General features: G+C 49.2%; 6 protein-coding genes across 12 annotated transcripts in view; 5 read left to right on the top strand and 1 right to left on the bottom strand.

Moving 5' to 3' along the window:
- Positions 1-85,264, bottom strand: part of LOC119975701 (histone-lysine N-methyltransferase EHMT2-like) — an 87,834-nt gene extending 2,570 nt beyond the window's left edge. Inside the window, exons 1-32 of one of the 3 annotated variants that reach the window (XM_038815510.1) lie at positions 85,209-85,264; positions 76,462-76,546; positions 71,904-72,233; positions 69,967-70,226; positions 69,084-69,236; positions 67,020-67,169; positions 63,875-64,021; positions 63,422-63,577; positions 60,876-60,999; positions 57,884-58,041; positions 52,480-52,707; positions 51,056-51,142; positions 48,809-48,926; positions 39,492-39,602; positions 39,051-39,196; positions 35,286-35,429; positions 33,037-33,263; positions 31,759-31,941; positions 29,200-29,250; positions 28,974-29,056; positions 26,200-26,306; positions 23,717-23,839; positions 22,116-22,217; positions 20,785-20,889; positions 12,688-12,842; positions 10,257-10,424; positions 7,950-8,094; positions 6,874-6,951; positions 4,356-4,471; positions 3,311-3,397; positions 1,558-1,636; positions 852-1,027 (exon numbers count right to left, since the gene is read on the bottom strand). In XM_038815510.1, the coding sequence (XP_038671438.1) occupies positions 852-1,027; positions 1,558-1,636; positions 3,311-3,397; positions 4,356-4,471; positions 6,874-6,951; positions 7,950-8,094; positions 10,257-10,424; positions 12,688-12,842; positions 20,785-20,889; positions 22,116-22,217; positions 23,717-23,839; positions 26,200-26,306; positions 28,974-29,056; positions 29,200-29,250; positions 31,759-31,941; positions 33,037-33,263; positions 35,286-35,429; positions 39,051-39,196; positions 39,492-39,602; positions 48,809-48,926; positions 51,056-51,142; positions 52,480-52,707; positions 57,884-58,041; positions 60,876-60,999; positions 63,422-63,577; positions 63,875-64,021; positions 67,020-67,169; positions 69,084-69,236; positions 69,967-70,226; positions 71,904-72,233; positions 76,462-76,546; positions 85,209-85,229 (4,403 nt within the window). In that variant the 5' untranslated portion in view covers positions 85,230-85,264. The remainder of the gene's footprint in view (positions 1-851; positions 1,028-1,557; positions 1,637-3,310; positions 3,398-4,355; positions 4,472-6,873; positions 6,952-7,949; positions 8,095-10,256; positions 10,425-12,687; positions 12,843-20,784; positions 20,890-22,115; positions 22,218-23,716; positions 23,840-26,199; positions 26,307-28,973; positions 29,057-29,199; positions 29,251-31,758; positions 31,942-33,036; positions 33,264-35,285; positions 35,430-39,050; positions 39,197-39,491; positions 39,603-48,808; positions 48,927-51,055; positions 51,143-52,479; positions 52,708-57,883; positions 58,042-60,875; positions 61,000-63,421; positions 63,578-63,874; positions 64,022-67,019; positions 67,170-69,083; positions 69,237-69,966; positions 70,227-71,903; positions 72,234-76,461; positions 76,547-85,208) is intronic. The other 2 variants (XM_038815511.1, XM_038815512.1) reach the window with 2 other exon arrangements.
- On the top strand, positions 84,902-97,614 carry LOC119975702 (zinc finger and BTB domain-containing protein 12-like). The gene is made up of 2 exons (XM_038815513.1): positions 84,902-85,083; positions 96,336-97,614. Exon 2 carries the CDS (start codon positions 96,347-96,349, stop codon positions 97,469-97,471), a length of 1,125 nt encoding a protein of 374 aa, XP_038671441.1. The 5' UTR covers positions 84,902-85,083; positions 96,336-96,346; the 3' UTR covers positions 97,472-97,614.
- A 17,157-nt stretch (positions 97,615-114,771) lies between these two features.
- On the top strand, positions 114,772-118,198 carry LOC119976570 (zinc finger and BTB domain-containing protein 12-like). Its single transcript, XM_038817164.1, has 2 exons — positions 114,772-114,816; positions 116,713-118,198. The coding sequence occupies exon 2, from the start codon at positions 116,724-116,726 to the stop codon at positions 117,960-117,962; it is 1,239 nt and encodes a 412-aa protein (XP_038673092.1). The 5' UTR covers positions 114,772-114,816; positions 116,713-116,723; the 3' UTR covers positions 117,963-118,198.
- A 20,273-nt stretch (positions 118,199-138,471) lies between these two features.
- Positions 138,472-146,318, top strand: LOC119976307 (zinc finger and BTB domain-containing protein 12-like). Of its 4 annotated transcripts, none has more exons than XM_038816747.1 (2): positions 138,472-138,560; positions 144,610-146,318. In XM_038816747.1, the coding sequence occupies exon 2, from the start codon at positions 144,626-144,628 to the stop codon at positions 145,955-145,957; it is 1,332 nt and encodes a 443-aa protein (XP_038672675.1). In that variant the 5' UTR covers positions 138,472-138,560; positions 144,610-144,625; the 3' UTR covers positions 145,958-146,318. The 4 variants fall into 4 exon arrangements, with proteins under 4 accessions (XP_038672675.1, XP_038672673.1, XP_038672674.1 ...); XM_038816745.1 differs by lacking the exon at positions 138,472-138,560 and adding an exon at positions 138,667-138,894 and having other exon boundaries at positions 144,610-146,317; XM_038816746.1 differs by lacking the exon at positions 138,472-138,560 and adding an exon at positions 138,904-139,050.
- Positions 146,319-151,564: 5,246 nt separating this feature from the next.
- Positions 151,565-261,134, top strand: LOC119976391 (complement factor B-like). Of its 2 annotated transcripts, none has more exons than XM_038816904.1 (18): positions 151,565-151,775; positions 165,413-165,625; positions 166,243-166,425; positions 171,932-172,105; positions 173,236-173,337; positions 175,224-175,357; positions 176,259-176,406; positions 180,352-180,483; positions 181,538-181,627; positions 196,531-196,668; positions 203,098-203,195; positions 210,197-210,311; positions 222,380-222,533; positions 232,849-232,931; positions 244,970-245,073; positions 245,722-245,857; positions 248,860-248,909; positions 260,523-261,134. In XM_038816904.1, the coding sequence occupies exons 1-18, from the start codon at positions 151,679-151,681 to the stop codon at positions 260,667-260,669; spliced, it is 2,298 nt and encodes a 765-aa protein (XP_038672832.1). In that variant the 5' UTR covers positions 151,565-151,678; the 3' UTR covers positions 260,670-261,134. The 2 variants fall into 2 exon arrangements, with proteins under 2 accessions (XP_038672832.1, XP_038672831.1); XM_038816903.1 differs by having other exon boundaries at positions 210,197-210,315; positions 222,384-222,533.
- Positions 261,135-284,154: 23,020 nt separating this feature from the next.
- The window catches only part of LOC119976752 (complement factor B-like), a 62,966-nt gene continuing 58,762 nt past the window's right edge, over positions 284,155-288,358 (top strand). Inside the window, exon 1 of the mRNA XM_038817488.1 lies at positions 284,155-284,259. Coding sequence (XP_038673416.1) covers positions 284,199-284,259 — 61 coding nt within the window. The 5' untranslated portion in view covers positions 284,155-284,198. The remainder of the gene's footprint in view (positions 284,260-288,358) is intronic.

Below are 288,358 nucleotides of genomic sequence, written 5' to 3'. Positions count from 1 at the left end.
AGGGAGGGAAACTCCAGAGCTCAGGACCCAGGAAGCTGAAGGCATGGTCACGAGTGGTGCAGTGATTAAAATCAGAGAAGGCAAAAACCTTGAGGGTTTCAGGGCTGCGGGAGATTATAGTCGGATTATTAGAAACAGGAGCAGGTCATTCGGCCCTTCGAGCCTGCTCTAGCAGTCAATAAGATGGCTGATCTGATTGTGGCTTTACCTCCATGTTTCTTTCTGCCTGTTCCCAGAACCCTTGATCCCCTTGTCAATCAAAGATCTGTCCAACTCAGCCTTGAGCGTGTTTAATGACCCAAAATGCTGTACCGGGGAGGATAATTCCAAATACTAACCACCCTCAGAGAAGAAACTGTTCCTCATCTCTGCCTCAAGTGGGAGACCCGTATTTTTAAACAGCGCCCCCATGTTCTCGATACTCCTCCCACAGAGGTGACGAGGTTAAAAGCACATACAAAGACAAGTTGCTGCTGTTGTTATTAACATTCGCTGTCAGCATGTTACATCAGTCCAATTTGGGCGGTGAAGTGCGAAACAGAAAACAGACCTTCTCCTTGGCAGGTAGTGTATTTGCAGGTTGCAGTATTACAGACCTCTGCCCCCTCACTACCACCTCAGCGTCTACAGCTGTTCCCTTTATATGCAACATAAATTCACCATTAAATGAACTGAAAGCCCCTTGAAGGGGGAGAAAACATTTTCAAACAGAATCTACATCACTGCGAGCTGACTCGCTATATGTGTGCTCTTAGCCCTTAATCAAACGGTGCCGACCATCACCTGTGTACCTTAATCAATCAACCATGAGCATCCTGCAGGCCCCAAGCCCCTGCTCCAGGCACACTTACCCGAGCTCCTCGCCCGTCTTGATATCCCGACTGCTGAAGAACGCGATCCGGGGGAATCGGAGGTCCTGGTGCAGCATGAAGGCGCGCACGGGGATGATGTTTGGGTCGCACAGGTGGTTTATGAAGCGGCTCACGTTGCCATAGTAACGGGCGTCGATGCAATATACCTCCCCGTCCTGGAACACAAAGAATCAGGACTTCTCAGGCGCCACCTTGCAGATCTAGAATGTTTCAGGATGCTAAACCACCCATTTCACACACCCTGCAGTAACAATAATCTGGATGATGCAGGAAAATCGTGAACTCCAGCTGGTTAAATGTCTGGAGATTTTATCACATGGAAACTCACTGCCAACTGTCTCACCCGGTCAAACAGCCTTCTCCCCCACAACACCCAAAGTACTTTAACCATTGGTGAACAAAAACCTTCAACGTAACTCGATTTTTAAAAAAAACACACAATGCCGCCTAAAATTGTGCCACTCAGCACCCGGTGAGATTAATCTCCAAATCCCCAGAGGCTCGACAACCCAAACACTGAGCTGATTCTCAGGGACAGATTCTGCCCCTTGTCCAGCTGAGGTAGTGGGAGGGAAAGCTGTATTCAACACCTCGGGTTTGTGAGGATCAGTCACTGCTGACTATTTGCCATCTCACCGTAGCCCTCAGTTAGCAGCAAGGTGAGCCCCCACTGAGGCAACATTACCTTATTATCCAGGTCAAAGAGGTAGGAGTCATCTTCACGCACATCCGCCTCGGCGTCCGAAATGATCTCACCCACATACCTGGATTACAGAAGAAGGCATTAAACACGATGGCCAAGAGAGAGGGTGAGAGAGAGAGAGAGAGAGAGAGGGAGAGCAGGTGGGCAAGAGAGGGGGAGAGGGAGAGAGAGAGAGAGAGAGAATGAATGAATGAGCGAAAAAGAGACAAAGAGAGGGAGAGAAAGCAAGATAGATAGAAGGAGATTGTGAGAGACAAAACGAGAAAGAAGTCAAAAGAGAAAGCAAGAAAGGGGGTGGGGAGAGCAAAAGAGAGGAAAGCAAGAGCGAGAAAGAGAGAACAAGTGTGAGACAGACAGTGTGACAGTCAGATAGGGAAAGAGAGAGACAGGGCAGGTGAGAGAGGACAAGAAGGAAATGGTGTTTTTTTTAATGATAGCCAAGTATTTTGCAGCCAAATAAATAACTTATTAAATTGTAGCTGTTGTGATGTCGGAAACGTGGCAGCAATAAACACTCAGTAAATAACCACAAACAGCTATATGATAATGACCAGATCATCTGCTTTTTGTGATGTTAACTGAGGGATAACTATTGGCCAGGACAACAGGGATAACTCTCTGCTCATTTTGAAACTCGTGCCATGAAATCTTTTACATCCAATCCAGCAGGCAGATGGAGCCTTGCATTAACGTCTGATCCCAAAGACAGCACCCCTGACAGTGCTGCACCCAGACAGAGCACAAGGAATGTCAACCTTTCTTAATCCCAAGTGCGGAAGGAATATTTCACCCGAGAACCACTGAGGAACAACCTTCCTGTTCCTCAGAAACTGTATTAATGGGCGATACCTACACAGCTCAACACAACCTCGGGTGCCTACCACCATTACTCCCCGGTAGGTCCTGGAGTGCACTCTCAAAGATGTCCGTTCTTGTACAACGTTGTTTGCACAATTCAACCGACAGTTTTCACAGTAGCTGAGGTGCAGGAGTAGGGTTCAAATAGGGGTAGGATGGTCAGGATTGGGTTTGTGGCTCATGTGGGGAAAGGGTCAGAGAAAAGGGGGGCCAGGAATGGGGGGGGGGGGGGGGGGGGAGAGAAGGAGAGAGAACAGGATAGGGACGGTTGACTGGGTGAAGGACGGGGGTGGGGGAGGGTAAGGGACCAGGGTGAGGGTCCGGGAAGGTACCGAGGAAGGCAGGCTAAGGGATGAGGATGGTAAGGGTCCGGAGGGGTAGGGATAAGGTTTGGGGACTGGCGAGTGGGTCAGTCAGAGGCAGGGCCAAGGGCCAGACTAGGATAATTGTGAAAGGCACAGTCTGTGGAAAAAATCTGAAACAAAATAGCGCTGATACCACAAATGTGAAGTAAAAATAGAAAATGCGGGAAACATTCAGCAGGTCAGGAAGACAGTGAGCGAATCTGTTGACATTACAGGGTGATGAGTTGCTCAGCAGAACTAGCAGCAGCAGCACACTGAATCATTTCAATTCAAAACATTTGAGCTAAACTCCAAATCAGTGAAAGAACGCAACTTATTCTGGCCTCATTTACCCGATGAGAACAGGGGTGCCTTCTGCTCAAATATCCACTTAAATCTCAGCAAACCTTTCGGATCTTTAGCGCCAACTCTCTGCTGGGTGGGAATCTTCAACCACAGGCTAGCTAAGTTGTAAAAAAATGGTTCGATGGTCTGAATTCATGCCATTGAACATTCCTGTGTACTATACTTACTCACAGATGAAGGTTCCTTGAGGAATGTCCTGCAGCGCTCGCACTCCCCAGCCCATCTTCTCCGTCCGATAGAGCTGTAGGCGAACTCTTCGCGACAAAACAGAAAGAATCACAAATCAGAGATCCTTTAAAATCATCACAAATCCCCCTCTGTATCTTGCAGGAGGACACTGAAATGGTTCTTTAGTAATGCTCCAGGTTCGGCCGAGTATCAAGTCAAAGTTTCTGCCCCAATCCCTCCAGCACTCTCCTCCTGAATTCTCACCAGGGCACACTCAGCAGAGGCAAATCTTGGTACCCCTCATGCAGGAACTGCAACGGGGAGTGTCGCTCGGCTGCTCGACTGTGGAGGGCATTGTTGCTGAGGCTGATCCCCTCAAGCAACCTCTGCGAACGTGCATTTTGCAAAACAGAGTAGTGTGAGGGAGGCTGTGTGGAGGGTCAAGCCTGGCTTCCTCCCTCCTCTCCTTTCATTTCCTCAGTCCATTGACCTGCGGATCAAAAACAGAAAATACCGGACAATCTCAGTAGGTCTGACAGCATCTCTGGAGAGAGAATGCAGCTAGCATTTCGAGTCTGGATCAGTCATCCCGACTCGAAATGTTAGCTCTGTGCTCTCTGCATAGATGTGGTCGGACCTGCTGAGCTTGTCCAGCATTTTCTGTTTTTGTTTCAGATTTGCTTTTATCTGACGCGCGTTCAATGCTGAAGACTCCAATTCAGTATGGACAGGTCTGAACAGCACTTATAGGAGGGGACAGACGCACACGAAAGCCACGGGGAGAAAAGAATGGGATGGCAAGGATTCTCCAAAAGGGTGTATTGGAAAAAAGTGTGGGAAATACTGCAGGGGAATGAAAAAAAAAGGGAAAAGTGATCGTTCTTGATCGGATTTCAGAAATGCTGGAAGGGTCCTCTACCACCACCACCACCCTCTCCATTACATTCAATAGGTCACCGCATCAGTGAGAGACAATAGGACTCAAAGGAGCGACGAGTATAGAGGGAGACGGCTTAATCCAACCTTGTAGCAACCAGCTCTTACTTGATTCCACTTTGTACCACACGGTTCTTGCACGACCTCCAACAGGAACAGGCCTGATTGCACTCGAAGATCAGAGGTGGCTCAATCTTGTTGAATTCTTGCAAAAGTCGCCCATCCTGCCCCACAAAAAGGGGGAAATGATTAACACCGGGGTCCACTCGAGTCTGACCGCATCGTGATTTCACACCGTGGCTCTGTACCATGACCACCGCACTGACACCTGTCTGTGGGTCAGAATGCACTGCCACAGAACGGTTACAGAACAAAGAAGTCATTCAGCCTGTCGAGCCCTGTCAGCTCTCTGCTATTAAGCTGGTCCCACCCCCTGCCCTTTCCCTGTAGCCCAGCATTTTGTTCCCTTTGGGTTCTTATCCAATTCCCTTCTGAAAGCCACGACTGACTTTGTCTTGTCAGCCTTTAGTCATTTTGGTTTTCCTGGTACTTTCTCTCTCGTGGTCATCGTCGTTTTAAGTTCCTCCCCCCATTTCCTTCGTGATTTTCTCCCATTTGTTGGATGCTTTTTGTGTCTTCCACAATGAAGACAGCTACAAAATACTTCCTCAAAGTCTCTGCCATTTTCTTGTTTCCCACTATTAATTCTCCAGTCTCACGCTCTAAGGGACCATCGCTTACAGTTGTTACTCTTTTCCTTTTTATATACTTGCAGCCTGTTTTTACAGCCCTTTTTTATTTTTGGGAGTTCTTCTCTAACTCCAATTTTACCATCTTTATTTATTTTTTTAAGTCATCCTTTGCTGGTTTCCAAAGCTTTCACAATCTTTTTGTCTGCCAGTAATCTTTGCAGCAGTGTGTGTCTTTTCTAACAATTTAATACCATCCTGAACTTCTTTCGTTCGTCATAAATGATGAATCCTTCTTGTGGAGCTTTGCGTTCTCAATGGAATATATCATGAAATATCTTATTAAATGTCTACTACTGCTTCTGCACTGTGTTGGCGTTTAACATATACACCGAGTCCACTTTAGCCAACTCTCTTCATACCCATAGGAATTATCCTTATTTAAATTGAGACACAAGTTTCAGACCCACATATCTCATGCTCAAACTGAATGTGAAAAATATGATCGCTCTTATCTAATGGATCCTTTGCTATCAAGTCCTTAAACTGATCTCATTACACTTAAGCAGGTTTGAAATAGCCTGGGTCCTGGTTGTTTCCAAAACATATTGTTCCAAGGAAGCGCCCATAATACATTCTGTGAGCTTATCCTCCAAGCTACATTTGTCCAATCTACATAAATATTAAAATCAACCCCAATTATTTTCAGTATTTTTCTTATATGGCTATTGATTTGTTTATACTCCTATCCAACAGGGTATCTAGTATCGGAGATGGGGGCTATAAACTACTCCCACCAATGATTTATTTATTTCTTATATACACTCATCTTGATCCACTGAACCAAGATCATTTCTCACCATTGTACTGAACTCTTCCTTTATTAACAGAGCTACCCCACATCCTTTTGTCTTTTTTCTGTCCTTTTGAAAAACTGAACCCACTTGAATATTCAGGTACATGTATCTGTAATGGTTATCATAGCATATTCATTTGTTTCTTTTGTGCTATCAATTCATCCATCTTGTTATGAATATTGTGTGCATTCAAATAAAAACGTTTATTTCTCTCTTTTTTTATCATTTTCCCATGCTCTGACCGTATTTGTCGGTGCACTCCCATGTTTGCAGTTCAGTCATTTCTTGTCACACTCTGGTCTTCATTACCCATATCACGACTGTGCCCTACCCTCTTGTCCTTTCTCTTTAACTTTTCAAATTTCCCTTCATGTGATCTTAGTGAAACATATAAGACCCTGAGTGAACTTGACAGGGTGCGTGCCGAGAGGCTATTTTCCCTCGTGGGGAAAATCCAGAACTTGAGGGACACAGTCTAAAAACTATAAGATCTTCCAGTTAAGACTGAGATGAGGAGAATTGTTCTCTCTCCGAGGGGTGTTAATCTGTACAGTTCATCCCCCAGTAAGCCGTGGAGTCTGGGTCATTGAATTTACTGAAGGCTGAATTAGATCCTTGATCGTGAAGGGACTCCAGGATTGTGGGGTGGGCAGACCACAAAGTGGAGTTGAGGCAACAGTCATATCAACCAAGACTTTATTGAATGGTTGAGCAGGCTCAAGGGGACGAATGGTTTACTTCTGCTCCTAATTCTTGAATGCCATATATGCTTTCAACCACTTCTCAACCTGCCCTGCAATCTTTAACAATTTGTGCACATGTAGCTACCCGCCCCTCTGCCCCTGCCCCCCCCCTTTAGAATTGTTCCCTTTATTCTATACTCCCCGTTTTTTTTTCTACTGAAATGTATCAGTTCACAATTCTCTGCATTAAGTTTCATCTGCCTAGTCTATCATCTTGTCTTTGTTCTCTTGGAGTCTATCCCCTGTCCTTCTCACGACCATTCCCAAGTCTTGTGTCAGCCTTTTACAAAGGTGAATGTGTGAATTTAGAGAAGCGTGCCGGGCAGAGAACCCTTACCTTGTCATACCAGCAGCGAATACTGAGTTGTCCGCAAAGGCAGTTACTGGAGGAACAGTCGTCCAAGCAGGTACAGTGCTGCAAAGGAACCACAGCACGGGTGAAAGGAACAGTAAAAACCTGCAAGCTTTGATGCCACACAGGCGAGGAAGGTCGAAATCTGAAACCAAAACTGAAAACACTGCAAATACACAGAAGGCGAGGGGCAGGAAGAGGAGATCGGTTCACATTTCATCAATCCGAAAAAACAGTTACAACATCGGAAACATCACTCAACTCTTAGCCTGGATAGATTGCAGCGCCTGGATAGACTGCAGAGGCTGACACTGTCTCCTTGGAGCAGGGAAGATTAAGAGGCGATTTGATAGAAATGTTCCAAATCATCCGAGGTTTTGACAGGGTAAATAGGAGGAAATTGTTTGCAGTGACAGTAGGGCTGTTAAGCAGAGGGAACAGATTTCAGATGATTGGCAAAACAAACAGGGGGAGAAGAGGAGGATTCTTTCCCATGCAGGGAGTTTGAGTCACACAAGACAAGAGAAGCAGAGCGAACAATAGCATCTTCCATAATCAACAGCATAACATCTTTGCCCACTGACTTCCTGAACCATCAACGACGCCTTCAATGTAGGCAAACGTATCAGAGCCCTTTACCAGAGTGCAGATTTGACACCAAGTCACAGGTGGCAATAGCAGTCAGGTCACCAAAAGTTCAGTCAGAGAATTATTAAGAATCTTCTTGAAGGAGGAGAGGTAGAGAGGAGTGATTTAGGGAGCGAATTCCAGACATTTGGGCCAGAACAGCTGAAGGCAAGGCCACCAATGACGGAAATGATGAATCGAGGAGGAGGAGGCCAAAATACGAGGGGCGCAGATATCTTGGCGAGTCGTGAGAGTTATGTGGTAGTGGTGAAGACATGGAGGGATTTGAAGGAGTCAGTGACCATGTAGGTCATGGTTGAAAGGGATTTACCGCGAGTTAGGATCTGGACAGCAGTTCTGGACGAGCTGAGGTTTATGGAGGGTGGGGAGTTTGAGATGAAGGACCCCTCCCAAGGTTTGACGAGTGCAAGTACCTGGAGGTGTGTGATGTTTCTGTCGATGCTCATCGTGGATGTCTCACAGTTCTCGGAGATGTATTTGTAATCCTCTGGGGAGGTTTCCGCATCCACTGCATTCACACACGGTATTGGGACGTTTTCGTAGCCTCTGGCAATGTCCCTGAGAAACAGAGTGACCCAAGATATAGTCAGCCTCGCTCCCTCTTGGCATAAACAGAAACTTGGACAAATTGTGTGTGTCCCTCCCTTTGCAAACCAATACTGTACCCCTTCCATCTGGTTTTTAACACACCGCTGTTTGTGGGAGCAAATTGGATGTTGTGTTAACTACATCAGAATAGTTACTGCATTTCAAAAGAAGGAGTACTTCACCAGATTGGGAATGTCTTGGGGTCATCAAATATTCTATGGGAAAGAACATGTTTCTTACTGCACTGCTGACAAAAAGAGGGGCGGTATGTGGGGGGGGGGGGGGGGGGGGGGGGGGGGGGGGAGAAAAGATGGACGGTACGGGATGAAACAGGGACGGTACTGGGGTGAAAGAGGGATAGTACGGGGGGAGGTGGAAAGGTGGATGGTATGGGGGAGGGTGAAGCGGGGTGGTACAGGAGTGGGAGGGGAAAGAGGGACAGGACAGGGATGAGGGACAGTATGGGGGGGGGGGAAGGGGAAGGTAGGATGGTACGGGGAGGGGGGGGGGTTAAAGAGAGACGGGAGAGGGGGAAAGAGGGACAGGACAGAGAGGAAAGAGGGACGGGATGGGGAAAGAGGGATGGCACGGGGAAAGAGGGGCTGGGCAGGGGTAAAGAAAGTCAGGGAGGGGTGGAGAGGGATAGGGTGAGGGGGTGGAGGGACAGTGAAAGGCGAGGGAGAGGGACCCAGGGAGGGGGAGAGGGATAGGGGGATGGGAGGGAGGGAGAAGTGGGGAAGGAAGAAGAAATAGGGACAGGTAATGCGGAATGACTTCCTGCTGGCTGGAGGATTTTCTTATTCTACAAAATCACTCCTAATAATCATGTATATGTGCAGGGAAATACCAATCCAGTTTATGTAATCTCTCCTTTTAATCTAACCCTTGCGGCTCTGGTGAATCTGAGCATCTCTCTTACCAAGGTCAATATGTCCTTTCTACAGGTGTAGTGCCCAGAATTTTACATTGTGTTCCTGATGTGGCTAAACAGCATTTCGCACAGCTGAAGTAAACCACCTCCTCTTCCTGCTCCAACACTCTGCTTATTAAGCCTGACATTTGTTTAGCCTTTTGAGTTTATATTGTACCCGATAGTATCAGCGGGTTCTGTAAACATAAACCCCTGCTCAAACTCGCTGTGCCTCTGCTGGGCCCAGCTTTTCACCATTTAAATAATACTCCAATCTGTTGTGCTGAAATCCATCTGCCATGGCTCGCTGCGCTGACTTTGATTTTAAGTTCCTGTGTTTGCTAATTAATGTGTCAATATTTGTGCCCAAGACAATGGATGGTCTAACCACAGCTTCAATGGGAAGAGTGCTGAGAGGGGAGGGTAGGTGGCGGGGTGGGTGGAGCGGGGTTAACATTTGTTTGAGGCCTGCTCTGCCCTGTGCTCGGTCGCTGCTCACAATGAGATGAATTCTGAAACCGGCTTGGGCAGCTTCAATCCAGCTCCTCTGGGTGTGGTGCCTGGAAATGCAGGAAGGTAAGTCACACAAAGCAACCGTGCAGATAGCTGCTGCCAGGAATGATAATACCATGAGCACTGGCTGGCTGGTGGCTCACTTCTACAACTTTCGCCTCCCAGGCAGAAGACTGTGGCTTCAAGTCAGCTAGATTCCAACTCAAAACCGCACTTCGATACTCCTGGTGCAGTACCGAGGGAGTGCTGTGTTGTCTTTCGGATGGGGCATTAAGCCCGGGCCGTTTCTGTCCTCTCAGGCGGGAGTAAAAGATCCCATGGCACTGCTTTGAAGAAGAGCAGGGGCATTATCCCCTATATTTAGCTCCCAGCCAATGTCTAAAACAAATACCCTGGTCACTACCAATCGCTGTTAGTTGGAGCTTGATGTGCACAAATTAATTACTGCGTTTCCTGCACTACATTACAAAAAGTGCTTCACCGACTGGCAAGCAGTTTCAGATGTATTGTGAGTGGGATATAAATCATTGTTTTTTCTTTCTTGCCTCCAAAATTATCCCTGGTGGAACCTAAACTGAGCACCGGGATTGTTAAGACAGAGATCAATAGATTGTTACATATGAAGGGAGCCAAACGGTGGGGGGAAAGGACATTGTTCCTTCCTTGCTGGAATCCAAGACCTGAAGCTTTGGCACAGAGATGCTCTCACCTGCTGACGATCTTCTCTGTTCGAACCGCTCGGTTCAGGACTCCTTGCTTCAGCTTCTTGTTGAGCTGCAGGGCGAACCAGACCTGAGAGTTCATGACGCAGCAGTCCAGTGGGCTGTCTCCCTCACGGTTCTTCAGCTCGATGTCCGCTCCGCGGGACAGGAACAATCTGCAACACGAGAACTCAGTCAGCGCGCGTCCCTCATTCCCTACTGGCCCAAGTGGGCGGCACAGTAGCACAGTGGTTAGCACCGTTGCTGCACCTCGCCAGGGTCCCAGGATTGATTCCTGCTTTTGGGGGGGGGGGGTCACTGCCCGTGCGGAGTCTGCACACTCTCCCCGTGTCTGGGTGGGTTTCCTCTGGGTGCTCCCACAAGTCCCGAGGGAGGAACTGCAAGGTGAATTCGACATTCTGAATTCTCCCTCAGGGTATCCATACAGGTGCCGGAACGTGGCAACTAGGGGATTTTCATAGTAATTTTGTTGCAGTGTTAGTGCAAGCCTACTTGTGTCACTAAAGATTATTTTTTAAAATATCAAAAATTTCAACAGTTTTGGACAAGAGAGTTCCAGTTTTCCACTGATCCCTGGCAGCAACCCAGGAGTTTGACCCAGCGACGGTGAAGGAACGACCGATATATTTCCAAGTCAGGATGGTGAGCGACTTGGAGGGGAACCTCCAGGTGGAGGTGTTCCCAGGTATCTGCTGCTCCTGACCTTCTGGATGACAGTGGCTATGGGGTTTCAAGGTGCTGCCTCAGGATGAGTTACGGCGGTGCATCTTGTAGCTGGCACACACTGCTGCTACTGTGCGTTGGTGGTGGATGGAGTGAAAGTTTGCAGATGGGGGCACCATCAAGTGGGGCTGCTTTGTCCTGGATGGTGTCGAGCTTCTCGAGTGTTGTGTGAGCTGCACACATCCAGGCAAGTGGGGAGTATTCCATCACACTCCCTTTTAAAAAAAATAAATTTAGAGTACCCAATTCATTTTTTCCAATTAAGGGGTAAATTTAGTGTGGCCAATCCACATAGCCTGCACATCTTTGGGTTGTGGGGGCAAAACCCACGCAAACACAGAGAGAATGTGCAACTCCACACGGACGTGACCCAGAGCTGGGATCGAACCTGGAACCTCAGCACCATGAGGCAGCAGGGCTAACCAGCGCGCCACCGTGCTGCCCTTCCATCGCACTCCTGACTTGTGCTATGTACATGGTAGACAGGCTTTGGGGAATCTGGAGGCGAGTTAATCGCCAAATAATTCCTAGCCTGGCCCTACACTTATAGCCACAGTATTTATACGGCCGGTCCAATTGAGTTCTGTTTTGGCGGGAATGCACCAACATGCCAAATGCAGTCTGCCATCTTCTCACCTGGGCTAATACGCCTAATATTTCTATAGGTGAGTTACAATGACCTCTAGTGGCAAAATGCCAAAGGCAAGCAGTGCAGTTTATGACTCTTAATTAATTAACCTTATCCCAATTGTGCCTCCAGTCATTTTAGGATCCTGAACAAGTATACAAAAAAAAAAATCCTCTCTAGCATAAAAGAGACTGGACGTGGCTGCTTGATTGGCACCGTCAATCAATACCTTAATCATTCACTCGTATGCCAACGTCAAGGCTCCTGACCCAGCACCTTCAAAATAAACCTTGACACTGAACCAGAGGGAAAGTCGGTTTGAGATAGGGTGAGCTCTGAAGAAGAGTCATATTAGACTCGAAACATCACCTCGGTTTCTCTCTCTCCACAGGTGAGGTATGACCTGCTGAGTTTTTCCAGCATTTTCTACTTCAGTTTGTGAAACTGTCGGCTAAACTGAGCTGAAGCTTGGTCAAAGAAGTAGGTTTTTAAGGGGGAGAGAGAGGAAGAGAGGCGGAGGAGTTCCAGAGCTTGGGCCCAGGCAGCTGAAAGCAGTCACTAACGGTGGACCCTGTAAAATCAGCGACGCCCAAGAGGCCACAATGAGATGAGTGCAGATGTCTCAGAGGGGTCCAGGGCTGGGGCAGAGGCAGCCAAAAGAAGGGTGAGAATTTTAAAATCGAGGTGTTGCTAAACTAGGAGCAAACGCAGGTCAGTGACCACGGGGTTGATGAGCGAATGGGACATTTTAAAATTCATTTATGGATTTGGGCGTCGCTGGCTAGACCAGCATTTATTACCCATCCCCCGGGTTGCCCTATAGAAGGCGGTGGTGAGCTGCTTTCTTGAACCGCAGCAGTGCCTGTGGTACACCCACTGTGCTGTTAGGTTGGGTACAAGTAAAGGCACGTCAGCAAAGTTTTGGATGCTGGAGGCTGGCCAGGACTGCTTTGGAGTCCAGGAGCTGTCAAGTCCGGAATTGCTGCAGGATTAGGGAGAGGCAACGAGCGCAAAACACAGTCACGTCTCAAGAACAAACATACATTTCAAAGCAGCTGCATACGTACATGACACAGTCGTAGAAGTTTTCTCGAGCTGCAATATGCAGTGGGGTGTCTCCATGCATATTCACCGCGTGTAGATCACACCTGGCGTTAAGAAGTACTTCAGCGATGTCGGAGGAGCCAGCGAAGGCCGCCCAGTGTAAACAGATGTTTTCCTCCTATCCAGGGAAGGGGCAATACATGCACATAGGGCAAAGGTCAGACTCAGGCAGACAGAAAGGAGAAGAGTTGTTTGAAGGAGTTTATATAAATTCATAACATATAGGTGCAGAATTAGCCCATTTGGCCCATCGAACCTGTTCCGCCATTCGATCATGGCTGATCTCATCCGGCCTTAACTCCTCCGTCCTGCCCGTTCCCAACCCTTCAACTCATTACTAATTAAAAATCGGTCTCACTCCTCCTAAAATTTACTCACTGTCCCAGCATCCACCGCACTCTGAGTAGTGAATTCCAGATTCACAACCCTTAGGGAATTTTAAATTTGCTACCTCTTATCCTGAGAAAGTGACCTCTCACCTATTTAAAAAAAAAATTAGTGTACCCAATTAATTTTTTTCCAATTAAGGGGCAATTTAGTGTGGCCAATCCACCTACCCTGCACATCTTTGGGTTGTGGGGGTGAAACCCATGCAAACACGGGGAGAATATGCAAACTCCACACGGACAGGGACCTAGAGTCGGGATCGAACCTGGGACCTCGGCGCCGTGAGGCTGCAGGGCTAACCCACTGCGCCACCGTGCTGCCCTTGACCTCTCATTCTAGAATGTCCCACAAGAGGAAGCATCCACTCCACATCTACTTAATCCATACCTTTTTTCATCTTGTGCACTCAAGTTGATCTCTCCTCCTTCTTACAAACTCGAGAGTATAGGCCTAAACTGTTCAATCTCTTCATATGACAAAGAGAGAAAGACGGGCGGGATTCACCGTCAGCCGACTCCGAAATCGCAAAACACGATTGGGCGGAGAATAGCCTCCGAAGCCAAAATCGCGGTATGCTCCGAAGCCAAAATCGCGGTACGCTCCGAAGCCAAAATCGCAGTAGGCTTCAGTTTGACACCAAATCGAGATCCTCTGGCACCCCGAAAATGACGTAAATGTGTCGCCCGCCACGCGCCGTTAAAGCACCATTGGCATATTTATTCTACGGGGCCTCCGCGATTCACCGCCACCGATGGAATCAACGGAGTGAATCTCCTCACAGATTAGCCGTGGGTTACAGAGAAACTTCACCACACAAACACCTACTGTAGAAGGGGAGAGGCAGAGTCCCAACTTTTCAAAAATTATATTGCAGATAGATGTGGTTTCATGAAACATACTTTGAAGTCATTAACTAAAACAGTGTTCACACGAAAAGGCGTTAAATAAGGACATCTCGGAGCTTTCGCACCACACGGGTACACCGTGCGTGCTCTACTTACATATATTTGGTCAGCAGTTGAGTGTAGAGATGTGTTGCCTGATGTACACTGCTGACACTCTCAGACAGAGAGGGGGATCCAGGACAGGGTTATGGATTGTACCTTTTAACCGATATCGAATTCCTCCGATTCAGGAGATGTCTCCCCACTGCCATCAGTGCAGCTGAGTTCAGAGACTTGTGTGTGTTTGTGCACTGGTGTTGGCGGGGGAGGGGGGAAGAGAGAACAACAGGCTGCAGACTGACTGCTGCGCAAGCCCTGGGAGATGGGGCGGAATGCCAACTTTATACCCACCCTAACGCACTCACTGTGGACCTCAAGGCGGAGTAAGGTCAGAGCTACCTGTAAAGCCACATCGCACTTGATTCCCTCTGCTTCGCTGACAGGAAGATTCAAGTGAAACCGAGCTCACAAACTACCCAAAATCGGGCATAAAAGTCCAAAAACCAGGGACTCTAAAAGGAGCTACCTAACGTGCACCCTCCGCCTACATGCCGCCACCGGAAGTCCCCAACAGCTTTCTTTCTCTGGACCCTCTTTGTAACCCGCAAGACCAGGTGAATCTGCTCCAGGTAGCAACGTGCATCCTCTGGCCTGTTTTCTATAGCAATGCCTTGCAGCCCACTGGACCAGAGGCCAGAATCAGAAAGGAGAGCGTTGTCGGATGTTGTTACCCACCCTTCACTTGACCTCAACTATTATCAGTGTTGTGGCTTTATTTTGATGACTCGGTCCATGGCCTCACAAGGCTCTGGAATGCTCTTAGAGCAATTTACCCCTATCGCTGGCCCAAGAAGACCCAGCTAGTCCAGTACATAAAAGGGGAGGAATGGGGTCCCCTCATGCTTCTAACGGGGTAATTGAGAGAAGTTGGGGACGATCATTCCTCTTTGGAAAACAGGGTGAAGATTGGGAAGAGTAATCCGTGGCTCTGCCTTGCATAGAGACAATGGCTTGAACCTTGTCCATTCTTGGCCTCTGGTCCAGTGGGCTGCAAGGCATTGCTATAGAAAACAGGCCAGAGGATGCACCTTGCTACTTGGAGCAGATTCACCTGGTCTTAGAGTTACAAAGACGGTCCAGAGAAAGAAAGCTGTTGGGGACTTCTGGTGGTGGCATGTAGGCGGAGGGTGCACTTTAGGTAGCTCCTGTTAGAGTCTCTGGATTTTGGACTTTTTTGCCCTATTTCGGGGGTAGTTTGTGAATGACGGTGTGGGAAGTCAGTAGGAAGACGTGAAATGGCGAAGGCCAAGAAGAAGGGTGTTGGAAAGAGGGCAAGGGTAAGTCTGCCGTCGAGCAAGGCTGCAAGTCCTGGAGGAAGAAAGATGGCGAAGGCTGGGTTGACGGGTGGGGCTGCTGCCCTCGCGGTGGAGACTCTGAGCGAGGACATGTCGATGGAGTTTGAAACGCTGTTGCCAAGCATAGAGGTGCTTCGGAGGGAGATGGCGATTGCGATGAAAGAGTGGGTGGAGGAGGCGAGTGCCCCGGTAAATGCAGTAGTGACAAAGACATCGGTCGAGGTGCGGGAGCAAGGAGAGAGAGGTTGAAGGGGGTGGAGGAGGAGGCAGTGTCGCAACATAGCGACAAGTTCACTTCGTTGGGTGAGGCGCCTCGGAGGGTGGCGGAGGCCAACAAAGGTGGAGGGCCTGGAGAACAGGTCAAGGAGCAAAATCTGCAAATCGTGGGCTTGTCTGAGGGGGTGGAGGGCCCAAAGCCAACACAGTACTTCGCAAAGAAATTTGTGGAGTTTATGGGGGAGGGGGAAGTACCCTCCCGCTACGAGTTGGACAGGGCACATCGATCACTCAGGCCGAAGCATAAAGCAAATGAGCCACCAAGGGCGGTTATAATCTGCTTTCAAGTTCCACGTGAAGGGGAAGGCCTTGAGCCGGGTGAAGCACAGACGAGAGGTGAAGTGGGAAGACACTGGTACACAAATATATCAAGACCTGTCATCGGAGCTGGAGAGAAGGCGGGCAGCCTTTGGACATGTGAAGGAGGCATTGTATAGCAGCGGAGTGAGATTTGGAGTGGCCTGCCCTGCAAAGTTTTCTTTTTTAAATTTAGAGTACCCAATTAATTTTTTCCAATTAAGGGGCAATTTAGCGTGGCCAATCCACCTACCTGCACATCTTTGGGTTGTGGGGGCGAAACCCACGCAGACACGGGGAGAAGGTGCAAACTCCACACGGACAGTGACCCAGAGCTGGGATCGAACCTGGGACCGTGGTGCTGTGAGACTGCAGTGCTAACCGCTGCGCCACTGTGCTGCCCTCTCCCCTGCAAAGTTGAGAGTGACTCACAACTCGAGGGATTTTTATTTCGACACGGTGAAGGCAGCGGAGACTGAAGGACAGGGCAGCACAGTGGCGCAGTGGTTAACACTGGGACTGCGGCGCTGAGGTCCCAGGTTTGAATCCCAGTTCTGGGTCACTGTCCGTGAGGAGTTTGCACATTCTCCCCGTGTCTGCGTGGGCTTCACCCCCACAACCCAATGATGTGCAGGTTAGGTGGATTGGCCACGCTGAATTGCCCCTTAATTGGAAAAAAATAATAATTGGGTACTCGAAATTTATTTTTTAAAAAGACAGAAGGACTGAGGTGAGAGTTGGGACTTGGACTTGGTTGGTGCAGATGGTGTTTTCTCTTATGGAGCGTTTTCTTTCTGATTGGGATTTTGATTTCTGTCTCTTGAATGGGGGGAGATGTTTGTTTACATTAGTCTTGGGTTTTGAGTTTTTGTCTTTTTTCTGCAGGCCCGGTTTGTATTGTTCTTTATTATGTGGGAGGTGGGGGTTTGTTGGGGTATGTGGGGCCGGGTTACTGAGGATGGTGTGGGGTGGGCTGGGGGGGGGGGGGGGGGGGGGGGGGGGGGCTGGCAGGGGTCAATGAACCCTCAAGCGAAGGTTGGCTAGTGAACGGGAGTGTGGTGGGGCGAGGGACCGTGGTCATTGGAGCTGGGTGAACAGGTTTCGGTGGGCCTGGGAGGTGTGAAAGATGGAGGAGGGCATTAATACTGGGAGAGGTTTTGCAAAATGAAGTGAAGTGAGGGGGGATTCTGGGAGGGGGGGGGAACGATAACGCCAGAGGGACGGGGCCTGGGGGTTATGCTGATGACAGATAGGAGGGGCGGCGGTGAGAGATCTCAGGCCAGAATAGTGAAGGGGTTAGGGGTACCAGTGAAGAGGTCGAGAATTTTCACGCACTTGTTAAAAGATGATGTGGTGGTGCTGCATGAGATACATCTGAGGGTGAAGGACCAGCTGAGGCGGAGGAAGGGTTGGGTGAGTCAGGTGTTTCATTCGGGGTTCGATAGTAGGGCTCGGAGGATAGCGGTTTTGGTGAGCAAGAGGGTGAGATTTCAGATGGAGTAGGTGGTGGCTGACCAGGAGGGCAGGGATGTGGTCATACCGGGTGCGTTGGAGGGAGGTGGGTGGCGCTGGCGAACGCATATGGTCCAATTGGGACGATGCGGGTTTGTGAAGGAGTTGCTGGGCACCATCCCGGATCTGGATACCCATGAGCTGATAGTAGGGGGGTGGGGAACTGGAACATAGTGTTGGAACAGAAGGTGGACAGGTCCCAGCGGCGCTCGCTGACCCTGTCGGGGAGGGCAAAGCTGGGCTCATGAGGGAGATGGGAGAGTGGAACCGTGGAGGTTTTTACACCCAAGGGATGGAGAGTATTTGTTTTTCTCCCGGCGCACAAGGTGTATTCGGGATGACTTTTTAGTGGTGGGAAAGGCGCTTATGGCTGGCGTCAAGAGGCCGGACTACTCCGCAATTGTGATCTCGGATCACACTCTGCACTGGATGGTTTTGGAGAAGAAAGCGGCCCAGAGACTGGGGCGCGGGGGGAGAATGGATGGGAGGTTATTGGCGGACCAGAGCCGGTGTTTGAGGAGTATGTGGGGCTTAGTTGCACAGGGGAGGTCAAGCAGGGCCCGATGGGTCTCCCGTGAATTTTATAAAGGCTTTAAGGACAAGCTGGTGCCGTTGATAGTGGGAATGTTTGAGGACGTGATGGGTAGGGGTGTCATACTGCAAACAATGGGGCAGGCTTCCATCTCACTGTTGTTAAAGAAGGACAAGGATCCGGTGGAGTGTGGGTCGTATCGGCCCGTATCTCTGCTGAATGTAGATGCCAAGATATAGGCAAAGCTTTGGCATTAAGGTTAGAAGGGTGTCTCCCAAAGGTGATTAGGGAGGACCAGATAGGGTTCGTGAGGAGGTTGCTGAACATGGTGCTTTCTCCGGCAGAGGAGGGGGAATGGAGGTGGTGGCGGCTTTAGATGTGGAGAAGACGTTCGATCGGGTGAAGGAGTTATTTGATGGTAGCCATGATATGGAGAGATGCCGGTGTTGGACTGGGGTGGGCACAGTAAGAAGTCTGAAAACACCAAGTTAAAGTCCAACAGGTTTGTTTCGAATCACTAGCTTTTGGAGCACAGCTCCTTCCTCAGGTGATGAAGGAGCTGTGCTCCGGAAGCTAGTGATTCGAAACACGCCTGATGGACTTTAAACTGGTGTTGCAAGACTTTTTATTTGATAGTGGTATTGGAGAAATTTGGGATTGGGTCGAAGTTGTGGTGTGGCTGCAACTTCATGGCGAGCATGCATACGCACAGTATGAAGTCAGGGTATTTTGCACTGCACCGAGGGATGAGGCAGGGATGCCCCATGTCCTCCCGTTTGTTTGCAGTAGCTATACAGCCCTGGCTATTGCGCAGAGGAGGTCGGGATTGTGGAAGGGGATAATGGGGCAGGAAGTGGGGGTGGAACATGGGGTGTTCTTATATACAGATGATTTCTTGCTGTAGATTTCACAGCCGAGCCCTTTGGTGGGGAGTATAATGGGGCTGCCCCAGAGATTAGGGACATTTTCAGGGTACAAAACTGAATTCAGGACAAAGTGAATATTTTGTAATGTCCTCTCTGGGAGTGGGGGAGAGCTTCCATCCTGTCTGGCGGCGTCTCATTTTAGGTATTTGGGGATGCGGGTGGTCTGGGATTGGGCAGGGCTTCAGAAGTTTAACTTCATTAGTTTGGTGGGGAGGGTGAAGACTGATTTGCTGAGGTAGGATAATCTCCCTGTCGGTGGCGGGCTGGGTGGAGGCTGTGCAGCGAATGTTTTTGCCACAATTCCTCTTTTTGTTTCAATGCCTGCCGGCCTTTTTGAGCAAGGCATTTGTTCAGGGTGGCGGACAGGCTGATCTCCTTGCTTGTTTGGGTGGGGAAGGTGGCCAGGATTAGGAGGGTGATACTGCAGAGGGGGCGGCAGGCGGGGGAAGGGGGGGTGGCTAGTCCTCCCGAATTTGTTGTATTATTATTATTGGGCAGCAAATGCAGAGAAGGTGCAGGGCTGGGGCTGGGAGAGGGGGGCTTTGAGTGTGAGGATGGGGGCGGGATCTTGCGGGGGGGGTGGGGGGGGGTTGCGGATGTTGACAACGGCGCTGCTCCCGATGGCCTCAAAGTAGTCCGGTGGTGGTGGCCATGTTGAAGATTTAGACAGCATATTAGGTTGGGGGCTGGGTCATAGGAATGCCGATTAGGGGGAATCATGGATTCATGCCGGGGAGAATAGATAAAGGTTGCAGGGATTGGAAGAGCAGGGGATTAAGGAGATGAATGAGGTTCCTGGGAGGTCGATTTACGAGTTTGGAGGAGTTAGGTGAGAAGTTTAAGCTGGCACGGGTGAACATTTAAGGTACGTGCAGGTACAGGACTTTTCCAGGAAGGTGTTTCCAATCTTCCCGACAGTGCCTGCCTCCTTTTGCTTGAGGCAGTGCTGACAGTGGGGGGGCCATCCCGGCGATTTACTGAAGGATTCTGGAGGAGGACGGGGTGTCCTTGGAGGGGTTATGGCGAAGTGGGAAGAAGAGATGGGGCTAGTGCTGGAGGAGGGTCTGCGATGTGAGGTGTTGCGGATGGTAAACGCCTTGACTTTGCGCACAAGGCTGGGCTGATACAGCTGAAGGTACAGGGCACACCTTATAAAATCTCAGATGAGCCGGCTGTTCGAAGGGGTGGAGGATGTCTGTGAGCGATGTGGGAGGGGCCCTGTGAACCATGGCCCTGCCCAAAGCTGTAAAGGTTTCGGAGTCCGGTGTTCAATATCATTTTGGGGGTTTTACATGTAGACGTAAAGCCTCGAGGAGCCATATCTGGGGTGTTGGAACAGCCGGAGCTGCAGGCAGATGCGGGGGCAGATGTTTTCTCCTTCGCCTCGCTGACTGCTCTTAGGCGTGTCTTGTTGGGGTGGAGGTCAGCTTCTCCACACTGTGCCTCAGTGTGGGAGGGGTCCTACTGGAGTTTCTGACCCTGGAAAAGATGATGTTTGTTCTGAGGGGGTGGGTGGGGAGGGGGGGGGGGGAGCGATGGGTGCTACAATGGTTGGGGTTTGTTCATCATGCATTTTGGGGAGTTGGTTACCATTGACCGTTGAGGGAGAGGGGAGGGATTTGGGGGAGCTGGGGGATTTTGCGGGGATGTTTTGTATTGTAAAATTGTTGAAAATTTGCTGAACAAAAATACTTTCAAAAAAGAGAAAGAAAGCTGGTGGTTCTGATAACGATTCATGAGAACGAGGTGCGGAGGTATATTGACGTTGAACACCCCCTGGCAGAAACCCCTCACTCCCTTAAGATATCAAGCACTCGAGAGGTTTACTCACATTGTCCTTCAAGGTGACATTGGCCCCTCGACCCAGGAGTAGTTTAATAATTTCAATGTGTTTGTGTTCTGCTGCCCAAATAATTGGAGTCCAACCACCGCTGTCCTGCACAGAGCGACACAAGATAAAACCACAAAGTAACCAGAGTTAGAAACCCAAACCACGTGAAGGGGGATTGGACTGAAATACAGAACTTTCAAATCTGCAGAGGTGTAAGTTCCTGGGTGTACAAGTGAGACAAAATTATACTTAACAAGCAAGTTGGGCAAATTTATCACCAATTCTCTCCTATATTAAGTAAAGCATTGGGCTCAATCAAACCACAAACTCTCTCCTATATTAACTATAGAAGAGGGATGATTTTTACACTCAATCACTTTTCGAGGCAAATCAGATAATAATAATCGCTTATTGTCACAAGTAGGCTTCAATGAAGTTACTGTGAAAAGTCCCTAGTCGCCACATTCGGAATTCGGTACGGGAATTGAACCCGCGCTGCTGGCATTGTTCTACATTGCAAGCCAGCTATTTAGCCCACTGTGCTAAATCAGCCTCTACGATGAACTCATCAGCAGGAGCCCATATTCTATCCCCTTCCCAAGCAACAGCGTTTCATTCTTCCCTTAAAAATTAATGGCAAAGGAGCCTAACGCTACCCTCCTCTCCTCTGAATGCATTCAGCAGGGGCCATTAGTTGCTCAACAACATGCATTGATCCAAGTCAACAGGGCTAACTAGGGACAGGTCCGATTGAGAACTGAGCCGATTCTGGTCACACTCGATGTGTCTGCGTGCATGCACATGTCACTGGGGACTCTGGCTCGTTTACCAAGCCGGTTCCCTTTGATCTCACATTTACAGAAAAATAACTGCTAATCAACACATTTCAACCCATCTGCTTTAGTGAATGCTGAGATCTTGAAAACAGTTGTGCTACATCTCGAAAATTAATTTTGTGCATTCTTTCATGGGACATGGTGCCAATGGCTGGGTCAACATTTGCTGCCCATCTCGAAGTGCACTTGAGAAGGAGGTGGGCAGCCCCCTTCTTGACCGCAGCGGTCCATGTGGTGCATGGACCACATTGGCCCCTCCCCCCAGGGAGGGAGTTCCAGGCTTTTGTCCAAGTGACAGTGAAGGAATGTGGATGTAAATCCAAGTCAGGATCATGTGTGGCTTGGAGGGGAACTTGACGATGGTGGCGTTCCCTTGCATCTACTGCTGGCATTGTCCTTCCAGGTGGTAGAGGTTGCGGGAGGTGCTGCTTGAGCTCAAAACGTGTTGCATTTGACTAAAACATGCAGCCCCTTTGTCGGGAGATATTGGCTCACCTGCGTGTTTAAGTCCACTTGTCCAGTAGCTAGCAGGAATTGCACCATTTGGACACTCCCATTCTTAGCAGCATGATGCAAACATGAGGAAGCATCTAATTCCTGAGAGACAAACAAGAGAAGAACTCACTTCAGGGATGTTCCAACGTGTTTTACAGATATCAAAATATCTGCAGGGTGTGGCCATTGTTGCTGCTGTGCTGGCAAAATACAAGCAGACCAGCGGACATGGCTAATCTCACCCACGGGTCAATCTGCCACGCTACAGGGCAAACTGCACTTTGAAGGCTCTGCTCAATGATCGCAAGCGCCAACTTGAACGAGGCGCGAGGCTTTCCCGAGGCCGTTCGCCCAACCAGTTCCAGCGATTTGGTTGAAACGGCCTGGATTTCTTTAGCTCAGCGTGTGATCTCCAGACACTTGGTTTGCGATTCAGAGATCGACTGGAACATTACTTCCAGCTCTGGCCTCCAGGAAAGAAGTGGAGGCTTTTACAGAGGGTGCAGGAAAGACACACGAGGATTGTTCCAGAGATGAGGGACTTCAGTTCTTTTTACGTGGATAGAATGGCGAAGCTGGAACTGTTCTCCATGGAAAAGAGAAGATTGAGAGGAAATTTGATAGAAGATGTTCAAAATCATGAGGGGCATGGAAAGAGTGGTTGGGGGAAAATCATTCTCACAGGTGGAAGGATCGAGAACCAAAGCAATTGAAGGTAATTGGCAAAAGAACCATAGATGACATGGGAAATTTGTTACCAAAAGCGAAAATGCTGCAAAATCTCAGCAGGTCTGGCAGTGTCTGTGGGGAGAGAAAAGAGCTAACGGAAATGTGTTTCCTAACCCAGCCAGTGGTTAAGGATCTGGAGCGCACTGCCTGTGAACGTGGTGGAGGCTGGCCCAATACAGGCACAACAGAGGGAATTGAATAAGCAATTGAAGGGGAAAATATTTGCAGGGCTACGAAAAGTGGCACTGGATGAAACTGCACATGATGGGCTGAATGGCCTCCGTCTGTGGAATAAGCTGGCTATGATCCAGTTCTGTTCCTGACAGCTACAATGGGATGGTTATCATCAATGCACAAGCCTTAACCCCGGAGATACTTATGACAACTGCTATCACTTAAAACACTGTTGCTCATCCAAAGGCTTCGCAACAAGTGGATTAACAAATGAGAAGGGAAATTGTGGGAATGTGGGAGTTACAGCACACGGCTGTTAGGCCGAATGGCCACAGGCTGAACACTGAGTTTTGTGGGAGGTGGAATGAAGCCCTAACCTGATGTCAAGTCGACCAAACCTTTCAATCCAACTTGGTCTATTTATTTCAATTCTTTGACGGGATGTGGGCGCCAGAGGCAAGGGCAACTATTGCCCAATCCTAATTACTCTCAAGAAGGTAATGGTGAGTCGCTTTCTTGAACCGCTGCAGTTAATGTATCTGGCTTGGAGGGGAACTTGCACTGAAACAAATGAATACAGAAACTGCTTGAAAATTTCTCCTCTTCCTCCAACCCTTGGCTTAGTGGACAGTCACCTTATGGAAGACGCACCAGTTCCCTCATATATCCTCCCACCACTCCCCTTGGTGCGTAGTCACCTTGTGGAAGACACATGCCCCATGCTTAGACAGCAATGTGACAATGTCATAATTGTTGTTCATGATGGCTTCCATCAGCGGCGTCCTCTGGAGCTTGTCGCACACGTCAACTGTTGCACCAGCCTGACAGAAAAGAGAAGCCAACGTTACATATCTGCACTTAAAAAATATTAATTTTGTCTTGCAGAAAACGCCAAATCATGTACCAACATACTGAACCCTTAAATAAGACCTGTGGTCTTAAAAATGGACATACAAACCAAAGATAAGCGAGGATGTAAATTGTGTTACTCGCTATATTTCTGGTGGGTGATACTAAGAGAGAGACAACGGAATTGCACCGTTTCCAGTTAAGGACTCATCAAAAGCACAAAAGCAATACTAAAACTACTTGCCATCTCTTATGGAGTTAACAGGAGCCGATTAACATCTCGGCAGGAATGATATTGTGTGAGCAATGCCCCAGGCCGGTTTGTGGATTTGTGCCTTCCAGCAATTAACAAAGACTGGATTAAAAACCAACTGCATAGCTTGATTAATGTCAGCCAGTGCTAGGTGTGTCAACACCAGAGGAAAGGCAGCAGGAGACCCCTGCAAAGTTTTCCGGCTACTCTCTCCTATTGCTGAAGCAGGTCAACAAAAACACAGCTGAAAAGGGAACAGGGCGGCTTCTCAATCAAACTGCAGAATGCTGGAATCTCGAAACCGACTATACACTGAAGTCTGAACTAGTGGAATCACAAATCACAGCACCCGCAGCATTCCACGATCGCCTCTTCCCAGACCAATCAAAAACTGGTTGGAAAACGTAGGAAAGGGAAGCAGAGGAGAAAATGGACGGGTAGAGCTGACGCTGTATGGAATATCTAAGGACAGCATGGGACAGACAGAGGTGGAGATCCACGGCATTTAATTTCTGGGAAAAAGATGACTCGAACAAATGCACAAATCCGTAAAGATATCCATTTGAAGGGAACGCAAGAGGACTGAGATGAGGAGGTTTGTGAGTTGTTAGATTTCTCCAATCCAGTGGGTTGTGGATGCTCCATCACTGAATAGTCTTATGGCTGGAGTACAGATCTTTGGTCTCTCAGAGAATAACAGGATATTCATGCCAGCCATGACCTCAATGAATGGCTGAGCAGCCTCGAGGGATTCTCTGGTCTACTCCTCCTCCTGTTGCATTCTTCGGTACACATGTATTCGCCTGAATCCAACTGTACATTTAAATTTGCTTGTTTCAAATTAAAATCAGCTAAGCCGTGTGCACTTCAAGCAGCAGCAGGAAACCCATTGAAAGGCATGAGAACATTGCATATACAAGGTCTAATACGGGTGGGAAATAGGCAGTGAATAGCAGAACCCTTAAGAGTATTGACAGGTGGGCAGCAGGATGGCGCAAGTGGTTAGCACGGTTGCCTCGCGGCACCGAGGTCCCAGGATCGATCCCGGCTCTGGGTCACTGTCTTGTATGGAGTTTGCACGTTCTCCCAGTGTTTGTGTGGTTTTCACCCCCGCAACCCAAAAGATGTGCAGGATAGGTGGATTGGCCACGCTAAATTGCCCCTTAATTGGAAAAAATGAATTGGAAACTCTAAATTTATAAAAAAGGAGAGTATTGACAGGTACAGAGATCTGGGTGTACAGGTCCACAGGTCACTGAAGGTGAGAACGCAGGTGGAGAAGGTAGTCAAGAAGGCACACGGCATGCTTGCCTTCATTGGCTGGGGCATAGAGTATAAAAATTGGCAGGTCATGTTGCAGCTGTATAGAACCTTAGTTAGGCCACTCTTGGAATATGGTGTTCAATTCTGGTCGCCACACTACCAGAGAGATGTGATGGCTTTGGGGAGGGTACAGAAGAGGTTTACCAGGGTGTTGCCTGGTATGAAGGGTATTTGTTGTGAGGAGAGGTTGGATAAACTCGATTTGTTGTCACTTGAATGACGCAGGTTGAGGGGCGACCTGATAGAAGTCTTCAAAATGATGAAGAGCATAGGCAGAGTGGACAGTCAGAAGCTTTTTCCTTCGGTGGAAAAGTCAATTACTAGGGGACATAGGTTTAAGATGTGAGTGGCAAAGTTCAGAGGAGATATTCGAGGGAAGGTTTTTTTTTTTATACAGAGGGTAGTGGGTGCCTGGAACTCTACCGGAGGTGGTGGTGGTGGATGCAGGTACGATAGTGACATTTAAGCGGCATCTTGACAAATACATGAATAGGATGGAAATAGAGGGTTACCGACCCCGGAAGTGTTGAAGGTGTTAACTTAGATGAACAACTTGGTCGACGCAGACTTAGGACGGTCGAAGGGTCTGTTCCTGTGCTGTATTTTACTTTGTTCTTTTTGTGACGTGAGCAGCCCAGGTTATAATTGAATCTAAGGGCTGGGGACAGGAAGGACAACACTCTCAAAGCTCAGCTCCATCAAAATTCCTGACCTGCTGCCCTCACCTGTCAAACACAATCCAGTTGTGACTCTTACCTGCAGCAGGATGTGGCAGATCTCCAGGTAGCCTTTCTGGGCAGCTGCGTGGAGAGGCATGCGGCGGCTCTGCTGGTCAGTCTGGAAGTTAGGATCGTGCTCATCAACTGGGAGGAGATAAAACACAAAAGCGGGGAGAGGTTGAAGCCGGCCAGGTGCAACAGCGAGCCCGCGATTCACCACCAGGTAAGATTTTATTCTTTCCCCATTTCGATCGAGCTGCAAAGCTGCTCTGTAGAATACCCAGGGTATAAAAGAAACACTGCCGTGGGATCTTTCAGTGCTTAAGAACATGTAGTACTTAGAACATACAGTGCAGAAGGAGGCCATTCAGCCCATCGGGTCTGCACCGACCCTATCGCCGTAACCCAATAACCCCTCCTAACCGTTTTGGTCACTAAGGGCAATTTAGCATATACAATCCACCTAAACTACACATCTTTGGACTGTGGGAGGAAACTGGAGCACCCAGAGGAAACCCACGCAGACACGGGGAGAACGTGCAGACTCCGCACAGACAGTGACCCAGCGGGGAATCGAACCTGAGATGCCGGCGCAGTGAAGCTTGCCGGCTTGTGCTGCCTGGATTAGTTGCCAGGATTTCCACCACTGGCACCACTCCTCCCTCAATCTCCATCGTTGCAGGCGTCAGTTATGCAGGCCAAGCCTCACGTATCCCAGGGACTCAAACCTGACAGGCAAGACAGAGGAACGTTTCATCCGCTCAACCAGGTTATATTTCAACTCGAGGGGCAGCACGGTGGCGCAGTGGTTTGGCACTGCTGCCTCACTGCGCCAAGATCCCAGGCTCGATCCCGGCTCTGGGTCACTGTCCGTGCGGAGTTTGCACATTCTCCCTGTGTTTGCGTGGGTTTCGCCCACACAACCCAAAGATGTGCAACTTAGGTGGATTAATCCCTAAATTGCCCCTTAATTGGAAAAAATGAATTGGGTACTCAAATTTTAAAAATATATTTGAACTCGAGGGCTCTCGGCTGAAAAGGACAACTGAAAAGGTGAAAGGTAATGAAACCAGACTCAGCAGTCATGTATGGTTCGGGCTGTCAGAGCAGCAGCTGCACCTGGTTCCCGATCATCGACTCCCTAACCTGCGCCCTCAGAAACCCCCCCGCCATTTTACTGCTGCACAGATTGACACACCTCCCAGCCACAATGTAAATTCTGCCACAAGAGGTTATTTCTCACTGCGGCCAAACCGTGTTCAGGTGAGATACTCCCGCTGCTTTGTGCCGATGTCCTCCTTCAGGCAAAGACCTGCCCCAAAACCATGAAAGGACAGAACAAATAAAGAGAAATTGTTTCCAGTGGCAGGATGGCTGGTAACCAGTGGGACACAGACTGAAGGCAATTCGCAACAGGACTGGAGGAGAGATGAGGACGACTTTGATTTTTTTTTTTTTAAGTGTAGCGAGTTGTTGTGGTCAGGAATGCGCTGCCTTGACAGGGCAGTAGAAGCAGGTTCAAAGGTCACGATCGAAAGGGAATTAGATATATTAGAGGGAAACATTGAAAATAGCAGGGTTCGGCTCTTTGAGCCTGCTCCATCGTTCAATATGATCATGGCTGATCCTCCAGCTGAACACCATACTCCTGTCCCCTCCCCTTACCCCTTAATCCCTTTAGAGTCCAGAAATCTATCTATTTACTTCTTAAATACATTCGGTGATTTGACCTCCACAGCCTTGTGTGGTAGAGAATCCCACAGGTCCACCACCCACTGAGTAGCCTTGTCTGAACTTTATACATTTCAGTGAGATCCCCTCTCTTTCTTCCAAACCCCTGTGAATTCTGGCCAAGTTGATCCAATCTCTCCTCATGAGTCAATCCAGCCACCTCAAGAATCAGTCTGGTGAACTGAGAGAAAATGTTTGGCGGGCAATGTGAAAAGTTCAGGGGTTCAACGAATTGGCATGAAACGGAGAGAGAGCGAGACGGTGGTGTCGTGGTACTGCCACTGGAGTAGTAATCCACACGCCCAAGCTGATGTGCTGGGGACGAGGTTCAAACCTCACTCTGACAACAGGAGTAATTCAAATTTATTTATTTATTTTAAAAAAAATTTAGAGTACCCAATTACTTTTTTCCAATTAAAGGGCAATTCAGTGCGGCCAATCCCTGCATATCTTTTTGGCTTGTGGGAGTGAGACCCATGGGGACATGGGGAGAATGTGCAAACTCCACACGGACAGTGACCCGGGGCCGGGATCGAACCAGAGTCATCGGCGCCGTGAAGTAGCAGTGCTAGCCACTGTACCACCGTGCCGCCCGCAACTTAAATTTAAATAAATACAATTTATGAAACAAAAATTTGGAATTGAGAGCTAGTCTCAGTAATGGTGACCATGAAGCTATCACTGATTGGCGTAAAACCCATCAGGTTCACTCTTTAGGGGAGTAAATCTGCCATCCTTACCCGGCCTGGCCTACATGTGACTTCCGACCCACAGCAATGTGGTTGACTCTTAAGAGCTTTCAAGGACAATTAGGGACGGGCAAGAAATGCCTTCCCAGCGACACCCAAACCTGATGGATGAATACAAAAAAAGCTTTACCAAGGAGACAGCACAAGCGTGATGGCTGAATGGCCTCCTTTCTGCTGCACGCTTTATGACTCTGTGAAAGCACATCCGCTTTTGACATGTTTAACCACCTGCCGCATCTCAACTTCCCTCACGAAGATTGAGATTGTCGCAACACACATGGCTCGTCTGCAAAGGACAAAGTGCGGGGATGAATAGGTTGGACACACTTACGCAGCATCAGCAGCACTTTCTGCAGATCGCCCTGCTTGGCCCAAAGGTACAGCTGTCGAGGGTGGTATCGTATTTTCTTCCGCCTGCGAGGGGAGAGAGAGGCGTTGAATGATCCAAATAAAACTCAACAGCGCAAAAAAAAATCAACATTGCACAGCAGAAAGTAGCAACTCAATTCCCTCAAAAGTTTGAGATGGGAATTTTCAATCTTCGACAAGATACTTACCCTGTGTCGGAGACTTTGTCCGGCGTGTGAAGTCTGGTCAGTGCAAGCGAGCTGTGGGAAGAGCGGATCAGGTCAGTCTGTCTCTCATAGACCGGCGGGTCAGTCTGTATCTCTCAGGTCAGTTTGCCTCTCACGGCCGGCCGGGGCAGACCGCCTCTCACGGCCGGCCGGGGCAGACCGCCTCTCACGGCCGGCCGGGGCAGACCGCCTCCCACGGCCGGCCGGGGCAGACCGCCTCTCACAGCCGGCCGGGGCAGACCGCCTCTCACGGCCAGATCTGCATCCATCGGAGAAGTCAGAGGGATGACCTGTTCGAGGTCTTTAGTATTGTAAATAAATTCTTTGGAACAGACGTAGAGATGATGGTACTATGTGAAGCCAAAGCTCGGGTCCTTAAATCACATAGAATTCCAATGGAGAATTCAGGAACAATTTCTTTGCACAGAGAGTGGTGAGATTATGGAACTTGATACCACATGGAGTGGTTGAAGTGAATAGTATGGATGCAATTAGGGCAAATATCAACAAATGAGGAATAAGGGACAGAATAGTTTGCTGAAGGTTGAAGGGATGGGGGAAGCTCATGTGGACTATAAAAGACTGACACCGACTAGTTATGTCAAACGACACACTGTTAGGTACAGCACTACCAGTTCAGGTACAGCACTGGCAGGTAGTGAACAACACTGATGTGTGTAGCACAGGCAGATAAAGTTCCGGCAGCTACGATACAGAAATGGGAGGTGTGGCACTGGCAGGTGAAGCACTGGCAGCTCAGGTCAACATAGGAATTTAGGAACATAGGAATTAGGAGCAGAAGTAGGCAATTCGGCCCTTCGAGCCTGCTCCGCCATTGAATTAGATCATGGCTGATCTCTTCCTGGTCTCAAATCCACCTCCCTACCTGTTCCCAGCACATCAGCTTTTCACATTGCCCGTTTTTAAAATCAGAAATTTATCTATTTCCTTCTTGAAACCATTTAATGAATCAGACTCCACCGCACTATGGGGCAGCGAGTTCCACAAATTCACCACCTTCTGTGAGAAGTAGTTCCTCCTCATCTCAGTTATAAATCTACAGCCGCTGAACTTATATCTGTGACATCTCGTTCCAGATTGCCCCTCAAGGGGGAATATTTAGTCTACGTTTACTTTATCAATCCCTTTTAGTATTTTATACCTCAATCAGATTCCCTCTCATTCTTCTGAACGCCAGTGAGTATAAGCCCAAACTGTTTAATCTCTCCTCATCCATCAATCCTTTCATCCCCGCAGTCAACCTGGTGAATGTCCTCTGAACTGCCTCCAATGCCACCACATCCTTCCTCAACTGAGACGACCAAAACTGGACACAATACTCCAGATGTGGTCTCACCAACCTCTATACAATTGCGACAACACTTCTCTACTTTTATACTCCAGTCCTTTTCAAGAATGCTATAATTCCTTTTGACTTTTTTTATTACATTCTGTACCTGTAAACCAACTTTCTGTGATTCATGAACAAAGACACCCAGATCCCTCTGCAAGCATTTTGAATCTGCTTTCCATTTAGATAATAATTTGCCTGACTATTTTTCTAGCCAAAATGGATGACCTCACACTTATCCACATTAAACTCCATCTGCCAAATTTTGGCCCAATCTCCTGGCCTATCTATATCCGTCTGCAAACACTTTATCTCCTCTTCACTGTCTGCTTTCCTACCGATTTAAATATAATTTTCAAATTTTGCTATGTTACTGTCCCTGCCTGTAGGGACAGTTGAGGTCCGAGGACTGACCCCTGTGGCACCCCGTTAGTTACAGTTCGCCAGCCAGAGCAGGAACCACTATCCCGACCTTCTGCTTTCTGTCAGTCAGATAATCCTCAATTTAATCTAGTACTCTAGCTCCAATCCCCTGCGATCTCACCTTCTGAATCAGTCTTTTCTGTGGCACCTTGTCAAACGCCTTCTGGAAGTCTAGATATACCACATCCACAGGTTCCCCATTATCCACCTTGAACTCAAGCAAGTTTGTCAAGTATGACTTACCCTTCATAAAACCATGCCGACAATGGCAAATTGAGCTTTGTCTTTCCAAATGTTCAGTCATCTCCTCCTTAATGATTGATTTCAGCAACGTCCCCACCACAGATGTCAAGCTAATCGGTCCATAGTTTCCTACTTTTTGCCTCTTTCGCTTTTTAAAAAGGGGGATCACAGTAGCTCGTTTCCAATCCACCGGGACCGTTCCAGAATCCAGGGAATTTTTAAATAGCATAACCAATTCATCCTCTATCTCTGTTGCCACCTCCTTTAATATCCGAGGATGCAGTTAATCGGGTCCCGGAGACTTATCTGCTTTTAATTCCATTAGTTTATTCAATACCTTCTCCCTAGTGATAGATAATTCACCAAGTTCATCTGCGTGAAATGCAGTTTTTGGAAATATTTTATTGTCCCCTACCGTGAAGACAGAGGCAAAATAGTGGTTCAGGCCACCCACCACCCACAGACACAGCTCACCTTTCAGAGGGTGTTAATAGCTGCCCAGAGCTCCTGGTGGAACCACTCACCTTTCAGTTTGCTGGAGCACCAGTCCTTTCTCCAGGGCCTCCCTGCCAGGTCCGGGTGGAAGTCCGACAGCCGACAGTGTCTTTCCAGATGGCAGGACGATCGATGGGCCCGAGCTGTCGATGCTGTCCGCTGGGGGCTCCAGGCTCGATTTCTTTGCTTCTCCGTTCCCGCTCATTCTGGCACTTTTAGGGCAAAAAGGGCATTAAAAAAAAAAAAAGCTGCCACGCTAGTCCAGAGCCTGGACTTGACAGGGTTCGGCTCCGATACTGCACATCCATTCATCTTAATATATAGGGACGCAGGAGCAGGAAAGAGCCATGCGAGCCTGTTGCAGCTACTGAAAAGATCATGGCTGATCTGGTTGTCACCGCAACTCCACATAGCCTGTCTACAACCACTCCGCCCCATAACCCTTGAACTCCAATGGTTGTGGGCCCAACATGTTTAACCTTTCTACGCAAGCTGAGCCCTTCATTCCAGGTATCAGTTGAGTGAACCTTCTCTGAACAGCTTCCAACACAATCATATTGTTTTCTTAAATAAGGAGACCAAAACTAGTCCAGATGTGGTCTCACCAAGGAACTGTACAAATTTTCCCAATTCTAATTTCATATTCCAGTCCACTTGTGACAAGCACCAGAAACAGTCTTACTGAAACATTTAAAGCAATTTCAATCATACCGTGTCCATTAATATATCAACAACAACTTACATTTATATAGCATCTTCAACTTTGTTAAATGCCCCAGAGCGCTTCACTGGAATGATATCAAATGCAATTTGACACCAGGCTACACAAGGAGACATTAGGACATGCAACCTGGTCAAAAGGATAAATTAACAGTGGCACTAGACAGTGAGATTGGGAGGGGATAAGGAGACTTACTGAGGAACTTCTGAACCACTGAAGCTGAAAACGTGGCTGACATGGGTGGAGCGATGAAACTCTGGGGTGCGCAAGGTACAAGGCTCGGAGGAAGTTAGAGAGAGATCAGAAAGGACAAGGCGAAGGAGGGATTGGAAAACAAGGGTTCAGAGAATTTTGAAATGAATGCATTCCTGGACCAGAGTAGGTCAGCAAGTAGAATGGGACATGGGGCGAGCATAGACACAGGCAGCAGAGATTTGGACGGCCTCAGTTATGGAGGGTAGACTATGGGGTGGGTGTAGGCCCAGAAGGCACTGTGAATGGGACTTGGTGCAAATTAGTGTGCACGTGGCTTGCTTATTATTCACAGGGTCTCGAGCTCCATATCCAGTAATCCAGTCCTGCTTACCTGGCGTGTGTGGTGTCTGCTCTACCATTCATCATGTGCTCCTGGTTGGGAGGTGCTGGTACCGGCACCATGCTGGATGTGTCTGCTTTGGCCACGGTGATCTCCTGGGCCTCCGAGGCGTCCTCCCCACAGTGTGGGCAGAAGATCATCCCATTGAGCTGGGAAACGCAGCCCTTGTGAAAACGATGAGTGATCCTGAAGTCTGGGTGACACTCCAGGAACGATCCCTGCAAACAATGAAAATAAGCCTCACACGTCATGCAAACGGCACTCACAAATGCTCAGCTCGAGTGCATGGGGAGGTGCATGAAACCTACAACCTAATGGCGCATCGCATAAAAGGTTCTTCACAACCAGAGTGGCGATATAAAATAATTAATGCAGAGTAACAAGACTTCAGATACATAAAGGTGTCACATGCAATGATGACGTTTCTAAAATTGTTATCTTTTGGGACTGTCTGAAGTGGCTCATATGATATATTCTGAATTCTACCAGACAACAAGATTGGGAGGCATGCCTGTTAAAGGGGGCCAGGGGCAGGTGAGAAGGTGCAAAATATTCACACAAATTCACACCTGTAAATAATGATGGCGGATAGTCTCGCAAGTCTCACAGGGAGATGTTAAGAATGTCAAGTTTTAGAAACGGTTATACTTTAAACTGTCTTTTTAATTCCAAGATAAAATAGACCTGGGGGTCTGTAGAATAGGGAATGAACATTTCTATGTGGAAAAAATGTCCATACCCTTCATTTTGCCATGGAGACGTGCTTTGAGAGAATAGGCCACTGAAAGCCATCGTCGGATTGGGTCTCAGGTTTTCCCAAAATATGACTGAATTTCACAGACATGCCAATCTGTAGGAATCGGAGAGAGCGAGTGAGAGAAAGGAGATAAGAGGCAGCAAATCTCTACTCGCTCCACAGAATGCAGGCGGAAGCTCGCACTCAGATTGAAAAGACTATTTGTGAGCTTTAAATGAGATTGGCAGATTTTTCCAGCTTTAGCGAGAGGGAAGAATCTCCCATTCGTTCTTCACCATGTGAGCCAATTGTGGGATTAGGTGTTACCCACTGGGGATCGGAAAAGGAGGCAAACTTGCGGCAGTTAAGAATCACTTTGGACTCGTTCCTGGAGAATTCCACATAAGGAACAGAGCAAAGTATAACTATGGTGGTTGATGGTTGATGGCTGGGAGGGTGGGGGGGGGGGTTGACAAAAAGAGAGGTTTTCAGGTATTTTAGAAATTAATGAGAAATCTTCCTGTAGCTTAGGGCGTTTGTTGCCTGCTGAAACAGTCAATGTTGCTTTCAGTTTGATTATTGCAGTTTGATTATTGTCATGTGATCCTTTCAGTCAGTCACTGGATGTTCACATTTATTTTTAACACATTATTGATCTCCACGGAGATAGTAATAAAGTGCACAAGAAATAGGAACAGAGCACGCAGCCCTTCAAGGCAGCTCTGTTATTCAAGAAGCCCTCAATTTCACATTGCTGCCCGATTTCTGTGCATCGAATAAAGCTCTCCATCCCTCGGTCTTGAATATATTCAATGACGGAGCATCCACAGCTCTCTGGGGTAGAGAATTACAAAGATTCACAACCATCAGAGTGAAAAATACTTCCCATCTTGGTTCCAACTGGTCTACAGTCCTCGCAACCCGCCATTCCTTTACTTTCTTCTAGCGCACTTTTCCAAGCGGAAAGAAACGGGTCTTGACAAGGTGAAGCAAGGGTAAGTGTTTTGACTGGAAGGAGGACACAGATTTAACGTAACTGGCTAAAGATCTGATGGAGATGTAGAGAAAGTTTTTTAACACATTAGATTATGGTAAACTGGAAGGCACTAGTTGCATGGATGGTGGAGGCAGGTGCCAAAATTAAATAAACACTTCTTCTAATAGAATCCCTGCAGTGCTGGAGGCGGCCATTTGGCCCATCGAGTCTGGACCAATCTTCTGAAAGAATACCCTACCTGGATCAACTCCCCCAACCCATCCCCATAACCCACCTAAACCTTTTGGACAATAATGGGCAGTTTACCATGCCCGTCCACCTAACCTGCACATCTTTAGACTGAGGGAGAGAGGGGGGGGGGGGGGGGGGGTGGCGGGTATCGGGTGGATACGTGGGTTTGAATAGGGTGATCATTGCTCGGCACAACATCGAGGGCCGAAGGGCCTGTTCTGTGCTGTACTGTTCTATGTTCTAAGTGTTCTTTGGCTCAGGGATTTGGGAGCTTACCGCAGAACAGAAGTAGCCACAGCCTGGACAGCAATGGTGCTTCACCATTCGAGCCCTGTGTACTTCACACAGGACCATTAGTGTTACTCGACTGGATGGTCTCATAGTCTCACATTTGCTGATGCTGTTACTGCAGCCACTCAACTAGGAAGAAAAACAAAAAAATAAACAGTAAATCCTGTCATTCCCTGTATTAAATAAACAATAAATCCAGTCATTCCCTGTTATTAATAAACAATAAATCCTGCTTTTCCCTGTGCTGTAACTTTTATATGGTTCTAATTTGTCAAGTCATAAAGAATAGCATTCCATTAGTCTTCCTAATTACTTGCTGTACCCGCATATCCATTTTTTGTAACTCATGCACTACAAAACCTAGATCACCCTGCACCGCCGAATTCTGCAGTTCTGCTCCGTTAAAGTAATATTCTGCTTTTTTTTATTCTTCCTGTCGGAGTGACCAACTTCACATTTTCCCCAATTATACTCCCATCTATCAGATTTTTGCCCATGCTTAACCCATCTTTTCCTGTCTGCAAACTCATTGTGACTTCTTCACAACATACTTTCCTTCCTATCTTTGTACCATCTGCAAATTTCGCTCCCCTCATCTAAGTCATTGACGTCTTGTAAAAAGTTGAGGGACTCCACCCTGCAAGTTAGATAAAGACCCATTTATGCATACTCTGTTTTCTGCAAGCGAGACAATTTTCTATCTATGTTAATATTTTAGCCCTGACCTTTTATTTTTCACAATAATCTTTGCTGTGACTCCTTATTGCCTTCTGGAAATCCAAGTACAGTACGTCCAAAGGCTCCCCTTTATCTACAGCACATGTTACTCCTTCAAAGAACTCTAATAAATTGGTCAGACATGATTTCCCTTTCACAAAACCATGCTGACTCTTCCTCATTTAAAAAAAATATGAATTTAGAGTGCCCAATTACTTTTTTCCACTTAAGGGGCAACTTAGCGTGACTAATTCACCTACCCTGCACATATTTCTGGGTTGTGGAGGTGAGACCCATGCATTCACAAGAGAGAATGTGCAAACTCCACGCAGAAAGTGACCCTGGATCGAACCCGGGTCCTCGGCGCCATGAGGCAGCAGTGCTAACCACTGCGCCACCGTGCTGCCTTGACTCTTCCTGATTACCTTCAGTTGTTCCAAGTGTCCAGTCATAACCTCTTAATGATTGATTCTAACACCTCACTCGTGACAGACATCAAGTTAACTGGCTGAGTTTCCCATTTACTGCCTCCCTCCCTCCCTTATAAATCAAAGGGCTATGATTGCCACATTGCAGTCAGGCGGAACCTTTCCAGAATCCAGAAAATTTTGAAAAAATTAACACACAACCCATCGAATACCTTATTGACTACCTCTTCTAATATCCTAGAATGAAGTCCATAAGGACCCAGAGATTGTCAGTCCGCATCTCCATCAGTTTGCTCTGTACATGCCAGATGGTGAAATTTGAATTCAATAAAAATCTGGAATTAAAAATCCAATGATGACCACAAAACCATTGTCGTCAAAACCCATCCAGTTCACTAATGTCTTTCAGTTAAGGAAATCTGCCATCCTTACCTGGTCTGGCCTACATGTGACTCCAGATCCACAGCAAAGTGGTTGATTCTTATCTGCCCTCTGAAATGGTCCAGCAAACCAGTTCAAGGGAAATTAGGGACGGGCAATCAATGATGGCGCAGCCTGCAATGCATCCCATGAATTAATAAAAAAATGTTCTTCCCTCCCTTCCACCTAATTTACAGTTATTGCTGGATTGTTTTTGTATCCTCTATTTGTTCATTTATTGCCCATCCCTGAGAGTCAACCACATTGCTGTCTGGAGATACATGTAGGCTAGACCAGGTAAGGATGACAGATATCCTTACCTAAAGGGCATTAGTGAACCCTCTGGGTTTTTACGACAATTGAAAATAGTTTCATGGTCATCATTGGACATTTTTTGAACTCCAGATTTTTAATGAAATCAAATTTCACCATTCTGCCCTGGTGGGTTGCACGGTGGCGCAGTGGCTAGCACTGCTACCTCACGGCACTGAGGACCCGAGTTCGATCCCAGCCCCAGGTTTATTGTCTGTGTGGAGTTTGCACGTTCTCCCCCTATCTGCGTGGGTCTCACCCCCACAACCCAAAGATGTGCAGAGTAGGTGGATTAGCCACGCAAAATTGGAAAACAAAAATTAATTGGGTACATTTAAGAAACAATTTTTTTCAAATATTCGTTCATGGGATGTGTGTGTCGCTGGCGGGTGCCAACATTTATTGCTCATCCCGGAGGACAGTTAAGAGGCAACGCATTGCTGTATGGGTCTGGAGTCACACATACGCCAGACTGGGTAAGGACGGCAGGTTTCCTCCCTATAGGACATTAGCAAAGCAGATGGGTTTTTAAAACAATCAAAAATGACTAACATGGTTATCATTGAACTTTTATTTCCAGATTTTTATTGAATTCAAATTTCACCATCAGCCCTGGTGGGATTCGAACACAGATCCCCAGAGCATTACCCTATGTCTCTGAATTATTAGTCCAGTGACAATGCCACAACACACTGCCTCCCCTTAACTGCCCATTGTCACTCTCCAGAGGGCTAACACTCACTTTACTCACTCTTTTCCTTTTTAAATACCTGTAGAAACATTTGCTATCCATTTTCACATTTCTAGCTAGCTTCCTCTCATGCTCTAATTTATTTCTCCTGATTAACCTTTTAGTTAAACTCTGCTGTTCTTTATATTCTGACCAATCATCTGGCCTGCCACTCATCTTTTGCGCAGTTATATGTTTTTCCCTAAAGTTTTGATGTTTTCCAGGACTTAGTTAGCTAACCGCGGATGATGGGTTCTTCCTTTAGAATTTTTCTTTACAGCTGGAATATACTTATTCTGAGTGTTCTGACGTATCGCCTTGAATGTCTTCCCTATTGATCTATCCGCTGCAGCTGGCTCAGCTTTCATGCCCACATAGTTGCCCTTATTTAAATTAAAAATATTAGGCTTAGACCCACTCTTCTTCATTTCAAACTCGATGCAAAATTCAGTCGTATTGTGGTCAACTTTATTCTTGGGTCATTAAATAATCCTGTCACACCGTACAATAACAAGTCTAATATAACCTGTTCTCTGGTTGGTTCCAGAATGTGCTGCTCCAAGAAACTATCCTGAAAGCATTGCATGAACCCTTGAGCCTGCTCCCCCATTGAATAATGTCATGGCCTATCGGACTGTAACCTCAGCTCCACATTCCAGCCTACCCCCTATCATTTTTCACCCCCTTGTTTGTCAAGAAGCTATCTACCTCTGCCTTAAAAAATATTTAAAGACTCTGTTTCCACCACATTGTAAGGAAGGGAGTTCCAAAGGCTCATGGCCATCTGACAGAACAAAATTCCTCATCTCTGACTGAAACGGGCAATCCCTTCTTATTGAACAATAACTGCAGTTCTAGGTTCTCCCACAAGAGTGCGGGAAAAGCTCAGCCGGCCTGGCAGCATCTGTACAGAGGGAAAGAGAGTTCATGGTTCATGTCCAGTACAACCTTTCCCCTAATAGGACCCCCCCCCCCCCCCCCCCCCCCCCCCACCCCCCGTCTACCGACTCTACCCACTTACTAGTTAAATACTAATGGAAGGTGAGGCAGGTTCAGCCCAAGGCGATGGGAAGGTTAAGCTTTCTTGTCCCATTCCACACAGCGGGTAGGGCCACCTGTGCCAGCGAAGCCCGTCACTCTTACCTGTCCGTCTGTGCTTTCCGTCGCCATGCACTTGTTGTTGGAGAGCTCGGTAATACGGTCAATCTTTGGCGCCTCCATTCGACAGCTGCACAGCGGCAGCTCCTCAAACTTATCCGTCTCCATGGAGCTGGCATCATTGGATATTCCTGGAGGAGGGAGACAGAGAGTTTAACCTCCTCCCACTAAAGGAATATAAATAATAACATGGAGAGAAAATACATCCGCAATTTATTCAGGGGCGACAGAGGGTGGGGGGGGGGGAGAAAGCGATGGGTCAACTGGGGCAGTGGGGTCAGAGGGTTCAGACGGGGGGACAGAGGGGTCATAAGTCGAGCAGAGGGGTCAATACACTCTCCACCCCCACCGTCAATGCACCCTAAAGATCAACAAGCTTCCACTGAAGTAAAGCGAAGGTAGATGGGTTGTGAATGGGGCACCTACCTGTAGGCTGCGGGGAAAGGCTACTCTCATTGGGAAGCTCCAGAGACCCCAGGGGGACCTCAGTGTACTCGCTTTGCACCTGGTTCCCTCCTCCTGCTGAAGAATTCATCACTGCCCAAGCGCAAAAGAAACAAGAGGACACAGTCTTTAGATCAAGGCCCAGTCTTCGTCATGGCTCCAACACAAAGAACTCAACTTTACTGCCCTGGTCAAACTTCAAGTTCCCAAACTTTTATTCATTCATGGGACCCGAGCATGAGCATTTATTTCCCACCTCTTGAGAAGGTTGTGACGAACCACCTCCTTGAATTTAATTGGCCATTTCAGAGGGTAGTTAAGAATCACACACAGGCCTGCTCTAAGGGTGACAGATTTCCCTCCCAATGGGATGCTAGTGAACAGATCTGTTTTTATGACGTCCCAGATTTAAAAAAAAGTTTAGAGTATGCAATTAATTTTTTCCAATTAAGGGGCAATTTAGCGTGGTCAATCCACCTACCAGCACATCTTTGGGTTGTGGGGGCGAAACCCATGCAAACACAGGGAGAATGTGCAAACTCTACACAGACAGTGACCCAGAGCCGGGATCGAACCTGGGACCTCGACGCTGTGAGGCTGCAACGCCGTGTTGCCCTCGTCCCAAATTTTTATTCATCCATCACCATTTCTATCCCAGAGTTAGTTCATGAACTGAATTTAAATTCCCCCAGCTGGCATGGTGAGATTTGTACTGCTTTTCCTGGATCACAGACCAGGTCTCTGGATGACTATAATAACAGCAACATAACCACTTGTCTCCCATTGCTCTACCGATCACCAATGTACTCCCACAATCCCCCTTCAAGCTTCAAGGGTTGGATTACGAGGACTGGTAAACAAGCGAAGGGCTTGCATTCCCTGGGAATATAGAGTTAAGGGGTCATCTCACTGACGCTTTTAAGATACTGATAGGACAGATGGGGAGAAACCATCAACTCGAGACCAGTTTGGAATAAGGGGAAATAACTATAATATCTGAGCCTGGCTGTTCACGAGTAAAATTCAGAAACACTGCTTCACAAAAGAAAAAGGAATGTCACAAGTATGGGATTCCCAACCCACCCACCCTCCATAGCCTTCAGCAGCCCTTCATCCCTGGGCCATTGCAGGACTCTCCTGGCTGCCTTCACTTTGGTGTTCGACCCGCACCATCTGGAAACCTTTGTCAATGTTAGAAGCGCAGGTCCCTTTAAAAGTAAAGCAGGTCTTGCTTCAGAGTGAACTGACAGTAGATGATGCTGATTGAAGCTTGTATTTAACCACTACAGGGGACAGCCTCCGGGAAACCCTCAGGGGATATTCTCTGCAACTCGGGGACATTAAAGATAAAAGCCACCGGGGGGCAGTACAGTCTCAAAAAAAGCAAACAATGTTCAGGAAACAATGGTCAGAATTCTCCGGCCGTTCGCTGGCAGTGGGAATACTCTGATGGTCGGCTTCAATGGGCATTCCCATTGACAGTGGCAATAGCAGTGAATCCCGCAGCCAGCGAACGGCACGTGGCCTCCAGCCGCCGAGACACACGCGGCTGGGAGGCCAGAGAATCCTACCCAATATTTCACTGGGTGAGACGATGGAAGCAGTCAGTCATCAACTGCTCATCAGATCTACAATATTTCAGGATGCAGTTTGAGGAACCATGTCAGGGCAAATGGCATCAAGATGGTCAGCACAAATGATGCAAGGGCAACAAACTTGAACTCAATTCAAATTAATTAATAAATCGGGCATTTCCCTGTTCTCAATTTTACTGTTGTAGAATTTTACTAGTCCCAGTAATAGTGACCATGGCAACAAACAACGATTGTAAAAACCCATCTGCTTCACTAATGTCCTTTAGTTTGCTGCCCTTTTTTAACCAGACACAAACCTGTTGAAGGGAGCGTCGGTAAATTGTCACGAGGTGAGGCTGAGGCAATGAGCAGAGCAGTGAAGCAATGCGCTTCTCCCTGATTCTCGCTTTTCTAACAGTTCCAGATTTATTGATTGATTCAAATTAGGGAAGGAAATCTGCCCTGCTCATCCAGTCTGGCCTGCATTTGACTCCAGACACACAGCAATGTGGTTGACTCTTAACTGTGCTCTGAAATGGCCACTCAGCTCAAGGGCAACGAGAGGCGGACAACAAACGCTGGCCTTGCCAGTCACGCACACATGCCATGAAAGAAAGCATATAAAGGGTCTTAAACTCCTGCACTGCAGACCACCTCTCCTGGAAAAACACTGCAGCCGGCCAGCTCACGTAGATCAAAGCACTGAAATTAGGTTCAGTAGGTTTCAAGGACCACTCGTGCCAAGCCCAACATTTGACGTGCCCAGAGTAAGGCCAGAGGTGGCACAGCTGCAGGAGTTACCCCAAACACCACCACCATGAACTGCTGATCCTGTGGCCATCCCTGAAGATCCTGCATCAGACTCCTCAATCGTGAGAGGACCCACAGAAGCGGATTAAAACATGTGCACCTAAGCAAGGAGTCTACCATGTTGAGAGAAGTAATGAAGGATGTGACGTTATGCTAAATGTAAAAGGTTCGGGAGAAACAGATGATTTTGGACCCATGTTCCCAAAGGTCTCCATTACTACACCTCATCTCACATCTGGATCTGATGCAGGAACATTGCTTACAATCAGACAACAACTCCATTCTTAAATGTCTATCCGAACGGTAGCAGATGAACTAGACCTTAAATTTTCTGCACTCCTAGGTTACTTCCACAGCACAGTCAGCACCTTAGCTAGATGCTGACAGTTATTCCAACTTCTAATCATTCTAACTCCTGCGTCATTGACATAAGAATAATTAAAAGTAGATATGTGGGTACAAAGCAAAGGAAATTGAAGTTAAGGAACAAGTGTCTGATTCGCTCTCTGAGGAGTGGCGTTTGAACTCAGCAAGGCTGATACTGAGTGAAGGAGCTGTCAGTAGCTTACACTGTCTGGGGATTGTGAGTTTTATCACGATCAAGGCAGCCCATTCTGGTTTCATTTCTAGGGACGTGGGCCTTGTTGGGAAGGTGCGCCTTGAGAAGGTGACGGTGAACCTTGACCTCCTACAGTCCCGAGTGAGGAAGGTGCACCAGGATGCCTTCAGGCAGGGAATGGCAAAATAATCGACATGTTTGATGGGGCCGTAAACTTCCATAATATGTTCCCTTCGAGATGGATTGCCAGGCTTTGCCAATGCAGAATAGAGACGATATCAACCCGATTGGACTACAGATCTCTTGTTAGAACAGCAAGACAAGGGAGAAGCTCATTACTTCACTGCGCTGCCCATAGCCTCAGCCTTGTGAACTCAGAGTCCCATCGCCCCGTGACGAATGAGAGACAACCCCCTCAAACAGGTTTGTGCCTGGTTAATGAATGAAGGCAGCAACGCCCTGATTCGTCACACAGTTATAAAGATTTTGATCACATCATGCTCGACCACAGTTAACAGTATGCTCTCCCTCTCTTTCTCTCTCTCTGGGTTACCTGACCCTCTAGGGTGCCAGACCGTCCAACAGCTGTCTGTCTAAAAGAGGAGGCGAACTGCAAAGCACAGAACACAGTCGTCATCCATACCTTCTTTGAGTTTTGTGAAATCGGTTCTTGTCTGTCCCACTGGAACTAACAGAAAGAGGAAATCAATGAAGATAATGGGCGAAGTAGTGAAGACCTGAAGCACAAACGACACCTGCGTGGTGTCTACAACACCAGGGCCGTGTGCAGTGCATGGAACGCCACTGCATGGCGACTAGCCAAGCAGACAGCGTGAAGCTGCTGCTCACTGGCTATAGGACCACACATGTCATTGTGAAGTAGTGTTGCAGGAGATGGGGAGGGTGGTATAGGTAGAGGCACAGCATGCTCCTTCACCTTCCCCCAGCATGCACCTATGCCAAGGGTGGGATGTACACAAAGTTGCTATTGCAGCTGGTTTCTGAATCAATGCTGGTACTAAGATGGGTCAAGCTACCCATCTTGACCACTTCTTTGTGATTCAGCGAGATTCACAACAGCACCAATGGTGGGTGGGCAGGGGGAATTACGAATTACACACTAGCTTTGCGAAATCAGCATATGATTGACAAGCATGCACTCCAAGAGCCTGGCAGAACACAGGAGTGAGACACTTCTTGTTTGCCATGCAGCTTCCAAGACATTTCACTTGAAAGTAACGTCAGCACAATTAGGTGCATCCATAAGATACTGAAATACCACTTGTTTAATCTGTTGCCCTACACTTCAATTACTCAACAGCTTGCTCAGCACCATTAATTCATTTGGACAGAGAGTTCAGATTGAACCTTTGAATCAACTGTTCAAGTACCAAGCTGCTCATCTCCATTGGACTATAGAACAGTGCAGTATAGAAGGGAGACCTCTCAGCCCCACTGTACCAGTGTTGGTTCTTTGGTGGAACGATTCAATTAGTCCTTCCCCAGAGTCGTCTAACTCAGCTGTCCAAATAGCCGTTTGGTCGTACAGAACCAGAGTATTGTTGCAAAAAATGTTTGAAAATTTGTTGGAAGCTTTCAATCTTATACGCATCAGGACATTTGCAGAATAAACTGCAAGGGAAATCGACAATTTTACACTGTATGAGAACTGAATGAGAAAATAGTGCAGAAAAATGGACTCCGATTATAGAGGTGTTTCCATGGAGAATGTACCAGTTGACTGCCTGGTGACTGATAGTTAACTGCTAAGCATGGTTTGAAATTTAAACTAGGCGGCTTGGCTCTGATCGGTCAATGCATTGTACTGAGGAATGAACCTGCAAATGGCTGTCACTTATTTTGTTTCACTGAAACAGACGCAATATGGGTACATGTTTTTTTCTGTCTGCAAAGGACAGGGCCCAGTGTATTAATATATGTAGCCTTTAGTACGCAAAAATGCACCACATTGAGAGGCCGTCTGAGAATCTTAAATTGGTTGTCAACACAATCCTTAGCACACCGAGGATCATCTGGCAAATGTTGTCCAATCGCAGAATGACATCTAATGTCGACACTGTGTTTTGAGTTTTGGAAGCACAGGCAGGTTGGGTACAGTCTGACTTTATCGGTTGTGAACAGCGGTGGGATACGCTGTTTGAAACGATCTGGCAGTCTTTGGCGGAGTATAGCTTATAGACCCAGCATCACACTGGTACTAAAATTCATATACCACGTTACTCATTTGTGCGACAGGCAGAACATCTTTCTGGCATGACAGCAGCATCCTTTTAGTGGTGAATCCCACTGGTGTTGCGACTGCATTGTAGCAGTGTGAAACACTCAAATTTTGGAGACATCTTACCTTTCCAGGCTAATCTGAGGTAGTAGACTGGGCATTTTCCAGGGCCTTGGGCCCTTTCATGAGTATGTGTGGAATCCAGCATAAAATGGTCTGGTCAGGGTATCCATTACCAAGCAGGATGCAGGGTATATAGGCAACGTTTGCTAAATAATCCTCAGTGTGCTAAGAATCATGCTGACAAACATTTTAAGATTGTCAGTCAGACATGCAGTGTGGTGCATGTGCATGTATTGGAAACATATGTTAATATATAGGGCCCTGTCCTTTGCAGACAGAAAGAGCACGTACCCACATTGCGTCTGTTTCAGCGAAACAAAATAAGTGACAGCGATTTGCTGGTTTATTCCTCAGGACAATGTCTTGACCAATCAGAGACAAGCGGCCTAATTTAAATTTCAAACAAAGCTGGTCAGTTATCTGTCAGTCACCAGCAACTGGAGCATTCTCTACAACATCACCTCTGCCAATAAGAGTCCACTTGCTAGCCAATCAGCATTCTCTTCTCATACAGTATAAATTGTTTCCCGACAGTATATTCTTGTAACTGTCCCGACAAGTACAAAATAAAAAGCTTCGACAAAAGCCATACAAACGTTACAGCGCCTAAAGAGACCATTTAGTCGATCGTGTCTGCACCAGCCAAAAAAAAGATAGAAAATATACTAGCTGTACATTCTAATCCCATTTTCCAGCATCTTGCATACAGCCTTGCTGGTTACAGCTCTTCAGATGCAGACCCAGGTGCCTGTTAAATGAGTTGAGCATTTCAGTCACAAACACCAACTTAGGGGGTGAATTGCAAATGCGCATCACCCTCTGGGGTGATTACATCCTTCCTTTCGCAATTCCATAATCTTGTGCAAAAAAGGAAAGCAATCCATATGCTTTCTTGGCTACATTGTCCACCTGTCCTGCCACCTTCAAGGACCTGTGGACATGCACTCCAAGGTCACTCGCTTCCTCAACCCCTCTCAATATCTTCTCATTTATTGAGTATTCCCCTGCTTTGTTTGCCCTCCCCAAATGTAGTTTGTCACACTTTTCCAGACTGAATCTCACTGGCCACTTCTCTGTCCAGTCAACCAAACCATTGCTATCATTCTGGAGTTGACAGCTATCCTCTTCACTATCAACTACATGGCCCATTTCTGTGTCATCCATAACGTTTCCAATTATGCCACCCACATTTAAGTCTAAATCATGAATATATTCATGAAACACCATATATATTCATGAGCCCTGTGAAACACCACTGCTTTCTCGTTGCTAAGGATGTGGAAGCATTGGAAAGGGTACAGAGGAGATTTACAAGAATGTTGCCTGGTATGGAGGGAAGATCTTACGAGGAAAGGCTGAAGGACTTGAGGCTGTTTTCGTTAGAGAGACGAAGGTTAAGAGGTGGCTTAATTGAGGCATACAAGATGATCAGAGGATTAGATAGGGTGGACATCAAGAGCTTTTTTCCTCGGAAGGTGATGTCCAGCACGAGGGGACATAGCTTTAAATTGAGGGGAGATAGATATAGGACAGACATCAGAGGTACGTTCGTTACTCAGAGAGTAGTATGGGAGTGGAATGCCCTGCCTGCAACAGTAGTGGACTCGCCAACACTAAACGCATTCAAATGGTCATTGGATAGGCATATGGACGATAAGGGAATAGTGTAGAGGGACTTTCGAAGGGTTTCACAGGACGGTGCAACATCGTGGGCCGAAGGGCCTGTACTGCGCTGTAATGTTCTATGTTCTAAAACATCCATCGACCATTATCCTTTGTTTCTCGTCACGGAGACAATTTTGGGTCCAACCTTCCACGTTTCCCTGTATCTCATGAGACCTCACTTTTCTGACCAGTCTGCCATGTAGGACCTTGTCAAAAGCCTTATTGAAATCCACGTAGGCAACAACCACAGCCCTACCCTCATCAATCCTCCTTGATACTTCCTCAAAAAATTCTATTAGGTTAATAGGACACCACCTTCCCCTAACAAAACAATGCTATCTCTGATCCATCAGTGCTTTTCTAAGTAATAGTTTATCTGGTCTCCCAGAATTGTTTCCAAAAATCTAGCCTTTTATGATATTCATAAGCTTTCTTTTTCTGCTTTATCTTGGTCCGTCGGCTTCTGGAGCCCGAAGGAACTCTCGATTTGGCATTACCACCCTCTGTCTTTGTGGGAACGTGCCTACACTGTGTCCATAGAATCTCACCTTTGAATGCCTCCCACTGCTTTGACACAGTTTTTCCTTCCAATAGCTGTATCACTCCACTCTTGTCAGCTCGCCTCTCAGCTTTGTAAAACTTGCCTTCCCCCAATTTACTCCTGTTCTACCATTGTCCAATTTCCACAGTGATGCCAAATCCAAACTATATTATGGTCACTATATCCAAAATGGTCTCTCCCGTTGCTACTTCATCCACTTGCCCAGCTTCATTACCATAGACTAAATCTAGAATTGCATCCCCCCTCGTTGGGATTGGTACATGGTGGCTAAAAAAAGTTCTCTTGGATGCAGTTCAACAATTTTTTGCCCGATGTGCTCTTCACACCAACTGATGTTAGGGTAGTTGAGGTCCCCGACGATTACCGCCCTATTATTTTTGCACTCATAAATCTGTCTACAGATTTGCTCTTCTAACTCCCTTCCACTATTTATCAGCAAAACTCAAAGTTCTGCATTGTCAACAACTATTTGTGTACTTGAGACAGAGGCAAAACGAAGACCGGGTCTTGTAACTCTGTCACCACTTTGTCCTTTCTGAAAATCGCTGCTGCATCTGCTTCTATCAGCCTTTAAGGCAGTGCATTTAAGATTAGATTACAACAACTCGCAACATTAAAAAATAATCTTGTTTCCCCACCTTTGGTTTATTTGCCAATTCGAGGTTCCCCCCTCTGATTTGTTTCCGAACATCGGGTGCTAAATGGTCTGTTTCTGTGCTGTATGTTATGTGCAATGTGTGTAACAAGCTCGAGACTAAATGGTCTCTTCTTGTTCTCTATCTTCAGAGGGCGGTCGGAGAATATCAAAGGAAACAATTGTCCTGGAGTCTGTAGGGGTTATAAATTAATCCTTCATACTCTGCTGCAAACTCAGTGGGAGAATTCACATGGGCCTTCTTTGAACTCCCTTTCTAAACTTTTTTTTTCCACATGATGTGGCATGACTGACAAGGCCAGCATTTGCTGCCTCTCCCTAATTATCATAGGACCATAGAATCCCTACAGTGCAGGAGACGGCCATTCGCCCCATCAAGTCTGCACGGAGCCTCTGAAAGCTCACTCCCCCGCCTTAACTCAGTAAGCCATAAGCCCACCTAACCTGCACATCTTTGGACTGTGGAAGGAAGCCGGAGCACCCGGAGGAATCTCACGCAGACACGGGGAGAATGTGCTAATTCACAGAGTCGCCCAAAACCAGAATCAAACCTGGATCCTTGGAGCTGTGAGGCAGCAGTGCTAACCACTGTGCCATCACCGTGTTGCCCACTGCACTCAAACTGAGTGGCATTGCTTGGCAGAGGGCATTTACGAGTCAATCACATTGCTCGTGGGTCTGGAGTCATATGTAGACCAGGTCAGGTACGGATTGCAGATCTCTTTCCCTAAAGCACACCAGTGAACCAGATGGGTTTTTGCAACAATGGCAGTTTTAATTTCAGGTTTATTAATTGAATTTAAATTCCACCGTCTCCCTCAAGGTTATGTAAGTTTGGAGAGAGGGGAAAGGCCGACTGACTCAGAGTTTAAGAATCATCCAATGGGGCAACATTTTCACTTTCTGATTGGTCACGGACAATCAGGTTGGCGCGGGTGGAGGTCATGTGATGAAACCTCAGGAATGCGGCCAACTAGAATTGGCGACTGCTGAACGCGTCGGGTGGGATAATACATGGATGGAAGACAGGAGGGTGTAAATGGTGGGGCTAGGAGCTTCCCAGGGCCTGTTACCCAATCACCACCCTTCCCACTGCGCTGACGACCTCCTACCTGCCCCTTTACCCTGCTTCATGCGATCCTTTCTTCTGCGTTTTCGGGTGGGTTTCACCCACGGGCTCTCACTCTTCCACTTCTTCTTCCCTTTCCTTTTTAGACTCGAGGTGGAGCTCTGCGGGATCAGATAGTGGGGTGGTCAGTGACTCTTAAAAGTTACCGATGAAATCCAGCAAGGCAATGGCGGGGCAAACACACTTTGAGCTACTGTCAGCCCCACATCAATGGATTATAACACAAATACATGGCACAATCCCTACAGCTCTTTTCAGTGATAACTGTATCATCAGTAACAAACTTGTATTTATATATGACCTTTAATGCAGCAATATGTCCCAAGGTGTTTCACAGGAGCATTATCAAACAAAATCTGATGCTGAGTCACTTTAGGACAAAAGAGGGCAGCTGCCCACAATGTCAGTCAAAGAGATGGGCTCTAAACAATTTCTTGAAAGCCGAGTCGGAGAGGGTTAGGGAAGACTTTCCAGAACTTAGGCCCCAGACAGATGAATAGTGCGGTGATTAAAATCGAGGCCAACACTGGAGGAGTGCAGATATCTTCGGAGGGCTGTGGGGATAAAGATTTAGAGAGATGGGGCAGGAGGCAAGGCCATGGAAGGATGTGAAATCAAGGTGGAGGATTTTAAAACAGAGACACTGCTGGACCAGCAGCCAATGCCAGCTCAGCGAGGACAGTAACTTGTGCGAGCTTAGGATGCAGCGAGCAGAGTTTTAGATGAGGTGAAGAGCGTGGGAGAGCATTGGAATAACTAACAGCGACAAAGGCAGACAGTCAGCAAGTAGTCTGGCACTTTCTCACATGGGAGGGGAGGAGGCCCTGATAGGCCTCTCCTGCATCTCCCAGCAGGCGGCCGGAGAGCAGAGGACTCAAACAGATTCCCTGTCCGTCCTGTCAACCAGTAGAAAGAAAGACCTGCAGATCCTGAAGCATCTTCCGCTGCCATGGGATGTCCTAAAGCGCTACCCAGTCAGCCAAGCCTGTCTTGAAGCGCAGTCGCTGTTGTAATGTAAGGGGACGCAGCAGCCAATTCGTGCACAGCGAGATCCTACAGGGGACGCGAGATAAATGACTGGGAGTGCCGTCCAATGCAGTAGGATGTCGGAAATGGACGGAGAACAAAATGCGCCGTCGCCTTAATGTCAGAGAACCCAGAGGTGATGAACGCAACGGGATCCTCACGAGCTCTGCATGACAAGCTTGTGAAGCTGGGATGAATCTCGGAATCTTTTTAAAAACGGCCTTTTACAGGCGGCCTCAGTTCAAGACTAGATAAGGAACTGATATACCCACCTCCATAACACTGGGTCTGCATTCCAGCGAGCAAGCAACCCAGAAACTGGGAGCCGACCGTATCGACAGGCAGGACGCCTGGTTGTTAAAATCCCAGAAAACTAGGAAAGTGTCTTTTCTGAGGAGCAGCAGCCACCCTGGCAGTGAAATTTAACGGCACAAATCTTTTGCAAGTCCTGTGGCTTGCTGCCCACCATTGTCCATTTTCTGTCACTGTGACCTTGCGGTTCTCAAATGCTTTAACGAGGAAAGGAGTGCGATAGAAACTTGCAAAGCCAAGATGCGCACGAGAGTTCACAAGTATGTCTCTGTGTGCGCACACAGACAGACACACACACACACCCTGCTCACAGGTTTAAGACTTAGAATCATAGAATCCCTACAGAGCAGAGTGAGGCGTTTTGGCTCACTGGACCTCTGAAAAGAGCACCCTACTGAGGCCTACTCCCACGCCCTATCCCCGTAACCACACCTAACCTTTGGACACTAAGGGCAATTTAGCACGGACAATCCGCCTAACCTGCACATCTTTGAGGGAGGAAACCGGAGCATCCGGAGGAAACCCGCGCAGTCATGGGGAAAACGTGCAGACTCGGCACAGTCACACAAGGTTGAAACTCTCTTTTTAAAAGAAATCTTGAACGGGTTTAGCACAGAAAAGTCACACATCAATTAGATGCATGCTCGCTCTCGAGAGCAACAGTACCGTCATACAATTTGCGGGGTTGTTGTGATGATTTGGAAAATGTCCCAATCCCCCACACTGCCTCAGGCAATCAAAACCAGACCAGGAGAGAATGTGGACCAAGTGTTCTTGATAAAGCCTCTTGTCTTTTTTATATGATGCCATCACTGTGCCAAGTTGAGAGTACTACCAACACACTCACGGAACTTCGAGAGACTGCGCAGGCAGGACTGCAATGTGAACATACCCTATCGGAGATGTTTCCAGAACCTTCTAGTTCCTCCTCGTCGTCCTCCACGTCACTCAGTCGATCCTCGGCTCCATCGCCCTCCGTCTGGAAGAGGAAACATTCCCGGGTCTTTTCAGTTAACTTGTGTCATCGACAAGAGAGTTGAAACATGAACCACATAGCTGCAGGCAGCTCCTCTCCAAGCCAGTGATCACAGTGGGTGTAACCTTATACAAACAGCCAATAGGCTCAGTAAATATCTCGAGGGGGTGCCAGGTTCTATCTGTATGCCGAGTAAATAAAAATAGACTGCCTGCCCAGACAAAGACAATTTATTTCAGTGTCTGCCTCCCAACTCAACCATGGGATCTCACATCCCCCCCGAGTGGGCAGACAGGACTTCAGTGTAACGTCTCATCTGAAAGATGGCATCTCCATCACTGCAGCACTCAGTACTGACCCTTTGACAGGTCAGCACTTCCTCAGCACTGGGCATCCGACAGTGCAGCCCTCCCTCAGTACTGACCCTTTAACATGGCAGCACATCCACAGCATTGACCCTCCAACAGTGCAGCACTCTCTCAGCACTGACTCTTCCGACAGTGCAGTACTCCCTCAACACTGACCCTCTGACAGTGCAGCTCTCCCTCAGTACTGACCCTCTGACAGTGCAGCACTCCCCCAGTACTGACTCTCTGACAGTGCAGCTCGCCCTCAACACTGACCCTCTGACAGTGCAGCTCTCCCTCAGTACTGACCCTCTGACAGTGCAGCGCTCCCTCAGTACTGACCCTCTGACAGCGCAGCACATCCTCAGCATTGACCACCCAACAGTGATGCCCTCCCTCAGCACTGATCCTCTAACAGTGCAGTGCTCCCTCAGTACTGACCCTCGAACGTGCAGCATCCCCTCAGTACTAATGCTGAAACAATGCAGCACTCCCTTAGTACTGGTCCTCTGATACAGTACTGACTCCCTAACAGTGCAGTGCCCTTCAGTTCTGACCCTCTAGTTCATGCCCCACTCCTTCAATCCTGGCCCTCTAACATTATGAAAAAAATTATGCCTTTATTTTGACCCTGACAGTGCAGCACTCAGTAAGTAATGAACTGCAATAATGTGATGCCCCCTCTGTATGGAGTCTGACATGGCAGCGCTTCCTCAGTACTCTGTACTGATTATCCAAATATTGCAACGCCTCTCAGAACTGAACATCCCACAGTGCTGCACTAACCTCTGACACTGAGGAGTCCCCGCAGTACTGACTTTCCAACAGTACAATACCCCCTCAATACTAAAACCTCCAACAGTGCAGCACTCTTTTAGTATCAAGCAGTGTTGCAATCCCTCAGTACTGATTCTCAAACAGTACTGACTGTCCGACAGTGCAGTGTATTTAGAGACAGACGTGTAGACAGGAGACAGGCATGACGGAGCTCACCTTGCTGGATTTGTCTGAATCTGCTCTCCCATCAACTGAATAGCTGTCATAGAAGAGACTGAAGTCATCGCCCACCTCTGTATCCCATTCGTCCAGCACTTCCATTGGCTCATTACCCTTCGCGTGCTCCGCCTCCTTCGAGAGGTCCAGGACTGGAACTGAACTGGCCACACTTGTGACTGCTTTCGCCTCATGTAGGTGGGCCCTGCTCACTGCACCACTCAAATTCTGGAAAGGGCATAAACAACATGATTTTCCCTCATGGTACATATTTGTCCCGTCAAAAGTTTAAAAATTGTGAATTGTTAGTGCACATTTCACAAAAACCCCAATCATGCCCCATTTTAATCTGAGAGCAACTTCCTTTTTGCTTTCAGAGTAAGTCAATCCTAGGAATCTTATTCACCGACAATTGCCACGGGCAATCGACCTCCACTTTGTACAACACAAGTTACATGCAGAACAAAGGGTCTTCTCAGTTTGATACCCAGCCACAGTGTCCAATACTTTTGTCACCTCTTTAAAACATTCAATCAGTTGTCTCATGCATGACCTACCCGTTACCCTGCCACAGACGTGCACCATTATCAGCACGGTAGCACAGTGGGTTGCACTGTTGCTTCACAGCGCCAGGGTCCCAAGTTCGATTCCGGGCTTGGGTCACTATCTGTGCAGAGTCTGCACGTTCTTCCCGTGTCTGTGTGGGTTTCCTCCGGGTGCTCTGGTTTCCTCCCACAAGTCCTGAAAGATGTGCTGTTTGGTGAATTGGACATTCTGAATTCTCCCTCTGTGTACCCAAACAGGCGCCGGAATGTGGTGACTAGGGACTTTTCACAGTAACTTCATTGCAGTGTTAATGTAAGCCTACTTGTGACAATGATAAAGATTATCATCCTTTTAGTCCAAATGATGACTTGTGTAACTATGCTTACTGTTACTGCTTTATTATTCCGTTATACTGGAGAGTGGATCCAGCAGCTGTAGGGAAACTGCTTCCTCTGACTTGGAATCCAGAACAAGTTTATTTTATTTGAATAAATTTAAAGTACACAATTAGTTTTTTCGAATTAAGGGGCAATTTAACATGGCCAATCCACCTGTCCTGCACATCTTTGTTGTGGGGATGAAACCCATGCAAACGCAGGAAGAATGTGCAAACTTCACACAGACAGTGACCCAGAGCCGGGATCAAACCTGGGACTACGGCGCCGTGAGCCAGCAATGGTAACCATTGCATCACCGCGCTGTCCTGCGATTTCATCTTTAATAATGGACTCTAAAATCTTACCAATAACCAAAGTCAGGCTTACTGGCCTATTATTTCCTGTCTTCGGCCTCCCTCCCTTCTTAAGGCAGTGTTACATTAACCACTTTCCAGTCCTCTGGGACTCTCCCTGTCTCCAGCGATTCCTGAAAGATAACCACCAATGGCTCCACAATCTCCTCAGCTATCTCCTTTAGAGCCCTGGGGTATAGTCCAGCCAGTCCAGGTGATTTATCCACCTTCAGACCTTTCAGTTTCCGCAGAACCTTCTCCTTAGTGATGGCCACTCGACTCACCTCTGCCCCCTAGATTCTCCTGCAGTCCTGTTAACCCACTGCTGTCTTCCACCGTGAAGGCTGATGCAAAGTAACTATTCAGTTCCTCTGTCATTTCTTTGTTCCCTATTGCTACTCCTTCAACCTCATTTTCCAATAGTCCAATGTCTATTCTTGCCTCGCTCTCTCTTCCCTTTTATATATTGAAAAAAGTATTCCTATCTCCTTGTATATTACTAGCTTGCTTACACTCACATTTCATTTTCTCCCCTTCCCCCCTTATAGCTTTTTTCGTTGTCCTCTGCTCACTTTTAAAGGCTTCCCAATCCTCTGGCTTTCCATGAATCCTCACCACTTTGTATGCTTTTTTGTTAATGCTGTCCTTGACATCCCTAGTCAGCCATGGATGCCTTGTCCTCCCCTGAGCATGTTTTCTCCTCCTTGGGATAAATTTCTGTTGTGCCTCCCGAATAACCCCCAAAATCACCTGCCATTGCTGTTCCACTATCTTCCCTGGTAGACTCCTTTTCCAATCAACTCTGGCCAGCTCCGAGGGGGATCCGAAGGGGAGGCAGAGAGCACAGAGTCTCACTCTATGCAGATGACTTGCTCCTCTACATCTCGGTCCCACAGAGCAGCATGGACGGAATCATTGCGCTCCTGAAAGAGTTTGGAGCCTTCTCGCGCTACAAACTCAACATGAGCTAAGCAAGATCTTCCCAGTACACCCGCAAGTCTGACGGAGGAAGTAAAAAAGGACCTGCAAAGATGGAACACACTCCCACTCTCCCTCGCGGAGAGAGTCCAGACGATCAAAATGAACGTACTGCCCAGGTTCCTCTTCCTGTTTAGATCCATTCCGATCTAATCACGGCGTTCGTATTGGGAGGTAAAAATGCTAGGATCCCAAAGAAGGTCCTGCAAAAAACAAAATCCAAGGGGGGCTAGCCCTCCCAAACCTACAATTCTACCACTGGGCGGCAACAGCCGAGCGAGTAAGGGGATGGATCCAGGAGCCAGAGGCCGAGTGGGTGCGCGTGGAGGGGGCCTCCTGCATGGGGACCTCCCTCCGGGCCCTCGCCACGGCAGCACTCCCATCCCCACCCAAAAAACACTCCAGCAGCCCAGTGGTGACAGCCACCCTCCAATCCTGGAACCAACTGCGGCAGCAATTTGGCCTGACCAAAATGTCGGACAAGGCTCCCATCTGCAACAACCATAGGTTCACACCAGCACTGACTGACGCCACCTTCAAAAGGTGAAGGCAGGACGGAGGGACACTGACAGTCAGGGACCTATACACGGATGGCAGGATCGCAACACTGGACGAACTGACAGAGAAATTTCGGCTAGCCAGGGGGAACGAGCTACGGTATCTGCAGCTCAAAAACTTCTTACGAAAGGAGACAAGGACGTACCCACAACCGCCACGACAGACACTACTGGAAGGCCTACTGGACGCAAGCATCCTAGATAAAGGGAGCTGTAGCGACATGTATGATCGACTGGTAGAAAGGGCCGACACCATACTGGACGCAACAAGAAAGAAATGGGAGGAGGACCTGGGGATCGAGATAGGGTGGGGACTCTGGAGCGAGGCACTGCATAGGGTCAACTCCATCGCCACGTGCGCAAGGCTCAGCCTGACGCAACTGAAAGTGGTACATAGAGCCCACTTAACAAGAACCCGGGGTTTCAGACCAGCCAGATCTATTCCTGGGGAGGAGGGCGGACGCCCTTGCCTTTGCCTCTCTGCCGTAGAATCCTGTTTGGCTGGCGGTCAGCAGCACCACCCAGAGCTGCAGACTGGCTGTCCGACCTCTCGGAATCTCTCCAAATGGAGAAAATCAAATTCGCCATCCAAGTGTCAGACAACAGCTTCCACAGAACATGGGAGCCATTCATGCAACTGTTCCGGGACCTGTTTGTGGCCAACGAACAAGAGGAAGAATAGCCGGGTGACCAAGAATCAGGGGGAAATGGTCGGGAGAAGGTAGCTGGGGCATGGAGTGGAGAGATGAACTGGGGGAGGGGGCTAAACCAGAGGAGGGAGGGGCGAACCACCCGGGGGGGGGGGGGGGGGGGGGGGGGGGGGACAGCTAACCCTGGGGAGAGGGAGGCGAACCGTGGTGGGGGGGGGGGGGGGGGGGGGCAGGGAAGCAGGAGCCGGAGGGAGGACACGGGATGCCAAAACGTGCATGACATCTCCAGGAGCGGGGAACGAGGAAACTGGAGATGGAGGACGGGAGGAGCAGCAGAAGCGGGGGCGAGCGTGGGACGGCAGCGAGACCCGTCCGGGAAGGGCGGGCGACAGCAGCACACAGCACAGCCAAATATCGCACGCTGTGATTTTCTCCCCGGCACCCAAAGGTGTGCTTGCCCCCCCCCCCCCCCAAAGGCAGTCGCCTGCTTATGTGGGGTGGGTAATTTTGCCAGATGTACAGAGATGCTGCAGTCGAGCTGGTGCACAATACCCCACCAGTTATTAAAAAAAACTCTGGCAGCTCCTCCCTCATGTCTTTGTAGTTACCCTTATTTAATTGTAATACCATTACATCTGATTCCAGCTTCTCCCTCTCAAACTGCAGAGTAAATTCTATCATATTGTGGTCACTGCTCCCTCAGGAAGCAGCACCAAATCCAGAACTGCCTGTTCCCTCGTAGGCTCGGTCACAAGCTGCTCTAAAAAAAAATCTCTGACATTCCATAAGTTCCTTTTCTCGGAGTTCACTACCAACCTGATTTTCTCAGTCCACCTGCATATTGAAGTCTCCCATGATTATTGTAATGTTGCCTTTTTTACATGCCGTTTCTATCTCCTGATTTATTTTCTGCCCCACCTCCTGATTACTGCGAGGGGACCTGTACATAACTCCCATCAGGGTCTTTTTACATTTGCGATTCCTCAACTCTACCCACGCAGATTCTATGCCTTCTGATCCTATATCGCTTCTTGCTATTAATTTAATTTGATTCCTTACTAACAGTCCCACCCTACCCTATCACATTACCAACATATCCTTCTGTTCCTTTCTCCTTCACCTGTTTATTGAGCCTCCCTTAAAATCCATCTATGCAACCAACCACAATGGCGGCCTATGGTAATGGATTCCACATTCTCACCACTCTCTGACTAAAGAGGTTGCAACTGAATAGATCTCCGGATTTATTCTCGACGGTCTTCAATTTACAGCCCCTGGTTCTGGACTCGCCTGCAAACATCTTCATTCCAACAACACTCAAGAAGTTTGACACCATGCAGGACAAAGCAGCCCCACTTGATTGCTACCCCTTCCACAAACATTCAATCCCTCCGCCACTGACGAACAGTGGCAGCCGTGTGTACCATCGACAAGATGCGCTGCAGGAACTCGCCATCGTTGGTTAATAATAATCTTTATTGTCACATGTAGGCTTACATTAACACTGCAATAAAGTTATTGTGAAAAGCAGCAACTTCCAAGCCCACGACTACTACCATCTAGAAGGGACAAGAGCAGCAGATACCTGGGAACCGCACCACCTGGAGGTTCCCTTCCAAATCACTCACCATCCCGATTTGGAAATATATTGCCGTTCCTTCTGTCGCTGGATATTCCCTCCCTAACAGCACTGTGTGAACTAACATCTCAGGGACTACAGCCGTTCAAGAAGGCAGCTCACCGCCACATTCTGAAGGGCAACTAGTGATGGCCTAGTCAGCGATGGCCACATTCCGCAAATGAATTTTTAAAAAACCCCACCCTATCCTATCGAACCTTGGCACAATTTTAAAGAGATAATTCTCTCATGATGTAGGAGGAATCAGCATGAGGATACAGTGATATAACATGGGCACCAGGCGGTGGCTAGTACGAGCACTCACCAAGGCACCACCACTGGTTACTGGCTCAGCACCTGCCCTCATTCCGGCCCGCATAGATCCCAAAGGTGTGAGCTCCTTGGCCATTTCCTCCTTCAGAAGACTGGTCTTCTTTGGGGGTTCCAGGCCTAAGCTTTCAGGTTTCCTCCTCCTGATGAGACCTGTGGACCAACAAAGTGAAAAATCAAACTGGAGGAAGCCAGGGCCACACATCCAGGAGTAAAGAGCTTGCATTAATTTTGCAGCATACAATGTCCCAAAACCCTGGACAGCAAATGAAATATTTCAGCAGTGAAAAAACTGGTGTACTGCAGGAAACGCAGCAACAAATTCACACACAGCAAGCTCGCACAAACAGCAATCTGATGATGACCAGCCAGATCATTTAGTACAGTGATGTTGGATGTGGGATAAATATTGGCTCCAGGACACCATGGATAACTCTCCTGTGGCTCTTCTGAAATTACGGCCATGAGATCTTTTACTTCGATGCAAAGGGGCAGAGGGGCTGCAGTTTAACGTTTCATTCGAGAGAGGGCACTACTGAAGTGCAGCACTTCTTCAGTACCAACCCTCTGACAGTGCAGCACTCCCTCAGTACTGACCCTCTGACAGTGCAGCGCTCCCTCAGTACTGACCCTCTGACAGTGCAGCGCTCCCTCAGTACTAACCCTCTGACAGTGCAGCACTCCCTCAGTACCAACCCTTTGACAGTGCAGCACTCCCTCAGTACTGACCCTCTGACAGTGCAGCGCTCCCTCAGTACCAACCCTCTTTGACAGTGCAGCACTCCCTCAGTACCAACCCTCTGACAGTGCAGCACTCCCTCAGTACTGACCCACTGACACTGCAGCACTCCCCCAGCATGGTCCAACTGACAGTGCAGTACTCACTCAGTACTGACCCTCTGACAGTGCAACATTGCCTCCATGCTGAACCTGACAGTCTAGCACATCTTCAATGCCAACACGCTGACAGTGCAGCAATCCCTCAGGACCGACCTTCAGATAACACACCAACCCCTCAGTACTGAGCCACTGACAGTGTAGCACTCCCTCAGTCCTGATCGTCTGACAGTGCAGTGCTCCCTCATTAGATGCATGGCATTAAGGGTAAAGTAGTAGCATGGAGAGAGGATTGGTTAATTAATAGAAAGCAAAGGGTGGGGATTAATGGGTGTTTCTCTGGTTGGCAATCAGTAGCTAGTGGTGTTCCTCAGGAATCAGTGTTGGGCCCACAATTGTTCACAATTTACGTAGATGATTTGGAGTTGGAGACCAAGGGCAATGTGTCCAAGTTTGCAGACGACACTAAGATGAGTGGTAAAGCAAAAAGTGCAGAGCATACTGGAAGTCTGCAGAGGGATTTGGATAGGTTAAGTGAATGGGCTAGGGTCTGGCAGATGGAATACAATGTTGACAAATGCGAGGTTATCCATTTTGGTAGGAACAACAGCAAATGGGATTATTTAAATGATAAAATATTAAAACATGCTGCTGTGCAATGAGACCTGGGTGTGCTAGCGCATGAGTCACAAAAAGTTGATTTACAGATGCAACAGGTGATTAAGAAGGCAAATGGAATTTTGTCCTTCATTGCTAGAGGGATGGAGTTTAAGACTAGGGAGGTTATGCTGCAATTATATAAGGTGTTAGTGAGGCCACACCTGGAGTATTATGTTCAGTTTTGGTCTCCTTACTTGAGAAAGGACGTACTGGCACTGGAGGGCGTGCAGAGGAGATTCACTAGGTTAATCCCAGAGTTGAAGGGGTTGGATTACGAGGAGAGGTTGAGTAGACTGGGACTGTGCTCGTTGGAATTTAGAAGGATGAGGAGGGATATTATAGAAATATAAAATTATGAAGGGAATAGATCGGATAGATGCGGGCAGGTTGTTTCCACTGGCGGGTGAAAGCAGAATTAGGGTGCATAGCCTCAAAATAAGGGGAAGTAGATTTAGGACAGAGTTCAGGAGGAACTTCACCCAAAGAGTTGTGAATCTATGGAATTCCTTGCCCAGTGAAGCAGTTGAGGCTCCTTCATTACATGTTTTTACGGTAAAGATAGATAGTTTTTTGAAGAATAAAGGGATTAAGGGTTATGGTGTTTGGGCCGAAAAGTGGAGCCGAGTCCACAAAAGATCAGCCATGATCTCATTGAATGGCGGAGCAGGCTCGAGGGACCAGATGGCCTACTCCTGCTCCTAGTTCTTATATTATTACTGACCCGCTGACAGAGCAGCACTCCCTCAGGACCGACCCTCTGACAGTGCAGCACTCCCTCAGTACTGACCCTCTGACAGTGCAGCACTCTCTCAGTACTGACCCTTTGACAGTGCAGCACTCCCTCAGCACTGACCCGACAGTGCAGCACTCCCTCAGCACTGACCCTCTAACAGTGCAGCACTCCCGCAGTACTGACCCTGTGACAGTGCAGCACTTTCTCAGTACTGACCCCCTGACAGTGCAGTGCTCCCTTGAATCATCCCTACAGGTCAGGAGGTGCCCATTTGGCTCATCGAATCTGCACCAACCCTCTGATAGGGCACTCTACCCAGGCCCACTCCTCCACCCTATTTGTAACCCAACCTAAAGTACATATTTTGGACACTAAGGGGCAATTTAGCACAACCAATTCACCTAATACACACTTTTGGACTGTGGGAGGAAACCAGAGCACCCGGAGGAAACCCACGCAGCCAAGAACGTGCAAACTCCACACAGATAGTCACCCAAGGTTGGAACCAAACCCAGGTCCCTGGCTCTGTGAGGCAGCAGTGCTAACCATTGAGCCACCCCTTGGTGCTGCATTCGGAGGGGCATCCTGCAAATATGGATTCAAGCTGCCAGAGGTGACTGAACCCATGATCTTAAGGATCGGAGGGCATAAACGTCACCCACTGAAGCACAGCTGGCAACCTAACTGAGAGCAGCGCAATAAGGATCACATACACACGTCAGCTGCTGCTCATGTTCAAAGAAATTGTGTCCTTTACCTGTTGGAACACCTGCTTCAGCATCAGCCGCCATTCTGCTGGGCAGCAATTCAAACTGCTGCTGTGTACTCGGGTTAACATGATCGGGGTGGCAAGAGTCACCTTTTATTTCCACCAGCTTGATCTGAGAAACCAAGTAAAGCACAAAGCAATTTAAACACAAAGTAATCCCGGAGAAAGACAGTGGACGGATCACCGAGTACAATATTAAATAGGAGCAGGGTTTGAAAGTCTGGGCGGGGTGCCGGGCACAGGGATTTGGGAATCGCCTCGAGGAAGATCTAGTCATTCAGCCGGACCTCCCTGGTGGAGGGACCAATGACCAGGGGAGTCACAGAATTCAGCTGAGAGGCAGGAGGTTAAATGCGGATGTGAAGAAAAACATTTTCACCCAGTGGGTGGTGTGAGTCTGGAACTCACTGCCTGAAAGGGTGGTGGAGGCAGAGACCCTCATAACATTGAAGAAGCATTTAGATGTGCACTCGTAATCAGTCCTCGGCCTTTTGGCAAAGATGGTCAGGTGTAATGCCTGTATCTGGTATGTCTCTCTTGTGGGGATCATGAAAACAGGGGCTAAATAGCCGGCTTGTAAAGCAGGCCAAGGCAGCACGGGTTCAATTGCCATACCAGCCTCCCCGAACAGGCGCCGGAATGTGGCGATTACGGGCTTTTCACAGTAACTTCATTTCAAGCCTACTTGCGACAATAAGCGATTTTCATTTCATTTTTCATTGTTTTTCGATTGGATTCAATTTGAATTGGTTTTTGGAGCAGCCAAGGAGCTGGATTAGGGGTTTGCCCCTGTCCACACTCTGAGCTCTGGCTTTGTAACTCTGATAAAGTAAGAAAAAAAAAAGATGTGCATTTGCGATGCCAGGGACTGCAAGCTCACGGGCCCCAAGTGCTGGAAAATGGGGTTAGAATAGTTAGTGGTTGTTTTGACTGGCGCAGATGCGATGGGCCGAAGGACCTATTCTGTGCTCTAAACCTCTTGGATTCGGGCACCTCTAAATTTATAAAAAGGGAAAAATGAAAAAAGATACGATCCATAACCCTGTCCTGGATCTCTCTGTCTGAGAGTGTCAGCAGTGTACATCAGGCAACACATCTCGACACTCAACTGCCGACCAAATATATGTACGCAAGGTGTACCCGTGTGGTGCAAAAGCTCCGAGATGTCCTCATTTAACGCCTTTTCGTGTGAACACTGTTTTAGTTAATGACTTCAAAGTATGTTTCATGAAACCACATCTACCTGCAATATAATGTTTTAAAAGTTGGGACTCTGCCTCTCCCCTTCTGCGGTAGGAATGGGTTAATTGGTTGGGCCAAATGGGCTGTGTCTGTGTGGTGATGTTCCGATGTAATCCATGACTAATCTATGAGGAGGTTCATGAAGTTGATTCCAGAGGTGAGGGGGCTTGTCGCTTGGCGAGTGATTGAACAGTTTAGGCCTATACTCTGTCGAGTTTAAAAGAATCAAGGGAGATTAAATTGAGGTACACAAGATGATAAAAGGTATGGATAAAGTAGACATGGAGCAGATGCTTCCTCTTGTGGAGCATTCTAGAACGAGATCTCTCAGGATAGCAGGTCGCAAATTTAAAACAGAGTTAAGGAGAAATTACCTTTCCCAAAGGGTTGTGAATCTGTGGAATTCACTTCCCTAGAGTGCAGTGGATGCTGGGACAGTGAGTAAATTTAAGGAGGAGCTGGACAGATGGGTTGAAGGGTGATGGAGAATGGGAAGGATGGCAGAGTTAAGATTAGGATGAGATCAGCCATGATCAAATGGCAGGACAGACTCGATGAGCCTAATTCTGCACCTATATCATAACAACCATGGACGCGTGTGGACCTATGGGCTATATGAAATGAAAATTGCTTATTGTCATGAGTAGGCTTCAATGAAGTTACTGTGAAAAGCCCCTAGTCGCCACATTCCGGCGCCTGTCCGGGGAGGCTGGTACGGGAATCGAACCGTGCTGCTGGCCTGCTTGGTCTGCTTTAAAAGCCAGCGATTTAGCCCTGTGCACCCTCACCCAATCCCCTCCATTTCACTCTCTGAAGGGGGAGGGCAGAGGTTGGAGAAGCAAGGCGACAACATTCCCCCTGAATGCTGATGGCGCTGAGGATCGGGAAGTTTCCCAATCACCGGATGGACCCCTGACAAAACAGGTGGCTCAGAATTCTGAAAATCCAGTCACACGTATAACTGATGTGTGGAGTTATAAAAATGTTACCATGATTCCATGTTTGTTTTGTCTGTTTTAGAGTCCTGTTGTGCAGAGAGCGCTACAGCCTGTGTGTTGCATACTGAACCGTCAAGGAGCACCAGGCTATGATAAGGTGCGTCCATCGCACCACAGTGTTGTGACACATTGCTACTCTCGGTGCACAAACAGTGCTTAACCTAGTGCCAAAATCTGAGCCCCAGTGTATTGATCATAAAACCGAGTGACGCAGTTTTCAACCTGTGGAGCTTGGAGTTTCAGCAACGCCCAAGTCCGGAGCTGGGCTGCCTGAGTGCAGACAGTACAACGTACCTGAGCAGGGTTGGGTTTAAACATCGACTTCCTGGCTCTGTGGACCTTCACTTTCTCCACCCGCTCCTGGGGAGGTTCCTGTCTCTCGGCTGTTGCGATCGACACCTCATTTCCGCTTTGGCCAATGATCTCGCTTGGACGGCTCCGAGTCAAACCCTGAATTCAATGCACATCATGGGGAACAAAAAGGGGGTGGGTGAGAGGGATAAATTAACAGTCATTATGCCCTCACTGGTTTGAGGTTAATGGTTAGGGCGCACTCAGACGTACTGATTCCTGCCCCACTGTTCATTCTGAAATGAAGTGCTGCCAAGTGCGTGTACTTCAAGGAATACAATACACAATTTACCCAAACCCCTTTAAAAAGTAAAAGCTCCTGGTTCGCTTTTTAATGCCAGGCTGTTTTCACATCACTACTCGATCAGCAGTCACCTCCCATACTACCCACTGTACCGGATTGATGCTTGTTGAGAGAAAGGATTTTCTCGCTCTGTGGACCTCTGGATACTCCTCCAGATCCGGAACCATGACCTCTGTCTCCACGGCAACCTCACTGCCTATCCGACCAGTCGACATGCCTGTCATCCTCTTTGGGTGTGCCTGTGTGGATGCCAATCAGAACAGAAGGTTAAAGGAGTACTGGGTGTGACAATGATGATAGTTGAAACAAGGGTGCCAAAGAGGGGAGGGGCAGAGCGAGGAGGGGAGGGGAAGGGGCAGGGCGAGGGGGGGGAGGGGAAGGGGCAGGGCGAGGGGGGGGAGGGGCAGGGCGAGGGGGGAGGGGCAGGGCGAGGGGGGGAGGGGCAGGGCGAGGGGGGGGGAGGGGCAGGGCGAGGGGGGGGGGGCAGGGCGAGGGGGGGGGGGGAGGGGGGGGGGGGGAGGGGGGGCAGGGGGGCAGGGGGAGGGGGGGAGGGGCAGGGCGAGGGGGGGAGGGGGCAGGGCGAGGGGACCCCCGAGGGAGGGGCAGTGCGAGGGGGTGGAGTGCAGGGAGACGGGGGTGAGGGGCAGCAGGGCGAGGGGGGGGATGGGGCGGGCGAGGTGGGGAGGGGCAGGCTGAGGTGGCGGGATGGGCAGGGCGAGGGTGTGAGGGGAAGGGCGGCGGGGGAGGGCAGGGCGAGGGGGGGAGGGGCAGGGCGAGGGGGGGAAGAGGCAGGCGAGGGGGGGATGGGCAGTGCGGACGGGGGGAGGGGCAGGGCGAGGGGGGATGGGCAGGGCGAGTGGGGAGGGGCAGGGGCGAGGGGGGAGGGCCAGGGCGAGGCGGGGAGGGGCAGGGCGAGGGGAGGGGCAGGGCGAGGGGGAGGGAGCCCCAGAGCGAGGGGGAGGGGGAGAGCGAGGGGAGGGGCAGAGAGCGCGAGGGGAGGGGCAGAGCGAGGGGAGGGGCAGAGCGAGGGGAGGGGCAGAGCGAGGGGGAGGGGCAGAGCGAGGGGGAGGGGCAGAGCGGGGAGGGGAGGGGCAGAGCGGGGGGAGGGGCAGAGCGGGCAGGGGAGGGGCAGAGCGGGCAGGGGAGGGGCAGAGCGGGCAGGGGAGGGGCAGAGCGGGCAGGGGAGGGGCAGAGCGGGGGGGAGGGGCAGAGCGGGGGGGAGGGGCCAGAGCGAAGGGGGAGGGGCAGCAGAGCGAGGGGGAGGGGCCATGAGAGAGGGGGAGGGGCAGAGAGAGGGGGAGGGGCAGAGAGAGGGGGAGGGGCAGAGAGAGGGGGAGGGGCAGAGCGAGGGGGAGGGGCAGAGCGAGGGGGAGGGGTCAGAGCGAGGGGGAGGGGCAGAGCGAGGGGGAGGGGCAGAGAGAGGGGGAGGGCAGAGAGAGGGGGAGGGGCAGAGCGAGGGGGGAGGGGCAGAGCGAGGGGGAGGGGCAGAGCGAGGGGGAGGGGCAGAGCGAGGGGGAGGGGCAGAGCGAGGGGGAGGGGCAGAGCGAGGGGGAGGGGCAGAGCGAGGGGGAGGGGCAGAGCGAGGGGGAGGGGCAGAGCGAGGGGGAGGGGCAGAGCGAGGGGAGGGGCAGAGCGAGGGGAGGGGCAGAGCGAGGGGAGGGGCAGAGCGAGGGGGAGGGGCAGAGCGAGGGGGAGGGGCAGAGCGAGGGGGAGGGGCAGAGCGAGGGGGAGGGGCAGAGCGAGGGGGAGGGGCAGAGCGAGGGGGAGGGGCAGAGCGAGGGGGAGGGGCAGAGCGAGGGGGAGGGGCAGAGCGCGGGGGAGGGGCAGAGCGAGGGGGAGGGGCAGAGCGAGGGGGAGGGGCCAGAGCGAGGGGGAGGGGCAGAGCGAGGGGGAGGGCAGAGCGAGGGGGAGGGGCCAGAGCGAGGGGGAGGGGCAGAGCGAGGGGGAGGGGCAGAGCGAGGGGGAGGGGCCAGAGCGAGGGGGAGGGGCAGAGCGAGGGGGAGGGGCAGAGCGAGGGGGAGGGGCCAGAGGCGAGGGGGAGGGGCAGAGCGAGGGGGAGGGCAGAGCGAGGGGGAGGGGCAGAGCGAGGGGGAGGGCAGAGCGAGGGGGAGGGCAGAGCGAGGGGGAGGGCAGAGAGAGGGGGAGGGGCAGAGCGAGGGGGAGGGGCAGACGCGAGGGGGAGGGGCAGAGCGAGGGGGAGGGGCAGAGCGATAGGGGGAGGGGCAGAGCGAGGGGGAGGGGCAGAGCGAGGGGGAGGGGCAGATGCGAGGGGGAGGGGCAGATGCGAGGGGGAGGGGCCCAGAGCGAGGGGGAGGGGCAGCAGAGCGAGGGGGAGGGGCAGAGCGAGTAGGGGGAGGGGCAGAGCGAGGGGGAGGGCAGAGCGAGGGGGAGGGGCAGAGCGAGGGGGAGGGGCAGAGCGAGGGGGAGGGGGAGAGCGAGGGGGGGCGAGCGAGGGGGAGGGGCAGCGCGAGGGGGAGGGGCAGAGCGAGGGGGAGGGGCAGAGCGAGGGGAGGGGCAGAGCGAGGGGAGGGGCAGAGAGCGAGGGGAGGGGCAGAGCGAGGGGGAGGGGCAGAGCGAGGGGGGGGGGCCAGAGCGAGGGGGAGGGGCAGAGCGAGGGGGAGGGGCAGAGCGAGGGGGAGGGGCAGAGCGAGGGGGAGGGGCAGAGCGAGGGGGGGGCAGAGCGAGGGGGGGGCAGAGCGAGGGGGAGGGCAGAGCGAGGGGGAGGGGCAAGGGGCAGAGCGAGTGGGGATGGGCAGAGCGAAGAGGGGAGGGGCAGAGCGAGGGAGGAGGGGCAGAGCGAGGGAGGAGGGGAGGGGCAGAGCGAGGGGGGAGGGGCAGAGCAGGTGGGGAGGGGCAGAGCGAGGGGGCAGGGGCAGAGCGAGGGGGGCAGGGGCAGAGCGAGGAGGGGAGGGGCAGAGCGAGGAGGGTATTAAATCTTCCAATCAGCCTCTTGTGTGCAAATGAACATCCAAATTAGAAACAGGAACCTTCCCCAAAGTTCAATAACAGCTGAACTGATTGTGGCCTCAACACAATCTTACCTACGCCATCCGTCCCCCCTCCTCCCCGTATCCCTTGACTGCTTTGTTAGTGAAGAATCTGTCTACCTCTGCCGTAAAGTTTGAAGTCCCTTATTTACACAATTATAATGGAGACCGTAATCACCCCAGCATTTTAATATTTTTCCGATTTGGCCATCAATTTGCAAAAGCTAAGTGAGGGCTTTTCTCTCTTTACCTGACTGAAGGGGCCTTTCAGGATGGACTTTCTGGCTCGGTGAACATCCTGGTTCTCGTCTTGAGGCTGTGCGGCCTGCTCTGCCGTTCCCCCAGCAGCATCACCAACTGCCCGTCCAATGGGCAAGCTCGCCAACTTCTCCGCCAAGCTCTGTGTGGAGTGAGGCATAAATCAGTCACAAACAAGCAATCGGATGTCGCGGAATGGAATACTTTGCTTCACACACAATGGCGGACTTGCTGCCAATGGGACTATTTGTGCGTGTTCACCATTTTATACCTCCCACTGCACCAAACCACCCAAAAAGTGCAACTTTGACACGTAATCCGCCCCATCCACTTCACAAAAAGCTGTTCATTGAATCATAGAATTTACAGTGCACAAGGAGGCCATTCGGCCCATCGAGTCTGCACCGGCTCTTGGAAAGAACAGACACGGGAAGAAGCTGCCGACTCCGCACAGGCAAGTGGCCCAAGCTGGGAATCGAACCCGTGACCCTGGAGCTGTGAAGCAACTGTGCCAATCACTGTGCTACCGTGCTGCCCTTGGAGCTGTTAGCAGTGTTATAATCACACTGCACTTAATAAAATCCAGCTTTCTGCAGAAGAGGCAGATTTAGTCAAATGTACGCTTCTATTCAAGTACCCGGCGGCAGTTAAAAGGAGCATTAGGGGTAGTAAAAGGCGACTGATAGGCTTCAAGAAGGCGGCGATGCATTTACAGAGCGCCTTTCACAGCCTCAAAATGTCCCAAATGGCTTTACAGCCAATGAAGTCCTTTCTGAAATGTAGTGACGGTTGTAATGTAGGAAATGTGGCAGGAGTTTGTGCACAGTAAACTCCCCACAAACAGTAATATGATAACGGCCTTTCGTGGTGTTGGTTAAGGGATAAATATTGGATCTGGGCAGCAGGGAAAATTCCCCCGCTCTCTTTCCAAATGGTGGATCTGTCACAACCACCTGAGGGGGCAGAAGCAAGGCTCCCTCGATTGATGGCATCCCTGACAATGCAGCTTTTCCCCTGTACTGGAACCGAGGAGGGCGACTTATAGCACACAGGAAGAGAGAGTGCTACCCACTGGGCCATGACTAGAGCCGCGAACAACCGCACCACGAAGCAACCTGCCAAGAAAAGCTGCGTTTACACCAGGATTGAAAGTGAAATTTTAAGAAGGGGACAAGCCAGCCCAGGGAAGGACAGACTGTTGCTCATCCGTCCAAGGAGCTCAAGAATTGTATACTCTTCTCCATTTTACTACAAATATAAATAAATAATCTTTATTGTCGCAAGTAGGCTTACATTAACACTGCAATGAAGTTACTGTGAAAAGCCCCTCGTCGTCACATTCCGGCGCCTGTTCAGGTACACGGGGAGAATTCAGAATGTCCAATTCAGCAAACAGCATGTCTTTCGAGAATTGTGGGAGGAAACTGGAACACCCGGAGGAAACCCACGCAGACACAGGGTGAATGTACAGACTCCGCACAGACAGTGACCCAAGCCAGGAATCGAACATGGGACCCTGGCTCTGTGAAGCAACAGTGCTAACCATTGTGCAACCATGCTGCCCGAGCACACAGCAGCAGTGCATGCGGGGAAAGATGCTCAAGGAGCTCCTGGCATACCTACTCACCTGTCATTTGCCATCGAGACCTTTAGCGTGTTGCTCCCTGCTGTCTGCTGGCCCAATTCTCCATCTCCGCCTCCTCCCCAACCCAAACAAATGCCATCAAGTCAATATGAAAATGGGCCGAATGGCCACCTACAAGTAGGACTGGAGTCTTCTTCCTTGTGGGTCATGAGAGAGACACACACACGGAGAAGAGTGAACTGGTGGGACGGCAACAGCAGGGTTACTGGTCGTGCCTCCAAACTCAGAGCAATCTCAAAACTCACCCAAAGTGTGAGACGGCCGTCAGGGAGCAGTTGGGGTGTTAATTCCGAAGAGGCTTTCGGGTGGGAGATACTTTTTTTTAAAAAAACTGGCAAGACAGCACACGTCAGCTTCCCCTTATTTACTATAGCTGGCTGGCCGGTCCAAAGGGGTCCACGCTCACCGTACCTGACTGAAGCTGCCTTTCAGTATCGACTTCCTTGCTCTGTGCACCTCTTGATTCTCGTCCTGAGCCGGGACTACGTGCTCCACTTCTGCCGCCGCTCCAGGAGCCTGGCTTGCCCGGTCGGTGGGCAAGGTCCCCAGTTCTGTAGGCAATCTCTGTGTAAAAGCCGCAAAGAAGAGGAGAATTTTTTTTGGGTGGGGGGGGGGGGATGCAATATTTTTGAGCAAAGTGAGCTTTAACTGAATGGCTGCCGAGTTAAGAACGCAAAAATCTAGTGCAAGCAATCTCAGGTCACATTTTCTTGTCCACATCCACCCCTCGTCATGCAAATCCCAAATTTCCTTGGCACCATCCAGGCTGGTTATGGGGAATCTTTTACTACCTCAGCAAGCCCTTTACAGCCGATACTTTTCAAACTGTTGTATCGTAGGAAAGGCAGCAGCTAATTTACTCACAGCAAGCTCCCACAAATAACAATGCGATAATGACCAGATAGTGTTACTGTAATGTTAATTTGAGGGATAAATATTAGCCAGGACACCGGAGAAAACTCCCCTGCTCTTTCTCAAAATAGTGTCAAGGGATTTTTTTTTTTTTAACATCCACTCAAGTAGGCAAATGGGGGCCTCAATTTAACATCTCATCTGACAGACAGCACCACCTCAGTGCAGTACAGGGAGGGTGAGTCTGGCTTTTGCACTCGTGTCAGTTGTGACCACTCCTCTCATCTTTGAGTCACAGGATTTAAGGGACAAGCGACTTTTCCTCAGCTCATCGCCCTCCTCATCCTCACAGCCTGGCCAAGGTGGGGCAAACGCAGCGGCAATGCAAGTGCTCATCCCTCCGTGCAAGCACAGCTCATAGGCAGACCACCCCCTTCGGTACCTGACTGGCGCTGGATCTGGATATCGACTTCCGAGCTTTGTGGATCTTGGGCTTGTCGTCCGGAGCTGCCACCGGCCTCTGCGCCTCCACCGGGACCGCCGCTACCTCATTCCCTGCCCGGCCGGTCGGCACACTCAGCAGTTTCATGGCAAGGCTCTGAATGGAATTTGGAGACTTGCTGACCCCGGTTAGTGTCATCTTAGCCCTGTTGGCCCCTGGGGCCTTGGTGGGGGAGGCGGGGAATGTTTTGGCAGCATGACCTGAGGGAAGAAATCATCAATACAAGTGAGAATCAGTTAAGAACAGTTAACAATCAGTAAGAATAAACAACATCACCTCCACACTAGGCCTCAATACCGGGACCCCGCAAGGCTATGTACTTAGCCCCCTACGATACTCCCTATACACACATGACTGCGTGGCAAAATTCGGTTCCAACTCCATCTCCAAGTTTGCTGACGATACGACCATAGTCGGCCGGATCTCGAATAATGACGAGTCAGAATACAGGAGGGAGATAGAGAACCTAGTGGAGTGGTGCAGCGACAACAATCTCTCCCTTAATTCCAGCAAAACTAAAGAGCTGGCCATTAACGTCAGAAAGCAAAGTCCTGTACACACCCCTGTCAGCATCAACGGCTCAAGGTAGAGATGGTTAGCAGTATCAAATTCCTTGGGGTGCACATCGCCAAAAATCTGTCCTGGTCCACCCACGTCGACGCTATCACCAAGAAAGCACAGCAGCGCCTGTAGTGCCTCAGGAAACTAAGGAAATTCGGCATGTCCGCATTAACTCTTACCAACTTTTACAGATGCACCATAGAAAGCATCCTATTTGGCTGCATCACAGCCTGGTATGGTAACTGCTCGGCCCAAAACCGCAAGACTTCAGAGAATCGTGAACACAGCCCAGTCTATCACACGAACCTGCCTCCCATCCATTGACTCCATCCACACCTCCCGCTGCCAGGGGAAAGCGGGCAGCATAATCAAAGACCCCTCCCGCCCGGCTTACTCACTCTTCCAACTTCTTCCATTGGGCAGGAGATACAGAAGTCTGAGAAAACGCACAAACAGACTCAAAAACAGCATCCTCCCCGCTGTTACCAAACTCCTAAACACCCTGTTATGGACTGACCTCATTAACACTACACCCTGTATGCTTCACCTGATGTCGGTGTTATGTAGTTACATTGTTTACCTTGTGTTGCCCTATTATGTATTTTCTTTTATTTCCTTTTCATGTACTTGATGATCTGTTGAGCTGCTCGCAGAAAAATACTTTTCACTGTACCTCGGTACACGTGGCAACAAACAAAATCCAACCCAATCCAATTGAAATCCAAGTGAAGAGGGCAAGAAGAGATCATTGAACCCTTCGAAATCCCCTCTTCTGCTCCTTCCCCTTAGTCCGACAATTTCATTTTGCTCTTCCAAATATTCACCCAAACCTCCATTGAAAGCTATTGTTGAATCTGCTCCCACGAGTCTTTCAACAACAAGTTGCAGTTGTATCATGTCTTCAAAGCAGTAAAATGCCCCAAGGCACTTTAAAATCTGACAGAGCCACATTGGTTTTGAGGAGGCCTTAAAAGAGAAAAGAGGAGGGGTTTTAGGGAGGCAATCCCAGGGCTTTTAGGGCCCGGGTAACTGAAAGCCAATTGTGGAGCAAATAGAATCTGGGATGCACAAGAGGTCAGAATTGTAGAGTGCCGGCTATTTTGGACCACAACATTCTGCTGCGTCAAAGAACGTGACACCTCACCCCGTCTGATTCTTGTCAATTAAAGCGAAGGCCCCGGCTGTCAACCCCCCCCCCCTGCCCCCAATTGTTACTTACTGACTCCATGAGGATTCCCAAAGTTCTCCCTGCCACCACATATCTCTTGGACAACCTACTTACAACCGAGGTGACGTAAACACCAGGGAATAGTTACCTGAGAGGCCCTTGACAGGAAGAGGTCCGGGTTGAGATCCCAGCCGGCTGACAGCTGCACCATCAGAGGACGAGCACTCCGAGCCCAGATAGGGCTCACCAGATTTGCCCTGTGCTTCGCCGCTGCTTGCCGACTCTTCCCCTCGGGCATCTGTAACCGTCGCGGTTTCAGGATCAGGGGCCTTCGCCGCGATCTCTTGGCTGGTCCCAGAGCACGGTACCTCAGCGTTATTCTGCAAGGCGATGTTTCCCATTGCACCTACAGCACCCGCCACGGGATTTGACACTTGCCCCAGTTTCTTGGGGGACAGTTCTGCTGCTTCGCCGATCCCTGCAAAATAAAACCACGCCACATTTATTTCCCGGGTTGCATTGCACTTCCCACCTCCCACCGCACATTCGAGCAAGGGTGAGTGTCCCGAGGCATGACGGTTGCGATGAGCAAGGAAACGCGTCAAATTAACAAACCGCACTCTCCATTGCAAAAGTGTTCACAGCTCAGAAACCAGCCTTTCCACCCAACTGATCCATGCTGGTGTTTAATCTTCACACAAGCCTCCTCACGCCCCTCCTTCATCTCATTCCATCAACTTATCCTTCCGTTCTTTTCTCCCTCCTGTTTACCCAGCTTCCCTTTAAAGGTATCTATACTATTCACCTCAACCGCTCTGCGTGATAGAGTTTTATATTCCCACTACTCCTGTTGTATTCATCTTATATTGATGGTCCCTGCCCGCCAGTAGGAATGACTTCCCTATGTCTATTCTATCAAATTCTTTCATACCTTTGAAGACCTCGATCAGGTCATCCCTCCGTCTTCCCTTTTCTAGAGAAAAGGGTCCCTGGCCTGTTCACTCTTTCCCTTTTAGTACAACCTCAGCATCACATCAACATTTGGGTCAAAACCCTGGAACTCCCTCACTGACAGCACGGTGACTGTACCTACACCTCAGGGACTGCAGCGGTTCATAAAGTCAGCTCACCACCATCTTCTCAAGGGCAATTAGGGAGGGGCAATAAATGCTGGCCTAGCCAGCGATGCTCAAGTCTCATGAATGAATAAGAAACAATTTGCTTTTGTATGTAAACAGCCAAAGTAAAGTCTGAGGTAAAATGTCCAAAGGAACCCACTGACCCACGAGGAGATATTAGGACAGATGACTAAACGTTTGGTCAGAGTAAAGGAATTGAAGGACAAAAGGGAGACAGAGAGATTTAGTGAGGGCAGTCCAGAGTTTAGGGCCTGTGCAGCTGAAGGTATGACCACCAATGTTGGAGCAATTATAACTGGGGTTAGTCAAGAGGCCAGAATTGAAAGAGTGCCAGGATTTTGGTGGGTTATAGGGCTGGAGAAGAAATAGGGAGCCTGAAATTTTTCTGTTAGTGGACACCACCACTCACATAACCACACACAGTAGCAGTAGGAAACGGTAAGGAGTTGCTTTTCACAGTAACTTCATTGCAGTGTCAATGTGAGCCTTCTTGTGACAATAAAGATTATTATTATGGGGAGATGATTAGGTTCTCTCTTGTTGGGAGATGGTCATTGCCTGGCACATTGCCAGGTCTTGCTGCATTTGGACATGGACTGCTTCAGTATCTGCGGAGACGCGAATGGTGCTGAACATTGTGCAGTAATCAGCGAACATCCCCATTTCTGATCCTATGTTGGAAGGGAGGTCATTGATGAAGCAGGTGAAGATGGTCAGGTCAGGGACATTACCCTGAGGAACTCCTGCAGCGATGTCCCGGGATTGAAATGACTGACCTCCAACATCTGCAGCCATCTTCGTTAGTGCCAGGTATGACTCCAACCAGCGGAGTGTCTCCCCTCCACCCCCACCTCGATTCACATTGACTCCAGTTTTGCTCAGGCTCCTTGATGCCATTCTCGATCAGATGCTGCCTTGATGCCAACGACTGTCACTCTCCCCTCACCTCTGGAGCTCAGCTCTTTTGTCCATGTCTGAACCAAGGCTCTGATGAGGTCCAGATGAGTGATCCTGGCAGAACCCAAACTGAGTGTCCGTGAGCAGGTTATTGCTGAGTAAGTGCAGCTTGATAGCACTGTCGATGACCCCTTCCATCACTTTGCTGATGATGGAGAGTAGACAGACTGGGAAATAATTGGCCGGGTTGAATTTGTCCTGCTTTTTGTGTATAGGATATAGCCGGGCAATTTTCCATCTTGCCAGGTAGATGCCAGTGTTGTAACCGTACTGGAACAGCTTGGCTAGAGTCGCGACAAGTTCTGGAGCACAGATTTTCAGTTCTATTGCCGGAATATTGTTAGGGATCTGTAGCCCTAGCATTATCCAGTGCCTTCAGTCATTTCTTGATAATAATAATAATCTTAAATTATTGTCACAAGTAGGCTTACATTAACAATGCAATGAGGTTACTGTGAAAATCCCTAGTCGCCACATTCCGCCGCCTGTTCAGGTACACGGAGGGAAAATTCAGAATGTCAAATCACCTAACAGCACGTCTTTCGGGACTTGTGGGAGGAAACCAGAGTGCCCAGAGGAAACCCACACAGACACGGCGGTGTAGACTCCACAGAGTGACCCAAGCAGTAATCGAACGGGACCCTGGCGCTGTGAAGCAACAGTGCTAACCATTGTCCTACCGTGCCGCCCATGTGGAGTTAATCAAATTGACCGAAGACTGACATCTGTGATGTTGGGCTCTCCAGACGAAGCTGAAATGGATCATCCACTCGGCACGTCGGGCTGAAGATTGTTGCAAATGCTTCAGCCTGGTCATTTGCACTAATGTGCAAATTGAGGATGAGCATATTTATGTAGCCCAGGGGTGGGCAAACTACAGCCCGCAGGCCGCATGCGGCCCGCCAAAGGTCTTTATGTGGCCCACCAAGTCATTAAAAAAAAAAAAAATTTTTTTTAATATTTTTTTTTTCAAGGTTAATGGGGGGGGGGCTGTTGGATTACTTACTGGTATAGGGTGATACGTTGACTTGAGTAGGGTGATCATTGCTCGGCACAACATCGAGGGCCGAAGGGCCCGTTCTGTGCTGTACTGTTCTATGTTCTATATGAGGCGCCCAGAATCATAACCGGGTGAAGTAATTATTTTACTTAATATACTATAGAACAGTACAGCACAGAACAGGCCCTTCGGCCCTCGATGTTGTGCCGAGCAATGATCACCCTACTTAAACCCACGTAACCGGTATACCCGTAACCCAACAATCCCCCCATTAACCTTACACTACAGGCAATTTAGCATGGCCAATCCACCTAACCCGCACATCTTTGGACTGTGGGAGGAAACCGGAGCACCCGGAGGAAACCCACGCACACACAGGGAGGACGTGCAGACTCCGCACAGACAGTGACCCAGCCGGGAATCGAACCTGGGACCCTGGAGCTGTGACGCATTGATGCTAACCACCATGCTACCGTGAGGCCCTATGCGGCCCTTTAAAATTGTGAATTTCTGAATGTGGCCCTTGCACGGAAAAGTTTGCCCACCCCTGATGTAGCCTCTGTGAGTTGATTAAGGACTACGGAGTTTAGACCTGATCAGTTGGTTGCGGGGGTCACTTAGCTGTCTATCACATACTGCTTCCACTGTTTGGCACACAAGCAGTACTATCTTGTGGGTTCACAATGTTGACATCTCATTATTAGGTACGGCTGGTGCTGCTCCTGGCAAACCCTCCTGCACCATTCAGATTCCTACCTTGACTTTTAAGAATACACTCTGTCCTTTATTTCAACTCCCTATCATGGTTTTCTGCATCACCGCCCGAACGTGAATGGCCCCCACAATTTCAATACCCTCTGCATTCAAAAATGGGAACGGTTGCCTAAATTTCCCTCTAAACAGTGCCCAATACCCGTGTCCTGAAAACATCTGCATCCAACATCACTGTGCCTCAGAACTCTCTATCCACCAGCTCCTGGCACCCCTATCCTCCTCTTCCCCAAGCTATCCTCCTTGTAACTCACTCTCCTAGACTCAGCTTTCCAGGCCTCTCCTGAATTCCCTCCAATAATTCTGCACCATTTTTCAACACAAGAGATCAACACTAAACAACTCCAGGTCTGGCCTCATCAACGCTCAGTCGAATTTAATGTTACTCCTTCAGATCTCCCCTCACACCTCGACCCCTCACCTCCTCCTGAGATCTTCCCCCTCATCACACCTCATCCCTTCCTTGAGGCTTGAAAGTCACAGCTACTGCCTACCGAGACCACACGACTGGTTTGAACCACCTCCTGCTACCTTGCATCAGGCATGTTGCCACATCACGTTGATTCTCACCACTCCTGTCCTATCTCATTGACTTTGCGCTTATACCAAGTTGAACCTCACTGCCACCTCTCTGCCTTTTGACCTGGCTCAGTCCTTGACAAAAGTTCACTGAGCAGTGTTGAAAGAGTTCTCCCAACACTGTACTGGCCAACAACCCTCTCTCTCAAACAGATCACAGTGCCTTTCCTCTCATTGCTCTTTGCAGGATCACGCTGTGTGCAAAATGGCTGCCAGCTTTGCCAACAGAACGGTGGCCATTTTGAATGGGTTAACCTTACCTTGGTTTACTTCACTGCTGGGGCTTGGATCCAGCCCCAGGAGCTCTGGTTCTGCTGTGGCCTGACCCGTTCTATTAGCCTCCCCCTGGATAAAGACAAGCATAATTCCTGAATATGCTTCAACAGAAAAACAAACTGGTTTCAATTTAATTCATTCTCCTCACCATTTCCTCCAACCTGGCACCCTGTTGGGACAGGAATGGCCCATGAGAAGGAGGGGAGACTGGGACAGTCTGATGAGGGGCGAGGGTGGGGTCTGAGGAAGGAGTGAGGTTGGGGTCTGAGGAGGGAGTGAGGTTGGGGTCTGAGGAGGGAGTGAGGTTGGGGTCTGAGGAGGGAGTGAGGTTGGGGTCTGAGGAGGGAGTGAGGCTGGGGTCTGAGGAGGGAGTGAGGCTGGGATCTGAGGAGGGAGTGAGGTTGGGGTCTGAGGAGGGAGTGAGGCTGGGGTCTGAGGAGGGAGTGAGGCTGGGGTCTGAGGAGGGAGTGAGGCTAGGGTCTGAGGAGGGAGTGAGGCTAGGGTCTGAGGAGGGAGTGAGGCTGGGATATGAGGAGGGAGTGAGGCTGGGGTCTGAGGTGGCAGCAAGGCAGGGGTCAGAGGGAGTGAGTCGGGGTCAGAGGAGGGAGTGAGGCTGGGGTCTGAGGAAGGAGTGAGGCTGGGGTCTGAGGAAGGAGTGAGGCTGGGGTCTGAGGAAGGAGTGAGGCTGGGGTCTGAGGAGGGAGTGAGGCGGGGGTCTGAGGAAGGAGTGAGGCTGGGGTCTGAGGAAGGAGTGAGGCTGGGGTCTGAGGAAGGAGTGAGGCTGGGGTCTGAGGAAGGAGTGAGGCTGGGGTCTGAGGAAGGAGTGAGGCTGGGGTCTGAGGAAGGAGTGAGGCTGGGGTCTGAGGAAGGAGTGAGGCTGGGGTCTGAGGAAGGAGTGAGGCTGGGGTCTGAGGAAGGAGTGAGGCTGGGGTCTGAGGAAGGAGTGAGGCTGGGGTCTGAGGAAGGAGTGAGGCTGGGGTCTGAGGAAGGAGTGAGGCTGGGGTCTGAGGAAGGAGTGAGGCTGGGGTCTGAGGAAGGAGTGAGGCTGGGGTCTGAGGAAGGAGTGAGGCTGGGGTCTGAGGAAGGAGTGAGGCTGGGGTCTGAGGAAGGAGTGAGGCTGGGGTCTGAGGAAGGAGTGAGGCTGGGGTCTGAGGAAGGAGTGAGGCTGGGGTCTGAGGAAGGAGTGAGGCTGGGGTCTGAGGAAGGAGTGAGGCTGGGGTCTGAGGAAGGAGTGAGGCTGGGGTCTGAGGAAGGAGTGAGGCTGGGGTCTGAGGAAGGAGTGAGGCTGGGGTCTGAGGAAGGAGTGAGGCTGGGGTCTGAGGAAGGAGTGAGGCTGGGGTCTGAGGAAGGAGTGAGGCTGGGGTCTGAGGAAGGAGTGAGGCTGGGGTCTGAGGAAGGAGTGAGGCTGGGGTCTGAGGAAGGAGTGAGGCTGGGGTCTGAGGAAGGAGTGAGGCTGGGGTCTGAGGAAGGAGTGAGGCTGGGGTCTAAGGAAGGAGTGAGGCTGGGGTCTGAGGAGGGAGTGAGGTGGGGGTCTGAGGAGGGAGTGAGGCTGGAGTCTGAGGAGGCAGTGAGGCTGGGGTCAGAGGAAGGAGTGAGGCTGGGGTATGAGGAGGGAGTGACGCTGGGGTATGAGGAGGGAATGAGGCTGGAGTCTGAGGAAGGAGTGAGGGTGAGGTATGAGGGGGGGTGAGTGTGAAGTCTAAGGAGGGGGTGAGGGTGAAGTCTAAGGAGGGGGTGAGGGTGGAGTCTAAGGAGGGGGTGAGGGTGGAGTCTAAGGAGGGGGTGAGGGTGAAGTCTAAGGAGGGGGTGAGGGTGGAGTCTGAGGAGGAGAAAGTTCGGGGAATGGGCGAGGGTGAAGTCTGAGGAGGGGGTGAGGGTGGAGTCTAAGGAGGGGGCGAGGGTGAAGTCTGAGGAGGGGCGAGGTCAGAGGCTGGGGTGAGGGCGATGTCCGGGGGCTAGGGTGAAGATGCGGTTGGGGGGAATAGAGAGGTGGGGTGGTTTGTGCAGGGGTGAGATCCGGGTTGGGGGGGGGGGGGGGGTTTTGAATCCTGAGATTGGAGTGAGAGGAGATGCGAACATTGCCCCCTTCTCTGCTTTTGAGCCTTCCAGCCAGCCTTTTAAGCCAACATCAATCGACGTACAGCCCAGAGATAAGGCCAGATCTCTGCTTTCCACATCCAAAAAGGAATAAAGGGTTATGGTGTTCGGGCCGGAAAGTGGAGCTGAGTCCACAAAAGATCAGCCATGATCTCATTGAATGGCAGAGCAGGCACGGAGGGCCAGATGGCCTACTCCTGCTCCTAGTTCTTATGTTCTTATCCCCATCCCTTTGTATCACACACTTTCCTACTTTCAGCTGGGCGAGTGTTAGTGTTGGGGGAGGGAGCTCCAAGCAGCTGCGCAATGGGAAGTGACCAAAGGGGTTAATCTGGCCCTTGACAGTATCAAGCGAGACCATCATCTGCTTTGAGAATGCTACGCTGTAAAGTCCCCGAGGCAAGACAAGTAACAACAGCTGCTGGACAACCATGCTACAGTTGGAAAAAGTTTCACTTTTAATTTGATTTTAATGATCCCAATATTGAACAAAGTATTAAAGCACAGAAAAAGGCCATGCAGCACATCTAGTTATATGTTCTTCACCACCCTCTTCACCGTCCCTATTAAAATATCCTTCTGTTGCTTTATCCCTCATGAGTTTATCTGACTTCACCTTCAACAAGTCTCTGCTAATTGCCTCAATCTCTCCCTGTGGGAGTTCCTCATTCTCACTCCTCTCCGGGGTGAAGTGGTTTCTCCTGAATTCCCGATTGGATTTTTTTTTTGTGATTCTCCTATATGAGCCCGAATTCTGAACTGAAAAGTAGGAAGGTTACACTAAACCTGTATTGAACCGTGGTTGGACCACAACGAAAGAGCGCAGCATACATTGCTAGTTGACATGTTGTAAAAAAGTAGAAGATTTACAAGGATAGAAGAAAAGTGTGGGTACAGATATCGGGAAGGGACTGACAGGCTGAGTCTCTTTTCTGTTGAAAATAGAAGGTTGGGGGGTGATCAAATAGGTTTTTAAAACTACTGAATGTAACAACAACACAATGAGGACGCTGGGAGATTTGGGTTTACATTAGGAGGAACATCAGCTGGATATAAAACTCCGCCAATGTGCCACCTAGTAACTGTGGTAACTCAATGTAATGCTGCCCATTAGTATCCTTGAGGCCACTGACAAAAAGGCTTCAAGATATTCGCTTCATCATAGAATTCCTGCAGCGCAGAAGGAAGCCATTCGGCGCATCAAGTCTGCACCAACCCTCCGAAAGTGCACCCTACCTAGGCCCACTCCTCCGCCCTATCCTCGGAATCCCAACTAACCTTTCTAACACTAAGGACCAATTTATCATCGCCAACCTACCTAACCTGCACATCTTTGGACTGTGGGGGGAAAGCAGAGCACCCGGGGGAAACGCAGGCAGGCACGAGGGGAAAGTGCAAACTCCAGTCACCCAAAGTCGCAATCGAACCCAGGTCCCTGGCGCCTGCTGCCATAAAACTCACCCATCTCTAGCAATGGCAGTATTAGATTCAGGCTCCTGCAGACTGGCGCATTAATCATAGAATTTATAGAATCTACAGTGCAGAAAGAGGCCATTCGGCCCATCAAGCCTGCACCAGCCCTTGGAAAGAGGATCCTACCCAAGCCCACACCCCCCACTCTATCCCCGTAACCCAGCAACCCCAACCCAACCTTTTTTGGACATTAAGGTCAATTTAGCATGGCCAATCCACCTACCCTGCACATTTTTGGACTGTGGGAGGAAACCGGAGCACCCGGAGGAAACTCACGCACACACGGGGAGAAAGTGCAAATTCCGCACAGACAGTGACCCATGCCAGGAATCGAACCTGGGACCCTGGCGCTGTGAAGCAACTGTGCTAATCAGCGCCTTAGAACATTCGGCCACTTGTTAACTGATTTGCTCTCTTTCGATGAGCTCAAACCTCCCAGCCGTTCGGCCAATAGAATCTAATCTATTGTGAGGTAACGAATATGGGGAAGGCTAACAAGACAAGGGAATAGACAAGAGATGTGAAGATGCTGAGAGTGGAGGGGATCAGAGGAATATTAAAGAATGTGCCTGCAGATTCCTGACAGTGATTTGACAAGAAGACAAGGTGGTCAAGAGGCTAACGGGGTACTTTGCTTAACTGGTCAAGGCTTAGAGTTCCTGAAGAATCTCGGGGAGAGATAACAGAAACATTGTAGCACAGTTTTAATTATTAATTAGAAAATGGTGCCTGCCAAAGGACCGGCGGGGGGAAGGGGGGAGAAGAGAGATTGGGTGGGGGGGCGGGTAGGAGAGACAGAACTGGTTTAGGTCATTGGAGACCAGGTGGCTTAACATCGATGGGTCGAGTGGCCTAATTCTGTACCTATGTCTTATGGTAGGAAAAACAATGAAATTCCGACTAAAGGATAGACTCAAACAACATCTAAAATTGAGAAATGTAACAATGAAAGAGTCAGCATGGATCTCAAAAGGGAAAATCTTCTTTGAGCAACCATTCAGAATTTTTTGAGGGGGGAAACAGAGGGAATAGAGAATGATAATTTATCTAAAAGACCTTTAAGAAGATGCCCCATAACAGACTAATGAATAAGGTCAGATATAGTAGAGTGATGGGAGTGAGGGGACAAGTGGCAAAGCGGATCGCTAGCTGGCTTTGAGACAGAAAGCAGAGGGAGTCTGTTATTCAGAGTGGCGGAAGGTGGTATTCGACAAGGATCAGTGCTGGGACCTCACAATCTCACAATGTACATTAACGATTTGGAATTTGGACCCAAATTAAAATTTCTACATTTACGGATGACAGCAAATTGTTTTGGGGGGGGGGGGGTGTATTCAATACTGAGGAAGTCTGCAATAAATTACACATATAAATGTTAGATGGTACATTTTGGTAGGAGGAATAGGGAGATCAGTCATTGCAAAGTGCAAGTCTGGTTGGGACAGAGGTCCAAGGAAACCTCAGAGTAAAATTACAGCAGTCACTAACAGTGATGCTACAGACTGGCAAGGCCATTTCTAGCCACTACATTACAGGAGTGATGTGATCACACTAGGAAGGGGTACAAAGGAGATGTACTAAAGTTGTTGCCGGGACTTGAGAAAAGCAAGCCAAGCAATAGGTTTCACTGCCAGAGTGATAGAATTGAAAAGGAAATTATATTAATCCTGAGGGTGATACCAGATATACGTAGGTGTACGCATCAGGAAAGGATTGACAGGCTGGGTCTTTTCTCTCTTGAAAAAAGGCCGAGGTGTGACCTGATAGAGGTTTTACAAACGATGAAAGGCCTTTTGAGTGGACGCAGAGAGAATATTTCCACTTGTAGGGAAGAGCAAAATTAGAGGCCACCGACATAGGATAGTCAGCAAGAATAGGGAATTCAAAGGAAGCTTTTTTAACCACACTACCATTGAAAGGTTACAGTGCAGTAAGTCTGCGACGATACAACAAATATATAACACATATGTATGCGTAGTGAATGTACTCAAGGGAAAACTAGATAACTGTATGAGGGAGAAGGGAATAGAGGGTCACAATGAGAATTTTATTTTATAAATTTAGAGTACCCAATTAATATTTTCCAATTAAGGGGCAATTTAGCATGGCCAATAGAACTACCCTGCACATCTTTGGGTTGTGGGGGCAAAGCCCACACAAACACGGGGAGAATGTGCAAAGTCCACACGGACAGTGACCCAGAGCCGGGATCGAACTTGGGACTTCGGCGCCGCGAGGCAACTGTGCTAACCACTTGCGCCACCGTGCTGCCCCTACAATGAGAATTTAAACGAGGAAAGATGGGAGGAGGCTCGAATGGAACGTAATCACCAGCATGGACTGGTTGGGCTGAACGGCATTTTTCTGTGCTGTTTATCAAATGTAAATCTCATATGAAATGAGAAGGTAGGTTATGGCTCGTACAGTACGAAACACTAGATAGACTGCAGCCAGAGCAGTGTGCAGTTCTAGCCACTACATTACAGGAGGGATGTGATTACAGGAGGAATGTCATTAGGAGGGCTGGTTTAGCTCACTCAGCTAAATCGCTGGCTTTTAAAGCAGACCAAGCAGGCCAGCAGCAGGGTTCGATTCCCGTACCAGCCTCCCCGGACAGGCGCCGGAATGTGGCGACTAGGGGCTTTTCACAGTCACTTCATTGAAGCCTACTCGTGACAATAAGCGATTTTCATTTCATTTTTTTCATCACACGAGGGAGGGGTACAAAGGAGATTTACTAAAGTACAGCTCCTGTACTGTTGGAGTCATTGACAATGACCAACAGCAAGAAGCCTGACTGATTAAGCACCCCCACCTCCCTGCCCCAGAAGAGGATAAACACCATTTACCAACTTAATAAGTCAACTGCCATGTAAAGTTTTGCATTTGACCCAATACATTCTGACAGACAGGATAAAATGCAAGAGCGGTTGAATACTTTACCCATTGGAGTTTAGAATAATGAGGTGATCTTATTGAAACATACAAGATCCTGCAGGAGGCTTGATGGGGTGGATACTGAGAGGGCTTTAAAAATTATTTCAAAGGTTGTGGACATCACTGGCGATGCCAGCACTTTTAGTGCCCATTCTTATAATTGCCTTTGGTGGTGGTGAGCAGCCTTCTTGAAACACTGCCATCCACATGTTGCAAGTACACCCACAGTGCTGGGGGGGGGGGGGGGTGCGTTCAAGATTTTGACCCAGTGGCAATGATGGAACAGTGATACAGTTCCAAGTCAGGATGGTGTGTGGATTGGGAGGGAACACTGTTGAAGGAGCCTGGGTGAATTGTAGTGCATTTTGTAGATGGTACACATAGATACGTAGAACATACAGTGCAGGAGGCTATTTGGCCCATCGAGTCTGCACCGACCCACTTGAGCCCTCACCCAGCCTATCCCCATAACCCCTCCTAACCTTTTTTGGACACAAAGGGCAATTTAGCATGGCCATTCCACCTAACCTGCGCGTCTTTGGACTGTGGGAGAAAACCGGAGCACCCGGAGGAAACCCACACAGACACAGGATGTGCAGACTCCGCACAGGCAGCGACCCAGCAGGGAATCGAACCTGGGACCCTGGTGCTGTGAAGCAACAGTGCTAACCAAATGTGCTACCGTGCTGTTACTGTGCACCAGTGGTGAAGGGAGTGAATATTTAAGGTGTTGGTTGGGGTGCCAATCGAGCAGGCTGTTGTGCACTGGATGGTGTTGCACTCATTCAGGCAGGTAGAGGACATTCCATCACACTCCTGACTTCAGTGACAATAGAATTCCCTACAGTGCAGAGGAAGGCCATTCGGCCCTGCAATGCTGCCTGTGCCACATACAGCACCTTTTAGATGGTCAACAGGCTTTGGGGAGGTCAGGAGGCGAGTCACACTCTTGCAGAACTCCTCGTCTCTGATCTGCACTTGCAGCACAGCGACTGGTCGAGTTAATTTTCTGGTCAGTAGTAACCCCCCCCCCCCCCCCCCCCCCCCCCCCCCCCCCCCCCCCCCCCCCCCCCCCCCCCCCCCAAAAGGATGTTGATAGGCGATTCAGCAATGTTAAGGGACGACAACTACTCCTATTTCGAAGTCCAATGTGAAGGGCCTGCAAAGTTGGTAAACAGAATTGGAACATGCCCAGTGGAGCAATGGACAATGCAATGTACCAAGTTTCCATATAGGGTTGCATTTTAAAACGCCAAAGAAAATGTACTTTTAAAAAATGATAATACAGCGCTTTGAAGGACTACATAAAATGGAAGTTTTATTTTGAGCTGGAGCGAAAGTAACTGACCGGAACCCCAAGCTTGCAAGTTTATTGTTAAATGTACGTACGGGAATAAAAAATTTGCACAGAAACAAGGCAGCATGTCTCTCGCTTCGGGGGTTGGCCGGGCTCGCACCCCAAACCCTGGATAACGCATATATCACAAACAAAGGAGTGGAGCCTAATATACTATGCAGGTTACGGGATCGGTCGTCAATCACACTACACAGCGCCCCCACATGAACCCCTGTATAACACATAGCCCACACACCGCCCACAGGAGAAAGCTAATGCCTTACACAGTTTACGGGGTTCGGAAGTAAACCGTCCACCACCTCGCGGCGGAGCCCGCCCCCAATCTGCATAACATATGCCTTCACATTCCAATGGTGGGCCATGGATACGTTGCACAGGTTGCGGGGCACAGCAGTCAATCAACATTGCCTCACCCCTAACCCTGTATAACGCAATCCCTGCAAGCCAACGGGAGTGAGAGACGATGTCTTACTCAGACGGTGGGGTTCGGCAATCGATCGTCCCGTTACCCTCCGCCCCTAAAGCAGTATACGGCATTCCCTCGCAAGCCAACGCGAAGGGGAGCCAATGAGCAACACAGGAACCGGGGTACCAGCTGTCAATCACCCGCCTCCTCTTCCCCCCGCCCTCCATCCACCTCTCCGCCTCACAAAGCGCCCAGACCCATGGCCGCCGTGGACTCGGAGCCAACGGAGCAGCAAGGAGCGGGGCAGGCGAAAAGGATAAGGCCTCGGTTTTAGATGTAAGCCGGAAAGGGATTTGACGAGGATGGGGGTGAAGAGGAGTCCGAGCGACCCGGGTGACGGGAGGAGGGGCGGTGGTTTTTACTTGGAAAGAGGAATTCCCTCCCCTCAGCGACTCTCTCACCTCAGCATCCAGGGAAGCCATGGCTCCCGGCCCGTGACGTCATGGCGCAGCGACGGGGCGGGGTGTAGCGGCGGGAGGGGCGGGGCCTATCCTTAAAGGGCAGGCGCTCTTAAAGCAGCAGCGTCCCCCACAATTTCATAGAATTTACAGTGCAGAAGGAGTCTGCACGGCCCATCGAGTCTGCACCGGCCCTTGGGAAGAGCGCGCGACTTAAGCCCACACCTCCACCCTACCCCTGTAACTCAGTAACCCCACCCAAGGTTTTTGGACACTGAGGGCAATTTGTCACGGCCAATCCACCTCACCTGCACATCTTTGGACTGTGGGAGGAAACCGGAGCACCCGGAGAAAACCCACGCAGACACAGGGAGAACGGGCTGACTCCGCACAGACAGTGACCCAAGCCGGGAATCAAACCTGCGACCCTGGAGTTGTGAAGCAACTTTGCTAACCAGTATGCTACTGTGCTGCCCATTTTATGCTTTCATGGGATTGACAAGGCCCACATTTGTTGCCCATCTCTGATTGCTCTTGAACTGAGTAGTTATGGATTTGATTTATTATCACATATACCTCGGTACGCTGTAGATGGGCACTGTACCGAGGTACAGTGAAAAGTATTGTTCTGCGCATAGTCCAGACAGATCATCCTGAAAAAAACATAGGACATACGATAAATATATAATGCAAATACACAGACATCGGGTGAAGCATACGGAGTGTAGTGCTACTCAGTAGAGAATATGCGTGGAGAGATAAGTTCAGTCCACAAGAGGGTCATTCAGGAGTCTGGTAACAGAGGGAAAGAAGCTGTTTTTGAATCTGTTTTGTGTGTGTTCTCAGACTTTTATATCTCCTGCCTGGTGGATGAAGTTGGAAGTGAGAATAACCCAGGTGGGAGGGGTCTTTGATTATGCTGCCCCTTTCCCAGGCAGCATAAGGTATTGACAGAGTCCATGGATGGGAGATGGTTTCATCTGATGGACAGGGCTGTGTCCGTGACTGTTTGTAGTTTCCTACAGTCTTGGGCCGAGCAGTTGCCATACCAGACTGTGATGCAACCGATAGGATGCTTTCTATGGTGCATGCGTAAAAATTGGTAAGAGTCAATGTGGACATGCCAGATTTCCTTAGTTTCCTGAGGAAGTATAGGCGCTGTTGTGCTTTCTTGGTGGCAGTGTCGACGTGGGTGGACCAGGAAAAACTGTTGGTGATGTTCACACCTAGGCTTTCAAGGCCATTCCAGAGGAAAGTTAAGAGTCATAGAAACGAGGAGCAGGGGTAGGCCATTCAGCCCTTCGAGTCTCCTCTGACATTCAATATGAACATGGCTGATCCTCGATCTGAGCGCCACACTCCGGCTTTCTCCCCATACCCCTTGATGCCATTAAAAGCTTTAAAAATGATCTATCTCTTTCTTAAATACATTCAGTGACTTGGCTTCCACAGTGTTCTGTGGTAGAGAATTCCGCAAGTTCACTACCCTTGGAGTGAAGAAATATTATTCATCTCAGTCTTGAACGATCTACCCTGTACCCTGAGACTGTACCCCTGGTTCTAGATTTCCCAACCAGAGTAAACATGCTCACTGCATCTAGGCAGTCCAGCCCTGTTGGGATTTTATACATTTCAATCAGATCTCCTCTCTTCTTCTAAACTCAAGTAAATACAGGACCAGCCGAACCAGTCTCTCCTGATAGGACAGTCCTGCCAACCCCTGTATCAACCTACTGCAGCGCTGGAGTCACATGTAGGCCAGACCAGGTGAGGGCAGCAGATTTCCTTCCCTAAAGAACATCAGTGAATCAGATGGATTTTTAACCACAATCGATGATAGTTTTATGGTCACCGTTAATGAATCAAACTTTCAATTCCTGATTTTATTGTTTGAGTTTAATTTCCACCAGCTGCCATCGTAGGGTTTGATTCAGTCCACAGAGCAGGAGACTGGGCCTCTGGACTACTAGTCTGGCGACCACTCTGACACTATCTCTGCAAATGAACCACCTCTTTGTAGACCCGCCACCACCACCAGACCCTCGTGCCCATTTGCACAAGAGTTTATTTCCTTTTCATGCCTGCAAAAAAATGATGGCGCTCAAATGCAGAGGTTTTTTTTTAAATTTAAAGTATCCAATTATTGTTATTTGTTTTTCCCAATTAACGTGCAATTTAGCGTTGCCAATCTACCTAACCTGTACATCTTTGGGTTGTGAAACCCTCGCAGACATGGGGAGAATGTACAAACTCCACACGGACTGTGACCCAGGGCCGGGATCCTCAGTGCCGCAGTCCCAGTGCTAACCACTGCGCCACATGCCGTCCCTCTCGCGCGATTTAATGGCCTTGCCGTTACACCGAGTTCAGCGCAATGAGGCCGGTCGATGGCACCCTCTATTTTATATTTCTTTTATTTTTCAAAAACTGTACCCAGGTCCCTCTGTTCATGTACCCCATTTAGAATTGTATCCATAGTTTTATATTGTCCCTTCGTGTTCTGCCTACCAAAATCGCCTCACATTTCTCTGCATTTGAGCAACATCTGCCACTTGTCTGCCCATTCCATCGCCTATGTCCTTTTGTAGTTCTTGAGATGTCAATACTTCCAAGTTTTGTATCACGCACAAATGGGACCCTGCGCACCCAAGGCCGAGGTCATTATTACGTATCAGGAAGACCAAGGATCCCAGCACCAACCCTTGGGTGAAACCCCACTTCAAACCTTCTTCCAGTCCAAAAACTACCCATTAACCAGCAGTGTCTACTGTCAGTCCACCAATTTTGTGTCCACGTTGCTGTTGTCCTTTTTATTCCATGAGCTATAACTTTTCTCATACAAGTCTATTGTGTGGCATTATATCCAAATGCCTTTTGTAAGTCCTATGTCCCGGGCAGCAGGGTGATTAGCACTGTTGCTTCACAACGCCAGGGTCCCAGGTTCGATTCCCCGCTGGGTCACTGTCTGTGCGGTGTCTGCATGTTCTCCCCGTGTCTGCGTGGGTTTCCTCCGGGTGCCTCCCACAGTCCAAAGACGTGCAGGTTAGGTGGATTGGCCAGGATAAATTGCCCTTAGTGACCAAAAAAGGTTAGGAGGGGTTATTGGGTTACGGGGATAGGGTGGAAGTGAGGGCTTAAGTGGGTCGGTGCAGACTCGATGGGCCAAATGGTCTCCTTCCGTACTGTATGTTCTGTGTACAACCCGTCAACAGCATTACCCTTGATGGCCCTTTGTCACCTCTTCAAAGACTCTAGCAAGTTAGTTAAATATCATTTTCCCTTCAGAAATCCATGTTGCCTTTCCTTAATTAACCCTCAATAGGGGCTGTTTAGCACAGGGCTAAATCGTTGGCTTTGGAATCAGACCAAGCAGGCCAGCAGCACGGTTCGATTCCCGTAACAGCCTCCCCGAACAGGCGTCGGAATGTGGCGACTAGGGACTTTTCACAGTAACTTCATTTGAAGCCTACTCGTGACAATAAGCGATTTTCATTTCATTTGCCCATGGGACGATTAATTTTACCCAGAATTATTGCCTTTAGATATTTCTCCACCACCAAAGTTAAACTGACTGAGCTGTCGTTCCTGGACTGATCATTACACCCTTTTTGAACACGGGTGTAACATTTACAATTCCCCAGTCCTTTGGCACCATCCCCTGAAGTTTCCAAGCTCACTTCCCTCATTATCCTTGGATGCATCTCACTCAATCCTGGTACCTTATCAACTTTAAGTACAGGCAGCCTATTCAATGCTTCCTCCTTATCAATTTTAAACCCTTCCAGTTTCTGAACTCCCTCTTCTTTCGTCATGACCCAGGTAGGATCTTTTTTGTAAAGTATTAAAATCAACTGATTCCTCTTTTTTAAAATAAATTTAGAGTACCCAATTCATTTTTTCCGATTAAGGGGTAATTTAGCATGGCCAATCTACCTACCCTGCACATCTTTGGGTTGTGGGGGCAAAACCCACGCAAACAGGGGGCGAATGTGCAAACTCCACACAGACAGTGACCCAGAGCCGGGATCGAACCTGGGACCTTGGCGCTGTGAGGCTGCAGGGCTAACGCACTGCGCCACCGTGCTGCCCTAGCGGTTTTCTCTTCTGCCATGCATAATCAGCCCCACTCTTCCTTTTCCCACACTTTTACTATTTATTTGTCGGCAGAGGATTTTGGCATCCCCTTTTATGTTAGCTGCTGGTCTCTCCTCATACTCTGACTTTGCTTCTCTGATTTAATTTTTCACTTCTCCTCTGAGCCGTCTATGTTCAGCCTGGTTCTCAGTTGTATTATCCCCCTGACATCTGTCACAGGCGCACTTTTACTGCTTCATCTGGATCTCTTTCTCTTTTGTCATCCAGAGAGCTCTGGATTTATTAGCCCAGCCTTTTGCATTCATGGGAATACACCTTGACTGTGTCCTCAACTTCCTCTTCTTTAAAGGAATCCCTTTAATCCACTGTTTTTCCTGACAATCTTTGATTCCAGTTTATCTAGGCCAGGTCGATTCTTACCCCATTGAAGTTGGTTTTCGCCCAGTTAATTATTCTTACTCCAGATTGTTCTATGTCCTTTTTCATAGACAACCTAAATGATCACTGTTCCTTCAGTGTTCCGCTGTTGACACTTGATTCCCTTGGCCCATCTCATTTTCAAGAACCAGATCTACCAGTGACTCCTTTCAGATTAGACTGAAAATATATCTACTGCTGTAGAAAATTCTCCTGAACACACTCGAGGAACTCTTGCCCCTCTTCCCATTACACTACTGTAATCTTCATCTATATTTGGTGATTGAAGTGTTCCATTCTGACTGCTCAATGATTAGAAACATAGGAAATAGGAGCAGGATTAGGCCATTCGTCCCTTCAAGCCATTCATTATAGTCATCGCTGATCGTCCTTTGATCCCTTTAACCCCAGGAGCTATATCTAACTCCTTCTTGAAAACATGCAATGTTTTGGCCTCAATTGCTTTCGTGGTAGTGATTCCACAGGCTAACCACTGTTTGCGTGAAGAAATTTCTCATCATCTTTCACGGTTCTTAGGTTCAGATGTAGTACCTCTGGATTGGAAAATTGCACATGTCACTCCACTTTTTTTTAAAGAGTACCCAATTCTTTTTTTTCCAATTAAGGGGCTATTTAGCATCGCCAGTCCACCTATCCTGCACATATTTGGGTTGTGGGGGTGAGAACCACGCAGACACTGGGAGAATGTGCAAACTCCACACGGACATTGATCCAGAGCCGGGATCGAACCCGGGTCTTCGGCGCCGATACGCGGCAGTGCTAGCCACTGGGTCACTATGCTGCCCTACTGGAGTCTATAATCAGGGATGAGGTAACTGAACATCTCAAAAAAATTCAGTCGATCAGCGAGAGCCAGCATGGATACGTGAAGGGAAGGTCATGCCTAACTAATCTTATTGAATGTTTTTGAAGAGGTGACTCAGGTCGTGGGCAGGGGAATGTCTATGGATGTACTTTACATGGACTTGTAGAAGGCATTTGATTAAGTCCCACATAAGCGATTGTTAACTAAGGTGGAAGCCACGGAGTTGACGGCTTATTGACATGGTTAGGAAATTAGTTGAGTGGCAGATGACAGAGAGTGGGGATAATGGGCAATTATTCTAATTGGCAGAATGCGACTAGTGATGTACCACAGGGTACATTGGGCCTCAATTATTCGCATTATTTATTAATGACTTGGATGATGGCATTGAAAGTCACATATCCAAATTTGCAGATGATACAAAGTTAGGTGGCATTGTAGACAGCCTAGATGGTAGCATAAGATTGCAAGGAGATATTGACAGACTAGATCATTGGGCAAAATTGTGGCATGTGGAATTCAATGCAAGCAAGTGTGAAGTTGTCCATTTTGGACCAAAAAAAGGGAAGAGGTTAGGTACAATGGATGTCCAAACAGACTTGGGGTTCAGGTGCATAGATCCTTAAAGTGCCGCGAACAAGTGCAGAAAATAATCAAAATAGCTAATGGAATGCAAGCTTTTACATCTAGAGGATTGAATATATTGACACAAAGGTTATGCTGCAGTTATATAAAACCTTGATTAGACCCCACTTGGGAGTGCTGTGAGCAGTTCTGGGCACCACGTCTTCGGAAGGATATATTGGCCTCGGAGGGAGTGCAACGTTGGTTTACTAAAATTATACCTGAACTAGAGGGGTTAAATTACGAGGTGAGATAACACAAATTAGGCTTGTTTTTGCTGGAATTTAGAAGGTTAAAGGGTTATCTGATTGAAGATATTGACAGGGTAGATAATAAAAATAACCTATTTCCGCTGGTTGGAGGTTCTAAACCTTGAGGGCATAGTTGAAAAATTAGGGCTACACCATTCAAGAGAGATGTTCAGAAGGACTTCTTCACTCAAAGGGGAGTACAAACAACAGTTGAAGCTAAAACAGTGGTTAATTTTAAATCTGAGCTATTTTTGTGAATCAAAGATATTAAGGAATATGGGCCAAATATGAAGTTAGGCCACAAATCAGCCATGATCTCATTAAATGGCAGTACAGGCTCGAGGGGCTGAATGGTATAATCCTGTTCCCATGTAAATGATTTACCCAGTATCTTGAGACTGTGACCCCTGATTTTGGACTCCCCGCCATTGGAAACATCCTTCTTGCATCCACCCTGTCTAGTCCTGTTATAATTTTATAGGTTTCTATGAGATCCCCTTCTATCTTCTGAACTCCAGTGAATATAATCTGAACCGACTCAACTCTCTTCATATGTCAGTCCCACCTTCACTGCACTCCTTCTGGTCTTCCTATTTTTGCTACCAAAGTGGATAAACTCACATACTACATCTGCCATGCATTTGCCCACTCACTTGTCCAAATCACACTGAAGGATCTCTGTATCCTTCTCACAGCTCACCCTCCCATCCTGCTTTGTGTAATCTGCAAATTTGGAGGTATAAAATTTTGATTCCCTCATCTAAGTCACTAATATATATTGTGAATAGCTGTGGTCCTAGCACTGATCCTTACGGTACCCCATGAATCACTGCCCGCCATTTGGAAAAAGACCTCTTATTCCTACACTTTGTTTCCTGTCTGCCAACCAATTTTCTATCCATCTCAATACACTGCCCCTCTTCTCGCACTATTTTATCTCCTGCTTCCGCTCTCAGTCTCACTCTTTCTCGCACTTTTATCGCCAGGCTCCGCTCTCCGTCTCTCTTTCGCACACTCCTTTATCTCCTGGCTCCGCTCTCAATCTCACTCTTTTGCACACTCCTTTATCTCCTGGCTCCGCTCTCAATCTCGCTCTTTCTCACACTCCTTTATCTCCTGGCTCCGCTCTCAGTCTCGCTCTTTCTCGCACTCTTTTTTCCTCCCAGCTCCGCTCTCAGTCTCGCTCTTTCTTTTTTTAATATAAATCTAAAGTACCCAATTCATTTTTTCCAAATTAAGGGGCAATTTAGTGTGGCCAATCCATCTACCCTTGGGTTGTGGGGGCGAAACCCACGCAAACACGGGGAGAATGTGCAAACTCCACACGGACAGTGACCCAGTGCCGGGATTGAACCTGGGACCTCGGCGCCGTGAGACTGCAGTGCTAACCCACTGTGCCACCGTGCTGCCCAAGTCTCACTCTTGCTTGTGCTCCGTTATTCTTATACTTCTGTAGCCTTGCCAATTTACTCCTCTACATCTTTCCCACAATTTGGTGTCTTTTTCTTCGGCCCTCCGTTGGGTTCCAGAATGATTTTCTGCCACTCCAGGGTTCCTGGTCCTGAGGTGATTTTAAAAAGTCTAAATCTATAGGTCAACAATAAGTCTATACGCCACTAAAAACGAATGAGTGGTGGCGTAAAAGCAGCACCGAACAATGTCTTTGAACCTGTTTTGTTTCTTAGATCTAGCCAAACAGATTCTGTCCTTGACTCCTCTGGCATACCCTCCCTCTCCATCACTGCAATGCTATATTTAATCAATATTGGAAGTCTTCTCCCTTTTCTTCCTTTCCTGTCTTTCCTGAATACCTTGTACCCAAAATATTTTACACTCTGTCCTGCCCTTCCAAGTGCCAGGTCTCTGTTATCGCCACAACATCATATGTTCCACATGGCAACCTGTAACTCACCAACCTTATGTATCACACTCTGTGCATGCACATATAATTCAAAGTAACCCTGATTTCAATATTATTACCTTTTCTCTTACTCTGAACTCATCTAATTGCTAACATTTCCTGCTTAGTGCTTTCCATCTCTCCCAGCATTCTGTGCACCTTAGTCCACTTCTCTAATATTACATGAAATGAAAAAATGAAATGAAAATCGCTTATTGTCACGAGTAGGCTTCAATGAAGTTACTATGAAAAGCCCCTTTGTGTACATCCACACCCACATCCACATTCACATACTTTCCAAGTTAGTTTAAACCCTCTGCAATAGGACTAGAAAACTGGCTCACAAGGAACTCAGACCCAGCTCTATTTAGGAGCAAACTGTTCAGGCTGCACAGGTTCCATCTCCTCAAGGCATGATCCTAATGTCCTAAGAATCTAAAGTCCTCCATCCTGGACTCTTTTTCCAGCCACGTATTCATCTGTTTTATCCTCCTATCGGCACTGGGAGTGATCCAGAGATTGCTACTTTTGAAATCCTGCTTGTTCATTTCCTACCTAGCTCCCTAGATTCCGACCGTAGGACCGCATCCCTCTTTCTGCTTATTTTGTTGGTCCCGATGTGGACCACGGAGGCCGGCTGTTCACCCTTTCCCCCCTCAGCAGGCCCTCAGTGACATCCTTGACCCTGGCACCAGGGAGGCAACACCCCACTTCCGGTTTCATATCTGCGGCTGCAGAAATGACTGTTTACTTCCCTAACTATTGAATTACCTTTTGCTATTTTGCTTCCAGTCTCGGCCAGAACTTGAATATTGCTGAAAAGAGAGACGTGTTGCTGAAGCTTTGAGTTTTGCACTCATCAGGTCAAATGCAAAAATGCCAAATTTCAAACTGCCACAGTAATTTATACCACAGAAGAAAAGGCATGCTGATTGGCTGGCAAGTTGACTTTGATTGAATATCAAACAGCAGCCCCTTCAACTGTTTGCCAACAGGCAAAGAAGTGACCGTACCTCACAGTCCGTGCTTGCAAAACTCAAAATATAGTGTCCAACAATAGTTGGGATTCCGTGAGTGAGAATCACTCACCAAACAATCCTGATTGTGCTAAGAATTGTACTGAAAACCAATTTAAGATTACCAGTCGGGCTCACAGTATGACTCCTTTACGTGAGCTAGAAGCAGCATCTTTTCACACACAGGACCCTGTCCATGCAGTGAGAAGGAACATTTCCACACATTGCACCTTTTTCAACTCAACAAAAGCTTAGAAAACAGACATTCCCTGGTTCATTCCACAGACTAATGTCTTGACTATTCAGTGTCGACCTGCCCGGTTTGAATTTGAACAAAGGTGGACAGTTAACTGTTCCCCGCTGCATTCTCCATGGCAATGCCTCCACCAATCAGAGTCTACTTGCCAAAACCGATCAACACTCTCTTTTCATGCTGTATAAATTGTTGTTCCTTCGTTAGTGTTGGTAATTTACTACGAGCTAGCCTGATGAGTCCAAGATAAAAAGCTTTGATTGCATGTCTCTTTTTTTCTTCAGCAATACTTAAGTTGTCCTAACAAATGACCAAAAGGATTATCATTGAATCCCTACAGTGCAGAAGGAGGCCATTCTGCCCATCAAGTCCGCACCGATCCTTACTCCAATAGCGCACCCTACCTAGGCCCAATCACCCACTCCTATCCCTGTAACCTCACCTAACCTTTGGGCAATATTAGCATGACCAATTCACCAAACATCTTTGGACAAGATTCAAGCCTTGCATCGTGGATCCAGATGTTGTTGGCAAGAGGCAGAGCCATTCAATTTCAGGGCTTGGATTAAATAGTACTGAAACGAGGGGCTTCCTTCAGGCATGTGGAGAGACTGGAGAAGCTGAGGTAGTTTTCTTAGAACAGAGAGGGCTCGGGGGAGATTTGGTAGAATCGTCCGCTCCTTCACTGTTGCTGGGACAAAATCCTGGACCTCCCTCCATAACATCACTGTGGGTGCACCTACACCACAAGTGACTTCAGCGGTTCAAGAAGGCAGATCACCAACACCACCTTCTCAAGGGCAATTAGGAATTTGCAGTGTCGGCGGCGGGGCAGTTAGCACTGCCACCTCACGGTGCCAAGGACCCGGGTTCAATCCTGGCCCTGGGTGACTGTGTGTGTGGAGTTTGCACCTTCTCCCCGTGTCTGTGTGGGTCTCACCCCACAGTGGGGCAGCACGGTAGCATGGTGGTTAGCATAAATGCTTCACAGCTCCAGGGTCCCAGGTTCGATTCCCGGCTGGGTCACTGTCTGTGCGGAGTCTGCACGTCCTCCCCGTGTGTGCGTGGGTTTCCTCCGGGTGCTCCGGTTTCCTCCCACAGTCCAAAGATGTGCGGGTTAGGTGGATTGGCCATGCTAAATTGCCCGTAGTTTCCTAAAACAAAGTAAGGTTAAGGGGGGGGTTGTTGTGTTACGGGTATAGGGTGGATACGTGGGTTTGAGTAGGGTGAACATTGCTCGGCACAACATCGAGGGCCGAAGGGCCTGTTCTGTGCTGTACTGTTCTATGTTCTAACCCAAAGATGTGCAAGGTAGGTGGAGCGACCACTCCAAATTCCCCCCTAATTGGGAAAAAAAAAAGATGTGGGTCTTCTAAACTTATTTTTAAAAAGGAATACTGGCCTGGCCAGCGACACCAATATCCCTCGCATAAATCATAGAATTTACAAGAAAATTCAGTCGGGCATTCAGAAGAAATTTCGTCAACAAAGAGAGGTGGGGATGTTCAACCACAGGGAGTGGTTGAAGTGAATAGCGTCGATGTATTTAAGCAGAGGCTCGACAGGTATGTGAGGGAGAAGAGAAAAGAGGATTACCGATGATAGATTTAAATACATTTTGACACAGGTGGAACATAAACACCAGTACAGACTAGTTGGGCCGAATGGCCTCTCTCTGTGTTTATCCAGTGCGGTATAATTATCAGCAGTAGCTTAACAGACTTTTTTTGTTTCTTGATTTGAAACAGTTTGAAAAGCAATGGCATCGGGAGAGGTTCTTCAGTTCCAGTTTCTTCATCATGAGTCAACGACTCTGAAGAAGATGAACCAGCTGCGGATGGAGAGGCGTTTCTGCGACGTGACCATCGTGACGGAGCAGGTGCGGTTCTCCGGGCACCGGGTGGTGCTGGCGGCCTGCTCGCCCTTCCTGCGTGACCAGTTCCTCCTCAACCCGTCCAAGGAGGTGCAGGTGGCACTGAGTGAGAGCGCGGAGATGATGTCCCGCCTACTGCTCTCGTGCTACACGGGGGTGCTGCACTTCCCCTTCAAGGAGGTGGTGAACTATCTGACAACAGCCAGCTACCTGCAGATGGACCACGTGGTGGAGGAGTGCAGGCGGGCACTGTCAAGATACATTGACCCCCGCATCAAGATCAAGGAGGACGGCGGCGGGCCAGAGGTTCGCACCCAGGCCCAAATCCAGTCCCAGGCCCAAATTCAGGCACGGGCCCAGCGGGAGGCCGAGGTCAAGTCGGAGTCCGAGGACAACGAAGAGGCCGACGATGTTTATGTAATCATCGATACCGACAGCCCAGCGGCAGAACCTTCTGGAAGCCAGCAACCAGCCTACCCCGATCTCTCCGAGGCGACAGACGAGGAGGAGGGCTGTATGCTGATCAGCGGTGCCTACCCCGAGGATGAGGACAGCTCAGCCAGTGAGGAGTGCAGGGCTGCCTTTCCCATCAGGCCCCGGACACCCCCCAGCACCCGGGTGAACCCGGCTGCCCCCTGCCCCCAGCCCATTCACTGCAGCGAGTGCGCACAGGCCTTCCAGCACCCAGAGCACCTAGTGGCCCACATGAAGGCCCACAAGCTCTTCATGTGCCCCAGGTGTGGCAAGGTGTTCAGCCAGCGGGTCAACCTGGCCAGGCATATCCATGTGCATACGGGTATCAAGCCTTACCTCTGCACCGTCTGCGGCAAGACATTCACCCAGAACCGGTCGCTGAAGGATCACATGAACCTGCACAGCGGCGCCAGGCCTCACCACTGCCACTACTGCAACATGAGCTTCGCCCACAAGCCTGCTCTCCGCAGGCACCTCAAAGAGCAACACGGCAAGACCACAGCTGATAACTGCAAGTTAGCCGAGCTCGGACACTGAGCTCTTGTAGAGGTCTCCCTCGCTCTGTGGAGACCCACTGGGGTCTCCCTCGCTCTGAAGTCTGGCGGTGGGGTCTCCATCGCTCTGTTACAATCTCACCAACATTTCTCTCGCTCCGCAGACTGGTGTGGGGGGGGTCTCCATCGCTCTGTGGGGGGGTCTCCCTCGCTCTGTGGACTAGTTTGGGGGGTCTCCCTCGCTCCGCAGACTGGTGCTGGGGGTCTCCCTCGCTCAGTGGACTGGTGCTGGGGGGTCTCCTTCGCTCTGTGGACGTGCTGGGGGTCTCCCTCGCTCTGTGGACTGGTGCTGGGGGGTCACCCTCGCTTTGTGGACTGGGCTGGGGGTCTCCCTCGCTCTGTGGACTGGTGCTGGGGGTCTCCCTCGCTCTGTGGACTGGGCTGGGGGTCTCCCTCGCTCTGTGGACTGGTTTGGGGGGGTCTCCCTCGCTCTGTGGACTGGTTTGGGGGGTCTCCCTCGCTCAGTGGACTGGTGCTGGGGGGTCTCCCTCTCTCTGTGGACTGGTGCTGGGGGGGTCTCCCTCTCTGTGGACTGGTGCGGGAGGGGGTCTCCCACGCTCTGTGGACTGGTTTGGGGGGTCTCCCTCCTTCTGTGGACGTGCTGGGGGTCTCCCTCGCTCTGTGGACTTGTGGTGGGGGGTCTCCCTCGCTCTGTAGACTGGTTCTGGGGGGTCTCCCTCGCTCTGTGGACGGGTGCGGGGGGGGCGGTCTCTCTCGCTCTGTGGACTGGTGCTGGGGGGGTCTCCCTCGCTCTGTGGACTGGTGCTGGGGGTCTCCCTCGCTCTGTGGACTGGTGCGGGAAGGGGGGTCTCTCTCGCTCTGTGGACTGGTGCGGGAAGGGGGGTCTCTCTCGCTCTGTGGACTGGTGCGGGGAGGGGGGTCTCCCTCGCTCTGTGGGGGGGGGGTCTTCCTCACTCTGTGGACTGGTGCTGGGGGTGTCCCTCGCTCAGTGGACTGGTGCGGGAAGGGGAGTCTCTCGCTCTGTGGACTGGTGCTGGGGGGATCTCCCTCGCTCTGTGGACTGGTGCTGGGGGTGTCCCTCGCTCAGTGGACTGGTGCGGGAAGGGGAGTCTCTCGCTCTGTGGACTGGTGCTGGGGGGGTCTCCCTCGCTCTGTGGACTGGTTCTGGGGGGTCTCCCTCGCTCTGTGGACGGGTGCGGGGGGGGGGTCTCTCTCGCTCTGTGGACTGGTGCTGGGGGGTCTCCCTCACTCTGTGGACTGGTGCTGGGGGGGGTCTCCCTCGCTCTGTGGACTGGTGCTGGGGGTCTCCCTCGCTCTGTGGACTGGTGCGGGAAGGGGAGTCTCTCTCGCTCTGTGGACTGGTGCTGGGGGGTCTCCCTCGCTCTGTGGACTGGTGCGGGAAGGGGGGTCTCTCTCGCTCTGTGGACGTGCTGGGGGGTCTCCCTCGCTCTGTGGGGGGGGGGTCTTCCTCACTCTGTGGACTGGTGCTGGGGGTGTCCCTCGCTCAGTGGACTGGTGCGGGAAGGGGAGTCTCTCTCGCTCTGTGGACTGGTGCTGGGGGGGTCTCCCTCGCTCAGTGGACTGGTGCGGGGGGGATCTCCCTCGCTCTGTGGACTGGTTCTGGGGGGTCTCCCTCGCTCTGTGGACTGGTGCGGGAGGGGGTCTCCCTCGCTCTGTGGACTGGTGCTGGGGGTCTCCCTCGCTCAGTGGACTGGTGCTGGGGGTCTCCCTCGCTCTGTGGACTGGTGCTGGAGGGGGTCTCCCTCGCTCTGTGGACTGGTGTGGGGTGTCCCCCTCGCTCCGCAGACTGGTGCTGGGGGGTCTCCCTCGCTCTGTGGACTGGTGCTGGGGGATCTCCCTCGTTCTGTGGTCACCGGGATCAGTAGGCTTCTCTGTCGGCTTCTCTCGAACAGTTCCTCTTCCAGAAAGGGGCCATGAGTTTTTTTTCTATGTGGAGAAAGCAGAAGTTTATAAAGAGAGACCGAGAAACTTTCATTTTTATTTCTCCTTTCACAACCTCAGGACATCCCAAAGAGCTTCACAGCCAATCAAATAATTCTTTCTTTAAAAAAAAGCATTGAATAATCTCTTCGTAAAAGAAGTGACTGATATGATGAGAGAAATGCTGCAAAGTGACAATGTCCAGATGATGCGCTGATTTTTTTCAGTGAAGTTGACGGAGGGTTCTGTACTTCGGTCCATACACAGTGGGGTTGGGGGGTGGGTGGGGGGGGGGGGGGTTTACACCCTCACTCCTCTTCTGAACAGTCAAACTGAGAAGGCAAACTGGAGGGCTCCAGTTCTACATTTGATCCAAAAGTGGCTCGGTGGAACATTGGTTAGCACTGCTGCTTCGCAGCTGCAGGAGCCCGGGTTCAATTCCGGCCTCGACTGACTGTCTGTGTGGAGTTTGTACGTTCTCCCCGTGTCTGCGTGGGTTTCCTCCGGGTGCTCCGGTTTCCTCCCACAGCCCAAAGATGTATAGGATTGGCCACTATAAATTGCCCCCAAGTGTCCAAAAGGATAGGTGGGGTTACTGGGTTACAGGGATAGGGTGGGGTGGGTGTCTAGACAGGCGCTCTTTCAGAGGGATGGTGCAGACTCAATGGGCCGAATGGCCTCTTTCTGCTCTGTAGTCCACTGAGCGAGGGAGATCCCCCCCAGTTCGAAAGAAGGCAGCTCAGACAGTGCGGCGCTCCCTCAGTACTGCAGTTGGGAGGGTTAGCCTGAATTTTTGGGCTCAAAGCTGGTCCTCACCCTCCATACCCTGAGGCAGCAGTGCCAGCCACTATGGCCCCGTTGGCATTTGACGCTGTCAGAACATTTTCCAGCTCCTTCAGGTGCCTGTTTCAATGGGAGGTACTTGTGGGTGTAGATTCATCCGTGTGCTCCATTCATCAATGATTGGCCGTTAAATCGATTATTGTTGTTAAATTACATGTTGTTAATTGTGGTAATCCTTGACCAGTATTTATGTCATCCCCAATTTCAATTTTTTTTACTGCAGTTCCAGAGGTTTAATACCCACTCCCTCCATTTTCTTTCCTCTTTAACCCGAGGTGTTTTAGGTTTTGTCATTGGATGAACCATCCAGAGAGCGGGAATTCCAATGTTAGCGTGTCAGCTTCAGAATTCAACTTCAATTTAATTGATTTATAAAAATTAAACGATTAAAACCCAAAGTTGTCATTCAAAGTGAATGTGAATCTCTTGTTAAAATAATAATAATCTTTATTAGTGTCACAAGTAAGCTTACATTAACAGGGCAATGAAGTTACTGTGAAAAGCCCCTAGTCGCCACATTCCGGCGCCTGTTCGGGTACACAGAGGGAGAATTCAGAATGTCCAAAATACCTAACAGCACGTCTTTCGGGACTTGTGGGAGGAAACCCACGCAGACACGGGGAGAGTGTGCAGACTCCACGCAGACAGTGACCTCAGCGGAAATCGAACCAGGGTCTCTGCCGCTGTGAAGCAACAGTTCTAACCACTGTGCTACCCTGCCGCCCCATCAACCTCAACTGATTCACTAATGTCGCCTCAGGGGAGGAAATCTTACAATCCATTCTTTTTTTAAATTCACTTAAGGGATGTGGGTGGCGCAGTCTATACCAGCATTTGGTGCTGTCCCTTGTTGCCATTCAGAAGCTGGTGGTGAGCTGCCTTTTTGAACCGCTACAGTTCCTGTGGTGTAGGTACACCCATATTGCTGTTATAGGAAGGGAGTTCAAGGATTTTAACTCACCGACAGTGAAGGAACGGCCGATATATTTCCAAGTCAGGATGGTGTGTGGCTTGATGGGGTACCTCCAGACGGTGGTGTTTCCAGGTACCTGCGGCCCTTGTCCTAGGTAAGAAGTCTTACAACACTCGGTTAAAGTCCAACAGGTTTGTTTCAAACACTAGCTTTCGGAGCACTGCTCCTTCCTCAGATTCACCTGAGGAAGGAGCAGTGCTCCGAAAGCTAGTGTTTGAAACAAACCTGTTGGACTTTAACCTGGTGTTGTAAGGCTTCCTACTGTGCTCACCCCAGTCCAACGCCAGCATCTCCACATCTTGTCCTAGGTGGTCGTGGGTCCGTTCTGTTTGTGCTGGCCCCTGAAGGAGTAATTCACCTCCTGCCTACTCCCCAGGCCCTGCAAATTGATCCCATTTGAAAGCCTCAGTCAACCCTGCTTCCGCCACACTCTCCGTCAGTGCATTCCAGATCTCACCCACTCGCTAGGCGTAAAGAGTTTTCCTGATGCTGCCATTGTTCCGTTTGTCAATTACCTTCAATCTGAGCACTCTCGTTCTCCGTCCTTCCACACTTTCTTCTCTGGCCAGAGCCCTCATGATTTAAAACGCCTCTATCAAATCTCCTTGTCTTCATTCCCCAAGGAAAACAGTCCCAGCCGCTCCAGTCTGTGAAGTTCCTCATCCCTGGAACCATGCTTGTGAATCATGTCTGCAACTCTGCACCTTCTCTAAAGTCTTCACATCTTTCCTAATGTGTGCAGAACTGCCCCCAATCCTCCGGGTGAGGGTGAGCCTGTGTTTTATACAGATTTAACATAACGTCTTTGCTTTTAAACTCAATGTAACTATTAATAAAGCCTAGGAATCTGTACGCTTTATTAACCACACTATGAACATGGCCTGCCACAGTTAATGATTTGTGCACATATACACCCAGGCCCTCTGCTCCTGCACCCCCCCCCCCCCATTTATAATAATACCATTTATTTTATATTGTTTCTCTTGTATTTATCAGTCCCTTGTCTGCCCATTCCACCAGCCTTTCTGTGTCCTTTTGAAGTTTATTTTTATTCATTTACGGGATGTGGGCATCACTGGTTAGGCCAGCATTTATTGCCCGCCTCTGGCTGCCCTTCAGGAGATGGACGTCAGCTGCCTTCTTGGACCGTTGCAGTCCCTGATGTGTAGGTACACCCAAGGTGGTATTAGAGAGGGAGCTCCAGGCGTCTGGTCCAGCGACAGTGAAGGAATGACAATATACTTCCAAGTTAGGATGGTGAGTGACATGGAGGGGAAACTCCAGGTGATGGTGTTCCCAGATATCTACTGCTCTTGTCCTCGGTGGGTTTGGAAGGTGCTGCTTCAGGGATCTTGGCGACTTCCTGCAGTGCATCTTGTAGATGGTACACAAGGCTGCCACTTTTCGTCGGAGGTGGAGGGTTTGAATGTTGGTGAAAGGGGGAGCAATCAAGCGGGTTGCTTTATCTTGGATGACTTCGAGCTTCTTGAGTGTTGAGCTGTACTCATCCAGGCAAGTAGAGAGTATTCCATCATGCTCTTAACTTGTGCTTTGTAGATAGTGGATAGGCTTTGGGGTGTCAGGAGGTGAATTATTTGCTCCAAGATTCCTAGTGTTATGGGCCAGGGTTTAGTGAACCCCCAAGTGTATCATGGAGTTCACCTGACCCATAACTTTTAATAGATTGTGGTGTGGGAGAACATGAACCATTCTACAGGTGTGGTACAGCAGAAATGGAAAAGTATTTTTTATAGCAAAACAATGTTTATTCTACGAACTCAAGTTAACCTTTTTTAAAACATACAGTGAACATCTTAGCAACCATCAATTCAAATACAACCCCCAAAGAATACAACACTAAGTAATCCTTAATAACTTCCCAAACAACATCCAGAAGACAAAAGAAGCACCTTTTAACAGAAGCACATTAGGTTTGCATTCACTACGGAGATCATTTACAATTCTGAATTCACCAAATGATCAAGAGATAGTCTTTTCATGGCAGAGAGATCAACAGTACACCTGCCTTGCCTGGCTTCAGCTCCAACACTGAAAACAAAACTAAAACACACCATGCAGCAAACAGCCTAAAACGAAAGTAAAAAGCTGACAGACAGCCCAGCTCCACCCACACTCTGACATCACTGATAAACACACATTTCTTAAAGGTACATTCTCATGACACTAGCCTTTGACTTGCCCTGGTTGCCACAGTATTAATGTGGCTAGTCCAATTCAGTTTCTGGTCACTGGAACTCCCCAGGATGTTGATCGTGGAGGATTCAGCAGTGGTCATGCCATTGAATGTCATGGGGAGATGATTAGATCCTCTCTTGTTGGAGATGACCATTGCTCGCACTTATCACTGTTCCTCACAGTTCAAATCACTCCCAAATCTTGAAGTCTGCCATCCTTCCCTGACTCTGAGCCTGTACGTGAGTCCAGACCCACAACCAAGCAGTCGAGCTGTCCTCTGCACCATTACATTATTAAATATTGGTGACCACTGCTCGTTCTGCTCGGGGCAATCAAATTCCCCCTTGATGGCCTCCCATATCCCGAGAATTAATTTATCAAAAGTCCGTAATGAAAACTTTTTCCAGCATTCTTTCCTGGTGGAATTGTAAGCCGGAATGGCAAGTTTGTCGAATATAGCCTCTCGCTGGACTGCCTAAATATCTTTGAAAGTACACCAGAGAACAAGAGGGAAGAGCAGGATTAGACCATTCGGCCCGCAAAGCCTACTGTACCATTCAACATGATCATGGCTGATTATGGAATTCAACTCCACTTTCCCGGTCGCCCCCTTCATTTCCTGAGGGATCAAAAATCTATCTGTTCCAGACTCGCATGTGTTCAGTGACGGAGCATCCACAACCCCTCGGGGTTTAGAATTGCAAAGATTCATATCCTTTTGAGTGAAACCACTTCTCTTCACCTCAGTCCTAAATGATTTGTCCCTTATGCTAAGCCTGGGCCCCGTGTTTTAGATTCCCCGACCAGCAATAACAACCTCTCCATCCTATAAAGCCCCCTCAGAATCTTGTAGGTTCATATGTACATTGCAAATAGGAGCAGGTGGAGGCCATTCAGCCCTTCGAGCCTGCTCCGCCATCCATTTTGATCAGGGATTACCATCCAACTCAAACGCCTGATCCCACTTTCCCCCCACATCCTTTGATCCCCTTCGCCCCAAGTGCTATATCCAACTGCATTTTGAAAACATACATTGTTTTGGTCTCAACTACTTCCTGTTGTAATGAATTCCACAGGCCAACCACCCTCTGGGTGACAAAATTTCTCCTCATCTCTTTTCTAAATGGTCTACCCCGTATCCTCAGACTGTGACCCCCGGTTCTGGACACCCCCACCATCGGGAAAATCCTTCCTGCATCTACCCGGTCTAGTCCTGTTAGTGTTTTATAAGTTTCTGAGTCCCACCCCTCCCACCACCTCATTCTTCTCACTCCAGCGAATATAATGCTAACTGACTCAATCCTTCCGCGTATATCTGTCCTGTCATCCCAGGAATCAGTCTGGTAAACCTACGCTGCACTCCCTCCAGAGCGAGAACATCCTTCCTTAGATAAGGAGACCAAAACTGCACACACTTTTCCAAGGCCCTGTATAATTGCAGCAAGACGTCCCTGCTCCTGTACTCAAATCCTCTCGCTATGAAGGCCAACATGAGATCACGGCCGGGATTCTTCCCAACCCGGCGGGGCGGGGGGTCCCGGCGTTGCGGAGTGGCGCCAACCACTCCGGCGTCGGGCCTCCACAAAGGTGCGGAATTCTCCGCACCTTTGGGGGCTAGGCCCGCGCCGGAGTGGCTGGCGCCAAAACCGGTGCCAACGGCCTTTGGCGCCCGCCGGCCGGCGTCGGGGCTGGCTGAAAGGCCTTCGCCGGTTCCCGCATGTGCCGGTGTGTCAGCGGCCACTGACGTCACCACCGGCGCATGCGCGGTAGGGGGTGTCTCTTCCGCCACTGCCATGGTGGAGGCCACCCACGGCACTGGCCTGCCTGCCAATCGGTGAGCCCCGATCGTGGGCCAGGCCACCGTGGGGGCACCCCCCGGGGTCCGATCACCCCGGGGGCCTGCTCGCACCGCCAATCCCGCCGCCACCAGAGGTGGTTGAAACCATATCGGTGGGATTGGCCTGTCAGCGGCGGGACTTCGGCCCATCGCAGGCTGGAGAATCGCCACGGGGGGCATGCCGATCGGCGCAACGTGATTCCCGCCCCCACCAATTCCCGGGTGGCGGAGAATTCCGGCCACGGCGGGGGTGGGATTTACGCCAGCCCAGGCCGATTTTCTGCCCCACCTTTCATTCTATAAAACCCCAGAGAATATAAGCCCAATTTACTCAGCATCTCACCCCAGGGACCAACCTCGTGAACTTGCACTGTGCTGTCTCCAATGCAAATTGATCCTTCCTTTACCATGGGAGACCAAAACAAGGTTAAGGGGGGGTTGTTTGGGTTACGGGTATAGGGTGGATACGTGGGTTTGAGTAGGGTGATCATTGCTCGGCACAACATTGAGGGCCGAAGGGCCTGTTCTGTGCTGTACTGTTCTATGTTCTATGCACAGAGGTGTGAAAGACTGTCAATAGTCTAAACAAACTGATCTGTTCACACACAAATCAGTTTGTTACTAATTAACACAGTAGTAACCTCATGCCCATGGAAGCAGCCATCCATTCTATTCACTTCAAACACTGCCTTTTGCAACGAGTTCCACATTCTCACCACTCTGTGGGTAAAGAAATTTCTCCTGAATTCCCTGTTGGATTTATTACTGACTGTCAGATGTTGATGGCCCCTCATTCTGGTCTATCGAGTACCAGAAACAAAATGGACCAGCTATATAAATACTGTGATGACAAGGGCAGGTCAGAGACTAGGAATTCTGCAACAACCTCCTGACTCCCCAAGGCTTGTCCATCACGCACAAGGCACAAGTTAAGGGTGTGACTTTCCTGTATGAGTACAGCTCCAACAATACTCAAGGAGCTTGACACAATCTAGGACAAAGCAGCGCGCTTGATTGGCATCCCATCCACTACCTTAGACATTCACTCCCTCCTCCATCAATGCAAAGTGGTAGCAGTGTGTGCGATATAGAAGATGCACTGCAATAATTTACCAAGACTCCTTTGACAGCACTTTCCAAGCCCGTAAGCTTTAGCTCTGAGAAGGACAAGGGCAGCAGACACAAGGGAACACCATCTACAGGTTCCCCTATAAGCCACACACCATCCTGACTTGGAAATATATAATTGTTACTTCATCGTCACCACAACTCCCTCCCACAACCTCACCACATGGACTGCAGCGATTTAAGTAGGTGGCTTACACCACCTTCTCAATGACAATTAGGGGTGCACAATAAACATTGGCCATAAACTGTGGCTATTAGCACTCGGTTTCCCTGGGTTTCTGTGGCTATGGCTCATCTTTCATTCTCACTCCACAGAATAAATATTTCCCACTCTCTCTGTTAGCTTTGACAAAGGGTCATCTGGACTCGAAACGTTAGCTCTTTTCTCTCCCTACAGATGCTGCCAGACCTGCTGAGATTTTCCAGCATGTTCTCTTTCGTTTAGGATTCCAGCATCCGCAGTAATTTGCTTTTATTAATAAACATCGGCCTTGCCTGTGAGGCACCCAAGAATATATTTTAAAAAACTGACCTACGAACTTCCCCCTTGCAGTCGGATCGAATTTGGTTGATCTTGGAGAGACCACTCGGGAATTAGTCAGTTATAAAGTCATAGAAATCTACAGCACAGAAAGGGCGCATTACCAATTGCGTCTGTGCCAGTCAAAAACAACCACCTCAGTATTCTAATCTAATTTTCCAACACTTGGCCAATAGCCTTGTATGCCTTGGCATCGCAAGTGCTCATCTAAATACTTCTTAAATGGGCAGCACGGTAGCACAAGTGACTAGCACTGAGGCTTCACAGCGCCAGGTCCCAGGTTCGATTCCCCGCTGGGTCACTGTCTGTGCGGAGTCTGCATGTTCTCCCCGTGTCTGCGTGGGTTTACTCTGGGTCTTCCTGTTTCCTCCCACAGTCCAAAGACGTGCAGGTTAGGTGAATTGGCCATGCTAAATTGCCCTGAGTGTCCAAAAGGTTAGGAGGGGTTATTGGGTTGCGGGGATGGGGTGGAAGTGAGGACTTGAGTGGGTCGGTGCAGACTCGATGGGCCGAATGGCCTCCTTCTGCACTGTATGTCCTATGTTAAATGTTATGAGGGTCTCTGCCTCCCACCACCCTTTCAGGCAGAGTTCCAGACTCCCACCACCCTGCAGAAAATATTTTTCCTCACATCCCCTCTAAACCTACTGCCCCTTACCTCAAATCTACGCCCCCCCCCCCCCCCCCCCCCCCCCCCCCGGTCATTGACCCCTCCACCAAGGGGAAAAGCCTGTCTACTCTTTGCCCCTCCTAATTTTATATATCTCAGTCATGTTCCCCCTCACTCTCTGTTCCCAAGAAAACAACCACAGTCTATCCAAACCCTCTTCATAGCTATAACTCTCCAGCCCAATCAACATCCTGGTAAATCTCCTCTGCAGTTGGTAAGCCCTGTTGGAAGGGTGCGAGTTTGGTCTCAGTTAGTGCAATGTTCATTTTTTCCATATTTGATTATGTGAGTCTGTTTACTATTGGTGCTCACCGTGCTTGATTGGTTAAGCCTGGCTGTGGACTCAGAAAAACAAAAGAAATGTACAAGGAGCTGGAAGCCAGAGCAGAAGCACCGAGGGTACATTGAAATGAAATGAGTGAAAATCGCTTATTGTCACGAGTAGGCTTCAATGAAGTTACTGTGAAAAGCCCCTAGTCGCCACATTCCGGCGCCTGTCCGGGGAGGCTGGTACGGGAATCGAACCGTGCCGCTAGCCTGCTTGGTAAGCCAGCGATTTAGCTGAGTGAGCTAAACCAGCCCTGTAAATTAGTGCACTGTAAATAAAGTTCCTACACACATGTAAGCTGGGGTGTCATTTCTCCATGGAGCCAAAATATAAAATGTACAACAGTTATATTGTTGCTTCCGTTCTCCTCACCACCAATATTGGGTGTTGTTCTGTTGCTCTGGGGAAGGGGGGGGGGGCAATACGAAAAGACTGCTCTCCCAGGAACTACATTACTAGATATTCACTGAACACAGGTGATAATGTGCAACCTCCGCGGCTCGGGGTACAGTGGCTAGCACTGCTGCCCCACAGCACCAGGGAGCTTCAATTCAGACTGTGGAGTTTGCACGTTCTCCCCATGTCTGCCTGGGTTTCCTCCGGGCGCTCCGGGTTCCTCCCACCATCAAAAAATGTGCAGGTTAGGTGGGATTATGGGGATAGGGTGGGTGATTGGGCCTAGATAGTGTGCTCTTTCAGAGGGTCAGTGTAGACTCGATGGGCCAAATGGCCTCCTTCTGTGCTGTAGCGATTCCACTGAACCCCGAGGGAAATTGCCGCTCCCACAGGGTAACTGAGAAGCAGCCTCCTGCTCAGCGTGAAAAGCTTTAAGAATGAGGAAGTAATTATTGAGCAATTAGCAGGAGAATAACAACAAGCAGAATAGTGCACGGTTTATTGCATGTCTAACAAAAGGAAGATTTGCATTTCTGTCAGCACCTTTCGCAATGTCTCAAAAGTGTTTCATGAAGTCCTTTTTAAGGGTGTTGTTTGGAGATGGTGGACTAATATCACTGGACTCTTAATCCAGAGGCCCAGTTTGGAACTTCAATTCAAACTCATCATTAAAAACTTGACTCCAGACCTGGAGAAGTCAACCTTGAATTGAGGGACAGACCGACGATGACAAGCAAAAATGCTCACTGTGGCAATGTGGAGCGAGATTTCTAGAAATTTCTACCTGCCGAGGACTGTTGGAATTGGCAGAGTAAGGTGGTTGCAGCGAGGAACATTCCATCGATTCAGAGAAAAATTAGGTAAATATTTGCAATGGAGAATTATATAGGCCTGAATTTACCCCCTTCAGTGGGCTTTTGGGAAGAGGGCTGGGGGGGGGGGGGGTTGAAACAAGGAACAGGCTTCCTGTTGGGCTTCTCAAACTCACAGTGAATTTACACTGGGGCGGACAGGACCTCTGAAGGGCCATTTGCCCAGGCTCCAGTTGCGGCCTTTAAGTGGCCTTTACTGGCCACTCAAGGACTGTTTCCCTCCCAGCCTCACTTTTTTGAGTGGGTGGGAGGATCTCCAACCTACCTCTCTGTCCAGTCCTGGGATTTGGGCTCTGTCATCTCCAAGAACTTCCTCGTCTGTCCATTGCAGTCCCTGTCGCTGCAGGGGCTGGGGTTCTGCAGGTACAATCACGTGGCTGGCAGCTCTCGAACACAGGATGTCCTCCCGGGAGAGGGATGGAAGACCTGCCAGCAGCTAATCAACTCTATAGTTGGTGGGACGGGAAACCCTGCCAAAGAATTCTCCTGGCCAAGAGGCTATTGGATGAGAGGGAAACAGTGGAATTTGTTTGGGATTGATTCAGGGCCCTAAGGCGGGGCTGTGGAATGAGTCTGCAATTGATATCGGGTTAAGGTGAGAGATAGATTTGGACTGATGTCAGATGACTGATGTAGATTTGATCAAGAAATGTCAGCAGGGCAGTGATGACCGAATGGCCTCCTGTGCTATTCACCTCAATGGTTCGTACCACTTAACCTTTTTGGACACTATGGGCAATTTAGCATGGCCAATCCACCTAGCCTGCACATCTTTGGACTGTGGGAGGAAACCACAGCACCCGGAGGAAACCCACGCACACACGGGGAGAACGTGCAGACTCCGCACAGACAATGACCCAGTCGGGAATCTAAACCTGGGACACTGGAGCTGTGAAGCAACTGTGCTAACCACTCTGCTACCATGCTGCCCACCTTCAGCCTCTCCCATAATGCCATTTAACCCACCCCTCATGGTTCAGATCCGCTGGGGAGCTGTGAGGTGAGATGCAGCACATTGAACAAAGGATGCTTACAGGTGTTTAGGGTAGCATGGTGGTTAGCATAAATGCTTCACAGCTCCAGGGTCCCAGGTTCGATTCCCGGCTGGGTCACTGTCTGTGTGGAGTCTGCACGTCCTCCCCCTGTTTGCGTGGGTTTCCTCCGGGTGCTCCGGTTTCCTCCCACAGTCCAAAGATGTGCGGGTTAGGTGGATTGGCCATGCTAAATTGCCCGTAGTGTCCTAATAAAAGTAAGGTTAAGGGGGGGTTGTTGGGTTACGGGTATAGGGTGGATACGTGGGTTTGACTAGGGTGATCATGGCTCGGCACAACATTAAGGGCCTGTTCTGTGCTGTACTGTTCTATGTGTATGATTACCCATTTCATACAGTAAACCTTCATCGCTGTTTCTCAGTGCACCTTGCCTCATTGTCGAATTTTGTTTGGCCGAAGTACCTTGGGATGTTTTACCATGTTGCGGGGACTAAATGTATGTTGTACCGACATTTCGTTTTTCAGAAATCAGAATGTATTTGAGCTGAAATCTGATACTTTGTTTTAGAAAATATTTTATTGTTGATTTGATCTTAGTTTCAGACTAGTTCGGCACAACATCGTGGGCCGAAGGGCCTGTACTGTGCTGTACAGTTCTATGTTCTAAGGTCATCACAACACTTCCTGAATTCCTGACTATTCCCAAATCTCCCAGTGCCCTGGATTGTCAGTCTGGGTTACGAGTTCAAACCATGGCCTAGAACTCATGACCTATTGACTGGAAGAGCCTGCACAATAGAACCTCTGCAGAGTTGTTCCACATTGAACACAGTGGCAGAGAAAGATTTGGAGATATGCAGCCTATTCAAGCGTCGGCATGGAGACGGGTGAGAGGAAAGGAAAGAGAGTTGCTCATGGACGAGGTCACTGTGGGACCTCCGGGGGTCCCCAACCTCCCAGAAGGAGCTGTCACTTTCCTCACTTCCTCTCTCCATTCTCGGCAGCTCCAGTTACACCACCGGCCGGGTAACAACCTCACATGCTCTCTAAACATCCCCTATCTTCTCTTCCTGATCATCCTTTATTCCTATGTTATCCATCAACGTGTAAGGAGGAGCAATTTCCTTTCTCAGTCAGAAAGACATCAGTCGGGCAGCACGGTAGTGCAGTGGGTTAGGCCCTGCATCCTCACGGCGCCGAGGTCCCAGGTTCGATCCCGGCTCTGGGTCACTGCCCGTGTGGAGTTTGCACGTTCTCCCCGTGTTTGCGTGGGTTTCAGCCCCACAACACAAAGATGTGCAGGCTAGATGGATTGGCCATGCTAAATTGCCCCTTAATTGGAAAACATTAATTGGGTACACTAAATGTATTTAAAAAAAGACATCAATCTCAAGAAACATATGGGGCCAAATTCTTCGCCTCGAGTGCCGGCAGCTGGAATTGTGATCAGGTGGAGAATTGCTGGAAATGGAAAATAAATCTGTTTTGTACCCGGAGCCGATTCTGGCACCGTGCTCCAGTCCCTCGCTGGCGTTATCAAAGCTTGTGTCAGGGCAGCTCGGTGGCGCAGTGGGTTAGCCCTGCTGCCTCACGGCGCCGAGGTCACAGGTTCGATCCCGGCTCTGAGTCACTGTCCGTGTGGAGTTTGCATATTCTCCCCGTGTCTGTGTGGGTTTCGCCCCCACAACCCAAAGATGTGCAGGATAGGTGGATTGGCCACGCTAAATTGCCCCTTAATTGGAAAAAATTAATTGCGTACTCTAAATTAAAAATTTTTTTAAAAACAAATAAATGAAAGCTTGTGTCCCGTGCCAGCGAGACCATGCAAACCATCAATTGTATGGATTTCAATATAATGTATGGTTTTGGACACTCCATGCTCCACCCCCCCCCCCCCCCCCCCCCCCCCCCGCCCTCCCCTTCCCCACGATGCTCCATGCCTCTTTGGCGGAGGGGGGGCGGAAGGCTAAAAAAAACTCTGAAAAAGCCTCAAAGATTGTCGGTGTTTTTGAGGAGGTGGCTGCGCGGGCCGAGGCCAGTAGCAGGGAACAACTTGGTCCTCGTGGACTCGGGGTGTCCACCTCAGGACCTGGGTGACTTGGCTCAGAACTCCATTGCTGCAGAATGTGATTTAAACACACTCCTTTGGTGCCACCTCCAGACTGCTGAGTGCTCATTGTGTCCTGTAAATGTCCAGAGAGCCACTGGTCATCTGGGAGCCGAACCAGGCTGTCCCTCGGGAAACCCTCAAACCTCAGCTGTGTCATCAAGTGGATGAGAGTGGCCCACCGGTTATTGGTGTTCCTCAGAAGCCCTGCCCCACTGCAGAGGAAGCAGGGGACCAGCAGAGCTCACTCCAAACCAAAGACACCTGCACTGTGGCCTTTGAAAACCTCCCTGGTTCTCCGCCCCTCTCAGGGCAGAGACCTCACCGGTGACCCCCACACCTCAGGATCACGGCCTATCTCCTCCTGGTGAGGCTGGCAGCGCTGACTGCCTCAAACACCACCCCTCAGATGCCATTCAGGAGGGTGGGCTTCAGTCTGCGGCCCACCCTGGGGAAGAGGGTGTCCCTCCTCTTCTCACAGACATGGAGCAGTGGGTCCTTCTCAGACCCCTGATCTCAGGGGGCAGATCTTTGTGGCTGCAGTGAGTGTGTGGTAAGTGGAGCGCTTAAAAAGTGCCAGCCGTCAGTCTCTTTGGCTCTAATTCCGGCCTCAGCGGTTACAACACCCGCTGGGGCAGGAGTTGATTTTAATTATTGTTGGCAGAGTGCTGGCCTCTTTGCATGTCCTGACTTGCTACCGAATACCCCCAATGGAAACATGGATCACATGCAATTCAGTCTCGACGGGAACAATTAGACTTCCAAATGGAGATTTCCGGCCATACTCTAGGCTGACATATGCAGTAGATAGAGACTGCTGTACTGTTAGGTCAGGACTGGGGGAGTGCTGAACTGTCAGAGGGTCAGTACTGAGGGAGTGCTGCACTGTTGGAGGGTCAGTACTGAAGTAGCACTGCACTGTCGGAGTGTCAGTACTGAGGGAGGGCTGCACTTTCAGAGGGTCAGTACTGAGGGAGTGCTGCACTGTTGGAGGGTCAGTACTGAGGGAGTGCTGCACTGTGAGAGGGTCAGGACTGAGGGAGTGCTGCACTGTCAGAGGGTCAGTACTGAGGGTGCTGCACTGTCGGAGGATCAGTACTGAGGGAGTGCTGCACTGTTGGAGTGTCAGTACTGAGGGAGGGCTGCACTTTCAGAGGGTCAGTACTGAGGGAGTGCTGCACTGTTGGTCAGTACTGAGGGAGTGCTGCACTGTTAGAGGGTCAGGACTGAGGGAGTGCTGCACTGTCAGAGGGTCAGTACTGAGGGAGTGCTGCACTGTCAGAGGGTCAGTATTGAGGGAGTGCTGCACTGTCAGAGGGTCAGTACTGAGGGAGTGCTGCACTGTCAGAGGGTCTGTACTGAGGGAGGACTGCCTTGTCAGAGGGTCAGTACTGAGGGAGTGCTGCACTGTCAGAGGGTCTGTACTGAGGGAGGGCTACCTTGTCAGAGGGTCAGTACTGAGGGAGGGCTGCACTGTCAGAGGGTCAGTACTGAGGGAGTGCTGCACTGTCAGAGGGTCTGTACTGAGGGAGGGCTGCCTTGTCAGAGGGTCAGTACTGAGGGAGTGCTGCATTGTCAGAGGGTCAGTACTGAGGGAGTGCTGCGCTGTCAGAGGGTCAGTACTGAGGGAGTGCTGCATTGTCAGAGGGTCAGTACTGAAGGAGTGCTGCATTGTCAGAGGGTCAGTACTGAGGGAGTGCTGCACTGTCAGAGGGTCAGCACTGAGGGAGTGCTACCTTGTGAGAGGGTCAGTACTGAGGGAGGACTCTGAGCTCCGCAATGGAGAGCGATCACGAGGATGTCAGAGGGAACCCTACAAGGCCACTCTGAAAGCCTCCCTAAATAATTGCAACATCCCCATCACCAAGTGGGAATCCCTTGCCTAAGAACTGGAGAAGCATTCCATGAATGCATCAATCCCTTTTAACGTCACAGGGTGGAGCCAGCTGAGGCCATGCGTAAACAGTGGAAGGAGAATGCATAATATAGAGCGTTCCACCATCCATCAAACACCACCTGCCAAACCTGTGGCAGAGTCTGTGGATCAGGATTGGACTATTCAGTCACTGCAGAACCCAACTCTGCGCAGTAAAAGCAAGTCATCTTCAACCCCGAGGGACTGCTCAAGAAGCAGGAGACATGGTGGGCCGAAGGGCCTGTTTGAGGCTGTGGTGATTGACATGGAGTGGGTTGAGCAGTTGGATTGGCCATTTCATTTTGAGGTCAGGGCGTCCCCTCCACTGTTATGTCCGATTTGGGGTCGCGGGCGGAAAATCCAGTAACATTTGGAAATGTCAGGTACTGTTCTGAACCGGCTTTGTACACCTTACATATGTAGCATTCTAGTATGGAACCAGTACCAGACATTTTCCACATTTTTAAAACAGGTTTTTCTTGGGCCCCCTCTGGTTGCAAACTCCGGAGCTGCTACTGGTCGGCCCGTCTGTTGTCAGGAATTTGCGGCGGTGGTGGGGGGAAACATGAACCTTGGTCGGCCACCCACCGGAGACTGCAGCAATTGGGAGCCGCTCCCGCTCTGCCCGGTGAGTCCGGGGCCGGGTGGGCATCGGGGGGCGTGGGAGGGGATCCCGGACTTCACCCCTCCACCCCCCAAACTCCGGGAGGTGCCCATCCCTTTAATCCACCCCTTCTTAAAGGGACCACTGCCCTCCCCCTTGGACAGGCGATTTATTATGGTGGGGGGTGAAATGAATTTGGATGCTGGGTCCTTTAAATATCTTAAAGACGCAGTACCCTCCCCACTCCACAGACTCAATGCTGGCTGCAAGAAAAAAATGGAGATGGGAGTCGGATGTTGGCCCCTTTAAATGTTGGTGTCTTAAAGGGGCAACAACCTGTTAGGTTGATAGCTTCGCGGGTGGGGCTGGGGTCCCGTTAAATGTTGGCATCTTCTTAAATGGGCAGCGCCATCCCTCAGCTGTGAAGGCTGTTCTTTGGGGTGTAGAAAGATTGCAAGTGAAGGAGTGTCCTATGCCGGGTCCCTTTAATTAAAGGAGTAGTGCCACATTTGTGAGGTGCAGGCAGTCTGTGAGCAGGGTGGGGTGCGTGGGGGCTTATCTGGAAAGGCTTCAGCTGGGTCATTTGCCACTTCTCTCTGAATATATGTTTTTTTAAAAATCGATTGGTGTAGAGTTCCAGGGTGCGGCGGCATGATTTGCCCCGATAGAAGAAGTGGCCCTGAAGGTTGCTCCTCATGGGGAGGCAGTGGTATTGTTGTTGGATCAGTAATCCAGAGACCCAGGGTAATACTGTGGGGAACGGGTTCGAATCCTCCCATGGCAGATGGGGAAATAAATTCTGGAATTAAAAGTCTAATGACAGCGAAACAATTGTCGTAAAATCCCATCATGTTCACTCATGTCCTTTCGAGAAGGAAATCTGTCATCCTTACCTGGTCTGGCCTACATGTGGCTCCAGCTCCACCACAATGTAGTTGACTCTTAAAAGCCCTCAGGGAAGGCCCAATAACTGCTGGCCCAGCCAGTGACGGCAACATCCCATGAACACATTTTTAAAAACATATTGAGTGGATTTCCGGCGGCCCCTCATTTTCCGGATTATCCCTTCCCACCCTCACCCCCAGTTCCACCAGTGCCTCAGTTGTTTATTTTAATTATCCAGGCAGAAACCAGGAGTTAAATATTTGCAGACTGCCCATCTGTCCTTTCAGGTTAATGTTAATGGTCACTGTGGTGGGCACCGATAAAAGATGAGCCGGGGAGCTGATTGGTTAAAAAATTGTGATCTCATTTACTATTTGTAGAATTTGGTGTACATTGTGCATTGCTTGATGTGTTTGCTGCATTACATCAATCACTGCTTTCAGACCACACGGGTTAGATAGAGTAAAGCTCCCTCTACATTGTCCCATCAAACACTCCCAGGGTAGGTGCAGCACAGGTTAGATACAGAGTAAAGCTGCCTCTGCACTGTCCCATCAAATACTCCCAGGGCAGGTACAGCATGGGGTTAGATACAGAGTAAAGCTCCCTCTACGCTGTCCCATCAAACACTCCCAGGACAGGTACAGCACGGGGTTAGATACAGAGTAAAACTCCCTCTATACTGTCCCCATCAAACATGCTCAGGACAGGTAAAGAATGGGGTTAGATGCAGAGTAAAGCTGCCTCTACACTGTCCAATCAAACATGCTCAGGACAGGTAAAGAATGGGGTTAGATGCAGAGTAAAGCTGCCTCTACACTGTCCCATCAAACACTCCCAGGACAGATACAGCACGGGTTAGATACAGAGTAAAGTTCCCTCTGAATTATCCATCAACTCGGCCCTCAGCCTTGCGCTGCTATAAATGAAGGAGAATCTTTACGTGGTCAGTTGGCTTTCCACCGTCCGATACCTGCGTAGCAACAATGCAACCTAACAACATCCTAAAACTTCCATCTATCTTTCCCCTTTCAGCTGGGAGAACGATGGCGACGGGGAAGCTGTTGCGATTCCAATTTCCCGACCATGATGGGGCAACGATGAAGAAGATGAACGAGCTGCGTTTGGAGGAGTGGTTCTGCGATGTGACCATTCTGGTGGGGGGACTGCGGTTCCCCGGGCACCGGGTGGTGCTGGCAGCCTGCTCCCCCTTCCTGAGGGACCGCTTCCACATGAACCCCTCGCAAGAGGTGCAGGTCTTCCCCATGGCTGCATCGGAGGTGGTGCTGCAACTGTTGCTTTCCTGCTATACTGGGAGGCTGGAATTCCCATTCCGGGATATCGTGGACTACCTGACGGCGGCCAGTTGCCTCCAGATGGAGCACGTGGTGGAGAAGTGCCGGCAGTCGCTGTCGCCTTGTGTGGCCTCGCTGATCACCGAGGAGGGCGAGGGGGAAGGGCGCCCAGGCACACCGCAGATCGCCAGCTCCTCAGAACGGCTAGCGTCCGAGCCGGAGAGCCTCCCTGGCTGGCCGACGGGCAAGGGTGCAGTGCCCGGAGGTGAGCCAGTAAAGGTGGAGACTGAGCCGGCACACCCGGGTCTCCCCGGAGAGCAGGAAGGCGCTGCTGCCTACCTGGAGACTGACTGTCGCATACACTCCACGGTAGAGGGCAGCCGGGGTTGCGAAGGGGCCCTGGGTTATCCGGAGCGTGCCAAGGCCGAGGGGATGGAGGACGAGGGATTCGTAGTGGTTCAGGAAGAGCTGCAGGAAGAGGAAGACTACGAGAGCTCGGCCAGCGAGGAGTACCGCACCGGTGGCTTCTATGGTGGCTTCTACCGGCCCGGGGAAGAGTCGGCGTCAGCAGCAGGCACCAGGGCAGAAGCCCCCGGGCGACCCGAGCCAGTGCACTGCTCCGAGTGCGGCGCTCCCTTTGAGCACCGCGAGCACCTGGCCGCCCACATGGTGGTCCACAAGCTCTACATGTGCCTGCTGTGCGGCAAGGTCTTCAAGAAGAACGCTCGGCTGGCCCAGCACATCAACGTGCACACCGGCTTCAAGCCGTACTGCTGCGCCATCTGCGGCAAGACATTCACCCAGAACCGCTCGCTCAAGGACCACATGAATGTACACAGCGGCGACTCGCCCCATTGCTGCAACTACTGCGACATGCGCTTCACCCACTACAACACCCTGCGGGTCCACCTGCGTGACCAACATGGCAAGACCACCGGCAAGAACTCCACTGAGAGCAAGCTGGCCGAGATCAACGTGGTGATTCCCTAGCCCGTGTGGGGGTCGGGCAGTGGTGTGTGGGGGGGGGGGGGTTCTTCAACAGTCCCGGAAACGCAAATTGGACCCGCCCTCCTGTAAAGACACACAGCATCTGCACCTCTCTCTGCCATCTTTTTTTTAAATGTAGAGTACCCAATTCATTTTTTCAAATTAAGGGGCAATTTAGCGTGGCCAATCCACCTACCTTGCATATCTTTTGGGTTGTGGGGGCGAAACCCACGCAAACACAGGTAGAATGTGCAAACTCCAAATGGACAGTGACCCAGAGCCGGGATCGAACCTGGGACCTTGGCGCCGTGAGGCAGCAGCTCTAACCACTGCGCCACCGTGCTGCCCTCTCTCTGCCATCTTTACCCAAACATCTTTTCCCTCTTCAGGTGCCCTGTCAATTTGGGCACAGGTGGAGAGTGGAGGTCACCAGTTATCCGCTCTACCCTCCCCCTCCCACCCTCCAGTTGGGGCCCAGCCTGCATTCAGTACAGGCTTAGGGTAATAGTTCTGCTGCTAAGTCAGTTCCCAATGGGAGCTGAGCAGGTAACTGACCCCGGTTAGTACAGGACCTGGTCTGTCTGCTACCCCTCCAGCACAGATTGACCTGTCTGCTCCCAGTAACCCTGCAAATCCATCTTGTGAGCTTGTGTTTTGCATGCTGGGCTCTCAATCACTCTAGTTAAATTTAAAGGATTGAATGTGTGGTTTTTATGCAGTTTTGCGATGGTTGTTCAGTTCAGCTCGGAGGATAATATTGGGCACGATCTTCGCCTGCTTATCGAATACAATCAAATTTTGCAATCACTCTTATTGCCTGATTAATTTGTCATCAAGTGAGTTTACTAATCTCTTTCGCCCCCACAACCCAAAGATGTGCAGGCTAGCTGAATTGGCCATGCTAAATTGCCCCTTAATTGGAAAAATGAATTGGGTACTCTAAATTTATTTTTAAAAAGTGAGTTTACTAATCACAAACTTGGGGAAGCAACAGGATTATTAATCATTGTCAAAAACTGCGACAACAGGATTATTATTAATCTTAAAAACAGTGTGAAAAGGATTGTTTGCAATCTGAGACACAGAAATGGATTGTTACTAATCTCGAACAAGGTGGTAAGAGGATCGTTACTAATCTCAAACATAGAACAGAATTGCTACTTGACTCAAACACAGTAGGAACATGATTGTTATTAATGTCAAATGTGGTGGGTACAGGATTGTTACTAATCCCAAACACGGCTCAGGATTGTTGCTAATCTCAGACATGGAAGGAACAGGATTGTTACTAATCTCAAAATGTGGAACAGGATTTTTACTAATCTCAAATACGGAGCAGGATTGTTACGAATCTTAGACACCGAACAGGATTGTTACTAATTCCGTATATGGAACAAGATTGTTACTAACCTCATATACAGAACTGTTACTAATATCTGACATGGAATACGATTATTGCTGATCTCATACATGGAATTGGTTTGTTCCTAATCTCATACGTGAAACAGGATTGTTATTAATATCATACTTAGAACTTGATTGTTACTAACCTCATACACAGAACAGGATTGTTACTAATCTGATACATGGAACGGGATTGTTACTAACTTCATACATGGAACAGGATTGTTATTAATCACAAACAGGATGGGAACAGGATTGTTACTTATCACAATCACACTGGGAAATAGGATTGTTACTAAACTCAAACCCTGTGTGAACAGGAGAATTAGTAATCTCGAAGACGGTGGGATCAGGAAAGTTGTGGGCAGCACGGTAGCACAGTGGGTAGCATTGTTGCTTCACAGCTCCAGGGTCCCAGGTTCGATTCCCGGCTTGGGTCACTGTCTGTCTGGAGTCCACGTTCTCCCCGTGTCTGCGTGGGTTTCCTCCGGGTGCTCCAGTTTCCTCTCTCAAGTCCTGAAAGACGAGCTGTTAGGTAATTTGTACATTCTAAATTCTCCCTCCGTGTACCCGAACAGGCGCCGGAGTGTGACGACTAGGGGCTTTTCCCAGTAACTTCTTTGCAGTGTTAATGTAAGCCTACTTGTGATAATGAAGATTATTATATTACACTGATCTCAAACACAAATCAATATTATATCTAATCTCAGATAAATAACAGGATTGTTAAAAATCGTAGACATGGAACAGGCTTGTCACTAATCCCGTACATGGAACAGGTTTATTACTAATCACAGACATGGAACATAGAACATAGAACATAGAATGATACAGCGCAGTGCAGGCCCTTCGGCCCACGATGTTGCACCGACATGGGAAGTCAAAACCTAAAGGCCATCTAACCTACACTATGCCATTATCATCCATATGCTTATCCAATAAACTTTTAAATGCCCTCAATGTTGGCGAGTTCACTACTGTTGCAGGTAGGGCATTCCACGGCCTCACCACTCTTTGCGTAAAAAACCTACCTCTGACCTCTGTCCTATATCTATTACCCCTCAATTTAAGGCTATGTCCCCTCGTCCTAGCCACCTCCATCCGTGGGAGAAGGCTCTCACTGTCCACCCTATCTAACCCTCTGATCATTTTGTATGCCTCTATTAAGTTACCTCTTAACCTTCTTCTCTCTAACGAAAACAACCTCAAGTCCATCAGCCTTTCCTCATAAGATTTTCCCTCCATACCAGGCAACATCCTGGTAAATCTCTGCACCCGTTCCAAAGCTTCCACGTCCTTCCTATAATGAGGCGACCAGAACTGTACGCAATACTCCAAATGCGGCCGTACTAGAGTTTTGTACAACTGCAACATGACCTCATGGCTCCGGAACTCAATCCCTCTACCAATAAAGGCCAACACACCATAGGCCTTCTTCACAACCCTATCAACCTGGGTGGCAACTTTCAGGGATCTATGTACATGGACACCGAGATCCCTCTGCTCATCCACACTACCAAGAATCTTACCATTAGCCAAACACGATTGTTACTAATCTCATACAGGGAACTGGATTGTTACTAACCTTAAACATGGAACTGTATTGTTATTAATTTCTGACATGGAACACAATTGTTCCGACTCTGATACATGGAACAGGATTGTGATTAATATCATACATAGAACTTGATTGTTACTGATTTCATATATGGGACAGGATTGTTGCTAACCTCCTAAACGGATCAGGATTGTTACTAAACTCAGACACAGGACAGAATTGTTACTAATCAGACACGCAACAGGATTGTTACTTAACTCAGGCATGGAACAGGATTGTTACTCATCTCATACATCAAACAGGACTGCAACTAATCTCAAAAGTGGTGGGAACAGGATTGTTACTAATCACAAAGATGGAGCAGGATTGTTACTAATCTCAGACACAGAACAGGATTGTTACTAATCTCAGACATAGAACAGGATTGTTACTAATCTCAGACATGGAACAGGAATACAACTAATCTTAAAGAACAGTGGGAACAGGATTGTTGCTCATCACAAATACGGAACTGGATTATTACAAATCTCACACACAGAAATGGATTGTTCCTTATCTCAGACACAGAGCAGGATTGTTAGTAATCACAGACATGGTACAGGATTGTTAATAATCTCAGACTCGGAACAGGATCGTTACTAATCTCAGACTCGGAACAGGATAGTTACTAATCTCAGACATGGATCAGGATCGTTACTAATTTCAGGCATGGAACAGGATTTTTACGAATCTCAGACACGGAACACGATTATTATTAATCTCAGACACAGCAGAATTGTAATTAATCTCAGATATGGAAATGGATTGTGAGTAATATCAGACGTGGCACAGGATTGTAATTAATCTCAAACGTAGAATGGAATTGTTACTAATCTCTTAATCATGGAACAGCATTGTTGCTAATATCAGACTCAGAACACGATTGTTACTAATCATGAACATGGAACAGGATTGTTACTGATCTCAGACATGGAACAGGATTGCACCTAATCTCAAAAACATTGAGAACAGGATTGTGTAAAGGTCCTTCCTGTTTGATCCTGTTTTTTCCTTGTTTGATCCCTTGTTTCCCCTTTCTCTTATTTTTGTTGTTGCATTTTTGATCCCTGGATGTTTAATGGACCAGACAAGGAACAGGGTTGTTACTAATCTCAGACACGGAAATAGATTGTTCATAATCACTGACAGGGTACAAGATTGTTCCTAATTTTAGACAGAATTGTTCCTAATCTCAGACCCGGAGCAGGATTGTTATTAATGTCAGACCCGAAGCAGGATTGTTACTAATATCAGACTCGGAACAGGATCGTTACTAATCTCAGACTCGGAACAGGATAGTTACTAATCTCAGACATGGATCAGGATCGTTACTAATTTCAGGCATGGAACAGGATTTTTATGAATCTCAGACACGGAACACGATTATTATTAATCTCAGACGCAGCAGAATTGTAATTAATCTCAGATATGGAAATGGATTGTGAGTAATATCAGACGTGGCACAGGATTGTAATTAATCTCAAACGTAGAATGGAATTGTTACTAATCTCTTAATCCTGGAACAGCATTGTTACTAATATCAGACTCAGAACACGATTGTTACTAATCATGAACATGGAACAGGATTGTTACTGATCTCAGACATGGAACAGGATTGCACCTAATCTCAAAAACATTGAGAACAGGATTGTGTAAAGGTCCTTCCTGTTTGATCCTGTGTTTTCCTTGTTTGATCCCTTGTTTCCCCTTTCTCTTATTTTTGTTGTTGCATTTTTGATCCCTGGATGTTTAATGGACTTGTGAAATTAAGGCTAAACAACCTGTACCTTTAATTCATACATAAGGCTGTGCTGTGGTGATTGGAGATTAGATGGCCTCAGTGATGAATTGGTTTGATTGATGTGCTGCTGGCCAACGAATTGGCCCAAAAAGCTGTGCTCTGCCCGGTAACAGATGGTCATTGGATCTCACCCCACTGGACTGTTGTAGAGCTTCAAGGGTTTTTGGTTTCACTTTTGATTCTGCAGCTTTAATGGAGGTTCTAATTATTTCTCACCCAGAAGATCCAGCTAAACTCTCTTCAGAAGGCCACCATGAGGACATTCACTCTTTCCAGTAAGTTTGGGTACCATTTTATCGAGGCTGCAAAGGCATGACGTCAAACCAGGAGCTGGAAGCAGGGGTTTGATGTGAAATGTAGTGTCTCAAGAAAAAATAAGCCTGAGTGCGAGCCTCGAGTTGAAGGCCCAGTTTGATAACAACTAAAGTGACCCTCTAGAAGGCCTGCTGCCTGTATACTGTACTGATTGAATGAGTCTGCAAAGAAGACCATCACCAGCTGTGTACCAAAGGCTTTGATCAACCAACGTTCTGCGAGGAACGCCTGCTACAGAATAACCATTAAAAGCAAAGATTCATCTTTGATCTTCGTCCTTACTATTTCCACCCCTCCCCCACCTCCCGCCCAACCACATCCTCTGTGTCTGTTGGTCTTGTCTATGTTGGTCAAGGATGGGACAGTTAAAGGGGTTAGTAGGTTACCTTGTTTGTTATTCAGTTGGAATTATTGCATATTTCAGCATTACCCATGTTAGCACAGTGGGTAGCACTGTGGCTTCACAGCGCCAGGATTCCGGGTTCGATTCCTGGCTGAGTCACTGTCTGTGGAGTCTGCACGCTCTCCCTGTGTCTGTGTGGGTTTCCTCCGGGTGCTCCGGTTTCCTCCCAAAAGTCCCCAAAGACGTGCTGTTAGGTAATTTGGACATTCTGAATTCACCCTCTGTGTAACCAAACAGGTGCTGGAGTGTGGCGACCAGGGGCTTTTCAAGCCTACTTGTGACAATAAAGATTATTATTTACCTGTGTCATAAATAAACAGTAATTGTGCTTCAACTTACAAACCTGGTGACTGTAATTATTGGGCAGCCGAGGGCCAAAGACAGGAATTTTTTTTAAAACACAATTTTTTATTCTTTTTCACAATTTCTTCCAAATTTACACCCACTAACAAATAATAATCAATAACAAATGCAATGTCAATCCGCATATCAATAACAACAATCCCATCCTCCCACCCAACCCCCAAACAACAACCCGCATGTTAACATAAACAAAAAGGAATAAGGAATCCCCCACAATCACCATTAACACATTCAGTCCCCCTCCCCCCAACCCTCCGATCCGCCCCCCTAATGTTCAATGTAATCCAATTTTCTAAAGTGCGTAATGAATAACGCCCATGAATTGTAAAACCCCTCCATCCTTTCCTTCAGTTCAAACTTAACCTTCTCAAGCGTCAAGAATTCCAGCAGGTCCCTCCGCCACACCAAGGGCACAGGGTGGAGAGGTTGATCTCCATCCCAACGGGATCTGCCTTCGGGCAATCAACGAGGCGAGGCTACAACATCTGTTCCTGCACCCATTTCCAACCCCGGCTGGTCTGATACCCCAAATATGCCCTCCCGAGGGCCCGGGTCCAGTTTCACATGCACCACTTTAGAGATTACCCTAAAACCTCCTTCCAGTAATCTCCAGCTTTGGATAGGACCAAAACATATAAAAGTGGTTTGCGGAGCCCTCCCCGTAATGTTCACGAACACCTTCTACCACCTCAAAGAGCCCCTGTCGTCAGCACCTCTTCCAGCAACGTGGAGGCCAGCTCCACCGGGAAACTCCTATCTCCTTATTGGCAAAATCTCAAACCTGCATGTATCTAAACATTTTCCCCCTGTTTGAGCCCATACTTCACTCCCAGCTCCTTCAGTCCTGCAAACCGACCCCCAAGAAACAAATCTTTTAGTGTCCTAATTTCCTTGTCCTCCCATCTCTGAAAATTTCCATCCCACTTCCCTGGCTCAAATCTGTGGTTCCCCCGAATTGGCATTTCCCTTGACCCTGCCCCAATCCAAAGAACTGGCAAAACTGCCTGCAAATTCTCAATGAAGCTATTATTACCGGACTCCCTGAGTATGTCCCTGGGAACGGCGCTGTTGCTAGCGCCTTCAATCCCGACCCCTACACAAACTCTCCTCCATTCTGACCCACTGGGAATCAACCCCTCCGACCCAGCTCCGTACCTTCTCTACATTCGCTCCCCAGTAGTAATACATCAGGTTCGGAAGACCCAAATCCCCTGCCTGCCTTCCCCTCTGTAGCAACACCTTTCTAATTCTGGCCACCTTCCCTCCACATATGAACGAGGTAATAATTCCTTCAATCTCTCTAAAAATAGCCTTTGGCAGGAAAATCAGCAGGCATTGGAAAATAAATAAAAATCGCGGCAACATGTTCATTTTAACCACCTGTACCTGACCCGTCATGACCTGACCCTGATCCCACCTTGCCAGATCAGCTTTCATCCTCCCCACCAAACTAGAAATGTTGTACCTATGGAGGCCCCCCTCCCAATCCAGAGCAACCTGCACCCCCCAATATCTAAAGTGAGTCCCAGCCCTACGGAAGGCCCCCCTCCGCCCCCCCATCCCTTCATCCACCCCTGTCCGAGACACCACAAGATACTCACTCTTGCCCAGATTTAATTTGTACCATGAGAAAGACCCAAACACTCGAAGCGGCTCCAATATTCCCCCTATTGGCACACTTGATTCCAACATGTATAACAGCAAGTCATCAGCATATAAGGGCATCCTATACTCTACACCCCCCACCCCGCACTATTCCTTTCCATACCCCAAAACTTAACGCGATGGCCAATGGCTCAATTGCGAGTGCAAACAGCAGAGGTGACATAGGACATCCCTGCCTGGTCTCACAGTGGAGAAAAAAGTATCCTGAGCTGACGTTATTTGTGCAGACACTCGCCCTCGGCTCCTTGTACAGTAGCTTTACCCAGTCCACAAATCATGGTCCAATCACAAACTGCTCCAGAACTGCCATCAAGTACCCCCATTCTACCAGTCAAACGCTTTCTCGGCATCCAATGCCACAACCACCTCCGTTTCCTTCCCCTCCGCCAGTGCCATAACCACATTCAATACCCTCCTAATGTTCGAAAAGAGCTGCCTCCCTCTCACAAATCCCATCTGATCTTCACCCATCACCTTTGGGAAGCACTCCACCAGTTTACCTGCCAGTATCTTCGCCAATATCTTTGTGTCCACATTTAAAAGTGATATGGGCCAATTTGATCCACACTCGTCTGATCCTTGTCTTTTTTAAGAAACAGGGAAATCAATGCCTGCCCCAAAGTTTGTGGCAACACCCACTTCCCTATCACCTCCTCAAACATACCCACCATCAGCGGTGCCGGCTAATCCTTGAATTTTTAAAATAATATTCCACCGGAAACCCATCCAGCCCTGCCACCTTCCCTGACTGCATCCTCCCAATCGCATCTTTTATCTCCTGCTCCACTATCGCCCTTTGTAATGTAGCCCTGTCCCCCTCCCCTAACCTCGGGTACTCCAGCCCATCTATAAATTCCTGCATCTCCCGGTCTCTCCCAGGTGGTTCACAACTGTACAACATCTCATAGAATTCCTTAAAGACCTTGTTAAGGACGGGTATTTTGATAAGAATTATTAGTTAATTCACTTGTGTTGTGACTCCTTGGCATGTGGGGCTAGAATTGACTGCTCGCTTTCTAAGAGTGGCAGAACAATTGTTACTAATGACAAACATGGAACAGGATTGTTGCTAATCTCAAATACGGAAATGGATTTTTAGTAACCTCTGACACGGCACAGGACTGTTATCAACCTCAGACATAGAAATGGATTGTTGCTAATCTCAGACATGGAATAGGATTGTAACTAATCTCAAAAACAGTGGGAATAGGATTGTTACTAATCACAGACATGGAACAGGATTGTTACTAATCTCAGACATGAAATGGATTGTTACTAATCTGGGACACAGAACAGGATTGTTATTGATTTCATAAACGAAACAGGATTGTTACTAATCTCAGACATGCAACAGAATTGTTATGAATCTTAATCACGGAACAGGACTATTACTAATCTAGGACACAGAACAGGATTGTTACTAATTACAGGCACAGAACAGGATTGCTCCTAATCTCAAACACAGAACAGGATTATTACTAATCACAAATAACGAATAGGATTGTCACCAATCCCAAATATAGTGGGATCAGGAGTGTTAGTAATGTCAAAGACATTGGGAATAGGATTGTTCCTAATCTAAAATATGGAAAAGCATTGCTTACTTACCTCAAACATGGACCAGGATTGTCACTAATCTCAGATACGGAATAGGACCATCACTAATCTCAAAAACTGTGGGAAAGTGATTGATAATAATCTCAAATGGTGGGCTCAGGATTGTTACTAATGGAAAACACATGGGAACAGGATTGTTATTAATCTCAAAAACTATAAGAACAGGATTGTTTCTCATCTAAAAATATGTTGATAACAAAATTGCATCTAACCTCAAACACAGTGTGAACAAGATTGTTACTAATCTCAAAACTAGAAACACAATTGTTACTCAGCTCAAACAAGGAATAAATTTTGCAATAATCTCAAATACAGAGGGAATAGTATTGTTACAAATCTCAAACAGAGTGGAAACAGGACTGTTACTAATCTAGACACAGAACAGGATTGTTACTAATCTCATAAACAGAACAAGTTTGCTACTAATCTGAGACACTGAACAGAACTGTTACTAATCTCAGGCATGGAACAAGAATATTACTAATCTCAAGAACTGTGGGAACATGATTGTTACAATCTCAAACTGTAGGAAAGGGTTTGTTACTGATTGAAAACGCAGGGGAACATGATTGTTACTCATCTCAAATACAAAACAGGATTCTTTCTAATCTGAGACACAGAACAGAATTGCTACAAATCTCAAACATCAAACAGGATTGTCACTAATCCCATATAAAATGGGAACAGATTGTTGGTAATCTCAAACACGGTGTGAACAGGATTGTTACTAGTGTGAAAATTGGGATCGCAATTGTTACTCATCTCAACCATGGAACAGATTTTGCAATAATCTCAAGTAGAGGGAACAGGATTGTTACTAATCTCAAACATGTGAGAACAGGATTATTACTAATCTAGGATAGAGAACAGGATGGTTGTTCATCTCATCAACAGAACAGGTTTGCTACAAATCTCAGACACAGAACAGTCATGTTACTAATCTCAAGAACTGTGAGATCATGATTGTTACTAATCTCAAACTAGGAAAATGATTGTTACTGATCGAAAACACATGGGGACATGATTGTTACTCATCTCAAACATGAAACATGATTCTTACTAATCTGAGACACAGAACAGGATTGTTATTAATCTCAACATCGAACAGGATTGTCATTAATCCTATATAAAATGGGAACAGGATTGTTAGTAATGACAAACACATTGGGATCAAAATTGTTACTCGTCTGAAACATGCTAGGAAAATAATTGTTCCCAATCTCAAACAGGGAACATGGTTGTTACTAATCTAGAGCACAGAATAGGGTTGTTACTAATCTCAGACAGGGAACAGGATTGTTACTAATCTCATACATGGAACAGGATTATTACTGATCTCAAATACAGAATGGGATTTTTTTTCCAATAAATTTAGAGTACCCAATTCATTTTTCCAATTAAGGGGCAGTTAGTGTGGCAAATCCACCTACCCTGCACATCTTTGGGTTGTGGGGGCGAAACCCACGCAAACACGGGGAGAATGTGCAAACTCCACATGGACAGGGGTCAAACCTGGGACCTCGGCGCACGAGGCTTCAGTGCGACCCACTGCGCCATCGTGCTGCCCAGAACAGGATTCTTACTCATCTCAAACAGCAGACAAGATTGTTACTAATCTCATATACGGAACAGGATTATTACTGATCTCAAACACAGAACAGGATTGTTACTAATCTCAAACATCCACCAGGATTCTAGCTAATCCCAAATTTAGTGGGATCAGGATTGTTAGTCTTGTCAAACATGCTGGGAATAGGATTATTACTAATCTAAAACACAGCATTTTTTACTCACCTCAAACACGAACAGAATTTTCACTAATGTCTAACACCAAACAGGATTGTTACTAACCTCAAACACCAAACCGTATTGTTACTAATCTCAATCATTGAACCATATTGTTACTAATCTCAATCACTGAACCGTATTGTTACTAATCTCAATACTGATTTCATAGAATTTATACAGTGCAGAAGGAAGCCATTCGGCCCATCGAGTCTGGACCGGCTCTTGGAAAGAGCACCCTACCCAAGGTCCACACCTCCACCCTATAATAACCCAGTAACCCCACCCAACACTAAGGGCAATTTTGGACACTAAGGGCAATTTAACATGGCCAATCCACCTAACCTGCACATCTTTGGACTGTGGGAGGAAACCGGAGCACCCGGAGGAAACCCACGCACACACAGGGAGAATTTGCAGACTCCGCACAGATAGTGACCCAAGCTGGGAATCGAACTTGGGACCCTGGAGCTGTGAAGCAATTGTGCTAACCACTGTGCTACCGTGCTGCCCATTACTGAACCATATTGTTACTAATCTCAATCATAGAACAAGATTGTTACTAATCTCATACACAAAACAAGGTTGTTATAATCCCTATCATGGAACAGGATGGCTACTAATCTCCAACGCTGAACAGGATTGTTACTAATCTCAAACCGAATAGGATTGTTATAATCTCAAACCAAATAGGATTGTTATAATCTCCTACACAGGACAGGATTGTCACTAATCTCCAACACAGAACAGGATGTTATTTAACTGAAATACCAACAGGATTGCTACTAATCTCAGACACAGGGGGAACAGGATTGTTACTAATCTCGGACACAGGGGGCAGGATTGTTACTAATTTAAGGCACAGGGGAGCATGATTGTTACTAATCTCCAACAAGATCCAGGATTATTACTAATCTCAGGTATGAGGGAACAGGGTTGTTACTAAACTCCAGCACAGAAAAGGATTGTTACTTATCTCAAACACCGAAAAGGATTGTTATTGATCTCCAACACGGAACAGGAGTGTTAGTAATCTCAGGCACAGGGGGAACAAGATTGTTCCTAATCTCAAACACAGACCAGGATTGTTGCTAATCTCCAACATGAAACAGGATTGTTACTAATCTTCAACATGGAACAGGATTGTTACTAATCTCAAACATGGGGAAGCAGAATTGTTACTAATCTAAAACACTGAACAGGATTTTAAACTAATCTCAGACACAGTGAGGAAACAGGATTGTTACTGATGTGTTCGGCAGGTTGGTTCGATGTGGACTGCACTTAATGCAGTGAGGCTAGAAACAGACCTCTAACACTGGAGAAGATCCAACACGATTTTATTCAACAATAGAACTAATATACATGTTCAGCTGTGGGTCAATACTATACTGAACTGACTGGAGACCTAGTACTAACCTGACCAGACTTACTAGCTACCGCATGGTGTTTGTACTGGCTAGCTCGTGGACTCTGACTGTCTCAGTGGCTGGGTCCAGAGAGAGCGGGAAACCTGGTGCCCTCTGGCTTTATAGTTGTAGTGTCCTGTCTGGTGATTGGCTGCACTGTGCTGTGTGCTTACTGGTCATCCTGTGTGTCAATCACTGCCTGTCTGCATGTCATTATATACATGAGTGGATATTATGACATCTCCCCTTTTTGTTTAGATAAATAAATATTAAGGTGTGCGTGCGTATATATTTATTTGTGCCTGACTATATACAAAAGGTGTCGATATGAAGGTGTTGCTAGTGCAGGTACATGGCAAACAAAACGATATTCACAGAGGTTAAATCGATGAAGTCACAAAATGTACAAAAGTTCAGTGTATAGATTCTGTCTTTGTGGTGGGCGATGAATTCTTGTTGATTGCCGCAGAGGTGGATCAGGAGCCGCCTGCACTTGGATAGGCAGGATCGCTGCCATCGCGTTGGTCACGTGGGCCGGCAGGATTGCTGGTAGATCAGTGGCCTCGTGGCAGGGTACGTCCGGAGGAAGCATCGTAGGCGGCGGGGCACTTCGGTCAGGTAGCGGGCGTGGAAGTCTTCGCAGTGCCCGTCTGTTGCGCCATAGCAGGGAGCCATCAGTCATGCAAACAAGGAATGATCTTGGGGCCACTTGTTTGATCACAACAGCTATGGCTGACCAGCCGCCCTCAGGCAACTGGACACGAACATGATCAGTTGGGACCAGCTCAGGTACATCTGTGGCATGAGCATCGTATGTGGCTTTCTGTTGGGCCCGTGACTGCTGCATTTCTGTTAGACCGTGAGGTGGTCAAGGTCTGGAACATGGATGGCTGGAATTGTGGTCCTCAGAGTGCGATTCATGAGCATCTGCACTGGAGACAACCCAATGGACAGTGGGGTTGCCCTGCATGCCAGCATTGCCAAGTTGAAGTCGGACCCTGAGTCTGCAGCTTTGCACAGCAACCGCTTTACAATATGGACCCCTTTCTCAGCCTTCCCGTTTGACTGGGGGTAGTGGGGACTGGAGGTTACGTGACGGAAGTTGTAGGACTGTGCAAAATCAGACCATTCCTGGCTGTAAAAGCAAGGACCGTTGTCGCTCATTACCGTGAGCGGTATCCCATGCCTGGCGAACGTTTCTTTGCAGGCTTTGATCACCGCCTTCGACGTGAGGTCGGACAGTTTCACCACTTCTGAGTAACTGGAGAGGTGGTCGACCAGGAGGACGTAGTCACGCACCTTGGAGTGGAAAAGGTCTACACCAACTGTGGACCACGGAGAGGTCATGATCTCGTGCTACTGCAAAGTTTCTTTGGGTTGAGCTGGCTGAAATTTCTGACAGGTAGGGTAGTTGAGGACTGTGTTGGCAATGTCCTGGCTGATGCCCGGCCAATAGACTGCCTCCCGAGCTCTGCGTCGGCATTTCTCGACCCCAAAGTGACCCTCATGGAGTTGGCCCAGCACCATAGCCCGCATGCTCTGAGGAATTACGATCCTGTTGAGTTTCAGAAGGATGTCTTCCACCACCGTCAGGTCGTCTTTTACGTTATAGAACTGGGGACATTGTCCCTTCTGCCAGCCATTGGTAAGTTGCTGCATCACACGCTGCAGCAAAGGATCCCTGGCTGTTTCCTCACAAATTTGGACCACCCGTTCATCAGAGGCCGGAAGGTTGGTGGCACACAATTGCACTTGCTCTTCTCTGTGGCAGATTAAGTCACTTTGTTCACACAGTGTGGTAATGGACTTGGATAGGGCATCTGCAATGATCAGCTCTTTGCCTGGCGTGTAGATAAGTTCGAAGTCGTAGCGGCGTAGCTTAAGAAGAATTTGCTGTAACCGAGGTGTCATGTCATTTAAATCCTTCTAGATTATGTAGACTAGAGGCCTGTGGTCCATTTCTACCGTGAATTTTGGAAGGCCGTAAACATAGTCATGAAACTTGACTATCCCTGTCAGGGAGCCCAGACATTCCTTCTCAATCTGAGCGTACCGTTGCTCAGTGGGCGTCATGGCCCTGGAGGCATACGTCACTGGAGCCCAGGACGAGGAGTCATCCCGCTGAAGGAGTACCGCCCAATGCCGTCCTGGCTTGCATCAGTTGATATCTTGGTTTCCTTGGTTGGGTCGAAGAACGCCAGAACCGGAGCTGTGGTGAGCTTTGCTTTCAGCTCACGCCATTCCTCTTCATGTGTGGGCAGCCACTGGAATTCCGTCGACTTCTTGACGAGATGGCGGAGGGCCGTGGTGTGGGATGCCATATTGGGAATGAATTTCCTGAGGAAGTTGACCATCCCGAGAAAGCGGAGGACCGCCTTCTTGTCCTCCGGGGTCTTCATGGCGTTGATCGCTGAGACCTTGTCGGCATCTGGCCGCACGACCTGCTGTGAGATGTGGTCACCTAGGAATTTGATATCCGATTGACCAAATGAGCACTTGGCCCTGTTGAGCTGGAGACCATGTTCATGGACTATCTGGAATACCTTCTTGAGGTGAGCAATGTGTTCCTGGGCCGTTGTGGACCAGATAATGACATTGTCAACGTACACTCGCACCCCCTCGATGCTCTCCATCATCTGCTCCATGATGCGGTGAAATACTTCGGAGGCAAATATGATGCCAAAAGGCACCCGGTTGTAGCAGTAGCGACCGAACAGGATGTTGAACGTGCACAGCTTGCGACTGGATGCGTCCAGTTGTATTTGCCAAAAACCCTTGGAGGTGTCCAGCTTTGTAAAGAATTTGGCATGAGCCACCTCACTGGTCAATGCTTCACGTTTTGGTATCGGTAATGCTTCCGCATGTTGCGGTTTAGATCCTTCGGGTCAATGCAAATGCGAAGCTCCCCTGACGGCTTCTTGACGCAGACCATGGAGCTAACCCAGTCTGTGGGCTCTGTGACCTTCGATGTGATGCCCTGGTCTTGGAGGTCCTGTAATTGCTTCTTCAGATGATCCTTGAGGGGTGCCGGCACCCGGTATGGTGCATGAATTACAGGGGTGGCGTTCGGCTTGAGCAGGATTTTATATCGGTATGGGAGCGTGCCCATTCCATCGAATACGCTGTGGTACTGCGTGATGATGTAATCTATGTCAGCTTGCAAGTTTCCATCAGGCGAGGCCGTCGCCGGTGCCGATGACATGGTGTGGACTCGCTAAACCAGGCTCAGGAGCTTGCAGGCCCGAGCACCGAGCAGGGACGCTCTGTCAGGCCCGACAATTTCAAACCACAGCGTCGCCTTGATCGCCTTATTGGACACCCCTAGTTGACACGAGCCACTGGCAGCTATGGCATTGCCATTGTAGTCAAGGAGCTGGCAGGCCAGTGGAAGAATGCTTGGTCTGACGCGGATGGTGTCGAGATTGGATTTCGAGATGAGGTTCGCCGATGCGCCGGTGTCCAGTTTAAACCGGATGCGAGCCTTGTTAACTGTGAGGACAGCACACCACCCGTCGTCAGGATCCACACTGAGGATCGAGAGGCGCTTTGCCGTCGTGGTGGAAGGCAGCACATGCTTCGTGATGATGCCCACCCGGTATGGGGACTTGAGGCACTCAGCATCAGGGTCTGTTGGGCTGTCAGGGTTGGAATCTGGCACGCCTCCTTGTATTCAGTGGACACTTCTCGCCGCAGCTGGGATCGCTGGCTGCTGGGCGGTGGAGCAGATCTGCAAAGGGCTGTGTAGTGGCCAAGCTTGCCACACTATAGACACCGGCTTCCTTTTGCCGGACATTGCCGCTTTAAGTGGGCGGAGACACAATTCGGACTTGTCATGACGTCGACATCAGCGCGTTCCGTGCGCCACAGCGCATGCGCAGTGCGGTCGATCGACGTAAGCACCTGCGCAGTCGGGTTGTTGGTCTCGTCGTCCACTCGGTCATGGCGCGCATGCGCAGGGACCCGGGAAAAGCGCGCAAGACGCTCAGGCCCTGCATCTGTGCGATGGCCTGCACCGTTCTGCCTCGTGGGAGGCCAGCTTTGCAGTCTCTGCCACCCTGATGTGGGAGTAACGATTCTTAGCATGTTCATGGACAATGCACGTCTCGACAGCGACAGGGGGAGGGTCAACTGTTTGACTTTCAGGAGCTGGCGAAGGGAGTCGGAGTGGACCCCGAAAACGATCTGATCCCAGAACATGGAATCAACCGTCGAGTCATAGTTTCATGACTGCGCTAGGATGCAGAGATGGGTCAAGAAGGACTGAAAAGGTTCATCCTTACACTGAAACCTCTGCTGGAAAACGTACCGTTCAAAGCTCTCATTCTCCTAAATGTCGCAGTGCTGTCGAACTTCAGCAGGACTGTTTTGAACTTCGTTTTGTCTTTGGCTTCAGCGAACGTAAGGGAGTGGTAGATGTGGATGGCGTGGTCCCCTGCTGTAGAGAAAAATAGCGCGATCTTCCTGGCATCCGATGCGGCTTCGAAGTCGGAGGCCTCGATGTATAAGAGGAGATTTTGCTTGAAGGTCTTCCAATTGGCGCTGAGGTTGCTGCAGATGTGGAGCTGCGGAGGAGGCTGGATGTTTTCCAAGTCACCAGATGGCTGCTTGCCGGTCAATGCTGATTCACTTGAGGTAGGTCCGTCAATTTTCAATATAACTCTGGTACCATGATGTGTTAGGCAGGTTGGTTCGATGTGGACTGCACTTAATGCAGTGAGGCTAGAAACAGGCCTCTAACACTGGAGAAGATCCAACATGATTTTATTCAACGATAGAACTAATATACATGTTCAGCTGTGGGTCGATACTATACTGAACTGACTGGAGACCTGGTACTAGCCTGACCACTTACTAGCTATCGCGTGGTGTTTGCACTGGCTAGATCGTGGACTCTGACTGTCTCAGTGGCTGGGTCCAGAGAGAATGGGAAACCTAGTGCCCTCCGGCATTATAGTGGTAGTGTCCTGTCTGGTGATTGGCTGCACTGTGCTGTGTGCTTACTGGTCATCCTGTGTGTCAATCACTGCCTGTCTGCACTTCATTATATGCATGAGTGGATATTATGACAGTTACTAATCTCAAACACTGAACAGGATTTTTACTAATCTCAGACACAGTGAGGAAACAGGATTGTTTCTAATCTCAGACACGGGGAAGTAGGATTGTTACTAATCTCAAACACTGAACAGGATTTTTACTAATCTCAGACACAGTGGGGAAACAAGATTGTTACTAATCTCAAACACCGAACAAGATTGTTACTAATCTCCAACGCGGAACTGGATTGTTACTAATCTGAAACACCAAATCGGCTTGTTACTAATCTCCAGCACGGAATATGATTGTTACTCATGTCAAGGCAAGGGGAAGAGGATTGTTCCTAATCTCAAACACAGAACAGCGATATTGCTGATCTCCAACATGAAACAGGATTGTTATTAATGTTCAACACAGGGCAGCACGGTGGTGCAGTGCGTTAGCCCTGCTGCCTCACGGCGCCGAGGACCCAGGTTCGATCCCGGCTCTGGGTCACTGTCGGTGTGGAGTTTGCACATTCTCCTCGTGTCTGCATGGGTTTCGCCCCCACGACCCAAAAATGTGCAGGGTAGGTGGATTGGCCACACTAAATTGCCCCTTAATTGGAAAAAATGAATTGGGTACTCTAAATTTAAAAAAAGAAAGTTTCAGTGTTAAAAAAAATAAAAAAAAATTATGTTCAACACGGAATAGGATTATTACTAATCTCAGACACAGGGAAGCAGGATTGTTACTAATCAACACGGAGTAGAATTGTTACTAATCTCAGGCACAGGGGAACAGGAGTGTTCCTAATCCCAAACACCGAACAGGGTTGTTGCTGATCTCCAACACGGAACAGGATTGTTACTCATCTCCAAATTGGAACAGGATTGTTCTGATTTCAAAGACGGAAGAAGATTGTTTCTTCTCTTAAACAAAGTGGGAAAAAAAATTGTTATGAAACGGAAACACGCTGAGAACAGGATTGTTATTGATCTGAAAAATGGAGTTAATTATAAAGTTCCCTCATCTGTATGTGCTGAATTTCCAGATTTGCAGTTTGATCCCATGAAATCTGCAACCAACTGAGCCAAAGCTTTTTCTGCAACTGCTACTGAGGGGGCTCCATCAGCAAGTTTAATATTCATTCTGCCATATTATCAACTTAAAGAAGTTTTAATTGAGCAATAACTATTGAAAGATAACTTTACCAATTTATAACTGGTCAGTGGTTGGTGCGAATGAAAATACAATCAACCGGTGGGTTTGTTGCCTCAGTGTTTGTATATTTGTGGAGTTGGAAGTGTTGCCAGTAGCTACAGCGTCAAGTACCAGTAAAATCCAATTCGAAAGTGATCCCTTATTAAATATCCTGAACCAAGTACAATCGTGTTGGAACGTTCCAGTGTCAGATCTATTCATTCTAGTGTGTCAGAGGTTCAAGAGCCAGAGCAATACATTACCAGTGGAATTGGATCCCAGAGCTACCCAGTGTTAGTGTGCTGGAGTCACCTCATTGTAAAGTGACAAAAGGCATCCACTGATGGACACACCCAGTGATAGGGACAGATTGTGTGTGAGAGAACCATCCAATAGTTAGTGCGAATGTGATGCAAGGGGACTGAAGGATAGAGACGGAGCACCGGCGAGATGCAGAGCCAGAGATACCCAGGTGCGACCGTGGCCGAAGTTAGACAAAGGAGAACCAGTGGACATGATTTATTTAGATTTCCAGAAGGCCTTTGACAAGGTGCCACAAAGGAGACTGTTAAATAGGTTAAGAGCCCATGGTGCTAAGGGTAAGATCCTGGCATGGATAGAGGATTGGCTGACTGGCAGAAGGCAGAGAGTGGGGACATGGGGGTCTTTTTCAGGATGGCAGCCAGTGACTAGTGGTGTGCCTCATGGGGTCTGTGCTGGGACCACAACTTTTCACAATATACATTAATGATCTGGAAGAAGGAACTGAAGGCACTGTTGCTAAGTTTGCATATGATACAAAGATCTGTAGAGGGACAGATAGTATTGAGGAAGCAAGGGGGCTGCAGGACTTGGACAAGCTTGGAGATTGGGCAATGAAGTGGCACATGGAATACAATGTGGAAAAGTGTGAGGTTATGCACTTTGGAAGGAGGAATTTAAGCATAGACTATTTTCCAAATGGGGAAATGCTTAGGAAATCAGAAGCACAAAGCGACTTGGGAGTCCTTTTCCCGATTCCCTTCAGGTTAATGTGCAGGTTCAGTTGGCAGTTAAGAAGGCAAATGCAATGTTCGCATTCATGTCAAGAGGGCTAGTATACAAGACCAGGGATGTACTTCTGAGGCTGTATAAGGCTCTGCTCAGACCCCATTTGGAGTATTCTGAGCAGTTTTGCGCTCCATATCTAAGGAAGAATGTGTTGGCCTTGGAAAGGGTCCAGAGGAGGTTCACAAGAATAATCCCTGGAATGAAGAGCTTGTCGTATGAGGAACGTTTGAGGACTCTGGGTCTGTACTCGTTAGCGTTTAGAAGGATGAGAGGGGATCTTATTGAAACTTACAAGGTACTGCGAGGCCTGGATGCGAGTGAACGTGGAGAGGATGTTTTTACTTGTGGGAAAAACTAGAACCAGAGGACACCATCTCAGACTAAAGGGATAATCCTTTAAAACAGCGATGAGGAGGAATTTCTTCAGCCAGAGGGTGGAGAATCTGTAGAGCTCTGTCGCAGAAGGCTGTGGAGGCCAAATCACTGAGTGTCTTTAAGACAGAGATAGGTAGGTACTTGATTAATAAGGGGATCAGGGGTTATGGGGAGAAGGCAGGAGAATGAGGATGAGAAAATATCAGCCATGATTGAATGGCGGAGCAGACTCATTGGGCCGAGTGGCCTAATTCTGCTCCGATGTCTTATGGTCATATGGTCTTCTAATTCCTGGGCCTGCCAGTGATAAGTTGGCAGAGTGATCCAGTGCCAGAGGGTTCCAGTGACGGAATGATGCAGTGGCAGAGAGATTCAGTGCCAGCAGGTTGACTGCCAGAAGGTTCCAGTGACAGAAGGATACAGTGTCAGAGATATCCAGTGACTTAGATATCAGTGACAGAGGGTTCCAGTGACAGAGCTATCCAGTGTCAGAGATATCCAGTGACAGAGGGTTCCAGTGACAGAACTATCCAGTGACAGAGTATCACGTTGCAGAGATATCAGTGACAGAGGATTCCAGTGACATCCAGCGCCAGAGGTATCAGTGACAGATATCCACGGTAGTGCGACCCAATACTAATGTAACCCACTGTCAATGTGGCACAGATCGGGTGGTCGCGTGACGGAGGGATCGCGTGCCAGGGGGTTCCAACCAGTGCCAGTGAGCTCGCGTGCCAGGGGGTTCCAACCAGTGCCAGTGAGCTCGCGTGCCAGGGGGTTCCAGCCAGTGCCAGTGAGCTCGCGTGCCGGGCGGGGGGGAACTCCGGAGCGGCGGCTGGTCGGCCCGCTCTCCTCCTGTCGCCGGGAGTTGGGGCCCAGGCTATCGGTCGGCCACCCGCCGGGGACTGCGGCAACTCGGAGCCCGGGAGCCGGTGAGTCGCGGCGGGGAACCGGGAGGGAGACCCGGGGCTTCAACATCCGCCCCCGACCCTCCGCCCTGGACGCACCGCTGCCCGCACCCGTCTAGGCCGCAGCCCAGGGGCTCGAGTTGCAGCGTCGCCGGGGCGGCCGCTGACCCGGGCGGGAGGGTGAGGACCTGACCAGAAACTTCCCCCTTTCAGCAGCCCCACTAACCCCAAACTGCCCCCAAATCCCCACTAACCCCAAACTGCCCCCAAATCCCCACTAACCCCAAACTGCCCCCAAATCCCCACTAACACCAAACTGCCCCCAAATCCCCACTAACCCCAAACTGCCCCCAAATCCCCACTAACCCCAAACTGCCCCCAAATCCCCACAAAGCCCAAACTGCCCCCAAATCCCCACTAACACCAAACTGCCCCCAAATCCCCACTAACCCCAAACTGCCCCCAAATCCCCACAAACCCCAAACTGCCCCCAAATCCCCACTAACCCCAAACTGCCCCCAAATCCCCACTAACACCAAACTGCCCCCAAATCCCCACTAACCCCAAACTGCCCCCAAATCCTCACTAACCCCAAACTGCCCCCAAATCCCCACTAACCCCAAACTGCCCCCAAATCCCCACTCACCCCAAACTGCCCCCAAATCCCCACTAACCCCAAACTGCCCCCAAATCCCCACTAACCCCAAACTGCCCCCAAATCCTCACTAACCCCAAACTGCCCCCAAATCCCCACTAACCCCAAACTGCCCCCAAATCCCCACAAACCCCAAACTGCCCACAAATCCCCACAAACCCCAAACTGCCCCCAAATCCCCACTAACCCCAAACTGCCCCCAAATCCCCACTAACCCCAAACTGCCCCAAATCCCCACTAACCCCAAACTGCCCCCAAATCCCCACTAACCCCAAACTGCCCTAAAAATCCCCACTAACCCCAAACTGCCCCCAAATCCCCACTAACACCAAACTGCCCCCAAATCCCCACTAACCCGAAACTGCCCCCAAATCCCCACTAACCCCAAACTGCCCCCAAATCCCCACTAACCCCAAACTGCCCCCAAATCCCCACAAAGCCCAAACTGCCCCCAAATCCCCACTAACACCAAACTGCCCCCAAATCCCCACTAACCCCAAACTGCCCCCAAATCCCCACAAACCCCAAACTGCCCCCAAATCCCCACTAACCCCAAACTGCCCCCAAATCCCCACAAACCCCAAACTGCCCCCAAATCCCCACTAACACCAAACTGCTCCCCAAACCCCAAACTGCCCCCAAATCCCCACTAACCCCAAACTGCCCCAAATCCCCACTAACCCCAAACTGCCCCAAATCCCCACTAACCCCAAACTGCCCCAAATCCCCACTAACCCCAAACTCTGGCCCCCCTAATCCTTAAAAACACCCCCAAAAATTCAACTTAAATCCTAACCCCCCCTTCACTCCGAAAACCCCACTCCCCAAAACACAACCCCTAACCCCACACCCTCAAACTGCCCCTCTCCCAAAACACAACCCCTAACCCCACACCCTCAAACTGCCCCTCTCCCAAAACGCAACCCCTAACCCCACACCCTCAAACTGCCCCTCTCCCAAAACACAGCCCCTAACCCCACACCCTCAAACTGCCCCATCCCAAAACACAACCCCTAACCCCACACACTCAAACTGCCCCACTCCCAAAACACACCCCCTAACCCCACACCCTCAAACTGCCCCATCCCAAAGCACAACCCCTAACCTCACACCTTCAAACTGCCCCAATCCCAAAACATCCCCAAAACACAACCCATAACCCCACACCCTCAAACTGCCCCAAACCCAAAACATCCCCAAAACGCAACCCCTAACTCCACATCCTCAACTGCCCCATCCCAAAACATTCCCAGAACACAACCCCTAACCCCACACCCTCAAACTGCTCCATCCCAAAACATCCCCAAAATACAACCCCTAACCCCACACCCTCAAACTGCCCCAATCCCAAACATCCCCAAAGCACAACCCCTAACCCCACACCCCCAAAATGCCCAATCCCAAAACATCCCCAAAACACAACCCCTAACTCCACACCATCAAACTGCCCAATCCCAAAACACAATCCCTAACCCCACACCCTCAAACTGCCCAATCCCAAAACATCCCCAAAACATAACCCCTAACCCCACACCCTCAAACTATCCCAATCTGAAAACATCCCAACACCCAACTCTCCAAAACATCCCCAAACTTCAACCCACACTCTACAAAACACCCAGCCCTTACTCCACCCCTAACCACCCCCAAACATCGAACTCCTAGCACGGAACTCTGAACTACCTCAATCCCAAAATACCCCCGAAATCTCATCTTGAAGCTCCTTTGCCAAAAACACTAACCTCACACCTTCCAACTCCCTCACCTGTCTCCAGAATCTAACCCTCATCCTAACCTGAAACCCCAAACTCCCACAACCGCTCCCCCCCCCCCCATCCGCACTCAAAAACTGCAGCCTCTATCTCCACACCCAATTGTAAAAGCACCCCCAATATTCAACTTAAACCCGTCATTTCAAAAACTCAGGTTTCAAACCCCGCGCACCAGAAATCCAATTATTACCTCAGCCAAACTCCCACCAAAACTCCACTCTAAAAACTGTAACCTCACGGCCTAAATCCTGCCAATCTCAAAACATCACCAAATCATAAACCCAATTCAAAACATCCCCAAAAATCCAACCACAATCCCAAACCCCAATTCAAAAACTCTAGTCCAGTCCTGAACCCCTAACACCACCCGAGCAGCCCCTAACTCATGGCGGCATGGCAGCACAGTGGTTAGCACTGTTGCTTCACAGCTCCAGATCCCAGGTGCGATTCCCGGCTTGGGTCACTGCATGCGGAGTCTGCACGTTCTTCCCGTGTCTGTGTGGGTTTCCTCCGGGTGCTCCACTTTCTTCCCACAGTCCAAAGATGTGCAGGTTAGCTGGCCATGCTAAATTGCCCTTAGTGTCCAAAAGGTTTTGGTGATGTTACTAGGTTACAGAGATCAAGTGGAGGTGTGGGCTTCAATAGGGTGCTCTTTCCAAGGGCTGGTGCAGCCTCGATGGGCCGACTGGTCTCCTTCTGCACTGTAAATTCTCCGATCTATGATAACCCAAAAATTCTGTCAAACCTCCAGCCAAACATTCCCAAATCTAACCCTAACCCATTAGCACTGTGACTTCACAGCACCAGGGTCCCAGGTTTGCTTCACGGCTGGATCACTGTCTGTGCAGAGTCTGCACGTTCTCCCATGTCTGCGTGGGTTTCCTCCGGGTGCTCCGGTTTCCTCCCACAAGTCCTGAAAGACACGGGGCGTGATTCTCCGCTCCACACGTGGCGTGGGAGAATCGCGGGAGGGCCCCCCGACAAAATTCACGCGCCCCCGGCGATTTCCCCCCCCGCTCGGAAGAATCGTCGCTCGCCATTTTTCACGGCGCACGGCAATTCTCCGACCCGGATGGGTCGAGCGGCCTGCCGTTCGCGGCCGTTTCACGCCGGCGGCAAACACACCTGGTCGCTGCCGTCGTGAAACGGGAGTGAGAAGCCCGTTTGGGTCTTGTAGGTGGCCTAGAAAGGAAAGAGCACCACGACTGTGCTCAGGAGGGGATAGGCCCGATGATCGGTGGGCACCAATCGTCGGGCCGGCGTCCAAATCGGACGCACTATTTCCCCTCCGCTGCCCCGCGAGATCAAGCCACCACGTCTTGCGGGGCGGCTTAGGGGAAAGACGGCCACCGCGCATGTGCGGGTTCGTGCCGTCAGCGTCATGACGTCAGCCGCTCAAGCGCGGGTTGGAGCCGGCAAACCTGCGCACGCGTGGCTGACGTCATTAGGCGAGCCGGCAGCGCCATTCCCGGTGCGACGCCCCCGCGGCCGAGATTTACGGAGCACCGCTCCTAGCCCCACCGGGAGGGGAGAATAGGGGGCGAGGAGCAGCCTCCGAGGCCGTCGTGAAACTTGGCCGAGTTCACGACAGCCCTCCCGATTTTTCCCGGGAGCGGAGTATTCCGCCCATGCAGTTCGGTAATTTGGACATTCTGAATTCTCCCTCTGTGTACCCGAACAGGCGCCGGACTGTGGCGACTAGGGGCTTTTCGCAGTAACTTCATTGCAATGTTAATATAAGCCGACTTGTGACAATAATGATTATTTTTATTATTAAACCCACTTCAAATCCCCAAGCCCAAATTTTCTAGCCCGTCCAAAAAAAACAAATTCAAGTCCTAATTTAACCCCCCGATTGCCGCCAATGGCCCATCCCTAACCATGACCAGTCAATTCCTCCACCACCTTAAAACTCAATCCCAAACCCCCAAAATTATAACCTCCCACAAACCTTTCAGAACCCCCCCCCCGAATGAGCTCTGAGTGTGCCCATTGAGCTGCCGTGCACTGAATCGGTTACATCCCTTTCCTCTGGTTGGGGGGATGAGGAGGGTGCAATGTTTTACCCAGGGGTAAGGCTTTTCCTACGCGGAGTGAGTTTACAGTTAAACCCTTTGTGTTGTCGGGCAAACGAGTGGGTTGTGTTCAGTTTGGTCCCCTCCGAAAAGGGGGACATACTTGCGTTGGAAACATTCAGAGAAGATTCACTCGGCTGATTCCTGGGATGAAGGGGTTGTGTATGAGGAAAAGTTGCACAGGCCAGGTTGCCACTTCGAAGGATCAGTGACAATCTTATTGAAACATACGATATTCTGTGGGGGCTGGACAGGGTAGATGCTGAGAATATGTTTCCTCTCGTTGGGCGGGGTGTGGGGGGGATAGAATCGAACTAGGGAGCACAGTTTAAAAATAAGGGGTCTCCCATTTAAGACGGAGATGAGGAGGAATTTAATCTCTCAGAGGGACGTTTGTCTTTGCAATTCTGTTCCCCAGTGAATCGTGGAAGTCAAGTCATTGAACATATTCAAGGCTATGTTGGACAGCTTTTTAATTAGCACAGATTATGGGGGCAGAAAGGAAGGTGGAGCTGAGTCCAAGATCAGATCTTATTGAATGGCGGATCAGGCTCAAGGGCCGAATGGACCACTCCTGCTCCAGTCTTGCTGAAACTATGCAAGGCACCAGTTAGACTACAGCTGGAATACTATGAACAGTTTTGGTATCCTTTCCTTGGGAAAGATATACTGGCTTTGGAGGCAGTCCAGAGAAGGTTGATCTCGGGTATGGAGGGATTTTCTTATGAGGCGAGGTCGTGTAGGTTGGACCTGTATTCAATGGAGTTTAGAAGAATGAGAGGCAGCCTTATTGAAACATATAGAATACTCCGGGGGCTTGACAGGGTAGATGCTGAGAGGATGTTTCCCCTTGTGGGAGAATCCATGACCAAAGGGCATAATCTCAAGAGTAAGGGATCGCCTATTTAAGACGGAGATGTGGAGAAATTTCTTCTCTCTGAGGGTAGTGAATCTGTGGAATTCTTTACTGCAGGGAGCTGTGGAGGCTGAGATAGACTGATTTTTAATTAGAGAAACAATCGAGGCTTATGGGGATAAGGGGGAAAGTGGAGGTGAGGATTACATCAGATCAGTCATGATCTCATTGAATAGCGGAGCATACTTGATGGGCCGGATGGCCTACTTCTGCTCCGAAGCCTCATGTTCGTCTTATTTGTTATGTAAACACAGCTGGAAGATTCGGTCTATGTTGGATGTTGACTGATGCAAGTTTCCGTGTTAATGTTTCCTTCTGCAGTTCATGCTGCCCAGTCATGGCGTCTGACGATGTGGTGAGATTCCACTTCCCCAACCACGAGGTGACCATTCTGAAGAAGATGAACCAGCTGCGGATGGACGAGCGTTTCTGCGACGTGACCATCGTGGCGGATCAGCTGCGGTTCCCCGGGCACCGGGTGGTGCTGGCGGCCTGCTCGCCCTTCCTGCGTGACCAGTTCCACATGAACCCCTCGCAGGAGGTGCAGGTCTTCCCCATGACTGGCGCCCAGATCGTGCTGCGGCTCCTGCTCTCCTGCTACACCGGCACGCTGGAGTTCCCCTTCAACGACATCCTGGACTACCTGACGGCGGCCAGCTGCCTCCAGATGGAGCACGTGGTGGAAAAGTGCCGGCAGTCGTTGTCGCCGTGCATCGGGCCTCGCGTGCCGCCAGCTGAGGGGGCCGAGGATCGGCCCTGCACGCCGCAGATCGCCACTTCCTCGGAGCGGGCACCTGATGCAGAGAGGTTGGCATCTTGGGAGATGGGGGCGGCAGATGAGAAGGGTCTGAGGAGGACGACGGCGGACGACGTGGTGAAGTTGGAGTCGGAGCAGAGGGAGGATTTTGGTGGGGCCGAGGACATCTGCATCCACAAGGTTGAATCATTGGCTGACTGTATGGAAGGGTGCCCGGTGCCGGTGAGCAAAAGGCCGCCGGCAGGTGGCGGAACGGAGACCGCCAATGGCCTTGAACCCGACCCGGGCATCCACTCGACTGTGGGGGGTGGTGCGGGGGGCTTCACCGACAGCAACGCCCCCTATGACATGTCAGAGGTGATGATCTCGGACGAGTTCCAGGAGGAGGACTACGAGAGCTCAGCCAGCGAGGATTGCCGCAGCAGCGGCTTCACCGGAACCTTCTACCGGCCGGGCGAGGAGCCACCGCCTCCCCCCGCATCCCTCTCTGGCCTAGGGCAGGGTGCCAAGGAGGGCGAGTCGCCCCGGAGCCCAGGCCTCTGCTCCGAGTGCGGCGCTCCCTTTGAGCACCGCGAGCACCTGGCCGCCCACATGGTGGTCCACAAGCTCTACATGTGCCTGCTGTGCGGCAAGGTCTTCAAGAAGAACGCTCGGCTGGCCCAGCACATCAACGTGCACACCGGCTTCAAGCCGTACTGCTGCGCCATCTGCGGCCGCACCTTCACGCAGAAGCGCTCGCTCAAGGACCACATGAATGTGCACAATGGCGACTCGCCCCATTGCTGCAACTACTGCGACATGCGCTTCACCCACTACAGCACCCTGCGGGTCCATCTGCGTGACCAACACGGCAAGACCACCACCCGCAACATGGAGAACAAGCCCGCCGAAATCAGCCTGGTGGTGCCTTAGCAGTCGATCTTTCCTCCTGCACCCCCTTCTCCCCTCAACACCCTCACCGCCGATTCCCCCTCCCCCTGGATCCCACCACCTCCCCACAAATGAAGCACCGTGTTTAGACAACTTCGCAGTAGAGCCACCAAACTAACGCCACAAAATTACATCCCAGCCCATCTTTTCAATCAATGGACTGTCTCCCGAACTCGCCCTCTCTCCACGTTCTTCTCTGTTCTGTCTCGACCGTCTGGAGTTTTGAACCGATCGCCTGTCTTCTCACCATTGCCCAGTTTTTTTTTGTATGTCCGCGTGACAGGAATCACCTCTTTTATGTAATCTATATTTTTATTCCAAAAAAAATAATTTGTGATTTTAAAACAAAGCAGCAGAAATCTTGTTTTTTAACATTTCAGTAGCGCGGTTATTAAGTGCCTGGCGGACAATGGGGACTGCTCCCCTCAGAGTGCTATTTATTTCCCCAAGGGCTTTACAGATAGTCTCTTCTGTTCTTGGGGCAGGTAGTTGCTCCAAAATCTCACTCAAAGACGCACACACTTGACTGCTGAGTCATCTAGTTTGCATGAGAAGGCAAAGTGGTTTCCTGTCGTCTCCCTCGCAACTTTCGCCTCCATTGTGGCTTGTAATCGATGTTAAAAGAACCACTGACTGCCCTTTAGGGAGAGGGGGAACAGGGTGCAGCCACATCTATCACAATACAAGTACCCTCCCCCTGCTGGAATATGAGGAGGCTATTCAACCCCTTGTGCCTATAGATCTGTGCGATTTTATTCCATAATCCTGAGTACCTTTGACTAACAAAAATCGGCCAATCTCCGTTTCTAAATCAACAATTGATCCAGCGTCATTTGCCAGTTGTGGAAGAGCAATCCAAACTTCCACCACCCCTTTGTGTGCACAAATCTTCACTATTTTTTTGGACTGCTCCATAGTTCCAGACGGGAGATTTAAAGGGGATTTGAGGAAAACCTTTTTCCACCCGGAGGGTGGTGGGAAAATGGAACTCACTGCCTGAAAAGGTGGCAAGGGCAGCAACCCTCACAACATTTAAGAAGCAATTAGATGAGCACTTGAAACACCACAGCATTTGAGGCTGCAGGGCCAAGTGCTGGATTAGAGCAGATAGGTGCTTGATGGCTGGCACAGACTCTGTGATCCGCACGGCCTCGTCACGTGCTGTTAAAAACGCTTCGGACTCCCTCAGCCAGCAGAAAGAGTTTCTTTCCACCCCCATCCTGCTCCCTTTCATATCTTGAATACCTAGCCAAAATCACCCTTCACCGTCTAAATTCCAGGGAATACAACCTTCGTTTGTAACACAGCCTTCCAAGTCCAGGTATATTCTGGTAAAGATATCCTGCCCTCCCTTCAAGGTAGTCATATCCTTCTTCGGGTGAGGTGCCCTGAACTGCTCACAGCGCCCCAAGTGAATGATCCAGGGCTTTGTTCAGCTGAAGTGTGATTTCCACCCTCCTGTGTTCCGTATGATACTCTCTATGTAAAGGCCACTCGATATAGGATTTTTGGTGATCAGCTGTGAGAGTTCGTGACATTTTAATGATCTACGTACTCGCACTTCCAAGTTTCCTTGGACCTCCACTGCCTTTCACCCTTTAGCGATGGGAAGTAAATGCTGACCTTGCCAGTGACGGCCACATCCCACGAGCGAATGAAAAAGAAAACAAAGTGTAGATATCTGACCAAGGCTCTGTCCAAACTGAAGTATAATTTCCTCTTTGCATTCCTGCCCTCCGGCGGTGGAAGCCATCCTTTCGCCTCTTTCAGTTTGGAGATTTTTTTTTTCATACCTACCTGGTGGTTTTGAATGATTTGCCTACTGGACCCCAGAATCTCCATCCCCTTTTCTCCTTGATTTGCTTCACTGCGTGAATTTTTCTTTGCTTTGCCCTCTGAGGCGGGTGACCACATGTTGAATTGCGCTGGACTTGTTTTGCCCACACGTCATCTGCCGGCATTTCCAGTCGTCCCTTACCTCCACGTGCCTGACTTGCTCTCCCTTCCAATTTTGCTGTCATCTGCACATCGGGATTTACAACAACGGGAGTGTTGTGTCCAAATTGGGCTCATCACACTTTTGGACAGATATGGAGCCTTTGGAGAGGGTGGAGAAAAGATTGATGAGGCTCGTTCCAGGGATGAGGGTCTTCAGGTTAAAAAAAATAATAATTTACAGGATGAGGACATCGCTGGCTAGGCCAGCATTTAGTGCCCATCTCTGGTAATTCCAATGATAGTCTATGGTGAAGGAATAAATTTGAAATTTATCTTTTTCCTTTGGTAGTTTATTCTCAGACCAGCTCAGTATAGTAATTTCCTGCTTCCCCACCCCCAATTGTTCCAGCTGTGCCCATTTATCCTCTTTGAACCTCAGTCAATGATCATCACCTATCTTTCGCAATGTAATTGCCAAAGGGTGCAATTGCTGCTATATTGACCACCCCCAATTGCCCTTGAGGAGGTGGTGGTGAGCCACCTTTTTGAATCACCGCTGTCCCGTGTGTAGGTACACCCACAGTGCTGTTAGGGAGTGGGTTCCAGGATTTTGACCCTGCAACAGTGAAGGAACGGCCAATATATTTCCAAGTCGAGTTGGTGGTGTTCCCAGATATCTGCTGCCCTTGTTCTTCTCAATGGTAGTGGCCATGGGTTTGGGAGGTGCTGTCTAAGGCGTTGTAGTGAGTGTCTGCTGCATCTTATAGATGGTACACGTGGCTGCTACTGTGCATTGGTGGTGGAGCAACTGAATGCTTGTGGATGGGACACCAATCAAGTGGGGCCGCTTTAACCTGGATAGAGTTGATTTTCTTGAGTGTTGGAGCTGCTCTCACCCAGGCAAATGGGGAGCATTCCATCACACTCCTAACTTGTGCCTTGTAGATGGTGACAGGCTTTGGCGAGTCAGGAGCTGAATGACTTTTCTCCGGATTCCTAGCCTCTGATCAGCTGTCCATAGAATCCCTACAGTGCAGAAGGAGGTCATTCGGCCCATCAAGTCTGAAAGAGCCACCCACTCACCCCCCCCCCCTCCCCATCCTCGTATCACCTTGCATTGATCATGGCCGCAACAGTTAAATGACTCGTCCAGTTCAGAATCTGGTCAAATGAATGGAGATTACGAAGCTGGGACTACTGTTTTTCTTGGGAGAAGAGAATGCTGAGAGGAGATTTGATGAAGGTGTTCATAATCATGATGCCTCTGGATAGAGCAGATAGGGTAAACGTCCCGTTGGTGGAAGGGTCAAGAAACAGGGCACCAATTTATTTTTGAGGAAAATGAAGAAAAATGTCTGGGGGGTGCAGGGGTAATGCAGATTCAATCAGTGTTCAAAAGAGAATTGCATTATTGTCCAACGAGGAAAAGAATTGCAGTAAAAGGCAGGGGAATACCACACTTGCAGAGGGTTGGCACAGTAATGGGCAGAATGGCCTCCCTCTGTGCTGTACCAATTCTATGGTTCAACTCTTCATCCAAGTCTTGCCATATGGCAAAGAGTTTGTGCCCCAGAACAGTTTCTGGGAAGACCATTTGCTACATCCTGTCAATCTGTCCGTTAATCTCACTCTACCTCCAATTCCATGTCTTGTAATTTTCCAGGATGATCCCTGAGCAGAAAGGTTTTAAATCCCCTCTGCAAGTCCATTTGGCCAACATCCATCGGCATTAATTCCCTCACTGTTGGAAGCAGTTCAGAGACCTTAGTAAGGTCCTTTTACTAATACCTGGAATGGGTGGGTTGGCCTTTGAGGAAAGGTTGGACAGGCTAGGCCCGTTTCCACTGGAGTTTGGAAGAGCAAGCGATGACTTGATTATAAACTTTTAAGATCCTGTGGGGTATTGACAGAGTGGAAGTGGAGAGGATGTTTCCCCTTGTGGGAGAATCTAGACCTTGGGTCGCTGTTTAAAAATAAAGGATCACCCATTTAAAATGGAGATGATCTCTCGCTATAAGGCAATTTTTAAAAAACGTTGAGTCCAAATATTTTTAATGCAGATGTGGATGGATTCTCGGCGGTCGTGGGGGTGATAGGTTATCTGGGTTAGGCGGGATGCAGATTTGAAGTTGCTATAAGATAAGCCACAATCTTATTAAATGGCGGTGCAGGATCGAGGGGCTGAATGGCTGACTCCTGCTCCTTGTTTGTATGTTTGTATCTACCTTATTACTGATCCCTCAAATTGAACTTGATTAGTCGGACATGACTTATCCTTAACCTGACCATTTCATATTCATTCAATACTGAAAACACGGGCGGCACGGTGGCACAGTGGTTAGCATTGCTGCCTACAGCGCTGAGGACCCGGGTTCGAATCCCGGCCCTGGGTCACTGTCCGTGAGGAGTTTGCACATTCTCCCCGTGTCTGCGTGGGTTTCGCCCCCACAACCCAAAGATGTGCAGGGTAGGTGGATTGGCTACGCTAAATTGCCCCTTAATTGAAAAAATAATTGGGTACGCTAAATTTATAATAATTTTTTTTTTAAATACTGAAATCACTTCATAGAGAGATGCAATGAGTGGGAGGGACTGTGGTAACAGAAGAAAAATTGTAATGGAGGGGAAGGTTGTAATCATAGAATTCCTACATTGCAGGAGGAGGCCAGTCAACCCATCGAATCTGCACCAAAAGAGCATCCTACCTCGGCCCACTTCCCCACCCTATCCCCGTAACCCCATAATCCCACCTAACCTGCACGTCTTTCTACATTGAGGGGCAATTTAGCATGGCCCATGCACCTAATCTTTGGGCTGTGGGAGGAAACTGGAGCACCCGGAGGAAATTCACGCAGACACTGGGAGAACTTGCAAACTTGACACAGTCACCCAAGGTTGGAATAGAATCCTGGTCCCTGGCGCTGTAATGGTGCGATTATAATAGAGGAAGAGGTTGTACTGTAAGGTGGTTGTGACATGAGATTCACCATTGTAAGCCCAATATCATAGGACTGTAGTTATGACACTCGTTAGCACTCAAGAGGCCAGCAGTAATGAGTTGGAATTGTGAGTTCACCGTCTCATCATTGCAGTTGGAGATTAATTCACTAAATCTGGAATGAAGGACTGGTCTCAGTAATGGCAGTGGTGACACCAGAATGTTGTAAAAATCCTTTTAGTAATGTCCTTCAGGGGAGTGTATCTACCATTCTTACCCAGTCTGGTCTACGTGACTCCAGACCTATATGTGGGTTGATTCTTAACTGTCCCTCTGAAATGGTCAAACAATGCACTCGGTACCACTTTCCCGGGGTGCTCAGGAATGGGCAATGAATGGCACTGTTGCTAGTAATGCCTATTTCTGGAAATGAGCAAAAAAACATAATTGGCATCCATTGCTCGCCTTGTGCAATCAGTGTTTGGGAAATGATGCACTTTCCCGTAACTTGTTATTTTTTTTTTTACTTTGTGGACATAGGGTCCATGCACAGGAAGAAATTTGCCTCATTAATCAACAGATGTCAAACTGCATATTCTCAAACTAATCATTTTATGGGAAACCTGAAGAGAAATCCTCTGCAGGAGGGGGTATTATGTGGAAGGATAATGTATGAACTTTCCTTCAGTTCTGAAACATATCCCCAACAAAGGGCTCAACATCTCCAGGTTTGTTTCTGACTCCTTGTTTATCCTGCAGTTAATGAACAACCTAAAAGTTAAATAGCCCCTGTCCTCGCAGTCAAGATTCAGTGTCACGTACCACCGATGGAAGCCAGTGGCCACTTTTCTTCTCTCCGGGATTCAGGAATGAAGCCGTTTGTGTTCTTCGTCCTCTACCTTGCTTTCCTGATGGGTGCTCAAGGTAAGTGAGGCTTTGCACAAAATCTGGCCACGATTGGCAACTTGAGGGCCTTCTTTTCCTGAATCTACACCGTGCTGAAGGTGGCCAGCTATCTTTGGAATTAACTGGCCGTGGCCTTATTCAATCTTAACACTATCGCTGTCCCTTAACGAGATTTTTGCATTTATCCCGCGCATTTTATGACCACAGGTGATCTCCGCAACCCTTTGAGAAGTGTTCTCTGTCTTAAAAAAATAAATTTAGAGTACCCAATTATTTCTTTTTTCCAATTAAGCGGCAATTTAGCGTGGCCAATCCACCTTACCTGCACATCTTTGGGTTGTGGGGGTGAGACCCACGCAGTCACGGGAAGAATGTGCAAACTCCATATGGACAGTGACCCAGGGCTGGGATTCGAACCGGGTCCTCAGCACCGTAGGCAGCAGTGCTAACCACTGTGCCACGTGCCACCCCAGGAAGTGTTCTCTGTTGTAAGGTAGTCAATATGTGCAGAGGAAGCAGAAAATAAGGGAAATGACCATGTCCACTGTTGAGGATTAAGTGTCAGGAAACTGAATAGCGCCATGAGATCTTTTAGGTCTACCTGAGAGGGTTTAATATCTCACCTGAAAGAGAACACCTCTGACAGTGTAGCATTCCTCCGTACTGCACTCGTAGTGTCAGCCTAGATTATGGCTCAAGTCTCTGGGTGGAGGGGGGGGGGGAGGATTTGAACTCAGGACCTTTTGACTTGGAGGCGACAGTGCTGTGGGAACGAAAATAAGTCAGCTGAGAGAAGTCTTGCCGAAACCATCAGACATTCCTTTGCCCAATGTCTGAGCTATTTCAAAGAAACTGGTCACACCAATATCTCCGTCTAGAGAAAGGGACAATTTCAAAATTTCCTCCCCGTCAAATCCTTCTGTCCTCTTCTCTCGCCCTTCCTCTACACCTCCTCGCTCATTCTCTCGCTCTCTCCCTGTCCCCTACACCTCCCATTCACTCTTTCATTCTGTACCCCTTTTCTCGCCCTCGCCTTCCCACTTGTCCCCAAACCTCTCACTATCACATCCCTCCCCTTCCTACCTTTTTCCCTAGCCCTCACTCCCCCTCCTCTCACTCTCTTTCCTTCTTTCCCCCCTCGTCTCTCTTTATCCCCTCTCTGTACTCGGTGCTATTCCCTCTTTCCCTCCATCTCTCACTCTTGGTCTCTCTCCCCCCTCCTCTGCTCCATTTTCCCCTTCTGCTCCCTCTCCAACACTGCTCTCCTTCTCCTCATCCTTCGAAGACCCCACTCGCCCCTCCCTTTTACCCCCTCCCACCATTCTCTTCCTCCCACCATTCTCTCCCTCCCACCATTCCCTCCCTCCCTCCCACCATTCTCTCCCTCCCTTCATCCCAATATTCTTTCCCTTCCATATTCTCTTCCTCGCACCATTCTCTCCTACCATTCGCTCCCTCCCACCATTCTCTGCCTCCCACCATTCTCTCCCTCCCTCCCATCATTTTCTCCCTCCCACCCACCCACCATTCTCACCCACCCACCATTCTCCCTCCCTCATGATTCTCTCCCACCATTCTCTCCATCCCACCTCACCATTCTCTCCCACTCACCCACTATCCTCTCCCACCCACCATCCTCTCCATCCCTCTCACTCACCAACTATTCTCTCCCTCCCACCTGTGGTGATGTGCTGGTGAATAGTATTGTACATAGCTCATAATGCAACCTCCAACCAGCTGGTGGCGTCAGACCTTGGTCGCGTGACATTGGACACTCGTCAGTTGGTGATAGGATCTACAACAGGACAGTCGCACTTAGAATAGCTCCTAAGGAATTCAAGTAACTTTGCATATGTATATATATATATTTCTATTAGTTATCCTTCCACGTGTTTGACAAAAAACCATCGTGCTAGTTGAACACATGTATAGTCTATGTATCCTTATGAACGGTGGCACCACAGAACACAACATGGTACCAGGAGTGTTGAACACAAAGGTAACAGCATAAAAGACTAAGTAAAACCAGCCGAAGAACAAAACAAAAGGAAGATTCTTCAACTGACCTGATGAACTACAGCTAAGTGCAACTCAACATAGTGAATGACGGTGAAGCTCGAGATAGAAGGTTTAAAGGCATTCCACCAGCTTCAAGTCTCAGGTAATCTAGACGAAAACTGGTGCATCTTCAAACAGCAGTGTGGACTCTATGTCTTTGCCCTTGGCCTCCAGGCGCAGCTTGATGAGAGGCACATTGCATTGCTGCTCACTGCAGCAGGTCCTCAAGCAATCGCTATCTACAATACCTTCGCTTTTGATAGCGAAGAGGAAAGCAGGAGATACGATGAGGTGATAAATCACTTCGATCGGCACAGCCCTCTGAAAAAGAACAAAACATTTCAAAGATACCTATTTCTTATGCGCACCAAAAAGGCTGATGAATCGTTTGACAGTTTTGCGACAGATTTGAGGTTGAAGGCCGAATCTTGCAATTTTGATCATCTGCAGTCGTCACTGATCCGGGACCAAATAGTATTTGACAGGTGAAAGAATGTGCTCCATGAAAGATTATTGCATGAAGACAACCTCACACTCGATAATGCCATCAAAATCTGCCAGGCCAGTGAGGTGGCTGCACAGCAGATCAGTAGGCTCAGTTTAAAAAATGTTGGTGCTGATCTCAAAGAAGACACTGGCCGTCATAAGCTCTGTGATGCAGTCGGAAAAAAAAAGTGCTCTCAGTGCGGGCGGCCATTTTAAAAGCACTGTGGCGCGGTTAAAAATGAAACTGTCTCAGTGTGGGTGGCATATTTGAGCGCATTGTTACGCAGCCTCACGAAACATGGTCTCGATGCGAGTGCCCATTTTGGGCGGCCAACCAGATCCGCCATTTTGTGCCAGAAGTGCGGCAACAGACATTTGCCAGAGCAATGTCCTGCACTTGGAAAAGTTTGTTATGAGTGTGACAGGGTGGGTCATATTGAGAGGCAATACATCATACTTCCGATGGTTGAGTAGATAGAATCGCTGAGTGTGGATCAATGCATCGAAGACCGGGCTGATGTGCCCATGATCTCAGAAAGGGACACAAAGGGCTCGACTGGCCAAAGCAAACAATGTTCTCTCACAATCTGCAGCCACAGTGAGGCAAATGAGGGACCATAGAGGACAATCCCGCAACTGATTAATGGCATACCAATCAACTGTAAGCTCGACACGGGAGCAAGGGCTAATCTGATCCCACTGTCAGTGGTGGAACGCCTGAAAGTCAAGTCTACAATGGCTTGTAGGCAGTACACTGCTCCGCTGAAGGACAGTGGGAATCGCTCATTGGAGTGGCAGCCTGTGAACACCTTGGGCTCATCAAGCAGGTGTACATGGCAGACAGCATGGCACCCTGCCGATATATCTCTGTTGAGCCCACCGTGAAGGACTATCCGGAGGTGTTTCAAAGATTTGGCACCCTGTCATTCACATATTGTATCCAGCTAAAGGTGCATGCACCCTGACGTGTGCCTGCTCTGCTGAAGGACAAGGTGAAGCTCGAGCTGCAAAGAATGATGATTTTGGGAGTCATCAGACGCATCGAGGAGCCCACCGACTGGCTCAACCCTGTGGTGTGTGTAAAAAAGTGGAATGGTGGCCTGAGGATCTGTATGGACCCCAAGGATCTCAACCGAAAGGGAGCATTACCCGATCCCGAAGAGGAAAGGAATAGCTTGCAAAATAGCTGGAGCGACGTGTTTCATCGCAATGCTTCGGCAGCTGAAGCTCCACAACGCGAGCACCAGGTTGTGTACGTTCAACACACCCTTTGGGCGCTACTGCTTCCTGCGAATGCCGTTCGGCATAATTTCAGCATCTGAAATCTTCCATCGTGCCATGAAACACGTAGTAGAAGAATTACCAGGCATCCACGTCTACGTTGATGATATCATCATCTGGGGGTCCACACATGAAGACCATGATGAAAGGCTGCTGCAAGTTCTGCAAAGGGTAAGCAATAATGGCCTCAAGCTTAATCAGACCAAGTGCCAAATCGGGGTGGATACTATCATATTCTTAGGAGATGGGCTATCGGCAAAAGGTGTGCAGCCGGATGGTGAAAAAATTAAGGCCATTCTAATGGTGCCTCGGCCCACAGACAAAAAAGGCGTCTTACGTGTATTTGGCATGATACATTTTGTGGGCAAATTGATTCCTAATCTGGCCTCCAAAACATCCCAGTTGCGAGACTCAATAAAGAAGGACGTAGTAGCACTGCATAGGGTCAACTCCACCTCCACGTGCGCAAGGCTCAGCCTGACGCAACTAAAAGTGGTACATAGAGCCCACTTAACATGAACTCGTATGAGTAGGTTCTTCCTGGAGGTGGAGGACAGATGTGAACGGTGCCAAGGAGGCCCGACCAACCACGCCCACATGTTCTGGTCTTGCCCCAGACTTGTAGAGTACTGGACAGCCTTCTTTGAGGCAATGTTCAAAGTGGTGGAGGTGAGGGTGGAGCCATGCCCGAAAGTAGCGGTCTTCGGGGTTTCAGACCAGCCAGATCTATTTCCGGGGAAGAGGGTGGAAGCCCGTGCCTTTGACTCCCTGATCGCCCGCTGTAGAATTCTCTTCGACTGGCGGTCAGCAGCACCACCCAAAGCTGCAGACTGGCTGTCCGACCTCTCGGAATCTCTCCAAATGGAGAAAATCAAATTCGCCATCCGAGGGTCAGACGACGGCTTCCACAGAACGTGGGAGCCATTCACCCAATTGTTCCGGGACCTGTATTGTGGCCAACAAACAAGCAGAAGAATAGCCAGGTAGCCAAGAACCAGGGGAAAGCAGCCAAAGCATGAGAGGGAGAGATAGACCAGGAGAGGGGGGGACTGCTCACTCTAAGAGGAAGGAAAGGTGAACCACAGGGGGTGACGGGAGGAGGGAAGAGACAGGGAACAATAGAGGAGAGCCAGGGAGGTGGGGGGGGGGGGGTGGGGCGGGGTAGGTAGGGAAACGTTAACTAACTTGACATCCACAGGAACAGAGAAAAAGGAGAATACAGGCGGAAGACGGGAGGGCCGGCTGAAGCGGTAGAGTGCACGAGAAGACAATGGCGACAAAATCCATCCGGGAGAAGCAAGGGGCAACACTGGCACCAGACCCATTCGAGGATTGCCCTCCGGAATTGTCTCTCCGGCACAAACAGATGCCTACTTTTATATATATATATATATATATATATATCATATCCTGTACACATAACAGCAAATATACTTTGTTCAAAAATCCAATAAAAAACACTTACGTAAAAAAAGGATGTAGTCTTTAGTTGGTCTCCCAAACACGAGCAGGAGTGGTAGGCGCTGCGAATCGCGCTACCGTCAGCGTCAGTCATCGCCTTCTTTGACCCGACAAAAAAGATGAAGATCTCGATTGATGCATCTCAGGATGGCCTTGGCGTGGTGCTTCTGCAGCAAGGTGCAGACGACAGTTTACTGCTGGGGGCATACTCGTCGGGTGCAATGACCAAAACAGAGCGCGGGTATGCGCAGATTGAAAAGGAATGCCTTGAGCTGGTCCTGGTCTAGAAAAGTTCCATGATTATGTGTACAGGCTGCCTACGTTCCTGGTGGAGACTGACCACAGGCCACTCGTATCCATGGTGCAAAATCATTTGTGTCAAATGTTCCCAAGAATACAACGCCTTATGATGAAGCTCCAGCGCTACGACTTTGACCTCATACTTTCATAGAACATAGAACAGTACAGCACAGAACAGGCCCTTCGGCCCTCAATGTTGTGCCGAGCCATGATCACCCTACTCAAACCCACGTATCCACCCTATACCCGTAACCCAACAACCCCCCCTTAACCTTACTTTTTTTATTAGGACACTACGGGCAATTTAGCATGGCCAATCCACCTAACCCGCACATCTTTGGACTGTGGGAGGAAACCGGAGCACCCGGAGGAAACCCATGCACACAGGGGGAGGACGTGCAGACTCCACACAGACAGTGACCCAGCCGGGAATCGAACCTGGGACCCTGGAGCTGTGAAGCATTTATGCTAACCACCATGCTACCCTGCTGCCCCTAACGGCAGGTAAGTACTTTGCAGTAGCTGACATGCTGTCTCTCGAGCCACGGGTGACAATGAGGTACGCCTGGTGGATCACGGTATTCAGCTTCATGTCAATCAATGCCGACAGAGCAAATGGCTTCTTCAAAAAAGGAGGCAGAAAGAGGTTTATGACAGGGTTACTAGGAAACTTCAGCCATTGCAGTCAGGGGACACTGTCAGAATCGAGCATGCCAACAGAAATGGATGGCTAAAACAGACCAAGGTTGTGCAACAGCTATCTCCACAGTTGTTTATGGTCATCACTGAGGATGGTTCAGTCCTGCGAAGGAACCGAAGGGCATTACTAAACGTGCAACAGGCCTTCGTGCTGAATCCAGTGAAGGAGCTGGGGTGCAATACCAAATCTGATGAAGACACGAATACACACAGCGGAACCAGTGATCAGTGCCGAATCCGCAGCAGTAAATGTAGAAAGAGCAGAAACACCAGCACCAGAAGAGGGCACGTTCACCAGTCAGCCAATACTCAGAAGGTTGAACAGATTGCGGTGCAAGCCGGATAGACAGAACTTACAACAACATATGTTTAAAACCATCATGTATTTGTAAATATCAATACAAATAATTTTTCTGTATATCACAAATAATGTTTCTGTATATAAATGTTGACATCTCCAAAGGAAGGGGGATGTGGTGCTATGTTGGTGAATAATATTGCACATAGTAATGTGACCTCCAACCAGCTGGTGGCATCAGACCTTGGTCACATGACGTGGAACACTCGGCAGTTGGTGTTAAGGAGTATAACAGGACAGTCACACTTAGAGTAGCTCCCAAGGAATTCAAAATACTTTGTGTATATATATATAAATATATATATTTCTGTCAGTTATCCTTCCACGTGTTTCACAATAAATCATCATGCTCGTGGGACACATGTATGTTCTGGTGTAGCCTTATGAACAGTGGCACCACAGAATACAACACCACCCACACACCCACCATTTTCTCGCTCCCTCCCACCTCCCCTCCCTTGCTCTGCCTTCCTCTCTTTCTCTCCCTCCTCCCCATCCTACATTTCTCTCCTCCCACCTTCCCTTTCTCTCCCACTCTTTCTCCTACTCTCCCTTTCTCTCCCTCCCTTGCTCTTCCTTTCTCCCTTTCTCCCCCTCCCTTTCCCACCCTCCCTTTCTCTCCCACCCCCTCCCTTTCTCTCCCACTCCCACCCTCCCTTTCTCTCCCACCCCCTCTCTTTCTCTCCCACTCCCTTTCTCTCCGTCCCTCCTTTCTTTCCCTCCTCCTCCCACCCTCCCTTTCTCTCCACTTCCCTCCCTCCGTTTTTCTCCCACTCTCTCCCACCCTTTCTCTCCCACCCTCCCTTTCTCTCCCTTCCTTTCTCTCCCACCCTCCCTTTCTCTCCCTCCCTTTCTCTCCCACCTTTCTCTCCCGCCCCCTCCCTTTCTCTCCCACCCTTTCTCTCCCTTTCTCTCCCACCCACCCTTTCTCTCCCACCCTGCCTTTCTCTCCCTCCCTCCCTTTCCATCCCTCCCTCCCTTTCTCTCCCCCCCCCCCCCCTTTCACACCACACCAGAGGCTCATAACATAAGAAATAGGAGCAGGAGTAGGCTATTTGACCCCTTGAGCAGGCTCTGACATTTGCTAAGGCTGATCCGATTGTGGCCTTAACTTCACATTTCTGTCTTCCCCATAACCCTAGACACCTAGACGTCCCGGAATGTGGCGACTAGGGGCTTTTCACAGTAACTTCATTTGAAACCGATTTGTTCCAATCAGCGATTTTCATTTTTCATTTCCTGTGTTAATTAAATATCTGTCTCACTCACCCTCCACTGCTCACTGGGGAGGAGAATTCCAAAGACTAATGATCCTCTTTGCGAAGAAATTCCTCTGTCTGCGAGGGTCTCACCCGCACAACCCGAAGATGTGCAGGGCAGGTGAGTTGGTCACACTAAATTTCCCCTTAATTGGAAAAAAAAGAATTGGATACTCTAAATTTTAAAAAAAGATGGAGGTCAAATCTATACCCAGTACTCCAGGTGTGCTCTCACCAATGTCCTGTACAGCTGTAGCGAGACATTTATACTCTCTCTACCTTGCAATAAAGGCCAACATTCACTTTGCCTTCCTGTTTACTGCCTCGCTACGCTCCGGAGTAAGCAAGAATCATCGAACATGCAGTGTATTCCTACTCGCGTACCGCTTAAACCCTTGTTTCCTAATCCTCACTAATCCATCAGACTGGAATAATCTGTATGGACCTATCCAACTCACGAAGCATGGCTCAATGGGTGACACAGTCATGACTGAGTCAGAATACGTGTGCTTAAGCACATGTTGCTGGGCAACATTCCTCGTGCAGAACTGAGGGAGGGGCCATCTTTCAGCTGGGATCCCAAACTATGTCTGTGCCTGCAACCCCAAGCAAAATACACAATGACACTGTTGGAAGAAAAACAGGGCAGTTCCCTCTGCTCCTGGCCAATATTTATCCTTCAATCAACACTGCTTAAAAACAACAGATAATCTAGTCATTGTCACATAATTGTCAATGGTCTTTCTCTGTGCAAATTAGCTACTGTACAAAAATATTTCATTAGTTGCTTGGCACTTTGGGACATCCTGCGAATGTGAATGGTTCTATATAAATGAAAATCCAACACCACCATAGCATCTAGTAACTGCTATTTGTGGGTCCTTACTGCTTGTCACGTGCAGTAAGGTACTTTAAGGCAGCACGGTAGCATGGTGGTTAGCATCAATGCTTCACAGCTCCAGGGTCCCAGGTTATGTTCCCGGCTGGGTCACTGTCTGTGCGGAGTCTGCACGTCCTCCCTGTGTGTGCGTGGGTTTCCTCCGGGTTCTCCGGTTTCCTCCCACAGTCCAAAGATGTGCGGGTTAGGTGGATTGGCCATGCTAAATTGCCCATAGTGTCCTAAAAAATAACGTTAATGGGGGTTGATGGGTTACTGGTATAGGGTGGATACGTGGGCTTGAGTAGGGTGATCATTGCTCGGCACAACATCGAGGGCCGAAGGGCCTGGTCTGTGCTGTACTGTTCTAATTCTAATTCTAAAAGTTCATTGTAAATCCTGCTGCCCACTGGAAGGACAGCTGGAATGATAGCATCAGACCCATGGCCGCCAGCTCATGCACGGCCGTCCCTGTTGCAGAACAGGTGACAGGAGCATCATGGTTTTAAAATGTTCTTGCAATGAACATTTGATATTTTAACAACAAATAATAAATATTAAATGGGAGGGTAATTGTTTTGGAAACTAAAGTAAATGGCCCAGTTTCAGAACAAAGTTTCAACTTTACCTAAGGAAGGCAGAGAGAGAGAGTGGAAATGTAAATGACATCTACAATCCCTACCGTGCAGAAGGAGGCCATTCCGACCCATCCAGTCTGCACCGAACCTCTGAAAGAACACCTACCTAGGCCCACACCCCTGTTCTATGCCCGGAAATTTAGCGTGGTTAATCCACCTAACATCATAGAATCTCTACAGTGTAGGAGGCCATTTGGCCCATCTAATCTGCACAGACCCTCCGAAGGAGCTCCTCACCCGGACCCGCACTCCCGCCTTATCCGCGTAACCCCACCGAACATTTTTGGACACTATGGGTCAATCCACCTAACCTGCACATCGTTGGACTGTGGGAGGACACCCACACAGACAGGGGGGAGAAAGTGAAAACCCCATACAGACACCCGAGGTCGGAATTGAACCCGGGTCCCTGATGCTGTGATGCAGGAGTGCTAACCACTGTGCCATCCCTTTGAATCACATTGATCTGGCTTCTTTGGGAAATGCGTATTTGCACAAATTGTACAATTTCTATCGTTGAAAGGACGCATTTGGTCTCATTAAGCATTTTCTATAATCATCAAATATTCGGCACCTATTAAATGATCTTACTCCTGGGGTCCTGATTAGTGAACGAGTCTGATTTCAATCTTGAGGCCCACTAAGGTGAAGGAGGCCCATTCATTCGGCCCATTTATTCAATCAGATTTCCTCTCAAGTTGTAAAAGGTGAGGGCTGCAGTGACCTTGATGGCCACTGGAAGCGGGTGTCCTCCTTTTCCACGTGGTGCCAAGTCCACGAAGACATGGCACAGGTGACGGACCGTCTCCTTGTTGAGGTGGAGTCTACTGAGGCACGCGCTGTCCGTCATCGGTTCGAATGACCAGCGACACCTGTATACCTTGGGCCATCACGGGACACCCTCCTGAGTTCCTCCATGTCCTGATGGGGGGCTGGGACTTCAGGGTGTGGGGTGGGACGCGGCACGTGTGCCGCCGCCTCGAGCATCAGCTGACGCTGCTGTTGCTGCCACCTTCTCCGGCGTATGGCTGCCCGACCCAGCAGCAGCACCACTAGGGCAAGTTCTGCTGGGCGTACAATCCCTGTCATGGCGTTCAATATCTGTTAGGAATTGGGAGAGAGTGTTTGACTGACAAACAGCGGCAGCTCCCACCACAGGTATACCCTGTCCAGCAGCCTCATTTTAGAAAGAAAGCTGGCACAAGTAAGATAGCATGCAATGGCTCAGTGGAGGTGCCATTAGATGAGGTAGCTTGTGATGGGCTGAATGGCCTGTATCTCAATTGGAATATTCTATCGTCTATAATGGGAAAGTCGGGAGGAGGTCCGGACGCAAATTCCTCTTCTAGTTAAGCACTAATCAATGGTTCTGATGTTTTCATTGGATGGTTTAAATTTACATATTCAATTCAGGTAGTTTTTAATAACTGGAAACAACTATCTCAATTCGGGTGCGGAGGCAGATGTTGTAGCCTTCGCCTCGTTGATCGTCCGAAGGCGGATCCTGATAGGCTGGAGAGCAACCCCTCCACCCTGTGCCCTGGCGTGGTGGGGGGGCCTGTTGGAATTCTTAACTCTTGAGAAATGAAAATGAAATGAAAATCGCTTATTGTCGCAAGTAGGCTTCAAATGAAGTTACTGTGAAAAACCCCGAGTCGCCACATTCCGGCGCCTGTTCGGTGGGGGAGGGGGGGGGGGGGGCTGGTACGGGAATTGAACCGTGCTGCTGGCCTACTTTCAAGGCCAGCTATTTAGCCCTGTGTGCTGAACTAAGGGGAAAGATGGAGGGGTTCAACAATTCATGGGCGTTATTCATTATGCACTTTCAAGAATTGGATTACATTGAACACTGGGCGGGGGTCGGGGGGGGAGGTTGGGGGGGAGGGGGACTGCATATGTTAATGATGATTATGGGTGATTCCTAATTCCTTTTTATTTTTCCTGTTTATGTTAACATGTGGGCTGTTGTGTGGTGGTTGGTGTTAGGATGGGATTGTTGTTTTTGTTATGGGGATTGACATTCTTTTTGTTACTGCTTCGGGGCTGGTTTAGCACAGTGGACTAAATAGCTGACTTGTAATGCAGAACAAGGCAGCAGCGGGGGTTTTATTCCTGTACTGGCCTCCCCAAACAGGTGCCAGAATGTGGTGACTAGGGGCTTTTCACAGTAACTTCATTGAAGCCTACTTGTGGCAATAAGCGATTATTATTATTTGTTGGTGCGTGTAAATTTGGAAGTAAATGTGAAAAAGGAGAACAAAAATATTTTTAAAATACATAACTCAATAAAAATAACTTGAGTCTATAAAAATAGGGTGGCACAGTGGTTATCAATGTTGCTTCACGGCACCAGGGTTTTCTCTGGGTGCTCTGGTTTCCTCCCACATTCCAAAGGTTGTGGATTGGCCATGCTAAAATTGCCACTTACTGTCCAGGGATGTGCAGGTTAGGTGGATTGGCCATGCTAAAATTGCCCCTTACTGTCCAGCGATGTGCAGGTTAGGTGGATTGGCCATGCTAAAATTGCCCCTTACTGTCCAGGGATGTGCAGGTTAGGTGGATTGGCCATGCTAAATTTGCCCCTTACTGTCCAGGGATGTGCAGGTTAGGTGGATTGGCCATGCTAAAATTGCCCCTTACTGTCCAGGGATGTGCAGGTTAGGTGGAGTGGCCATGCTAAAATTGCCCCTTTCTGTCCAGGGATGTGCAGGTTAGGTAGGGTTACGGGGATGGGGCGGGGGAATGGGCCTAGATGGGTTGCTCTTTCGGAGGGTCGATGCAGCCACGATGGGCCGAATGGCCTCCTTCTGCACTGTCGGGTTTCTATGGAACACTGGGTGAGCCTCAACTGGAGCGTTGTGACTGGTGATATGCATCACTGTAAATACACAAGGGGTTAATGTAAATACACTACAACTAAGTAAACACTAGAGGGAGCACCAGAGATGTTATCACATGCAGACATACAGCTAATGAACACATAGAATATTTATCCTTCAATCAACACTGCTTAAAAACAACAGATAATTTAGTGATTGTCACATAATTGTCAATGATCTTTCTATGTACAAATTAGCTACTGTACAAAAATATTTCATTAGTTGCTTGGCACTTTGGGACATCCTGCGAATGTGAATGGTTCTATATAAATGAAAATCCAACACCACCATAGCATCTTGTAACTGCTATTTGTGGGTCCTTACTGTTTATCACGTGCAGTCACAACCAATGGGCAGTCAAGACAGCCAGAGGTGACACTACCACAAGAAGGCATTATGTAACCCATATAAAAGGACAGGGCACACATCCTCTTTCTCTTTCCACAGGTGACACTTAGAGAGAAGGACAGGGGCAGATCAGAAGCATCACCTCCAACACGTGGCTTGGAGCAGACTGGTTAGATAGCCTGAGTGACTATAGCAAGATTAGCAGGAGAGTCAAACTCAAGTAGGAGAATTGTTAACTGTTCAATAAATGTGTTAAACCTATCTCCAAGTCTGAACCTGCCTTTGTCAGAGCATACATCAAGGAAGCAGCTTATGCTACATGAGGAAGCAGAACACAACAGTGACCAGTGCACCACACCTCAGGAAGGTGGCCAAGGCATTGGAGAGGGTGCAGAAAACATTCGCGAGACTGATTCCAGGGACGAGGGACCTCAGATGCATGGATAGATTGGAGAGGCTGTGGCTGTTCCCTCCCCTCCCCCACCCTACCCCCTGCTGTAGACGAGAAGGTCGAAAAGAAATGTGATAGAGGTGTCCAAAAGTCATGAGGTGTCTGGACAGAGTTGGGAAGAAAGTGTTGCCATTGCCAGAAGCATAGAGAACCAGAGGGCCCAACTTTAAGAGGATTTGACAAAAGAAACAATAGTGTCATGAGAGGGAACCTTTTGGTCGCAGGGAGTGGCTAGATCTGAAATGCACTGCTCGAGATTGCATTGGAGGCAGGGTCAACTGAGGCATTCAAGAGGGAAGTGGATAAGCAGCTGAGGGGAAATTAGTTCCAAGGTTACCAGGAAAAAGCAGAAGAATGTCACTAGGCGAGTTGCTGTACAGAGTACCGACATGGATACAAGGGGCCAAGTGACCTCTTTCTTCGACATGAGCCGATCGCGTTTCTTTTCTGGACTGATTTTGAGGCCAAGGTGCTGTCCGGCAGAGAAATACAACCTCCCCCATCCTATTTTCCACCTCCCTCACCCCTTTGCGGAGTTACTTTCATGAATCTCATTGCAGGAGTTGACGAGGAAGAAGTCCCTGTAACCTGTGATTCCAGTGTCCGCATTATCGGTGGCACTTTGACAAAATCGAATGGCAACGCGGTGGGCAGCGTTTTGAACTTCGAGTGTCCGGATACGCATTACCCGTTCCCAGTGTCAAGTGCAAAGTGCACAAAACGTGGACAATGGTTCAGGTCCTCTCACAGACAAATCACGCCCATTTGCAAAGGTGAGGCTCTGTCCATTCTTTTCCTGCCTTGAGCTGTATCTCTCGTAGCTCTTTCTGTTTCACCCTCCACGCTACGTGGGCATCATTGATTTTTTTTTCTCAGTGCCCCCCCAACTCCCAATTGCTCGAGAAGGTGGTAGTGGCAGTGGCACCACCGTCTGGTACAACTGGCATCGCAGGTCCTTTCATTGAGTGCAAGTGAGTAACCTGCTGGGCAATCTGGCATGGACGAAATGGGCCAAAATGCTTCCTCTGTGCACCCCAACCCTTCACTGATCCACGATCTCGGAGGACAGCTGAGAGTCAACCACATTGCTGTGGGTCTGGAGTCACATGTGAGCCAGACTCGATCCAGATGGCGAACCTCCTCCCCTGATAACATTGGATTTTTCCAATAACCTGGTATATTCACGCCACTGAATTTAAATTCCTCCACTTCCACCCTGATTGGATTCAAACTCGGAGCTGTGACCGTCTGAGATTCAATGATCTCCTTGGTCAGGGGCACACGAGCTTGTACCTGAAGTTTTTGAAGTTGCTCTGCGCCCTTCGCACCCTCAATGCTCAAAGTCCACGACAGGCCACTCAGCCCTTCTAAGCTGTTGCTATTTCCCCAGAGTTTCAATGTCCGGCGCCTGTACTGGAAGAAGGGATGATCAGGCCAACAAACACTTCCTATAGCATTGGGGACACAGTCACGTTCGAGTGTTACGATGGATATGAGCTACATGGTTCAGTCAGCAGGACCTGTATGAAGAATGGTCGATGGAACGGGACCATAACCATCTGCAATTCTGGATGTAAGTGCTTCTCAGAGAGTTCACGAATGAGTTTGTTTATTGTTCAAAATGTCTACCACCCTTTGTATTCACAAAAGTTTCCTAATATCACTCCTGAAAGGCCAAGCACTTTTCAGACACGACCCCCTCATACTTTATCTCCGTCTGCCAAAAGGCCCACTCTCCGTTCCTTCCTCCATCCCCCATTCAACCTCCTCCAACTCCACAACCCCTCAATCTTCACATACACCGATACAACTCACCCCATTCCAACCACTTATCCTTCGCCCATGCTCTATTGCCCCCTTCCCCCATGCTCCCTCCCCCCCAATGCCCCCTCCCTCCCCTCCCACTCTTTCTCCCCCCATGCTCCCTCCCCCCAGCGCTCCCCTCCCCACAATCCCGCCCACCCATGCACCCATCCTCCCCACGTGCCCTTCCCCCCCACGCTCCCTCCCCCCTACGCTCCCCCCCACTCTCCTTCCCCCCACGCTCCCTTCCCCCCAAAGCTCCTCCCTGCCATGCTCCTTTTCGCCCCACGCTCTCTGTCCCCCCCACGCTCGTCCCCCCCACGCTCCCCCCACTCCCTTCACCCCCCCACGCTCCCTCCCCCCCACGCTTCCTTCCCCCATGCTCCATCCCCTCCACGTTCCCTCGCCCCCACGCTCCCTCCCTCCCCACGCTCCCCCCCCACGCTCCCTCCCCCTATGCTCCCCCCACTCTCCTTCCCCCCACGCTCACTTCCCCCCAACGCTCCTCCCCGCCACGCTCCTTTTGCCCCACGCTCCTCCCCGCCACGCTCCTTTTGCCCCACGCTCTCTGTCCCCCCCACGCACGTCCCCCCATGCTCCTGCCATGCTCCTCCCCCCCAGTCCCTTCACCCCCCCACGCTTCCTTCCCCCACGCTCCCTCCCCCCACGCTCCCCCCCCACGCTCCCCCCCACGCTCCCCCCCCATGCTCCCTCCCCCCACGCTCCCCCCCCACGCTCCCACCCCACGCTCCCCCCCACGCTCCCCCCCCACGCTCCCTCCCCCCCACGCTCCCTCCCCCCCCACGCTCCCCCCCCACGCTCCCTCCCCCCAAGCTCCCTCCCCCCACGCTCCCCCCCCCCCGCTCCCCCCCACGCTCCCTCCCCCCACGCTCCCCCCCCCCCACGCTCCCTCCCCCCCCACGCTCCCCCCCACGCTCCCTCCCCCCCCCACGCTCCCTCCCCCCCACGCTCCCTCCCCCCACGCTCCCTCCCCCCACGCTCCCTCCCCCCCACGCTCCCTCCCCCCACGCTCCCTCCCCCCCATGCTCCCTCCCCCCACGCTCCCCCCCATGCTCCATCCCCCCCCACGCTCCCTCCCCCCCACGCTCCCTCCCCCCCACGCTCCCTCCCCCCCCACACTCCCTCCCCCCCACGCTCCCCTCCCCCCCACGCTCCCTCCCCCCACGCTCCCTCCCCCCACGCTCCCTCCCCCCATGCTCCCTCCCCCCACGCTCCCCCCCATGCTCCATCCCCCCCCACGCTCCCTCCCCCCCACGCTCCCTCCCCCCCACGCTCCCTCCCCCCCCACACTCCCTCCCCCCCGCTCCCTCCCCCCCACGCTCCCTCCCCCCACGCTCCCTCCCCCCCATGCTCCCTCCCCCCACGCTCCCCCCCCTGCTCCATCCCCCCCACGCTCCCCTCCCCCCCCCACGCTCCCTCCCCCCACGCTCCCTCCCCCCCCACACTCCCTCCCCCCCACGCTCCATTCCCCCCCCATGCTCCCTCCCCCCACGCTCCCTCCCCCCCCCACGCTCCCCCCCCCCCCGCTCCCTCCCCCCACACTCCCTCCCCCCCACGCTCCCTCCCCCACCGCTCCCTCCCCCCCTCGCTCCCTCCCCCCCCGCTCCCTCCCCCACCGCTCCCTCCCCCACCGCTCCCTCCCCCACCGCTCCCTCCCCCACCGCTCCCTCCCCCACCGCTCCCTCCCCTCCGCTCCCCCCCCACGCTCCCCACCCACGCTCCATCCCCCCCACGCTCCCTCTCCCCCACGCTCCCCCCAACGATCCCCCTCACGCTCCCTCCCTCCCACGCTCCTCGTCCCACGCTCCCTTCCCCCCCCACCCCACCCCCCACGCTCTTCTCCCCATGCTCCCTTTCTCGCCCCAGGCTCTTTCCTCCTTGGCTCTCTTTCCCCCGACGTTCCTCCCCCAACGCTCCTCCCCCCACCCTCCCTTCCCCCCCGCTCCTTCCCCCCCATGCTCCCTCCCCCCCACGCTCCCTCCCCCCCAATGATCCCCCCCCCCACGCTTCCTCCCCCCCATGCTCCCTCCCCCCCAATGATCCACACCCCCTACGCTCCCTTCCCGCCATGCTCCTTCCACCCACACTCTCTTCCCCCACGTTCCCTCCCACCCACATGCCCTTCCCCCCCCAATACTTCCTTTCCCCCCCACGCTCCCTCCCTTCCACGCTCCCTCCCTTCCACGCTCCCTCCCCCCCCATCTCCATCCCCCACATGCTCCTTTCCCCCCATGCTCCCTTCCCCCCACCCTTCCTTCCCCCCCCACGCTCCCTCCCCCCCACGCTCCCCCCCCACGCTCCCTCCCCCCCACGCTCCCTCCCCCCCACGCTCCCCCCACCACGCTCCCCCCCCACGCTCCCTCCCCCCCCCACCTCCCCCCCACGCTCCCCCCCCCCCACGCTCCCCCCCCCACGCTCCCCCCCACGCTCCCCCCCCACGCTCCCTCCCCCCCACGCTCCCTCCCCCCCCACTCCCCCCCCACGCTCCCCCCCCACGCTCCCTCCCCCACGCTCCCCTCTCCCCCCGCCTCCCCCCCCACGCTCCCCACCCCGCTCCCTCCCCCCCGCTCCCTCCCCCCCCGCTCCCCCCCCCCCACGCTCCCCCCCCACGCTCCCCCCCCCACGCTCCCCCCCCACGCTCCCCCCCACCCTCCCTCCCCCCCACGCTCCCTCCCCCCCACGCTCCCCTCCCCCCCCACTCTCCCCCCCCAACGCTCCCCCCTCACGCTCCTCCCCCACGCTCCCTCCCCCCACGCTCCCCCCCCACGCTCCCTCCCCCCACGCTCCCCCCCCCCACGCTCCCACCCCACGCTCCCTCCCCCCACGCTCCCTACCCCCCACGCTCCCTCCCCCCCACGCTCCCCCCCACGCTCCCTCCCCCCACGCTCCCCCCCCACGCTCCCCCCCACCCTCCCTCCCCCCCACGCTCCCCTCCCCCCCACGCTCCCTCCCCCCACGCTTCCTCCCCCCCACGCTCCCTCCCCCCACGCTCCCTCCCCCCCACGCTCCCTCCCCCCCCCACGCTCCCTCCCCCCACGCTCCCTCCCCCCACGCTCCCTCCCCCCCACGCTCCCTCCCCCCCCACGCTCCCCTCCCCCCCATGCTCCCTCCCCCCCAATGATCCGCCCCCACCACGCTCCCTCCCCCCCATGCTCCCTCCCCCCCAATGATCCGCCCCCCCTACGCTCCCTTCCCGCCATGCTCCTTCCACCCACACTCTCTTCCCCCACGTTCCCTCCCACCCACATGCCCTTCCCCCCCCATACTTCCTTTCCCCCCCACGCTCCCTCCCTTCCACGCTCCCTCCCTTCCACGCTCCCTCCCTTCCACGCTCCCTCCCTTCCACGCTCCCTCCCCCCCCACGCTCCATCCCCCACATGCTCCTTTCCCCCCATGCTCCCTTCCCCCCACCCTTCCTTCCCCCCCCACGCTCCTTCCCCCCAATGCTCCTTCCCCCCACACTCTCTTCGCCCCCATGCTCCCTTACCCCCACGATCGTCCCCACCATGATCTGATCCTCCCCCCCACACTCCCTTCCCCGCCACGCTCCTTCCTTCCCCATGCTCCCTTCCCCCCACGCTTCCATTCGCCCCCATGCTCCCCCCACGCTCCCTCCCCCCATGCTCCCTCCCCCCCACCCACGCTCCCCCCCATGCTCCATCCCCCAAACGCTCCCTCCCCCCCATGCTCCCCCCCACCTACGCTCCCACCTATGCTCCCTCCCCCCACGCTCCCTCCCCCCCATGCTCCCTTCCCCCCGGCTTCCGTTCTCCCCATGCCTCCCCCCTCACGCTCCCTTTCCCCCAAGCTCCTTCCCCCCTCCACGCCCTCCCCCCACCCACGCTCCCACCTCCCCCTATGCTCACTCCCCCCCACAAGCTCCCCCCTCCCATGCCATCTTTCCCTGCCCTCTTTCACCTTCCCACCGTGCCTGTCCTCCCTCTGCCTCCCCTCTCTCCTTATGTTCCCCCACTCCTCCCCCACTCCCTCTCTGTTCCCCCTCTCCCTTTCTGCCTCCCCCCACTCCCTCTCTGTCCCTCCCGCTTCCCCTCTGTCTGCTCCTGCTCCCCCTCTGTCTACCCCTGCTCCCCCTTTGTCTCATGCCACTTCCCCTCTGTCTCCCCCTGCTCCCCCGTTCCCCGGCTCTCTCCCCCTGCTCCCCCTTTGTCTCCCTCTGTCTCCCCCTGCTCTCTCTGCTCCCCCTATTTCCCCGCTCCCCCTCTGTTCCCCCACTCCCCCTCTTTTCCTCTCTGTTCCCCCTCTGACCCCCCTTGCTGCCCCCTGCCTCCTGCTCACCCTTTCCACCCCCTCCCTCATCCCGCCCCTACTTTCCGTTTCGCATCTGCCTGTTCTCACTCCCCCTACCTTCACTTCCCTCCACCCTCACTCTACCCACGCACTCTCCTCCCAGCCTCACAGTTCCTGTCATGGGTCCAATTCCTCTCCCTGCACTCTCCCAATGCTGCTCCCCGTCCAAACATCTCTGTCAATCTCTTGAAACCGTTGATTAAATCACTGCTGAAACATTTATATTTCACAGAATTCACCCCTAGTTTTCATGAATGCATTTTGATTTAAACATTGGAGTCTTTGGGACCAGCCCAGTGAAGTCGCCATGCGCATGCTCCAAGGCCAACATATCGTTTCTAATGTGTGGTGTCCCGCACTGCTTACCGTATTCCAGCAACAGACCTGAGGGGCTGAATGGGCCTCCATCTCATCCCTGTGTCTCTGAGTAATTTTACCTTTCAGTTCAATTCTTAAAATGGGTCAGGGACGGCGGCAGCACGACGGCGCAGTGGTTAGCACTGCTGCCTCACGGCGCCGAGGTCCCAGGTTCGATCCCAGCTCTGGGTCACTGTCCGTGTGGAGTTTGCACATTCTCTCCGTATCTGCGTGGGTTATGTATCCACAACCCTAAAGATGTGCAGAGTAGGTGAATTAGCCACACTAAAGTGCCCCTTAATTGGAAAAAATGAATTGCGCACTTTAAATTTATATTTTTAAAAGATGGGTCAGGGATTAGATTGATAGAGGGTTAAGAGAAAGACCTTTGGTGGATCATTCCAGTGGGACTTCCCTCAGTCTGAGTTGGGCGTTATCCCACCAGGAATTGCGCCTTTTCGGAATTCATAGAATGGAAGACATTGAGGGAGGGATGTTTCGGCCTTGCCTGTTTGCCACCCTGGCTTTGCGATAGCTGAAGGCTGCGGGGTTGTAGGTGGCCCGTGAATAATTCCTCCCATCTCTTTCAGCACAACATTGCCTAAACCCCGGGATCCCAGCTGGAGGAAGGAAATCTGGGACGAATTATTGGATCGGTGACAAGGTGGAGTATTCCTGCAACAATGGCCTGGTGCTGATGGGATCGCAGCAGAGAGAGTGCCTGGAGTCAAAGGGGTGGACAGGGCGTGAGCCTAGCTGTCGGCGTAAGTCTTGACCATTCGCACAATCTTTCCATGGTACTACGGGATCTTTGGATTCTAATATAACATTCCTTTACCCCCCCCTTATCTTAATATTTGAATTTAAAAGCACATCTTAAGCTACAACGGTCTCATTAACACACAGTCCTCTTTTAGCACACTGTGGGAAGTCAAACTCCCCTCTGATCCCAAGTGAATGCCTGTAGATTTCTCCGCAAAATCTCTCTAGCTGATTCTTGTACCGTGAACCACCTTGTCTCACTGAACTCTGGTTTCCACACAAGCGATTTCAAATTCCGTATCTAAAGTCACACTGTTGAATCTTCTTTTAAATCATGCTTTCCCTTAATGTTTGTATTCTATAATCCAGACCACGTTTTCCAAACTACACTTTTAAACAAAGCTTCTGCTTCACTTTTAACAGCGAACCTAGTCCAGGATTTTACGCCAACACCTTTAGGTTTTCTTTGTCTTGACTTTGGTGCAAGGTGCTCACAATTACTTCAACTCTCAGTTCCCAGACTGTAATAAAATGGCATCAGATGTTTGATTCACCTTTGAAGGCTGCTGGTTTTTGCAATTGGCACTTTAACGCTTTTTTAGTCTTCTTTGAATTCCTCTGAACAAAACCTTGGCCTCTGCTCACTTAATTCCATTCGTCGTCAACATTCTTTCTGTCCCAATTCCCTGGTTATCTGGACAGTAACTCGCGCTTTAGGAAGCCTACCTCTTTGTAGCTTCCGCTCTGGCAGCTGGTGGAATTTAAATTCATAAATAAATCTGGAATTTGGAAACGCTAGTCTCCGTAATGGTGACCATCAAACCATTCTCGATTATCATAAACCAACTGGTTCGCTAATGTCCTTTGGGGAAGGGAATCTGCCCTCCTGGCCTGGTCTGGCCTACTTATGACTCTGGACCCTCTTAACCACGCTGTGAAATGGTATAGCAAGCTAATCAGTTCAAGGGCAATTAGGGGGGCGGCAATGAATGCTTGGCCAGCCATTGACGCCAACGTCCCACGAAAGAGTACATTTTCCAGAATATTAAAAATGGCTGTCCTCAACTTGGATGTGTCGGAACCAATCGAGGAAGTGGCTCCCGCAAAATCAGCACTTTTCTTTCCTCTGCAGATGGAAGCTCCTTTGACAGTCCGGACGAGGTAGCAGCAGATTTCACAGCCTCATTCACCAGCATGCTGGGCATGACCCAAACTGGAGAAGGCAAGAAACAAGGTACGTTATCTGGCATCTGGTTTCCTCCCACAGTCCAAAGATGTGGGGCGCGATTCTCCGCTGCCCATGACGGGTCGGAGAATAGCGGGAGGGCTTCCCCGACATTTTTCACGCCCTCCCGCTATTCTCCCCCCCCCCACCCCACGGCCGCCCAACGACACGAATCGCTGTTCGCCACTTTTTACGACGAACAGCGATTCTCCCCAGACCTATGGGCCGAGTTCCCAGGCCTTTACGGCCATTTTTACGGCAGCAAACACACCTGCTTGCTGCCGTCGTAAAAACGGCCGCAACATGCCCGTTCTGGGCATCCAGGGCCCCGATTGGCACAGCCATACCACAGCCATGCCAAGGGGGACCTGGGCCCGCGATCGTTGCCCACCGATCGCGGCCAGTGCGTCCGTAACGGACGCACTCTTTCTCCCTCCGCCGCCCCGCAGGATCAGTCTGCGGGGCGGCCGAGGGAGATGATGGCCCCGCGCATGCGCGGGTTGGAGCCGTCCAATCCGCGCATGCGCGGCTGACGTCATCATGACGCTAAGGCCGCGATGCCATGCTTCACGAGGCTCCGCTGCTAGCCCCACCCGGGAGGGGAGAATCGGGTCCAGGGAGGGGGCGCGGAGGCTGCCGTGAAACACGGCCAGTTTCACGGCAGCCTTTACGACTCGCCGCATTTGCGGAGAATCGCGCCCGTGCATCTTAGGTGGATTGGGCCATGATAAATTGCCCTTAGTGTCCAAAAGGTTAGCTGGGGTTACTGGGTAATGGGGATAGGTGGAATGCATCAGGTGAACTCACCTGAGGAAGGAGCAGTGCTCCGAAAGCTAGTGTTTGAAACAAACATGTTGGACTTTAACCTGGTGTTGTGAGACTTCTTACTGTGAAAGTTCAGTGACTAAAGAGTGAGCGACATGAGAAATCGGGAATATGGGGAAAGATCGGACAAAAAAGAAAGCCATTTAAGAAATGATCATGGACATCCAGGGGATGTGGCTGTAAAGCAAGCGGGGCCCAGTCAGGTGAACCAAATGGACTGGGAATCTGGTGACCTTTCACCCCAGACAGCAGGGAACAATTCCAAAGCCCCGAGAAAAGTCTCCTGCACCAGCTTGACCAATTTGGCACCTTATGTCTGATTGGGCCTGCAGCTCGGATTGACAATTCTGATTGGGCCTGCAGCTCGGATTGACAATTCTGATTGGGCCTGCAGCTCGGATTGACAATTCTGATTGGGCCTGTAGCTCGGATTGACAATTCTGATTGGGCCTGCAGCTCGGATTGACAATTCTGATTGGGCCTGCAGCTCGGATTGACAATTCTGATTGGGCCTGCAGCTCGGATTGACAATTCTGATTGGACATTTTTCAGTTGCTTTCACAACATGACCTCCCATCTCCAACTGGTCCAACAGCCTTTACTGCCCCCCTGCCCCAATTCTCCGCCACTTATATAATTAAGCCATAATTTGAAGAAATCGGACAAAACGACAAATGTCAGGTTTGTTTAGTTGTTGTGACATATTTCCCTCCCAGGTTCCACTTGCAGCAGTGTCCAGTGACCTTAACCTTTGAATTGTTGGAGACTCCAGGTAATGCTAAAGGGTTGGCAATACCAACCGGTGGAGTTCCATCGTCAAGCTAGGCGTCCGCCTTCGTCTAAAGACAGTTGGCGGATGGACTCAATTCGGGAGGAGTAGTGCATGGGGGAGGGGTGGTTTAACGGCAACACCATGAAGGGTGGGAAGGGCAGGACCGCCAGTGCAGGCTGAGCCAGGGGTGCTTGATGCCCACTGGAAAGAGTCTGTGTCTTCCATTCACAGGATTCCCATTCCCTGAGTGCCAACATGATCCATAACATTCCGGCTTTAACCATCTGCTCCTCCGCAGCATCTACTGCTCGCAAAATTCACCTCAGCAAGGATACACCACTTCATATATACATCCTTCTCGATGCTTCTGAAAGTGTTGGTGAGAAAAATTTCTTAGACTCGAAGAAAGTGGCTGAGAACCTCATCAACAAGGTAAGAGAGCAATCACCGTCGGCAAGTGGCCTGAATTGACAAACGTTATTATTTCACTTTTTTTTCTGCACTGCATTTCATCAGACACATTTGCCTCATGTAAGAACAGCCCCGCTTGATCGCCACTCCATTCACCACCTTAATCATTCATTCCTTCCACTGCTGACACACAATGGGAGCAGTGCGTACCGTCTAATAATAATAATGATCTTTATTGTCACAGGTAGGCTTACATTAACACTTCAATGAAGTTACTGTGAAAAGCCCCTCGTCGCCACATTCCGGCGCCTGTTTGGGTACACAGGGGGAGAATTCAGAATGTCCAAATTACCTAACAGCACGTCTTTCGGGACTTGTGGGAGGAAACCGGATCACCCGGAGAAAACCCACGCAGACACGGGGAGAACGTGCAGACTCCACACAGACAGTGACCCAAGCCGGGGATTGAATCTGGGACCCTGGAGGTGTGAAGCAAATTTTCTACCCATTGTGCTACCGGCATCTACAAGATGCATTGCAACAACTCACCCAGGCTCCTTAGGCAGCACCTTCCAAACCCCCAAATTCTACAATCTGGAAGGACGGACGAGGGCAGCAGATAGACAGGAACACCACCACCTGGAAGCTCCCCTCCAAAACCACACACCATCCTGACTTGGGAACTTATCACCGTTCCTTCACTGTCACTGGGACACAATCTCGCAACTTCCTTCCGAATAGCCCGGTGGGTGTCCCTCTACCAGACACGGTTCACGAAGGTGGCTCGCTGCCACCTTATTGAGGGCAGTTAAGGATGGGCAACAAACCTTGCCAATGACACTCGCATCTCGTGACTGAATAGAGGGAAAAAATATTGTTATTCTCAGGCCAGTGGACGGTGAATTTTTTTTTTGTCTCCTAGATTGCAAGTTTTGACGTTCGGCCCAGGTTTGGTATTATATCGTATGCATCCGAGCCAATGGTGATAGCTAACCTCTATGATGAGATGCAATCCAATGCTGAAGACGTTATCGACTTATTACAAAATTCAGAGAATGCCAATTACATGAGTAAGTTGCGCTTTGAAGAGTGAGTGTCATTCAGAATCCATTAATGGCCTAAGAAGAGCATAAGAGATAACAACAGCAATGGTCTATTCAGCTCCTCATGTTTGCTCAGTCCGGGCAGCACGGTGGCACGGTGGTTAGCATTGTTGCCTACGGCGCTGAGGACCCGGGTTCGAATCCCGGCCCTGGGTCACTGTCCGTGTGGAGTTTGCACATTCTCCCCGCGTCTGCGTGAGTTTCGCCCCCGCAACCCAAAAGATGTGCAGGATAGGCAGATGGGCAGCACGGTAGCATGGTGGTTAGCATAAATGCTTCACAGCTCCAGGGTCCCAGGTTCGATTCCCGGCTGGGTCACTGTCTGTGCGGAGTCTGCACGTCCTCCCCGTGTGTGCGTGGGTTTCCTCCGGATGCTCCGGTTTCCTCCCACAGTCCAAAGATGTGCGGGTTAGGTGGATTGGCCATGCTAAATTGCCCGTAGTGTCCTAAAAAAGTAAGGTTAAGGGGGGGGGGGGGTTGTTGGGTTACGGGTATAGGGTGGATACGTGGGTTTGAGTAGGGTGATCATTGCTCGGCAGAACATCGAGGGCCGAAGGGCCTGTTCTGTGCTGTACTGTTCTATGTTCTATGTTCTATAGGTGGATTGGCCACGTTAAATTGCCCCTTAATTGGAAAAAATAATTGGGTACACTAAATTTATCAAAAAAAAATGTTTGCTCAGTCCTTCTACCACAACCTCCCTTTTTCTGTAAGAACCCATGGATCTTTGATGCCCTGGACACCGACCCCCCCCCCCCCCCCCCCCCCCCCCCCCCAATCCCCCCATAGAAATGACTAAATATCACACCGCTTTGTGAAGCTGGGGTTGGTTAATTGATGGCACTGGGCAAGACCAAACGGCCTCATGGAAAAATAGAAGGGGCAACCTCCAAACTTCGGTGATTCCATCCCGGTGCAATGAAGAGGAAATTCACGCTGCTGCCTCCAGTTTTGGGCACTCAACGGGCACTGGGGAAAAACTCAGACCTGGTGGGTGTTTTCAGAATTCCCTGCGGGATATTATTGGTCTTTGAAGGAATGCATCAACCAGAGCTCCAAGGGCTAGGTTATGAGGATCGACTCAATAAATGGGGTTGTATTCCCCGGAAACATTGAGGGAGTGATTCGATTGAGAGATTCATGATTTTGAAAAGAATCGATTAGGAAATATCAGAGGGAACCTTTTCCAGCTGCTGGGAAGGGCCACGACAATGAGACGTAGCCTCCGGATCAGAACCTGGCCATCCAACAGCGAAGGTAGGAAAGTCTGCCAATTATAGATTGGGTAGGGCATAGAAAGAGGACATTTGGCCGTCATGTCCGTGCTGGCTCTCTGCAAGCTCAGTTCACCCAGTGTCACTCCCTTGCTTTTCCCCCATGCTCCTCAAAATTCTTCCTCTGTAGATAATGGTTCAATTCTCTTCCGAATGCCCCGATTGAAACGGTGTCCACCACCCTCTCAGGCTGGCGATTTCAGGTCAGAAAGACTGGCCATGTTTTTTTCCCCTGTTACCGTTGTTTCTTTTGCCAATCACCTTAAATCACCTCTGATGATCGACCCTTCCACCAGAGCGAGCAGTTTCTGCCTAACTGTGGATGGGCAAATGGCCTCTGAGAAGATCTGCTTTAGGGCCTCCTTATGGAGAGACCTCAGGTGGGCCTCACACCTCAGGACTGACCCCGAACTGGAGAATCTAGAATATGGCGGCGAGAGGATATGCAGACTCAGGGTAAGGGGCCGATCATTTAGGACTGTGATGTCTTCACTAAAAGGGCTGGGACTCTTTGGAATTCTCTACCCCAGAGGATTGTGGACGATCTGTCATTGAATATATTTAAGGCTGGGATAGACTAAATTTTGGTTCCTCAGGGAATCAAGGAATATTGGAGTGGGGGGGGGGGGGGGGGGAATGAAAAAGTGTGATCGGAAGCCAAGATCAAAATGATCATATAGAATGATGGAGCAGGCCCAAATGGTCCACTCCTATTTCTTATGTTCTTAGCAATGATGCATTGGCCTGAGATGGGGTGCAGTGAAGATTTAGCAGAATGATACCAGGGCTGAAGGGGTTCCATTAGGAGGCCATAGACCCCGACTTGTATTTGTCAGCGTATAGACGATGAAAGGGCAGTGGTATTGAGGTGTCGAAGATGATTAAAAGATTCAATGGTGTAGATAAAGAAAAAAAGCAATTTCCTGTACGAGTGAGGATGGCCAGGGGAGCTGAGAAAGGAGGGAGACAGAAGTTTGAAATTAGAACAGGGTCATACAGGGTGATTCATAGAATTTACAGTGCAGAAGGAGGCCATTCGGCCCATTGAGTCTGCACCGGCCCTTGGGAAGAGCACCCTACTGAAGCCCACGCATCCCCGTAACCTCAGTTGCATGATGTCCGCAAGCACTTCATCACGCAAAGAGGAGTGGAAATGTGCAACGATGCCCCCCCTCCCCTCCCCCCCCACCCCCATCCCGCTCCCATCAAACTGCTCAGTCTGCTGCAGGGTGTGGTAGGGGGTTGGTGGGTAGGTGGGTGGGAGTCCGTGGATGGATGGCGGGGATCAATTGAAAATGTCAAAATCTGAATCTGAGATTGATGGTATTTTATTTGGTAAGGGTTCCAAATATTCACACTTTGATTGAAGAAATTTCTCCTCCTCTCAGTTCTAAATGTTTGTTCCCTGATCCTTAGACTGTTCCCGTGTTTTCGAATACCCCAACCAGTGGAAAAAATCCCTCGACATCCACCCTGTCAAGTTCCTTCAATTAAATTGCCTCTGATTCTTCTTAACTCGAAAGAACATAGACCCAATTTACTCAACCTCTCATCATAGGACAACAGGGTAGATGCAAGGAGGATGTTCTCGTTGATGGACGTGTCCAGAGCCAGGGGTCACAGTCTGACGATGCAGGGTAGGCCATTTAGAACAGAGATTAGGAGAGATTTCTTCACAGAGAGTGTTGGCGTGTGGAATTCGCTACCACGGAGCCGAAACATCGTGGGCAGGATTCTCTGGTTGCTGACATCAAAATCGAGTTCGGCGATTGGCCGGAGAATTCCCGTTCACGGCTGAATCGGCGCCCCTTTTGCGATAGTCCGCACCCTCCAAAGCAGCATACTCGCTTGAGGCCCTCCCCCCCGATACTCCGCCTCCGACCGGCTGAGTTCCCGACGGCGTCGGTCGCATGTGGTCTCATCCGTCGGGAATTCGGCGTGGCGGCTGCGGACTTAGTCCAGCGTCGCCACAGTCGGGGGAGGGACAATCTCTTTGCCAGGGGCTGGGGACACTGTTGGGGGTTGTTCCCGGCTCTGGGTCACAGTCTGTGTGGAGTTTGCACATTCTCCCCGTGCTTGCGTGGGTTTCACCCCCACAACCCAAAGATGTGCAGGGTAGATGGATTGGCCACGCTAAATGGGGTTAAGAGGGGTTAGTGGGTTATAGGGATAGGGTGGAAGTGAAGGCTTAAGTGGGGCGGTGCAGACTCGATGGGCCGAATGGCCCCCTTCTGCACTGTATGTTCTATGTATCTATGTAAATTGCTCCTTAATTGAAAATAATGAATTGGGTACTCTAAATTTTTTTTTTAAAAAGGTACAGCGCGTGGGGTGAAGGGGATCAAAGGATAGGGGAGCGGGGAAGACAGGATTCGGTTATTGAGTTGGATGATCAGCCATGATCGTAATGGATGATGGAGCAGGCTCGAAGGCCCAAATTTGCCTTCTCCAGCTCCTATTTTCTCACTCTCTCATCTCAGGGACCAATTTAGTGAACTCCCGGTGTACCGCCTCCAAAGGAGACCAAAACGGAACTTGTCATTCCAGATGTGATTTCACCAAATCCCTGTACACTTGCAGCATTTTACCATGCCACTTAAACCAATCAATCTCTCATTTTGTTTCTTGTGTTTCACAGTTCATGGTGACAGGAGAGGTACTGACATCCATAGCGCACTGACCAAAGTCCTGGAAATTATGTCCCTTACAAAAGAGATGTTTCGTGACACCTGGGCCGACATAAGATTTGTCACCATACTATTTACTGATGGTGAGTACGCTGTGTTACTGAGGAGTTCCTGGTGAGTGGTTGGGGGAACAGGAGATGGGGGGTCGATCTGACAGGAGTGTTGTTGAACCACCGCACATTGTCCCGGATTCATGCAGCTCTAACAAGCTCAAGGCAGCCAGCAACCATCCTGGTTAAAGCAGTCAAGGCCTTGGCTATGCCCCAGATTGATTCAATCTTCAACCGCTTCCCCAACCACCCCGTCTTAGTATTTCCCTCTGTTTCCTATGTGCTCCCACCAGCAAGAACAGTCACTGCCTCCAACATTGTGCACAGCAACAGCAGTACGCACCATCTGCATGGCAGCACAGTGGTTAGCACTTTGGCTTCGCAGCGCCCGGGACCCGGGTTCGACTCCTGGCTTGGGTCACTGTCTGTGCGGAGTCCGCACCTTCTCCACATATCTGTGTGGGTTTCCTCCGGGTGCTCCGGCTTCCTTCCACAATTCTCGAAAGACATGCTTGTTCGGTGAATCGGACATCCTGAATTCTCCCTCTTTGCACCCAAACATGCACCGGAATGTGGCGACTCGGGATTTTCAGAGAAACTTCACTGCAGTGTTAATGTAAACCTACTTGTGACGCTAATAAAGATAATTATTATTAAGATGCAGTGGGGAAACTCGCCAAAACTCCTTTCAGACCAGTTGCCTCTACCTTGTAGAAGGGCAGCAGATGCATGGTCACACCACAATTTGCAAGTTCCCCTCCAAGCCACTCACCATCCTGACTTGTAAATATATCGGCCGTTCCTTCACTTTCGCTCGGTCAAAAACCCTGGAACTCATTCCCTAACAGCACAGTGGGTGTGCCTACACCATGGAAACTGCAGCGGGTTCGAGAAGGCAGCTCACCACCAGTGCCTCGAGGGCAACCAAGGAAGGGCAATAAATGTTGGCCTCACCAGGGACGCCCACATCACGCGGGCAAAGAAACAAAAGAAGGATGATGTTGGCTGTGAAGTGTTTGGGAGATTATTCATCAAGCGCTATTTAATGATGAGCCCTGGGTTTCTAAAAGATCTTTTTGTATTCCAGGGAAAGCAAACATGGGAGGTGACCCCAAAACAGCTGTTGTGAAAATAAAGAATTTTGTGGCGGCACAGGGGAAATCGGAAGCTTATCTCGGTGAGAATTCTCGAAACCATTTCATCCGACTCCAAGCCCGGTGGTGACATATGAAACTTGACCCCAATCCTTTCCTTGAAAATAGTCTTGTATACAGAATGTGACATTACCTTTGTGCAAATGTGTTGGTGCAATAGCTCTGTCATTGGACCAGTAATCTAGAGATTCTTGGTAAAGCTCTGCGCACCGGTTTGGGTAGGTGCAGCAAGCAATTAGGAAGGCAAATGGTGTGTTTTTTTTTAAAATAATTTTTATTGAAAGAGTTTTTCCATACAAACATTTACCCCTACTAATTTTTAAATTATTTACAACACAATCCCTCTAGGCAAATGTCCCTCCCTCGCCCGCCCTCTCGCGCGCACCAGTCCTCCCCACCCCCCCCCCCCCCCCAGGCAACCTTAACAAACAAGGCAGCCTACAGTTTCAGACATGAGCAGCGAGCAGACTTGCCCGCGTTACAGTCGTGCATGTCCCCCCACGGCCCTTGCTGCCCCCCCTCCCCTCCCCCCCCCTCCCTCCCCCCCCTCCCTCCCCCCCCTCCCTCCCCCCCCCCCCCCCCCCCCCCCCGGGTTGCTGCTGCCACGACCCCGAACGTCTATCTCTGATCTAAAAAGTCAAGGAAAGGTTGCCACCGCCTGGCGAATCCCTGTACCGACCCTCTCAGGGCAAATTTGATCCTTTCTAGCTGAATATAGCTAGCCATATCATTAATCCAAGTTTCAACGCTTGGAGGCCTCGCGTCCTTCCATTGAATTAATATCCTTCGTCGAGCCACTAGGGACGCAAAGGCCAGTATTCCGGCCTCCCTAGCCTCCTGTACCCCCGGTTCTACCCCGACCCCAAAGATCGCAAGCCCCCATCCTGGTTTGACCCTGGACCCCACCACCTTCGACACCGTCCTTGCCACCCCCTTCCAGAACCCTTCCAGCACCGGACATGCCCAGAACATATGCACATGGTTCGCTGGGCTTCCCAGACATCTGACACACCTGTCCTCACCCCCAAAGAACCGGCTCATCCTTGTCCCCGTCATGTGAACTCTATGCAGCACCTTAAATTGAATGAGGCTCAGTCTCGCACACGAGGAGGAAGAGTTGACCTTCTCCAGTGCATCCGCCCACGTCCCGTCTTCTATCTGCTCTCCCAGCTCCCCTTCCCACTTGGCTTTCAGCTCCTCCCCTGATGCTGCTTCCGCCTCCTGCATTATCTTGTAGATGTCTGATATCTTCCCCCCTCCGACCCAGACCCCCGAGAGCACCCTATCACTCGCCCCCTTACTGGGGAGCAGGGGAAACCCCTCCACCTGCCGCCTAGCAAATGCCTTCACTTGTAAATATCTGAACATGTTTCCCGGGGGGAGCTCAAACTTCTCCTCCAGCCCACCCAGGCTCGCAAACCTCCCCTCTATAAACAGGTCCTTCAGCTGCCGTATGCCCACCCTGTACCAGCTCTGAAATCCCCCGTCGATGTTCCCCGGGATGAATCTATGGTTCCCTCTTATTGGCGCCGCCAACAGACCTCCCATTTCCCCCCTATGTCGCCTCCACTGCCCCCATATCTTGAGGGTGGCCGCCACCACCGGGCTCGTGGTGTACCTCGTGGGGGGGAGCGGCCATGGTGCCGTTACTAGGGCCCCCAGGCTTGTGTTGCCACAGGACGCCCTCTCCATTCGTTTCCAAGCTGCCCCCTCCCCTTCCATCACCCACTTGCGCACCATTGACACATTTGCCGCCCAGTAGTACCCCGAGAGATTGGGCAGTGCCAGCCCTCCACTGTCCCTGCTCCGCTCCAAAAAGACCCTCCTCACCCTTGGGGTGCCATGCGCCCACACGTAGCTCATGATGCTACTCGTCACCTTTTTGAAGAAGGCCCTAGGGAGGAAGATGGGCAAGCACTGAAATAAAAACAAGAACCTTGGGAGGACCGTCATTTTGATTGACTGCACCCTCCCCGCCAGCGACAACGGTACCATGTCCCACCTCTTAAATTCCTCCTCCATCTGTTCCACCAGCCTGGAAAAGTTCAACTTGTGGAGGGTCCCCCAGTTCCTTGCCACCTGCACCCCTAAGTACCTAAAGCTCTTTCCTGCTCGCTTGAAGGGGAGTCTCCCAATACCCTCTCCCTGGTCCCCCGGGTGTATCACAAAAACCTCGCTTTTGCCCAAATTTAGTTTGTACCCCGAAAAGTCCCCAAACTCTGCTAATAGTTCCATTATCTCCGGCATTCCCCCTTCTGGGTCTGCCACGTACAGCAGTAGATCATCCGCATACAGCGATACTCGATGTTCCTCCCCTCCCCTAGTCAGTCCTCTCCACCCCCCTGAACCCCTCAGTGCCATCGCCAACGGTTCAATCGCCAGTGCGAAAAGTAGGGGGGATAGGGGACATCCCTGCCTGGTCCCTCGGTGGAGCCCGAAATACTCCGACCTCCTCCCGTTTGTCACTACACTCGCCGTCGGGGCCGAGTAGAGCAACTTCACCCACTTAATAAACCCTTCCCCAAACCCAAACCGTTCCAACGTCTCCCACAGGTACTCCCACTCCACCCTATCGAATGCCTTCTCCGCGTCCAGCGCTACCACTATCTCAGCCTCCCCCTCCACTGCCGGCATCATAATTACATTCAGCAATCTCCGCACGTTCGTGTTGAGCTGCCGCCCCTTCACGAACCCCGTCTGGTCCTCATGGATTACCCCTGGCACACAATCCTCTATTCTAGCTGCCAGGATCTTTGCCAGCAACTTGGCATCCACGTTCAGAAGCGAGATAGGCCTGTAGGACCCGCACTGCACGGGGTCTTTATCCCGCTTCAATATCAGGGAGATCAGAGCCTGCGACATTGTCGGGGGCAGAACCCCCCCCTCTCGCGCCTCATTAAAGGCTCGTACCAGTACCGGTCCCACCAAGTCCACATTTTTCTTATAGAATTCCACCGGGAACCCATCTGGCCCCGGCGCCTTCCCCGCTTGCATCTGACCTATTCCCTTGACTAGCTCCTCTAGCCCTATTGGCGCCCCCAGCCCTTCTACCAGCCCCTCCTGGACCCTTGGGAACCTCAATTTGTTTAGGAAGTCCTCCATTCCCCCTCTCCTCGTCGGCGGCTCAGACCGATACAACTCCTTGTAAAAATCCCTGAAGACCCCGTTCACTTCTTGCCCCTTCTGCACTACCTTCCCGCCCCTCTCCTTCACTCCCCCAATCTCCCTAGCCGCATCTCGTTTGCGAAGCTGGTGTGCCAGCATCCTGCTCGCCTTTTCCCCATACTCATAGACCGCGCCCTGTGCCCTTCTCCACTGCGTCTCTGCCTTCCTGGTGGTCAGCAGGTCGAACTTGACCTGCAGGCTGCGCCGTTCTCCCAGCAGCCCCTCCTCTGGTGCCTCCGCATATCTCCTATCCACTTCCAATAGCTCCCCCACCAGCCTCTCCCTCTCCTGCCTCTCCTTTCTTTCTCTGTGCGCCCTTATGGAGATCAGCTCTCCCCTGATCACTGCCTTCAGGGCCTCCCAGACCATCCCCACCTGCACCTCACCCGTGTCATTCAAGTCCAGATAGCTTTCAATGCTCTTCCGGACCCTTTTACACACCTCGTCGTCCGCTAACAGCCCCACATCCAGCCGCCACAGCGGGCGCTGGTCCCGCGCCTCCCCCATTTCCACATCCACCCAATGCGGTGCATGATCAGAGATCGCAATGGCCGAGTACTCAGCTTCCCGTACCCTCGGGATCAGCCCCCTGCTCAACACGAAGAAATCGATTCTGGAGTACACTCTATGGACGTGGGAGAAAAAGGAATACCCCCTCGCCCTCGGCCTACCAAACCTCCATGGGTCTACTCCTCCCATCTGCTCCATGTACCCCCTCAGCACTTCTGCCGCTGCCGGCCTCCTATTGGTCCTTGAGCTCGATCTGTCTAGCCCGGGGTCCAGCACTGTGTTAAAGTCCCCCCCCATGATCAAGCCCCCTGCCTCCAGTCCCGGAATGAGGCCCAATAGGCGCCTCATAAAACCCGCGTCATCCCAGTTCGGGGCATATACGTTGACCATCACCACTTTCTCCCCCTGCAGCTTACCCTTCACCATCACATACCTACCCTCCTTATCCGCCACCACCTCCTCCGCCACGAACGACACCCTCTTTCCCACCAGAATCGCCACCCCCCGGTTCTTTGCGTCCAATCCAGAGTGGAACACCTGTCCCACCCACCCCCTTCTCAGGCGAACCTGGTCCACTACCTTCAGATGGGTCTCCTGTAACATTGCTACATCAGCCTTCAGTCCCTTCAGGTGTGAGAATACCCTTGATCTCTTGACCGGCCCATTCAACCCCCTCACGTTCCAAGTGATCAGCCGGGTCGCGGGACGACCCGCCCCCTTCCCCTGCCGATTAGCCATGTCCTGTTCCCTGCTCGCCCCGGGTCGACCCTTCCCTTCTGACCCGCTCCCCATGGCGATGTCCCCCTCCCCCCACCTCTCCAGCCCTCCACTTCCCGTTTCTGGTCTTTTCAGCAGCAACCCGGTATCCCTCCCTAACCCCCCTCCCCCCCCACCCCCAGGCTAGGACCCCTCCTAGCCGCGATGTACCCTCCATCGTACTCCCGTAAGTCAGCTGGTTCACGCTGACCCGGCTGCTCCTGCCACACTCCGACTCCCCCCGGCTTGGGGGGGGGGGCCTCCCCCCCCTTGCCACTCCTCCCTGGCCCCGCTCCAGCGCGGGAAAGGTCGCCATTGCTAGCCACGCCCCGCACTCCTCCCCTCCCCCCTCCTCTGCCCCGCGCGCGGGAAAACAGAGGAAAGCCCGCGCTTTCGCCCTGCCACACCCCACCCCGCCATCTTCAGTTCCACCCCCGTCCCCGTCCATGCCTGTAAAAGAACCCCCCCTAGGAACCCATATCCCCGATCTGCTCTCCCCCCCGTCCCACCTCCCCAACTTAACATTATAAATAACAGATAAATAACAAATAACAATGTACTTAACAGTCGCCCTCTACCAAACTGCATAAATAACCATAAATAACCATGAATAACCACAATAACAATAACTAAGGGAAGTTGGCAAAGGGGGAAAAAACATCAGAAGAAAAACCACAGCAAGAGTTCAAAATCCAAACAAAGAATTCAGCAGAAAGTACCCGAGCGGCTACGGCCGCCAAGTATCCCCTGGGTCTAATTCGAGTCCAGTTTCTCTTCCTGTACAAAGGCCCACGCCTCCTCTGGGGACTCAAAATAGTGGTGTTGGTTCCTGTAGGTGACCCACAAGCGCGCTGGCTGCAGCATTCCGAACCTGATCCGTTTTGCATGTAGCACCGCCTTCGTCCGGTTGTACCGGGCCCGCCGCTTTGCCACCTCCGCACTCCAGTCCTGGTAGACCCTCACCGTCGAATTCTCCCACTTGCTGCTCCTTTCCCTCTTGGCCCACTCCAGCACTCTCTCACGGTCGCTGAGTCGCTGGAACCGCACCAGCACCGCCCTCGGGGGCTCATTTGCTCTTGGCCTCCTAGCCATGACCCTGTAGGCCTCTTCCAGCTCCAGGGGCGAAGGGACGGCCCCTGCCCCCATCAGGGAGCTCAGCATTTCTGCTACATATCCCGGGAGGTCTGACCCCTCCAGGCCTTCTGCCAGGCCCAAGATCCTCAGGTTCTTCCGCCTCATTCGGGTATCCAGCTCCTCAAAACGGCTCTGCCATTTCAGGTGGAGTGCCTCGTGCACCTCTACCTTTCCCACGAGGACCGTGGCCTCCTCCTCCCTCACAGTCATCTCCTGTTGCAGCTCCCGAATCGACGCCTCTTGGGTCGCCTGGGCTCCCATCAGCCTGGTGGTCGTCGCATTCATTGACTCCAAGAGCTCCATTTTCAGCTCCGTAAAGAAGCGCAGGAGCGCGGCCTGCTGCTCCTCCGCCCATTTCCTCCATTCCTCGGGTGCGCCACCGGCCGCCATTTTGGTCTTCCTCCCCCGCTTTTTTTTGGGAGCTGCTGTTGCTTTCTTTACCACCCCACTCCGGGTACCGACCATAAAGTTGGTCTGGTTCTCTTCAGGGAGCCTTCCCCCACCGGGATTTGTCCTTACAGCGCCGTTGGGGCCCTCCAATCGGCCCGAAAACACCTTTGTAGCAGGAGCAGCCAAACGTGCGACTTAGCTGGTCATAGCCGCAACCGGAAGTCCAAATGGTGTGTTGGCAAGAGGATTTGAGTTCCGAAGTAGAAATGTCTTACTTCAGTTATACAGGGCCCTGGTGAGACCATACCTGGAGTATTGCTTGCAGTTTCCCTACCTAAGAAAGGATACACTTGCCATAGAGCAGAGGTTTACTCGGCTGATATCAGGGTTTCTTTAAAAACTATATTTATAGGATATTTGCAATTTTTATAATAATAACAATAACTGACAAAATAATGGTACAATAAACATTTCCACCCCCATCACAATTTTCACACACCTCAAACCATAAAATGACAGTCTGGCCCTCCCCCCTTTGGAATTCTGCTTCTGCTGACATATAAATGTTCCCAGGAAGTTGATTATGGCTGCCACCTCCGGGTGAACCCGAGCATTGATCCTCTTAAGGCGAACTTTATTTTCTCGAGACTGAGAAACCCAGCCATGTCACTAACCCAGGTCTCTACACTCGGGGGCTTCGAGTCCCTCCACATTAACACGATCTGTCTCCGGGCTACCAGGGAGGCAAAGGCCAAAACGTCAGCCTCTTTCGCCCCCTGAACTCCCGGCTCTTCCGACACTCCAAAGATCGCCATCTCTGGACGGCACCACCCGTGTTTGGAGTACCGTGGACATCACCCTAGTGTAACCCTGCCAAAATCCGCTAAGCTTCAGGCATGCTCAAAACATGTGGACATGATTTGCTGGGCTTCCCGCGCACCTCGCACACCTGTCCTCTGCCCCAAAAAACGTGCTCATCTGGGCCACTGTCATGTGTGTCCGGTGGACTACCTTGAACTGTATCAGGCTCAGCCTGGCACATGATGAGGAGGTATTAACCCTGCTTAGGGCAATTGCCCACAGACCCACCTCTATCTCTCCCCCTAGCTCGCCTTCCCACTTGCCCTTGAGCTCCTCCACCGGAGTTTCTGCCGATTCCAACAGTTCCTGGTGGATATCTGATACCTTCCCCTCTCCCACCCAGGTACTGGAGACTACTCTGTCCTGCATCCCCCGTGGCAGCAGCAGCGGGAAGGCCGGAGCCTTCCTTCTCAAGAAGTCTCGTACCTGCAGATACCTAAACCTGCTGGCAATTCAAATTTATCCTCCAAGGCTGTCAAGCTGGGGAAGCTCCCGCCTATAAATAGATCCCCCATCCTCCTAATTCCTGCCCTTTGCCTTCTCCGGAACCCATTATCCAGCCTTACCGGTAGAAACAGATGGTTATTATAAATCGGGGTCCAAACCGTTGCTCCCTCCACTTTCTTATATCTCCTCCACTGCTCCCAGATTCTCAGAGCTGCCACCACCACCAGACTTGTGGAGTATCGGGCCGGCAAGAACGGAACAGGTGCTCTTATCAGTGCTCTCAAATTGGTGTCTTTACATGGTGCCGCCTCCATTTGCTCCCACACGACCACCCACCCTCCCCAACTATCCACTTCCTAATCATGGCTATATTAGCCGCCCAGTAGTAATTGCAAAAGTTCAGCAGCGCCAACCCATCCTCCCCCCGATTGTGCTCCATGAACACTTTCTTCACTCACGGGGTTTTACCCGCCCCACACAAAAACCTTATTTGCCCGTTTAAAAAAGGCCCTTAGGATGGAGATGGAGAGGTATTGAAAGGCAAACAGAAATCTGGGGAGGACCTTCATTTTCACGGTCTGTACCCTGCCCGCCAATGATAGCGGGAGCATGTCCCATCTCTTAAAGCCCTCTTTCATTTGTTCTGCCAACCGGGATAGGTTTAACTTGTGCAGTGCCTCCCATTCCCGGGCCACCTGGATTCCCAGATACCGAAAGCTCTTCCCTACCATTCTAAGCGGCAGCTTTCCCAGTCTCTTCTCCTCTCCTCTTGCCTGGATCACGAACATCTCGCTTTTCCCCAATTTATACCCCAAAAAATTACCAAATTCTCCGAGCATAACTTCCCCCATCCCCTCCAACGGGTCTGAAATATACACGAGCAGGACATCTGCATAAAACGAGCCATGGTGCTCCACCCCCTCACCCCCTCTGAACCAGCCCTTTCCAGTTCCTAGAGGCTCTTAACGCCATGGCCAGTGGATCTATGGCCAGAGCAAACAGTAGCGGGGAGAGGTGTAGTTTGAAATACCCAACCTCAACCGGTTCGTATGCACACTAGCTACTGGTGCCTGATAGAGCAACCGCACCCAGTCAATGAAGCTCTCACCAAACCCAAACCTTCCCAGCGCCTCCCACAGGTAATCCCACCCCACCCAATCAAAAGCCTTCTCCGCATCCATCGCGACCACCACTTGCATCTCCTCTCCTTCTGAGGGCGTCATGATAACATTTAAAAGTCTTTGAACATTGGCCGTGAGTTGTCTGCCCTTTACAAATCCCATCTGTCTTCCCCTATCACCCCCGGGACACAGTCCTCTATCCTTATGACCAGTATCTTAGCCAGCGGTTTGGCGTCCACATTCAGTAGAGAAATCGGCCTGTATGACCCGCATTGCTCCGGATCCTTCTCGCGTTTCAGGATCAATGAAATCGAGGCCTGCAACATTTTTGGGGGGAGGACTCCCTTCTCTCTTGCTTCATTAAATGTCCTCACCTGCAGTGGGCTTGATATCTCCGAAAATATCTTATAGAATTCCACCGGGTAGCCGCCAGGCCCGGGGCCTTGCCCGACTGTATGCCCTCCAGCCCCTTGATTATTTCCTCAATCTCAATTGGGGCTCCCAGCCCCTCCACCAGATCCTCATCTACCCTCGGGAACCTCAATTGACCCAAAAACTGTCTCATCTCCTGCACGCGAGCCGGGGGTTCCGACTCATATAATTTGCTGTAAAAGTTCTGAAAAACCACATTCACCCCCATTGGGTCCAGGACAGTGTTCCCGCCTCTACTCTTTACTCTCCCTATCTCCCTGGCCGCCTCCCTTTTTCTGAGCTGGTGCACTAACATTCTGCTTACCTTTTCCCCATACTCATAGATAACCCCTCTTGCCTTCCTCAGCTGTTCCACCACTTTCCCTGTGGTCAACAGCCCAAACTCCACCTGTAACATCCGCCGCTCCCTCAGTAGCCCCGCGTCCTGGGCCTCTGAGTATCTCCTGTCCACCTGGAGTATCTCCCCCATTAGCCTATTCCTCTCAGCCCGTTCCACCTTTTCTCTGTGGGCTTGTATCGAGATTAATTCCCCTCTGACTACTGCTTTCAAAGCTTCCCAGACCGTTGCTGCAGAGACCTCCCCCGTATCATTTGTTTCCAGGTAGTTCTGGATGGACTTGTTCACCCGCCCACAGACCGCTTCGTCTGCTAATAATGCCACATCCAGCCTCCATAGCGGGCGTTGTCCTCCCTCCAAGCTAACCCGTAGATCCATCCAATGCAGGGCATGATCCAACACTGCGATTGCCGAGTACTCAGTATCCACTGCCCCGGTATTAGCACCCTGCTCAGAACAACAAAGTCGATGCGAGAGTTTACCCTGTGGACATGTGAGAGAAAAGAAAATTCCTTCGCCCTTGGCCATGCAAACCTCCATGGGTCTACTCCCCCATCTGTTCCATAAACCCATCAATTCCTTTGCCGCTGCCGGCCTCCTCCCTGTCCTGGATTTCGATTGGTCCAACTCTGGATCAATGACTCTGTTATAATCTCCATTCATGATCAAGTTATGTGACTCTAGGTCTGCGATCTTACCGAACACCCACCTCTCAAATTCCACATTGTCCCAATTTGGAGCATATACATTCACGAGTACCACCCGCACCTCCTCAAGCTTCTCACTCACCATTGTGTACCTGCCCTCCCGTGTCTGACACAATTCTCCCTGCCTCGAATGCCACCCGTTTATTAATCAAAATCACTACCCCCCTGGTCTTTTAGTCCAGCCCTGAGTGGAATACTTGGCCAAACCACCCCTTCCTCAATCTAGTCCGGTATGTAACCTTTAGTTGTGTCTCTTGTAACATTGCCACGTCCGCATTCGGCCCCCTCAAATGCGGGAACACGTAAGCCCTCTTGATCGGCCTGTTCAGCCCTCTAACGTTTCATGTAATCAGTCTGGTCGGGGGACTTCCAGCTAACCCACCCCTCCCCCGCTCAGAGGAGCACATTGCCCTGGGCCCGGAGTCACATGTAGGCCAGACCATGCAAAGACAGCGGATTTCCTTCCCTAAAATGCATTAATAAACCAGATGGGGTTTAAAAACAATCAAGGATTAGGGACCAGCTTTGTTTTCCAGATTTATTAATTGCACTTGAAAGCCACCCGGTGCCATGGTTGGATTTGAACTCATTAGCATTAGTCTGGGCTTCTGGCTTAGTGACACTAAATACTGTCTCCCCCAGAGCCAGAGGGCAGGAGAAGACTCGAGTGGACATTTGGGCCGAGTGGTCTATTTTGGTCCAGTAAATTCGATTCAATTTTCAATTGCAAAATTCAAGGATCACAATGGTCGGAGCACAGAAAGAGACCTTTTGACCCAGCGACCCCATACTGGCAATTCAGAAGAACAATTCAGCTAGCCCCACTCACCCGCACTTTCTCACAGACCAGAATTGATGAGGCAGTGACGTCAAGCACAAAGGAATTCAGAAAGCCTCAATGTCGATTGGCAGTCCAATTGTTGGCACTGCTGCCTCACGGCGCCGAGGACCCGGGTCACTGTCCGCGTGGCGTTTGCACATTCTCCCTGTGTCTGCGTGGGTCTGAACCCCACAGCCCAAAAGGATGAGCGGGGTAGGTGGATTGGCCCATTATTGGGAAAAAAAGAATTGTGTACTCTAAGTATATATATTTTTAAAAAAATGGTGGTTGGCAGTCACACTGCTTTCACCAACAATGCCCATTGCAAGATAGACCCTGATCCACTTAAAAAGGAAAAATGTTATGGGCCAGAGTTTAGAGAACCCCCAAGTGTATCATGGAGTTCACCTGATCCACAACTTTTAATAGATTGTGGTATGGGGAGCACACGCCCCACTCTACAGGTGTGGTGCAGCAGAAATGGAAAAGTATTTTTTAAAGCAAAACAATGTTTATTCTATGAACTCAAATTAACCTTTTTAAAACATACAGTGAACATCTTAGCAACCATCAATTCAAATACAGCCCCCAAAGAATACAACCCTAAGTAATCCTTTAAGCTTTCCTTTTAACATCCACAAGACGTAAAACACCTTTTACCAGAAGCACATTAGGTTTACGTTCACTGCTGAGAACATTTATAATTCTGAACTCACCAAATGATCAAGAGATAGTCTTTTCCTGGCAGAGAGATCAACAGTACAGCTGCTTTGTCTGGCTTCAGCTCCCACACTGAAAACAAAACTAAAACACACCCTGCAGCAAACAGCCTAAAACAAAGGTAAAAAGCTGACAGACAGCCCAGCTCCACCCATTCTCTGACATCACTACAGTAGTAAACCTTCTTAAAGATGCTCTCACTGCAGATATTTATATACACACCCATTTATAAACACCCATTTCTTAAAGGTACTCTCACTACAGATATTTATATACACACCCATTTATAAACACCCATTTCTTAAAGGTACTCTCACATGACAAAAGGACGACAAAAATTGGAAAAATCAGACACTAGTTCAAGATGCATTGTGACAATTCACCAAGGCTCCTTCGAAAGCACTATCCAAACCCGCAACCTCCACTACCTTGAAGGACAAGGGTATCAGATTCATGGGAACACCACGACTTGCCAGTGTTTCTCCAAGCCACACATTGTCCTGATTTGGAAATGAATCATCATTTCTTTACTGATGTTGGGTCAAAGTTATGGAACTCCCGTGCTAACAGCAATGTGGCCATGCCTATACACCAGGGCCTGCAGTGGTTTAAGAAGGCAGCTTCGCCCACCACCTCAGTTGTTAGCCTTACCAGTGATGCTTACACTCCGTGAAAGTATTTTTTTAAATAGCCAGACAGGGTCAAACAAGTTCGACATTTGGATGAAGAGGTTTCTTCCGGTTTCTTGACTGAATCTCTTGGTGACGATCTCAGATTAATGGTCTGTAGTTATGTTCTTGCCCGCAAGAGGAAGCCGGTTCTGACAACATCCTGGCAAAAGGACTGAAAACGTATCGTCCAGACCTAGATGCATCCCAAGCCAAGCTCCACTGAAGGAGAGGCGGTCGAATGGCTCATTCGGAGAGCTGGTCACAGACGTGATGGGCTGAATGGCCTTCGTCAGTGCTGCAATAAATCTGCAATATAAAAGAAGTGCGCATTATGTAAGAGATCAATGGTCAGCATGGTAGCATTGTGGATAGCACAATTGCTTCACAGCTCCAGGGTCCAAGGTTCGATTCTGGCTTGGGTCACTGTCTGTGTGGAGTCTGCACATCCTCCCCGGGTGCTCTGGTTTCCTCCACAGTCCAAAGATGTTCAGGTTAGGTGGATTGGCCATGATAAATTGCCCTTAGTGTCCAAAATTGCCCTTAGTGTTGGGTGGGGTTACTGGGTTATGGGGGTAGGGTGGAGGTGTTAACCTTGGGTAGGGTGCTCTTTCCAAGAGTCGGTGCAGACTTGATGGGCCGAATGGCCTCCTTCTGCACTGTAAATTCTATGATCTATGATTTGGGATTTATCAAGGATAGATTTAGACTTGCGAAGTATGGACTGGAGCAGGGGAAAATATTTCGATACATGCAGGTTATAGACTTTGCCAGAAAGGAGAGACAGAGCTGTCCAGTAGAGCCAGCCTCCACATTGCTGGAGGAGGTGCTGATGACAGGGGAACTGGAGAAGGGGTTAGTGTCGGTGGTTTACGGGGCTATTTTGGAAGAGGAGAAGGCACCGCTGGAAGGGATCAAGGCAAAGTGGGAGGAAGAGTTGGGAGAGGGTATGAAGGAGGGTTTCTGGTGTGAGGTGCTCCGGAGGGTGAATGCCTGCACCTCGTACGCGAGGTTGGGGCTGATACAGCTGAAGGTGGTGTATAAAGCGTCCCTTACAAGGGTGAGGATGAGCCGGCTCTTTGAGGGGGTAGAAGATGTGTGTGAACGTTGCGGGGACAAGGGGCCCCGCGAACCATGATCGTATATTTTGGGTCTGTCCAAAACTGGAGGATTACTGGAAGGAAGTTTTTAGGGTAATCTCTAAAGTGGGGCACGTGAAACAGGACCCGGGCCCTCTGGAGGCCATATTCGGGGTGTCGGACCAGCCAGAGTTGGAAACGGATGCAGAGGCAGATTTTGTTGCCTTCGCCCCATTGATCGCCGGAAAGGCTGATCCTGTTGGGATGGAGATCAGCCTCTCCACCCTGTGCCCTGGCGTGGCGGGGGGAACCTGCTAGAATTCCCGACTCTTGAGAAAGTCAAATTTGAACTGAGGGGAAGGATGACGGGGTTATATTCATTGGCGTTATTCATTGTGCACTTTCAAGAATTGGATTACATTGAACTTTGGAGGGGCGGGGGACGTTGGGAGGGATGGTGGACTATGTGTTAATGGTGACTATGGGTGATTGCTGATTCCTTTATCTTATTTGTTTATGTTAACATGTGGCATGCTGTTTGTGAATTTGGTGGGAGGATGGTATTGTTTGAACATAGAACATAGAACGTACAGTGCCGAAGTAGGCCATCCGGCCCATTGAGTCTGCACCTCCCCATTTAAGCCCTCACTTCCACCCTATCCCCGTAACCCAATAACCTCTCCTAACCTTTTTGGACACTAAGGGCAATTTATCATGGCCAATCCACCTAACTGCACGTCTTTGGACTGTGGGAGGAAACCGGAGCACCCGGAGGAAACCCACGCACACACGGGGAGGATGTGCAGACTCCGCACAGACAGTGACCCAACGTGGAATCGAACCTGGGACCCTGGCGCTGTGAAGCCACAGTGCTATCCACTTGTGCTGCCGTGCTGCCCTGTTGTTAGTGATATGGGGATTGACATTGCATTCGTTACTGATTATTGTTTATTGATGGTGAGTGTAAATTTGGGAGAAAATGTGAAAAAGGAGGGGAATAAAAGTATTTTTGAAAAAAGGATAGTGTCACATGAGAGTACCTTTAAGGAATGGGTGTTTATCAAATAGCTGTAGTGGGTGTACCTTTAAGAAATAGGTGTTTATCAAATAGTTGCAGTGATGTCAGAGTGTGGGTGGAGCTGGGATTTTGTCTGTGGCTTTTTACTTTCGCTTGAAGCTCAAAGTTGGTGTGTGTCTATGTATCAGTTTTGTTTTCAGAGGTGGAGCTGCATCCAGCCAAACAAGGTGTAATTTTGATCTCTTTGCATGTAAAGAATGTCTTCAGATCACTTGCTAATTTAAAAGTGATAACTGCTCTCAGTAGAGCATTTAAACCTGCTGTCTTTGTTAAAGAGAGTGTATTTGTCTTATGGATGTTTCTGGGAAAGATTAAGGGTTACTTATAGAGTACTGTATTCTTTGGGGGAGTATCTGAGTTGATAGTCGCTAAGATGTTTATCGTGTATTTATAACATGTTAACTGGATTCATAGAATAAACATTGTTTTGCTTTAAAACTACTTAAGATCTCTGCTGCATCACACCTATTAAGTGAGCCCTTGTGCTCCCCATCACCAAAATCTATTAAAAGTTGTGGGTCAGGTGAACTCCATGATACACTTTGATGTTCTCTAAACCCTGGCCCATAACAATAGATTTAGACTTGGTTTTTGATCTGTTTCATATATCAAGGTTAATGAAACCTGGAGCTTGTATGCAGATTGTATATCTACCATTGCCATGAGTCCGTATTCACCATTTACACCTCATTCTCCTACAGATATGTATGCCTTTGGGGTGACATCTGATGTTGATAGGCGAGAACTGAACGTACTATCATCTCTAAAACCTGGCGAATATCATTCCTTTGTTATCCGAAACACCTTGGAACTGGTCAAAGCTTTTGATAAAATATTAGGTATGGATTTTATTTCCTTGAATGGTTTTTGTTTAAACGGTTGAACTCTGACTGATGATCGCGTTATCCGAACTCTGAGTTGGCAGGGGGCGGTGACGGTCCAGGTCACCAAATTTCAAAACACCCTTTATATTCATCAATTAAACCAACTGTCGCAACCCTAATGATAAGTCGGAGGAATTAAAAGTGCTGGGTAGCACTTAAAGTTGATAAGTCGCAGGGACAAGATGGAAAGTGTCCAAGGATGCAGAACACAGTTGGAGTGGAACTTGTGGAGGCATTGACCATAACGTTTCAATTCTTCATAGATATCGGAGAAAAAGTGTGATTAGGGGAAAGGTGAAATGCAAATATTACAGCCTTGTTCAAGAAGCCCTGTAACTTTGCTTTAATCTGAATGGTATGAGACATTTAGAAAGTGATGATCCAGTACAAAATTAACAGTCACAGAGAAAATATGGATTAATTAAGGTGTTACTGTGTTAGATGGGGTTGTTGGGTTAGAGTTCGGTTGTGGGACTAGATAGGGTGCACTTTCAGAGGGCTGGTGCAGAGGCGATGGGCCAAATGGCCTCTTCTGCATCGTAGGGATTCTATGAAAGGCAACACTGATTTGTTGTAAACAAATTGTACATCAGATTGCGTGTCTGTGTGTGTCATTGTGAGCCACTGTTTGTGTATCTGTGTGTGTGAGTGCCTGTCTCTCTCATTGAGCACCGATTACTCATAGATCCTGGGGTGATTGAGCATTGATTACTGATGGATATAAGAGTGATTAAGTACTGATTACTGATGGTTATGGTGATGATTGAGTTCTGATCACTAATGGTTCTGGTGATGTTTGAGTACTGATTTCAGATTTGTACGGAATGATTGAGTACTGATCACTGATGGATATGGTGATGATTGAGTATTGATTTCTGATTGCTACAGGGATGATTGAGTACTGATTACAGATGGAGATGGTGATGATTGCATGTTGATTACGGATAGAAATTGGATCATTGAGTCCTGATGACTGATTGATATGGGAATGAGCGAATTTCTAATTGGTAAGAGGATAATTGAGTACTGATTTCTGATTGATATGGGGATGATTGAGTCCTAATTACTGATGGATATGGGGATGATTGAGTACTGATTACTGATGGATATGGGGTGATTGTTTGCTGGTTATTGATTGATACTTGGATGTTTTGAGTACTGAATTTTGATTTGTACATGGATGATTTAGTATTGATTTTTGATTGGCGCGGGGATGATTGAGTACTGATTACTGCTGGATAGAGAGGTGATTGAGTACTGATTACTGCTGGATAGAGAGGTGATTGAGTACTGATTACTGCTGGATAGGGAGGTGATTGAGTACTGATTACTGCTGGACAGGGAGGTGATTGAGTACTGATTACTGCTGGATAGGGAGGTGATTGAGTACTGATTACTGCTGGATAGGGAGGTGATTGAGTACTGATTACTGATGGATTCAGGGATGATTGCGTCCTGATTACTGATGGCTGTGTGGATAAAGATTGAGTGGTGATTACTGATGGATATGAGATGATTGTGTACTGATTACTGATTGATACGTGGATGTTTGAGTACTGAATTCTGATTTGTACACGGATGATTTAGTATTGATTTTTGATTGGTACATGGATGGTTGAGTACTAATTACTGCTGGATAGGGAGATGATTGAGTACTGATGGATGGGGGGATGATTGAGCACTCATTACTGATGGATTTGGGGATGATTGAGCACTGATAATTGATGTATAGGTGGATGATTATATTCTGATTAATGATGGATAAGGGGATGATGAGTTTGGGTTACTGATTGCTGTGGGGGTGATTGAGTCTGATCGATTTGGGGATGATTGTGTCCTGATTACTGATGGATATGAGATGATTGAGTACTGGGGCGGAATTCTCCAACCCCCCCGCGATTCTCCGACCCGCGGTGGCCGAAGTCCCGCCGCTGACAGGCATCTCCCGCCGGCGGGAATCAAAACACCGGCCTGACCGGCGGGATTGGCGGCGCAGGCGGGCTCCGGGGTCCGGGGGGGGTGGTGGGTGCGGGGCGATCTGATCCTGGGGGGGGGGGGTGCCCTCACGGTGGCCTGGCCCGCGATCGGGGCCCACCAATCGCCGGGCGGGCCTGTGCCGTGGGGGGCACTCCTTTTCTTCTGCCCCACCATGGCCTTCACCATGGCGGGGGCGGAAGACACCCCCCTCCCTTGCGCATGCGCCGGTATGACGTCAGCAGCCACTGACGCACCGGCACATGCGCGGACTTCCGCCGGCCGGCGAAGGCCTTTCAGCCCCAGCTGGCATGGCGCCAAAGGCTATTCGCGCCGGAGCCACTGCGGAGCGGGCCTAGCCCCTCAATGTGAGGGCTTGGCCCCTAAAGGTGCAGAGAATTACACACCTTTGGGGAGGCCCGACTCCGGAGTGGTTCACGCCACTCCATCCCACCGGGACCCCCCCGCCCCGATTCTCCCCACCCCAGCGAGAATCCCAGCCCTGATTACTGATAGATATAGTGATGATTGAGAACTGATTATTAATGGTCGTGGTGATGATTGAATGCTGATGATTACGGGGATGTTTGAGTACTGATTACTGATCGATATGGGATGAATGATTACTGGTTACTAATGGGTATGGGTGATGATTGAGTATTGATTATGGGTAGATATGGTGAAGATTAAGTACTGATACAGATGGATATGCTGATTGTTGAGTACTGATTGCAAAGGGGTGATTGAGTATTATTATGGGCCAGGGTTCAGAGAACACCAAAGTATATCATGGAGTTCACCTGACCGACAACATCTAATAGATTTTGGTTATGAGGAGCACAAGGACCCACTTTCCAGGTGTTATGCATCAGAGATCTTAGGTAATTTAAAACAAAACCATGTTTATTCTATAAATCCTGTTAACATTTTATAAACACACGTATCAACTACCAACACAAATACCCCCCCACTGGTACAGTACTCAAAAGGTAACCCTTAATAACTTTCCTCACAACATCCATAAGCCAAACACCCTTTTTTCCTACAAAAACAGTAGGTTGGAATTCCTTACAGACAACTGGTATTACTTTGAAGTTATCAAGTGGGCTGAAGATATTCTTTAGCATGCAGAGAGAGAGACACCAGAAACACCTTCTTTGTTTGAATACAGCTCCCAACTGAAAACGAAACCAAAAAAACTCAGAGCCACAAGGCAGCTTCCAGCTCAAAACGAAAGTAAAAGACGGAATCACAGCCCAGCTCCACCCACAGTGACATCATTGCAGCCATGTGATAAAACACACTTTTCTTTTTTTTTTAATTAATTTAGAGTACCCAATGAATTTTTCCCAATTAAGGGCCAATTTAACGTGGCCAATCCAGCTAACCTGCACATCTTTGGGTTGTGGGGGCGAAACCCACGCAGACACGAGAAGAATATGCAAACTCCACACGGACAATGACCCAGAGCCGGAATCGAACCTGGGACCTCAGCACTGTGAGGAAGCAGGGCTAACCCATTGTGTTTTACACTTAATTTGCTCTGTTTAATCACCTTGCTCTAGAGTCGCCAGGTATCTTTATGATACCACCACGAGGTTCAAAGCCAAGTGCTGATCAATAACTCAATACACCAGTTAGTAAGTTTCAAATCAAAACACATTTATTATACACACAGTCAATCACTACTAATGCATAAAACTCTACTTACTAGCCTATCTCTAACACTAAAAGGCCAATACTTAGCTCTGGAAATGGCCCACCAGGTCAGGGGAACAATGGCCTTTCGTTCGATTCTGAGTCTGCAGGCTTCAAGCTGGTATGCACTAGTAGCTAAGAGTGTCTATCTCATAGCGTGCGTTGACTGGACACTTACTTGTTTGGTGCAGCTGCTAGGCAGGTCTCTCCGAGTTGAGAGTCACGGTCAAGAGTTGTTTCGAGCTGCTGAGAGACCCTGCCAAGAAGGACGAACTGAACTTGGGGGCTCTATTTTATAGCCCCCAGGGGTTTCGCGCCCTTTTGGGCGGTCCCCGGACTTGGTCCCAATTAATTGGACCAAGTCCCAATCATTTGAATCGGTTTCTCCAATACTGGAGCTGTTCCCTGATCGCTGGGCGGTTACTTGGTGTCCGTTAGTCTTCCTTTGTCCTGGCTCCCGCTGGCGCCGGGGAGTCTGGTTTGGTCCCGATTGCTTCAATGTATCTAATTGTTCCTGGGGATCGCTCATTAACATGCAGATGGTTGCTGGTTTCGGTTCTGCCTAGGTTTTTGCAAGTCCTAATACACAGGAAACCTTGCACCTGCTTGTTTCTCTGTGCCTGGCCACTTTTCCCTGCATTCTTTGCGGGCCTCCATTTTGGAATCGGGAAGTGGCCACCCCAGGTGGCTACACCACCGTGCTGTCTAAAGCACACTTTTCTTAAAGGGACCCTCACATGATAGTACAGATAACTGACAGATTTGCGGATTATTGAGTATTGCCTGCGATGGATATGGGAATAATAGAGTACAGATGTGGTGTTTGCACATTCTCCCCGTGCCTGCATGGGTCTCATCTCCACAATCCAGCAGAAATGTTGGATAGGTTGATTGACCATATTAAATTGCCCCTTAAATGGAAAACTTTTTTGAAATATTGATGGACATGCGGGTGATTGAATCCTGATCACTGATGGATAGATGGATGATTGGGAACTGGATACTGATGGTTTTGGGGAGATTTGAGAACTGATTGCTCTTTGATGTGGTGATGATTGAGTACAAAATACTGATGGGTATGGGGATGATTGAGCAATGATCATTGATGGTTACAGGGATGATTGCATACTGATTACTGATGGATACAGGGTTGATTGAGCACTAATATTGATGGTCGGGGGTTAATTGGGTACTGATTATTAATGGATACGTGGATGATTTTGTAATGATTACTGGTGGATTCGGAGATGATCGAGTCCTGATTACCGATCATAGAATCATAGAATTTACAGTGCAGAAGGAGGCCATTCGCCCCATCGAGTCTGCACCAGCCCTAGGAAAGAGCACCCCACGTAAGCCTACACCTCCACCCCATCCCCATAACCCATCAACCCCAGCTAGCCTTTTTGGGCACTAAGGCCAATCCACCTAACCTTCACGTCTTTGGACTGTGGAAGGAAACCGGAGTATCCGGTGAAAACCCACGCAGACACAAGGAGAACGTCCACCTGGGCAGTGACCCAAGCCGGGAATCGAACCTGGGACCCTGGAGCTGTGAAGCCACAGTGCTAACCACTGTGCTACCATGCTGATGGCTTTGGTGATAATTGATCTCCTGTTACTTTTGGATACTGCTAAGTTTGAATATTAATTAATGAAACGGCTCACAAAAGTTGTCAGGAAGGCGAGGGATGAGAGGATATTAAGAGGCTTCCAGATATTTTGGACAAGTTCGAGTGAAATGAAAAAATGAAATGAAAATCGCTTATTATCACAAGTAGGCTTCAAATGAAGGTACTGTGAAAAGCCCCTAGTCGCCACATTCCGGCACCTGTCCGGGGAGGCTGGTACAGGAATTGAACCGTGCTGCTGGCCTGCCTTGGTCTGCTTTAAAAGTCAGCTATTGAGCCATGTGCTAAACCAGCCCATGGTGAAATGCTTTGCATTTGCAGTATAATGTGGACGAATGCAGTTATCCATTTCAGATTGAGAAACAGAAAGGTCGAGTATTATTGAAATAGTGATAGTTTGGAAAATGTTGAAAAAGGAATCTGGTTGTCCTTGCAACAGCTGGGATGGCAAATGATACGTTGTCTTTCATTGCAAGAGGACTTGAATACCGAGAGAAGAATATCTTAGTGCATCTGCACAAGGCCTTGGCAAAACCACTTGGAGTACTGTGTGCAGTTTTGGTATCCTTATCAAAGGATATGTTTGCCAGAGAGTGAGTGCAGCGAATGTTCCCCAGATTGTCTTCCGAGGAGAGTTTGGGCCTGTATTCACTGGAATTTAGAATAAGAGGGAATCTAATTGAAACATATAAAATTTTGATAAGGTTGGACACACTGGATACAGCGATGTCATTGCTTCTGGCTGGGGGGGTGGGGGGCTCAAGAACACAGGGTCACGGTCCCAGGATACGGGTTAGGCCATTTGGGACTGAGTAGAAGAGAAACATCTTTACTCAGTGAACCTGTGGAATTCTCTACCACAGAAGGCTGTGGAGGCCAAATCACATTTAAGAAGGAAGTACATAACGTTCTAGACTGAAAAGGTGTCAAGGAGGCCGGGGAGAATAATTGGTGCTTAATGATCACTGTAACCAACATAGAAAGACAAATTACTCTGTGTTTTGTGGCTGCTTTCAAGCCCTATTGCTAATCTTGTGTTTGTGGATGTGTGACAGTCTTCCGCTCCTCTTCATTCTTCTAGACTTTACCACAATTGGTGATCTGTGTGGAGTTGCTGACGAAACTTCTGACGCCACCGTGAGACAGAAACAGCCTTGGCACGCTTTCATGGAAATTCCGGTAGGCTTAATCACACTTGAATTATACTTAATCGCAATGACGGAAGATTACTATCAAGGTCTCAGTAGGTTTTACTCTCAATGACAGAGATCTCCAGGACTAATTTTCCTTGCAGGATGATTTGTTAGTGCAATTGGGAAGGGGACAGACTTAACTTGACAAGAGGTCTTGGAACTAGGAAGTAATATTAAAGCGGGAATAGCAGGGTGCACTGAGAATTGGGAATGACAGGTAGCACTTGAGTTGAAAATAGTGTATTCGGAAATAGGTATCATTGGAGGTAGAGAAACAAGTAATTTTCTCCAGTCCAATTTAGGTTTGTGGTGCGTGTATGATCATGCATAGAGTATGGTAAATAGGATAGGTGAGTTTCAGGCGCCTATAGTCATGTGGATGTAGAATGTTGTGGTGATACCAAAGACGTAGCTCAAAAAGGGCAGGACTGAGTTTTAACAATTCCTAATACAAGGTTTTCAGGAAGGATCAGGAAATAAAGAAAGGAGGAGGCAATGGCAGTGTTTCTTTTTAAAATTAGAGTACCCAATTCTTTTTTTCCAATTAAGGGGCAATTTAGCGTGGCCAATTCACCTATCCTGCACATCTTTGGGTTGTGGGGGCGAAACCCACACAGACACGGGGAGAATGTGTAAACTCCACACGGACAGTGACCCAGGGCTGGGATCGAACCGGAGACCATGGCGCCGTGATGCAGTTGTGCTAGACACTGTGCCACCGTGCTGCCCCAGGAATGGCAGTATTGATTAAAGAGAGCTTTGCAGCTCTGCAGAGAGAGAATGTCCGAGAAAGGGGAAACGAAAAGATCTATTTTGTTTGAACTTTGAAACAATAGGGGTGTTGTTCTGTTGCTTGGTTGAGTTTAGGGGCCACCAACAAGTATAGAGGAACACAGTTGCAATGAAAGTACGACAAAGTGCAGGAATTACATACAAACATATCAATTAGGTGCAGGATTAGGCTGCTCGGTACCTTGTGCCTCCTTCAGCTTTCAACAGGATCATGGCTGATCTGATTGTAACTTCAACCTCACATGCTTGCCTACCCCCGATAACCTTTCACCCTTTGTTAATCAAGAATCCATCTGTCTCAAAAAAAAATTTAAAGACTCTGCTTCCACTGCCTTTTGAGGCAGAGAGTTCCAAAGTGACCCCATATTTTTCGACAGCGCCCCCTCGATCTAGATTCTCTGACACGAGGGAACATTCAACTCCACATCCACCCTGTCAATACCCCTCAGGACCTTGAAGGTTTTGATCAAGTCGCCTCTTACTTTTCTGAACTTCAGTGGATGCAAACCTAACTTCTATAACCTTGCCTCATAAGACATCCCGCCCTTTCCTGGTATTAGTCCAGTAAACCTTCTCTGAACTGCTTCTAATGCATTAACAGAGCCGAGAGGCTCAAGTTCCGCAAGTGTGTGGAGGAGAATTTTCTACACCATTATGTTTCCAGCCCAGTAATGACGGCGGTATTTGTTCTGGAGAATGGAGAAAGTCAAGTGGATCAAATTTCAGTGGGGGATGTGGTGGGAAAAATGAAAACTCAGAAACAATAAGTCATGGATAAGAGCAAGTTTGTTTATTTCTTAACTCTGCAGACGACACGTTCCTCTAACTACAGGAGAGAGAGGAAGGCGCGCCGAGCGCCGCAACCTTCAGTCTTTATACATTCAAAAGATAAGCAGGTTAAACACAGGCATTCATGTAGACAATGGCTGGCTTTCTCTTCTTACTAGTATTTCTCCATTCCATATAAGGAGTTGTTTTTCTCCTGGCTTTACTATCTCGTCCTTCATACAGCTGGCATATCAGTTTCTCTCTCTCTCTAACCTTGCACGCACACACAAACGCCTGCAGCTTTAGTTAATCACACTATTAAGCAGTTATTCAAGATTAAGTATTAAAATTGTCCATTACAGGGAACATCTGGGCAACAGTGAATATTGTTTCGTAAGGGTTTAGTTGACGGAAAAGGACAAAGAGCAATCCATGGTCTGAATAATCAATTGGGCAAGGGCCAATATGAGTGGGATAAGAACAGGTCTGGCCCAGGTAAGTTGTAACCTCAGGTAGCAGACAAAACTGTCATGGAACAACGGGCAGCTTTTAAAGCTGCGATAGTCCAAATACGGTCCAGATATATTTCCACAAAGAGGGAAGGCTGGGCAAACAAATCCAGGGCTCCTTGGATGGCCAAAGAGATAGAGATTGAGATGAAGATGGAAAAATCTGCCAAGGGGTAGTGGTTAGCACAGTTGCATTATAGCTCCTGGGTCCCGGCTGGGGTCACTGTCTGTGAGGAGTCTGCATGTTCTCCCCGTGCATGTTTGGGTTTCCTCTGGGTGCTCCGGTTTCCTCCCACAGTCCAAAGATGTGCAGCTTAGGTGGATTGGCCATGCTAAAATGCCCTTAGGTTAGGTGGGGTTACGGTGGAGGTGTGGTCTTAAGCGGCGTGCTCTTTCCATGAGCCGGTGCAGCCTTGATGGGCCGAATGGCCTCCTTCTGCTCTGTAAATTCTATGAAAATTCGAAGTCCATCGTGAGTAATTAGGATCTGCCTGAAAATGTGATGGAGCCAGCTTCAATCACAGCTTTCCAAAAAAATATTGGTCAGTTGAATGAAGGGAATTTTTTTAGAGGGCTACAGGTAAATAGAGTGCAGAGAGTTGGCATAGACACAATGGACTGAATGGTCTCCTTCTGTGCCCATAGAAAATCATAGAACTTACAGTGCAGAAGGAGGCCATTCAGCCCATCGAGTCTGCACCGACACTTAAAATGAGCATTCTACCCATGTCCACTTCTCCGGTCATTCTACCCTACCGCCTTAAACCCATAAGCTAACCTGTAAGGGACAATTTAGCATGGCCAATCCACCTAACCTGCACATCTTTGACCTGTTGGAGGAAACGGGCGTGCCCGAAGGAATCCCACACAGACACGGGGAGAAAGTGCAAACTCCACACAGACAGTCACCCGAGGCCGGAATTGAACCCAGGTCCCTGGAACTGTGAGCCAGCAGTGCTAACCACTGTGCTGCCGTGCCGCTTTAACAATTATGTACACAGCCCTCTCCATTCTCTTCTTTTATGAAGCAGAATAGGCCAAAAATATCTGGAACAGATCAAAACATATATATCATTCTTAAAGGGCGTGACAGTGTAGATGGATAGAAACTGTTTGCCCTGGTTGGGGAGATTGGTAGATTTTCTTTACTCATTTCTTTACTCTTTGAGATGTAGGCATCACTAGCTTGGTCCGCATTTGTTACCCACCCCCTAATTCCTCATGTTCAGGAGGTCTTGAAGAGCCAATCACATCGCTGTGGATCTGGAGTCACATGTAAACCAGACCAGATAAGGATGGCAGATTTCATAGAATCCCGACAGTGCAGTAGGAGGCCCTTCTGCCCATCAAATTTGGACTGTGGGAGGAAGCCAGAGCTCCTGGAGGAAACCCATACAGACACGGGGAGAAAGTGCAAACTCCATACAGACAGTGACCGGAGGCTGGAGTGCCAGTCACTGTGCCTCTGAGCCGGCCCTTCCCTAAAGGACATCAGTGAACCAGATGAGCTTTTACAACGATCGCCAATGGTTTCCTGGTTATCAGCGAATTTTCACCATGTGCTGTGGTGGGGTTCAAACCCGGGCTCCCACAGCCCTGGGACTGTGAAATACTAGAGCAGTGATAATACCACTGTGCTACTATCACTCCTAAGCAGAGGCCTTGGACCCATGATCAGGGATGAGTATTTAAGAGATTAATGAGATTAGCGAAATGGCTTAACTCAAGGAGGGTTGTGAATCTTTCAAATGCTCTTCCCAGAGAATTGTGGATGCTCAGTCACCAACCGTTTTAAGTCTGGCGTCGATAGATTTTTAGACATTTGGGGAAGAGATTATGAGAGATGGTGGTGGTAGTAGCAGTAGTAATCCAGCGGCCTAGGCTGGCGACATGGGTTCAAATCCCACCACGACAGTTGGAAGAATTTAAATTCCAAATTTATGACCTGTAATAGAAGACTCTGGAACCCTTTGCGGGAAGGAAATCTGCCATTCTACCTGGCGTACATTTGACTTAATGTAATTGACTCTTAATTGCCCTCTGGAATGGCCTCGCAAGTCACTCAGTTCTGTGGCGTGCAACATCCATTTGCTGCAAAATGATGATTGGGTGGGAAAATTATGGCCCACCGAATTTGCACCAGCCCTTAGAAAGAGCACCCCACTTAAGGTGCGTTCTCTGAGAACTCTGAGAACAGGTTCACAAGAATGATCCTTGGAATGAAGAGCTTGTCATAGGAGGAGCGGTTGAGAACTCTGGGTCTGTACTCGTTGGAGTTTAGAAGGATGAGCATAGAACATAGAACATAGCATAAAAGTGTGAGGTGATTCATTTTGGAAGGAATAACAGGAAGACTGAGTACTGGGCTAATTATAAGATTCTTGGTAGTGTGGACGAGCAGAGAGATCTCGGTGTCCATATCCATAGATCCCTGAAAGTTGCCACCCAGGTTGAGAGGGTTGTTAAGAAGGCATAGAACATAGAACATAGAACAGTACAGCACAGAACAGGCCCTTCGGCCCTCGATGTTGTGCCGAGCAACGATCACCCCACTTAAACCCACGTAACCCGTATCCCAACAATCCCCCATTAACCTTACACTACGGGCAATTTAGCATGGCCAATCCACCTAACCCGCACATCTTTGGACTGTGGGAGGAAACCGGAGCACCCGGAGGAAACCCACGCACACACGGGGAGGACGTGCAGACTCCACACAGACAGTGACCCAGCCGGGAATCGAACCTGGGACCCTGGAGCTGTGAAGCATTGATGCTAACCACCATGCTACCATGAGGCCCCAAACATTTTTTTTAGAGTTCCCAATTATTTATTTCCAATTAAGGGGCAATTCAGTGTGGCCAATTCCCCTAACCTGCACATCTTTGTGTTGTGGGGGTGAAACCCATGCAGACACAGGGAGAATGTGCAAACTCCACACAGACAGTGACCCAGGCCCAGGATTCGAACCCGGGTCCTCTGCGCCGCAGTCCCAGTGCTAACCACTGCGCCACATGCTGCCCTCTTTTTTTAGGATCAGAGAAAAGGATTGGAACATTTTCAACTTCCAGGTAGCACCTCAATACTACATTTGACCAAAACATGGAGTGAGTGACATCGGTTTAGGATTAGTTTATTATAAAAGGCAACAAACTCAATGCCTTACATAGCAGCTCATTTTTAAATTAAATGAGACACTATTACAATGGTCTACTTGGGTCCGATCTGTCTTGTAGCTACAATCCAAAATAACAACATGACCAGTTGCTCAACAAAGCCATGTAATCCTCCACAGGAGGAAAATACTAGTTTAAAACTTTGTAGAGGCTTTTTTGCAACTCAGATGCCGGACATTCCTTCACACCCTGCAGCTGCCTTGGAATCCCATTGGTTAACATGTTGTAGCTGAGCAGGCAACAATTAAAGCCCCAGAAACATGTGGAACAAGTCTGTAAATTATAGCTAAAGCCAAGAGTAACAGTTGCTAGAGCAGTAAGCTACTGGACAGACGATCCAAGGAATGCAAATTTAAACCCCATGCATTAAGTGAATTGGGAAATCAAAGGTTGGGATCAGTAAAATTGGTCAGATCACGAGACTCAACTGGTACACGGATACCCTTTTAGGGAAAGTAGCCCATAGTCCTTACTCAATTGGAGACTCCAGTCTCACACCAATGTGTAACTCGGGTGTGGATGAGCAAACTACAACAAATGCTGCAGCAGTTGGTAGTAGCCAGGTCACCCAATTTGGACAGTCAGGTCTAGCTGGCAGCACCAACATCACTGAAAGCGTCATGAGGGAGAGAAAAGTAGTTGGATTTCTAGCCCTCTCGTATGGTCTTTTCTTGGAGAACCAGAGGGCTGTCTTCTCTACTAGGTGGATCAGGCAGAGCTGAATCATTGAGCCCACTTCGAGGAAGAGTGCAGATTTTAGCGAGGACCGAAGTACAAACGGTGTGTTAGCTTTTATTGGTAGAGGAATTGAGTTTCGGAGCCATGAGGTCATGTTGCAGTTGTACAAAACTCTGGTGCGGCCGCATTTGGAGTATTGCGTGCAGATCTGGTCGCCACATTATGGGAAGGATGTGGAAGCATTGGAAAGGGTACAGAGAATATTTACAAGGATGTTGCCTTGTATGGAGTGAAGATCATATGAGGAAAGGCTGAAGGACTTAAGGCTGTTTTCGTTAGAGAGAAGAAGGTTAAGAGTTGACTTAATTGAGGCATACAAGATGATCAGAGGATTAGATAGGGTGGACATTGAGAGCCTTTTTCCTTGGATGGTGATGTCCAGCACGAGGGGACATAGCTTTAAATTGAGGGGAGATAGATATAGGACAGATGTCAGAGGTAGGTTCTTTACTCAGAGAGTAGTACGGGCGTGGAATGCCCTGCCTGCAACAGTAGTGGACTCGCCAACACCAAACGCATTCAAATGATCATTGGATAGGCATTTGGACGATAGGGAATAGTGTAGAGGGACTCTAGAGGGGTTGCACAGGACGGCGCAACATCGAGGGCCGAAGGGCCTGGACTGCGCTGTAATGTTCTATGTTCTAAGCCCACACTTCAAACCTATTCCCGTTACCCAGTAACCCCACCACTAAGGGCAATTTAGCATAACCTAACCTGCACATCTTTGGACTTGTGGGAGGAAACCGGAGCACCCGGAGGAAACCCACGCAGGCACGGGGAGAACGTGCAGACTCCACACAGATAGTGTCCCAAACCAGGAATCGAACCTGGGACCCTGGAGCTGTGAAGCGGCTGTTCTAACCACTGTGCTACGGTGTTGCCCCCTTTTCTCTGCCTCTGTGCCGAGCCGCTGGCTGGCTGGTTGCCTGCCCACCTCATGGCCTCACGGCTTCCCCTGGGCACCGAGGGCAGTCACTAATGCAGCTCTTTTCTCCACACAGGGCATTGGTAAATGCAGTGGGTCCATCCTGACCCCCAGTTGGGTGCTGACAGCTGCTCATTGCTTGAGAGAGGTGCAGACCGCACACGACATCTCCAGGATTACGGTGGATATTGGTAAGTCTTTTCTCACCTTTCCTGGCTGAGAAACGCGATGGGTTGCGTGGGCGTCCTCACTGTTTCAGAGTGAGTTTGATCATAGGCGAGGGAGGGCTCAATTCCTTACTTTGTACCCCTTCCATGATGGATGGGGATAATAGTGGGGTGTATAATCGGCTATTTTCCACCACCCTTCCCCACATTTCCATCAAAGGCTAATTTTAACCCTACTTGTTATAACCATGGTGGATTGGACCTTGACCTTCGCTAACCACGAGGTTCCCACATTCTTTGATGGGCAAGAATGAGTGCTATGGCTGAGGAATATTGCCCTATAAAAGGAGCTGCAGAAAGCCATCTATCTCTGTATCTATGAGTCTATGATCTCTGCAGATCTTGAGTGATGGAGTGCCCAAAGGGCCACCACACCACCTTAGTACTATTGAAATGGGCAGCACGGTAGCATTGTGGATAGCACAATCGCTTCACAGCTCCAGGGTCCCAGGTTCGATTCCGGCTTGGGTCACTGTCTGTGCGGAGTCTGCACATCCTCCCCGTGTGTGCGTGGGTTTTCTCCGGGTGCTCCGGTTTCCTCCCACAGTCCAAAGATATGCAGGTTAGGTGGATTGGCCATGGTAAATTGCCCTTAGTGTCTAAAATTGCCCTTCGTGTTGGGTGGGGTTACTGGGTTATGGGGATAGATAGAGAAATACAGCACAGAACAGGCCCTTCGGCCCACGATGTTGCGCCGAACTTTTGTCCTAGGTTAATCATAGAATTTTGGACAATTTGTCATGGCCAATCCACCCAACCTGCACATCTTTGGACTGTGGGAGGAAACCGGAGTACCCGGAGGAAACCCACGCAGTCACGGGGAGGATGTGCAGACTCCACACAGACAGTGACCCAAGTCAAAATCGAACTTGGGACCCTGGAGCTGTGAAGCAATTGTGCTATCCACAATGCTACCGTGCTGCCCTTAAGAAGTTAACCTACACTCCCTTATTCTACCCTAATCCAAGTACCTATCCAATAGCCGCTTGAAGGTCCATAAATTTTCCGACTCAACTACTACCACAGGCAGTGCATTCCATGCCCCCACTACTCTCTGGGTAAAGAACCTACCTCTGACATCCCCTCTATATCTTCCACCATTTATCTTAAATTTATGTCCCCTTGTAATGGTGTGTTCCACCCGGGGAAAAAGTCTCTGACTGTCTACTCTATCTATTCCCCTGATCATCTTATAAACCTCTATCAAGTCGCCCCTCATCCTTCTCCGTTCTAATGAGAAAAGGCCTAGCACCCTCAATCTTTCCTCGTATGACCTACTCTCCATTCCAGGCAACATCCTGGTAAATCTCCTTTGCACCTTTTCCAAAGCTTCCACATCCTTCCTAAAATGAGGTGACCAGAACTGCACACAGTACTCCAAATGTGGCCTGACCAAGGTTTTGTACAGCTGCATCATCACCTCACGGCTCTTAAATTCAATCCCTCTGCTAACGAACGCTAGCACACCATAGGCCTTCTTCACAGCTCTATCCACTTGAGTGGCAACTTTCAAAGAACAATGAACATAGACCCCAAGATCTCTCTGCTCCTCCACATTGCCAAGAACCCTACCATTAACCCTGTATTCCGCATTCAGATTTGTCCTTCCAAAATGGACAACCTCACACTTGTCAGGGTTAAACTCCATCTGCCACTTCTCAGCCCAGCTCTGCATTCTATCTATGTCTCTTTGAAGCCGACAACAGCCCTCCTCACTATCCACAACTCCACCAATCTTCGTATCATCTGCAAATTTACTGACCCACCCTTCAACTCCCTCATCCAAGTCGTTAATGAAAATCACAAACAGCAGACGACCCAGAACTGATCCCTGCGGTACGCCACTGATAACTGGGCTCCAGGCTGAATATTTGCCATCCACCACAACTCTCTGTCTTCTATCGGTTAGCCAGTTTGTTATCCAACTGGCCAAATTTCCCACTATCCCATGCCTCCTTACTTTCTGCATAAGCCTACCATGGGGAACCTTATCAAATGCCTTACTAAAATCCATGTACACTACATCCACTGCTTTACCTTCATCCACATGCTTGGTCACCTCCTCAAAGAATTCAATAAGACTTGTAAGGCAAGACCTACCCCTCACAAATCCGTGCTGACTATCCCTAATCAAGCAATGCCTTTCCAGATGCTCAGAAATCCTATCCCTCAGTACCCTTTCCATTACTTTGCCTACCACCGAAGTAAGACTAACTGGCCTGTAATTCCCAGGGTTATCCCTATTCCCTTTTTTGAACAGTGGCACGACATTCGCCACTCTCCAATCCTCTGGTACCACCCCTGTTGACAGCGAGGACGAAAAGATCATTGCCAACGGCTCTGCAATTTCATTTCTTGCTTCCCATAGAATCCTTGGATATATCCCGTCAGGCCCGGGGGACTTGTCTATCCTCAAGTTTTTCAAAACGCGCAACACATCTTCCTTCCTGACAAGTATCTCCTCAAGCTTATCAGTCTGCTTCACGCTGTCCTCTCCAACAATATGGCCCCTCTCATTTGTAAATACTGAAGAAAAATACTTGTTCAAGACCTCTCCTATCTCTTCAGACTCAATACACAATCTCCCGCTACTGTCCTTAATCGGACCTACTCTCACTCTAGTCATTCTCATATTTCTCACGTATGTGTAAAGGCCTTGGGGTTTTCCTTGATCCTACCCGCCAAAGATTTTTCATGCCCTCTCTTAGCTCTCCTAATCCCTTTCTTCAGTTCCCTCCTGGCTATCTTGTATCCCTCCAGCGCACTGTCTGAACCTTGTTTCTTCAGCCTTACATAAGTCTCCTTCTTCCTCTTAACAAGACATTCAACCTCTCTTGTCAACCATGGTTCCCTCACTCGACCATCTCTTCCCTGCCTGACAGGGACATACATATCAAAGACACGCAGTACCTGATCCTTGAACAAGTTCCACATTTCACTTGTGTCCTTCCCTGACAGCCTATGTTCCCAACTTCTGCACTTCAATTCTTGTCTGACAGCATTGTATTTACCCTTCCCCCAATTATAAACCTTGCCCTGTTGCTCGCACCTATCCCTCTCCATTACTAAAGTGAAAGTCACAGAATTGTGGTCACTACCTCCAAAATGCTCCCCCACTAACAAATCTATCACCTGCCCTGGTTCATTACCAAGTACTAAATCCAATATGGCCTCCCCTCTGGTCGGACAATCTACATACTGTGTTAGAAAAGCTTCCTGGACACACTGCACAAACACTACCCCATCCAAACTATTTGATCTAAAGAGTTTCCACTCAATGTTTGGGAAGTTGAAGTCGCCCATGACTACTACCCTGTGACTTCTGCACCTTTCCAGAATCTGTTTCCCAATCTGTCCTCCACATCTCTGCTGCTATTGGGGGGCCTATAGAACACTCCCAACAAGGTGACTGCTCCTTTCCTATTTCTAACTTCCACCCATATTACCTCAGTAGGCAGATCCCCCTCGAACTGCCTTTCTGCAGCTGTTATACTATCTCTAATTAACAATGCCACCCCCCCACCTCTTTTACCACCCTCCCTAATCTTGTTGACACATCTATAACCAGGGACCTCCAACAACCATTTCTGGCCCTCTTCTATCCAAGTTTCCGTGATGGCCACCACATCGTAGTCCCAAGTACCGATCCATGCCTTAAGTTCACCCACCTTATTCCTGATGCTTCTTGCATTAAAGTATACACACTTCAACCCATCTCCTTGCCTGCAAGTACTCTCCTTTGTCATTGTTACCTTCCCCACTGCATCACTACGTGCTTTGGCGTCCTGACTATCGTCTACCTTAGTTGCTGGACTACAGATCCGGTTCCCATTCCCCTGCCAAATTAGTTTAAACCCTCCCGAAGAGTACTAGAAAACCTCCCCCCCAGGATATTGGTGCCCCTCTGGTTCAGATGCAACCCGTCCTGCTTGTACAGGTCCCACCTTCCCCAGAATGCGCTCCAATTATCCAAATACCTGAAGCCCTCCCTCCTACACCATTCCTGCAGCCACGTGTTCAACTGCACTCTCTCCCTATTCCTATAGGGTGGGGGTGTTAACCTTGGGTAGGGTGCTCTTTGCAGGAGCCGGTGCAGACTCGATGGGCCGAATGGCCTCCTTCTGCACTGTAAATTCTATGAAACATAGAAAATAGCACCTGCTCCACTATTCACTATTCAACATGATCATGGCTGTTCGTTTATCTCAACACTACACTCCAATGCTCTCTCCCCATAGCCCTGGACACTCTCAAGAGATCAGACATCTACCCCTTTCCTTCTTAATTTTATTCAGCGATTTGACCTCCACAGACCTTCTATGGTAGAGAATTCCACAGATTCACCATCCCTCTGAGAGAAGACAGTTCTCCTCCTCTCAGTCATTTAATTCACATTTACAGTTTACAAACATGTACAATGTTCAACCACATTATCACCCGCTGCCCAACCCGCCCCTCCAATTTCAACTCCAAACATTAAAAAATGTTGTTTACAAAATTCATGACAAACCAGTTCTGTGCAGCAGTTAAGAGTATGCCAACCTTTTCACCCACCAAATGTCAGGCGGAGGGTACACGGTAGCACAGTGGGTAGCACGGTAGCACAGTGGGTAGCACGGTAGCACAGTGGGTGGCACGGTAGCACAGTCGGTAGCACGGTAGCACAGTGGGTGGCACGGTGGCACAGTGGGTAGCACGGTAGCACAGTGGGTGGCACGGTAGCACAGTGGGTGGCACGGTAGCACAGTGGGTGGCACGGTAGCACAGTGGGTGGCACGGTAGCACAGTGGGTGGCACGGTCGCACAGTGGGTAGCACAGTGGGTGGCACGGTAGCACAGTGGGTAGCACGGTGGCACAGTGGGTGGCACGGTAGCACAGTGGGTGGCACGGTAGCACAGTGGGTGGCACGGTAGCACAGTGGGGGCAGCACGGTAGCACAGTGGTTGGCACAGTAGCACAGTGGGTAGCACGGTAGCACAGTGGGTATCACGGTAGCACAGTGGGTGGCACGGTAGCACAGTGGTAGCACAGTAGCACAGTGGGTAGCACGGTAGCACAGTGGGTAGCACAGTGGGTAGCACGGTAGCACAGTGGGTGGCACGGTAGCACAGTGGGTGGCACGGTAGCACAGTGGGTAGCACGGTAGCACAGTGGGTGGCAAGGTAGCACAGTGGGTAGCACAGTAGCACAGTGGGTGGCACGGTAGCACAGTGGGTGGCACGGTAGCACATTGGGTGGCACGGTAGCACAGTGGGTGGCATGGTATCACAGTGGGTGGCATGGTATCACAGTGGGTGGCATGGTAGCACAGTGGGTAGCACGGTAGCACAGTGGGTAGCACGGTAGCACAGTGGGTAGCACGATAGCACAGTGGGTAGCACGGTAGCACAGTGGGTAGCACGGTAGCACAGTGGGTGGCACGGTAGCACAGTGGGTGGCACGGTAGCACAGTGGGTGGCACGGTAGCACAGTGGGTAGCACGGTAGCACAGTGGGTAGCACGGTAGCACAGTGGGTGGCACGGCAGCACAGTGGGTGGCACGGTAGCACAGTGGGTAGCACGGTAGCACAGTGGGTGGCACGGTAGAACAGTGGGTGGCACGGTAGCACAGTGGGTATCACGGTAGCACAGTGGGTAGCATGGTAGCACAGTGGGTATCACGGTAGCACAGTGGGTAGCACGGTAGCACAGTGGGTGGCACGGTAGCACAGTGGGTAGCACGGTAGCACAGTGGGTAGCACGGTAGCACAGTGGGTGGCACGGTAGCACAGTGGGTGGCACGGTAGCACAGTGGGTAGCACGGTAGCACAGTGGGTAGCACGGTAGCACAGTGGGTAGCATGGTAGCACAGTGGGTAGCACGGTAGCACAGTGGGTGGCACGGTAGCACAGTGGGTAGCACGGTAGCACAGTGGGTGGCACGGTAGCACAGTGGGTGGCACGGTAGCACAGTGGGTGGCACGGTAGCACAGTGGGTAGCACGGTAGCACAGTGGGTAGCACAGTGGGTAGCACAGTGGGTGGCACGGTAGCACAGTGGGTAGCACAGTGGGTAGCACAGTGGGTAGCACGGTAGCACAGTGGGTGGCACGGTAGCACAGTGGGTGGCACGGTAGCACAGTGGGTAGCACGGTAGCACAGTGGGTGGCACGGTAGCACAGTGGGTGGCACGGTAGCACAGTGGATGGCAGGGTAGCACAGTGGGTGGCACGGTAGCACAGTGGGTAGCACGGTAGCACAGTGGGTGGCACGGTAGCACAGTGGGTGGCACGGTAGCACAGTGGGTAGCACAGTAGCACAGTGGGTGGCACGGTAGCACAGTGGGTAGCACGGTAGCACGGTAGCACAGTGGGTAGCACGGTAGCACAGTGGGTAGCACGGTAGCACAGTGGGTGGCACAGTAGCACAGTGTGTGGCACGGTAGCACAGTGGATAGCACGGTAGCACAGTGGGTGGCACAGTAGCACAGTGGGTGGCACGGTAGCACAGTGGGTAGCACGGTAGCACAGTGGGTGGCACGGTAGCACAGTGGGTGGCACGGTAGCACAGTGGGTGGCACGGTAGCACAGTGGGTAGCACGGTAGCACAGTGGGTGGCACGATAGCACAATGGGTAGCACAGTAGCACAGTGGGTGGCACGGTAGCACAGTGGGTAGCACTGTAGCACAGTGGGTGGCACGATAGCACAATGGGTAGCACGGTAGCACAGTGGGTGGCACGGTAGCACAGTGGGTAGCACGGTAGCACAGTGGGTAGCACAATAGCACAGTGGGTGGCACGGTAGCACAGTGGGTAGCACAGTGGGTAGCACAGTGGGTAGCACAGTGGGTGGCACGGTAGCACAGTGGGTGGCACGGTAGCACAGTGGGTAGCACAGTGGGTGGCACGGTAGCACAGTGGGTAGCACGGTAGCACAGTGGGTGGCACGGTAGCACAGTGGGTGGCACGGTAGCACAGTGGGTGGCACGGTAGCACAGTGGGTGGCACGGTAGCACAGTGGGTAGCACGGTAGCACAGTGGGTAGCACGGTAGCACAGTGGGTAGCACGGTAGCACAGTGGGTGGCACGGTAGCACAGTGGGTGGCACGGTAGCACAGTGGGTGGCACGGTAGCACAGTGGGTAGCACGGTAGCACAGTGGGTGGCACAGTAGCACAGTGGGTAGCACGGTAGCACAGTGGGTGGCACGGTAGCACAGTGGGTGGCATGGTAGCACAGTGGGTAGCACAGTGGGTAGCACAGTGGGTAGCACGGTAGCACAGTGGGTGGCACGGTAGCACAGTGGGTAGCACAGTGGGTAGCACAGTGGGTGGCATGGTAGCACAGTGGGTGGCACGGTAGCACAGTGGGTGGCACGGTAGCACAGTGGGTGGCATGGTAGCACAGTGGGTGGCACGGTAGCACAATGGGTAGCACGGTAGCACAGTGGGTGGCACGGTAGCACAGTGGGTAGCACGGTAGCACAGTGGGTAGCACAATAGCACAGTGGGTGGCACGGTAGCACAGTGGGTAGCACAGTGGGTAGCACAGTGGGTGGCACGGTAGCACAGTGGGTGGCACGGTAGCACAGTGGGTAGCACAGTGGGTGGCACGGTAGCACAGTGGGTAGCACAGTGGGTAGCACGGTAGCACAGTGGGTAGCACGGTAGCACAGTGGGTGGCACGGTAGCACAGTGGGTGGCACGGTAGCACAGTGGGTAGCACGGTAGCACAGTGGGTAGCACAGTGGGTAGCACAGTGGGTGGCAAGGTAGCACAGTGGGTAGCACAGTGGGTGGCACGGTAGCACAGTGGGTGGCACAGTAGCACAGTGGGTGGCACGGTAGCACAGTGGGTGGCACGGTAGCACAGTGGGTGGCACGGTAGCACAGTGGGTAGCACGGTAGCACAGTGGGTGGCACGGCAGCACAGTGGGTGGCACGGTAGCACAGTGGGTAGCACGGTAGCACAGTGGGTGGCACGGTAGAACAGTGGGTGGCACGGTAGCACAGTGGGTATCACGGTAGCACAGTGGGTAGCATGGTAGCACAGTGGGTATCACGGTAGCACAGTGGGTAGCACGGTAGCACAGTGGGTGGCACGGTAGCACAGTGGGTGGCACGGTAGCACAGTGGGTAGCACGGTAGCACAGTGGGTAGCACGGTAGCACAGTGGGTAGCACGGTAGCACAGTGGGTAGCACGGTAGCACAGTGGGTAGCACGGTAGCACAGTGGGTAGCACGGTAGCACAGTGGGTAGCACGGTAGCACAGTGGGTAGCACAGTAGCACAGTGGGTGGCACGGTAGCACAGTGGGTAGCACGGTAGCACAGTGGGTGGCACGGTAGCACAGTGGGTGGCACGGTAGCACAGTGGGTAGCACGGTAGCACAGTGGGTGGCACGGTAGCACAGTGGGTAGCACGGTAGCAGTGGGTGGCACGGTAGCACAGTGGGTAGCACGGTAGCACAGTGGGTAGCACGGTAGACAGTGGGTAGCATGGTAGCACAGTGGGTAGCACGGTAGCACAGTGGGTGGCACGGTAGCACAGTGGGTAGCACGGTAGCACAGTGGGTGGCACGGTAGCACAGTGGGTGGCACGGTAGCACAGTGGGTGGCACGGTAGCACAGTGGGTGGCACGGTAGCACAGTGGATGGCACAGTAGCACAGTGGGTGGCACGGTAGCACAGTGGGTAGCACGGTAGCACAGTGGGTAGCACAGTGGGTAGCACAGTGGGTGGCACGGTAGCACAGTGGGTAGCACAGTGGGTAGCACAGTGGGTAGCACGGTAGCACAGTGGGTGGCACGGTAGCACAGTGGGTGGCACGGTAGCACAGTGGATGGCAGAGTAGCACAGTGGGTGGCACGGTAGTACAGTGGGTGGCACGGTAGCACAGTGGGTGGCACGGTAGCACAGTGGGTAGCACAGTAGCACAGTGGGTGGCACGGTAGCACAGTGGGTAGCACGGTAGCACGGTAGCACAGTGGGTAGCACGGTAGCACAGTGGGTAGCACGGTAGCACAGTGGGTGGCACGGTAGCACAGTGGGTGGCACGGTAGCACAGTGGGTAGCACGGTAGCACAGTGGGTGGCACAGTAGCACAGTGGGTGGCACGGTAGCACAGTGGGTAGCACGGTAGCACAGTGGGTGGCACGGTAGCACAGTGGGTGGCACGGTAGCACAGTGGGTGGCACGGTAGCACAGTGGGTAGCACGGTAGCACAGTGGGTGGCACGATAGCACAATGGGTAGCACGGTAGCACAGTGGGTGGCACGGTAGCACAGTGGGTAGCACTGTAGCACAGTGGGTGGCACGATAGCACAATGGGTAGCACGGTAGCACAGTGGGTGGCACGGTAGCACAGTGGGTAGCACGGTAGCACAGTGGGTAGCACAATAGCACAGTGGGTGGCACGGTAGCACAGTGGGTAGCACAGTGGGTAGCACAGTGGGTAGCACAGTGGGTGGCACGGTAGCACAGTGGGTGGCACGGTAGCACAGTGGGTAGCACAGTGGGTGGCACGGTAGCACAGTGGGTAGCACAGTGGGTAGCACGGTAGCACAGTGGGTGGCACGGTAGCACAGTGGGTAGCACGGTAGCACAGTGGGTGGCACGGTAGCACAGTGGGTAGCACGGTAGCACAGTGGGTAGCACGGTAGCACAGTGGGTAGCACGGTAGCACAGTGGGTAGCACGGTAGCACAGTGGGTGGCACGGTAGCACAGTGGGTAGCACGGTAGCACAGTGGGTGGCACGGTAGCACAGTGGGTGGCACGGTAGCACAGTGGGTAGCACGGTAGCACAGTGGGTGGCACAGTAGCACAGTGGGTAGCACGGTAGCACAGTGGGTGGCACGGTAGCACAGTGGGTGGCATGGTAGCACAGTGGTAGCACAGTGGGTAGCACAGTGGGTAGCACGGTACTACAGTGGGTGGCACGGTAGCACAGTGGGTAGCACAGTGGGTAGCACAGTGGTGGCATGGTAGCACAGTGGGTGGCACGGTAGCACAGTGGGTGGCATGGTAGCACAGGTGGGTGGCACGGTAGCACAGTGGGTGGCATGGTAGCACAGTGGGTAGCACGGTAGCACAGTGGGTAGTACGGTAGCACAGTGGGTGGCATGGTAGCACAGTGGGTGGCACGGTAGCACAGTGGGTGGCACGGTAGCACAGTGGGTAGCACGGTAGCACAGTGGGTGGCACGGTAGCACAGTGGGTGGCACGGTAGCACAGTGGGTAGCACGGTCGCACAGTGGGTGGCACGGTAGCACAGTGGGTGGCACGGTAGCACAATGGGTAGCACGGTAGCACAGTGGGTGGCACTGGAAAAAAGCAAATTACTGAGGATGCCGGAATCAGAAACCAAAGAGAAAATGCTGGAAAATCTCAGCAGGTCTGGCAGCATCTGTAGGGAGAGAAAAGAGCTAACGTTTCACGTCCAGATGACCATTTGTCAAAGCTATAATACAGAGAAAGCGGGAAATATTTATACTGTGGAGTGAGAATGAAAGATGAGCCATAGCCACAGAAACCCAGGGAAATGGGGTGCTAATAGCCACAGAAATCATGGGGAAAGAGTGTTAATGGCAGTCCCCAGAGAGAACAAAAGGTGTGAAAGGTCAAACAGCAGGGAAACTAATATCAGAGAGTAAACCGTGACAGATGTAAATGTGGGGAGAGGGGAAGGGGAGGCAAAGGAGAGAAAGGGTAAGGAAAGGTGGATAAGATGGGGGGGGGGGGTTAAATATATATAAATATAAAGACAGTTAAAATGAAATGGGATGAAAACAAATGGGTCGAGGTGGGGTAGAGCTAATCATCTGAAGTTGCTGAATTCGATGTTGAGACCGGAAGGCTGTAGAGTGTCTAAACGGAAAATGAGATGTTATTCCTTCAGTTTACGTTGAGCTTCACTGGAACATTGCAGCAGGCCAAGAACATTGTGGGCATGGGAGCAGAGTCTTAAGTTAAAATGGCAAGCAACAGGAAGATCAGGGTCCTGAATGCGCACAGACCAAAGGAGTTCAGCAAAGCGATCACCTTAGCACTGTTGCTTCACAGCTCCAGAGGTTCGATTCCCGGCTTGGGTCACTGTCTGTGCGGCATTTACACGTTCTCCCCTTCACTGCGTGGGTTTCCTCTGGGTGCTCCGGTTTCCTCCCACAGTCCAAAGATGTGCAGGTTAGGTGGATTGGCTGTGCCAAATTGCCCTTAGTGTCCAAAAAAGTTAGGTGGGGTTACTGGGTTATGGGGATAGGGTGGAGGTAAGGGCTCTTTCCAAATGGCCTTATTCTGCACTGTAAATTCTATGATAAAACAACAACTATCCCCAATGCCCCCGCCCAGCCTCTGATGGTGACACACTCTCTGAAAAAGGAAATAAGCTACTTCCATCTGAGGTAGAAGCCTTCAGCCGACCCTTTTATTAAATACTTGATTTTTTTCTAAGTATAAAAATTCCATCAGGACCCCGAGTCGAGCTGCTGCTCTGGACAAGGACAAGGTCCTCCAGCCAAACAAGCTTTTCCTGTGGGCTTTCTGTAACTCCGGCAAGTTTGAGATCCCAAAGCATTATCAAATGGATGGGTTTTGGAGGAGGTTTTGACAATGGTTTGAGGGGGAGGTAAGGGTGAGTTTTGGGATGGAGGTGCCTTATTTTCAAGGCGACGTGCGCGCCCCTTCACAGCTCACGGGGCTATTCTCAGGCAAAGGAGCCCCAACAAAGAGGTGTAAGGCCAGGTGATGGAAAACCTGGTCAAGGAGCCATTTGAAGGAGATGAAAGGAGCGCGAGAGATTTCAGTTGGGGAATTCCAGATCTTACAGCCTGGCTAGCCAAGACAGCGGTCAATATTGGAATGGTGGAAAACAGGGAGGCAAGGGCAAAGAGCGGGGAGGGGAGGGACGGGGAGCCAAGCCAGCTGTCAATATTGGAATGATGGAAATTGGGAAGGTAACGGCGAGGAGTGGCGAGGGGAGGGGAGTGCAGGGAGCGGAGATGCTCAAAATCACTTCAATTTGAAAGAATGGTTTCTCTTTCTCCTGATCCACTTATACAGGTAGCAATAACAACCTGTTCAAAGTCAAGGATGTGCTGGTGCATACAGAGTATGACTTAGCGGGAAAGAAAAGTGAGAATATCACCCAGTTTTATGACTACGATGTGGCACTGCTCGAGCTGAAGACACCGATAAGCTTTTCGAAGACCAATAGGTAACTATCTCTTCACCCTTGGGTGTGTAGTGGGAATGTAATGAGACGAGTAATTCAGAGGTACAAATTATTGCTTGGAGGACCCAGGTTACCAGGCTAACCACCAGCATGGTGGCTGATAGCCTGTGTAAGTGTAATTAATTAAAATTACAATTGCAATTAAAAGCTAGTGGAAGTCATGGCGATTATGAAACTGTCATCAACTGTCATATAAAAAAATTGCATCTGTTTAATGAATGACCTCTTCGAGCAGCAATGTGCACTCAGAATGGGGCCAGGAAAGTATTCAGCACAGGGCAATACCAACCCAGGATGGACAGCGGATGCTGAGTTTACCACTGATGACCCAGTTTCGGAACAGAAGAAAACAGAATTTGTGGAAACTTTGAGGAAGCTGGTGTGATTCAGTGTCAGTGTGAATATGGACCCAGTGTGATTTAGAATCAGTGTGAATATGGACCCAGTGTGATTGGGGATCAGTGCAAATGTGAACCCAGTGTGATTGGGGATCAGTGTGAATATGTAGCCAGTGTGATCAGTGATCAGTGTGAATATGGACACAGTGTGATTGGGGATCAGTGTGAATGTGAACCCGGTGTGATTGGGGATCAGTGTGAATGTGAACCTGGTATGATTGGGGATCAGTGTGAATGTGAACCCGGTGTGATTGGGGATCAGTGTGACTATGGACCCGGTGTGATTGGGGATCACTGTGAATATGGACCCGGTGTGATCAGTGATCAGTGTGAATGTGAACCTGGTGTGATTGGGGATCAGTGTTGATATGGACCCGGTGTGATTGGGGTTCAGTGTGAATATGGACCTGGTGTGATTAGGGATTAGTGTGAATATGAACCCGGTGTGATTGGGGATTAGTGTGAATGTGAACCCGGTGTGATTGGGGATCAGTGTGAATGTGAACCCGGTGTGATTGGGGATCAGTGTGAATATGGACCCGGTGTGATTGGGGATCAGTGTGAATGTGAACCCGGTGTGATTGGGGATCAGTGTGAATATGGGCCCGGTGTGATTGGGGATTAGTGTGAATATGGACCCGGTGTGATTGGGGATCAGTGTGAATGTGAACCCGGTGTGATTGGGGATCAGTGTGAATATGGGCCCGGTGTGATTGGGGATTAGTGTGAATATGGACCAGGTGTGATTGGGGATCAGTGTGAATATGGACCCGGTGTGATTGGGGATCAGTGTGAATATGGACCCGGTGTGATTGGGGATCAGTGTGAATATGGACCCGGTGTGATTGGGGATCTGTGTGAATATGGACCCAGTGTGATTGGGGATCACTGTGAATGTGAACCCGGTGTGATTGTGGATCAGTGTGAATATGGACCCGGTGTGATCAGTGATCAGTGTGAATGTGAACCTGGTGTGATTGGGGATCAGTGTTGATATGGAGCCGGTGTGTTTGGGGTTCAGTGTGAATATGGACCTGGTGTGATTAGGGATTAGTGTGAATATGAACCCGGTGTGATTGGGGATCAGTGTGAATATGAACCCGGTGTGATTGGGGATCAGTGTGAATATCGACCCGGTGTGATCAGTGATCAGTGTGAATATGGACACAGTGTGATTGGGGATCAGTGTGAATGTGAACCCCGTGTGATTGGGGATCAGTGTGAACATGGACCCGGTATGATTGGGGATAAGTGTGAATTATGGACCCTGTGTGATTGGGGATTGGTGTGAATGTGAACCTGGTGTGATTGGGGATCAGTGTGAATATGGACCCGTTGTGATTGGGGATCAGTGCGAATGTGAACCCGGTGTGATTGGGGATCAGTGTGAATATGGACCCGGTGTGATTGGGGATCAGTGTGAATGTGAACCCGGTGTGATTGGGGATCAGTGTGATTGGGGATCAGTGTGATTGGGGATCAGTGTGATTGTGAACCCGGTGTGATTGTGAACCCGGTTTGATTGGGGATCAGTGTGAATATGGACCCGGTGTGATTAGGGATTAGTGTGAATATGGACACAGTGTGATTGGGGATCAGTGTGAATGTGAACCCGGTGTGATTGGGGATCTGTGTGAATATGGACCCGGTCTGATTGGGGATCAGTGTGAATGTGAACCTGGTGTGATTGGGGATCAGTGTGAATGTGAACCTGGTGTGATTGGGGATCAGTGTGAATGTGAACCCCGTGTGATTGGGGATCAGTGTTGATATGGACCTGGTGTGATTGGGGATCAGTGTGAATATGGACCCGGTGTGATTGGGGATCAGTGTGAATATGAAGCCCGTGTGATTGGGAATCAGTGTGAATATGGACACAGTGTGATTGGGGATCAGTGTGAATATGGACCCGGTGTGATTGGGGATCAGTGTGAATGTGAACCCGGTGTGATTGGGGATCAGTGTGAATATGGACCCGGTGTGATTGGGGATCAGTGTGAATATGGACCCGGTGAGATTGGGGATCAGTGTGAATATGGACCCGGTGTGATTGGGGATCAGTGTGAACATGAACCCGGTGTGATTGGGGATCAGTGTGAATGTGCACCCGGTGTGATTGGGGATCAGTGTGAATATGGACCCGGTGTGATTGGGGATCAGTGTGAATATGGACCCGGTGAGATTGGGGATCAGTGTGAATGTGAACCCGGTGTGATGGGGGATCAGTGTGAATGTGAACCCGGTGTGATTGGGGATCAGTGTGAATATGGACAAAGTGTGATTGGCGACAAGTGTGAACATGGACCCGGTGTGATTGGGGATCAGTGTGAATATGGACCCGGTGTGATTGGGGATCAGTGTGAATGTGAACCCGGTGTGATTGGGGATCAGTGTGAATATGGACCTGGTGTGATTGGGGATCAGTGTGAATATGGACCCGGTGTGCTTGGGGACAAGTGTGAACATGGACCCGATGTGATTGGGGATCAGTGTGAATATGGACCCGGTGTGATTGAGGATCAGTGTGAATATGGACCCGGTGTGATTGGGGTTCAGTGTGAATATGGACCCGGTGTGATTGGGGATCAGTGCGAATGTGAACCCGTTGTGATTAGGGATCAGTGCGAATATGGACCCGATGTGATTGGGGATCAGTGCGAATGTGAACCCGGTGTGATTGGGGATCAGTGTGAATATGGACCCGGTGTGATTGGGGATCAGTGTGAATGTGAACCCGGTGTGATTGGGGATCAGTGTGATTGGGGATCAGTGTGATTGTGAACCCGTGTGATTGTGAACCCGGTTTGATTGGGGATCAGTGTGAATATGGACACAGTGTGATTGGGGATCAGTGTGAATGTGAACCCGGTGTGATTAGGGATTAGTGTGAATATGGGCACAGTGTGATTGGGGATCAGTGTGAATATGGACACAGTATGATTGGGGACAAGTGTGAATATGAACCCGGTGTGATTGGGGATCAGTGTGAATATGGACCCGTTGTGATTGGGGATCAGTGCGAATGTGAACCCGGTGTGATTGGGGATCAGTGTGAATATGGACCCGGTGTGATTGGGGATCAGTGTGAATGTGAACCCGGTGTGATTGGGGATCAGTGTGATTGGGGATCAGTGTGATTGTGAACCCGTGTGATTGTGAACCCGGTTTGATTGGGGATCAGTGTGAATATGGACCCGGTGTGATTAGGGATTAGTGTGAATATGGACACAGTGTGATTGGGGATCAGTGTGAATGTGAACCCGGTGTGATTGGGGATCTGTGTGAATATGGACCCGGTCTGATTGGGGATCAGTGTGAATGTGAACCTGGTGTGATTGGGGATCAGTGTGAATGTGAACCCGGTGTGATTGGGGATCAGTGTGAATATGGACCCGGTGTGATTGGGGATCAGTGTGAATGTGAACCCGGTGTGATTGGGGATCAGTGTGAATATGGACCCGGTGTGATTGGGGATCAGTGTGAATATGGACCCGGTGAGATTGGGGATCAGTGTGAATATGGACCCGGTGTGATTGGGAATCAGTGTGAACATGAACCCGGTGTGATTGGGGATCAGTGTGAATGTGAACCCGGTGTGATTGGGGATCAGTGTGAATATGGACCCGGTGTGATTGGGGATCAGTGTGAATATGGACCCGGTGAGATTGGGGATCAGTGTGAATGTGAACCCGGTGTGATGGGGGATCAGTGTGAATATGGACAAAGTGTGATTGGCGACAAGTGTGAACATGGACCCGGTGTGATTGGGGATCAGTGTGAATATGGACCCGGTGTGATTGGGGATCAGTGTGAATGTGAACCCGGTGTGATTGGGGATCAGTGTGAATATGGACCTGGTGTGATTGGGGATCAGTGTGAATATGGACCCGGTGTGCTTGGGGACAAGTGTGAACATGGACCCGGTGTGATTGGGGATCAGTGTGAATATGGACCCGGTGTGATTGAGGATCAGTGTGAATATGGACCCGTTGTGATTGGGGATAAGTGTGAATATGAACCCGGTGTGATTGGGAATCAGTGTGAATATGGACACAGTGTGATTGGGGATCAGTGTGAATATGGACCCGGTGTGATTGGGGATCAGTGTGAATATGGACCCGGTGTGATTGGGGATCAGTGCGAATGTGAACCCGTTGTGATTAGGGATTAGTGCGAATATGGACCCGATGTGATTGGGGATCAGTGCGAATGTGAACCCGGTGTGATTGGGGATCAGTGTGAATATGGACCCGGTGTGATTGGGGATCAGTGTGAATGTGAACCCGGTGTGATTGGGGATCAGTGTGATTGGGGATCAGTGTGATTGTGAACCCGTGTGATTGTGAACCCGGTTTGATTGGGGATCAGTGTGAATATGGACACAGTGTGATTGGGGATCAGTGTGAATGTGAACCCGGTGTGATTAGGGATTAGTGTGAATATGGGCACAGTGTGATTGGGGACAAGTGTGAATATGAACCCGGTGTGATTGTGGATCAGTGTGAATATGGACCCGTTGTGATTGGGGATCAGTGTGAATGTGAACCCGGTGTGATTGGGGATTAGTGTGAATATGGACACAGTTTGATTGGGGATCAGTGTGAATGTGAAACCGGTGTGATTAGGGATTAGTGTGAATATGGACCCGGTGTGATTGGGGATTAGTGTGAATATGGGCACAGTGTGATTGGGGATCAGTGTGAATATGGACCCGGTGTGCTTGGGGACCAGTGTGAATATGGACCCGGTGTGCTTGGGGATCAGTCTGAATATGGACCCGGTGTGATTGGGGATCAGTGTGAATATGGACCCATTGTGATTGGGGATCAGTGTGAATATGGACCTGTTGTGATTGGGGATCACTGTGAATATGGACCCGGTGTGATTGGGAATCAGTGTGAATATGGACCCGGTGTGATTGGGGATCAGTGTGAATGTGAACCCGGTGTGATTGGGGATTAGTGTGAATATGAACCCGGTGTGATTGGGGATCAGTGTGAATATGGACCCGGTACGATTGGGGATCAGTGTGAATGTGAACCCGGTGTGATTGGGGATTAGTGTGAATATGGACACCGTTTGATCGGGGATAAGTGTGAATATGGACCCGGTGTGATTGGGAATCAGTGTGAATGTGAACCCGGTGTGATTGGGGATCAGTGTGAATATGGACCCGGTGTGATTGGGGATTAGTGTGAATATGAACCCGGTGTGATTGGGGATTAGTGTGAATATGAACCCGGTGTGATTGGGGATCAGTGTGAATATGGACCCGTTGTGATTGGGGATCACTGTGAATATGGACCCGGTGTGATTGGGAATCAGTGTGAATATGGACCCGGTGTGATTGGGGATTAGTGTGAATATGAACCCGGTGTGATTGGGGATTAGTGTGAATATGAACCCGGTGTGATTGGGGATCAGTGTGAATATGGACCCGGTGTGATTGGGGATCAGTGTGAATGTGAACCCGGTGTGATTGGGGATTAGTGTGAATATGGACACAGTTTGATTGGGGATCAGTGTGACTATGGACCCGGTGTGATTCGGGATTAGTGTGAATATGGACACAGTGTCATTGGGGATTAGTGTGAATATGGACCCGGTGTGATTGGGGATCAGTGTGAATATGGACCCGGTGTGATTGGGAATCAGTGTGAATATGGACCCGGTGTGATTGGGGATCAGTGTGAATATGGACCCGGTGTGATTGGGGATCAGTATGAATGTGAACCCGGTGTGATTGGGGATCAGTGTGAATATGAACCCGGTGTGATTGGGGATCAGTGTGAACATGGACCCGGTGTAATTGGGGATCAGTGTGAATGTGAACCCGGTGTGATTAGGGATTAGTGTGAATATGGGCACAGTGTGATTGGGGATCAGTGTGAATATGGACCCGGTGTGCTTGGGGACAAATGTGAATATGGTCCCGGTGTGCTTGGGGATCAGTCTGAATATGGACCCGGTGTGATTGGGGATCAGTGTGAATATGGACCCATTGTGATTGGGGATCAGTGTGAATATGGACCCGTTGTGATTGGGAATCAGTGTGAATATGGACACAGTATGATTGGGGACAAGTGTGAATATGGACCCGGTGTGATTGTGGATCAGTGTGAATGTGAACCCGGTGTGATTGGGGATCACGGTGAATGTGAACCCGGTGTGATTGGGGATCAGTGTGAATATGGACCCGGTGTGATTGGGGATCAGTGTGAATGTGAACCCGGTGTGATTGGGGATTAGTGTGAATATGGACCCGGTGTGATTGGGGATCAGTGTGAATGTGAACCCGGTGTGATTGGGGATTAGTGTGAATATGAACCCGGTGTGATTGGGGATCAGTGTGAATATGGACACGGTGTGATTGGGGATCAGTGTGAATGTGAACCCGGTGTGATTGGGGATTAGTGTGAACATGGACACAGTTTGATTGGGGATCAGTGTGAATGTGAAACCGGTGTGATTAGGGATTAGTGTGAATATAGCACAGTGTGATTGGGGATCAGTGTGAATATGGACCCGGTGTGCTTGGGGACCAGTGTGAATATGGACCCGGTGTGCTTGGGGATCAGTCTGAATATGGACCCGGTGTGATTGGGGATCAGTGTGAATATGGACCCGGTGTGATTGGGGATCAGTGTGAATATGGACCCGTTGTGATTGGGGATCACTGTGAATATGGACCCGGTGTGATTGGGAATCAGTGTCAATATGGACCCGGTGTGATTGGGGATCAGTGTGAATGTGAACCCGGTGTGATTGGGGATTAGTGTGAATATGAACCCGGTGTGATTGGGGATCAGTGTGAATATGGACACGGTGTGATTGGGGATCAGTGTGAATGTGAACCCGGTGTGATTGGGGATTAGTGTGAACATGGACACAGTTTGATTGGGGATCAGTGTGAATGTGAAACCGGTGTGATTAGGGATTAGTGTGAATATGGGCACAGTGTGATTGGGGATCAGTGTGAATATGGACCCGGTGTGCTTGGGGACCAGTGTGAATATGGACCCGGTGTGCTTGGGGATCAGTCTGAATATGGACCCGGTGTGATTGGGGATCAGTGTGAATATGGACCCGGTGTGATTGGGGATCAGTGTGAATATGGACCCGTTGTGATTGGGGATCACTGTGAATATGGACCCGGTGTGATTGGGAATCAGTGTCAATATGGACCCGGTGTGATTGGGGATCAGTGTGAATGTGAACCCGGTGTGATTGGGGATTAGTGTGAATATGAACCCGGTGTGATTGGGGATCAGTGTGAATATGGACCCGGTGCGATTGGGGATCAGTGTGAATGTGAACCCGGTGTGATTGGGGATTAGTGTGAATATGGACACAGTTTGATTGGGGATCAGTGTGAATATGGACCCGGTGTGATTGGGGATTAGTGTGAATATGGACCCGGTGTGATTGGGGATTAGTGTGAATATGAACCCGGTGTGATTGGGGATTAGTGTGAATATGAACCCGGTGTGATTGGGGATCAGTGTGAATATGGACCCGTTGTGATTGGGGATCACTGTGAATATGGACCCGGTGTGATTGGGAATCAGTGTGAATATGCACCCGGTGTGATTGGGGATCAGTGTGAATATGGACCCGTTGTGATTGGGGATCACTGTGAATATGGACCCGGTGTGATTGGGGATCAGTGTGAATGTGAACCCGGTGTGATTGGGGATCAGTGTGAATATGAACCCGGTGTGATTGGGGATCAGTTTGAATATGGACCCGGTGCGATTGGGGATCAGTGTGAATATGGACCCGGTGCGATTGGGGATCAGTGTGAATATGGACCCGGTGTGATTGGGGATCAGTGTGAATATGGACCCGGTGTGATTGGGGATCAGTGTGAATATGGACCCGGTGTGATTGGGGATCAGTGTGAATGTGAACCCGGTGTGATTGGGGATTAGTGTGAATATGGACCCGGTGTGATTAGGGATTAGTGTGAATATGGACACAGTGTCATTGGGGATTAGTGTGAATATGGACCCGGTGTGATTGGGGATCAGTGTGAATATGGACCCGGTGTGATTGGGAATCAGTGTGAATGTGAACCCGGTGTGATTGGGGATCAGTGTGAATATGGACCCGGTGTGATTGGGGATTAGTGTGAATATGAACCCGGTGTGATTGGGGATTAGTGTGAATATGAACCCGGTGTGATTGGGGATCAGTGTGAATATGGACCCGGTGTGATTGGGGATCAGTGTGAATGTGAACCCGGTGTGATTGGGGATTAGTGTGAATATGGACACAGTTTGATTGGGGATCAGTGTGAATGTGAACCCGGTGTGATTGGGGATCAGTGTGAATATGGACCCGGTGTGATTAGGGATTAGTGTGAATATGGACACAGTGTCATTGGGGATTAGTGTGAATATGGACCCGGTGTGATTGGGGATCAGTGTGAATATGGACCCGGTGTGATTGGGAATCAGTGTGAATATGGACCCGGTGTGATTGGGGATCAGTGTGAATATGGACCCGGTGTGATTGGGGATCAGTGTGACTGTGAACCCGGTGTGATTGGGGATTAGTGTGAATATGAACCCAGTGTGATTGGGGATCAGTGTGAATATGGACCCGGTGTGATTGGGGATTAGTGTGAATATGAACCCAGTGTGATTGGGGATCAGTGTGAATATGGACCCGGTGTGATTGGGGATCAGTGTGAATATGGACCCGGTGTGATTGGGGATCAGTGCGAATGTGAACCCGGTGTGATTGGGGATCAGTGTGAATATGGACCCGGTGTGATTGGGGATCAGTGTGAATATGAACCCGGTGTGATTGGGGATCAGTGTGAATATGAACCCGGTGTGATTGGGGATCAGTGTGACTGTGAACCCGGTGTGATTGGGGATTAGTGTGAATATGAACCCAGTGTGATTGGGGATCAGTGTGAATATGGACCCGGTGTGATTGGGGATTAGTGTGAATATGAACCCAGTGTGATTGGGGATCAGTGTGAATATGGACCCGGTGTGATTGGGGATCAGTGTGAATATGGACCCGGTGTGATTGGGGATCAGTGTGAATATGAACCCGGTGTGATTGGGGATCACTGTGAATGTGAACCCGGTGTGATTGGGAATCAGCGTGAATGTGAACCCGGTGTGATTGGGGATCAGTGTGAATGTGAACCCGGTGTGATTGGGAATTAACGATTCTCCCTCCCCCCCCCCCCCAAAACGGCTTGCCGCGTTTTACGACAGGCCGCTCGGAGAATCGCGGCGCTTCTCCGGCCCGGTTGGGCCCAGCGGCCTGCCCAATACGACCGGTTCACGCCGGCGCCAACCACATTGTAAAAAACGGGTCTTTGTGGAGCCTCAGCCATGCATTACCAGTTCAGGCCCCCTATTCAAAGCGAGTCGCATTGAATAGTCATGTGTTTCTCGGCACAGCGAGTGCCAGGAGATACGCTCGCTCGGGGACTTTGTTCCTTTTTGGGAAGGTCGCGCCCAGAATGTTTTCTGTGAAGTGGCATTTCTGTATATTGCATGGAGAGAGAGAGTGACTTCACCCAATCCAAAGAGAAATGAAAATGAAATGAAAATCGCTTATTGTCACGAGTAGGCTTCAATGAAGTTACTGTGAAAAGTCCCTAGTCGCCACATTCCGGCGCCTGTCCGGGGAGGCTGGTACGGGAATCGAACCGTGCTGCTGGCCTGCTTGGTCTGCTTTAAAAGCCAGCGATTTAGCCGAGAGAGCGAAACCAGCCCCTCATATCAGGAAGCATGGAATGATGCTGACTTTACCAAGAGTATCCTAGCATTACTGTTTAACTGTTCACACCACCAGTGGTAATTGCTTGTCTCCCAATTCCCCTGTATGTTCAGCAGCGGTGTCCTTTCTCACTATAAACTTATTTCTTTCAGTCGATCAATCTGTTTACCATGCACAAGGGAAACAACGAGAGCCTTGCGGAAACCATACCCAGAAACAACCTGCAGAGATCACGGTATGTGTGGGAAATGGAATGCAAAGCCAGTCTCCAGATGAATGTGCGAATGTTGGCGTATGATTATTGAAGACTTCCTTCATGAGTCATTGTAATTGACCTGGCAATTTCACAGTAAACGATAAACCCAAAGTTATATATTCCATTTGAACACTGCAACTGACCCATAGTGTTAATGGTCTGTAGATATTTGAATGGGAAAAGAGTTAACAAAGTGAGCATTGACCCTATAGAAAGTGCGACTGGGGAATTCATAATGGAAAGCATTAGGGCTATGGCGGATAAACTAAACAGGTATTTTGTATCACGAGAGGATAACAGTAACATTCCAGAAGTAGATACAAATCGGGAAATGGAAGGGAGCGAGTAACTCAGGAAAATTACAATCCAGGGAAGTGGGTGCTCAGAAAATTGTTGGGTCTGCGGGCTGAGAAATCCCCAGGCCTGGAAGGGCTTCATCCTAAGTTCTTGAAAGAAGTGTCTAATGAGATAGTTGATGCATTGGTTTTAGTTGGGGGCCCAGGTTTGATTCCCTGCTGGGTCACTGTCTGCGGAGTCTGCACGTTCTCCCCGTGTCTGCATGGGTTTCCTCCGGGTGCTCCGGTTTCCTCCCACAGTCCAAAGACGTGCAGGTTAGGTAGAATGACCATGATAAATTGCCCTTAGTGGCCCAAAAAAAAGGTCAGGGGTTATTGGGTTAGGGTGGAAGTGGGTGCTTAAGTGGGTCGGTACAGACCCGATGGGCCGAATGGCCTCCTTCTGCACTGTTTGTTCTATGTTCTATGATAGCAAATGTAACTCATTTCTTCGAAAAGGTGGAAGGAGACACAAAGCAGAAAACTACAGGCCAGTTAAGTTAACTGTCATAGGGAAAATATTAGAATACATTACTAAAGATGTTATAGCAGGACACTTGGAAAAATTCATGCCAATCAGGGAGAGACAACATGGTTAGATGCTGAGAGGTTGTTTTCCCTTGTGGGAGATTCTAGGACCAGAGGGCATAATCTTAGAGTAAGGTGTTGCTCATTTAAGACAGAGATAAGGAGGAATTTTGTTTCTCAGAGGATAGCGAATCTGTGAAATTCTTTACCACAGAGAGCTGTAGATGCTGGATCATTAAATATGTTCAATGTTGAGATTTTTAATCAGTCAGGGAATCTAGGGTTATGGAATACAGCGTGAAAGTGGAGTTGAATGATGGAGCAGACTCGATGGCTCCTACGTCTTCTGGTTTTATGGTTTTGTGAGAGGCATGTTTAATAATTTATTGCAGTTCTTTGAAGGAGTCACATGTTGGATGGCACAGTGGTTAGCACTTGTTGCTTCACAGCGCCAGGGTCCCAGGTTTGATTCCTGCTTGGGTCACTGTCTGTGCGGCATCTGCACGTTCTCCCTGTGTCGATGTGGGTTCCTCCGGCTGCTCCGGTTTCCTCCCACAAGTCCTGAAAGACGTGTTAGGTGAATTGGACATTCTGAATTCTCCCTCTGTGTATTCAAACAGGCGTTGGAATGTGGCGACTAGGGGCTTTTCACAGTAACTTCATTACAGTGTTAATGTAAGCCTACTTGTGACGATAAAGATTATTTTTTTAAAAATGTACTGTGGATAAAGGGGACCGCCAGATATATTGGGCGGGATTCTCCGCTACCCGGCGTGACGGGGGGTCCCGGTGTAGGGGAGTGGTGCCAACCACTCCAGGGTCGGGCCTCCCCAAAGGTGGGGAATTCTCCGCGCCTTTGGGGGCTAGCCCCGCGCCGGAGCGGTTGGCACCAGAAGACTGGCGCAAAAAACCGGCGCCCCCGGCAGCGGGGCTGGCCGAAAGGCTTTCGTCGGTCGGCGCATGCGCCGGCGGTGACGTCAGCGGCCAGCTGCCGCTGACGTCACCACCGGCGCACGCGGGATGTGGGTTTCTCTTCCGCTTCCACCATGGCGGCGGCCCTGGCGGCCGCGGAAGAGGAATAGTGCAGCAAGGGCACTGGCCCGGAGTCTGAGCGGGGGGCCCCGATTGCGGGCCTGGCCACCGTGGGGGCACCCCCCGGGGTCCGATCGCTCCCCGCCCCCCCCCAAGACCCGGGGGCCCGCTCGCGCCGCTGATCCCACCGTTACCAGAGGTGGTTCAAACCTCATCGGCGGGAGAGGCCTCCTAGCGGCGGGACTTCGGCCCATCGCGGGCCGGAGAATCACCGCAGGGGCCTCGCCGATCGGAGTGGCGTGATTCCTGCCGCCGCCAATTCCCGGGTGGCGGAGAATCTCTGCCATGGCGGGGGCCGGATTATCGGCGGCCCCAGGCGATTCTCCGACCCTGCTGAGGGTCGGAGAATTTTGCCCATTGTTTTTAAAAAACAAATTTAGAGTATCCAATTTTTTTTTCCAATTAAGGGGCAATTTAGCGTGGCCAATCCTCCTAACCTGCATATCTTTGGGTTGTGGAGTTGAAACCCACGCTGACACAAGGAGAATACGCAAACTCCACACGAACAGTGACCCAGAGCCGGGATTGAACATAGGTCCTCAGCGCTGAGGCAGCAATGCTAACCACTGCGCAGCCATGCTGCCTCTGGTGGATATATTGTACTTTGATTTCCAGTTGTTACATCAGGTGTTTAATTTGATTTGATTCGTTTTATTGTCGCGTGTACCAAGGTACAGTGAAAATATTATTCTGCATATAGCCCAGACAGATTGTTCCATATATGAAAACACGTAGGACATGCATAAATAGACAATGTAAATGCATAGACGCAATCAACGGGTGAAGCATACGGCGTGTAGTACTACTGAGTAGAGAAAATGTGTGAAGAGACCAGGTCAGCCTGGAGTCTTGTAACAGCAGGGAAGAAGCTGTTGTTGAACCTGTTAGTGCGTGTTCTCAGGCTTTGTATCTCCTGCACGATGGAAGAGGTTGGAAGAGAAAATAACCTGGGTAGGAGGGGTCTTTGATTATGCTGCCCGCTTTCCCCAGGCAGCGGGATTTGTAGACAGAGTCACTTGATGGACTGGGCGGTGTTTACAACACTCTTACTGTCTTGGACCGAGCAGTTGCCATACCAGGCTGTGATGCAGCCCGATAGGATGCTTTCTACGGCGCATCTGTCAAAATTGGTAAGAGTCAATGTGGACATGCCAAATTTCTTTAGTTTCCTGAGGAAGTATAGGTGCTGTTGTGATTTATTGGTTGTAGCGTTGACATGGGTGGACCAGTACAGATTGTTGGTGATGTGCACCGCTAGGACATTGAAGCTGCTAAACATCTCCACCTTGACCCCATTGAAGCTGACAGGGTGTGTGCAGTGCTTTGCTTCCTGAAGTCAATGGCCAGCTCTTTAGTTTTGCTGGTATTAAGGGAGAGATTGTTGTCGTTACACCAGTCCACCAGGTTCTCTATCTCCCTCCTGTATTCTGACTCGTCGTTATTCGAGATCCGGCCGACTATGGTCGTATCGTCAACAAACGTATAGATAGAGTTGGAACCAAATTTTGCCATGCAGTCGTGTGTGTACAGGGAGTATAGTAAGGGGCTAAGTACGCAGCCTTGCGGGGCACCGGTATTGAGGACTATCGTGGAGGGGGGGGGTTGTTGTTTATTATTACTGATTGTGGTCTGTGGATCAGAAAGTCGAGGATCCAGTTGCAGAGTGAAGAGCCAAGTCCAAGGTTTTGGAGCTTGTTGTGCGATTATGGTGTTGAAGACGGAGTAGTAGTCAATAAAAAGGAGTCTGATGTAGGCGTACTTGTTGTTGAGATGCTCTACGGATGAGTGTAGGGCCAGGGAGATGGTGTCTGCTGTGGACCGGTTGTGGCGGTATGTGAATTGCAGTGGATCAAGACATTCTGGGAGTATGGAGTTGATGTATTTCATGACCAACCTCTCGAAGTACTTCATAATGATAGATGTCAAAGCCACCGGGATGGTAGCCATTGAGGCACCTGGTTCTTCTCTGGCACCGGTATGATGGTGGTCTTCTTGAAGCAGATGGGAACTTTCCAATGGAGTAGGGAGAGGTTGAAGATATCCGCAAACACAACCACCAGTTGGTCTACACAGGATCTGAGTGCACAACCAGGGACTCCGTCAGGACCCGAAGATTTCCAAGGGTTCACTTTCAAGAAGGCCGATCTGAGTTCGGAAGCTGTGACAGTAGGTATGGGTGTGTCCCTTAAGTGGAAAAAAATAATTGGATAGTCTAAAGTTTTAATTTAAAAAAGTTTTGAAAATCAACGACCCCTTGGAGGGATGGTACGGTGGCACAGTGGTTAGCACTGCTGCATCACAGCTCTTGGAACCTGGGTTCAATTGCATCCTCGGGTGACTGTGTGGAGATTACACTTTCTCCCGTGTCTGCGTGGGTTCACTCTGGGTGCTCTGGTTTCCTCCCACAAGATGTGCATATAGGGTGGATTATAGGGTGGATACGTGGGTTTGAGTAGGGTGATCATGGCTCGGCACAACATTGAGGGCCAAAGGGCCTGTTCTGTGCTGTACTGTTCTATGTTCTATATCCCTCTTTACGTTTCAATTCTTTGCCCTGGCAGCACGGTGGCACAGTGGTTAGCATTGCTGCCTACGGCGCTGAGGACCCGGGTTCGAATCCCGGCCCTGGGTCACTGTCCGTGTGGAGTTTGCACATTCTCCCCGTGTTTGCGTGGGTTTCACCCCGACAACCCAAAGATGTGCAGGGTAGGCGGATTGGCCAGGCTCAATTGCCCCTTAAATGGAAAAAATAATTGGGTACTCTAAATTAATAAAAAAAAAAGTGTTGTGTTTAGGAGGAACTTCTTCACCCAAAGGGTTGTGAATCTATGGAATTCCTTGCCCAGTGAAGCAGTTGAGGCTCCTTCATTACATGTTTTTAAGGTAAAGATAGATAGTTTTTTGAAGAATAAAGGGATTAAGGGTTATGGTGTTCGGGCCGGAAAGTGGAGCTGAGTCCACAAAAGATCAGCCATGATCTAATTGAATGGCGGAGCAGGCTCGAGGGGCCAGATGGCCTACTCCTGCTCCTAGTTCTTATGTTCTTATGTGCAGGTTAGGTGGATTGGCCCTGCTGAATTGCCCTTGGTGTCTAAGAAGGTTTGGTTGGGTTACTCAGTTACGGGGATAGGGTGAAGGTGTGGGCTTGGGTAGGGTGCTCTTTCCAAGGGCCGGTGCAGACTTGACGGGTTGAATGTCCGCCTTCTGCACTGTAAACTCTATGATTCTTAAATGCCGGGTCTGCATTGAAATAAAAAAAAAACCCCGGCAGATAAAAGAAAGAGGAGAAGCAACTCTCCCAATGGCCTGAGGGAAGAAAGGGCTGAAGAAATCGCTGGAGGAGCAACCCATTGGGAAGAAGTGATTTTTAAAGTGCATAAAAGTTTCAGAGGGGGAGCAGGCTAGGTTTGTGCCAAGACTTCAAAAGTGCGGGAAATGCACTGGCGGGAGGAGGGCAACAAAGGATCTGGAGCTGGGCACGGAAAGACCCTGGAAGGAGGGCACGGAAAGACACCTGAGCAACAGTGAAACAAAACAGGGTCTGGCTGAAGTTAAGACGAGTAGAAATGAATGTTCCACCCGTGAAATGCATTGGTTCAGTAAGAACACAATGGATTCCCCTCAGAGGTAACACAGAATTCAAAGACTCCAAATGAAACCAGGAACTATTGAACATAAGGAGGAATCATCAAAAATAATTAAAGCTCTCGAGAAGACATTAAAACAACGAGATGAAACGACTGGCAGCAAACTTGGAAAAGAAAAGGCAAAAGTTGACAAAATGAAGAGGAGGGAGAAAAGAATGAGACCACGGGGAATGAGCTGAACTGCATGAAAAAGCAACTGGAAAATAAGGACAAGTCGAGTGAAGAATTGAATCGGAAGAATAAGAGCTTAAAGGAGGGAAGCTTGACAATGAGAAATGAACTATAGAGGTAAAAACATTTGTAATTGACAGCGAGCATCAGCAATTCAGACAGATTGTGTGCCAGGAAAAGATTGTTGAAATAGTCACACAGATGGAAAAGCTCAAGCACCAATAAGATAAAATGGTCGACGAAGATGCCGAATTGGAATATTGATAAGAGAAGAAACTTTATCACATGACCCAAGAATCAGAAACAGACTACTCTTCACAGATGGCAGACCGAGATTGTGAAAGAACTGTCAAGACTATATTTGGAACTCATAGTGTCACAGATGTTCACAGCATGCAAACAGGCCCTTCGGCCCAGCTTGTCCATGCCGCCCTATTTCTATCACTAAGTTAGGGGCCTCACGGTAGCATGGTGGTTAGCATCAATGCTTCACAGCTCCAGGGTCCCAGGTTCGATTCCCGGCTGGGTCACCGTCTGTGTGGAGTCTGCACGTCCTCCCCGTGTGTGCGTGGGTTTCCTCCGGGTGCTCCGGTTTCCTCCCACAGTCCAAAGATGTGCGGGTTAGGTGGATTGGCCATGCTAAATTTCCCGTAGTGTAAGGTTAATGGGGGGATTGTTGGGTTGCGGGTATATGGGTTTAAGTAGGGTGATCATTGCTCGGCACAACATCGAGGGCCGAAGGGCCTGTTCTGTGCTGTACTGTTCTATGTTCTATGTTCTAGTCCCACTTGCCCGCATTTGGCCCATATCCCTCTATACCCACCCTGCCCATGTAATTGCCGATCTGCTTTTTTTAAGAGACAAAATTGTACCCGCCTCTACCACTGCCTCTGGCAGCCCGTTCCAGATGCTCACCACCCTCTGTGTGAAGAAATTTCCTCTCTGACCTCTGGAACTGTACGTGGTCGAGGCCTATCAAAGAAAATGTTTAGGTTTAAACACACAAGCTTCAAGGTCTTAACAGAGATCCATCACCACTGCAACAATAAGAGGAAACAGATTAAGGACACAATATGACATGGTGCCACAATATGAAACTTTACTTGTGGATCAAGTTGGCTCTCTGGAATTATTGTCTCTGAGACTGGACTCCTGTCCTACCCAATAGACATATATGGATAGACCATTTGTAAACATGTGGATCGCCTGAGGAGGAGAGTGTCCAGCAGTCAGCGTTGGCACCAAGACTTGTTATATTCATAACTAATTTATTCCTGGAGGGGGTGGCACAGTGGTTAGCACTGCCGCCTCATTGGCCACTTTAATTGCCCCTTAATTGGAATAAAAAGGAATTGGGTACCCAAAATTTATTTTTAAAAAAATCTTTGATAGGCTTTTTGGTTCTTGAAGAGCGGCGTAATTCTGTAGCCCGAGATGCCTCAGGATTAACAGAAACAGAAACAGAAACTGAAATAACGGGTACCTCTTCTGCCGCCTCACAGCAGCAGGGTTCAATTACGACCTTGGCTGACTGTCTGTGTGAAGTTTGCGCATTCTCCCCGTGTCTGCGTGGGTTTCTTCCGGGTGCTCCAGTTTCCTCCCACTGTTCAAAGATGTGCAGGTTAGGTGGACTGGCCATGCTAAAATTGCCCCATATTCCCAGATTGTCCAAAAGCTAGGTGGGGATAGGGTGGGGGATTGGGCCTCAGTAGGGTCCCCTTTCGAAGGGTTGGTGCAGACTTGATGGGCCGAATGTCCCCCGTCTGGCAGTGATTCTAAGCAAGTAGTAATGAACTGTGTCAGAAGAGGTACCCGTTATTTCAGTTTCTGTTAATGCTGAAGTTGTGGAGGCATCGCAGGCTACAGAATTACGCCGCTCTTCAAGAACCAAAAAGCTTTTCAAAGATTTTTTAAAAAAAATTTTTGAGTGCCCAATTCCTTTTTATTCCAATTAAGGGGCAATTAATGTGGCCAATCCAGCCAGCCTGCACATCTTTGGGCTGTGGGGGTGAGACCCACGAAGACACGGAGAGAATGTGCAAACTCCACATGGACAGTGACCCTGGGCTGGGATCAAACCCAGGTTCTCAGTGCCGTGATGCAGTAGTGCTAACCACTGTGCCACTATGCCATCCCAAAGATTTGATTTATAACTGTCCAACCACGCATAAACTTTAGTTCGAATTTAGCACAGAGCAACTTAGTTATTGAAGGAGTTAAAAGGGGTAGGGGTACAAAGAAGAAGAACAAAGAAAATTACAGCACAGAAAAAGACCAGCATCACCAATAATGTTGCTCTTTAGAGTCGCCAATATGGTACTGAGGCTCTTTTTATGATATGATATTATGTCCCAAAAGCGTTGCCAATTCTGTGAATGTTTCTATTTCTCTTCCTGAACCACAAGGCTTTCCTGTATATCGGTCAAATGACCACACAACTAGTTAGTCAGTTCAAGTTCAAAGAGGGTTACTTCGACATGAAAGCACAATATACTACAAGTTAAACTACATCTATCAATTACAATAACCTATACTTAACTTCAAGCGACTGGCACTGTGCAAGTGGATAAGGCCTTTATCTTGATCTCACGTAGCTGGTTTGAAGAAGTGGCTCTGTCTCTGCTGGGCTCATCCGTCAGGTAGCGATCGTTGGTCTTGAACTTGGCTGTCTGGTCATTATGCTGCAGTTGGGCTGGCACAGGCCGGGTACAAAGGAGGCCGAACACATGGCTGTGTCCCCCTTTTATCCCTCTAGGGTTTCGCGCTCTTGGGGTGGACCTTAATCTTGGACCCAATAATTCGACAGGCTTCGATCACTGCCTTTGATTTTGCCCAATAAAGGGGCGGGTGCCTTGGTGGCTGGGAGGGTCCTTAGCAGTCATTGACCTTGGCAGTTGGGCTCTCTGAGTAAAGGGAGTGGCACCGATCAGTCTGTGTCTGTATCGGTTTCTTGAGTGCAGTCCTATTGTTCTGGGGAAATGGGCCATTAGAATGCAAACGAGCGGGGTTTTCGATCAGGTCTGCGTTTCAAATACACAGAGCTCTGTATCTGTCTGAGCCCTGGGTTGGCTATAATTCCCATGGCCCTTTGCAGGTGACCACCTCAGATGGCTACAGCCCTTCGGACCTCCAAGCCTGCATTCACCATGATGCCCATCTGAACAAAAACCCCAACCCTTCCGGGGTCCATAATCCCTCTATTCCCATCCTATTCATGTATTTGTCAAGATGCCCCTTATAAGTCACTATCGTATCTGCAGCCACCATTTCCCGGCAACGAGTTTTAGGCTCCCACCACCCTCGGAGTAAAAAAAACTTGCCTCGTACATCACCTTTAAACCTTGCCCTACGCACATTGAACCAACGCCCCCTAGTAATTGACTCTTCCACCATGGGATAAAAGCTTCTGACTATCCACCATGTCCATAATTTGCGGTGATTGTCCCTCGAATGAAGTCCGTGAATGTGCAGCATTACAGGATGTCAGGAGGCTACAAAGGGACACAAGGTAAATAAATAGGAAAAAGCTGATAATCAGGGGGCGAAATTCTCCGCCCCCCACGACGGGTGGGAGAATAGCGGGAGGGCCTTCCCGACATTTTTGCCACCCTCCCGCTATTCTCCCCCCCCCCCGCCGAAGTCCCGACCCGAATCGCTGCCGCCGTTTTTTTACAGCCGGCAGCGATTCTCAGCTGTTAGATGGGCCGAAGTCCCAGCCCTTTACGCCGTTTTTACGAACGGCAAACACACCTGGTCTTGCCGTTCGTAAAAACGGCGTGACTAACTCGCTATTAATAACCATGGCACCGATTGGCACGGCCGTACCACGGCCGTGCCAAGGGTGCCATGGGTGCCATGGGCCCGCGATCGGTGGGCACCGATCGCGGGCAGCGGGCCTGATGCCCGCGCACTACTTGTCCTTCCGCCGCCCCGCAGTATCCATTCGCGGGGCGGCTGAGGGGCAACCCGGCCCACGCATGCGCGGGTTTCGCGCAAAAACACGATGACGTCACCCGCGCATGCGCGGGTTGGAGTCTTCCAAACTGCGCATGCGCGGCTGACGTCATATGACGCGTCAGCCGGCGCTAACTCCGGCAAGCGGCCTTAACGATTTTCGTTAAGCCCGTCTTGCCGGAGCCTACGGCGTCGGGCTGCTAGCCCCGACCGGGGACCAGAATCGGTCCCCGGTCGGGAAGGGGCGCGCTGCCGTAAAACCCACCCGGGTTTTACGCCAGCTTTACAAATTCTCCCGTTTTGGGAGAATCGCGCCCAGGGTATCCATGTGGACAAATGGGAAATAGTCCGTGTTGGCAGGAAGAATAAAGAATAATCTTTATTCTAAGTGGTGAGAGATTGCAGAGCTCGGAGGTGCAGAGATCCAGGTGCTCCAGTGCATAAATCACAAAAGACTTGAGTACAGGTACAGCAAATAATCAGGAAAGCTAATAGAATGATATCATTTAGTGAGAGGGGAAATGAATACAAACGTTCGGGAGGTTAATATTCCGTTGTTCGGTGAGACCACATCAGGAGGGTTTACAGTATTGATTACCTTATTTATGTAACAATGTAAATGGGTTAGGAAGAGCACAGAGAAGGTTACTATTCTAATACCAGGAATGGGCAGGTCGTCATATGTGGAAAGGTTGGAGAGGTTAAGTTTGTACCCACGGGAGTTTAGAAGATGAAGAGTTGACTTGACTGAAACCTTTAAGATCCTGGGGGGGCTATCAATAGGATGGACGTGGGGAGGATGTTTCCTCTTGGCTGAGAAGCTGGAACAACTAGGCAGTCACTGGTTAAAAATAAGGGATCACCCATTTAATACGGCGATTGGGAGAATTTCTTTCTGTGAGAGTTGTGAGTTTCTGGAACTCTCTTCCTCAAAAGACACTGGAAGCAGAGCCTGCAAATAGATTTCAGGCAGTGGTGCATAGATATGTGATTGCCAAGGGGTGAAAGGTTATCCGGGGTAGGCAAGTATGTGGGCTTGAGGTTACAGTTGTTCAACCATGTTCGTATTGAATGGCGGAGCAGGCTTGAGGGGCCGAGTGGCCTGTTGCTAATCCGTCTGTTTGTATGTAACTGCCTGGTGGTGCATCGGACTCTCATTGTATCGGATTCTCCCTCTATTTGACCAGTGTGCATTCTCACTGCACCTGACCGGTGCTGCATCTGACCTGTGTGCATTTGACATGTACTACATCTGACCAAGGTGCATCTAGTACGCACTGCATCTGATCCGTGTGCATTTAACACTGCATCTGACCAGCATGTATTTAACATGTACTGCATCTGACTGGCATGCATTTAACACATACTGCATCTGATTGGCATGCATTTAACACATACTGCATCTGATTGGCATGCATTTAACACATACTGCATCTGATTGGCATGCATTTAACACATACTGCATCTGATTGGCATGCATTTAACACGCTGCATCGATTGGCATGCATTTAACACATACTGCATCTGACCGGTGCTGCATCTGACCTATGTGCATTTAACATGTACTACATCTGACCAACGTGCATCTGGTATGCACTGTATCTGATCTGCGTGCATTTAACACTGCATCTGATTGGCATGCATTTCGCACATAGTGCATCTGGTTGGCATGCATTTAACACATACTGCACCTGATTGGCATACATTTAACACGCTGCATCTGAATGCCATGCATTTACACATACTCCAACTGACTGGCATGCATTTAACACATACTGCATCTGATTGACATGCATTTAACACATACTGCATCTGATTGGCATGCATTTAACACGTACTGCATCTGATTGGCATGCATTTATACATACTGCATCTGACTGGCATGCATTTATACATACTGCATCTGACTGGCATGCATTTAACACATACAGCATCTGACTGCCATGCATTTAACACATACTGCATTTGATCAGCGTGCATTTACACATATTGCATCGGCCCGGCGTGTATTTGACACTTATTGCATCTGCCCGACGTGCATCTTACACGTACTGCATATGTGCATTTAACATGCACTGCACCAGGCCGCTGCATCAACTGACCGCACAAGATCCAACCCGCACCGGGACAGACCCACACTATAAACATGATTTGCAGTGTAACTGACAGGCACTGCCTGCACTGTAACTGTGTGTCTGAGTGGTGGGGAGCTGTAGACTTTGGGCTGGGGCCCGTGGTAAGGGAACTGCTTCATTGGGTCACATTTTTCACTTCATCTTGTTCTGTACAGAAATTGAGATGTTACCGACGCCCGGGCCGGTCCTGGCTAACTTTGTGACTCGTAGCGGTCGGGTGGAGACATTGGCGCACGTCACGATAAAGACATCGGTAGTTGTAAGTGATGACTCGACTGTTCCTCTGACTGGAAGAACCCCTGAAATTATCTTCCAAAGAAGTAACTCCCCCTCAGTGCTGCCGGCACATTGCAGCTTGGGAGGCAGAACACCTCCGTGAAAGCTGCCCCCTGTGAACGCAGCTCATGCACTTCCACCCTGTCAGAAGTCTTACAACACCAGGTTAAAGTGCAACAGGTTTGTATCGAATCACTAGCTTTCAGAGCACTGCTCCTTCCTCAGGTGAATGAAGAGGTGGGTTCCAGAAACATATATATAGACAAAGCGAGTGATTTGAAACAAACCTGTTGGACTTTAACCTGGTGTTGTAAGACTTCTTACTGTGCTCACCCCAGTCCGACGCCGGCATCTCCGCCTCATAACTCCCATCCCGGGAGGGGCAAATCACTGAACTGTGATCACAAGCTGGTTTCCACCCACCCAATAAGCGATACGAACTGCCTTCCATTGACTTCCCCCTTCACACGCTGGCATCGGAGATGTTTAAAGCCCAGGGATTGTCATCTGACTGAAGGAGCAGTCTTGTTTTTCTATATCTGAGGACCGTAGATGTCAGTGTTGTGTTGTGTCGCTGCCGAGTGTAGCTTTACTCTCATTTCCCCCCCCCCCCCTCTGTCTCCCCATTCAGGAAAGGAAAGCCTGTGTGTTGAATGCCTTGCACGCTGAAGAATATAAAAATGTCACTGATGTGAATCACGTGGTGACAGACCGATTCCTGTGCACAGGAGGGCAACAACCAGAGGCTGATGACATTTCTTGTAAAGGTATATGGTTGCTCACTTTAAACAACCTCCTCTGTGTTTATCTGCGTTTCTATGTGTCTGTCTCTGTTTCTATGTGTCTGCCTGTGTGTGTGTGTGTGTGTGTCTGTGTGTGTTTCTATGTGTCTGCCTGTGTGTGTGTGTGTCTGTCTGAGTTTCTATGTGTCTGTCTATATATGCCTGCGTGTGTGTCTGTCCGTTTTCCTAGGAGTCTTTTTATCAATCTGTGCCTGGCTGTGTGTCTGCATTATGGTTTGTCTGTGCCTGTGCGTAACTGTGTCTGATTTTATGGCTGCCTGCTTGTCTGTATCTTTCTGTGTGTGTGCTTGCCTGTGATTCTGTGTCTGCTTGCCTTTCTGTGTGTCTGTATTTCTGTATGCCTATGTCCACTTGTGTTTCTGTGTCTGCTTGTGTTTCTGTCTGTGTCTGCTTGTGTTTCTCTGGCTGTGCCTGCTTGTGTTTCTGTGTGTCTGCTTGTCTTTCTGTGTGTCCATGCTTGCTTCTCTTTCTGTATGCCTGTGGCTGCTTGTGTTTCTGTGTCTGCTTGTGTTTCTGCGCCTACTTGTGTTTCTGCGTCTGCTTGTGTTTCTGCATCTGCTCGTGTTTCTGTGCTACCATGCTGCTGTGTTCTGTTTGTCTACGTCTGCTTGTGTTTCTGTGTGTCTACTTGTGTTTCTGTGTGTCATTCTATATGCCTGTGTCTGCTTGTGTTTCAGTGTGTGTGTGTGTGTTTCTATATGGCTGTGCCTGCTTGTGTGTCTGTGTCTGCCTTTGTTTCTGGGTGTTTTTATGTGTGCCTGTGTCTGCTTGTGTTTCTGTGTGTATGTTTATGGATGCCTGTGTCTTCCTGAGTGCCCGTGTCTGCTTGTCATTCTGTGTGTCTATGTCTGCTTGTGTTTCACTGTGTGTGTTTCTAGATTCCCGTGTCTGTTTGTGTGTCATGTCTGCTTGTGTTTCTGTGTGGTGTTATGTGTGCCTGTGTCTGTTTGGGTGCCTGCCTATGTGTGCTTGTCTTTCTGTGTGTCTGTGTCTGCTTGCATTTCTGTGTCTGTGTTTTTGCATGACCGTTTCTGTTTGCATTTGTGTGTCTGTGTTTCTGTATTGCTCTGTCTATTTGTGTTTTTGTGTTTGTATGTGTCTGTTTTTCTGTGTGTCTGTGTCTGCTTTTGTTTCTGTGTGTGTTTCTATGTGCCTGTGTCTGCTTGTGTGTCTGTGTCTGCTTGTGTTTCTGTTTGCCTGTGTCTGCTTGTGTTTCTGTTTGCCTGTGTCTGCTTGTGTTTCTGTATGCCTGTGTCTGCTTATCTTTGTGTGTCTGCTTGTCTTTGTGTGTCTGTGTCTACTTGTCTTTCTGTGTATCTGTGTCTGCTTGTCTTTCATGTGTCTGTATGCTTGTGTTTCTGAATGTCCACGTTGCTGTTGTCTGCTTGCGTTTGTGTGTGCTTGCGTTTCTGTGTGTCTCTGTCTGCTTATGTTTCTTTGTGCCTGTGTCTGCTTGTGTGTCTGTGTCTGCTTGTGTTTCTGTTTGCCTGTGTCTGCTTATGTTTCTGTATGCCTGTGTCTGCTTATGTTTCTGTATGCCTGTGTCTGCTTGTCTTTGTGTGTCTGCTTGTCTTTGTGTGTCTGTGTCTGCTTGTGTTTCTGTGTGTCTGTCTGTTGGTGTTTCTGAGTGCCCGCGTCTGTTGGTGTTACTGTGTGCCTATGCCTGATCGTATTTCTTTGTGCCTGTGTCTGCTTGTCTGGAATGCTCTGTAAGTGTCGTGGAGGCAGGATCAATCGAGGCATTTAAGAGAGTTTTAGATGATTACTTGAATAGAAACAACATGCAGGGGTTTGGTGAACAGGCAGGGGAATGTCAGTAAACCATAATGCTCGCTTTAAGAGCCACTGCAGACAAAATGGCCGACATACCCTCCTCCTACGTCGCAATGATTCTGTGTGGGCGTGCCGTCGTTAGCACTGCTGCCTGTGGTGCTGAGGACCCGTGTTCGATCCCAGCCCCAGGCCACTGTCTGTGTGGCGTTTGCACATTCTCCCCATGTCTGCGTGGGTCTCACCCTCACAACCCAAAGATATGCAGGTCAGGTGGATTGGCCAAACTAAATTGCCCGTTAATTGGAAGAAGTAATTGGGTACTCTAAACTTATTTTTTAAAATGATTCTGAGTGTGTGAGTGTGTGAACGTGAGTGTGTGAACATGAGTGTGTGAACATGCATGTGTGAGCATGGGCGTGTATGAGAGTGGGTGTTCGCGTGAAGTGGGTGGCTGCGCTTGAACGTGTGCAGGTGCGTATGTGTGTGCATGTGAGTGTGTGAGGAGCGTGTGTGTGGGGTGTGTGTATGTGTGTTGAGTGCGTATATTGTTCCACATGACATGTGTTGATCGCGTGGACTGTTTGTGGTGAATGTAACTTAGTAATTCACACTGTATTTACCAATACCATTGCAAGCGCAGTAGCGTTATCCGACCACTAGGGGGAGTAGCTCTGGGAATGCTCTGGAGTTTGTACAGGGCTCCACCCTTGGCTCCGCCCACGACTCCTCCCCCTGGACTTGCTGTATAAATACCCTTGTCCAGAGCCAGCCTGCAGTTCATCAAGAGTTCAACGGGTAACAGGCTGGCTCTGTAGTAAGTAGATTAAAACCACTGTTCATATCTTAAAAGCACGTGTCTAGTGAATTGATGGTCCCATCACTGTTACAGGTGCCGGGTGAGTCAAAAGCAAAGGCACAGGTTCAAATAATTGGAAACAAAATACAGGGTGGGATTCAAGGCCACATTTCTCCACACACAAGTTGTGATCTGAAATGCACGGTATGAAAGCTCAGTAAAAACACATTCAATAGTAACAAGCTCTGGGGAAAGGCAAGGAGTCGGATATAAAGTGAATATTTTTTTTCATAGTGCCAGCCAGAGACACAACAATGTTGTCAGATACTGAGCTTGGCCTATGACAACTTCTTATAAAAGATTCCGCTCTGTCATTCATTGGAATATTGATTTGCAGGTGATTCGGGAGGCTCCTTGTTCATCGAGAAGAAACGCCGATTCATCCAGGTATGTTTGAATGTTCCCCCAGAGCTGCTTTTTCCCTTCAGTGATGTGTTTATGTGTCATGTTGTTTATGCCAGCCATTCCTGAGGGGTCAGCAGTTCCAACTTGGAGTTAGAAACAATGGACTTGAATCCAACTCCAGAGGCTTGAACACAAACATCCAGGGTGGTGCACCCACTACACTGTTGAGGGAATGCTGCACTGTCAGAGGGTCAGTACTGAGGGAGTGCCGCACTGTCAGAGGGTCAGTACTGAGGGAGTGCCGCACTGTCAGAGGGTCAGTACTGAGGGAGTGCTGCACTGTCAGAGGGTCATACTGAGGGAGTGCTGCACTGTCAGAGGGTCAGTACTGAGGGAGTGCTGCACTGTCAGAGGGTCAGTACTGAGGGAGTGCTGCACTGTCAGAGTCAGTACTGAGGGAGTGCTGCACTGTCAGAGGGTCAGTACTGAGGGAGTGCTGCACTGTCAGAGGGTCAGTACAGAGGGAGTGCTGCACTGTCAGAGGGTCAGTACCGAGGGAGTGCTGCACTGTCAGAGGGTCAGTACTGAGGGAGTGCTGCACTGTCAGAGGGTCAGTACCGAGGGAGAGCTGCACTGTCAGAGGGTCAGGACTGAGGGAGAGCTGCACTGTCAGAGGGTCAGTACTGAGGGAGAGCTGCACTGTCAGAGGGTCAGTACTGAGGGAGTGCTGCACTGTCAGAGGGTCAGTACTGAGGGAGAGCTGCACTGTCAGAGGGTCAGTACCGAGGGAGTGCTGCACTGTCAGAGGGTCAGTAAAGAGGGAGTGCTGCACTGTCAGAGGGTCAGTACTGAGGGAGAGCTGCACTGTCAGAGGGTCAGTACCGAGGGACTGCTGCACTGTCAGAGGGTCCGTACTGAGGGAGTGCTGCACTGTCAGAGGGTCAGTACTGAGAGAGAGCTGCACTGTCAGAGGGTCAGTACTGAGGGAGTGCTGCACTGTCAGAGGGTCAGTACTGAGGGAGAGCTGCACTGTCAGAGGGTCAGTAAAGAGGGAGTGTGGTCCTGTCAGTGGGGTGAGAAAATGAGATACATTGGAGAAGCTGGGCTGTTCCCTTTGGAGAAGGTTGGGAAGAGATTTCAGGTGTTCAAAATCCTGAGGAATCTCAATGCAGCAAATCAGGGGGAATATCTTGCAAATCGTGGGAGGCTCGAGAACCGAAGGGCAGAGCTTGAAGAATACTAGCAAAATGAGCAATGGTAACAATGAAGAAGATCCCCTTCACACAGCGAGTGGGTAGGATCAGAAATGCCCTGCCTGGAAGTATGATAGAGGCAGTAACATTGAGATATTGAAAAAAAAAGGGAACTCGGCATTTATCAGAGAAGAAAGAACATTCAGGTTTACAAGGAGAAGGCAGCAGAATGGCACTTAGTAAATTATTTATTTGGGGAACTGGTGCAGACACGTTGGGCCTCCTTCAGCAGCGTAACAATTCTGTGATTCTGTCGAATGTGCTGATTCAATCTATGATCTGATCCGCACAGATTTAGTCTATATTCTAACATGCAATCATTCAGTGTGTAATTCTAACAGCTGCTGATTCAGTTATTGGAGCATAAGAACAGGAGTAGACCATTCAGCCCCTCAAGCCTGCTCTGCCATTCAATGGGATCTTGGCTGATCTGAGGCTGAACTCCATACAGCAGCCTTTGGCCCACATCAAATCATATCTTTGCTGAACAAAAGTCCATCTCAGATTTAAAATTAACAAACGATCTAGCACCAATGGCCGTTTGTGGAAGAGGGTTCCACACCTCTACCTCCGTTAGAAGTGCTTCCTAACATGTCCCCAGAATGGCCTGGCCCTAATTTTTAGACTATGCCCCCTAGTTCTAGAATCTACAGTAAGTGATAACAGTTGATCTTTATCGATCCTGTCTTTTCCTGTTGATATTAACAAAAAAGGACTTTGATCAGACCACCTCTTAACCTTCTAAATGATCGAGAAAACAGGCCTAATTTGAATAACCTCGCCTCATAAATTAACCCCTGAGGCCATGTACCATCCCTGTAAGCCAGCACTGCACTCCCTCCAAGGCCAAAATATCCTTCCTTTGGTGTAGTGCTCAGATCTGCTCACAGTGACTCCAAGTGGTTTCTAACCAGGGTTTTGTATAGCTGCAGCATCATTTCTATGATCCAGGTCATCCAGATATAAAGGACATCATTCCATTCACATTCTTGATTACTTTCTGCACTTGTAGCATTTTAAAGATCTTTGCCCCTGAACCCCCCCCCCCCCCCCCCCCCCCCCCCCCGCCCGATCTCTTTGGACATCCACTGAATTTAGTTTCTGATATGCCATCAATATCAGCGCAGACTTGATGGGCAGAAGGGGCTCCTTCTGCACTGTCAGGATTCGATGAAATCTGCTATCCTTATCTGGGGTGGGATTCTCCGGAGTCAATCCCGGCCCCGCCGTGTCCCGAATTCTCCGCCACCAGAGATTCAGCGAGGGCGGGAATCGCGCCGGTCGGCGGGCCCCCCCGCGGCGATTCTCCGGCCCGCGATGGGCCGAAGTCCCGCCGCTGTCAAGCCTCTCCCGCCGGCGGGAATCAAAACACATACCTGACTGGCAGGATTGGCGGCGCGGGAGGGCGCTGGGGTCCTGGGGGCAGCGCGAGGCGATCTGATCCCGGGGGTGCCCCCACGGTGACCTGGCCCGCGATGGGGGCCCACCGATCGGCGGGCGGGCTTCTGCCATGGGGGCACTCTTGTATTCCGCCTTCGCCATGGTCTTCACCATGGCTGAGGCGGAAGAGAACCCCTCCCCTGCGCATGCGCCGGCATGACGTCAGCAGCCGCTGATGTTCCGACGCATGCGCGGACTTACGCCGGCCGGCAAAGTCCTTTCGGCCCCAGCTGGCGTGGCTCCAAAGGCTGTTCACGCCAGCTGGCGGAGTGGGAACCACTCCGGCGTGGGCCTAGCCCCTCAATGTGAAGGCTTGGCCCCTAAAGGTGCGGAGTGGCGGCCCGATGCCGGAGTGGTTCACGCCACTCCAACAGGCCGGGACCCCCCGCCCCGCCGGGTAGGGGAGAATCACGGCCCTGGTCTGGTTTACATGTGACTCCAGATTCACAGCAATGTGATTGACTATTAAAGACCTCCTGAACATGAGGAATTAGGGGGTGGGCAATAAATGCAGACCTATCTAGTGACGCCTATGTCCCAAAGAGTAAAGAAATGAGTAAAGAAAACCTACCAATCCCACCAACCAGGGCAAACAGTTTCTATCCATCTACACTGTCACGCCCTTTAAGAATGATACATATGTTTCGATCTGTTCCAGATATTATTAACCTATTCTGCTTCATAAAAGAAGAGAATGGAGAGGGCTGTGTACGTAATGGTTAAAGCGGCATGGTGGCACAGTGGTTAGCACTGCTGGCTCACAGTTCCAGGGACCCGGGTTCAATTCCGGCTTCGGGTGTCTGTATAGAGTTCACACTTTCTCTCCGTGTCTGTGTGCGCTTCCTTCGGGCACTCCCGTTTCCTCCAATAGGTCAAAGATGTGCAGGTTGGGCAGCAAGGTGGCAGTGGGTTAGCACTGCAGCCTCACAGTGCCGAGGTTCCAGGTTCGATCCCGGCTCTGAGTCACTGTCCGTGTGGGGTTTGCACATTCTCCCCGTTTTTGCGTGGGTTTCGCCCCACAACCCAAAGATGTGTAGGTGGATTGGCCACGCTAAATTGCCCCTTATTTGGAATAAATGAATTGGGCACTCTAAACTTCTAAAAAAAAAGAAGCAATATCCCTTTGTGATTTTATGCTGTCATCTACACTGCCACCCAACGTTGTGTCACTGGCAAATTTGGATATATAGAACATAGAACAGTACAGCACAGAACAGGCCCTTCGGCCCTCGATGTTGTGCCGAGCTATGATCACCCTACTCAAACCCACATATCAACCCTATACCCGTAACCCAACAACTCCCCCCTTAACCTTACTTTTTAGGACACTACGGGCAATTTAGCATGGCCAATCCACCTAACCCACACATCTTTGGACTGTGGGAGGAAACCGGAGAACCCGGAGGAAACCCACGCACACACGGGGAGGACATGCAGACTCCGCACAGACAGTGACCCAGCCGGGAATCGAACCTGGGACCCTAGAGCTGTGAAGCATTTATGCTAACCACCATGCTACCGTGCTGCCCATGATATATGAGTTTCTACGCCATCAAGTCGTTAAAGGATAATGTGAACAATTGAGGCACTAACACATATTCCTGTGGGACACCACTAGTCACATCCTGCCAATTTGAGAACCTTCCCATTATCCCCACTTTCTATCACCTGCCAGTCAATTTTCAAGCCATGGTCAGTAATTTGCCCTCAGTTCCGTGAGCTTCGACCTTACTTTAAAGTGTCACTTAAGAGACTGTTTTGAATTCCTTCTCAGAATAATAATAATAACCTTTTATTGTCACAAGTATGACGTTACTGTGAAAAGCCCCGAGTAGCCACAGTCCGGCGCATGTTCGGGTAAGCTGGTACGGGAATTGAACCCACGCTGCTGGCCTTGTTCTCCATCACAAACTGCATCACAGTCTAGCCCACTGAGCTAAACCAGCTATATAAATAGCATAGTTATAGTCCATATAAATAGCATCCATTGACATTCTCCTGCCCAACTACCTCAGTCACCTCTTCAAAAAATTAAATGAGCTTTGTCAGACGTGACCTACCTGTCATGAATCCATGCTGGCTCACCTGGTGCACCCATTCCCTCCTATCACCGCCCCCCCGCTATTTTCCCTATCCATCCTCTAAACCTTATAACCTGGTATACTTGATAAGTATGTACCTGTTAGGCAGGGAGGAAATGGTCGAGCGAGGGAACCATGGGTTACTAAAGCAGTTGAAACTCTTGTCAAGAGGAAGAAGGAGGCTTATGTGAAGATGAGACGTGAGAGTTACAAGATAGCCAGGAAGGCTCTAAAGAGAGAGCTAAGAAGAGCCAGGCGAGGACATGAGAAGTCTTTGGCAGGTAGAATCAAGGATAACCCTAAAGCTTTCTATAGATATGTCAGGAATAAAAGAATAACTAAGGTAAGAGTAGGGCCAGTCAATGACAGTAGTGGGAAGTTGTGCGTGGAGTCCAAGGAGATAGGAGAGGTGCTAAATGAGTATTTTTCGTCTGTATTCACACAGGAAAAAGACAAAGTTGTTGAGGAGGATACTGAGATAAAGGTTACTAGACTAGAAGGGCTTGAGGTTCATAAGGAGGAGGTGTTAGCGATTCTGGAAAGTGTTAAAATATATAAGTCCCCTGGGCCGGATGGGTTTTATCCTAGGATTCTCTGGGAAGCTAGGGAGAAGATTTCTGAGCCTTTGGCTTTGATCTTGAAGTCATCTTTGTCTACAGGAATAGTGCCAGAAGACTGGAGGATAGCAAATGTTGTCCCCTTGTTCAAGAAGTGGAGTAGAGATAACCCCGGTAACTATAGACCAGTGAGCCTTACTTCTGTTGTGGGAAAAGTTTTGGAAAGGTTTAAAAGAGATAGGATGTATAATCATCTGGAAAGGAATAATTTGATTAGTGATAGTCAACATGGTTTTATGAAGGGTAGGTCGTGCCTCACAAACCTTATTGAGTTCATTGAGAAGGTGACCAAACAGGTGGATGAGGGTAAAGCAGTTGATGTGGTGTATATGGATTTCAGTAAAGCATTTGATAAGGTTCCCCATGGTAGGCTATTGCAGAAAATACAGAGGCATGGGATTCAGGGTGATTTAGCAGTTTGGATCAAAAATTGGCTAGTTGATAGAAGACAAAGGGTGGTGGTTGATAGGAAATGTTCTGACTGGTGTCCAGTTACTAGTGGTGTACCACAAGGATCTGTTATAACAGGTTATTTTTATAAGTAACCTGGAGGAGGGCGTAGAATGATGGGTGAATAAATTTGCAGATGACACTAAAGTCGGTGGACAGTGCAGAAGGATGTTACAAGTTACAGAGGGACATAGATAAGCTGCAGAGCTGGGTTGACAGATGGCAAATGGAGTTTAATGCAGAAAAGTGTGAGGTGATTCATTTTTGGAAGGAATAACAGGAAGACAGAGTACTGGGCTAATGGTAAGATTCTTGGTAGTGTGGACGAGCAGAGAGATCTCGGTGTCCATGTACATAGATCCCTGAAAGTTGCCACCCAGGTTGAGAGGGTTGTTAAGAAGGCGTACGGTGTGTTAGCTTTTATTGGTAGAGGAATTGAGTTTCGGAGCCATGAGGTCATGTTGCAGTTGTACAAAACTCTGGTGCGGCCGCATTTGGAGTATTGCGTGCAGTTCTGGTCGCCATATTATAGGAAGGATGTGGAAGCATTGGAAAGGGTACAGAGGAGATTTACAAGGATGTTGCCTGGTATGGAGGGAAGATCTTATGAGGAAAGGCTGAAGGACTTGAGGCTGTTTTTGTTAGAGAGAAGAAGGTTAAGAGGTGACTTAATTGAGGCATACAAGATGATCAGAGGATTAGATAGGGTGGACATTGAGAGCCTTTTTCTTCGGATGGTGATGTCGAGCACGAGGGGACATAGCTTTAAATTGAGGGGAGATAGATATAGGACAGATGTCAGAGGTAGGTTCTTTACTCAGAGAGTAGTAAGGGCGTGGAATGCCCTGCCTGCAACAGTAGTGGACTCACCAACACTAAACGCATTCAAATGGATACTATCATTGGATAGGCATATGGATGATAAGGGAATAGTGTAGAGGGACTTTAGAGGGGTTTCACAGGACGGCGCAACATCGAGGGCCGAAAGGCCTGTACTGCGCTGTAATGTTCTATGTATCTGAAGTTCCCTGTTTTGACCACTATATCACTCGGGGTTTTTCACAGTAACTTCATTGAAGCCTACTTGTGACAATAAGTTATTATTATAATAATATTATTATTATATTATCTCCAAATTCAACTTGTGCCTGCAGCTCATTTAATTTATTCCTTACACTCTGCGCATGTGTATATAGAGCTCTTATGTGTGTCATACACTCTAACCTGTCCCTCAGCATTGATGCTTTCTTCACCCGTTTATTATTCCTCACTTCTTGTTCAATCGATATACTTCTTATAGTTTTACCATTTCCTGCCGAACCTGAAGTAGGATTCCTGACTATTTCTTTACTCACTGCCCTGTGACTTGTTTTTGAAACCATATTGACATTCCCCGCTGTCCCCCTCCCATTTACTAGTTTAAAGTCCACGTGATCACCCTATATAGCCTTTCCATGAAGAGACTCGTCCCAGACTGGTTTAGTGGGGCCCATTCCAAGGGTAAAGCTCGTATTTCTCTCCCAACGCTGGTGCCAGTGCCCCACGAAATGGAAACACCTCCTTCCCGCACCACTTCTTTAGCCACGCCTTTACTTCCCTGATTTTCTTATGTTTATGCTAATTTGTCTATCGCTCGGGTAATAAACCAGAGACTGGAACCCTTGAGGTCCTGTTCTTTTATTTTGTTCCTAATTGCTAATAATCTTCAAACAGAACCTCTTGACTACTCTTGCCTATGTTGTTGATTCCAGCATGGATTACAACAACTGGATCCTCCCCCTCCCTCTCCAAAATCCTTATGCGCCGGTTTGAGATGTCCCTCACCCTGGCACCAGAAAGGCAACACACAATGGATTGACAAAGGATGCTATCTATACCCTCGATAGTAGAATCCCCTACCACTACCACTTGTCTTTTTGCTCCCACTGCATGAATGGCCTCCTGTATCACGGTGCAGTGGTCAGTTTGCCCATCCTCCCTGCAGTCTTTTTCCACACATTGACCGACTACCTCTGACCCATTGGGCAACTTCAAATGCTGCGGCTCCTCCAATGGTAAATCCAGGATCACTCTACCTGCCTCACTCGCAGTCACACCATCCTGTCTCTTGCCACTGGCCAAGTTTGAAGTACTTAACCCAAGGGGCGTTACTGCCTGAATCACAGTGGGATAGGTAGCTCTCCCCCTCTCTGATGTGCCGCAGTGCCGGACTCCAACTCATGAACTCTGAGCCGAAGTTCCAGTAGCTGCAAACGCTTTCTGCCGATGTGGTCACCTTGGCTCGCAATGGAATCTACCAGCACCCCCGCAATGCAGCTGCAACACATCGCCTGCACTGCCATCTCTGGTTTAGTTCATTAGCTTTTTTAGCTATTATTCTCAGCGAGTCCCTTAATTATAATATGATTTCCTAAATTTACAGCAACTTAATATTAGTCCCCAAATGTAGATCCCGTACCAACCAATCAGCACACCACTTTCCTCTGACGTTGTTTTGAAGCCGCTCTCCATTTCCCCACTGTTATAATTCTCCGCGCATGCTTGTTTTCCTGCGCCCCGCCGCTCTCCTTGTGCTCTTTTATCCCAATCAGCTACACAGCTTTCAGGTCCTCCTCAGCAAGGCCACCACTTTCTGAGGAAAGGCGGAAAAGGAAAAGAGCAGCTTGTTCCCTCCCCACCAAACTCCCTCATTCACCAAACCCCAAGTTCAGCACTCCACTGCAGCCCAGAGCAGCACTTCAGTGCAGACTTTATGCTAACCCGGGCCATGCTCATTCAGTGTGTAACGCTGACCCGTGATGATTCAGTGTGTAATGCTAACCCGTGCTGATTCAGTGTGTAATGCTGACCCGTGCTCATTCAGTGTGTAATGCTGACCCGTGCTGATTCAGTGTGTGATGCTAACCCGTGATGATTCAGTGTGTAATGCTGACCCATGCTGATTCAGGGTGTAATGCTAACCCGTGCTGATTCAGTGCGTAATGCTGACCCGTGCTGATTCAGTGTGTAATGCTAACCCGTGCTCATCCAGGGTGTAATGCTAACCCGTGCTGATTCAGTGTGTAATGCTAACCCGTGCTGATTCAGTGTGTAATGCTGACCCGTGCTGATTCAGTGTGTAATGCTGACCCGTGATGATTCAGTGTGTAATGCTAACCCGTGATGATTCAGTGTGTAATGCTGACCCATGCTGATTCAGGGTGTAATGCTAACCCGTGCTGATTCAGTGTGCAATGCTAACGCGCTGATTCAGTGTGTAATGCTAACCCATGCTGATTCAGTGCGTAATGCTGACCCGTGCTGATTCAGTGTGTAATGCTAACCCGTGCTCATCCAGGGTGTAATGCTAACCCGTGCTGATTCAGTGTGTAATGCTAACCCGTGCTGATTCAGTGTGTAATGCTAATGTGCTGATTCAATGTGTAATGCTGACCCGTGCTGATTCAGTGTGTAATGCTAACCCGTGCTGATTCAGTGTGTAATGCTAACGTGCTGATTCAGTGTGTAATGCTAACGCGCTGATTCAGTGTGTAATGCTAACCCGTGCTGATTCAGTGTGTAATGCTAACGCGCTGATTCAGTGTGTAATGCTAACCCGTGCTGATTCAGGGTGTAATGCCAATATGTGCTGATTCAGTGTGTAATGCTAACCCGTGCTGATTCAGGGTGTAATGCCAATATGTGCTGATTCAGTGTGTGATGCTAACCCGTGCTGATTCAGTGTGTAATGCTGTCCCGTGCTGATTCAGTGTGTAATGCTAACATGCTGATTCAGTGTGTAATGCTAACGTGCTGATTCAGTGTGTAATGCTAACGTGCTGATTCATTGTGTAATGCTAACGCGCTGATTCAGTGTGTAATGCTGACCCGTGCTGATTCAGTGTGTAATGCTAACATGCTGATTCAGTGTGTAATGCTAACCCGTGCTGATTCAGTGTGTAATGCTAACCCGTGCTGATTCAGTGTGTAATGCTAACGCGCTGATTCAGTGTGTAATGCTAACCCGTGCTGATTCAGTGTGTAATGCTAACCCGTGCTGATTCATTGTGTAATGCTAACGCGCTGATTCAGTGTGTAATGCTGACCCGTGCTGATTCAGTGTGTAATGCTGACCCGTGCTGATTCAGTGTGTAATGCTAACATGTTGATTCAGTGTGTAATGTTGACCCGTGCTGATTCAGTGTGTAATGCTGACCCATGATGATTCAGTGTGTAATGCTAACGCGCTGATTCAGTGTGTAATGCTAACCCGTGCTGATTCAGTGTGTAATGCTAACATGCTGATTCAGTGTGTGCTGCTAACAGTGCTGATTCAGTGTGTAATGCTAACATGCTGATTCAGTGTGATGCTAACGTGATGATTCAGTGTGTGATGTTGACCCGTGCTGATTCAGTGTGTAATGCACCCGTGCTGATTCAGTGTGTAATGCTAACACGTGATGATTCATGCGTAATGCTAACCCGTGCTGATTCAGTGTGTAATGCGAACCCGTGCTGATTCAGTGTGTAATGCCTGAACACTGATGATTCAGTGTGTAATGCTAACACGCTGAGATTCAGTGCGTAATGCTAACCCGTGCTGATTCAGTGGTAATGCTAACCCGTGGATTTCGTGTGTAATGCTGACCCGTGATGATTCAGTGTCGTAATGCTAACCCGTGCTGATTCAGTGTGTAATGCTAACCCGTGCGATTCCAGTGTGTAATGCTGACCCGTCGATGATTCAGTGTGTACTGCTAACGCGCTGATTCAGTGGCAATGCTAACCCGTGCTGATTCATTGTGTAATGCGACCCCGTGCTGATTCAGTGTGTAATGCTAACCCATGCTGATTCAGTGTGTAATGCTAACCCGTGCTGATTCGTGTGGCAATGCTAATGTGCTGATTCAGTGTGTATGCTAACATGCTGATTCAGTGTAGTAATGCTAACCCGTGCTGATTCAGTGTGGTAATTGCTTAATGTGCTGATTCCAGTGTGCAATGCTAACCCGTGCTGATTCAGTGTGTAAGCTAATGTGCTGATTCAGTGTGTGATTAATGCTAACCCGTGGTTGCTGATTCACAGTGTGTAATGCTAATGTGCTGATTCAGTGTGTAATGCTAATGTGCTGATTCAGTGTGTAATGCTAATGTGCTGATTCAGTGTGTAATGCTATCCGTGCTGATTCAGTGCTGTAATGCTAACACGTGCTGATTCAGTGTGCAATGCTGACCCATGCTGATTCATTGTGTAATGCTAACGCGCTGATTCAGTGTGTAATGCTAACCCGTGCTGATTCAGTGTGTAATGCTAACGCGCTGATTCAGTGTGTAATGCTAACACGCTGATTCATTGTGTAATGCTAACGCGCTGATTCAGTGTGTAATGCTAACCCGTGCTGATTCAGTGTGTAATGCTGACCCGTGCTGATTCATTGTGTAATGCTAACGTGCTGATTCAGTGTGTAATGCTGACCCGTGCTGATTCAGTGTGTAATGCTGACCCGTGCTGCTTCAGTGTGTAATGTTGACCCATGCTGATTCAGTGTGTAATGCTAACATGCTGATTCAGTGTGTAATGTTGACCCGTGCTGATTCAGTGTGATGCTAACACATGCTGCTTCAGTATGTGATGCTAACACGCGATGATTCAGTATGTGATGCTAACACGTGATGATTCAGTGTGTGTGATGCTAACGCGTGATGATTCAGTGTGTGTGATGCTAACACGCGATGATTCAGTATGTGATGCTAACATGAGATGATTTAGTGTGTAATGCTAACATGTGATGATTCAGTGCATAATTTTATCACCTATACTCTTATATTCTGCAGGTGGGTGTTGTAAGCTGGGGATCCATTAATGTCTGCGATGACATAAGAGCACAGAAGCAATACGCCCGGGATTTTCACATCAACTTATTTAAGGTGTTGCCGTGGTTGAGGAAGAAGCTTGGTAACATTATAACTTTTATAGATTAGGGAGGCTCAGGAGGAAGCCATTCAGCCCCTCGAGCCTGTGCCAGCTGCTCCTGTTGAACCATGGCTGATCTGTATCTTAATGTCTTCCACCTGCATTAGTTATGTATACCTCCCCCATTCACCTGTTGAATCTTTTATTCATCTCAAACTCCTCAAATAGATCATCCTTTAATCTTCTATACTCAAAGCAACACAAAACTCGTCCATGCAAAATACCGCAGATGCTGGAGATCTGAAATAATAACAGCACGTTCCGGGAGATACACAATAGGTCTGGGAGCAGAAGTGGAGAGAGGAGATTTCAGGTTTTGAGTCTAATATGACTCTTCATTGAAACTGAAATGTTCTGAAATTGAGTCATATTGGACACAAAACCTTAACTCTGTTGCTGTCCCCACAGATGCTACCCGAAATGCTGAGTTTGTCCAGCACCTTCTGATTTTATTCTGAGTCTTACACAGCCTGTCTTCACACTTTAACTCTTCTAGTCCTGGTATAAGATCACAAGAAATAGGAATTGAAGTTGGACATTTAGACCCTTGAACCCGTTCTACCATTCAATAAGATCACGGTTCATCTGATTGTGGCCTCAACTTCACTTTCCTGTCTGCCCCTTCCACCCCCCCCCCGATTCCCTCCCCCCTCTCCCTCCCCCCTCACCCCCACCCCTGTCCCCCATAACCCTCGCTTGTCAGTCAAAAATCTGTCCAACCCAGCCTTGAATATATTCAGTGACCCAGCCTCCAATGCTCTCTGGGATAGAGAATTCCAAAGACGAACAACATCTGAAGGAAGAAAGTCCTCCTCATCTTAGTCTTAAATGGGATATCCCTTAGTTTGAAATGGTGGGCCCAGTTCTAGGTGTCCCCCTGACGAAGGTAAACACCCTCTCGGTATCTTTTATGTTTCGATAAGATCATCAATCCTCCTTCTCGACTTCAATGCGTGTGGACAAACTCCTCAACCGTTCCTCCTGAGAAAATCCCTCCATCCCTGGAACCAGCTTCATGAACCATCTCTGAACGGCGTCCAATAAAAGTTTACTCCCACTTAAGTAAGGAGACTGGAACTATACTGAGAACTCCAGGTGCAGTCTCAGTGCCCCGGACAATCGCAGCAAGACTTCCCTACTTTTATACTCCATCCACCTTGCAGTCCAGGTCAACATTCAATTGGCCTTCTTAATCACTTGCTGCCCCTGCAGGCTGCCTTTTTATGATTCCTATACAAGGACCCAGATCCCTCTGCACCACCGACTTCTGCAGTCTCTCTTCCTTATATAATATTCTGATTTAAATAGTTAGCATGTGAGCTAATCTGCGTGATACCTTTGCCAAGGCCAATGTATCCTTCCTGAAGTGTGGTGTGCAGAACTGAACATTGTCACTCCAGATGGGGTCCAACCAGAGTTTTATACAACTATTAAGTTTGTCCCATAAATATTCCTGCCCTCTGAAAGAAGACCATTCCACGAATCTTCCTTTTGGACTGGTTTACTCGTTTCTTTCTTTTCGCGTCTTTTGTAGGTGAGTCTTCAAACATCTCAGTTCCACTGCAGTTCCTTGCTTGTCACCATTTCGAAAATACTCTGATTAGGTGGCACGCCGGCACAGTGGTTAGCACGGCTGCCTACAGCGCTGAGGACTCGGGTTCGATCCTGGCCCCGGGTCGCTGTCCGTGTGGAGTTGGCACATTCTCCCAGTATCTGCGTGCGTTTCACCCCCACAACCCAAAGATGTGCAGGTTAGGTGGAGTGGCCACGCTAAATTGTCCCTTAATTGGAAAAACAAATAATTGGGTACTCTACATTTCTAAAAGAAAAGAAAATACTCTGATGTTTGCAATACCTCCTTCGCCATAGTTTTGCCCACTCATTTCAACGATCAATGTCTTGGCAAATTTTCAATCCCGTCTGCATTATTTACTGGGCCACCTAAGATGGTGGTATCAGCCTACTGGTGATACAGATCCCTGGGGTACATCAGTAGTCATATCCTATCATTTGGAGTACACATCATTATTTCTGCTCTTTGTCACCTACCTTCCAATCAATTTCCTAACAATGTCAATAGGTCACATCCAATTCTCATTTTTGTTAATAGTCTCTCATGTGGACCCTTATTAAATGTCTTCTGGAGCTCAATAACAATGATATCCACTGACATTCCCTAAACCACTGCATTAGTTATATTCTGCACAAATTCAACTTAGCCATAACTTAGACTTTTGAAATCCTTTCAGGCTCTCTTACCTTGATTGACCTGCTCATTATCTACCTTTCTCATAAGGGATTTGAACAGCAGTTTAAACATGCACTTGATTAGATGAAGTAAGGCAACATTGCGGCTGCCAACAGATTAAATTTACAGAAAACGTCCCTCTTATCAACTAGGCCAAGTGCACGATCTTGCCGAGAACTCATCCATTTATCAAGGCATATGGTCATTCCAGATACAGTCTTGGGGGAATGGAAATTTGTCTCTAAGCAGTCGCACAAAACATGGGGGTGGTTGTGGAATTTCACCCAATCCCCACCCTATTCAATATTCAGTTTCATTCAGATAGAGGGAAAGAGTGAGAAAGAGGGACACCGAAAGTGAAAAAGAGAGGGACAGAAGGAAAAAGAGAGATGCACAAATGAAAGAGACGAAGAGAGAGGGAGAGGTGGTAACAAGGAGAGGAACAAAGAGAGAGACACAGAGATTGAGAGTGAGAGACAGAAATAGAATGAGATAGATAGAAGGAGAAAGAGTGAGAGTATCTGAAACAGTGAGAGACTGAGAGAGACAAACAGAGAGAGGAAAATACACACAGATACTGAACAACAAGGAAAGGGAGAGAGAGAGCAAGAAAGAGACAGAGAGAAAGAATGGGACGAAAAGAGAGAGAGAGAGACAGAAAGTGAAAGAGACAAATCGAGAGACAGAGTGAGAGACAGCAAGGGACGAGATTTAAAGAAAGTGAAGGAGAGATAGGGACAGAGGGATATGTGAGAGACAGATAGGAGAGAGAGGGGAAGGGGTGGCGAGAGAGAAACATGTTATTGTGAGCTCATGACACAACACTGAATATTTACTCAGATTAGGCATCATTGATGTGGTATTTGTTGAAAATGGATGAACAGGTCCTATATTAAAAGGCCTACACAGGAACAAGAGGAAAAGTTGACTGGATTCTTCCTGATTCATTTCCCCCCCCCCTATCAGCTGTGTGCAATTTCATGTATTCTGGCTTCTGTGTCTTTCTGTGAAGCAGCAATTGTAAAGGTAATTGAAAAAAAACTTTGTAAATACATTTAATTTCTTGTTTGCAAATGCTTCCCAATAAACAATTAACCATCAAAGCATTTGGATACCTGAAGTGCTATTGGAATAAGTATCGTTATGAAAGATCTTGGAAGTTGTTGCACAGGAAGTGAAACGGCCATCTGCCGAAATCCCATTTTCCAGATTTTCCCCTTCATCCCTTTATAATCTAGCACTGCTGCCTCACAGCGCCAGAAACCCCCCACAGTCCAAAGATGTACAGGTTAGGTGGATTGGTTACGCTAAATTGCCCCTGAGTGTCCAAGGATGTGTAGGTCATGTGAGGTGCGGAAATGGGGAGGGGGAGTGGACCTGGATAGGGTGCTCTTTCAGTGGGTCGGTGCAGACTCGATGGGCTGAATGGCCTCCTTCTGCACCATAGTAATTCTATGGTTCTATTAGCTTCTCAAATACATAGGCAATTTCCTTTGAAAGAATTTTGTAGCCTCTTCCCCAGTGAATCGTCAGGTGGCAAGTGGTCAGAAATACATCTTGGATAATAATAGGGATGCCAATGTCAGAAGAGGTGGGTAGGGTAGGGGCTTATAATGGGTGGCTGACACGGTGGCACAGTGATTAGCACTGCTGCCCCACAGCACCAGGGACCTAGGGTCAATTCTGGTCTTGGGCGACTGTGTGGAGTTTACAGTCTCCCCGTGTCTGCGTGGGTTTTCTCCGGGTGCTCCGGTTTCCTCCCACAGTCCAAAGATATGCAGGATAAATGATAAATTGCCCTTAATGTCCAAAGATGTGTAGGTTAGGTAGAGTTACAGAGATGAGGTGGGAAATTGGTCTGGGTTGAATGCTCATTTGGAGGGTCAGTGCAGGCTCGATGGGCCTCCTTCACTGTAACGATTCAATGGATTAGTTCTCCACCTTTGGGATAATGTCCAACGAAACATTTCTGTACTTTCTGGATATGTACATGGAGAAAGTATATCTTCAATTGTGATAACAATAAATGGGCCGTTCACAGCATGGATTCTTCTTAGAAAGTCCTTCAGGATCGTAGGTCACTCATTTTCACTCTGGTGTGATGGGTTCAAAGTCCAAAGTGCGATCTGCAGGCTCTGACACTTGCAGGGCAGGTGGTGCTTGAAGGTTTGGGTAGACAGGTTGTTTGGAGGTTTGTGGGCTCCCTCCCACACCTTGACCTCACATCTGCACGTTCCTGCCGGTCAGAAAAAGATCATGATAACATGGAAATATCAGGGAATAAGTTGGAATGTGTTCTGCAGGTTATACAATAGCAGGTAAGGTACGGGCTTATAATGGGTGGATGACACGGTGGCACAGTGGTTAGCACTGCTGTCTCGCAGCGCCAGGGACCCGGGTTCAATTCCAGCCTTGAGTGACTTAAGTGGAGGTTGCATGCTCTCCCCAAGTCTGCAAGTTTTCTCCCACAATTTAAAAATGGAAGCTACTTAAATGCTGGGTCAGTTTAGTATGGTTAATGGAACTAGTACTTTTGAAGAGTTAATGAACCTAGTAACTTTGCAAACAGATGTTTACCCAAGGTAAACTGGTAATAATGGGGAATAGAACAAAACAGATTTGAATGAGGTGCCAGAGGTTCAAAAAAAGGCCCGGGGGGGGGGGGGGGGGGGGGGGGGCTGGTTGGAGACAAGGTATGAACATTGCATTTATATTCTGAAAGGTTGACTCACAAAATGAAGGTAATTAAGTTTGACTTCTGAAGAAGTTCCTTCAGATAAGGGAAGATCAAAATGGACAAACTATGTATCAAACAACTCAACTTATGCTAGGGTAGCTATTTTGAGACCTCAGCCCACAGCAGGAATAGCTGTTTCAGCACCCAGTAAGCCATGTTTGTGAAGAACATCTTCCTTGAACAATGAGTTGTTTTGTCAGAAACAACCCCAGGAGTATATAACTGCCTGGTGTGGTAACATTTGCTGGATTTTGTTTATAGTTTTTAAAAACCTATGAGATGTTATGGGAGTTTGGGGAGGATTAGCTTTGATGATAAGGAAATAGAGGTGTTTTGAATTGGGTAAAGTTAGGGTTACTGTGTATAGCCATTGTTTTAATTAAGGACACTTCTAGTTGACATTTTTATTTTATTGCTTAATATACATTTAATTCAAATCATCACAAAAAAAGGGGCCTCACGGTAGCATGGTGGTTAGCATCAATGCTTCACAGCTCCAGGGTCCCAGATTCGTTTCCCGGCTGGGTCACTGTCTGTGTGGAGTCTGCACGTCCTCCCCGTGTGTGCGTGGGTTTCCTCCGGGTGCTCCGGTTTCCTCCCACAGTCCAAAGATGTGCAGGTTAGGTGGCTTGGCCATGCTAAATTGCCAGTAGTGTAAGGTTAATGGGGGGATTGTTGGGTTACGGGTATCCGGGTTACGTGGGTTTAAGTAGGGTGATCATTGCTCGGCACAACATTGAGGGCTGAAGGGCCTGTTCTGTGCTGTACTGTTCTATGTTCTATGTAAAACATTTGGAAATTATTGTGATGGACTTCTTCCAACTAACCCAGGAGACTCAGGGACAGGTTACAATTGTTTATTCATGAATTCAAGCACGATGAGAACTACCCAGAGAAACCTTCGAAGCTTCACTCTCCTCTAATACAGCGCTCAAAGGGAGGACATTCCAGCACAGCTCTCTCTCCTAAGTCACAGATACACACTGCTTAATAAGTACACAGAATATTGTTTAATTGCCAAGCTTGTATTACTAAACCTTTCACCCAAATCAGGATTGTTGTCCCTTCCTGGCTCAAGACTATCTGTTCTTCTAACAAGTAAACAGCCTTACTGGTGAGTCCTGCTGATCTGGTCCTTGAGCGGTCGTAAAGTTCACTCGGGGTATAAGCATATGACTAGCATGTGCTCTTTGCTCTAATGCAAGGATGTTAGCCCTATCCCCCTTTTACTAAACATTCTTTCAACCTAACATTCTTTCAACCTACCTTGGCCGGGCCCAAGGTAGCAAACTTTCATTGTACTGTGCTTTTCCTTTTATGCTTCTCTTCTCACAACTAGTTTTTAGATAACACACAATTGAAGCAGCATGATTGCATATAAAAGTGATAACATATCATTATAGTATCATTGTACAGACTTAAAAGATTCCCCAATTCTCCCTTCACCCGTATCCATCTTGTAGTTAATTCTTATTCATTTGGCCCAATGCAAATTTCCTGTTCCTATTATTTTAATTTGTCTTAAAGTCAGTTTCTCTGTGGTGTATGTGGCAATGCCTCTATCATTTTGAAATGTTTTCTTGCTCTTCAAGCCATATTAACCATTTCATGTCACAATGTTGGTCAAGCAATTGAGCAAGTCTTCAGTGCAGCTGCACCATGTAGTCCTGTGTGTTACTTCATTCACAAGGTACCACACACTTCTGCACATTCGTGTTCTACTTCCTTTTTTAAACCTTTTACGTCTTTTACTAAATCTATTTATTCATCCTAATAGACATCCTTCTCTGGTTTGCACATCTTTCCTCACATTATATGAAATCACAAAGTACAATTGAGGGCAGTTATTTTAAGTTTTGCTCCGAAGATTTGGAATAACCCAACATTTACCACCTGCCGTGTTTTTCGCACAACAAAGTCTCTGGAATGAATCGCCTCCATTTTGGTCAGTTGCAAGCCAAGAACTCATACAAGTCAGCATGGAATTTTGACCTCTTTTGGAATGCTCATATGTTCCACCCAACAGAGCTGGTTTTCAGTGACTAGTGCTTTGGGGTTCCAGGTGTTTGCTTGGGAGAGGACCCTGCCGTTGGGGTACCTTTTGTGGCATCAAATTTGGAGGATTTTGCAAAGGCACTGCCTGCTGTACTTCTCCAGTGTTTTGAGCTGCCTGCTGTGAATTGCTCAATTCTCTGAGGCATGAACGAACACGTGGACATGTCAAGAAGGTGTGATAAAGTGAGACTTAAGGAATCTAATCATTGGGAATATGTTCTGGTGAATATGTGATTAAAAGAGAGCAATCTATATTTTAAGATGGGACTTGGTCAGAAAGACAGATTGTTGGAGGTCTTTGATATGCTTAACAACACAATAGATATTTACCGAAAAGAAGTGGGTAACAATAGAGCATAGGATTTCAGGCATTAAAGCACATGTGGTAAAAGTTCAAAAGAGAAGATGAGGCTGAAGTTGACACTTACATTATAAATGAGTGAGTTTATGTATGAAATTTAATTGAGAGGGACCTCAAATGCAAGTAGTTCAGATTTAAAAAAAATCAAAGCAGCGTATCAGTGGCAGGGTTCATCCTATACAGTGAGCTGACCTAAGCAGATCTGGTCCGAGATCACAGCCACACACAGCAGGAAGCTGCATTCACTCCAAACAAAACAGTGCCTTAGGAATCCTGTTTGAATCACCAGATGTTTCTATTCTAAACCTGAAGTAATCCCAAGAGAGAGAGAGAGATGCCAAGTGTGGTAACTATTGCTGGATTTCGCTTCTGGTTTTAAAACCGACGAGATGTTGCTTGGGGAGTGTTCGCTCTGAGTTTAGAAGAATAGAAGAGTTTGGAACTGGGTGAATTGAAGTTATTGTGTTCAGCCATTATTGCAGTTGACTGTATTTTTTTTAGTTACCTTTCTTGTCTGTTTTACCGTTGAATAAACATTTATTTAATTATTACAACAAGACTGGAATCTTCCTTACTGGTTTTCACATATTTTCACATATGATATCGAATTGCAAAAATATCGTTAGAAAATGGCATTTCAAGTCTCCCTCCTGGGATTTGAAATACCCCAGCATTTAACATCAGCTGGATTCTTAATAGACAAGGTGCATTGTCCACAACAATGTTTCCTCAAATGCCTCATCTTCCCTGTGCGCTGTTCGTCCAGGGTTCAGTTGCCCTGAGCTAGCAGCCTGGGCGAGGCCCAGTTTTAAGGAGCAGGACAGAATCCTTTGTAATTTTGTCCCAGGTGAAAGCACACCAAATCACCCCTCAGGAAGTGTCATGAGCCAAAATCTTTCACAAGGAAATCATCTGTGAGAATTTCATGATGGGGTATTGGCAAGAGGCCAACCAGCTTAAATTCAATACTCCTTAAAATAGACAGAGGGATGATTTATTCCCACCCCCCACACACTGCTGTTGTATTTAAAGGTTGGGAGGGGCACACACAATAAAGTGGGGGCCAGACCTGGGCCTTTCTGCACACATCCAACCTTTCCTCCATACTAGTGTGGACGGGTAAGGTGTCAAGCAGCCCATCCAGTCTTATGCCTATTTTAGACCTCATTATGCCTCTCCCTCAATTATACATGTGGCTGGGGAAAGCAAAAGGGAGGCAGCCAACCCAGCATATTTCAATCTAAGGGTAAAGAAGGGAAGGAAGTGAAGGTACCTCCTTTGGGGTAATGTGCCGATCAGCAATACACCCTGTGTCTCCCTGACAGCCTCTAAAATCCAATGCCAGCCCTTCGCACCCCCTTTACTAAGGTCTCCAATCCCTTACAAAATCCCCTGACTTTCTTTTAAATCCAGCATATCCTCCTACTCAGGCACGGCCTGTAGTCCCAGCAGTGTCCACTACTTGTTTCTGGTGTTGCCAGGGCTCCAAGCGCTTGAGAGCAGGACTTCTTGCCCCTGAGGGGCGGAAGTCCCAATCTCTCGGGCTGTTCAGCCTGCCCCAGCGTGTTGTTGCAGAGGGACAGCCAGATCAGGGGAGTTGTCGCCTGGTTTTCCAACTGGGGGGGGGGGGGGGGGGGAGCTTAAAATTCACTCCCAGGAAACTGACGCAGTTGCCTCAGCAACAAGAGGAAGATTTCAGTAGTCCTCTTCTGGCTTTGGTCTGTTTACAGGGCCAGCGGGAGAAATTCACTGAGTCAGTAATCTGTCTCCAGAATAAGCCCCCCTCCCCCCACCACCCGCCCTGAGGAAACCACTTATGTCATCAATATATTTAATATGCAATCATCTGGTGACCCATTTACAGCCTATGGAGTGTGGTGTCTGAAGCAATATGAAAGGAAGTGTGTCATGTAATTCAGCCTTGGTTTCACTTTGGCCTGGAGCAGCACACAGGCACACGGCTCTGAAGTCCATGTATACCTGTTTCCATGTGCCTAGAATTAATAAATCAACACCTCAACATGTTTGCAAAATCCCTTATGGGCAACTGGTGCCTTTATATCATTTTAACACACACAAGTGTCCAGCTTCACCACCTTGTTCCATCTCTTGAGGAAGCTCCCATTTCCTTACTGGCCTCGGATGCTTTGAAACCACTGCTGATTTCAGGGAGTTTGCAATGCGTCAGAAGCAGAATACTGCAGATGATGGAAACCTTTAAACAAAAAGCTGAGAATTCTAGGAAACATTCAGCAGGTCAGGCATCGTATGCCTGTAAGTGGGTATGTCCATAATCTGTAAACATTGTCAGACAGGAATATAATGTCCTTTATCATGTGATACTGAGTAGAGAATAAATCTTTGAATCTTTAGAAGAACTCACAGAATAGCTTATCAGTCCTGCCCACGTTATCAGTGAGTTTATGTTTAAAGGATGGAAGGAAACACAGCATGGTGGCAACTAGTGAGATGTTGAGCATTTGAAAGTAAGTGGAAGAGTTCTCCTTGCCTATTAACTTACACGTTTCTGGAGAGCTCCGACGAACACAACCTGCTTAACCAACTAAACAAATTGCAACTCAGTATCACGTGACATATGACATTATCGCCAGGATATTTCAGAGGGGGTGGGTTTCCCTTCCACTATCCAAAAAGTCAGCAGGGGCCGCAATCATAAAATGACTGGTTCTGCCACGGAGATAGCATTCGGCCAGCCTCGCTGGGTAGTCTTTGCGGTGGTGCTGTTTGTGGGCACCACATCTGGGGGCATTTGAAAGGAAGTGGAAGAGTTCTCCTTGCCCCTTTAGTGGTTTTGATGGACTTTTTCGTTCACGTTTTGGTGGAAAGGGCTCCTGACCTTGGGCTGAATCAACTCCTACTGAGCCTCAATGTCCACTCAAATTACATCCCAATTCTGGTGACACAACTCCGTCTGCCTTGCAATCTGTTTTGCTTTCTCTCAGGTCAAAACCTCTTTGGATTGTAACAAATTGGACAGAGCATTCTTGAGCATGCCAATTATGATGCGGTCTCAAATCTATTCAGGCTGTAAGACTAGTAAATTGATATAAATTGTTAATGAAGGAAGCAATAGATTCACCCAGCCTTTGGCTGCTCTGATTAAATTACAACTCGTTTATTCTTAGGGCTGAAGTATTTATTAAAAAACCCTATAATCTTATCATATGATGCTGAACTGAGGTCTTCTTGACGTCTTGTGGTGCCAGGACATCATCAGCTATTTTCCCCATTGCATGTAAGAATGCACCGAGCTGGTTTTTCTGAGATTTTCCTTGTAAACCCAAAGCCGTTTGGTACCTTTCAAACTAACTTTCCTGGAGCTTCCATCATCATCCTTATTATGCTCTCAATATGTTGGAAAGGCTGCGGAAGGGGCAGTTGCTGCTCAGTGGCTGTTGATATAATGCACGTTTCACCCTCCAATCACTGCGGTGCTTTTAGGGTTTTGATTCTCGTCGCTGTGAATTCAATCTGTTCGAAGGTCCTCACTCGTTGGTTACCGATCTGTGGCCTGAGTTTTTCAAATGAATGTCGCTTATTGTCACAATTAGGCTTCAAACAAAGTTACTACGAAAAGCCCCTAGTCGCCACATTCCGGCGCCTGTCCGGGGAGGCCGGTACGGGAATCGAACCGTGCTGCTGGCCTGCCTTGGTCTGCTTTGAAAGCCAGAGATTTAGCCCAGTGTGCTAAACCAGCCCCTTAGCAAACTGTGGCCTTCAACAGTGCCAGTAATGTTTGTGTTGTCACTGAGCTTTCCTAAGGTTTCACGGGTACCAAGGTATTACCATATCTTGATGAGGATTTGCTTATTCCATGATAGGCTTGAAATAGTCAGGATAGGCAGTTATTTGAAACTATTTGAAAACTATTTACAAGGACCTCACGGTAACCACATGGTTTTCAGGACACAGACTCATTCTGCGTATTGTTCACTTGGAGCCTCCAACTCAACTAATGTTAAACTTACATCACCCTGGTCTCATTAACATAACAATTAACCCATTACTCTAAAGACCAAAGTGCAGTGTTGAACCGGGTTGAAAAGAACTTCATTCTGCATTGTCTGATCTACCACCTGGAGCAGGGAAATTGCGTCGACACCGAGGCCCATTTGATAGACACAGTGAGAGACTTCAATGATGCACAGGCATCAAGGGGTGAAACTAAGGGTTGGGATTCTTAAACGTCTCTGAGCTGCATTGCAGCAAATCACCAAAGCTCCTTCAGTGGCACCTTCCTAACTCGCAACCTCTAGCACCCAGAGAGAAGCTGTTCCCATTGGTGGAAGGACCAGAGAGCCACAGACCACCAATTAAAAATAATTCGTAAAGTAACTAATTTTTTCTAAACACAGCGGATATTTATGATCTGGAATGCGCAGCCGGAGAATGTGGTGAATGACGGTGCGTTCAACTGGGACTTTTGAAAGGGAATTGGATTATTATCTGAAAAAGGAACATTTGCTGGGCTATGGGAGAAGGCAGGAGAGTGGAATGAGGTGAATTGCTCTTGCAGAGGGTTAGGATGTATACAACAGGCCTAATGGCCTCTATCTGTACGGTAGCCATCTATGACTCTATGACGATATCCACCTCTGTCGGCAAGATCAGGTCGAGGTGGGAACGAACTGCTGACCTGACATTTCAACAACGGCAACAATTTACATTTAGATCACAATATAAAATATCAGTTTGCAATGGAAAAGAAGAAACTCAGCTTAAGATATTTCACTGTCTGCATCTTACTCCAAGCTTGCGACCCAGGTTTGACTCCATCATACCCTTATGCCAGAATTGTAAGGTGGATACAGGGGTCTACTTGCCCAGTTTGTGGTTCTGTGTCAAGATTAAAGCTTACTGGTTTAGTATTCTGAAAAAGCTCGAGAGGATCTCAAGAGGTTGCACGGTGGCACAGTGGTTAGCACTGCTGTCTCACAGCGCCAGGAACCCGGGTTCAATTCCAACCTCGGGTGACTGTTTGTGTGGAGTCTGCACTTTTTCCTTGTGTGTGCGTGGGTTTCCTCCGGGTGCTCCGGTTTCCTTCCACAGTCCAAAGATGTGCAGGTTAGGTGGATTGGCCATGATAAATTGCCCCTTAGTGTCCAGGAATGCGCAGGTTAGATGGGGTTATGGGGATAGGGCAGGGAAGTGGGCCTGGGTAGAGTGCTCTTTCAGAGGGTTGGTACTTGATGCGCCAAATGGCCTCTTTCTGCACTGTAGGAAATCTATGATTTTATGCTTCAAAGGGTATCGACTCACAACATTCGCCAGTTCATTTCTAGGGAGTTCAGGGACTTTGCACACACATGGGACTTTGAGCACATTAAGAGTAACCCCTGTACCCATCGGCCTGGCAGAATGGGCAGTACGCTCATCCAAGCACCTACTGGGGAAATGTGCCCGAGACCATACAGATTCCCATGCTGCACTCCTCAGCCTGTGAAATGTGCCAAGACAGGGTCCACCCTCATCAGTGCAGCGACTGTTCTTCAGGCACACCAGGACCACAATCCTCATTGCCAAGGCCCGCTTGCACCCGAACTGCAGCAGTTTGAGAAGGCAGCTCAGCACCACCTTCTCGAGGGCAATTAAGGACGGGCAATAATTGCTGACCAAAAGCTTTGTCAAAGAGGCAGTTTCCAAGGAACATCTTAAGGAAGTGAGGCTGAGAGGCGGGAAGGTGTAGGGATGGAATTCCAGAGCTTGGAGCCCAAATAGCTGAAGACGTGACCACCGACAGTGAAGTAATCAAAATTGAGGATGGACAAGGGACCAGAATTAGAGGAGTGTAGACACCTAGGAATCTTTGGGGACTGGAGGTGGTTCTGGAGATAGTGAGCGATGAGACCATGGAGGGAATTGAAAACCAGGATGAAAATTTTGAAATTTAGGTATTGCTTGATCGGGAGCCAATGTACATTAGCAAGCGCAGGCGAATAACAAATTTACCTTAATTGAATTTTTTGAGGAGGTGACCAGGTGTGTAGATGAAGGTTGTGCAGTTGATGTAGTGTATATAGATTTAAGCAAAGCCTTTGACAAGGCCCCACATGGGAGATTTATAAAGAAGGCATATGCACCATGGGATACAGCGTAATTTGATAAGGTGTTTGCAAAATTGGCTTTGTTGTAGGAGACAGAGGGTGATGACAGACGGCTGCTTTAGTGACTGGAAGCCAGTGTGCAGTGGCATAACACAGGGATCAGTGCTGGGTCCCCTTTTTTTTCATCATTTATATAAAGGACATCTATGACTATGTGGGAGGCTAGGATCAGTAAGTTTGAAGATGACATAAAGACTGGCCGGGTGGTTAACACTGAGGTTGAGTGTCTTGGATAACAGGAACGTATAGATGGGATGGTCAAATGGGCAGATAAGTGGCAGATGGAATTTAACCCTGAAAAGTGTGAGCTAATACACTTTTGAAGGAGAAATTTGACAAGGTAGCATTCAATGAATGGCATGGTACTGGAAAGTTCCGAGGAACAAAGGGATCGTGGGGTGTTTGTCCATAGACCTCTGAACGCGGGAGGGCAGGTTAAGAGCATGGTGAGAAAGGCATATGGGATACTTGCCTTAATCAATCGAGGCATAGATTACAAAACCAGAGCGGTTATACTGGAGTTGCATAGAACATCAGTGAGACAACAATTTGAGTACTATGTGGATGTGATTGTACTGGAAAGGGGTGCAGAGGAGATTCACCAGGATGTTGCCTGGGATGGAACATTTAAGTATGGAGAGGCTTTGGTTGCATTGCTGGAGCAGAGATGACTGCGGGGGCTACCTGATCAAAGTGTACAATCTGATTGACTCTTAACTGTCCCCTCAAGGGCAATTTGGAATGGACAATAAATTGTCATGTACCTTTAAGAAATGGGTGTTTATAAATGGGTGTGTATATAAGTATCTGTAGTGAGAGTACCTTTAAGAAATGGGTGTTTATTACTGCAGTGATGTCAGAGAGTGGGTGGAGCTGGGCTGTCTGTCAGCTTTTTACTTTTAATGCAGGGCGGGTTTGGTTTCATTTTAGTTTTGGAGAAGATGCAACACAGCAGGATGTGTGTGAATCTCTGTAAGCTTATGAATGTCCATTTGCTGATTTCAACGTAGTAACTGTTCTCAGTAGTGAAGTTAAGCCTGATGTCTTGCTGTTAAAAGGTGTTTTTAAGTCTTCAGATGTTAAAAGGAAAGTAAGAATTACTTAGTGTTGTATTATTTGGGGGTTGTATTTGAATTAATGGTTGCTAAGATGTTCACTATATGTTATAAAAAGGTTAACTTGAGTTCATGGAAAAAAAAACATTGTTTGCTTTAAAAAATACTTTTCCATTTCTGCTGTACCACACTTGTAGAGTGGGCCGTGTGCTCCCCATACCACAATCTATTCAAAGTTGTGGGCCAGGTGAACTCTATGATACACTTAAGGGTTCTCTAAACCCTGGCCCATAACAAAATGCTGGCCCAGTCAACAATGCCCACCTCCCCTGAACAAATTTAAAAAAAGATTATGAGGGGCATGGACAGGGTGGATAGGGAACAGCTCTTCCCCTGTTGAAAGGCCAGTTATGAGGAGACACAAGTTCAAGGTCAGGGGCAGGAGGTTTAGTGGCATTTGAGGAAAAACACTTTTACCCAGAGGGTGGTGACTGTCTGGAATGCATTGCCTGGGAGGATGGTCGAGGCGGGTTGCCTGACATCCTTTACAAAGTATCTGGATGAGCACTTCAGTGATACCGAGGTCATGTACGGCCTGAGTAAACCTCAAATTGTTGCCAGGGAGAGAGTGATGGAATTGATAGCTAGCGAATGGAGTTTAGACCAGGGGCTGAAAACAATGACTTCAGTAGCCCTGATATTTCCCTCTCGCTTTGGTGTCTGCAGGTCTCACGAGGTTCTTGGAAACCTCCTCCTCATCCCCTATGGTGGAAAAATTTGGGAATCTTGGATCCAAAGTCACCAGTTGTCCGCACTTAAACTAACGCCATCTCCCAAATTACCCCCATACTGTAACGTAAATCTCATTTTCTGAAGTAGAGCTGAGCTCAATGACACTCGAATAAACCAATATGAACAGCTTCCATTAGATGGTCCAATCACCCCATTGGTTGCTCAGATGGGTTTGAAATTTGAGTGTAGGGTCACGACCTCGCGGCAAGATGGAACAACTTGTCATTGTTGTCACAGTTACGAAAGCCCATCCCCCGCACTCAGCCTTGCCTGATAAGATAAGCCTGGCTTCCAGTCTCAGCTGATTTCATTTCGGGGAAAGGTAATTTTCCTGTTGACATGCATGTTATCTGATCAGTCAATGACCTGAAGTTTTGGATCTACCACATTTTACGTAGTTGGTCAACACGATCACAGTGCTGATATTAACCCCAGTCTAACCAGGCTGTGTTCTGTACAGGGTATCTCATTCACATTGAAGTAGCAAGTCACCAGGTAGAGAAAGAACAGAGTTACTCCATTGACTCCGTACCATTCTCTATAGAGTAAAAGGTAAGCACTTGATGTAACTATAATGTAATGACACATGACTAAGTGATCTGGAGGGAGGAGACGTTCCAACCTCGCACAGAGTTCCTGCAATATACATTGAACCGTGAATAAATTATTGTGGTTTTTACAAAGAGCGGTATTGAGTAGCTTACTTAGGGTAAATAGACAAACCCAAATCACCAAATCTAGTCCTCGAACACAGGACAAAACATGGTGGCAGTGGATAACAAGTAAAATAAAAACATAAGAACATAAGAACTAGGAGCAGGAGTAGGCCATCTGGCCCCTCGAGCCTGCTCCGCCATTCAATTAGATCATGGCTGATCTTTTGTGGACTCAGCTCCACTTTCCGGCCCGAACACCATAACCCTTAATCCCTTTATTCTTCAAAAAACTATCTATCTTTACCTTAAAAATATGTAATGAAGGAGCCTCAACTGCTTCACTGGGCAAGGAATTCCATAGATTCACTACCCTTTGGGTGAAGAAGTTCCTCCTAAACTCAGTCCTAAATCTACTTCCCCCTATTTTGAGGCTATGCCCCCTAGTTCTGCTGTCACCCGCCAGTGGAAACAACCTGCCCGCATCTATCCTATCTATTCCCTTCATAATTTTAAATGTTTCTATAAGATCCCCCCTCATCCTTCTAAATTCCAACGAGTACAGTCCCAGTCTACTCAACCTCCTCATAATCCAACCCCTTCAGCTCTGGGATTAACCTAGTGAATCTCCTCTGCACACCCTCCAGTGCCAGTACGTCCTTTCTCAAGTAAGGAGACCAAAACTGAACACAATACTCCAGGTGTGGCCGCACTAACACCTTATACAATTGCAACATAACCTCCCTAGTCTTAAACTCCATCCCTCTAGCAATGAAGGACAAAATTCCATTTGCCTTCTTAATCACCTGTTGCACTTGTAAACCAACCTTCTGTGACTCATGCACTAGCACACCCAAGTCTCTCTGAACAGCGGCATGCTTTAATATTTTATCGTTTAAATAATAATCCCGTTTGAAGACCCAGAAAAGAGCTCCAGGAGAGGATTACAGACCTGACAAGCTTGCAACTCCTTGAAAGAGAGGTGAAAGGAACGGGTTGGTGATTCATCCAAATAACAGCCCGTAACAGCCTCCCCGAACAGGCACCGGAATGTGGCAACTAGGGGCTTTTCACAGTAACTTCATTGAAGCTTACTTGTGACAATAAGCGATTTTCATTTCATATTCACAGCATTGCAGGTGTAGCAGGTGCAAGCTCTGAGAGACTGACCTGGAGTCTGGGTAGCAGTGAGCACAGACCAGAATCAACAAGCAACACCATGGAAGCAGCAACAATGACTAAACTTGGTATTTAAATTGCCACTCCCAGGGTCCTTCCAAAGCACTGACTGCTTGTAACAAGTTCAGTATTGGAACAACTGGAGAAAGAGGTTTTCGGGGTGTCCAACCACTCCTGGTTTTGCACAAAATGGACACAAGGATCAGGCTAATACATTATATTAGACAATTGGAGCAATTGCTGATGACATGATAGCAAGACAATAAGACTGCAAGCTCTTGTGATGATGCCTTCAAGGCATTTTATTTGTATTTCACTGTTTGCAAACATGTAATTGTAGAACGGACAAAATTTAACGGACAAAAGTTAAAACAAAGATCAGGAAAAAAAACACAAATTAATTTATCAATGATCCACACAGACTGGCGGAAAAGTATAACCATGGGATATCGTGGAACGCATTAATTTGCCATTTCATAGTAGCTGGGGTCCTAGATGAAGCTCTCTCTCTTGCATAAAAGCAAATTACTGTGGATTCTGGAACCTGAAATCAAAGAGAACATGCTGGAAAATTCCAGCAGTTCTGGCAGCATCTGTAGGGAGAGAAAAGAGCTAAAGTTTCGCCAGATGACCCTTTGTCAAAGCTAAAAAGCTAAAAGACAGAGAAAGTGGGAAATATTTATACTGTGGAGTGAGAGGATGAAAGATGAGTCATAGCCAGAGAAACCAAGGGAACAGATGATGCCAGGCCTGCTGAGATTTTCCAGCATTTTCTCTTTGCTCTCTCTTTTGCAAGTGAGAGATCTAAATGTAATTAAGGCAGGACAATTCATGAGGCAAACTAAGTTTAGAAAGCAAAATAGAGCGTATTCATTGGGAATGCAAAATTCCATGGAATTAAATGAGTGTGGCTGTTAAATAGGTATAGAAGGACTGTGCACCAAAAGAGAAGCTCAAGAAAATGGGAAAAAAATGTGCTAACTGGCATTTTGAAATGCTCTCAGTGTGGAGGGTAAACTTGCACAGGCAGAAAGAATGCCCAGCATGCAGAGCAGTGTACCACAACACTGCAACCACTGAAACAGGAAATAACTTTCCTAAGGGAAATGAATAAACATAAAAAAATACCAGAGCATTAAACTTGAAGTCGCTGATCACCCATAAAGTTGAAATTAGACACAGGGGCAGGTATTTCAGTGTTATCTGATGAAATAAGGTGGTTTAAGTACATTACAGCCATCTTCTGTCCAGTTACAAGGTGCAGGTGAGGTTATATTTAAAGTTACAGGTCAAAATTTGGCAAAATTAAGACAAGGATACCAAAATCATTCACCTGTTCTACATAATTCAGAACAAAGAATTTGTACTTAACATGAAAACACGCTTAGAGTTGAAAATCATCCACAACATTGAGGAAGTTGCTCTGAACAATGTTATGATCTGGCACTTGGTAAGTGCCATGCAAACCAAATCCCAAAGGGAAACTTGGCAAACTACCATAACTCTTTGTTTGAATTTTACCATGAGAAGGAGTGCAGAAGGAGGCCATTCAGCCCATAGAGTCTACACTAATCCTCCAAAATGGCACTTTACCAAGGCCCACTCGCCCACCCTACCCTTGTAACCACGTGCCTTGATCACGGCCAATCCATCTAAGCTGCATATCTTTGAAGCGTGGGAGGAAGCCAGAGCACCTGGAGGAAACCCATGCAGACACGGGGAGAACATTCAAACTCCAGACCGACAGTCACCCAAGGCCGGAATTGTACCCGGGTCTCTGGCGCTGTGAGACAGCAGTGCTAACCACTGTGCCACCATGCCCTGATATGGACACTGAAGTCAGAAGCCACAAATTCCAATAACACCTCTGGAGATTTTAAATATTAAATTAAAATATTAATTGACAAAAGAAAATTTCAACACACAAGATTACATTGACACAGATAATATTCGTCTTGCAGAACTTCTCTCCAAAACAATTTCATACTTAGTGAGACTCATAAATAAATTCTTGACAATTCAACAATCCCTACAGATATTAAATTAGAAAGAAAACAATTCCAAGAACATTATGACATGGCATCACTGTTACTGTAGGGGTAATATCGCTAGGCTTCTCCCTCACTCTCACATCCTCCCTGCTGTGGAAATTCCAAAAGTCTTTGAAACAAAACTCTGCTTTTTAAAACAGCCTCACTTTTCTTCCCGCACAGGGCATCACTCCAGGCGATATTACATGACCACTTCCCATACAGCTCTCACATCTCTCCTTAAGCAGTCGTTATTTTCTTTCATCTTTACACCATTGTCCTTACCCTTCCTTGAAATTTACCATTCCCAGAATATAAAAACCTTTTACGTTTTCCCTAATTTGACCTTCAGGGTAAATAACATTTAATAGCATTGTTTTATTTATTTATGACCTTTTCAAAGTTGTAAGCCCCTTTTTCCTTCATTTTGAAATTTAACAACTGAACACAGCACACCTTCTTAACTTTATTATGCAAATTTCTACCCATGTCTTATTTGCGTGCAGAAAATTCAACTTGATCACACTTCGGTGCCTGCTCTTCACACCTTTGATGTCTTCACCTTTGGAGACACAGTCCACAGCTCAATTAAATACGTCACACACACACACAGCCCTTACAAGCTTGTTCATAGAATTACACACTAAATCCCCAAAATATTAAGAATGATAACATTTTTTTCATAGCCGTACAGTAGCAGATAAAGGAATGAGCTGCCAAGATTTTTTTGCAGGCGGAGGGAAACCACAAATACCATGTTAACCCATGAACTAATGCAAAGCCAATTTGCCCCTTCACAGCGAGGATGATCGCTCTGTTAGTCAAGGGTAAAGTTGAGCCAATGCTACAGCAGCGGGTTGTCTCTTCAGTAACAGCAGCGACAAAGATCTGTTTTGGAATAGTCATGGTCCCAAAGCCTAATGGTTTAAATAGAACTAGCATGGATTTGATTCAACTAAACAAATCAGTGGAACATGAGATCCATCCAATGCATCAGTGAATGAGAAACTTACCAAACTTACAACAACTACCCCATTCATCAAAATACATTTGCCTCCGGACAAATAAACCAGACTTCTGACCACTTTTACGGCGCCATTCAATCATTATTGCTTTCATAGATAGTGAATTTGCAAAATCTATGATCAAATTCCTGCAGCACATTGTGCAAGCCTCACTTATAACATAGAACATAGAACAGTACAGCACAGAACAGGCCCTTCAGCCCTCAATGTTGTGCCGAGCCATGATCACCCTACTCAAACCCACGTATCCACCCTATACCCAACAACCCCCCCTTAACCTTACTTTTATTAGGACACTACGGGCAATTTAGCATGGCCAATCCCACATCTTTGGACTGTGGGAGGAAACCGGAGCACCCGGAGGAAACCCACGCACACAGGGGGAGGACGTGCAGACTCCACACAGACAGTGACCCAGCCGGGAATCGAACCTGGGACAGTTAACTGTTTTGCATGGTAGCACTGTTGCTTCACAGCGCCAGGGTCCCAGGTTCGATTCCCAGCTTGGGTCACTGTCTGTGTGGAGTCTGCACGTTCTCCCCGTGTCTGCGTGGGTTTTTTCCAGGTACTTCGAAGTTTCCTCCCACCTAACCTGCACATCTTTGGACTGTGGGAGGATGAAAGTCCACCAACTCTACATCAGCCTCATGTGGTCATGCACTGTACTGCAATAATTTACCCAGAGAGAAAGCAGGGAATATGGTCAGGCAATCTTTGGGGATCAGTTTTGCTGATGTTTTGGCGATCTATTTTACAGCATCCCATGACCCACCCATTTTTAAAAACACTACTGTGGGGAATATATGCAACGCATAGCATTCCAGGTATTGTAGTTTCAGACGATAGTCCGCAATTTGGAAATGAATTATTCCACAACTTTGCAAAGGGATATGGATTAATTCACATGACTTGCTCACCTCAACACCCTCAAGCAAATGGAGGAGCTAAGGCAAGTGTTGGAATCATCAAAGCTTTGATGAAGAAGAATGAAGGGTTGTCCATGGGAAGATGATAGAGAACATAGCTTCCAGCTCTGCAGCAGAAATCACAACCAAATATGACCCCCGAATGACCAGCAGAATGAGGACGAACAAGGACACATACAGGTTTGTAACTTCAACTTCAGGCACAGAGCATGAGACCTTTGTCAGTCCTGCAACCTGGGGAGAGAGTATGGGTACAAGACCAACAGAAAGAAGGTGTGATAACAGAAAGAGCTGTATAACCGAGTTCATACAGAACTTACACGGACCAGGGAAATATACTTAAGAAACTACAGCGCCACAATATTCTTGGGGAGAAAGCCAATAGAAACTTGGGCTCGCTACTCAAATTGGGATGGAGGCAAGGGCAAAGAAACAAGACAAATCTCTACAGCCACTCAGGAGAAGGACACTCACGTCGAGCAAAGAGAGTGTTCAGAACCTCCTCAACCTCAGAATGAGGTCAAGAAAATTGGTCAAAGCACCTCAGAGATTAACCCTGTGAAGTTTGAGACTTTGTGAGCGGTGTGGGGATGGGGTGGTGGGGAGGGGATGGTGGGGATGGGGTGGTGGAGGGAGATGTAGGAAGATGTGTATATTTGGGATAAAGACTTAGGGTGGGTGGGGGGGGGGTAGTGTAGAGCAGAGGACTAACATCAGAATCACCTGATGCTGATGTTGCTATGACACAAACTAGGGGCAGGTGTTGGCCACTCGGCCCCTCGAGCCTCATTGTGGCCTCAACTCCACATTCCCCCAACCACCGCTAACCTTGACTCCCTTGTGAGTCAAGAATCTAACCACCTCTGGTGGATCCCACCCCCACTGCTCTCTGGGAAAGAGAGTTCCAAGGACACCACCCTCTGAGAACAAAAGCTTCTTCTCACCTCCTTCTTAAAGGGACTCTGCTTATTTTTAAACTATGTCCCTTCTTTCTAGTCTCTCCCACAAGGGGGAAATCCTTTCAACATCCACCCTGATGAGTCCCCTCAGGATCTTCTATGTTTCAGTAAGATCACCTCTCATTCTTCTAAACTCTAGTGGCTACAGTCCCAACTTGTCCAACCTTCCCTCATAAGATAACCACCACCTTCTAATCCCAGGTATCAGTCGAGTGAACCTTCTCTGAATTGCTTCTCGTGTATTTTAATCCTTTCATAAATGAAGAGACCAATATTGAACACAAGATGACTAAGTAGCAGAGATGGTGGGAGGAGAGGTCTACTCTTGTTCAGAGTTCCTATGCTATACATAGAGCTATAAATGAATATTGATTTTTTTTTTACAAACTACAGTATTGAGTAGCTTACTTGGAGGAATTGCACAAACCTCGAAGGACCCATCTGGCCCCGAAAACACAAGGTGATATTATCTGGCCATACAAGATGGAGCGCAAGGTCAGCAGGCCATAGCGAAGAAAATGGAAAGTTGGCCTTTATTTCAAAGGGTATAAAGATTGGGAAGTCTTGCTAAAACTATGCAAGGGACTAGTTCAACCACACCTGGAATACTGTGAACAGTTTTGGTTCCCTTACCTCAGGAAAGATATTCTGGCATTGGAGGGAGTCCAGAGAAGGTTCACTAGGTTGATCCCGGGTATGGAGGGATTTTCTTTTGAGGAGAGGTTGAGTAGGTTGGGTCTGTACACATTGCAGTTTTGAACAATGAGAGATGAACCTATTGAGATATATAGGATTCTCAGGATGCTTATCAGGATAGATGCTGAGAGGTTGTTTCCCCCTGTGAGAGAGTCTAGGACCAGAGGGCATCACCCATTTAAGACAGAAGTGAGGAGGAACTTCTTCTCTCACAGGGTACTGAATCTGTGGCATTCATACTGCAGAGAGCTGTAGAGGATGGGTCTTTAACTAGGTTCAAGGCTGAGATAGATTTTTAATCAGCAAGGGAATCAAGGGCTATGGGGACAAGTTGGGAAAGTGATATCAGATCAGTCATGATCTCATTGAGTGACGGAGCAGACTCAATGGGCCTAAAGGTCGATATCTCCTACCTCTTATAGGTACTACACAGCTCCAGCCATGTCAATCTGAGTTGTTTAACTTGCTCTATTTACTGGAAGATTGATGAAACAACATAGCCAATTAACAGTGTTACATACCTGGGACAACATGAGCGATTGCAGTGAAGTTATAGAAAATGTTCTCTATTAAATAACCCCATTGATCAGGCTGTCCTTATTTACACTGGCATTGACTGGAAAGTCATTCATTAATCATCCTGAAGGACTCTGTCCATCTAAATCCAAGTGGAAACTATACTGTGGCGGGAGTGAAATGGGACTGGTCAGGATTGCTTATTTGATCCTCTTTGTCTTTCTTGGGACTGCTTACCAGGGTAAGTAAACCCTCCAAATCAAACTAACAGGAAGTCACGCGATTACCAATGGAAAAGGCTGCAGATGGTGCAAGGACAGTGAGCAGAGATCGGCCGACTGGTTTGTTATGTGTCTGGGCTGGTGTGGGTTAAGCAAGGGAAGACTGGCTGGTGGTGCCCTGATAATACTCCTCTCTGTGGCACAGAATTACACAGGATTCACAGCACAGAAGCACTCAGCTCCACCCCAGTATTAATCCTCTCCACACCAGCCTCCTCCCAGGCATTCTTCACCTCACCCTATTCCTTTTCACCTCATTTGTTTATCCAGCCCCCCTCCTTAGATACATCTATACGATTCATCCCAACCACTCCGTGTGGCAGCGAGTTCCGCATCCTCACAACTCTCTGTGTGTAGAAGGATTTTTTTTATTTTTAAATTTTAAAAAAATGTTTCCAATGCGGGCTGTACGGTGGGGCAGTGGTTAGTGCTGCCGCCTCACGGCGCCGAGGTCTCAGGTTCGATCCCAGCTCTGGGTCACTGCCCGTGTGGAGTTTGCACATTCTCCCTGTGTTTGTGTGGGTTTCACCCCCACAACCCAAAGATGTGCAGGGTTGGTGGATTGGCCACGCTAAATTGCCCCTTAATTGGAAAAATGACTTGGGTACTCTAAATATATATTTTAAAAATGTTTCCAATTAAGGGGCAATTCAGCGTGGCCAATCCTACCTACCCTGCACATCTTTGAACTGTGGGGCTGAGACCCGGGTGGAAATGGGGAGAATGTGCAAAGTCCACATCAACAGTGACTCGGGGCCTTCCTTACTTTTAAAAACGGTAAACAATTTACCCCTCAGCCTTCTCTTTTCCAGGTGAGATTGCATCAGCCTGTCCAATCTTTCCTCACATTTATAATCATCCGACAAATCTCTGGGGCCATTTTGTTTGAGTCGGTGGTTCACAAATTTCCCGATCAACTAAAAAAAAACCTCCTTATAACCTGTCAACCGGTTATTCCCATCCCCCAGTAAACAACCTCCACCCTCACTCCACCCTCCATGTCCTTCAGTAAACAATCCCCAGCCTCACACCCTCCCTCAGAATCCCTCAGTAAACAATCACCAGCCTTACTCTCACCCTCAGAATCCCTCAGAAAACAATCCCCGGCATCACTCCCTCCAAATTCCTCAGTGAATAATTATCAGCCTCACTCCATCCTTCCATCTCGCTCGAGTAAACAATCACCATCCACACTTCCTCTCCCCATATCCCTCAGCAAACAATCACCACCCTCACACCATATCCCTCAGTAAATAATCTCCACCCTCACTCCTTCCTTCCATTTCCCTCAGTAAAATTTCATCACCCTCATTCCCTCCGTCCATATCCCTCAGTAAACAATCACCACACTCCATATCCCTCAGTAAATACGTTCCACCGTCATCTCTCCCTCCATATCACTCAATTATTTATTAGCACCCTCACTCCCTATGCCCATACCCTTCAGTAAACAATCACTGCCCTCACTCCCTCCCTCCATATCCCTCAGTACACAATCACCACCCAAGATAAACTGTATTCCTGGACAAGATATTACTCCCGCTACCACTTCACCGCTCTTCACTGGACTTTCCAACCTTACCTTATATAATGGAACACTACTCTTCTCACCCTGAATTCCACATATTACCATCTTTTCTGGCAACATTCTTCCCAAACTACATAACTCCTCATCTCTTACTATTAAAGATTGACTAGCTGCCGTATCTCTTGAAATTGTGACTTCTTTACCTGCTCCTTCTGGTACACATGACTAAACTACCCACACAAGTAAGTTCTTTAAAGAGGTCTGGTACCTCCTTATCAATTACCTCTTGATCAGACTGTACAATCTTTTGCACCTCCTTCGCTTCACTTGGGATTTCCTTTTCCACTTTAACAAACCCCACTGTCTTATCCTGTTTTACCACATCAGCCTTCCCAGTGCTTTTCTTCAACCACCAAGACTGTGACTTTACATGGCCTAGTTTATTACAGTGAAAATATTTGAAACTTTTCATGTCTCTTCCACCCTCCTGGATTTCCTTTTTATTCTGGGGTACACTCTCCTTATTATCTTCCATCCAATCTTCTTTACCTCTACCACTTGAGTAGTTATCTTTTCCCCAGTTTCTGTCCCTCACAGGCTGAAACTGATGACGGAAACCAACCTTTGATTTATGAACTTATTCATAATCATCTGGCATTTCTGCTGCTAACCTCCGACCCGCATGGGCCGAGCGGCCTGCCGTTCGTGACCGTTTCACGACGGCGGCAACAACACCTGGTCGCTGCCGTCGTGAAATCGCCGTGAGATGCCCATTTTGGGACTTGTAGGGGGCCTGGTGGGGAATGAGCACCACGACTGTGCTCGAGAGGGGACAGGCCCGCGATCGGTGCCCACCGCTCGTCAGGCCGGCGTCTCAATCTGACGCACTATTTCCCCTCCGCTGCCCCGCAAGATCAAGTCACCACGTCTTGCGGGGCGGCTGAGGGGAAAGATGGCCACCACGCATGCGCGGGTTCGAGCTGTCAGCTGTCGTGATGTCAGCCGCACATGTGCGGGTTGGAGCCGGCCAACCTGCGCATGCGCGGCTGACGTCACATAGACGCCGCCGTAGCGTCATTCTCGGTGCGCCGCCTTTACGCAAGCGTCAAGGCCCGGCGGCCGAGAATAACGGAGCGCCGCTCCTAGTCCCTCGGGTGGGGGTGAATTCGGTGAGAGGAACGGGCTCCGAGGCCGTCGTGAAACTCGGCCGAGTTTCACAACGGCCTTCAGGATTTTTCCCGGGAGCGGAGAATCGCGCCCATTGAGCTTCATATGTTTGGTCTATTTTCAAAGCTCTTATCCACCTATCAAAATTACTCTGTTTAATCCTTTCAAACTCCATGTATGTTTCACCAGGTTATTTCCTTAAATGTCTAAACCTTTGTCTGTAGGCTTCAGGCACTAGTTCATATGCACCCAAGATGTATTTTTTCACCTCCTCATTCTCCCAGATACCTCCTCCGGTAATGATGCAAACACTTCATTAGCCCTACCTACCAGCTTTGTTTGAATCAGTAATACCCACATGTCCGGTGGCCATTTAATTTGTTTAGCCAAGTTCTCAAATGAAATGAAAAAAGCTTCTACCTCCTTCTCATCAAACCTTGGCAATGCTTGGATATATTTAAATAGATCCCCAACAAGCCTTCGACTATGACGCTCTTTCTCACTATCATAAGAACATAAGAACATAAGAACATAAGAACTAGGAGCAGGAGTAGGCCATCTGGCCCCTCAAGCCTGCTCCGCCATTCAATTAGATCATGGCTGATCTTTTGTGGATTCAGCTCCACTTTCCGGCCCGAACACCATTACCCTTAATCCCTTTATTCTTCAAAAAACTATCGATCTTTACCTTAAAAACATGTAATGAAGGAGCCTCAACTGCTTCACTGGGCAAGGAATTCCATAGATTCACAACCCTTTCGGTGAAGAAGTTCCTCCTAAACTCAGTCCTAAATCTACTTCCCCTTATTTTGAGGCTATGCCCCCTAGTTCTGCTGTCACCCGCCAGTGGAAACAACCTGCCCGCATCTATCCTATCTATTCCCTTCATAATTTTAAATGTTTCTATAAGATCACCCCTCATCCTTCTAAATTCCAACGAGTACAGTCCTAGTCTACTCAACCTCTCCTCATAATCCAACCCCTTCAGCTCTGGGATTAACCTAGTGAACCTCCTCTGCACACCCTCCAGCGCCAGTACGTCCTTTCTCAAGTAAGGAGACCAAAACTGAACACAATACTCCAGGTGTGGCCGCACTAACACCTTATACAATTGCAACATAACCTCCCTAGTCTTAAACTCCATCCCTCTAGCAATGAAGGACAAAATTCCATTTGCCTTCTTAATCACCTGTTGCACTTGTAAACCAACCTTCTGTGACTCATGCACTAGCACACCCAAGTCTCTCTGAACAGCGGCATGCTTTAATATTTTATCGTTTAAATAATAATCCCGTTTGCTGTTATTCCTACCAAAATGGATAACCTCACATTTGTCAACATTGTATTCCATCTGCCAGACCCGG

Source organism: Scyliorhinus canicula, chromosome 13, assembly GCF_902713615.1.
Source record: "Scyliorhinus canicula chromosome 13, sScyCan1.1, whole genome shotgun sequence".
In the NCBI taxonomy this organism is placed as follows: Eukaryota; Metazoa; Chordata; class Chondrichthyes; order Carcharhiniformes; family Scyliorhinidae; genus Scyliorhinus; species Scyliorhinus canicula.
The sequence above is the reverse complement of the archived record's forward strand: the minus strand, read 5'-3'. Positions and strand labels throughout refer to the sequence as shown.

Excerpts from the sequence above, each read along its gene's own strand:
- LOC119975702 (XM_038815513.1), top strand. The coding sequence starts at position 96,347 with ATGGCATCGGGAGAGGTTCTTCAGTTCCAGTTTCTTCATCATGAGTCA.
- LOC119976570 (XM_038817164.1), top strand. The coding sequence starts at position 116,724 with ATGGCGACGGGGAAGCTGTTGCGATTCCAATTTCCCGACCATGATGGG.
- LOC119976307 (XM_038816744.1), top strand. The coding sequence starts at position 143,341 with ATGAGGAGGGTGCAATGTTTTACCCAGGG. Across the intron at positions 143,370-144,609 it reads GTGCAATGTTTTACCCAGGG|TTCATGCTGCCCAGTCATGG; the intron begins GTAAGGCTTTTC and ends TTCCTTCTGCAG.
- LOC119976391 (XM_038816904.1), top strand. The coding sequence starts at position 151,679 with ATGGAAGCCAGTGGCCACTTTTCTTCTCTCCGGGATTCAGGAATGAAG. Across the intron at positions 165,626-166,242 it reads AATCACGCCCATTTGCAAAG|AGTTTCAATGTCCGGCGCCT; the intron begins GTGAGGCTCTGT and ends CTATTTCCCCAG. Across the intron at positions 232,932-244,969 it reads AACAACCTGCAGAGATCACG|AAATTGAGATGTTACCGACG; the intron begins GTATGTGTGGGA and ends TGTTCTGTACAG.